Source organism: Marmota monax, unplaced genomic scaffold (genome assembly GCF_021218885.2).
Source record: "Marmota monax isolate L192 unplaced genomic scaffold, Marmota_monax_Labrador192_F-V1.1 WCK01_AAM20220418_F8-fsc00156, whole genome shotgun sequence".
In the NCBI taxonomy this organism is placed as follows: domain Eukaryota; kingdom Metazoa; phylum Chordata; class Mammalia; order Rodentia; family Sciuridae; genus Marmota; species Marmota monax.
The window spans coordinates 687,738-976,095 of NW_026694013.1; positions in this window are offsets into that span (position 1 = coordinate 687,738).

Below are 288,358 nucleotides of genomic sequence, written 5' to 3' on the forward strand. Positions count from 1 at the left end.
ACCCTACCATCTCCCCCTTAGTTCTATATAAGCACACTGCTTTTTGCAATAAAATTGGAATTCTCCTGGCAAAGTGTCTTTGCGTGGGGAATTCTTTCATTTCTCCCTCCAAACATCATTACTTTTATCTAACCAACTCTCTAAGGAGTTACAGCAATTTTTAAGACCTTCAACGTGAGGAGGATCTTTGTCCAGGCTATTGTTGCTACTGAGGAAGACAGTGACAAGATATTTTTGCAATTCAGAAGGGGTTACAACATCTATGACTAATCAAGAATTGTGCCTGGACTTGGGATGATGTCACCAAGGAGTGTATTAATGGCACCTGGAAAATATTTAAGAAGTTTGTCCATGACTTCAGAGGATTAACCAAGGATGAAGAGGTTGCAAAAATCAACAAAACTATGACTGAGATTGCATACAATTTACAGTGTGGGTGAGGATGACATTAGGTAACTTGTAGAGGTGGTTCTTGAAAACTGACTAATAAGAAGTTAAAACTGGAACAGGAATGCATAGCAAAGAGGGAGCCAGGGAAGAAAAACAACACCCCAAAAAATTCACAGTGAAGGTGTAAGGGTCCGGCGAAGCGTCGGAGGAAGAGACCACAAGAGACTAGCTTCATGCAATAAGCAGGAGGGAGTTTATTGAGGATCCAATTCAGCACACTGAGGCTCCAGGCAGGGGCGCTCAAGAAGGGAGGGCAGCCCAGAGCCCTGAGCAGGGGCTGAGCACTGCTTATGTACACTTTTTTGGGGGAGGGCGGGGATTTTACATACATCACAGTCTCCTTTAACAAATCATCATACACCGCGGGAAAATCAAACTACAATTCCTAAACATGATTAGTTCATTCATTGGCGGGAACAGGTCGGGCGGGGGTGATAGGTCAGTTCTAAACGGAGTACACATTCAAACTGATTGGTTTAGGCCCTGCAAGGCCTACTTGCGAGACCACACAGAGCCCTTCAGTTATTAAACAACCAAGCAGTCAGGGGAAATATTTACTGGGCGGTTCTAAGCATAGTCTTAACAGCTACAGGAATTTCAGGTTAACAATACCTAATCCTTTACATTTTAACTCAGACTTTGCAGCTTAGAAACTTTACAATACCCGGTCTTTTACCCTTTAACTTTTATGCTTTAACTTCAATTTCTTTTACCCTTACAAAGGGTTTAGCAGAAGTTTTACAGTCCTCAGTAAATTCCTTAGAAGTTTGAAAATTATGGATCCCCAATACCAAAGTTAATAGAGATAAATGTTCATGGGGCATTATCTGCCCACAAGCAAATCTATGTTGAGAAAAAGAAAAAAACCAAGCTAACCACCATGGAAATGTTTCTGAAAAGAGTGAAATCTCAAAAACCTCAGGCAGATCCTTCAGGGACTACAGAAGAAGACATTGCTATGAAGGACATGGCAGTTCTGCGTGTATTGTTGTCCTGAAGACCTCCAATTTGGACAAGATGTGAAGATCAAAAACAATAGTATTCATGATTCTTATTCTCCATAGGCCTAGGCTAATGTGTGTGTTTGTGTCTTAGTTTTCAATAAAAAAGTTTAAAAGGTAAAAATAAATAAAAATAGAAAAAGCTTATAGATATAAAGAAAGTATTTTTGTATAGCTATATGATGAGTTTGTTTTAAACGTCAAGGTTCTTGATGTTATTACAAAATGTCAAATAAATAAAAAATTAACGTAATGTAGAAAAGTTATAGAATGTGATATTAATTTCTTATTAAAAAGTGAAAAAAAATAATTAAATTTAGTATAGCCTAAGCATACAGTCTTTATAAATCTGACAGTAGTGGTTCCCAGGGCCTTTTCTTTCCCTCACCACTCCCTCATTGACTCACTCAGAGCGACTTCTCGTCCTGTAAGCTCTGTTCCTGGTAAGTGCCCACTATAGAGGTGCCATTTTTAAACTTTTATGCCATATCTTTACTGCTGTTTTTCTGTATTTAGGTATGTTTAGGTATATAAATACTTACCATTATATTACAGTTTCTTATAGTATTCAGTACAATAACATGCTTTATAAGTCGTAGCCTGGGAACAATCAGTTATAGCATAAAACGTAGGTGCATAATAGGCTGTACCATCTAGGTCTGTGTAAGTACATTCTGTGAGGTTCACACAACAATGGAATCCCTCATGATGCATTTCTCTGTTGTTAACCAGCACATGACTGTGTTTAAAAGTATTTATACCTTTTTATCCAGAAAATTTTATTCTAGGAATGTGGTCAATAAAATAAAACCTCACAAACTTATTCTGTGTTATAAGTATAAGATGCTTTTTGCATCAACATGTTTTTTTACTTTATATTTTTATTTGTTTTAATTAGTTATACATGATGGTAGAATGCATTTATGCACTTTGATATATCATACATAAATGGGGTATAATTTCTCATTTTTCTGATTATACATGTTGTAGAATCACACTGGTAATGCAGACATATATGTACATAAGGTAATAATGTCAGTTTCATTCTACTACCTTCTTATTCCCATATCCCCTCCCCTCATTCACACTCATCTACATAATCTAAAGTAACTCTATTCTTCCTAGCACACCCCCCACCCCACCTTATTGTGAATTAACATCTGCATATTAGAGAAAATATTTGGCCTTTGGTTTTTTGGGATTGGCTTATCTTGATTAGCTTGATATTGGTCAACTTTATCTGTTTACCAGCAAACACCATAATTTCATTCCATCCTTCAAATATATATACCACATTTCCTTTATCCATTTATTTATTGAAGGTATCAACATTTTTAATGGCAAAATAGTGACTGTAAGATAAATGTCCTTTATTATGATCCTTGTTCATAAATTTATGATATTAATTGAATGGAATATTATATACCTGCTAGAATAGAATTCTATTTTAATATAATAATAAAAATCTTCAGAATGAAAGTGTAGACTTCCTCTTGTAATCATAATGCAATAACAGAAAATAGGTATTCCCTCTGTTCTTAAACAGAATATTGGACAAAATAAATGAAACAATGAATGTCAGTCTTTAAATCACAGACCACACATGACTGTGAAATCCTGAAACAATAGAAACCAATGAAGCCAGTGTACCCTATGAATTCTTTTTTATTATCTGGAGGTAACTTCAGGTAGTTTGGGGATGGGGAACCTAAACAGGGCCTAGAAGGTAGCTGTTTTTATGAGATTTAAATAATGAGAGGGTCAAGGTGATCAAAATTCACCAGCAAGATGCCATAAAGAAATGAGTTTCACAAACACAGAGTTTCAGATATCTGCAGTGTAGTCCTTTTAAGTCTTTGAGTGCTAGTCTGAATGTGTTTGAGAAGAAGAGTAACCAAGCTGGGAAAGGAACACTAGAAAGCAATAAGTCCTAGAGCTCACAGGGGGCTGAATAGAGTTTGTGATTCCAGCAGCAAAATAGAAAGATATCTTAATACATGTACTACTTGATAGATTGTCAAAAGATATTGTCTTATAGCACTAATATATTATAGACTAAAAACTATACTGGGCTTGACCTAACAAACCTTGTAAGCAAATATCAAAAAGACCCCAACTTATTTGAAATAATTTAACAGCATGCAGCAATAAAGTCAAACACTGCAGAAATACAACAAAATTCAAGACCAAAAATAAAGTATTATTTAAAATATAGGTTATTCAAAAAAATTTTAGCAGACATATAAATAAGTAGGAAAATATGATCTACAATGAGATGCATCAATCAATAGACATGACCCAGAGCAACACAAATGATGGAATAAAAATTTAGATCAGATGGTATATTAATTTTCTAGGGCTCCATAACAAAGTACCACAGGCTGGTTGGCTTAATCAACAGAAATTTATTTTCTTATTATCATTGAGGCTAAAAGTTCGTAATCAAGTTTTTGGTAGGGTAGGTTTTCTTCTTAGACCACTCTCTTTTTTATTTGTATATGGTCTTCTCCAGTATTATTACATGGTTCTAATCAAAGGTCCTAATCTCCACTTTTTATAAAAATACCAATCATACTGGATTAAGGCCAACACTTTTATTTAACATCAATTACCTCTTTAAAGACTCTTCTAATTAATCACTCTTTGAAGTATTGAGAGTTAACATTCTATATTATGAATTTTGAGGCTGACATAATTCATCCCTTAATAGATGGGATTAACAAGGGATTAGACACTGCAGAACAAAACATCAATGAATTTGAAGACCCAGATCTCAGAAGGCTGATGCAGGAGAATTATATGTTTGAGGTCAGCCTTAAACTTAGTAAGACCTTGACTCATAATAAAGCATAATAAGGGTCAAAAGAGCCATGGATGTAACTGAATGGTTAAAAAAAAACTCCCTGGGTTAAATAAAAAGTACAGAAAGGAAAATTGAATGAAAAAATGTGCATAGATAAACTGTGGAAAAAATTTTAAAATGTAATTTAACATAAAAATGTTTGAAGAAAAAAGTAGCCAAAAAATGCTCAAAATTTAGTGAAAATAATGAGCCCTCAGACTGAAAAATCTCAATGAACCCAAACAGAAAAAAACCACACCAAACTCTATAATCAAATTGCTAAAAGCAAGAGACAAAGAAAAAGTCTAGAAGGCAGCCATAGAAAAAGAAACGTTATAAACAGATGAACAAACTAAATTTCTTGCCAGAAATTTTACAAGCCAGAAGACAAGATAATGTCATTTGAAAATCCTGAAATTAAAATAATCTGTTTCACAGTTTTCTGCAAAAATGAAAGACTAGTAAAGAGAGGATTAATCACCAGGAGACTTGTACTACGATTAACTTCAGATTAAAAAAATAATGATACCAGATAGAAATTTGGATTGATACAGAGGAATGAAGTACACTGGAAATTTTAAATATATGGATACATATAAAAGATATTTTATATTTTTAATTTCTTTAACAAATATTATTTCATGTAAAATAATAAGTCTATAATATCTGAGGAAATAAAATATATGATAAATGCAAAAAAAAAAAAAGATCATAGTGGAGGAAATATTCGTGAAATGGACTGATTTTTTTTGGTGAAACATGAAACATGAAACCTGTAAAGCAAATTGCTAGAGCAACCATTAAAAACATAAGGATATAATTAATAAGCCAATAGTAAAAATAAGAAACCAAAGTAAAACAAATTACATATATCTTTTGGAGAGATACTGTGTTTGAGACTTTTAGAGGATGTTATTTATATTAAGGTAATAAACTATCCATTTAACATTCTGATATAACAAACAATTTGTATCTTCATACCTATACTTTGGATAATAATGATTATCACATTCCACCATCATTAATAACCCCATGCCCCCTCCTTTCCCCTCCAACCAAAATTCTAAGCCTTTTAAGAATAAATGTATTTTAATAAATTTTCACTTGATATTCTTACTGTTAATATTCTACTTATTGCCTATTCTTTTTTAGTATCTGAAAGGAAACTTTTAAAAAATCACATGTATGTGAAACTGGATTCCAACGTATTATTTCTTGATAAAATTACGTGTGAGTTAGACAAAATCTGAATGAAATATCCATTTGACATTCTGAAGCCACTACTTCCTGGGAAAGCACATGTTTTGAGATGATAAGCACAAACCTTTCCAAGAAATTTGTAATAAACAAGGTCTTTTTCATTCCAGCATCTGTTAGGCAAGGGGAAAGCCATGCTGGGAACTCAGAATCTAAATGCCATTCTAATGGAAAGAATATTTTGGGGGGCATATTTCCCACCTTGGTATCACATCTAATTTTGATGAGTGCTTCCGTGCCATCTCCACATCTACAATGAAATATAACTGAGGCAGTAATTGTTTGAAGGTTTTTTTTTTTTTTGGCTTTTTGTTTATTTACTAGTTTGATCTTGATATATTTTATTATCTTTGAGCTTATCTTAAGTTAGTGTTTACTGAACCTGTCCATCTATATCTTTCATCTATTTTTGTAACATTTCCGTTTGAGAATTTCTTTAAGTATTATATTCTGTGCCATTTTCTTTTTCTTTTTCTTATAGGATTCCAGTGACAAGAATGTTAGAATTTTTGGTATTTTCCCACAAGTGTCTACTATTCTACCACAATTTCCGCTATTTAGTTTTAATATTTTTCCCTGTTTCTTAAGTAGATAATTTCTCTAAGTTACCAGAGACTTTCATTTATTTCCTATATTCAACCTTTGAACTCACCAGTTCATTTTGAAACTTTTATATATTGTGTTTTCTTGTTCTAAAAATTTCACTTTTAAATAGTTCTTAATTATTGAATATTGTATTTTCCCATTTATATTAAGGATATCTACTTTTAGCTAATTGATTAAGTTATATTTTCTACTGCAAAATTATTCTGCATAATTCTAACATTTGGATTGATTTGTGGTTAGTATGTGTTGATTGTATATGATTTCATTATGTTTTTCTAAATTTTTAGACTTTTTATACTTATTATTTTTTTACTATATACTGCATATTTCAGACATTTGGTTCCATTAAAATATTGTTGACAATGTTCTTGATTATGTTTTTTAATTAGACTTTTAACCTATATAGACCATTATCACATTTTTTTTTTAAATCACTTTTTTGCTGTTGTTGTTTTGTACTGGAGATTGAATCTAGGGAAACTTTACCATTGTGCTACATCCTCACCCCTGTATATTTTTTATTTTGAGACAGCTTTTCTTTAAGTTGCTTAGGGCCTTGCTAATTTACTGAGGCTGACCTCAAACTTGTAATCCTCCTGCCTAAGCTTCCTGAGTCACTGGGATTATAGGCATGCGCTGATACACCTGGCATCATCATTTGTTTTTGATAGTGGTTTTGTAAGGGTCCCGAGAAGCTTGGGAGAAAGAGACCACCAAGAGACCACTCATGCAATTGGCAGAAGGGGATTTATTGATCCAGCATGCTGGGGCTCCATGCCCACTGGAGAAGGGAAAGCAGCCCAGAGCCCTGAGCCAGGGTTGAACAATGCTTAAGTACACTTTTTTTGGGGAGGGCGGGGAATTTACATACATCACAGTCTCCTTTAACAAATCACCATACACCGCGGGAAAGTCAAACAACAACTCTTAGACTTGATTAGTACATACATTGGCGGGAACAGGGCTGGCTGGAGTGATAGGTCATTCTTAAGGAGGGGGTTACATTTAAAGTGATTGGTTTAGGCCCTGAGGTGTGTACGTGCCGGACTGCACAGGATCTTAGGCTATAAATCAACTAAATGGTCAGTAGGGCATTGTCTTAACTGCCTCAGGAATTTAACCCATGCTTTGCAGTTTAGAAGCAGGTTTACAATGCCTGGTCCTTTACATTTTAACTCAGGCTTTGCAGCTTAGAAACTTTACCCTTTCAGTTTCATCATTTAGTTTCCAAACATTTGCTAAATTGCTTTGGATCTTTGCCTATCTTGTGCCACCAAGGGTTAAGTCAGAAACTCGTTTTAGATTGTAATTCAATTCTGAAAGCATTTTCTGTGCTACTTTGGGTCTTCCCATGCATTCAAAGCTCAGAGATAAGTTCAGAAGAAATTCTGATTCATAGATTGAGTTAGGGAATTCCTTTATTTAACCATTTTCTACTATATCTGCCTCTATTTTTAATCTTTCAGGAGACCTTTTGACCAATTTCTTGACCAAAAATAAATAAATAAATAAATAATTTTAGTTTTTTTTTTTTCTGGAATCTTAAGTGTCCATGTCACCTTCATATTTCTGTGACTGAAGTTCACTTTCAGCTGAAGTTCATTCTCAAGTCTATAGAATGAGACAAAAGAGAAGAAATACCAAGAAATTCATACTTATACCAGTTCTTCCCTTCAGCTTTGAATTTCTCTCTCTACTATGCCTGCTTTTATATACAATTCAGAGTTATCAGATTACCTTATACATTTTTGTCTGGAGATTTTAGTTATAATCAGTTGAGATAACCTAGTGTGAGCTCATCCATTTTGGTTGGTAATGGAAATTTTATGAACATTCTTCAATGATCACATTATAATCTACTTTATGACTATTCTAAACTGTAGATTTTTTTTGTATTTAGGAATATTAAGGCTGCTTTTTTCTCCTCTTTTCCTTCTCCATACTCTTCCTCATCATCATTGTTCTCCTCCTCCACTGCTTGTTCCTTTTTCTTCTTTGGGTTCTTCTGTGTAACAATATAAATGAATTTATTGAAAAATAAATTTATTGAAAAAGAAATTAATTTCCCAAATCTCTGATTATTTCTTAAGAATAAGTTCATCTAAATTAATTCAGTGGATGTATGTGTATACTCAAAGCATGTAGGTATATATTTCACTAGCTCAAAGCATTTTTAATGAAAAGGCATTTTGATTTTACTTTTGAATTGATGGGACTCATATGCTGCATGACATTATTAGCTTTGTGGTTAAGACAGAAAACTGGTGGCCATATTGAGAATGGGCTTAATGGGAAGGAAAAGGTGGATCATTCAAGAGTCAATTATAATGGTTTGAGTCAGAAGCTCTAAATGCATAACTAAGGCATTGTTCAAAATGAAAAAGATAAGTAGGTCCTTTTTTGGAAACAGAATCTTTATGACAGAGAGGACAGGGGTTTAGGATAAGTCAAGAGTGACCTGGGTTTTGGATGATTCAATGAGGAAACAGGAGGAAGGAAGGAGAATAAAAATGGTTCATTGGAACTTTGCGAGTAAAGTGTTCTGCCATAGGAAAAATCTAGTTTTCAGTAGGAGTGAGGAGATAAATGGAGAAAAGTAAGAAAACAAAAACATTTCTTTGGAACATCATGAGGCAGGATAGCAAGGAATAAAATTCATCCAGGAGAAAATGGAAAGAGGAGAGTTAAATGATAGAGAAATTGGAATGGGGGAGGAGGTGAGTGATCCCAGGAGAAAACGTAGAGTTTGTTAGAAATGAAGGAACAAAATTAAGATTAAAAAATCTTAAGTACCCAGTGGGTCAGTGGCCTTTCCCTGTGAATGCCATTTTGCTCTTCAGATGATTGTGAAGATCTTAATGCTTCAGGAAGAATTTTGCCCCTGCTTTGTGGTGAGGTCTCCACAGTTTTCTTTGCCTCTTTATGGAAAAAAAAATAAAGTTTCTTTGGTAACAGCTAAAACTACTTCTAGTTCTCAAACTCCCTCATCTCCCTCCCACCAAATTATGTAATCTCTGTTCCCATTCATAGACCCCAAGATTTCTTTCACTCACCAAGTGTCACAGCATTCAAGGATGTGAACACAGCATCTTGCAAGTTATATGAACTTGAGGAATTTGCCTAACTTCCCAAGGGTGAAGTTTCCTCATCTGTAAAAGAAAGATGCTGGCTTAGATGATCTCAATGTTTCTTTGCATCTCATTCTTTAATTACATCTTCAGCATAATCATTTTTGTAAGTCTGTTTTGTATACATTTGGAGAATATAAGCAACACAAGCTGCTTGGAGACTGACTCATCCAGTCCTTGATCATGAAACCATTCCATATGTAGTTATTACTAGATTAAGTCACAGCTTGCAACATGAACTATGAGTGTTAGACAGATACTGCTTTCGGGCAAATTGTGAGGCAAGAGTTGTGGATGGGGTTGTGGAAGCTGTACTAAATCTTTTTGACCTGAGTTATTTTTACCAAACTAATGATTTTGGCACTGGTAGCTAATGATACCTATTTATCAATTGATTAGTAAAACTCTGTAGTGGAGACAGGACACATGAAATTCTGAACACCTACTTTCTAATATAAAGACAAATCATACCAAGACAGAATTTGGGAAAGACTATGTAATGAGTGAGTAGGAAAATAAGAATAACCACACAATTTCAGAAATATATATATATATATATATATATATATATATATATATATATATATATATATAAACACTCTGAGGGCTTTATGAAGTATCCCTTATATCTGTATCAGGACTGATATTTAGATGTGGCCATATTGTGTTTGCAATATTAAGATGTTTTCAGGTCTCTTGAATGCTATTATACTATCCTCTATGGCAAAGACTCTTGCCTAGGAGTTTCTGAATATTCCTTCCACTCCGCAGCTGAAGGAGCAATGCCTGGGGTATCTACTCTCATACAGTGGACTAAAATGAATATTTGTGTGTCTGGCTTATGCAGAGATCACATATTTTGATTTTAACTTCTCTCCTTACTTAGAATTGCTTTGTAAATTTTTTGATGAGGTACTAACTTTAAAATGTGATATTTCAGATAAAATAAAGATTGCCTGTATATTTTTTAATGACAAATGAGAAGATGTGATAAGATTGGTCTACATTTCCATTTCTATATGCTAATATTTTTGGAAGTTGCATAGTTATTGATATTTACAGATCAATAGTACACCCTCCCTCTCAGAGAAAGCAGACATGCTTGTGCTTTATTTATTTATTTATTTATTTATTTCCTCATTTCCCATGGAGTGTGACCACATTCTCTGGTCTGCCTTCAGGAGACCCCTTACCCACTTTGCTGTCAAAAATGTCCTGTTGTGAATGAATAAGTAGCTCATTTTCTCCAGAGGGATATGAATGTGTCTTCTCTGATATAAGGAAAAGATACAAATAACACATAAAGAATTGCATGCTTAAATGATAATACTTCTTATTTTAAGTATATTTATATACAAATTTTGTTAACACTCACTATTTGAAAAGTCCTGAATTAGAAACTGTAGATAGAATCAGATCAATAAGAGACAAGTTTTGTTTTTAAGTATAAACTCTGTTAAAATACAAATATACAAATTAAGGTCTGATGAGTAATAACTTAGAAGCAATGCATACAGGAGAACTTAAAGTTTTCTAGACAAACCAGTGGATATTTAACAGAAAGAAGTTGACATCTGAAGAATGTTAAGGGCTTTTTCAGTTTGAAGGAGTGTCCCAGAGAGGGGAACTACACTCTTGAACAAGAGAGTGTGGCAGTTTTAAAGAATAGAGAATGTCTCAGTGTCATGATAGGATAATTGATCAAGGAGAGGTACGTGATGCAGACAGGTACTTATGAGTTATGTTAAATAATTATCATTTATTAAAAGGGCAATAGACAAATATTTTGGCAGGGTAATAACAGGACAATACTTTGATTAACGACATTATTTTAATTTAAGTGTGCATCATGGATGGGAGGGTTAGGAGGCAGTTCCAGTAATCAAGGGAGATAATGACAATGTGGCCTAGAACAGAAACAGTGAGAGGGAGAGAAATTCATAGATCTAAGAAATATTCAGAGGAAAAGATTGGCATTATGCAGTAGTTAACTAAATATTGGAGGTAAGAAGCAGGGAGGAATAAAAGATAGTTTCTAGATCTGCCTTGGAAAATAAAGTGGATGAGGTTTTCTTTCATTGAGATTGAGAAGACAAAGAAAACAACATATTGGAGGGGGAAGATGATGAGTTAGTTTTGGACAAGCAGAGTAAAGTGAGACACTCAGGTGAAGTGCTTTAGATGGATGAATATATAAGAGATTGGATTTTAAGACAAGACAACAGTCTGGGAGTAGAGATTTGAGGATCATGTATGGGTAAAAACACACTTGATACCTTGATACGTGTAGATAGAAACAATCATGATGCAAGAAATAAGGCTTACAATAGAAGAATGCATTATGTATTGGCAGAACATTATGTGGTTAGACACATGCATATTGGAAACTTGTATAAAACCAAAAAAAAATTTTCAAAAAAAGTTGTTTTTAGTAACGAATAAGCTACTCATGTTTAAATGTTGCTGGAAAGAAACCAGTGGAAAGTGAGAGGCTGATGATCCTAGTGAAAAAGCACAAAGTGAAAAGATCAAAGGAGGTTGGGAGAAGTTTTAAAAAATAAAATTAGCAGTTCCAAATATTCAGTTAAAATTCATTTTTGACCCAAAGTCTCCTTTTAATTATGAATTCTGTGATTAGCTTTTTGAGTAATATTATACCAGATACAAACAATCTCCACTGCATTTACAGTCCATTTGCAGACAGCAGTCTGGTCGAAAAGACATTTATTCATGTGAGCTTGCCTTCCAGGTCACTAAATTGATGACATCTTCGGAGTTTTAAGATGTTAAATATGTGCACATGGAATATTGCTAGGTCCATTAAAAACTACTTTAATCCCCACCCTATCCCTTCTTTACCTCTTGGATTTTTGAAAGGTAGCTCTCAAATTTTTCTCAGGATATTTTCTCTGATGCTTCTATCCTCTACTCTTACTAATAACTTCTGAATTCTTATTAATTAAATCTAACATCTCTATGTGGGAGCAATCTGCACACGCTAAAGCTAAGGAAATCAAAGCATCACTGAAATCTTTGTTCATGGATGCCAGGAGGTATAAGTTAAATCATTAACTTCCTCTATTCTTATTGGGCATTGAAGTGTGCCTTCATTTTTCTGGTGATTAACAGAATCAACAAGCCACAAATGTTCAGTCAAGTTAGACAAGACTTTAAATAAAAGGAAACAAAGAGAATAACATCACTTTTATACTTTGCCCCTTATTTCAGGAAGTCAAAGGACAGTGCATGCATGAACTCATTAATATTTCAGAATTTTCTTATACTGTGACAAGCAATTTATAGTTAGGTTAAGGAGCTATTTGAATTGTCTTTGGAAAGTTTATCAGTAAAAGGCCAAACTAAAACAAGTGCTTCATGGTTTAACACTGATTACATTGAGAAAGTTTGCAAGCTAGAACACAAAGATTTTTGCCAGAAGTAATAGAATGATTTGGAATAAAATGTTGCTGAGTCATTGAAAAATAAATCACACTTTTATAATTTGTTCCAAATCTCCTAATATCCACATGCAGATAATTCCTATTTTCCAGAATAATATCTTTATCTGGCCCCTGATCTCTTACAGAGACAGGAATGGAGACAGACTCTGGAATCAGAGATATGAATTCCATTCCCAGATCAAATGCTATGGAATTCTGGACATTTTATTTAAACCTAATTCTTTCATCTGTAAAATGGGGGAAATATTTTCTCTTACAGTTGTCATGAACATTAAATAAGATTATGATATGACTCATGGTGGAAACTCACTAATGATTCATTTTCTTTTTTTCCAAATGGAAATTAACCTTCCAGGCTAATGCACGTTCTCTCCTGCCTGCACTGTTCCCTAGATAAATCCACATTCTCTATTCCAGCTCTGATTTTTTTAAAATCTTTCAGCTGTTATTGGACATTTAGAGAAAGACAAGTAGACAATATTACCTTTATGAAGCCAGGACTCAATTTACAGAAAGTAATCACTTTCATCTTTCTAAAAGCATTTTTAACAGTAGGAGTTCAAGACTCTGTTTTAAAGTTACACTGCATCAATAAACCAAAAAGAAAAGTTTCGTTCAGAATTTTAAAATTTTAAACAAGTTATACAATATTATATTTGTTATGCTAATTTGGCACTGACTTTTAAATCCTGAAATTAAACTACATAAACAGTATTTCAGAGATGGATTTGTAAATTGTTTATATTTTTCCTATTAGAGAGTAGAAAATTAATACAGAGAGATCCTTTTTGGGATGAATTCAAAATTTATATAGTAATTGCTTTGGCAAAAAAAGTTCTTTATCCACCCCCCAACTCGTTAAAAGGTGTTAATTTTACATTTGAAATATTATTTTTAAAGATAGAAAAATTTATTTTTTTAACTTAATATAAACATTTTCTTTTGAATCAGCAGTTTGACTGATGGAGATAGGAGGGAGATGTGTCTAGCCTAATGATTGTTCATTTAATATCCACCAGGCAAAGAAGGCTTATCACTTCCTGATCTGCATCAGTCAATGTCATCACCCAAGTATGTGGATGGTTTCCTATATCAATAGGTCATAAGATTGTACACCAAGAATAATAATTAAGTACTGATGACTCATTTTAATGCTTTGTTATTATACTTTCCTTATTAACCTCATAGAGAATACTCCAATTTAATTAATCAGCAATTTTATAGTATTTCTTATTTAGAATGTGAGTTAACTAAAGGTTAAAAACAAACAAACCCCCCCAAACTAGACAGCTTTTTGGTCACTGTAATTTTGTACCTATAACAGTTGTCTGGTGACGAAATGAATCAATGAATGATCAAGTGAATGAAAGCATTAAGAATTCCTGATTGGCAGATGTCTATTCTTTCTGGACACTTTAGTCTATTTGATCTCTTGTTCTACATCCTCAGGAAAGGAAAGAGGAAGGAGAAGTGGAAGACAAATTATAGGTAATTCCAGAACCAGCAAAATACCTAAATATCTTTGCATTTCTAGAATTTATCAGTTCTTACTAATGGCCTTTTCCAGAATGGAGAAAGGCCAACTAAAAACTGAGAATCTTAAAATTGGTGGTACTTATTACATTTGATATTACAGGATGGAAAAGAAGCAAATTTCTACCTGGAAAACCTGGACAATCACTTATTGTATTTGTTCAACTTATTCCTAACATAATTCTTTTGAGTAATTCAAAAACATTGCTTTATCTTCAAAGCATATACAAAGATTTAATTATAGTGCATAGTTACTGGGTTTTTTTTTTTTTTTTTGTAAATAACTTGCTAATCAGGGGAGGAAAAACCTCCCAAATGGTTTTATAGTATAGAAAAATGACTAATTTGTAAGAAATGTTTATAACAATTATACAAACACTTGACTTAGCAATTAGTTTCAGACAATCATCCCCTTTAAAGAAACTTATATTTGTCTAATTCTCAGCGTATTGTCAAGACTCTATATTAAGTGAATCAAAAAATATAGGTTACAAATTGTCTTAAGAGTAGTTATTGCCAGGAGTGTTGGCACACACCTGTAATTCCAGCAGTTTGGGAGGCCAAGGCAGGAGGACTGTGAGTTCAAAGCCAGCCTCAGCAACAAGGAGGTGCTAAGCAACTCAGTGGGACCCTGTCTCTAATAAAATACAACACAGAGGGCTGGGGATGTGGCTCAAGTGAGCCTAGCATGTGTAAGGCACTGGGTTCAATTCTCGGCACCACATAAAAATAAAGATATTGTGTCCATCTAAAACATTTTAAATACTTAAAAAAATACAACACAGAGCTGATGATGTGGCTCAGTGGTTGAGTGTCCCTGAATTCAATTCCCAGTACCCCCCACCAGAAAATAGTAGTTATTTCTGCCTTTTCTCAGGCAGATTGTTCTAATACCTATCTAAGTGCTCTTTATAAAGAAAAAAAATTGTTCTTGAAAATTGAATTGTAAATATGCAATTGGAAAAAAATTTCATACTTTACATCTTAGATATTCATGCAATACTGATGGCTATGGCTTTATATAGTTGTTTACATAGACATATATAGTCTGTATACATGTATATAAAGATATTTATGTGTGTGTGTGTGTGTGTGTGTGAACTTTCTATTTTGGTAATCTACTTTTTTGAAGTAACTCATTTCTTTGGTTAAATGATGTTTCTGTTTTAAATACTATTTATTTATAGTTTATAGTTTTTTGTATTGAAATTATTGTCCCAGAAATTGATAATATGTATTAAAGCTATTGTACTTATATAGTTCTGAAGGATTTGGGGCACGTTTAAACATTTTTTTCTATATTTGTGAATACATAAATTTTCTTCAATATGTATACTGCTATATTAAGGCATAATATGGTGATTTCTTTTAAATATTTCTAAGGGATTGCTTATTTTAATTTACAACAGAAAATATTTAGCACAGCAATTTGAAAATTTATCTTTACAGATGAGGTAAACAAAAAGCAACATTTTTACTGTTAATGCAATCCCTTGTTGAAATATTTTACTGTAAAAACTTCACCTTCCCTGTGTGGCCCTGTTGGATACACACAGCTCTTGGTGTCTCTTCACTCTGTCACTTGCCTGTTTTTCTCTTCCTTGCTTCCCAGCATCTGCAGAGATAACACTCTCCTTGACCCTTCTTATTGAAGCCCTTACCATGTAATCTATTTCTTCACAGTTGTTTCAATCTATGATTGATTATGAATATTGGCTTGACCGCCCGTTTTGCCCAATTCTCTTAAGAAACAAACATTGAAACTCTTTTCCCTTCAAGATTTTGCTACAAGTTTTTTGTTTGTTTGTTTTGTTTTGTTGTTGTTGTTGTTAAAGGAAAGTTTGAAGCCAAATAGAAAACTGGAGTAAGCACTGGTGTGTTTCCCTCTGGGTACTTCCTCTCCAGCTCTTTACAGTGTGAGTATTAGTCAAGCATATTTTATCTTACTTGGTTATTACATTGTTTTCTTCCATTTTATTCCATTTCACAGATGAGGAAAATTCATCTAGGTTAGGCAATTGATGTGTCTGTAATTCTATGCATTAGAACTTAAATCCAGTTCTCTGACTCTGAGTCTGAAACTCATTGATGTATATGTATTTTGATTACTTTTTTTTGTGTGTGTAATTTAATTGCTCCTTCTTATTGAACATCTCTGTTGTTTCAAGCAGTATGTAATATTTTCCAGGTTTCAAGAATATGGAAGAGGCATAGCCTTTCTGAAAGGTTGCAAATGATCATGAAGTTTCCTGTCTACATAAGCATCTCTAAAATTCTGGATGAGCAAAAGGTTAAATTTAGGGGGTGTTTGAATTAGATCCATCCTGGGAAGATGGGAAGCACACAAAACTATAGTTGGGGTCAGTGGACAAAAACTGTCTTACAGGGCATAGGAAATATTCATGTGTAAGGAAGCACTAGCTCTAGCTTCTGATGTTTGATCCCTTCATGAATCAGCTCTGAATTCCTAAAATAGAAAGTTATAAACCATAATGTGGATTGTGGGGTCTGAAGAGAGGCACTTTATCAAAGCACAGTGGCAGTTCTGACCACAGAACAAGGTCTTTCCTCTGTGATATGCATAGAGCTTTAACTTTCTTTTGCATTTGTGCTTCCTGGCAGCATCTCAACAGCAAACATGGGACAACAGCACTGTCAGAAAAACTGTCCTAAGAACAGGGAAGAGGACTGGGGTCACAGGTGAGGGGCCTAGGGTCAAAGTTGAAGGGTCAAGAGTCAGATTTGGGCACCCTGAAGATAGATTCTCCATGATACCCTATTTTCTAGGGTCAAAACCATTCTTTTCTTTCATTGCCCACACACCAATTAAAGTCTCAGTGTAATTCAAACCTTTAAGCATTTATGCAAAATACTCTTCATGGCAATTGTTATGTAATACAATTACCAACAATTTCATATATCTTTAAAAGTATACCATAAAATTTGCATATCATGTTCAAACATTGTAATGGTGCTGCATATTATGAGTTTATTAAATGAATAATTATATTTCACTGCAATTTTTAGTGCTTCTTAAAGTAAAATCTGGATCTACCCAGTAATTCTTAAGCACTTCTTTGTTCACAAAAGTTATATTCTATTAAAATAGTCTCAAATAGAAAAATGAAAATATATACAGATTATAATTAATAAGGATCATTAATTCAAATAAAATTAATTTTCAAATGTTGAAAAAATCCACCATTCCATAGCTCAGTGGTCATTTAGTTGGTGAATTAACTGTTTTTTGGCTTTGTGTACTGTGATCCTTTGACACTTGAGATCTTGGAGGGATTGTGCTTCCCAGAGCTAGTCAATTATAGAGATAGTAGAAAACTTGACTGTGATCACACTTTTCAAACACAAACCAAACAATTCAGTGCTCCAACCCCAAGAACCTCCTTCATTGAGTTTTCACAATAGACAACATGCTCTACCCATCCTATTACCTAAAGGTAATTAGGGACTCAGAGGCCAGACAACTAGAAGGAGTCCCTATGCCTCAAAGCTCATGAAATTATTAAAACTAGCCAATCCTACTCCACTTACCTTGTTTCATACTATCTTTCCCATGAAAACCATAATAAGGTTTTTGCCCACAGTTTTTCCTTCTCCCTGAACCTTCTCCTGATGGACATGGGACTTCTCCATGTGGACTCCTGTGTTTGGGAATTTTAAGTAATAAATTATGTTTTAAAAGGAATCATTTCCTGATATGTCAGCTTTATTATTCTTTTAATTATTATTAATGCACTATATTTAAAATGGTTAGCAATATAAATAAATGTTAACATTGCAACTCGTATCCTATATCATGTAGTTAGATCTTTGACTCTCTCCTCACTCTGATGTCTTAGTCTATTACTATGCTTGTTTTTGGAACCAAATTTCTTCAGTGGTGGGGATTTTTTCAATCTACCCAGGCAGAATAAGAAGATAAACAGAATGTGTAGTGTGTCTCTTTTATGCTGTAAGCAACAGAAGGCTTTTAAGGAAGTTCAGAAACCTTTATTTGAACCTCTAATGATTAAAAATAAATGAGTGTTTACCAGTATAAACAAAATCTGCTATAAAAAACCCTGATATTTCAAAGAAGTTTTATGATATCAAGGCATATACTAGAGTGTAAAAATCAAACCAGGGGCCTAATCACTCAATATGTCACTTAAAGTGGGAATCTAGTTACAAGGAATAAAAAAAAAAAAAACCCATGAGCTTGATATCTGGAACCAAGATAAAACCCTAAGAAGTAATATGTCAACCTTTAAAGAGCTACTCAGCCGTGGTTGAAGCAGTTCCTATATTTGCCCTTTGCAGAGATTAGCTTGTTCCAAAGTATTAGGTGGGGCTTTAATTATAGAGTGATAAGGAACATCAGTGGGAAGACTGAGAAAAAGAAAAGACTAAGAGGCAGTGATCAATATAATTAACTTGGGAGGGAAAACACATTCCAAACACAGGGCTCAAATATTGTCCCCTAAATTATTGATAGTATGAATAAGACGAATAGCATAAACTCTCCACATCCCTGTTATATGATCTGGAAAAAAGATATAAGAATAACTTATTCACAGTTTTGATCAAGATTACCAAAATATTAAGTGAAATTAAATAAGATAACCTAAGAAAACACATAACACTGATATGTAATCAGCAGGAACTCAAAAAATGTTTCTTATTTCATCCTGAATATAACACTAATTTCATATATGACTGAGTAAATTACATGATCCCTATAAATGACTTTCTTCAGTAAAAGAATACAATCTACTTTTTTTGTGAAGGTTAAGTGAAATAATACATAAAAATTTGCTTTTTGGAATAGTTCATTTTAGAATCACTTCAAAGTGGTTAAGCTTAGATGGGGATCTGATTTTTTTCTAGAAAGACATGTATAAGTATAAAACAATGCCTTACACATTTGTATTGTTTATAAATAGTTCTTAAACTAGACCATTTTGCTAATACTAATAAATAGATAACTACACACAAAGATCTAGGAGATATTAGATTCTAGCAAATTCTTATATCACAAAAATATGTATTGTGTAAGATGAAAAATCAGTGTGTTAGCAGCTTTCTGTTACTGTGACAAAATATCTGAGAAAAGATTAATTTTGACCCACAGTTTCAGAGATTTTAGTTAGTTTCATTGCTTTTAGGCTGGTGGTAAGACAGAAAAATCATGGCAGAAGGGTGTGGTGGAGAAAATCTGGTCACCTCATGGCATATAGGGGTGGGAGAAGGAGAGGTGGTGAGAAGGAGGAAGAGGAGGAAGAAGAAGAAAGGGGGAGAGGGAGACATATCAACAGCCAGTAAGAAAACAAAACAAAACAAAAAATATATACTGCCCAGCGTTCAGTGTTCCATTGTTCCAGTTAGACCCTGCCTCCTACAGTTCCATCACCTTCCAACAGCACCACCATAACCAAACTTTTTTTTTTTTTTTTTTGATACTGGGAATTGAATTCAGGCCCCTCAACCACTGAGTCACATCCTCAACACTATTTTGTATCTTATTAGAGACAGGGCCTCACTGAGTTGCATTTGCACCTCATTGTTGCTGAGGCTGGCTTTGAACTCGAGATCATCCTGGCTCAGCCAGGATGCTGCTAGGATTATAGGCATGAGCCACAGTGCCTGGCTAGAAATAAAACCTTTAATGAACAAATCCCTAGAGGACATTCCAGATCCAAACTATAACAATCAGGATACTTAAGGACAAGTGGTTGGGTTAATGACCACGTTTAAAAAAAAAAAAAAAAACTTGTTATGATAAAACATTGAAAAAAAGACTGATGGGATGATGAAGGATCAGAATTTGGAGACCAGGGGAGTTTCTGTGCTCCTCTACATACTCCCAGAGTTCTTGTGGAAGAAGGGAGGAAGTATGAGGACACTCAAAGAATGAGTGGAGGATACAGAGATTATTGCTGAGGCTGGCTTTGAACTCGAGATCGTTTGGGTTTCCTATTAGTTCTCTAGGCCTGCCATAAAAATACACTACAAACCAGGTGTGATGGTTAATTTTATCTCAGTTTGACTTACAGATGTCTATATAGCCAGCTGGTAAGATATTATTTCTGTGTATGCCCATGCGGGAGTTTTGGAGAAGTTTAATGTTTGAATGTGAACATAGAGTAAAGAGGATTGCCTTCACCAGTGTACGTGGGCATCATCTTATCTACTGAAGGACTGAATAGGAGAGGACAAAGGAAGAGGAATTTCTCTGCTCGAACTAGGACAATTCAACTTTGCCATTCATCAGCACTCCTGATTAAACTATTTGAATTTAAACAGGAAGTATACCACTGGCTTTTTAGATTTTTCTCTAGTAGAAGGCAAGTTGTTGGAGTTCTTGTCCTCTGTCATCACATGAGCCAAAGACATACAGTAAATCTCTTTAAATCTCTTTCTATATTATTTCTATTGATAATGTTTTTTGAAGAGCCCTGGCTAATACGCCAGGCGGCTTAAACAACAGAAATGTATTGTCTCACAGTTCTGAAGGCTGGAAGTCTCAAGATCAAGGTGTTGTCAGCAATGGTTCCTTCTGAAGATTATGGATGAACATCTTGTTCCATGACTCTTGTCTTCCAGTGGATTTCTGGTAATCTTTGGCACTTCTTGCCTTATAGAAGATTCTCCGTGTTTAATCTTTAACTTGTATCTTTATCTTTACATGTGTTCTCCCTGAATTTATGTCTCTGTGTCCAATTTCCCCTTTTTATAAAGGAACTGGTTATATTGAATTAGGACGTACTCTAATGACTTCATATGAATTGACCATATGCTCAATGACACTATTTCCAAATAAAGGTGCATTTTATAGTATTGGGAGTTGGGGCTGCAATGAATGAATTTATAGAGGGCCACAATTCAAACTATAACATATCCCATTAGAGCAAGTTGGTTAGTTATGATATTGAAAGTAACTAGAATACAGAAATTAGGAAGCATATGAGTGTGAAACCCATGTCATGAACTAAATAAAAGTCGGCATTTACAGAAGACATGCATAAGGAAAAGATAGTCTCTTCAATAAATAGTTCCTGGAAAACTAGATAACCATCTGCAAAATAATGAATTTTGGTCCTCATCTTATACCATACACAAAAGTCAACTCAAATGGATAAAAGATCTTAATGTAAAATTCAAAATCATAAAATTCCCAGAACAAAACACAGGATTTCAGAAACAAAATTTTGGATATCATACCTAAAGCTCAGGCTACAAAAACAAATATAAATAAATGAGATAACATCAAACTAAGAGGTTTCTGTATAGCAAAGGAAACAATCAATAAAATAAAATGGAAGCTTACAGGTCAAGAGAAAATATTTGCAAAGCATATATCCAGTAAGGGGTTAACATTCAAAATACATAAAGAACTCAGCTCAATAACAGAAAACAAACAATCTGATTAAAAGATAAGTAAAAAACTTTAATAGACATTTCAAAGAAGACAAGTAGCTAAGACTTATAAAAAATGTTCAAAATCTTACATCACCAGGGAAATGTAAATCAAGACCACAATGCGCTGTCCTCTCATGCCTCTTTAGATGGGTCTTTATCAAAAAGACAGACAGCAAGTGTTGGCGAGGATATGGAGAAAAGGGAAACCTTGTGCCTGCCAGTGAGGATGTAGATTTATGCAGACATTATGGAAAACAGTATGGAAGTGCCTAGAGAAATTGAAAATAGAACTGCCATATGACCCAGCAAGCCCTCTTCTGTATATATCCCCAAAGATAATTTCTTCCTGTTATGTACATTCCAAAACAGAGCAATATAAAATTTAGATACTCAAAAACTATTCATAATTAATAATTTCTTAGTAACTGGAGAGATCAGTCAAATTATAGTTTCACATAAAGGATAACACCTATGATTTAATTTGGGACTTAGTTTTAATCTAATTTGGTCTTCTTCATGTTAAAATTTTTCAAATAAAGTTTTAAATCACTTTAAATAAAAACTATGTTCTGGATTGCAATCTAAACTAACCAGTCTTTCAGATGTCGACTTTTAGCTCTTCTTTCTTATAGGTTTCAATCATCTCCAAATGAAAGGACAAACAAAGGCCTTTAGCCAGGTAATGGTTCACTTGTAAAGGAGATGCCCTTAAGTTTATTTACCTCAAGTGTTTGCAAGATTCACCAAAATTTAATCAAGCCTGTCAAATAACTGTGCTTCAGTCCAAAATCAGCTCAAGATTGGTGTCCTGACTCCTTACACTAGCAAAATTTTAGTCAAGGACAAAACTGTAGAACTGATTGGTTGAGGAAATTTGGACTTGAAGTTGAGTAATAATATTTTAAGATAATTTCTGTGTAAATTAATGTTAATAGGTGTCTGAACCCCAAGTCTTCCTTACCTTGTCTCATTTCCTAAAACAAGCCTATTTAGATCCTCCCTGCTAACAAACGGATTGCAATGGTGGGCATAATTCTACTCGTAAGATACTCAGAAGTACCTTAAATTCAGAACACAGGATGAAATCCAACAGATAGCCTTTGGAGATTATCCAGGTCCGAGGTTTCCAGTTACACATGGTAACACTGAGGATAAGCCATCTGTCAAGATGAGAGAATGACCATGAGAAGCTAGAATTTTGGATTCCAGTGGTTATTCTCCAGCATATTCAAGTATAGCTATTTCTCAAAGGGTTAAAATAGATGAGTGAAACTATTATGATGCTTAAACTTTAACTGAACACATATCTCTAAGCTTTAATTACTGGAAGATCTTTAAATTATTAAGATGAATGAGGCACCACCATGGAGGACGACATGGTGATGATCTGTAATCTAGAAAACAGACAAAGCAAGACATTTCAAAGAGCTCCAGGAGATTGTAAAATCAAGCACCACAAAGACACTCATTCATAATTTACTGAGTTTCATATAAATATTTTGATAGACAGAATGCAATCAGATTAAGGAGATGAAGAACTTCATTTTGTCTCCTTTTTTTTTTAAATTAAGCTTGAATACAGGAAAAGTAAAACACAAACACTTTTTGTTATTATAATACTTCCTTAGAATGGTTCCAAAGAAACATAATTGTAGAAAGGAAAAAAAAAGAAGTTGATAACCAAACATGATGGTACTTCAAAATAAATTTTGAAAATCACAGACATAGAAACTATGAATCTAAAGGAACTGGCATTCAAAAGCTGTAGGGATATTTTTCAATAAGTGGCCTGCACAAAGGGGGATTGACGTTAAAGGTGAGGGGCCCCAGTTATGTTTCTTCCATCCCTTTCTGACAGTGATGTTACAGAAACATCGAGAGCTCTGCATAGTCTATAACTGTCCTTTGAATTCTGCTTCTGCTTCATGTTAACTGTATACAGGATTCTAGGTTAATTGATTTGCATCTCAGTGGTAAAGATCAAATAGGATACTGTGTGACAGGCATTGCCACCAGGCCTCACACAAGGTAGGTTGCATTTATTAAATGTTAACTAGTGATATAAACAATATATTTTATTCTCTGTATTGAAAGTAATATATTTTATCATTAGTAATAAGGAATAAAAGAGGAAGAACGGGCCATTTCTCAGAGTTTACACCCTTGTTTCTTTGGAGAATCATCTTCTGTCTGTATAGGATGCAACTTCTGGGAACCCCTAATGTAACTATGGAAGGTTGATCCAGTGTTTCTGTTGTTAACCAACATCTCTCTTCTGGCAGGCTGCCTCAGAGTCTGAACTATCTTATAACCAGAGGGTCCAATTTTAATTAATTAAATTTTAATTTCAATTTAAGTGATTGGAAGGATTTAGGTTTGTAAAATACAATGTCTGGATTTATTAAACCACATAATGTAGCACTGCCTTGCACTTAGAAAAAACTCCTCGCAAGGTTTGGGAAACAGGCTTTTTTCTTTCCTCTTCTAGAACCTTAGTCTTCTCTTCTGAGTCTATTCCTTAATGTTCCACATAAGCAAAAGCCCCCCATGGCCTCTTTCTTTCGTGAACATTTGCAACTTCCTTGGCTACATCTCACTAACTTTGTACTAAAAAAACACAAACAAAAACAAACAAACAAAAAAAGCAAAACAGGAGAGTTTTGGAAACAACAACAACAACAAAAAACTCAGAAACAAAAATGTACCTTCATGATGTTACAATTCATGACAGAGTGGTGTGAGCCATCCCAGGGACTTTTACATTCCCAAAGCCTGTTTGGTTTAGCAAAGAAGTTATTCTTCCATTGTAGAATTTTAAGTAAAACAGAGGAATATATTTGTAGGCACATCGTATCTCCAGTTCCTCCCAGATAATATCATTTCAAGATCTGCCTATTTCCTTGATAGAGATTAGGCAGAACTCCTTGGGGAAAATAAAAACAAACAAACAAACAAACAAACCCAAACCTCTTTAAAGCTCAAAAGGAAATCAGCCTTCTGAATACTTAAACTTAATTTGTTGTTTTGGGGATTTAGTCTCCTTTGTGAAAACAAGGTTATGATGTATACTTCTTGAAAACCAAGAATGTACTGACTTTAATTTAGCCTAAAAATCGAGCACTTGCTCTATGTAAGACATACTACTTGACAGCATAAGAATAATAAGATTATATTATTTATACATTGTTTTGACTGGATAACATACACTTAGTAGCTTCTCTAAATCAGCATTAACCTCATTTGCCCATTTGTTCCCAAATTAATTTCTATATAGTTTATTTATTAATTTATTTATTTTTATTAATTAATTCTTTTTTTTATTGGTTGTTCAAAACATTACAAAGCTCTTGACATATCATATTTCATACATTTGATTCAAGTGGGTTTTGAACTCCCATTTTTACCCCAAATACAGATTGCAGAATCACGTCGGTTACACATCTACATTTTTACATAATGCCCTACTAGTAACTGTTGTATTCTGCTACCTTTCCTATCCTCTACTATCTCCCCTCCCCTCCCCTCCCATCTTCTCTCTCTACCCCATCTACTGTAATTCATTTCTCTCCTTGGTTATTTTCCCATTCCTCTCACAACCACTTATATATAATTTTGTATAACAATGAGGATCTCCCTCCATTACCATGCAATTTCCCTTTTCTCTCCCTTTCCCTCCCACCTCATGTATCTGTTTAATGTTAATCTTTTCTTCCTGCTCTTCCTCCCTGCTTTGTTCTTAGTTGCTCTCATTATATCAAAGAAGACATTTGGTATTTGTTTTTTAGGGAATGGCTAGCTTCACTAAGCATAATCTGCTCTAGTGCCATCCATTTCCCTGCAAATTCCATGATTTTGTCATTTTTTAGTGCTGTATAATACTCCATTGTGTATAAATGCCACATTTTTTTTATCCATTCATCTATTGAAGGGCATCTGGGTTGGTTCCACAGTCTAGCGATTGTGAATCGTGCTGCTATGAACATCAATGTAGCAGTATCCCTGTAGTACGCTCTTTTAAGGTCTTCAGAGAATAGTCCGAGAAGGGCAATAGCTGGGTCAAATGGTGGCTCCATTCCCAGCTTTCCCAGGAATCTCCATACTGCTTTCCAAATTGGCCGCACCATTTTGCAGTCCCGCCAGCAATGTACAAGAGTACCCTTTTCCCCACATCCTCTCCAGCACTTGTTGTTGTTTGACTTCATAATGGCTGCCAATCTTACTGGAGTGAGATGGTATCTTAGGGTGGTTTTGATTTGCATTTCTCTGACTGCTAGTGATGGTGAGCATTTTTTCATGTACTTGTTGATTGATTGTGTGTCCTCCTCTGAGAAGTGTCTGTTCAGGTGTTTGGCCCATTTGTTGATCGGTTTATTTGTTTTCTTATTGTTTAATTTTTTGAGTTCTTTGTATACTCTAGATATTAGGGCTCTATCTGAAGTGTGAGGAGTAAAAATTTGTTCCCATGATGTAGGCTCCCTATTGACCTCTATTATTGTTTCTCTTGCTGAGAAAAAACTTTTCAGTTTAAGTACGTAGCATTTGTTGATTCTTGTTATCAACTTTTGTGCTATGGGTGTCCTATTAAGGAATTTGGAGCCCGACCCCACAATATGTAGATCGGAGCCAACTTTTTATTCTATCAGACGGCGTGTCTCTGATTTGATATCTAGCTCCTTGATCCAGTTTGAGTTAACTTTTGTACATGGCGAGAGGAAGGGATTCAGTTTCATTTTGTTGCATATGGATTTCCAGTTTTCCCAACACCATTTGTTGAAGATGCTATCCTTCCTCCATTGCATGCTTTTAGCTCCTTTATCAAATATAAGATAGTTGCAGCTTTGTGGATTAGTCTCTGTGTCCTCTATTCTGTACCATTGGTCCACCCACCTGTTTTGGTACCAGTACCATGCTGTTTTTGTTACTATTGCTCTGTAATATAGTTTTAAATCCGGTATCGCTATACCACCTGATTCACACTTCCTGCTTAGAATTGTTTTTGCTATTCTGGGTCTTTTATTTTTCCATATGAATTTCATGATTGCTTTATCTATTTCTACAAGAAATGCCATTGGGATTTTGATTGGCATTGCATTAAACCTATAGAGAACTTTTGGTAATATCGCCATTTTGATGATATTAGTTCTGCCTATCCATGAACAGGGTATATTTTTCCATCTTCTAAGATCTTCTTCTACTTCCCTTTTTAGGGTTTTGTAGTTTTCATTGTATAAATCCTTCACCTCTTTTGTTAGGTTGATTCCCAAGTATTTTTTTTTTTTTGAGGATATTGTGAATGGAGTGTTTTTCCTCATTTCCGTTTCAGAAGTTTTGTCGCTGATGTACAGAAATGCCTTTGATTTATGCGTGTTGATTTTATATCCTGCCACTTTGCTGAATTCATTTATTAGTTCTAGTAGTTTTTTTGTACACCCTTTTGGGTCTTCTAGGTATAGAATCATGTCACCTGCAAATAGTGATAATTTAAGTTCTTCCTTTCCTATTTTTATGCCTTTAATTTCTTTCGTCTGTCTAATTGCTCTGGCCAGTGTTTCGAGAACTATATTGAATAGAAGTGGTGATAGAGGGCATCCCTGTCTTGTTCCAGATTTTAGGGGGAATGCCTTCAATTTTTCTCCATTGAGAATGATGCTAGCCTGAGGCTTAGCATAGATAGCTTTTACTATGTCGAGGTAAGTTCCTGTTATTCCTAGTTTTTCTAATGTTTTGAACATAAAGGGATGCTGTACTTTGTCGAATGCTTTTTCTGCGTCTATTGAGATGATCATATGGTTCTTATCTTTAAGCCTATTGATGTGGTGAATAACATTTATTGATTTCCGTATATTGAACCATCCTTGCATCCCAGGGATGAATCCTACTTGATCATGGTGCACAATTTTTTTTGATGTGCCTTTGTATCTGATTCGCCAGAATTTTATTGAGGATTTTTGCATCTAGGTTCATCAGAGATATTGGTCTGTAGTTTTCTTTCTTTGAAGTGCCTTTGTCTGGTTTCGGAATCAGGGTGATGTTGGCCTCATAGAATGAATTTGGCAGAGCTCCCTCTTTTTCTATTTCCTGAAATAGCTTGAAAATTATTGGTATTAATTCTTCCTTAAAGGTTTTGTAAAACTCTGCTGTATACCCATCCGGTCCTGGGCTTTTCTTGGTTGGAATCTTTTGATTGCTTCTTCTATTTCATCTATTGATATTGGTCTGTTTAAGTTGTAAGTATCCTCCTGACTCAGTCTGGGCAAATCATATGACTTAAGGAATTTATCGATGTCTTCACTATCTTCTATTTTATTGGAATATAGGTTTTCAAAATAATTTCTAATTGTCTTCTGTATTTCTGTAGCGTTTGTTGTGATATTGCCTGTTTCATCCCGTATGTTAGTAATTTGAGTTCTCTCTCTTCTTCTTTTCGTTAGCATGGCTAAGGGTCTGTCAATCTTATTTATTTTTTCAAAGAACCAACTTTTAGTTTTGTTAATTTTTTCAATAGTTTCTTTTGTTTCAATTTCATTGATTTCCACTCTGATTTTAATTATTTCTTGCCTTCTGCTACATTTTCTGTTGTTTTGCTCTTCCTTTTCTAGGGCTTTGAGATGAAGTGTGAGCTCATTTATTTGTTGGTTTTTCCTTTTTTTGAGGAATGACCTCCAGGCGATGAGTTTCCCTCTTAAAACTGCTTTCATTGTCTCCCATAGATTCCGATATGTTGTGTCTGTATTTTCATTTATCTCTAAGAATTTTTTGATTTCCTCCTTTATGTCTTCTGTAACCCATTGATCATTCAGTAACATATTGTTCATTTTCCATGCGATGCAGGATTTTTCCTTCCTTCTTTTATCATTGATTTCCAGTTTCATTCCATTATGATCAGATAAAATGCATGGGATTATCTCCACCCCTGTATATTTACTGAGGGTTGCCCTATGGCATAATATATGGTCTATTTTTGAGAAGGATCCATGTGCTGAGAAAAAAGTATATCCACTTGATGATGGTTGATATATTCTATATATATCAGTTAAGTCTAGGTTGTTGATTGTGATATTGAGTTCTATAGTTTCTTTATTCAACTTTTGTTTGGAGGATCTGTCAAATGGTGAGAGAGGTGTGTTGAAGTCACCCATAATTATTGTGTTGTGGTCTATTTGATTCTTGAACTTGAGGAGAATTTGTTTTATGAACATCGCAGCACCATTATTTGGTGCATAAATATTGATAATTGTTATGTCTTGTTGGTGAATGGTTCCTTTTAACAGTATATAATGTCCTTCCTTATCCCTTTTGATTAACTTAGTCTTGAAGTCGATTTTATTCGATATGAGGATGGCCACCCCTGCTTGCTTACGAGGACCGTGTGCGTGGTATATTTTTTCCCAACCTTTCACCTTCAGCCTGTGTATGTCTTTTGCAATCAGATGTGTCTCCTGGAGGCAGCATATTGTTGGATTTGTTTTTTTAATCCATGTTACCAGCCTATGTCGCTTTATTGGAGAGTTTAAGCCATTAACATTTAGAGTTAATATTGATATATGGTTTGTACTTCCAGCCATGTTTGATTATTTATCTTCTTTTTTTTTATTTAATTTAGTTTGTTTCTCCATGGTTAGCTTTCCCCCCGCCCTCTGTTTTTATAGAGGCACTTCCCACTGATGGTTTTGGTTATTGTTTTTCATTTCTTCCTCGTGTAGTGTTTTGCTCAAGATGCTTTGTAATGCTGGTTTTCTGGCTGCAAATTCTTTTAGCTTTTGTTTATCATGAAAGATTTTTATTTTGTTGTCGTACCTGAAGCTTAATTTTGCTGGATACAGAATTCTTGGTTGGCATCCATTGTCTTTCAGTGTTTGTAATACGTTGTTCCAGGATCTTCTCGCTTTCAGCGTCTGTGATGAAAAATCCGTTGTTAACCTTATTGGTTTACCCCTGAATGTAATCTGCCTCCTTTCTCTTGTAGCTTTTAATATTTTCTCTTTGTTCTGTATATTGGATATCTTCATAACAATGTGTCTTGGCGTTGGTCTACTGTGATTTTGTGTGCTTGGTGTCCTGTATGCATCTAAAATTTGTATATACGTTTCCTTTTTTATTTCTGGAAAGTTTTCTGTAATTATTTCATTCAGCAGGCTACTTATTCCCTTGGTTTGAATCTCTGTACCTTCTTCTATCCCGATGACTCGTAGGTTTGGTTTTTTTATGTTATCCCATATCCCTTGGATGTTTCTCTCGTGATTTTTAACCAGCCTTTCTGAGTTGGCTAGGCTCTTTTCAAGATGATATATTTTGTCTTCATTATCTGACGTTCTGGCTTCTACTTGCTCCACTCTGTTAGTGATACTCTCAATTGAGTTTTTAATTTGGTTTATCGTTTCCTTCATTTCTAGAATTATTGTTTGATTTTTTTATAATCTCTATCTCCTGATAAAGATGCTTAACTTCTTCTTTTATCTGTTTATGTAATTCATTTTCAAAGTGTTCTTTCACTGTTTGGATTTGCTGTCTCGTATCCTCTTTAAGGTTCCGTTCCATCTGTCTAAGGTATTCCTTGAGTTCTTTTTTTTTTTTTTTTTTTAATTTTTTATTGTTGGCTGTTCAAACCATTACATAGTTCTTGATATATCATATTTCACAATTTGATTCAAGTGGGTTATGAGCTCCCATTTTTACCCCATATACAGATTGCAGAATCACATCAGTTACACATCCATTGATTTACATATTGCCATACTAGTGTCTGTTGTGCTCTGCTGCCTTTCCCATCCTCCACCATCCCCCCGCCCCACCTCTCCCCTCCCCTCCCCTCCTCTCTCTCTACCCCCTCCACTGTATAACCCTGAGGGTCTCCTTCATTTCCATGCAATTTCCCTTCTCTATCACTTTCCCTCCCACCTCTCATCTCTGTTAAATGTTAATCTTCTTCTCCTGCTCTTCGTCCCTACTCTGTTCTTAGTTACTCTCCTTATATCAAAGAAGACATTTGGCATTTGTTTTTTAGGGATTGGCTAGCTTCACTTAGCATAATCTGCTCTAATGCCATCCATTTCCCTGTAAATTCTATGATTTTGTCATTTTTTAATGCAGAGTAATACTCCATTGTGTATAAATGCCACATTTTTTTATCCATTCATCTATTGAAGGGCATCTAGGTTGGTTCCACAGTCTTGCTATTGTGAATTGTGCTGCTATGAACATCGATGTAGCAGTGTCCCTGTAGCATGCTCTTTTTAGGTCTTTAGGGAATAGACCGAGAAGGGGAATAGCTGGGTCAAATGGTGGCTCCATTCCCAGCTTTCCAAGAAATCTCCATACTGCTTTCCAAATTGTCTGCACCAATTTGCAGTCCCACCAGCAATGTACAAGTGTACCCTTTTCCCCACATCCTCTCCAGCACTTGTTGTTGTTTGACTTCATAATGGCTGCCAACCTAAGTGGAGTGAGATGGTATCTTAGGGTGGTTTTGATTTGCATTTCTCTGACTGCTAGTGATGGTGAGCATTTTTTCATATACTTGTTGATTGATTGTATGTCCTCCTCTGAGAAGTGTCTGTTCAGGTCCTTGGCCCATTTGTTGATTGGGTTGTTTGTTCTCTTATTGTCTAATTTTTGGAGTTGTTTGTATACTCTGGATATTAGGGCTCTATCTGAAGTGTGAGGAGTAAAGATTTGTTCCCAGGATGTAGGCTCTCTATTTACCTCTCTTATTGTATCTTTTGCTGAGAAAAAACTTTTTAGTTTGAGTTAATCCCATTTGTTGATTCTAGTTATTAACTTTTGTGCTATGGGTGTCCTATTGAGGAATTTGGAGCCCGACCCCACAGTATGTAGATCGTAGCCAACTTTTTCTTCTATCAGAAGGCGTGTCTCTGATTTGATATGAAGCTCCTTGATCCATTTTGAATTCACTTTTGTGCATGGCGAGAGAAAGGGATTCAGTTTCATTTTGTTGAATATGGATTTCCAGTTTTCCCAGCACCATTTGTTGAAGATGCTATCCTTCCTCCATTGCATGCTTTTAGCCCCTTTATCAAATATAAGATAGTTGTAGTTTTGTGGATTGGTTTCTGTGTCCTCTAAGAATTTTTTAATTTCTTCCTTGATGTCTTCTATAACCCATTGATCATTCAGTAACCTATTGTTCATTCTCCAAGTGATGTATTCTTTTTCCTTCCTTCTTTTATCGTTGATTTTCAGTTCCATTCCATTATGATCAGATAGGATGCATGGTATTATCTCTCCTCCTTTATATTGTCTAAGAGTTTCCCTGTGACATAATATATGATCTATTTTTGAGAAGGATCCATGTGCTGCTGAGAAAAAAGTGTAACTGCTTGATGTTGGGTGGTATATTCTATATATGTCAATTAATTCTAGGTTATTAATTGTGTTATTGAGTTCTATAGTTTCCTTATTCAACTTTTGTTTGGAAGATCTGTCCAGTGGTGATAGAGGTGTGTTGAAGTCTCCCATGATGATTGTATGGTGGTCTATTAGACTCTTGAACTTGAGAAGAGTTTGTTTAATGAACATAGCTGCACCATTGTTTGGGGCATATATATTTATGATTGTTATGTCTTGTTGGTGTATGGTTCCCTTGAGCAGTATGTAGTGTCCCTCTTTATCCCTTTTGATTAACTTGGGCTTGAAATCTATTTTATTTGATATGAGTATGGATACTCCTGCTTGTTTCCGAAGTCCATATGAGTGATATGATTTTTCCCAACCTTTCACCTTCAGTCTATGTATGTCTTTTCCTATCAAATGCGTCTCCTGTAGGCAGCATATTGTTGGGTCTTGTTTTGTGATCCATTCTACTAGCCTGTGTCTCTTGATTGGTGAGTTTAAGCCATTAACATTTAGGGTTATTATTGAGATATGGGTTGTTCTTCCAGCCATATTTGTTTATTTATGTTACTAAACATGGTTTGTTTTCCTCTTTGATTATTTTCCCCCCTTTAGTGTCCTACCTCCCACTGTTGGTTTTCATTGTTATTTTCCATTTCCTCTTCCTGTAATGTTTTGCGAAGGATGTTTTGAAGAGATGGTTTTCTAGCTGCAAATTCTTTTAACTTTTGTTTATCGTGGAAGGTTTTAATTTCATCTTCCATCCTGAAGCTTAATTTCGCTGGAAACACAATTCTTGGTTGGAACCCATTTTCTTTCAGTGTTTGAAATATGTTATTCCAGGATCTTCTAGCTTTCAGAGTCTGTGTTGAAAGATCAGCTGTTATCCTGATTGGCTTACCCCTAAATGTGATCTGCTTCCTTTCTCTTGTAGCTTTTAAAATTCTCTCCTTATTCTGTATGTTGGGCATCTTCATTATAATGTGTCTAGGTGTGGGTCTCTTATGATTTTGCACATTCGGCGTCCTGTAGGCTTCTAGGATTTGGGGTTCTGTCTCATTCTTCAAGTCTGGGAAGTTTTCTCGTATTATTTCATTGAATAGATTGCTCATTCCTTTGGTTTGAAACTCTGTCCCTTCCTGTATCCCAATGACTCTTAAATTTGGTCTCTTGATGTTATCCCATATTTCTTGGATGTTCTGCTCATGGTTTCTTAACAGTCTTGCTGAGCTGTCTATGTTCTTTTCAAGTTGAAATACTTTATCTTCATTGTCTGATGTTCTGTCTTCTAAGTGTTCTACTCTGCTGGTAGTATTCTCAATTGAGTTTTTAAGTTGGCTTATTGCTTCCTGCATTTCTAGGATTTCTGTTTGTTTGTTTTTTATAACCTCTATTTCCCTGTATAGTTGATCTTTTGCTTCTAGGATTTGTTTATGTAATTCATTGTTGAAGTGATCTTTCATTGTCTGATTTTGCTGTCTGATGTCTTCCTTGAGACTCCAGATCATCTGAAGCATGTATATCCCGAATTCTTTATCTGACATTCCATCTGCTGCAGCTATTACCTCTTCTAACGTTGAGTTGACCTGCAATGCTTGTGGTCCTTTCTTTCCTTGTCTCTTCATACTGTTCACATTCCTTTCTACTTGGTGAAACTGTTGTGCTATTGAATTTTCCCCCTATATATTTATATTGGTCTTGTATGGTTGCAAAGTCTCCCTCGCAGGTGCGGGCGGCGGCTCTGCCCCTCCTCCAATTGGGGCAATGTGCCTACCACGCCTGCAGGCCGCTGGGCCTGCTCTGCCGGTCGGTAGCAGGTCCGCCGACCTTGCAGGCGCGGGCGGCGGCTCTGTCCCTCTGCGGGCCGCTAGGGTTGTTCTGTCGGTGGTCGCAGTTCTGTCTACTTTGCAGGCGCAGGCAGCGGCATTGCCCCTCTGCAGGCCTCTGGGGCTGTACTGCCAGTGGGTCCCAGGTCCGCCTACCTTGCAGGTGCGGGGGGGGGGCGGCTCTACCCTTCCTCAGGCCACTGGGCCTGTTCTGTCTCTTGGTTGCAGGTCTGGCCTGTTCTGATGGTGGTCACAGTTCCGTCTACCTTGCAGGCGCGGGGGGGAGGGGGCGGCTCTGCCTCTCAGCAGGCCGCTGCTCCTCTTCTGCCGGTGGGTCGCAGGCCCGCCTACCTTGCAGGAGTGATTGGAAGCTGTGTCCCGCCGCAGGCCACTGGGCCTTTTCTGTCGGGCCCCTCAGCAGGCCGGTGGGCCTGCTCTGTGCGTGGTCACAGTTCCCTCTACTTTGCCGGCGCAGGGGGAGGGGGCGGCTCAGCCTCTCAGCAGGCTGCTTCTCCTCTTCTGCCGGTGGGTCGCAGGCCCGCCTACCTTGCAGGAGTGATTGGAAGCTCTGTCCCGCCGCGGGCCACTGGGCCTTTTCTCCTTGAGTTCTTTATATGACCATTTTTCTGCTGACTCTAGGTCCTCCTGAATATTTAGGCTGTCCTTCATTGTTTGTGCCCCTTTTCTTCCTTGCTTTTTTGTGCTGCTCATGTTACTTCTTGTTCTGTTTGACTGCTGAGTTACTGTTTACTCTTATAAATTTATTTGATGCTTGGGAGGAAATATATTAGAAGGGAAGGGAAGAAGTCACTAAAGAGAATGAGAGTAGGCAGGTAGAATTCAAGGAAGGGGGAATAAGAAAATTGAAAAGAAATGAAAAGCAAAAGAAACAGAATCAAAACACACACAAAAAAGTTAGAAAATAAAGAAAGAAAGAAAAGAAGAAAAAAAATTTTTCGACAAAAATAATAATGATAATAAAAATAATGAAAATTAAAATTAAAAAATTATAATAATAATAAAAATAAAAAAATTAAAAAAATTAGAAACATTAAAAAGTTAAAGAACAACAACAAAAAAATTGAAATTGAAAGAAAAAAAAGATAATAATAATAATAATAAATGCAGTCATAGAATTCGATTAACTTCTCTTCCAGTAGGTGGAGCTGTGCCCACTGGGTCAAGCTTCTCCTCTCACTAGGTGGGAACCAATCACTGTGTAGCAGCTCTTCCTCACAGACTGGGTGGGTCTCTAATCCTGAGTGCCTAGGGCCTTCTCTTGTGTTTCCTCAAGCCAGGCCCCGCTCACCTGTGACGCTCACCACAATACTGGCTACACACCAGGTCTGCTGCTCCTGGGAGCCCTGTTGCGCTGGTTTCAATGCAGTTATCTCCTCCTCCCGTGACGTCAGTTCTCTGCCAAGGTGGTATCACATGTAAATGGTGACCGTTTGTTCCCTTTGCCGGTTGACCAATGCAACGGGTGGGTCCTGACTGTCTCTCCCAATCCCCGTTTCAATCCTGTGGCCACTGCCTATGAAGGCTCAGTTGGTTTTTACCTCTGAAAGTTCCTAAGGGCCAACCAGTTATTTCAGCGGGATTGTTAGTGCTGAGTCAGGAGAAGCAGGCGAACCGGAGCTTGGATGCAGCCAATCCGGGCTCGGTGTGTGTGTTCTGAGGGGCCCAGACTGTACACCCCAGATCCACGTCAGCTCAGCATTGCCTAGTGATCCTGAGCAAACAGCATTTATACAATTTACAGCTTCTTATGCCCGCGCAGTTGAAGAGGTCAGAGACTTGATCTCTCCCCGCCCGCTGCCATGTTAGATCTCCTCAATGATATTCATGTTGCTCTTACAGCTTCCTGGCATAAGCAAGTTCTTGGGATTATACAAACTGCTGCTTCTGTTTCCAGTCCAGATTTCTAGAAATTAAACCCTGCCGCCGTCGCCTCTTCCCCGGGGCCACGCTCAGGGGCGCCACGCTAGTCCGCGACTGTAGCTGTGCCGCCGACCAGTGCAGGTTGTTAGAAATTGTACATGTTACCTATCTATGTTAGTCTATCTTCTGTTACTATAACAGAATAACTGAGACTAGGTTATTTATAAAGAGGAAAAGTTTATTGTGCCCCATTGTTGTGAAGTCTAAGAGCATAGCACTAGCATGTGTTTGGCTTCTGGTGAAGGACTTATGGTAAAAGGGCAAGCAGGCACATGTAGAAGAGAAGCACATGTGTAAAAGAGGGAACAAAGGAGCTGACCTGCTTTGTAACAAAACAGAACTAGCCCATTTTCATGGGGACTTCATTAATCCCTACATTAGGATGGAATACCCATGACATAATAACCTCTAAAAGACCCCACCTCTTCTCAACATCATTACTTTGGGGACCAAGCCTCAACATGAGTTTTGGTGGGGACAAAGCTTATTTTAATTATAGCAATATCTGAATCTTTGATCCAGGTCATAAGTCTCACCACGATGTAAAGTTCAAGGCAGTATGATTAGAAGTAGCTTGGCAAGCTCTTTTTGGATGGAGGGTATGGCAGGACTTCTCCCAGGATGGGTAGAATACTGGGGCCACCAACTAAGCATGTTGCTCTGGGGAAGTGGGAATCATGAGGAGCCATGTTAAGTCCCATTACTGAGCCTTCCAGGCTTTGCTAAGAATCCCTTGTTATAGCTCATCCCAACAAACTAACTTCTGTGAAGAAAAAAAGAAGCATGGATTTGTGCTTCCCTTACTGTTTCATTGGTTGAATGTTTTCTTTCCCTTGCGAAGAGTTATATATTAATGATAATCAATAGAATCCTAACATAAATATTGCATTAAAAAGGAAAATAGTACCGATATGAACAAGCTGACCATTCAACACTAGTTCTATTTCCTGTCCCTCTGTATCTGAAGCACTGAAATTTATGTCAAAGTATATGAACATCTCATAAAAATTCAATAATACTTATGCTGTTAGGAGAATCCAGGATGTCCTCAGGAGTGGCTGAGACCAATATGGAGTTCAGGGTTCAGGAGTGAATCAGGATGTAGCCATTTGGTTTGGTTGTCATTAAAAGGAGAAGGACAACCAGCCCAAATCATCTTCCACCAGCATGTACTGGGCTGGGTTAGAACTGTCCCAAATTGGGCAAGTAAGATTTAAAAAGCTATTGGATTCTCTTCATTTAAGAGAGTAAAATCAAACATCACAAAAGGTTGGTTTTAGTCTAGGAGTTGGCATGAGCTATCTTAAAAACCTTTTAAATTAATTTATTAATTTACAAGAAGCACTAGCTCTGTGTCACTATTGTTATTGGACTGAGAGACAAACAAAGGTGAAGGGGATCTACCCTCATGAACCTTAGAAACCAGCAGGATAGCAAGTAATAAAAATTATCATATTAATGTACAATAAGTACTGAACAGGAAGTAGTTGACTAAGGATTCTAACAAGGAGACTGAGTTAGCAAAGGTCTCTCTGAGAAAGTGAGTGACATTTGAGCCAGGACTTGGACTTCTAAATTTTGCACCTTAAAATTACCAGGGAAGCTTTAAAAGCTGTATGAGTGACTGACCCTAGGGCAGATCAAAGGAACTGTTTGTAAGAGTGAGGACCCATCAATAGTGTTCATTAAGATTTCTCTTAAGTGATTATAATTTGTGACCAACATTGAGGGTCAGTGATTTATGTTGGTATCTGGAGGTGGGAAGGAGCTGAGTAGGAGGTAGAAAACTTTCTTTAAGTTTTCAAGGTAAAAAGAGTCACCTTTGTAAAAGTACCAAGAAGAGTCTATTAATATTTAGGAAAGAACTGGGAGATGCATTAGGCGAGACACTGGATCTTCAACTTAGTAAAGCAATTTGAAGGATTTAGGATTTTACCCTAAGTACAACTGAAAGTGAATAACATTTAATATGGAACTAATATGACCAGGTTTTACAGATCCCTGTAGCTCTTCTCTAGAAAAGTACAAGAAGGGTCAAAGAGGAACTGGAAATCAAGGAGGTGAGAGGCTGATGAAGCTGGCACTGGGTTCACAGCAGGAGGAATGAAGAGCTTTATTTTGAGCTATTTCAGAATCAAGCTGACGTTTGCTGAATTAAATAAAGAAGGATGAGGGAGAAGTGTGAGAAGATTCCTGGGTTTATGGTTTGAACAGCTGGATAAAAGGATGCACATTCGCTGAGATGTTTAACACTAGAGAAGATGATGAGGGGTTGCTCTGTACCTGTAAATGTGAAGTACCTGTGAAAGATCTAGCAGAGGTGTCAAGTAGGCAGTGGGATAAATGGGTCTTTGGAAAAAATCTAGAAATATCAGTTTAGAAGGCAGCAGCTTATAGAAGAATCTGAAGCCATGTGTGATAGGAAAGCTTGGAAACAACATAGAATAAGAGATCCGAGGTAGTTCCAGTCTTAGTATTGTTACTGTAAAATGAACAGATTGGATCTGACCAGCATTTTCTCAAATTTCAGCGTGCTTCAGAGTCCTCCATGGGGCATGTTAAAGCCTTCATCATAGGGCCCAAACTCCTAAATTTCCTGATTTCGTGGATCTGGATGAGCGCCTGTGAATCTGCATTTTTGATCTATGGTAATAACACTGTGCCATCTGCAAAACATCATAAGAAAACGTGTCCAGATGCCATTTCATTGTACGATGAAAGGATTTTAAAAAGAACAGAGAGCTATGATCACAGAAAAGGTTGGCTTTTATGCCTTCATAATTTGTTTTTAAAAACATTTGGCAAATAGGACAGTTGACAAATATTTAGTGAGAATCTTCTTCATGAAATGTTTTTTACAGATAAATCTGTGACTCTCTCAAAGTAAGGTAGATATGTTCTCCTGTTGTTGTTTCATCTGTTTCTGAAGATCCTAATGAGATTTAGAGATTCCAGTTCTTAAAGTATCATTTTTCTCTCACAGTCAAAGGAGCCTTTAGGTATGACAGTAAGGGAGATCAACAACACAGATCACATGTGAAGAGAATCAGTTAGATTGTAAGAATATTTTTTTTTCCATTCTCATTGCATTGTCTTATGCAAGCTTGGCACAATAAAATAAGTAGCTTATTATTTAAAGGAAAGGAAATTTAAAATACATTATCATTGTTAGATATTGGTAACTAAAATTAAAAATAAACAAACAAAACACTCCTTTACTAGATTTCTTCCACTGCCACATCATCAAAGTTGAATTACACATTTTTTTTTCCTCATAGAATTGCCAAAGTATATAAGTTATTCAACTTCAACTTACCTCTTCTTTGGATGGTTCATGGATAAATAAAGCTGATGCTTTAAAAACAAGTAGCTAATCAAACTTTCCACACCCTTTGAGAGCAATATAGAGAAATATATCAACTCTTCTAATTTCTAAAGCAGCCCAGTGACATTATCTACACAGATTTAACCACAAATTCTTCTTCCAAAATCCTGATTTTCTAACAGACTGTGTTTGTGTTCAAGAGCAGTATCTACAAGGTGGCGGAAGGAGATGAGGGGCTCATTCTGTGGGAAATGAAGCTATGGAGGCGTTTTAGAAACTTGCTAGAGTGAATAGAAACTCCCCCACTTTGGGCTAGCCTTTTGCTGTGATTTTCAAAATATCACCCAATAAAAGTTAAAGGCTTTATCAAGAGACAAAAAGCAAAGGATGCTTTTCTATTCCTTTTCCCTATGCACGACACACAGCATTTGCATTGCTTCTAGCTCTCAGCTGCATAAGCGCTTATCCAAACTCCAGGATCTTGAAGTTGGGAAACTGACTTGGATAGCATGGAATACCCACAGACAAACTCCCAAACCAAAAGGAAAATGCTGCAAAGAAAAAGGTAGTTTCTGCCTTTTCTTAGTTTAGTGGCAGAAGTCGTGAGCTTTAGTTGATGATAAAACTCTTATCTTATTTGACATAGGTTTAGCTGACATCCAAACACACTTCCTAACCCCAATTAAGCTATTAAAGGTAAGCTTATCTCTAGTCTCTAGTAGAAATATTAAGCTATAAAGAAGTAGATTTCTGAACACTGAGGTTCTTCTCATGGGAGTTGTCCAAACATTACACACCCTGTCCTCTTCCCTTGCTGAATAACAAAGGAAAAGGCATAAAATCTTGGTGTGACTAAATGATTCTTAATCCATTTGCTTCTCATGAAAAAGGGAAAGAAAGAGTATTGCTTTTTTAATGGTTGTTCAGTCTATTAATTTTAATTATGGAGTCTTCAGTCCCATAAAGGGGAATTTGACTGAGGTCTCCTATTATGTAAGATTGAATGCCTGACAAAGGTTCTGAGACATAATTAGCAAAATTTCTGAATCAGAACAATGGAACTAAGCAGAGGTTCAAGTATAAATGTATATGCACTTGAAATACACACACACATGCAATTTAAATATATGTGGAAATAAATTATATTTTTTTGAAACTATCAATTATGAAGGTGTGCTAGTTCAGATCTTCTGAGAAACAAATATCTAGACAGGGTTTGATATGTAAGAGATTTATTCAAAGTTTTGATTTAAAGTTCTCATTTCTTTTTCCTTCCTAATCTACCCTATCTCCACTCCTAATTCTTGTATAGTGGTGTTATTTCCAACAACTGTATTTTAGATGGAAAAAAGAGCATTGTTTTAGCTGAGTTAGTAATAATACTAGGTATTTAATGAGTTTCTATTAAGTGCCTGATATCTCTGTGCATGTATTGTACATTTAATACTGACAACAAACTTATATGCTACATTATTATTGTCATTTAACTAATGAGGAAATTTATTGAAGCAATTTTCCCAAAAGTTATATCTAATAAATGTTAGTGTTGAAAGTTTAGTGTAGATCATCTAATTATCTAGCCCATTCTCTTAAATGGACTTATCTCCTTTAAAAAATGAAAAAATCAGGAAATATATCTATAAACAAGCAATCTTGGGCATCTACTTTTTCTATGTGCTCTGGAGGACATTAAAGAAGTATCCCTTACAACAAGGGTACAATAAGAAAACAATATCATACAGATAAATGAACATGACACTATATATATAATTAGGCACTGAATTATATGGCTGGAAGTACTATTAAAATTCAGACGAAGGATTATAAATAAGTACTGCCAAGGGGTGGTGGTGCAGAATGAACAGGGTTGGAACTTCTCTTTGGATCACTCATAGAATTTAAATCCCAGAGAGTAGAAGGGAAGGCCTTATAGCCAAAGAGAATAATAGAAATAAAAACTCAGGAATGGTGAGGGGTTGAATCATGAGACAGGCAGCATATCTACTTAATCACAGCAGAAGGTGCATTTGGGAAATTCTGGGGCTCCATAGATGCTCCTGGAGTTAGTGAATCAATGAATAAGTGTGTAAATAAATGATGGCATATTTGTAAAATTATAAGAGGACCAATTGGTAAAATTAAATCATCTTTAAATTTAATTTTTCTCCCTATTTTCCTGTCATTAAATTAATGATAAAATGCTATGAAAAAATTAAAAGAAAAAATGTGACTTGGGGTATGTCTTCTATTTTGACTAGGTTTACCTCTAAATACTTCCCTAAAAATCGACACCTAGAACTCTAAGAGAAAACGTTACCAGTTTCTCTGATGTCAGCCATCTGTGATTTTTAATAAGAAAAAATACAGTCATTTATTAACAGCATCCTTTATTGAAGCTGATTCTTAAAACAAAAAATTTTCTCAAGGGATGAATGACATCAGGGAAGTATGAAAAGCCTAAGGTATAAAATAAATTACATATTTCTAATGAGACAAAGAAGATACCTGAACACCTAAGTATTTTATTCTAAATAGAGAAACATTTCCCATATATATGTGGGAAGTGAATGGTAACTTGATAGGTCAATTTAAAATTTCTAATATGAAGCATTGTTCCAAGCTTGAAGGAATTGGGGTCAGAGAACACAGACTCTCTTTCTTTATCAAGCAATAGATCATGCAATGACAGCTCCTGTGAACAAGCGGCATCTTCAGAATCTCAAGGCTGCAGGAAGGTCAGCATGTGGCCCAGCTTTCTTTGTTTCCCATCTCCACTCAAGCTTGGAATGCTTTCTGTGTAACAATGTGAGGGGACAAAAACAAACTTAGAGGTGACCTTTGCCAGGAGGGAAAAAAATTTCCTTGGTGTTGTTAAAATAATCATTACTATTCAATTTACACCATTCATTGGGCTGATTCTCCATCCTCACACAGGAAGCATACAGCAAAAAGGATACAGGGTAAAAAGAAAATGCAAACCTCACCTCTCCCCCCCATTCTGAAGTTAGTGAACTGGAATATATTTAGTAAATTAGGAAATTTGTTCAGAGAACTACATAACCAATCAATTTCAGTACTTTTTGATCTGGAACATCAATTGTGGTCCTGCTTTGTCAACAAGGATTCTCATGGCAACATGGGACAGCAGTCTCCAAATCAAAACATCTAAATAAATAAATAAAGCAATTTAGTGGCTACACACATTGCAAACCAGAAAAACTCTGATGGCTATTTGGATAGATGAAAAGGCTTATTAAGGGTGATATCTCCCAAAAAGCGTTAATTGAAACATTAGTTCCATGAGATGTTCGGAGCTGTGACAGGAAGAATGGCCTTCCAATTAAAGGCTGGGTGAAACAAGACATCTTCACAATAGGGTCTCTGCTCCTTTGTATGATAAGGTGCATTATTAATAACAGGGGAGGTAGGATGTGGAGCACAAGATACACCCCAAGCAGTCTGATTTAGGCAAAGTTTTTAAAGAAAGACAGAGAAGAAAAATGTGAGCTATCAATGAGGCAACCCATTTTGAACTCCCCCCCACCAAATTTGTGAAACTTATTTATTTACTTAAAGTGAACCTAAAACGATTCTTCAATGCCAAGGTACATTTGAGTTGGGCAAAAATAGAATTTTTAAAGGTACTTTGTGTTTCTTGTTTCCTTTTCAATTTTCTAAACATTCTGCAAGTAGAAAAATATGTCTCTAAAAGTAGAACTTTGAGTCAAACTTAAACATTAGAGAATGTAAAATGACACATTTTTTTAAAATTTTCAGAAGGAAAATGCACAAAATGGAAAAAATTGTACCATAACACATAAATCAAAACTTGTAAAATAAAAACCTAGATATTTTGCCACTCTTAAATCCTCTATTAGCATTCCAAATAAAAATGATCATTTAAATAAATTATTTTTCCCATCAATTGTTAAGGAATAGAAATTAAAACTGTACTTGATTATAATCTGATCATAGATATTTACTATTTATCATTTGAAAATATTAACCTTAAAATTTGGAGCATTGTATATTTTCTATAAATTGAGATGAAACTAAATCTATGGATACATGCTATTTTAAGCAATAATTCAGTTGGCAGTGCTTTTCTTTTCTTTTTTTAAATTTTTTTAATTAAAAAAATTTAATCTATTCTTTAATTTTTATAGTTGAACACATACTTTTATTTTATTTATTTATTTTTTATGTGGTGCTGAGTATTGAATTCAGCGCCTCGCACCTGCTAGGGGAGCGCTCTACTGCTGAGCCACAACCGCAGCCCCTTGGCAATGTTTTTCACATTCATAATTATATCAGGAAATTTTCATGAAGATTTTTAACAAACTTTTAAATATTTTACATAAAGAATAAACTGCAATTAAAACATTTTTTAAGAATAAAAGTGTCTACAAAGATGAAATGGGAGAGCTGGGCTACTTGAGAAATAGCTAGGGAGAAAGATTTTATAGAGAAGTAGATAGAAGGGGAAGCTGCTGTGTGAATAGAATGAGAATGAGAGAAGGGAGAGCTGAGGGAGACGAGAAGCGTTACTTGGGTCTGAAATGTTCTGTAGCTTATTATCTGTGGGCTAAAATATAAAGGTTCCCTCTGGCTTGAGAAATTACAGAGTGGTTATGTTGTATCAACCTTGATCAAATTCAGAATACTATATGATGTATGCCTCATTTATTTTCCCAGATCTTCATTAGTATATAAGGAACAACTATTTATTTTGCAAAGTGCAGTTATTGAAAAAGAAAAAGAAGGAGGAGGAGGAGGAAAGGAAGGAAAGAAAAAAGCTCACAAAAAATGCTATGGAAGAAAATATTTTCTTATTTCCTCACACAAATGGCCAAGGAAAAAAGAACTCAATACGTTTTCAAATGTTTGGATCTAAAATTTTTCACAACAGATGGAAGAGAAAAAGGTGTTCTGAATATTCATAAGAAAATCTCACACTAAATGCCCAAATCTTTTTCTCACCCTGATCTCTGCCCCCACCTCTTTTGGATCATATCTTTTTTAAAAAAAAATTTTTGTTCTAATTAGTTATACATAACAATAGGATGCATTTCGATACCCTGTACACAAGTGGAGCACAACTTCTCATTCCTCTGAGTGTAGAGTCACACCCATAGTGTAATTATACATGTGTGTCGGGTAATAATGTCCATCTCATTCTACTGTCCTTCCCATTCCCACAGCCCCTCCCCTCCTCTCACTTCCCTCTGCACATCTTGAATGAAATGAGGACATTTTTTTTAACGTCTTTTCTTAAAAACAAAAACAAAATCTATTTAGATTAGTTATGCACCTGGATATTGATTAGTTTAAGATAGTCTTAGCTGTAAGGGGCTAAAACCTGTCTTAGGCTCTTAAGCATGACAGTATTTATTACCTCATATAACAGGAAACATAGAGGTGGAGAGACTTAAGGGCTGATTAATTGGCAGATCAATGGTAGTAGCAGGAGTCCCTGTTTGCTCTTCTCAGCTTAGGCATCCTCCACATAGGCCCCATCCCTAGACATTGGGTAGTATGGCTGCCGAACTTTCAGAAAACATATCCAGTTATGACAATGCCCAGAGATAGTGTTTCCTCTTGTTGATTTTCTTAGAAGTAAGGGAAACTCTTCCAGATTCTCTTAAAAAAAATCTTATATTCCATTAGCCCGAATTGGTCCATGAGCCCGTTCCTCAAAGTCACTACGATTACCGTTAATCTGAGTCCACTACAGAAGAAGGAGGTGTGATCAATTTATCTCTAGGCACATGACTGGTTTAACATGAGGTAAATATCTGAAAACAAAAATTTTAAAGATTCTCCTAGGAAGAAGGAAAGAAAGAATGAAGGCTCTGTGGAAACCAGCAGCGTCCTTCACATGTATACATGTATAACCTTTAAAGACAAAGATGCATAATATTTCTGGAACTTAAAGATTAATTTAAATCAAATATCTGAATAAACAGCCCATATTTGCATAATTTTCCTCTTCTGAGAAAGCCTGCAAACCCCTAAGAGCTCAGTTTCCAGGAACCTCATTTTTTAAACATTTACTTGGACATCCTAGTTCATTCTTGCAAATAGCCTGCCTACACCAATACTTGCAATAACTCACTTAAGAATAATGGCAATGCTCTCAGGCAGTTACTATCATCAGCTGCCCAAGGAAAAGAAATTATAACACAGACATTGGTGGCTCTTGGAGGTCTGCTAGGGCATTGTTCCCCAGTATAGGCATGAGAACCCCCATAAATAGCGATTGTCCAGGGTTCATCCTTGTCTGGACAACTGGTAGTTGACTGTTATTAAACAATCCCTGTAAAGAGAGTCATAGATAATTAATGTATTGGTACACAAACTCAGTGGTAAGAGTGAGATTTAAAGGACACCCCCTCTCTTCGTAGTCACTTCAAAAAGACAGAGATGAATGCATCTCTCATTTCCACACAGTATGAAACTAGAGTGGTCCCAAAGGTCTGCTGGGATAGGAATAGACAGTAAGTGACAATGACAAACAACTGCAAGGATATGAAGAGAATACCATATCTGCCCAGGAGATAAAGATTAGTGTCACAGGTCTCTGTCTGCTTCAGCCTTTTGTGCCCCCTTAGCCTCACCTCTACTGGGAAAAGTGTCTTTAAACTTTATAACTCAAAGAAGTTCTTCTATGAAAGGGGACGGATATTAGCAAGACAAAGTGGTTATTTTGGTGTGGTCGGTTCTCCATTCTTAGAAAAGCAAGGATCAATGTGAAATAGGGTTTGCCAGCTGCAGCACAGGATATTGTAAGAGGATTAAGCAGAGATAGAGGAGTAGGTAAGAGGAAAGACATCAAAAGGAACGGGGACTTCTACTACCCGCGGGAAGTTTGTGTGGTACCCAGACGCAAATATTCAGAGTAAAGAATAAAGAAAAGCTTGCACCTTGGGTCAATCATAAATAATATTGGATTCTTTCTGATAACAGAACAACTCTAACATACTCTGCAGGCCATAAAAATAAGGGGTACATCCCATAGGGAGTTACACTCAAATTTCAAGTTCTAGTTATTCCCAAAGTTCAACTCTGGCTCCAGCAGTTGAGAGAGCATGAGCAGCTGGCTTCCCCTTCACACCCAGGAAGACAGTTCTCCCTCTGTAACCTCCCAGGACAAAATAGAAAATAATGTTTACTCCATTATTAAGAGGAAGGAAACGTTAAAGTTAGGTATCCCCACAGGCAACCCTAGAACTCCCCTTAGTTTCAGAACCACTGACCATATGACAGCTTTAGTGCGAAGCAAACCACAATGTAATCATCGTCATTTTTAATTCACCAGGAAAGAAGAAGCTTCCAAACACTCCTAGGAATAATGACCTGCAGCAGATTCTTGACAGCTGAATTACAGTGCCCTGCCATGGGAAAGGACAGAGGTCAGCAGGCCTAGCTGTGCTGGACTTCTCCATTTAATTAATACCAGAGCAGAGTTAAACACTATTACCTAAAAAACTGGCTGGCATGCCTACCATGATGGCCCTTACCTGTGACTATGCCATGGCTTATCTCACTGATACCCATGGTATTCCTCCCTCCTTCTCTCCAATGTGAATGTATTAGAGCTAGTCAAAACAAATGGAGTCAATTCCGTTTCTATCTAATTAAAAATCGTATGCAATTTAGAAATTTCCAGAAAGATTCTCTGAGGATCCCATGAATCAAGGAGGTTATACGAGATAAATTCAACTGTTCTTCAAGATCCAACATTCCAGGGTTCTCTTTGGGTGGTGGTAATAGGCTGGGGATCATATCAGAAGGAACCTTTATTTCATGAGAGTCACATTTGGAAAATGAGAAAAATGGGCCAGTTGCTCGCTTGCCCCTCGTGGAGCTCAGGGTTCACCTGTGGGACTCCCAGAGCCAGCGTTTTGTGCAGAGACCCTTAGCTGTGAATCCTGGGGCATGCCATTGCCATATATGGAGAGCACACCGGCCTGCACCAGTTAACTGGGATTACCAACCTCTGCAATGTTGGTGTCTTGATCCTCAGCGACTCTGCTTTGAAGCTGAAGGGCAGGGCACAAGCATACTTATGTATCTTAATTTGGTAATCATCGCATGCTTTTCTGATGACAAACAGGCTCTGAGGTATCCAAGTTTATACTGTGCATACTGTTGATATTTGATAGGACATTAAATTAAACCCTGGCTTCTCCATTTGTCTAAATTTTGTCACTTAAACTCCAAACACTTGTCATGGATAGATTTGGAATGTGGTAGAAAGAAATTAGGAATGGGGCTTTTTACTTTTCCATTCCTGGAATCATACTTTTGTTTTCTTCTTAGAGACTCTCAGTTGATTTTTCCCTATCTTTGCCTATCACTGTTGTCAGATTAAAGTGACTATTAATTTGAAGTTGCCGCCCACCCTCGCTTTTTTTTAAGTTACTAGAGTCAGGCAAATACTACCACACGAACTTCTAGACCCATAGACTATTAGTGCTCAAATAACTCCTTGGGATAATTTAGCCTAATTTCTTTATCAGGACATTTATCCTAATTCTTACAAAAATGTTTGTATATTAGCATCAGAATAAGAATCAAATTCTTACCTTGCCACAAAGCAACCATGAGCATATCATCACACCTCTCTTAGCCTAGGTGTCTTCACTGTAGAAAAGGGGTCAATTAGATAGACCTTTACAGAGCTGTGTGATCTGTGAAAGGTGCTAACATAATGTGTATAAATGTGCTTAGCTCCAGGGCCTGGCACAGAGTCTTAGCTCAATAACTGTGTTTTCTTCCTTCCAACTCTGTAATAGCATGCTTTGTTTCAATTTTAACTCAATTTTAAATTAAAATGATGTATATCATGAGGCACCTAAATAAGATTACATAAGATGTACCATTTTTATAGTAGTACTTTTTCTCTTTTTTGTTATTCTGAGGATGTGAGGGTAACTGTGAGATCAGTTATAGGATTCTAGATGAAAAAGGAAATCGCAGGGAGAGAATCAGGAGGATACACTTATTTTAAACTTTCCTGAGAGTAGGTATAGGAGCAAAGAAGAAAAGGAAAGAGAGGAGTTCCTGAAAAATTCTGGGATGGAAAAGGGAATGAAATTTTATAGACTTAGAGTGTAATTTAGATAATACTATGAAGGGTAAAGATTTAAGATAGACTTCATGGCAATGAAAAATAAAATCCTTTAATATGAATAGTGTAAGCCTAGTCAACATTTTTCATATTCTAAGAGGCAGAGGGTGAAAGCCAGAACTTAACTAAAAATAGATTTGTCAAACTATTGTCTGGAATCAAGTAGGTAAAAGGCAAATTCTTTCCTTCCTGTGACTTTTTCTGTACTAAGGAAATTGTCAAATTTAGAATCATGACTTAAAAGGATTTCAAAACATTGATGTTTCCTCTTAAGAGCAATATTAATGAATCCATTATTATGCTTACATGCATGTATTTGTTTATTCAGCAAATATTTATTGAACATTTTTGTTCACTCTTTTATGTGCCGGAGTATAGTTGTGAATAAAAAGATAGATTTTTTCCTGGTTCTCATACAGTTAACAACAGCCAGGTGTGGTGGCACATACCTGTGATCCCAGCAACTTGGGAAGCTGAGGCAGGAAAATCTCAAATTCAAGGTCAGACCCTCAGCAACTTAGCAAGACCCTGTCTCAAAATAAGAAATAAAAAAAGGAGTAGGGAGCAACAGTGAAGGAGAGGACCATAGTTTTAAGCAGTTAGGTCAGGAACATCCAAAGGTGGAGTTTGCCTTACATTCTTAAGGAACAGGAAAGGAAGCCAATGCAGTCACAGTCTAGTAGTGAGAGGTGCTAAGATATTGACTTTTACTTTAGTTAAAACGATTAATTTATAAAAGTTTCAAGAATGGCAGTAAAGGGCTGTCATGTAGCTCAGTAGTAGGGAGCTTGTCTAGCACATATGAAGCCCCTAGGTTTGACTCCCAATGCTGCACCAAAAAAAAAAAAAGGAAGAAAATTAGTTCCATTCGTTTTCCCCAAGATCTCTCAGCCCTCACACCCTTCTTCTCCCTCTTGTTTTTTTGCCCAACTCAATCATCCAGTGAGGCAGGGCTGTGGCTGTTTTTCTTCTTTATTTTAGTCTTCTTTGTCTTAGTCCAGATCTTCATCATTTGCTGTCTGGGCTCCTGCATTAACTCTTAACTCTTTTTTTCTGTCTCTCTCTACTATCTCAAATTCATCCTTCTTGCTGCCAACTTACATCTTTTAAAAACACTAATCTGTTACACTGATGAAATATCCTTTGAAGTTTATATTTTTTATAAAGTCTGGTTCTTTACAAGGTCCTGTATAATCTAGCTTTGATGCATATGTTCACCCTCAAGGATGCCACTCCGCACCATGTGCTCCAGGGTCTCCAAATATGTTCTGAGCTCCCCACCCAGGGCTTGTCCATGTGCATTCCTTCCACTAGAACATTTTTATACTTTAGTCTATCATACTCTTATTTAATCCTGAGACCCAACAAAAATGGGTTCGATTGTACACATTTGTAATCCCAACAACTCTGGAGGCTGAGGCAGGGGGATTGAAAGTTCAAGTCTAACCTCAGCAACTTAACAAGACTCTGTCTCAAAATAAAAAATAATTAAAAAAAAGTGACTGGGAAAGTAACTCAGTGGTAAAATACCCCCGGGGTTAAATCCTCACTACAAAAAAAAAAAAAAAAAAATTCACCTTTGAGAAGCAGAAGCAGGAAGTAGTCATTCCCCATTCCCCTTTTTATTTTAGTTTTTTGTTCAAGTAGAATCCATGCATCCTTCTTCTGATAACTCATAAAAGTGTTCCCATTAGGTCATACCATGTTTTATCCTTTAAATGATTTTGAGATATATATATACATATATATATATATATATACACACACACACACACACACACACAAACACACAAATATATGCCAGATTCTAAGTTCCTGAAGTACGAATATTATGACTAGTTCTCTTCTGTATCCACAATACCTAGGGCCATGCCTTATACCTAGTGAATGCTCAATAATTTTTTTTTTAAAAAGAATAAATCACTGTCTGAATGGGTATATACAAATTGTTGGATATAACTGTTACATATAATTAATTTAATCATAAGCAGTCAGAGAAGATTATCACACTCATTCTTTGACTTCTATATATTGAGAATGCTTTGGGAAATTTATTTTCTTTTGATCAAATGTTTTGCCCTTAAGCTTTTTTTTTTTTTTTTTGATAAATTAAGATGGTTAAACTGGATGGTCTGCCATTCCTTGCAGCTGTAAGACATTACTCATTCCTTCATTTGAACATATTTAAGTGCCTATTATGTACAAAGCGTATGACTGCACTAAACTGCAAGTCGTCATCTTTTGTGCCTTTTATATTTTTACCAAATCAAATACTATGAGGCTATAAATAAATGTGTGGTATTTCTTTTCAGTCTATCATAAGCTTATAAGATTAGAAGATGTTCAGGTGCAACTTAAATACATAGCATTAAAGGAATTCAAGACAGAAAATGGATACTAGAAATTTAAAATAGCATTTGATGCTGACTGACATCTTAATTCCACTACAGACATGGAAAAACCCATGTCATCTTTTACACATAAGATAAAGGGATTTGAAAGGATATCTTGTTACTATACATGCTGGAAAATATCCATAGAATTGCTATAATAACAATTCAGCATTTTAAAATAAATTCTTTACATTAAACAGATGAGAAAATACACTATAGCTATACTTCTTGAACTTGAAATCTTATCATAGAGTAGAAGCAAGGAATGAAATTTATCATGGAAGGGCTAAAATAATATCTTGTAATCTGCCAATGTTTCCTCAAAAGTAGAATTTCTTTCTTAATCAAAGAAGCCTGTTCCTGAAGCCTTCTAACAGCATAAGGCAAAAGAGAACAAGCTGGGACTTTTTCTAGGAGTGAGTAGAATGCGAAATTATTTCTGGATTTAAAAGGTACAGATTATTTTTCCTTCTTTTAACTCCTTTTATTCTTTTTCTTGAAATTTCAAAAATTAAAATATGCTCTTATATAGTGTCTGTCAAATAGCTATTTAGATCCTATTTTGACTTTTCTTCCTTCATGTTAAAGTGTGACCTTGTATTATCCAAGGTAATGACCCTTGGGTTCTTGGGTGAGGAGAATTTGTCATCATGCTCTGCTCTGTGAGTAATCCGTGTGGGATTTTCTATGGCACACAGGAGCCATTTAAAGAAAATGAGGCAAATGCTTGTATCCTGGCTTTCTTGATTTTGCACTAGAACTCCCTGCCTTTAGGCTATATCTTCTTGAATTCTAAAGGAATCCACAAAAGTTTCATCAGCAAGGGCATTTAATTCCATATGGATACAAATATATATGATTGAACTACATACACACTGCATCTAGTAAAACACTTATTAACGATAACAAATTAATTAAATTTAATAAATGGTAAATAAATATTTCATTTCCTCCCTTTAATCTAAGCAATTATATGATTTCTCCTTGCTTTCCTGAGCCTTTTTGACCATGCTTCTCCTCACTCACTAGCTGTCAGCTTCACTGGCTTTTTTCATATTCTTATCCCCTCCTCCCTCCTCCTTCTCCTTCACCTTCTACCTCTTTGCTTCCTAAACTTGTTCCTAAGTAAAAATCTTTGCTTTAGGTTTACTTATATTAGGAGTATTCTTCATGTAGCTCAGTGGACCCCAGGAATGATTTTCCTCCCCAGGGGCACTTGGCAGTATTATCAGGCTTTTTCATCACTGCAGTAGAGGGTGAGGTGATGTTGGCATCAAATGGGTGAGAATAAGAATGCTGCTAAATATTCTGCAGTGCATTCTAGAGTCGTCTGCAAGAATTATTTGGCTTAAAATGTCAATCTTGCTATGATGGGAATTTCTTATAGCTTCTTCTTTCTGATCACTGAGACCTAGGTTTAACTACACATCACCTATTCAGAAAGGTCTTTTCTAATCATCCTATATAAATATTTCCACCCTTCCTGTTATCTGATGACTCTTTATTTTTATTAATGTTTCTTGAACATTTTTTCTAAAATTATGATTTAACATAATTATCCCTAAACATAATATCTACAGAGTAGGGCTTTATCTAATTCACTGTTAAATCCTGAGTGCTTACTGAAGTGCCTGGTATATGATTTTTAGTAAAGAGTTTTAAGTGAATAGTGGAAGATAAATGAGATTAGTAGGTCATAACTAAAGTTTCTATCTACATAATTCTGAAAATTTAAGCTTGAAGGAAAAAGGAAAAAAGAAAACCCTCTGGTCTTTCTGTGGATGCCTTATGGTGCAAATGTTTGGCTTTCACAAATTTAAAACATTAGAGAAGTTATACTTTCAGTAATGGCAGAATAGCTTTTATTAGATTATCCTTCTGAAAGACAATTATGATAACTTTTCAATAAAATCTAGAAAACAAACAAACAAAAAGCAAACATACACCTGAAGGCAAAGGAATGAGACAAATAAACTGCAGCAGGGTTAATCTTTGAAAGAGAGGGACCAAACTGGGTGAGTTTGACTCTTCTATGGCTTTTCACACAAAGACTCTCATGTGCCATGGGATGGATAAAATCCAAGTGGATGCAGTCACAGTGGCTTGAGGAGCTGAAGGATGGCATTCAAAGCTGCCTAAGTAGTAGAAAGTTAGGGAGGAAAATCCTAGAAAAGGAGGTGAGCATAGAAGTCCAATCTGTGTATAAATATTGCCTACATTTTGGTTGATCCTGAAAAATGTGTACGCACAGGAGAGACTATGAGCAGATGAGGGGATGGTGGGAAGAGGAGGGGGGAAGAAGACAACTGGAATGTTTAAAGACCTTCACAGAAAAGACAGAGATTAGTATCTGGGTGAGGTCAAAGTAACTGCCTCCAATGATAAAGCCAACCTTTTCCAGAAGGAGGTAATCGTTATGGTTTGGATATGAAGCTTCCCCAAGAAGCTCCTATGTTACAGCAGAAATGTTTGAAGGTAAAATGATTGGAGTAAGAAGGCTGTAACCCAATCAGTCCACCCTAGTTTGAATGGCCTGAGGGGATGGTAAAGGTAGGCAAGTATGGTGTGACTGGAGGAGGTAGGTTATTCCGGCCATGCCCTAGAAGGGTTCATATTCCCTTTGGCCCTTTCTCCCTCTGCTTCCTGGCTGCCATAAATAGAGTAGTTCTGCCCCATCAAGCCCTTCTGCCATGATGTTCTGCCTCACCTGGGTCCCAGAGCAATGGAGTCCACCAACCATGGACTAAACCTCTGAAACCATAATCTAAAATAATTCTTTTCTCCTGTAAATTGTCCATGTCATATATTTTGGTCACGGCAATAAAAACATAATTAAAACATGCTGTTTTTAAAAATTTCTCTTTATCATTTATTTGATCCACTTGTTTTATGTGTTTCTAGGTGTACGTACGTCTTTCTTCATGTTTTATTTTGAATTCATTGAGCTTCTTGGTGTTTGGTGGATTACTTTGTTGGTCATATATCTCTTAATATTTTTCTTTTATTTTCATTTTTCCTTTTGGTACTTCAGTTGCATTCATATCAGTGTGCTAAAATTTGTTTCAAATCTCACTGATATATACACACACACACACACACACACACACACATACTTGGAGCCCTTTTTAGGTAATTTATATTATTTGTCTTGAAATTCAGTGTCTTGAATTTCAGTGATGTCTTCTCAGGTGCTATTTAACCTGTGTTAGTTGAAAGCAGGCTGATTCTTTGGTTCTTGCTTTTAAATTTTGTTAGTTGGACCAGAACAGCATTCATTCTAGAGCTACTCACTACTCATTCAATCTAGAGCTCTCACTACTGAGGGAAGACCCTTCTGGATACTTTGTTTAATATCCCCATGAAAATTTTCATACCTGACTGATGCGAAAAGGGATTACTATCATTCCTATATGAATTCTGAAATTGCTCTATTTTATCTTTTGGTGTAAAATTTCTCCAGCTATTTTTAGCTTCCTTACATGTGTACACTTGTAAGCACTCTGTAGAATACTTGAAGGGAACTCTCTGAAGATCTCAGAGTTCTTTCTCTGTGTCTCTCCAGTACTCTGCCTTGTCTGTCTGATCTTTGATTCACGGTTCCATTTTCTCAACTAAGGTGAAGCATCCTGCCTTCAGGTAGGATGTTTTCTCCTCCCCTAGGCTGTGAATTCCTATCATTGTCAGTGACTAATTCACTGGTTCCAAAATGAGGGAGCCTCTTATTGCTGCATTCCTTAGCACTGCCAGTAAGAGAGGTTGTATTTTGATTTTTAATCTTCTGTCCTCCATGTTTTTCTCTTAAGTTTATTTTGAACTCAAAAAGAAACAGAATAATATTACTAAACCTTTCCAAAGTATATGTATATATATATATATATATATATATATATATATATATATATATATGATGTATATATAAAATAAAATGTATGTGTATACTTATTAACAAGTCATCAAAATTCACATCATGTCACTGAAAAATAATTATTTTCTGTATAATCACTTTAGATGGTCTATAGCCCTTTGTATCAAAGGGCTTTGCTTATCTAGTTTCCTGTTAATACAATATTAATTACCATTTATTGAGCTATCACTATGAGAAAAGATCTCTTCTAAATATTTTATATACATTGCTTTGCCTTACTCTCACAACATTTTAGCAGTTAAGTTTTATCATCACTATTTAAAACACGTTCAAGGGAATTGGGTAGTGAGCAGAAGAGCCATGATTTGAAATCTGATTTGTTGCAAGACAAAATCAAAGCCCTCAACTGAAAGCGTTTGTCTCTTGCCTGACCTTGGGCCCCACTTTTGAGTTGAGTTGTACTCACTAGGGTCTTCTTCATCAGGGAAGCAGGAAGGGGAGGAAGGTTCCTAGCACTTTCTTCCTCTTTTCCTTTGTCCCAGAACCCAGGCCATTCCTTTCCCACTATTGCTTTGTCAATATATGTAGTCTAAATAAAGTAGATAAACCCCTCAAAGGCAAAGATCCTATTGTACATATTTTGGGTAGCCCCCATTCTAACTAGTATTATGCTAGAAATAGCATGTCCTTAATCATGTTAAGGGTAATATATGTGGATAATGGGGTGAAACTTATTTCATGTATTAAAGAAAACTATATTATTTATAGTTTTATTTTGCCTGTTAACAAAAATGCACTATTTATTTCCTATGGCTATGTATTCATTCACCCATTTAAAAAAAAAATCTATCAGGCTCCTATAATAGACTTTATTGGGTCTGCTTTATTTTCATCACTGGCTAAATTTATTACTTACACCCCTTAGACCCCATAGCTAATTCTCCATCTGACTTCTTGTGATTTATTCATTCATATGGGACCTATTGTGGTGGAGGGAGGTGGTGCATATTTCCACTGGTCTTCACAGCATATAGCACTATGTTTACTGCAGAGTGCACATAACTTTCTGCCTTGCTGTTAATTCGTGTTTTATTCTCCCTGTGAGTCAAGACCCTCAGCACATCTGTATACAATGTGCAGAAATGCAGAGATGTCAAAACCTGGGATACATGCAGTCCAGCGCTTGACAAGCAGAGTGTTATTAGCATTGGTAATAAGACTACCTGGGTCTGTCTGCAGAGGTCCCTCAGTTTGAGATCATTTACATTCACCACACACAACATTCAAACCTGGCTCCTAAATAAACCGGCTTCAGAGAAGACAATGGAAGCCCTCACAGAAAACTTAAAAATTCAAGTAGAAATCTATTCATCCTAATTAAAAGTACCTCTCAGACCTGCCTTCCGGCAATTAACAGGGTTGTGTGTGATCCTATTTTTTAAACTGACAACAGCAAACTTAGGTTGGACAGTCTCAGGGAGCCCTCTCTCCTGCAGCTCCACAGTCCTGGTCTCCTCTGTAAATAGATTTTCTTTGACTTGCAACAGCAAACACTTCCAACATTTGCATTTCACTCATTACTTGTGCTGCTACAGACTGAGCATGACCCTGTCATAAAAACAAATCCAGCTGAAAACCACTTAATGGCATCGGTTATATAACTATTAGATTTCCTCAAAACACACTTCCTAGGATTGAAAGAAAGAAATGGGATCTATGCACCACGGGATTATCTTTGTCTAGTCTCATTTTTCATTTCTCTCAACAAAACCTCCTCCTCCTGAAACTCAAATCAGAGGAGCTCAGCTCTTGTCCACAGTAAGTCATCAGTGGAATGTCATTCTTTGTAGTAGAGAGCATGGTGGGAATTTACAACTGTTTTTAATGCATTGTTTTCCCTGGACAATTATTATTTTGACAGATGCATAGGGCGGTATTTAGGAATGGTTGGCAACTAGATTTTTTAATGTATGGGTTAAAAAAAAAATCTCAATTGAATTTGGAAATCTTGACTGGTGTCCTTCTTTTGATCTGTCACATTGTGTTACCTTCCACCACATTACTGTACAACTCCTCAGATTTAAAGGAGCCAGCCTTTTCTTTTTCCAGGTCAGACGCTAATTTAGAAATTTGGTGTGAAGTAATGATGAATAATGGATGAACCAGCTTTGGCTTTTTGAATTGGAGTCCCACATTCTGAGGAACTTGAGAAATCTTGAAAGCCAGTTGGAATTTGGGAACTTTAGTGCCAGGAGAGACCCATCTGAAGGAATCCTTAGTTTTTCCACCTGTCTGGTGCTCCACAGCCAAATTTGTTTCTCTCAGTTATAAGTGCATATCAGATCATAACAGAGGAAAAGGATGAAATGTTTAGCTTTAGATGGTATCTAGAAATCCTGCTTTTGTTACCTGGTAACACCTAAAGTCTTGGCACAGGTGTGGAAAGCATGAAATATCACCTTTCATAATTCTCCTATCTGCCAATAATTACCCATAACCTGTTTCTGCTTTCAATGCTTGATGTTTACATAGGCTTTACATTCTTTCTTCTTAAAGAAAATTGTCTATTTCTTTGATAAACAAAGGTCAGTGAGTTGGGATTTATTCTCCAAAAGATTTACAGTATTACAAGGAAGTTAAAGAAATATTAAATATTCATCTGTAATATATAGTCAATGCAATTTGAGTTTTGAAATATCCTGCCTGAGAAGATATTGAGTGATTCAGAAATTTCCAGAAATCCTAAGTTTGTATTTTTTATTTTTTGGATTCTCCAAATTTTTTCTAATCATAGGACTCCCATGGTAATCTCCTGGACATGATGGAGAAATAGAGACTGAACAATAGTTACCTTAGTGATAATGCAATTAAATTTGCAATTATTTGAAGAACTCTTCACAAAGGGCTCCGAATTATCCTGCTGTGAGACTTCTAATGGTATTCTAAAGTCCTGTATGGTCAGAGTTCTTAATCTATGAAAATATAGAAGATAGTTTAATAGATTTAGATGATCCAAAGATAGAAGTGATGGTGAATATACTGAGTGAAATAATCAACACCACTTAATCTTTATGGACTGAAATAATGGGCCGAATCTATCAAAATCTATCAAAATGAGAGAAATTTGAGAGCATATGTCTGGACTCCACAATATATAATGAAGTAAATGTTTCTCTAGAAAAGATATGTTAAAAAAAAAAGATGATCTTCCATCACAGCAAATACAATGTGGCATAACAATGTGATGTGGATAACACAATAAATTGCTATCTTAGACACTTCAGTAAATGCTCAATACAAAGGATGAGGAAAGTGATGGTGGTGTACTCTTGGAGTACAATTGGGTTCCACAATTTGTAAGAAAAAAGAAACCAAAGAGTGAATAAGTAGAAAGCAGCATGCTATCATATAAGGAAGAGTCAACACTATCAGATAAATTTAACTATAACTATGAAGCTTCAAACTGATTAGATGCCAATGTCTAGGAGATATCAAATGGAAAAAGGATTCACTTTCTCTAGAAGACCTCTGAGTTAAATAAAGAGTAATGGGTAGAAGTTACATGGGGATGAACTCGTTCAATTTACGACAAGAAATGCCAACAGATGCACACTGTTTCTTGCTGAAAATATTTAAGCCAAAGCTAAATATTACTTTGAGGAAACATGGTAGGGAGAATTCTTATGGGTATTGGGTTTAGTAGCTAGCTGTGGCTCCTTTCCCCCTGAAATTCCTCATTATCAGTCTTATACTGACAACATGCCCAAATGAACAGACGTAGAAAACTGGAACTTTGGTAAGAGATTATATATTCCTTATACATAAGAAAAAATGTTACATAGACAGGATGGAAGAGGAAACCCAGGGGAATTTCTGTCCTTGGAAATCTTTAGAGTATAGGAGAGATAATTACTATCTTGCCTGAGAGACTTCCATGGTAAAGCATGTAGTTTCTTGGTATATAGTTGTGTACCAGGAATCTATATCCTATCTTTAAAATCATTGTTGGTCAGACTCTTTCTACAAACCTTTAAACTCAGTCAACCATGCATGATTTCACTTTATGACATAGAATAGGTTTCTTATGAACATTTTGCTTGCCCCAGGCAGAGGGAGAATCAAGGTATATCAATGGCCCCCTTCTGTACTTTTCGTTTCCTACCCTAAATGGTTTGAAGGATGTGAGTTAAAAATAGACCATTTGATCTTTAATGATATTAACAATTCTGCCCATTAGAAAAAGACCTTCATAACTTTAATATTAAGATTTTTTGACATTAAGTAGTAAGAAGAAAATGGTGTTGAAATTATTCCTAGAGAACACATAACCAATCTGAATTAAAATTATATATTTTATACACACACACACACACACACACACACACTCCCTCGCTTTGATGTATATGTGTTAGAAGAAGGGGCAGCAGGATACTGAATCAAGGTCAGATGGGGGTCACTGAAATGTTTAGAGGAAGTTAGCCTCAATTTCCTGTTATTAAAAATTACCTGGGGATTAAAATTTCTCTGGGGAAGCATCTGATTGAGTAGCCTTGGAGTGGAGCCTAGGGAGCCTTGCTTTTAACAAGTATCACTGGGGGTTCTTATGATCAGACAAGGTGAAAGCTCTGCTAGTGATTTCCAGTCACCGTTCAAGAAAGGTGGAAAACGATAGATGATCAGGAAACTGTAATAGACAGACCTGGTATGAAAGTTAAAAAGCAGTGGGGAGGTGCCATTTTCCTGCAAAGATGTCACAGAACTGATCTGCTCATTTATACAAGTGGTGCTACCTAAAGACTATGTTTTCTTTAAGTATTAAGTCATGAATCATTGAATTAGTCCATATATTAGACTTCTGCCTGTATTTTTCTTTCTACATGCATTTTGGAAAGAATCTCAGGTAAGCTATTTGCCTTGCATGAATCCATCTTCTGCTTTCAGGTCATTTTATTTTATTTTTTTTTAAGTAGCAACCAAGCCACTATTGGATGATTTAATGAGCAAATGTGCCTTCTCCTTGTGAAGAAAAACAAAGGGCATCACCAGCTGCTTCTCTGTGATGTGTGGGAGGAGATTTTAGTCAATACTTGCTCCTCTGTTCTTACCCACTCCTTCTATGTCCTTTTTCCTTCCCTTTGCCTTTCATAGGCTGGCCATTTGTTGCTGTTCCCTCTTAATTTGGTTGCAACTGTATGTGCAAAATTATAACATTCAGCTCTGCTTGAGGTGGCTGCTAGAACAAAGTTTGAGACAAAAACTTGAAATAAATGGTTATACTAGCCAAACTACCTTTCAACTAAAGCAAGATATTTTCCTGTCTTCATTTCTCTCTCTCTCTCTCTCTCTCTCTCTCTCTCTCTCTCTCTCTCTCTCAAACACACACACACACACACACACACACCCTCATCCTTTATCAAGATTATTTTAAGCAGTGTTTTTAAGGCATCAGTGGGATTTCCAGGGCTAATAGAAATATTATAATCTCTGAGTGACTGTGAGCTTTGCACTAACAGTTTAATTCTTCTGTTTGCTAGTCAGAAAATAAATAAATAAAATAAATAGAATAAAGGAAGGGTCTCAAGGACAACTTTGATCTCAAAGATTGATTGTAGATGAGGAGTTTAGACATTAATGTTGATGTCCTCCCACTGTCCTTTAACAAGGAAATATTCAGAATAATAAACTTACCTTTAACGAGGAAATATTCAGAATAATAAACTTACCTTTAACAAGGAAATATTCAGAATAATAAATTCAATTATGAGATTAAATAGATTGGTTTATAATGAGAAACGTAGCAGGGATGAATCATGCAAAATACTTGCATGAATTCCTCCACTCTTTGAATGGAAGCTCACATTACTTAGTGGCCAAGGTGCTTGCTCTCTGTTCTTCCTAGCTATGACATTGCACAGAAAATATGTTTATTATTTCTCGTTTGCTAGCTACATGAGTATTCCTTGTCTTTGAGGACAAAGCTTGCAATATTCTTTCAGATTATCTAAAGGTCAAAAAGAATTTGAATTCAAATCTTGATCTCCCACTACGTTATGGAATTCTATTTTACTTGTATTTCTTACTACGTGTAGCTGTCCTTTAAATGGGTTTCAAGCCCTGTATCATTCAGTTATATCAAACTAAATATTTCCCTGCAAAAATATTGGTAGCATGGCTCCAAAAATTTTAGTTAACACACACCACAACTCATCAATTGTATTACTTTCCAATAATTTTTTGGGGAAAAATTATTTTTGATTGAGTTGTTTTAAAAAGAGCCTGATGATAAATAAAGCTTTTATAATTTTTTCTTCTAGAAGCTTTAACCTTTTGATTAATGTTTATATTAATGTTTACTGTTTAATATCCCTTTGCACTTTTTAGATCAAACATACTAGACATATATGCAACTTTATTGATATATTTATATTTATTTGTAATTTTACTTTATGTGGCTGTAAATAGGGTAAATAGCATAAACACAGAGGCAGGAATGCAAATCAGGTAATAAATCATATCAATGAGAGATCTGAGATTTAGTAAAAGAAGTGATCTTTCCAATATTATATATTCAGGAAATGGATCAGCCAGTTTGCAGATTCAGGTTTGTGACTCCATGTGCAGCACCCTCTCCATTTACATTAATCTGTCTAGTGGTAATTGCTACAATAGCTTTTCTTTTTAACACATTGTGCAGCTTATTTGCATTTCTCTCTTGTAATTTTTTGGCATCTGTTTCTCTAATTCATCTAATTTTCAAGCTGCTTGTGGTTTATATAGTAAATTAGATAATTTCCTCAAAGCCTATATTTAGTCAATAATTGCTCAATTGGTAATTTGCCTATGAATTGTTTCAGGTTTCCAACTTAAAGATCAATTTATTTAACTGATAGCTACTGTTCTAATTAGTAATTTAGGTGCAGATGTTTAATGAAATTAGCCTTGGATACAAAAGAACAACACACATTTTCAACTTATTAAGCTCACCTAACATTTACCAATTTTGGAAATATTGGATAAAATTACAAATGAATTATTTAAAATAACTGGAATATAAAACACAAATCCCCTATAGATTATAGAGGATGAAAAAATGTGCATATTTTAAAGTTAGTGTATCTCTTGTATTCAAGGGCTTACAGTAAATTGTAATTACCACAATTGTTTGCTGGGCAGCTACCATGAAGGAAGTAGTATGAGCTTGTAGGAAGAAATGGGTTTTTCCTTTATACTGTTCTGGATTTGAATTTGGACAAGCTGTGGAACTTTCTAATGAAGTATTTTTTAAAACAATTTTACTCATATCTTTGAATATAAATTCTTTTTTTTAACATGTTGGTAATCATACCTACTCCATGATCATAAAAGTAAACTGCTTATCACAAATTGTCAATCTCCTTCCAGCCACTGCTCCTTATTTGCTTTTCTCAGCACTGTTGTGAGACACGACAAAGAGAAAAGAGGCTAAGATTAGAAATTCATCCTTGTGATGATCTATCCTTCAATTCTTCCTTTTTGTTCCTCTTAACTTACTCTTTCATCTATGACATGCTTCTTAAGTGCATCTAATTTCCAGGGAGTGTTCGATGAACAGAGGCCATTAAGAACCTTTTGCTTACATCACTGACCAAGGTCATGAAGTTTGTCTAACTCTAGTCCAAGTCTTTTTCATGGCACATGTTATATATAAAGAAAAAATAAATGAATCTTACAAATGAAAGAGTGAATTTTAAGTTGCTACAAGATACTAAGACAGAATGGCTGGAAGAAAGTGGTGGCATTGACAAAGATAAGGAAGTGAGAGCAGGTGGCAGTTTCTGAAAGAACACAATGAATTTGACTTTATGCAAACAGAATTAGATTTAGCTTTGAAATTGTGATTCTAGTTTGGAAAGACTAGAGAGATGGATACATGAGTTTCAAAGTCATTAGCAAGGAGGGGGTAGTAAACGTCACAAGAATAGATGCACTCTCTAAGGGAGGGACCAAAGAGAAGAGAGCAGATGGCAGAGGAGTAGGTTAATTAGTAAACACCAACTAATGGCTAACCAAGGGTTGCCAAGCAAGTACCTGCCAGATTTGTTTGAACAATAGCTCTCTTTAATTGTGTTTACACTAGTAATTGGCTTAGCCAACCCTGTCCCCCATCTAGTTTCTGGGGAAGCCTGGGTAACTTTGGATCAGTTTCAATAATTGAAAATCAGGGTTTAGAAGGAGCCACAGAAATGGACTTTGTACTAAGCATAGCCATCGGCCTGCTTCTTGGGAGTCACCTTCTTCTTGAACTGAACATGTCCCCTCAGGTTCCCAAAGGAACCATGCAGTTCTCATTTTGTACCTTACTGCTCTGGAAAGCTTCTGTTTATTTATTTTTTACCTAAAGGACAATTAAAATGAATTCAGTGGCTCAGCATTTTACCCATCATAGATTTACGAGTTCTAATTTATTAAGGAGCTTACATGTTCTCTCTTTTCCCTTTTAAAATATTTATAACAATCTTTTATTCATTCTGAATTTTGCAGCTCTTACCTTTTCCTGAAAATATCAATTCACTTCATTTATCATTTCTTTGTTTGCCACCATTTTATCCTTCAATCTCCAGCCTTATGATACACACAAAAAGACGTTTCCTGGCACTTTCTGAATTTCCTTAAATGGAATGTACTCACATTAAGAAAAAACTTTCCTTCCACATTCTGCTATTTGATTTCAGTGTATAAGCTTTAAATTTACCTTCTTGAAACTTGCTTTCCTGAATTAAGTGTATTTTATTAGTCAAAGCTTAATTTACTAAATGCCACCTGAAACCATATCTAAGGACAAGATAATTTACATCTTGATGACTTCCTTTTTTTTTTTTTTTCAAAAACACAGCTACTGAACAAAAAGTCTTTCCAAAATGCCCACTCTGTCTTTTTTGGTGACCCTCCACAAATCTATGATGATGCCTAGTTAAAATAACATGTGGCATAATAAATGTATTAATTAATAATAATCACCTGTCACACACTGATTTTGGACTTAATTATGACACAGTGAACCCTACATATTTATTCTTCATTCAGCTTTGCATACTTTTTACTTCTTCTGAGAAAGCTTTAGCCCCACATCTGCCTCTTCATAATCAAGTTAAAAGTCTATGTCCTCTGTGTCCTTTTCCATCCATTCTAGAATGTCAAGTTTCCATTTTGCTCACTTTGTAAGAAAGCTGTCTTAACTTCCCTTCAGATTTCAGGGCAGACCTGGAGGTGTTGACAGTAAGGTCCTGCTAATGGAGTTCCAGTGGCACCACTATTAACACCGAGCTTGCAAATCCCTGCAAACCAGGAAGGGTGGAGCAGAATGAGCTTGCATGTCTGCCAGGTTCAAGTTTCAGATTTGTGGGTAGATTCAGGTCCATGACTGAAATATTCTGGTTTATAGAAGGATTTCCCAAAATATATTTATAAATGCTTTTATTTATTAACAAATGTTAAAAATAAAAGCCTTCCATGGCTGTGGGTTAAATAATGTTGAAGATAAGTTTTTGTCCTCTGGCATCTCAGAATCCTCAAATACCATACAGAAGACGGTATTTTCTACAGCCCCAACTTTTCTGTGCTTCTTGAATATTATGGGACCATTTCTTCAGACCCTGTTTTAGGAAATGTAGGCATATGTTATACATTTCAATACAAAAATCTTAAATGGGTTGATTTATTTTCTATTAACTTTCTTTGATACCAGGTTAAAATTGAGCAATTGGTTTAGATTTTTAAGTTTTAATATTTGAATGATGGTTTAAATTTTATAAAGTTAAATAGAACAACATTCTGATAACTGAGTGGAGAATGAAGTATATGATTTAGAAAAGGCTACTGTAGAAATCCAAGGGGCAAATGATAGTGTGACAAAGAAGGGTAATAATTAAGGGAGACTCATAGAAATATAAGTAATAGATTGACAGGAATGTCTTATGGAGTGTATCTGGGGATCACTTGTATTTTAGGATGGATCAAATTACAGATTAAATGGATGGATGGAGGTTTTTTACTTTTAATTTATTCTGAGATGGAGAAATATTACACTAGCTTTGATAGAGTATGTGTGGTTCAAAATATCTGATTTAGAAATATAAATTTGTGGAGGAAAGGAAACCTTGTGCACTATAAGTTGAAATGTAAATTAGTACAACCACTAGTACAGAAAACTGTATGGAGCCCCCCCCCCCCCAAAAAAAAAAAAAAAAAAAACAAACAAACAACAACAAAAAAAACCTAAAAAGAGAATTACCAAATGACTCAGCAATCCCATTTCTGGGTATGTACCCAAAAGATTTTAAATCAGTATGTCAAAGCACTGTATGCATTCCAATGTTAGTTGTGGCACTATGTGAAATAGACATAAGACACTGAATCAACCTACAATAATCAACAGTGAATGCCAGAGTGACAGACAACTCTCCTGGTCCTGTAGCTTGATGCTATGGAGGAATGGAGATGAGCTTCCCATGCAAAAGAGCAGAGGAGGAAACCCTGAAGTGATGGGGAGTTCACTCCAGAATAACCAAAATTGCCTTTTCTTTCTTTTTTTTTAATTTTTTATTGTTGGTTATTCAAAACATTACATAGTTTTCTACTACAAGACACAATGATGTCTCAAAATAGAAACTTAGTTCATTCATAGAAAACTAAAGTTAACTTATTTGTTCTCTCACGAGTTTATGGTCTGAAATATCATACCCACTACACCTTGGCTTGGTTTGAGCCTTGCCTTCAGATGGTGGAAAATGTATTTGGAAGTCATTCATTTTTCATCAATGTCTTGTTGGCTTTTCAACAAGGTCTTGTTGGCTTCCAAGACATTCTGCAATTTGACATATTTAGGTTTAAATTTTTTGGTTATAAGTCATAGTGCATATTAGTTATACCAATGAATGGGTTTCTTTTTGACCCTTCCATACAGGTATATAATGTTCTTTAATAATATCCATACTCCCTACTACCTTTTTATCTCCTCCCTCAATTCCTTCCCCTTTTCTAACAGGCCTTCTTCTATTTTCATGTAACTAAAAAAATTATTTTATTATTTTTCTAGATTCCATTTATGAGAAAAAACATGAGATACTTGTCTTTCTGAGACTAGTTTATTTCACTTAAACATAATGATCTCCAGTTCCATCCATTTTCCTACAAATGACATGATTTTGTTCTTATTTATGGCTGAATAATATTCCATTATACATATAGGCCACATTTTCTTTTATCTGTTCTTCTACTGATGACCATTTAGGCTGATTCCATAATTTGGCTATTGTGAATACTGCTGCTATAAACATGGATATGCAGGTATCTCTTCTGTATGCTAATTTTGATTCCTTTGGGTATATACCCAGGAATAAGGTAGCTGGATCATTTGATAGTTCTAGTTTTAGTTTTTTGATAAACCTCTGTAATGTTTTCCATAGTGGCTCTAGTAATTTGCATTCCCACTATAGCATATAAGGGTTCTTTTTTAATGTAAATATCATCACCAGCATTTGTTAATTAATTAATTAATTTTGTTAATAGCCATTCTGACTGGGGTTAGATGGCATTTCAGTGCAGTTTTTATTTATATTTCCTGATGGCTAAGGATTTTGAGCCTTTTCATATATTTATCAGACATACCTATGGGATCGAGAGTGGTCTTCTGGGAGACTGGACCCTTGTTTCTATCACGATCATATCTCAAGTGCATAACATAAGGATACTGTGAGAGAAGACAAACTTACTGAATGATGAATGAGTACTTGACTCTCTTTAGTACATGACTCTCTTTAGTTTCAAATGAATCCTATTGCGTGATAAAATGAAACAGCAAACACAGGAGACCTTGCAAGAATATGGCAAATGAAGCTAATCATCATCTTTTTCCTTCTGGAGAAGTAATCAAGACTGGAGTTTTGTAAGCACTGGCTCAAGGAGTAATAAAAATATCCTTCAACATTTCTGAGCCTTAATTTCTCACATATATTGTAGTGATAGTTTATTATCTTTTAAATTTTTCTTAAGCTACCTATTTTAACTTATTATTAGTATAATAACATACAGTATATAATTAATAAAATAATAACTAGCATTTAGGGTAAGCACAAGTACGCTAAGTTCAGCTTTTTGTGTATTTCATCTCACTTAAGAAGCACCAAAATTCTATGAGATAGCAATCACCCTTCTTCCCATTTTAAGATGGGGAAATGGAGAAGAACTACTACAACTCAGGATCCTACAAGCTTGTTAGTGCTGAGATATGAACCCAGGGCTTGGTTTTAGCCATTAAGCTACATTGCCTTCAGATGGTAGAAAATGTATTTGGAAGTCATTCGTTTTTCATTTTAAAATGTCAAGTGCTTGATATTTTGAAAATGCCCTGTAATATCCACCTGCTTTGGTAGTTGGCACATCCTCTTTTCTAGTCTATCAGAAATAGTAGAGAGAGGAAGAACACTTCTTCCAAGAAGATAACTGCAAACCAGTGAATCTATCAGAGCCATTGAGGGCACAGAGGAGAGTCACTCACTGCCAAGAGACATCACTGAAGACGGTCTGCAGTTGTCCTCTTCCACTAATTGTGGAGGCAGGTCTTGCTGACTATATTGGGGCTGCAGCAAAGTTCAAAGGAAAGCTTATCCATTCCTGCAGAACCCTTTGGTCACACTGGTTGCTTAGAGAAAGCACAGAGCAAACATGCCTTTTGAGCTCTTGGCTTTTCCAATACTGTTGGGGCGACTCTCCCTGTGTATGTGTCTCTCCTTTTTTTCGTATTACAGCTGGTGGTTTCAGGTGCTTTTAAACACTAAGTATCTGATTTTCTGAAATGGATGGAATATCATTGGAAAATACTACTTCATACAATATTTATTTCTCCTTTTTCTTCCCAGCTCAAAATGGGACTTTAAAATTGCCTATTGCATTGTTTTCTAACTTTACCTTGTGAGTTTAACTACCATTTTCCCTGCAATATACAATTCCCAGCAGTGCTATAGCTAGATATGAGTTTGTTAGGCATAAACTTCTGAAAACCTGCCACTCCTACACTAGCCTGGATTTCTCTATTCTAACTCAGTATGCTGAATTGGCCACTTTTCCTCTGAGCTCTCTTTTCCTATCTATCCTAAGGAAATGCATGAATATTTCTGAGCTGGGAATTTTGTTGCTAGACTGAAACTCTTCTCTGAATGTGATGCTAATTCATTATGACTTGCAGTCATGCTTCAGGGTTTGCCATACATCATAGGACTTTGTTTCCAATGTTCATTGCTTGATAGATATGCTGAAGAAAATAACCCATTCCAACTTGTTGCACCCCTCTCTTAAAGGCCTTTTCTACTCATCATTTAAGTGTAGATCAGATGTCAGTAAATTACAGATTTGCAGAACAAATTTCCCCCAACACCTGTTGTGTAAATATAAAGTTTTATGAGAATAGGACCGTGTGCTCATTTATTTATATATTGTCTATGAATAATTTTCTGCTATGACAGCAGAGTTGAGTAGTTTTGGCAGAGAGTCTATGGCTCCCAAAGCCTATAATTTTTACCATATAGCCGTTTACAGAAAAAGAATTGGTAACTCTACTGCAGCCTATTGTTGAGGGCCACAGCTGAGTCGGGATGACGCATGGCATTTTTGCCAGAAGTAGTGGTTGAGAGGTGACCCCAGCCAGACATTAAGATGATGACGAGTTCCCGTTGAGTTCCAATTGAGCTCTTGTGGGGATTCCTGAAGAGTTCTCATTGGTTGGGGAAGTGCCGGAGGAGGGATTTTCTGGTTGGTGGTTCCTGGAAGAGCTGCGTGGGTGGCGTTTGGGAGAGTTCCTGGGGAGCATGTGTGGAGTGTGCTGGTGGAGTTCAGAAATAAAGTTTGTTCCTGCTTCAGTGGCTCGTGATTTGTGCCCAGCCAGACTGCAGCAGCCTATTGCTACAATCCTCATCGTACACTGTTTTTATAACTAAAATGACCAACACTCATTGCACCAGGAGAACCAGTTTGGAAGCTTATCTCTGCTAATTAGATGCTCTCTCCTAGGAATTTGTGAAGACAGTAGTCAGGTGGTTCATTTGTAAGTGGGTCTTTACTAATATAGAAGAAGGAAGCTGCTCTGTAGGAAGAGAAACATTGGATCTTGGTTCCCCAAGAGAAAAAACATTTGGAAATAGCAGCTATGTTGACTCCTGGTGACTTTCCTGTTCTTGGTTCTAGTCTCTCACAAGGCCCAGCTTCATATTTTGACCTTGGATTTCAAGATATAACCCTATATGTTTCCAGTAAACCTCCCTTTTTCCTTAAGCACATTTTATGACCCAGTGAGTTTAGGTTTCAGCTAGGCCAAGGGTTTTCCTTTAACATCCTTGCTTTTATAAAGTTCACTTCATTTTCACTTGGCTTCACAGTTCTGTTCTTGGGTAGCAAACCCAGGGATTGTGTATCTGCCAACAACATGAATTACACTGGGAATTGATTCTTTTGGAGAGAAGTAAGGATGCTGGTGGACAAGCAGGGTGAGGAAATGACTGCTCTGTGATAATTTAGAAGTGTACAGAATATTTGCTCTCTTAACTTTTGTGTTTTTATGACAGTGTAGATTAAAAATATTTTTATTAACTTAAATTTATTTAAAATATGGTACAGTGAGGAAGAACGATCTCTAGGCTTTGGAAGACATTTCTGAACATCTACTTAGCCTGATAAACAGCCAAGAATTTAAAATGACACTTTGATAAAGCTGGTAGATGTCATGTCTGTTATTAGTCATTTTCCTTTTGCATTGGTTTCAATAATATTATACTCTGAAATGTGGATCCCATGAACTATTTTAAAAACAACACAGCGAACAAACAGGATCAATAATGTCAATATGAGGTATAGTCATTAAAATATCATTCTTAGAGTTAGTCTTTCCTTAAAACTTGGACTTGTAATCCTTTGTTCCTAGATAGAGACAGATGTTTGATGAAGGGACAGCTTGAGAAGAAAGCAGTAGAGTTTAGGGCCTATTGCCTATTTGATTACTGGGTACTTTAAAAATTGTAGGATTTATAAAACTTTTAATTATTCTTCTTTGGAACAATAAGACACTGTCCTCATAAAATATTTTTAATACAATTAATTGCTTAATTAAAAGATTTCAAGCAGCCTTTCATGGATTATTTGGAACATTAAAGTCAGATTGAGAAAAGATACTCTGGCTCTAAAAAGAACCATCAGGTTCTTTAACTTTTTATCCAACAAGTTCCTCACCCAGCAGAATATCTTCTAATGCAACATCTTATTGAATTGAGAAGGCATAAAAGTCCTATCCCCACATTAAAGTTTTTTTTTTTAATTTGAGTTATTTCACATCTGTTCATATATGTCTTATAGTACATAAAATGCATAAATTTGTTCTATTCAATCTTGTTACTCAGTAATTTTAGGTAATGTTTCAAAATACTCATATTCTTTACATTTGTCTGCTGACTTTATTTTTAACAATTTCACAGTGCCTTCCATGTGCTAGGCACCATTATACTAAGTAATTAACAAATCCTAGCTCATTTAGTCCTCACAATCCTATGAGGGAAGTGTTATTATCTCTGTGGACAGTTGAGGAAATTGAGGTGGAGGACAGTTAGCTAACTTTCCCAAGATGACATGGTCTCTAAAGTAGAGGATCCAGGATTTGAAACAACCATTCAGGTCAAGACTTAATACTTTTGACCACTCTGTGTACATCAAATACTTACATTAATTTCATTGTTGAGAGAAAGACAATTTTAATTCTGGAAAATTGCCACTCACAACATTGTAGACTTAGAGAGGGAAAGGGATGGAGAGGTGTGATACCTGTCCTCACCCAGCATAAGAGATGTGAACAACACCCGTAAAAGAAAAGACAGATCAATTCTACAAAGCAATATTTATTTAATCAGTTTTATATGATATGGGAGCCTTCAGAGATGAAGACCCAAAGACTCATGTAAAATTATTTTTATGCTTAAATTTGATGAATTTTAATGGAATTAATGGAAGGCCCTGTTGAAATGTGGTTGAATAAAAGTGATCTGACCCAGTGGTAATGGACTGATGGTGGATACCCACCATCAGTGGTAATGGACTGATGGTGGGTACCTTCTCTGTGTACCATTTCTCTCTACAAATTATAGGACAAGACCCCTTTGGTAGTGGGACTTTTATGATCCATTATCAGTCAAAGTAGGTCAGAGTACTTCCTTCATGGCCGACTGTTTCACAGAAACTGAAGTTAACATTAGAGTAATATTCCTAGTTTGCATCACTGGATTTTGAGGAAAGGAGTTCTAGTCATATGATCTGCTTTGGGGAAGAAAGCCAGGCAGGAGAAAGAAAGGCAGAAGAAGGTCAGGAAGAAACTGTTTCTGAAGTCCTTCTAATGTCCTTCAGTCCAAAGCACTCAGCATGCCAAAGTGCTGTACTTTGGGGTATTGTTTTCTGAGCCCAACAGAGGTCTTCTTGTCTGGAAATATGCTTTTGTTGGTCAATGAGGGCTCTTCCTGAGATATTTGGCCATCAATAATTTCTAACCATATTCCTCTTTCCAGGCAGAGGCAGAGATGAAATTGTACAAGGTCAATGCCAATTCCAAATTCAAAGTGACACCAGCCTCTTCTGTTCGGAAGCTTGTCTGAGGTTAGGACAAATTGATCTGATGAGCGTCTTCTATTCTAATCTACTTTGGGCATGATAAAAGGTAGATTTACTTCAATCAACCCGATTTTCTTACATTAACTTCAAGTTGTCCTATGAGTCAAAGGCAAACACATTGACAGTCACAAGGAAAAACATAATTTCTGAAAATTTTCTTTCCTGGTTAACAGTGGAAATCAGTTCACTGTTTCATTAGTTTAGCTTATTTTGCTATTATAAATTTAAAATGAGGTTATTTGACTTAAGTTTGAATTGAGCATGTTCTTTCATATTTGCCTTTTCCTATGGAATAATCTCATAATTTTTTATTTCTCCATTCTCTTACGTCTATTTTCATTCTCCTCCTTGTTTACTCTTCAGTTCAAGAAAACAGATCCACTAAATCTCTACTGTGGCCAGGATTCCTTTCAACATCAGGGAGAACAAGGTCATTATCTCCACCCTAAGTAGCTGAAAGTATCACTGGAGGGAATGGTATTACAACAGTTAATTATAGATCAATCAAATTAGCACAACAGTGGGGAAATACCCAGACTGTGGTATGCTGGGGTCTACCTTAAAAATTGACACTTAAATGTAGAAAACAGACTGACATGTGAGAGACGAGTTGAAAGGGAATCTAACAGCAATGATTGGAATCTGAGAAGACCCAGGAGTGGAGTGGAACAATGGTATTAATCTCAAGATATCCTGATGTGATCCAAAGAAATAAACCATTATGAGTAAGTAGAGGAAAAATGTGCTGGAGGCCCCTTTTTCTTGTGCTTGGCTGAGTCTAGCTATCACAGATTCCTGTGAGAGGGGTAGGCATGAGAGATTCCCACATAGAAATCACGCCTGCAGGCTGGCATGAGACACAAAAGGAGCGCAGAGGAGGGAGGCTGAATGAATTCTCCTGGGAACTGGGAACTGTTGTTCTAGATGTTATTTCATTCCTTGAACATGGCCTTATAGATTATCAAGTAGCAGCTCTCCAGGAAAAGAGTTTGGGGTGTGTGTGCAAAGATTGGTAGATTATAGAGGCAAATGGGTGCATGCTAAATTTGAAAAAGGCCAACTTGTCTGGTTCACTCTGGTTGGAGTATCAATTCTATCTCAGAGCCTGTTGGTTTGATCTGAGTAGCACTCCCTCTCTCTCCTTTTCTAATCATGTCCAGTGTTTCTAGTGGGGCTGTCAATTGCATTACTTCCCAACCCCAAGTGGGGATAGAACAAAGACACAGGCATACCCAGTAAAGTTCCTTTTCTCCTGACTATGGTAATTCTGTTGGTGCTTGGATGCCAAAAGTGCTTGGATGCCTGTGTGATCTCAAATACCAACTCTGCCATGTCTTCACTGATGGTTTTGGGCAGGTAACTTCACCTGTCTGTACTTCAGTTTTTCCATCTCCAAAATGGGAATGATAGTGGGCTTGTAAGGATCAAGTCACTTAATATATGTAAAGTAGTTTATTAGGCATCTTTCCATTCTAACAAATACATGAGATAAACAACATATAAAGATAAACGTGCATATTTTAGTGCATAGTTTTAGGAATTCCAGTGCGCAGTCATTTGGCCCCATTGCTCATAGGCCTATAGCCTTAAATAATATGTAAGAACTATTCACATGGTATTTACATTGTAAATAATCTAGGGATGATGTAAAGTATGCTGGAGGATATGCATAGATTATATGTAAATATTATGCCACTTTTATAAGGGACTTGAGCATCCTCAGATTTGGGGTATCTGCAGAGAATCCTGGAACCAATCCCACTCAGATACCCAAGGATGAATGTATTTATTTAGAGTGGAGGAGAAGGTGTTTTGCACTTTTGTTCAATGATTTGGGGGGAAAGTTAAGTAGAGGTTGGTGGGAGACATTTATTTTGCCACCTGGAGCAAGTCTGCAGCAGCAGTGACTAAGACTAGCATCCAGAGAGCAACAATTTCAAGATAGCCATCCATGCACCAGTCCATATCTGTTTACTAACACTCACCTATGGTATGACCAACACATTTTTTACTGGTTTGTGGTAGATTTGTGACACTGCTACTGAAAGTGACATGAATGAGTCAGTGCTTATAAGAAGGCAATGCAGAAAGTTGAGGCTAAATAGGATTAGTTGGGGCAGGGCTGCTAATTGAGCGTGGTCTTTATCATTTAAGCCATGTGATAAAAAAAGCAAACTTTTATCCCTAGGTGGAGAATAGAGTATTAAGGCTTTTTTTTTCATACCTGTAGCTCCATCTGTGCATATTTCATAATTATACTATGAAGCTATATTTGGCAGATCTTTATTACAATAAAGGGAGTTCTATCTCACATGACTACACAGAGATTAACGACATTGATTCTTTCTCTTTAAAACAGAAGTGATGGAATTAGGTACATAAAGTGGGTAAAGTTCCACTCAGAAAGGAATTGCCTTTCACTAGTGTTTGTAATTCTCATGAGTAACATGGAGCATTTGCATAATGTTATGCTACTGGGCTGAGCTGCTTTAGAAGAAATTGTGGGAGAGGGGTATGTGTTCAGGCTCTATTTTAATATTGCAATACACTTCCAGCCTAACTTCAATTTCTCCTCTGAATTACTCTTCCAGATGGAATCTTCTAAAATAGTACTCTGAGCATATCACTTCCCCTACTGAGAAGTTGCAATGGCTCACTTGTCTATTTAATATAATACAAGATCCCCAGTCTGACTTTGAGGTTACAATCTGGTTCCTACTGCAGTTGGTTAACAAGTGTTTTATGGAGTGCCTACATTTTGCCAGGAATAGGCTAGATTAGCTCTGTACAATAGAAATATAATGTAAGTCACATATGTAATTTTAAATTATTTAGTAGCCATGTTAAAAAAAACAGAAAAGAGAATGAAACTTTTTAAAAATAATGCGCTTGTTTAACATATATAAATATAAGAAACACCAAAATATAATCAATATTAAAATTTATTAATTAGATATTTTAAATTCTTTAACAATAGATATTAAGAATTGGATGTATATTTTCTACTTAAAGCACATCTCCATTCAGATGGTCAATTTTTATTGAAAATCCTTAATCTGTATTTATATTTCACAAGATGTGCATTTTAGAAAGTAGAAAAGTAGAATTGTTTATCTAAGTTGTCCTAAACATCAAGTTTTTAAATAACTGAATCAAGTATCAGATTTTAGATTTAGGTTTTAATTAGCTAAAATTAAACAGCATGTATAATCCAGCCCTTTAGTGTCTCTAGCCACATTTTAAGTGCCATATTTGCTCAGGGCAGCTGTATTTAAGTGCAAAATTCCAGCAGTGCAGGCCCTGCACTCAGGGAGTTACAGCAGCTCACCCTTCTAGCTCCCTACTCAACTTCCTCCATATAATGCTGAATGGATCATGTGCTGTTTCAAAACCCTTGTTCATCTGCTCCAGGTACAATTGTTGTGTCCTTCAAAAGGTGTACCTCTGAGTCTGCTGACCTTCACAGTAAGCTCCAATGTTAACCCACCCAGAGCAACCCCTCTCAGTCACTGAGTTCTGCGTGCTCTGAACTACAGCACATGGCCTCTGCCTTTCTTTGGGCACTGATCACATACTACTCTGAGGGCTTTGCAGTTACATAAACCCTAATTTGATATCAGGTCCTGCCACTCACTGGATCCATCATCTTGAGTGACTTCCTTAACTTTTTGATGCCTCCCTTTCATTTTGTGTAAAATGTTGTTTTCTCGTCTGTTTTATAGATGATTGTCACAACAAACTAATGAGGTTGGGATGCAATACTTTTGGAAAAATGCTTAGCTCAGCACTCTATTTTAGTAGTAGTATTAATTGTATATGCCTCATTTTGCATAAGTATAACTTCGAAATAATAATAGTAATAGTGATAATGGTAATGATAATAGAATCAAGTTTATGCCAGTCAACATTCAATTGCTTTATATATTATATCAATCTTCCAAAGAATTCTTTGAGATATGAAGCATTATTTTTCCAATTTTATAGGAGAGGACTAAAGCAAAAAGAAATTAAATAGCTTGCTTAGTGTCACACAGTTAGGAAGAAATGCAATTGGTAATTAAATATAAAAGGGATGGGATATGGTCTGAATATATTTTATTAATATTTTATCTCATATATCTTTTGAAGTGGTATTAAGAATTGAGCAAAGGATTTAGAACAGAGAGATCATATTTTTGAATGATGATTCTTTCATTGATTAGGGATATTTAAGTAAATATCATTGAACCACAAGTTCCTGCTCTGTAAAATATAGATAATAAAGCAAACCTGGAACAACCAGGAACCATATAATGTAGAGGTTAAGTACATAATGTTTGTATGCTTAAATTCAGGTTCCACCCACCCTTGAAATTCTTAGCTCACAATATTTAGCAAGTTAATCTCTGTGCCGCAATTTTCTCCCTGAAAAATGGGAACATAATACTAAATTTATAGAGTTGTTTTAAAGATTAAATGATGTAATCCATATAAATATTCAGAATTATATGTAGACATAATAAACATTCAAGAACTATCTAGACATAATAAATATTTAAGTGCTCTATGCCAGGGCCTATGTAAGTTCAAGTGTAGAACATGAAATACACTTAGTTAGCTTTCTATTTTCTTCTTCCTATCCTTCCTTTTTATACATATTTGCATCCTTTATGGTCTGTAATACTAAATGTTATAAACACTACATACTCAACAAATAGTTAGCTGCATGAAGGGAAAGTTCCAACCACCCTTTTATATTATTTGTATTTTATACAAGCACCATTACATAAAGTGTAAAATTCTACATAAAGTGTAAAATAATTGCATGTGAGCCAAAGATAGTAAATCTTTAATGGCGAATACTATTTTGCATTTCCCTGGGGTTCGTGGTGATTTGAGTCATGTTTGAGACATTTTGAATTTCATGTGCATAAACTAGTCAGTATGGCCCTCTGTCTAATTCTGATAAATGTAAATTAGAATATCTTTCAAATTCTACTGCAGGACAAGACTACACTGAAAATGAATTCATAAAAAGGCAAATATTGTCACAAGTAGTAATAAAAAGATTTGAATAATGTAAAATGCTAGAGAAGAAACTATAGAGCTGTAAAGAATATTATACATATTGTGCTTTATTTCTAGTTCTTAAATATAACCTTCCTCTGCATCTAAATCTCTTTGATTGTATTTCTAATTTCATTTAGCAATTGTTATGGTCTGTCCAATCTCTGAGCAAAATTATTCTCCTTATTTTTAAAAACCTGAATTCCTCTCTCTATTCTCATCAGACCTTTATTTTCAGTCAGCCTTTCTTAAATTAAAATTATGCATGTACAATATGCTTTGTGTCTTGTTCTTGTATGTTGGCAAGGTGGACCATTTTAAAAACTCAGTAAGTTTTTCTTACAATTGTAGCATGCTTCCTACACCCCAGTTAAAAAATCATTATAATCATTGTAATTTCTAATTTTAAAGGCTTTACCTATGCATATATTATTTGTATATATTATATATGTATACATATGTATATCTTTAAAACTTATAATCATATTATCTATCAGGGATATTTTATATGTCAATTAAACAAGTTGAATTATTTTTAATGACTCTTTGATATCCTATGATATGGTAGCACTATAATTTATTTAATTCCTTTATTTTATTGGATATTTAGCTTGCTTCATTTCTAGTATTAAAAATAAAGCTGAAATTCACACACATATTATACATATAGCCTTGTGCATACCTATAGGATAGATTTTAAAGTATTTAAATGTCAAACTTACTGTTGGCATGCAGTACCAGATTATCATACATATTACCTTTAAGAAATATCCATATTAATGTTGAGACAGATTGTGCTATAACCCATAATACTTTTATAAAGTTGTTAATATTGTTGGTAAAAGTCATCAGTTTGGGACAGTGACTGATAAGATGCACATTTGAATGTTAGTCATACACATGTAGTGTGTGGTTTATTTATTTATGTGCGAAATAAAATGTGTAGCATATATTGAAGTTTCAAAGGCTGATATAACCACAAAATACTATCAATAGGGAGCTTTGATTTTCTTTATAAAAATACAGAAAAGTAATCTCTTGCTATGTTATCTGAGAAGTTCTGCGTCTCTCTTACAACACCTGTAAAAAGGAGTTTAGTTGTAAGGTTTAAATGAGATAATTTCTTGGGCTGATTCATGGTTAGTGCTTCATAAAATGCTAGTGTTTTTTTCTCTCTTTCCCAAGAATTTAAAAAGCATGCAGACTGTCTCTTTCATGTGTTTACAGGTGCCAGGTACCCAGATTCCTTGATTTGGAGGTTGTGTTCACTTGCATGCCAGCAATTCTTGAGTGAATTTATGCTGCCTACTGTTGCTGCGTTACTTTTAAACAATATTCCATTCTCATATATGCAGGGTGATATATAACAATTGCAACAGAAGTAAAGGATGACTGTATCTTAAATAAAAAGAGTTTTATGCTTTAAATATGATCTGGTTTAATCCCATCTTAAGTCACTGCAGCAAATTACAGCAACATCAAAGGTACGGAGGAGTCCACTGGTGTTTATGAATGACATAGAGCACAGGTCAGCTTGCTCATTCTTTTTAATGTAAATGCATGTATTTTTTCAAATTATGTTCCCCAAAGTAAATAGGATAAAGAATGTCTTTATTATGTGTTCATCAAAGAGAAGAAAGTGACCCTTGATTTGACTGACTTAGAATGTGTTTTGCTATTAAAAAAAAGAATGCAGAATTCTGTTTTAAACGTTAACAATTTAAATAATTTTTTACTTTTAGAGTTTTTGTTGTTAAAGTCCTATGATCCCAGATGTTCTGCATCTTAAGAATTTTAATTTGATTTTGATTTGATTATAGTATTATTTAAATAAGTTCTTGACTTTTAACTATTAAGACTTGCTAGAAATGTCAAATATGCTCCCAGCAGTAATATTGCCTTTGTTGCATGAAAATGATCTATTCCAATTTAATAAGTGCCAGATAAAATGGACTTTTGCTATTGACAAGTATTCAGTGATTGATTGTTCGTGAAATGTTGATATTTGCCTCACTTGTTTACCTCTTCAATCATCAACCAGGCATTTTCCCTTTTCCCTGGGAGCTGGCAGCATGAAATGAACTTTGAATAGTAAGTCACAAAGGTTTTCAGTTTGCCTCATTGATAAGGTCCTCAGTGATCCCAGAAAAGTGTTTTCACTTTATTAGTTGTAGATTCTAAGATCTACTAATAGGGAACAGTGTAGAGTGGACAGAATATGAGTTTGATTCAAAGACAATCCTGGATTCAAAAAATCTGAGCTCTAGTGCTTCATGGCAAATAATTTACCCTTTTAAACAATTTCCTCAACTACAAAATGGATATTTGAAATCTGTTATGCAGGTTTTTGATACTTTGAGAAGAATATCTTTCTGCTAACTATCGATCAATCTATCATCTATCTAAGCTTGGCACCTGATATTAAGTACTTTACTAAAATTAGGACCAATGGGCTAAAGGCTTTGGCTAATGTCTGTGATTTTTGAACATCTTTGAAAAGTATAATTTAAAATAATATTTATTACCAAAATATTGCTTGAGAATGAGAAGATAAAACTTAATGATCCAGGAGTAGCTACAGTCACTCCATTGCTTCTAAAAGAGTGGCCTTCATGGGCAGCCTAAACAACACCTCTTCCCAGACTGCTTCTGTGAGGGTTCTTTCCCCACCTTCTCTTTCCCACAGACAGGTATCTGGAACAGGTAGGTTCTCTGGACTACCATCCTCTTAGCTCCATCCTAAATTAAATGTAAAAATATACTGATAGTTTTCTCTTTGCCAATTTCTATAGTCCTATCGGAATAGTACAGAAGATAGATTGAAACCTACAGCTGAAACTAATCAAGTTAAGTGTCTGTTAAAGAACAAAAATATTAACATTAAACAAGAATTTGATTCTTATGAGATGGTATTCAAAATAGGCAGGATACAGTAAAAAATTATTCTTCATTACACTTGAAACAAAATTTAAAAAGGAAGAATTCACATCAAGATATAACATATAAATAGAACTAAAAGCAAAATTTTAACTCAAAGATTATTAAAATATGAAAAGATGACTATAACATACATATGATAACTGAAACATAAAGAAGGAATAGTAATTGGGCCTATGTAATGGCAAAGTTTTTACAATAGAAACAACAAAATATGATTCTAAATAAACTGTGAGCAGGTAAATTTATATTTTGTAAGTACTAGAACAGTAACTAAAATATTATTACTAGGGATATAGTCAAACTCACAAGAGACAAAATGGAATACTAAAAGTTACCATTGAATTACTTGCAGTAAAATATAAAAAAAATTAACAGTATAATTTTAGTTATCTTATACATTTTGTTCTGTTATATAATGAACTGATATAGTTTTACACCAACAGATTCATAATTTATAACTTTTAATACATTAGAATTTTTACTTTTAACTATGTAAGATCCTTTTCTAAGTATCTTTCTCTTCTTTTTTCTTTGCAGTGCTGGGGATTGAACCCAGGCCCTCATACATGCTAGGCAAATACTGTTCCACAGAGACATATTCCAGCTTAACTACATAAGAATTTATGTTAATTTCTAACAAGTTTAATCTAACAGAAATTTCAATAAACATCTGGAGTGTTGCCTTCTATCTGTGGTGATCCACCTACAAATAGCTACAGATCTTTGTTTCATGTCTGTTTTATGTATGTGTGCACACCTGTGTACTGCATTGTTGTGTCTACATTTGTGCTTATGTCCATATATCATGTGCATGGTATCAAAATTGGAATATGGATAGATGAGCACTCATAAATTGAAATGTAAATGAGAAATGGATCCAAATACCTTTTAGTTCAATTTAAAAACAGATGAGAATGAAGATGTCTTTAAAATTACTAACTCACAGTTTTCCTAGGTGGTTAGACAATTAGTAGAGTGTTGGTTTCTATGAAATGTCTCAAATATAATATCCATTGTCTGGGATTTTTCTTCAACAAGGAAGAGACGGCTAGTACTGTTCTCTACACTTATCTGATATATTGGTTTTTACAGTAAGAAATGAATAAATTAGCTTTAATATCAATCGGATTAATTATAAATGTGTTTGTTATGGAGACATCTGATTAATTTACAAAGTTAAAGTGCTAAAACATTAACTGCTAAATATAAAAATGAGTACTCTTGACTTCTTAAATTCCAAAGATAATATATTTAAACATTATGTGTGTTTCCATAAATTGGTAATGAAAAAAGTTTTAAGATTGATTTGTCTCTATGTCTTTACTAAAAACAAAATTACTAAGAGTTAAGATTCTATCAGGTGTAATTCTATATACAAAGAGTACAAAAGGTTTCAGCTGGGTTTTGATTAAGTACTATAAAAACAAAGTATTTCATCTTATTAAAATAGAGTAATTTGTCTGAATTAAGAAATTTAATAAGTATTGTTTCAGAATGTGAATTTAAAACATAGGGCAACAGCTAGACAAGAGATATAAGAAGATTCTAGATATGGAAATATATTTTAATATACAAAGGAGAAGGAAATATGTTTTTGGATGAGAAAGTCTGTGTGTGGTAAATAAAAAGCTGTAGAATGTCTAAGCAAGTTGGAAAAGGTTTGTCGAGGGTACATTTCAGAAAGTTTGCATGTAACTAAGTTGGTTATATATAATTAGCACAACCAGTTAAAGTTATTCAAGATTTTTCCCTAAGGTCAAATATTAATGTATTGATATAAACCAATGTTTAATACTCTGTGCATTGAAGTAACAAAGATTTCTTAAAACATGAATATTCTCTAATCTATCAAGATCATTTCTTGTGTCTTGCTAAGTTTTATTCTTTAGAGAAACTAGTCTTAAAGAAATTAGGGTTTGTACAACTCTAGTTAAACAACAAATGCTATTTTGGAGTATTATACTACATTACAGATTCTGAATTATTCTTAATAGCTAAACTCAGCTAATATAAGAACATCAGTGTAATTGTGGTGCTGTTATGGCCTCTTTGTATACAGAATATATTCATATCTTTCAAGTACACAAGCCTTTAAAGTACAGAAGAACATTTTACCAAGTTAGTGTTTGTTCTTCAAACTAAAGTTTAAAGTAATAATTTGGGATTATAACAATTATGTTTCTTGGTTCATAGCTATTATATGAACTAACTATGTTTTTACTCTTGTTTATTTCATTTGATATTTTTTCTTATAAACTTTATAACTATTATCTGCTAGTGATTTACAGAAGTATAATTTCTAGTATAACAACCTGAGTTAATTTGAGATAATAGGCTATCACCTACAGGACAGACAGGAAATAAGGCTAACTTCTAGTACCAACACTGACCCCAGTTAAATAGAAGGGGTAAATAAATGTAAAATTATAGACATTAAAGGTAAAATTCAGTACTCTTACCTTAAGACTGTTGAAACTGGCTTGCTGGATGTTTAAGACCCAAACTTGAAGACTGAAGTTAAGGAAGTAAAAGGGCCAAGAAAGAAAACAGCCAATATGTGGCCTGTGCCATGTGTTTTAGTCAGTTTTTTTGCTGCTGTGATTAAGAACCGACCAGAACAATTGTAGAGGAGGAAAGTTTATTTGAATACTCACAGTGACAAAGGGCTCCATTCCTCAGGGCTAAAGGTGAGGCAGGACAACATGGCGGAACAGTGTGGCAGAGGGAAGCAACTCACATCATGGTGATTAAAGCAGAGAGACTCTACCAACCAGATAGAAATATATGCCCTTAAGCCACACCCCTAATTCCCATCTCCTCCAGCCACACTTTACCATTTCAATTACCACTCAGTTATCTCTATAAGGGATTAATTCACTGATTGGGTTAAGATTCTCACAACCCAATCATTTCTCCTCTGAACCTTCTTGCATTGTCCCACACATGAGTCTTTGGGGGACACTTCACATTCAAACCATAACACCCTCTGAGTCAGCTGGAACCCAGGGAACAAAGGGATTTCTCTAAGGGCTTTGCAACTCTGGGCCAGATGACCTCCTGATGAAGGGGCTCTATGAGACCCAACAGAACAGAAAGCCGAGCAGTTCACAAGCTGTAAAAAGGAGGGTCATTGGAGAGGGAGATGTCCCTAATGCTCCCAAGGGAAGCCACATGGTCAACAAGACCCTAACTCATCGTAACAGATGGCACTAAAGGAACTAAGAGGCTGCTTTCAAGTTCCCAAGAGTGATCCCCTGAGGAAACTCAGCTGAGTCTTAACAATAGGACAGTTTGACCAGCTTGGTTTTAAACACCTACCAAAACAAGTTATAACCAAAGCATAGTCATTCCTGGGCATTTAAAGGAAAAGAAAATAGTTCCTTTAATGTAACTTAAGATGTACACTTTTGTTAGCCCCACCAAAAGTAAGACTGGAAGTTCCAAAAGGGGTATTCTTAACAGGAGAACCTGATAACTATCAAAAGGGACTATCAAAATCAGAAGGGTTTTTTTCCTTCTTGTTGTTGTTTTTTGTTTTAAATGAATTTAAGGCCTACAAATCTTCCTAATCTCCTACATAGGAAGGCTCTGTGTTTGCTAGTATGATTATCTATCCCTAAGAAACAGAAATAAAGGAATTTCTACTAAACAGAGGTTATGCCAATAATAAAAAGGTCTTTTACAAAAGTCAGATGACATCAGATATCTTAACTATATCATATGGGGGCATCTGTGACATTATAAAAACTAAATGTTGTGTTTATATTTCTGATAACTGGCAACAGTGCTTCCTCCCTGCTCGAAGCAGGCAGACCAGTCATTGTCCATTTTCCCTCATTGCAGTAAGGATTCTGTTCTTAGAGGGGAAATTGAGGTGGGGGTTGTGGTGGGCAAAAGGACAGTCAATGGAGGTAATGAATGATAGTATCAGATAGGAAAAATGAGGGCTGGTTTGACAGAGAAAGAAATAAAATGCTAATACCTCCATAACCCTTCCCCCTCCTCACCTGTTGCCAAGGTTACCTATTTCTAGGGAACTATTACTCCGAAGAAAGAGGAATAAGTGCGCCTGGGACACTCTTTTCCTGCCTGTACCCCTGTAGGGCTCCTTTCTCACCTTTTGGCTTACCTTTGGTCACAGGCAAGATAAGAGGTGAAGGGGTCTTGAGAACAAAAGGGGGAGGGCACCCCCACTCCTTCAGGTACCAACTTGGACCCTCTCTTTTTCAGAGAAGCCTCTGTTCCTCTCTCTGTTCTATCCTTTAATTAAAAGTGTTTTCTCTTGCCTCAGTGTTTCTCTGGTGTTCAAACTTCAACACCTGGTAAATGGACTCAATCCTGATTCTCAACACTAGTATCAGACTCAAGAATCAGTCATCTGAATGTTCCACGGAGAGTAACAACAGTGCCAGCTTTGCTTGGGACTCTACCCCAGCAGTTAGGCTAGAATAGATGTGTAACCTATACTGACTGAGAAAACAAGTAAAGTAAGCCTTCTCAATGAGGAAAGCTTTCTGATTATGACTTTATATCCACTGCTTCACCTGAATATGTACAACCATTTTCTTACACTCCTTCCCTAATTCCTCTGAAGGTTACAGTCCCATTGCTTCCATTCTAAGGGAGAAGGGTCTCCTTAGGAGGCAGGACATGTTCTTGGAAGCAAAATTTCTACCATACCTTGAGTTCTTGTTGGGACTTGATAACGTTGTTTGGCGAGGGTAGGATCGATAGTGGAGCTAAGTTTAAATGCTCCCCTACCCACCATTCACACTTCTGCAGTTACAGGTCTGTGCATCCCCCACCTTATTATGACCAGTGGATTTTTCTTTTCCTCTGACTTTACAGTAGCTTATCTGGAAAGACACAGATAAAGTGAGAAAAAAAGGAGACAGAGAAAATTAGAGTCAGAATGAGAGAAAAATTTTAAGCAAGCAATAATGTATTCCCAAACCTTTCTCCTAGCATGTTTGACTATGTGGACTATACATATGCATTCCAGAAAATGCCTTCAAATTTTGTGCCTGTGCTTGATCAGGCTGTAGTTTTTGTTAGAAATGCTAAATGTGTAAAGCAGGACTTGCACACCTCCAGTCTACTCAATAACTAGTATTGAGAGTATTAGTTTAGATTTGAAAAGTCTCAAGTTGGTGTTGAGCTTTGAGAATATCCTGTTTGAATAGTTTCAGAATGGTAAAATCTATTTAATTTTTATTTTTCCAAAGGTTTTTCATTTTCTAAAGTTATACCTAAATTCTCCACCTGCCTTTAGTCTTAAGGATCCTGAATAAGTAAGTATAAGAAAACCCAGGTTTGAAGAATGTTATGAAGTCTGGTTATGAATTAATATGGTCCTGGGGCTATTTAGACATTAAATTTCCTCAGCTGGGAATGAATAGACCTTTACATCCACCTTCTGACATATAATAGACAGAAGAAAGATGAGAATGGTAAGCAATTTTCTTTGAATTATAGGGTTAAAAACTAATTGAGGAAATTTTACAAAAGAACCTTGGTTCCTTTAAATGTGCCTTATTGCAATTTTAATATTTTATGATTGCATTTTAACTTTTATTTCATAAATTAAAGATTAACAGTCATGCCTAAACTGGAATATATTTTATCCACTTACAAAACGCATTGACTAACACTAATTAAATTTGCTTAATCAAGCTTAACAATGCTACATGCTGTTACTCATCAGAAAGTAAGTACCATACACATTTCCCAAAGTGCTCAAGCTGGAATACCAAAGGATTTTTTTATATTGGGGTACCAGGGGTTCAGCCATATGTTATTTAGTATAAAGTTTAATAAAAAGTTATTATTCATCTTTATTGATAATCATTTGCTTTATAAACAAAACACATTTTATGATTATTGTTATTTTTACCCAACTACAGGCAAGAAGACACAAAAGAAAATGGTTTCTATTCAATTGTACCACGTTAATGTTTACAAACGGTTTAGCTTCAGCAGCAGAAAGACACAGGTATTGTGAAGTAATACCTAATATCAAATTATACATAGTAGCAGTTAATCACACTGCCCTGAGGCTTTCAACATAGTGAGTTTTTTTTTAAACCACGGAAATAGGAAAATCTGATCACCTTTACACCCTGAAGGACAGGACAGTGGCTATGTCATTTTTTATCATGTTTTGCTTTTGTTCATAGCTAATCTCATTTTGACTATTTTAACCCAGACCCTGCAGATATACAATAAATCATACCTGATAGAGCAAGACTAAAACCTGTTGATGGAATTGCCTTCAAGCTGCAATGAGCACAGAAAAAACCCAAGGACTGAGATAGGGTCAACTTCAGAATAGAGAGAGGTGAATGAAGTTCTGTGCAAAGAGAAATTGTACATTAAATATACTTAGTGGGAAATTGCCGTGCAGTGTATCCAGTGACAAGGTCCAGTATCTTAATGTGAAGCAAATACCTCCAGGGTGACATTTTCAGATGGTAGCCAGGAAGGTTCATAGTACTGGCAAAGACAAAAATGATAATTCAAACTCAAGCATCAAATGGTTAGATAGAGTGATAATAATACTATCTAATACTTATTGAGCATTAAAAATATACTAGACACTGTTATGTGCCTAATATATATCATCTTAACCTCATATTGACACTCTGATTTGGCCACTTTCATAAATATTTTTCATAAAAGGGCAGTGACTGAGAGGACTTAAGTAACATCTCTAAGGTCATGTGGAATTGAGATTTATAGTCTCTCAGTCTGAGCCTGGGCTGTCATTCACATTGATATTCAAGGTAGCTAACAAGGAAAGCAAGCCACCAACCAACATTTTCTATGCTTATTGGAGGGAAGCAGCACATTCCAAAGAAGATGATGTACTTCTGGAAAGTGCAAAATTTAAGACTAATTTTAACAAAAAGAATCATTTAGCAAGTGTAATCCAGAAATCATGGGAGAGATAGGATGACCTGCAATAAACCAATGTGCTAATTTTAATCTGTCTTGCCAAGGCCAAGGGACCTGAGTTCCCAGTTTTTTGGGGGCAGCATTTATTTGGAAGGAAATGAATTTTCCAAATGTTCAAGGGATAAAGTTAATTTTGAAATACTGGTTGGCATCTTTTACTTCTTACATGTGCTGGGGAGAAGCTGGGCATATTTGCAGAGTCATGAGCTATGCAGCTTTTCCGAGAAGCACACATGCAACAGGCGTAGTATATGAGCACTGAGTCAGCGTGAGACTCAGCAGAGTAGCCCCAGCACTCCAAAGGAAGGGAATGTAGGAGGAGCCAGGACCATTTCTTTGGTTTCTTAGTGAGTAGGAACCCATTGGACATTCCTTAGTGTTTATGGTATATGTACGAAATTTGGAAGACATATTGGAATGTGAGTTTAATGATGCTCAACATAGTTTTTAGTTATCTTACATAGAGTTTTGAAAATACAAAGATGCCTTCTAAACTTATCCCATAAAGAAAGTGGGGGAAATTTCTCTAACTGGTAGTCAAGATTTGGTACCTGGGATGATAATCTTCATATATGTTGCTGTCATCTATAAAGCTACTTTATTAAATTTTCTTTCTGTGGGAAGATGCTGCAAACAAAAACAGAACATAGTAATGAGAGGAGCAAGGCCGAGAGAGGAGAGCTCCCAAGCTCCTTCTCTCTCCCTGCGTCTCTTTCTTTTTTCTTTTTTCCAGCATTGGGGATTGAACCCAGGCCCTGTACATGTTAGGCAAGTTAGAAGATACCACCCTAACCCCCAAGCTCCTCCTTTTATGTGTTGTTATTATAGGGGAGATATCAAAATGCATATCACTCTTCCCCTGACCTTAAGAACCTGATAATCAGCTAGGGAGGCCAGAGGCGAATAGGTTCCAAAATAAAACAAGTGTAGCATATAGATGTGAATTTTTCCTAGACCTTAGGGAAACTTTCCTTCCATTTTTTTAGCTTTTGGGAACAGATAGAGCTGCACAGAATGGGTCAGTCTTTGTACAGCAGTTCATGTTTAGGGCTATTAATAGTCATTGTTTGCTGGTTTGTGGTTAATCCAGAGCAAATTAATGTTCTCAGAAAAAGTTAGCATTCTGTGTTATGGATCTGCTTTTCAACTGGTTGAGCATCTAGAGAGCTCTAGTATTAGAGACAACTCCTCATCCTCTGCCTTCCCTTAGTGAACCTGCTGGAAACTTCTTCTCCTATCCATCTAGTTGATGTCCCTGGGGGGAGTTTAGGAAACCCCTTTCCACCCTTTAAATCAACATAGTGTGATGGCCAAGAACTTGAACTCAAGAGCCAGTCTGGATTTAAATTTAGTCTCGACCAATTCTTACCTGTATTTGATGAGGGGAAATAACTTCTCTGTGCTTCAGTGTTTTTGACCATGAAATAAGGACATTGATTTCTCCTAAGATTGCTGTAAACATTAAGTGAGATAATGCATAAAACAAACCAGAAAAAGATATGTAAACATCCCATAAACTTATCTGTTAAGAGTTATTATAAGTATTATAGGGTATGTTGCTACATTACATGAAAGCTGGTAAGTTAAAATGTACATAGAACTTAAGTAGCAATTCCGGGGATTTTGAAGGATTCTTTCTGGCATGTATAGAGCATCCTCTGGAACTAATCCCAGACTTTTTTCTTTCCCAGCAAACCCAATATTAATTGATGTTGCTATACAGACAGGACATATTAATTTTCTCCTGTGTTTACTTACATAGTTCATTGGACATTAATAGTAAGGAAAACACATCTTGTCTTTTCATGCAGAACAAACATAGACCAAATAGTTATGAAGAGGAGAAAAAAAAAAACCCTCAAAACTCTTCAATGTTTTTTCTTTAAAGGAACAGCTACTAGAATTTAAAAGGCTTGTTCTTCTTAGCTATGCATACTAAAGCCATAAAGACATGTAAAAATGCAAACTTCCTCTCCCCCCACTAAAACACCAACTTTCAGTTCTTTTTTTTTTAGAGAGAGAGAGAGAGAGAGAATCTTAGAGAGAGAGAGAATTTTTTTTGGTAGATGGACACAACATAATGCCTTTATTTTTATTGGTGCTGAGAATCGAACCCGGGTTGCACCGGTGCTTGGCGAGCGTTCTACCACTGAGCCACAATTCCAGCCCCAACTTTCAGTTCTTTAAAAAGTGATATTATTCTCAGACAAGCAAGATTTCCAAAAAAAAAAAAAAAAGGCAATGTTATAGAAGTGATAAGTTGGTTAGCCCTGCTGTCATTAACACTTATCATGTCATCAGTATTGACTTTCTTTAGAGCACCTGGAGGTGATCGCAATTCTAATTACATAAATAGCCTTAATTATGTATTTTAGAATGTGCTTATGCCTATATGTATTTGAACCCTTTGGAGTAGTTTGGGACAAATTGTAATGCAAAGTTCAGACTTCTGAGGCTCCAAGAAACTAAGCTTGATGTGGGAATAAAACTAAGTTCCACAGGATGAGTATCAGTGCGCACATTTTATGACTCTGCCTTTTATCAAATGATGGCTTTTGTGCATGGCCACCTTTCAAGTTGTGACATAAGGCATGCTGGAGACCATTGCAAAGAGACTTGCCCATTGTCCAGCCTTCCCTGAAGACTGTGCCCTGGGAACTCCCAGTCCACTTTTACCTGCATCCAGAAGGTCTTAGATTCTAGGCCCACATAATTTGCATCTCCATCCTGGCTTACTCCTTTGATCTTGCTTAATCTGAACTTGTGACTGACACTATCTTTATCACATTCCACTGGTGTTGGAGCCTTTTACATGTTCTGTTGGCATTTGTTCTTTCTTTGACCCTGAGTCCCTCTGAGTCATCTCCCAGAATTTTGTGACATGTTTATTGAGATTAATAGCCAATAGGGAGCCTGAGGCCCAGGGTATTTTTCTTGGTTTCTTATGGAGTCACCTCCATTTCAAATTGGCTGTGTGTTATAATATACATTTTGGTAGCTTCCCCATCCTAAGACAAAACAGAGATATGAAACTGAAGCATCATAGATAAATTAATTAAATAATATTAAATAGGATAATGCAGGTAAAATAAATAGAACACAGCCAGGGTCATGAAAAAATATTTGAGAGATTATATTAGGTTTTGGAATTGCATACTTGGTTGTTTTCTGCTGAAATGGCATAGTAGATTTGTGGAATGGCAAATATATATGAGAGCAACTGACTTAGGTTTGTCCCAACAGATGAACTGTTCTTTAATTCCTTTTAGAGAATATTAAATCACACCATGTAGTCTGCTCTCTACTTCACCTTCCTGTGAAGTCAGTCCTCAATTGTCCTTGTAGGCTTTCATGTGTTTGCTTTTGTCTCACTGAAGTCAGTCCAAAAGACAGAGAAACTTACTTGCCTCTTTTTATTCTAGAGCACACTTCTCAAACTTGAATGTGCATAGGAATCATCTTGAGGCCTTGTTAAAATGCAGATTCAGATTCAATAGATCATTGGTAGGAGAGCCTGAGTTTATGCATCTCTAACAAGTTTCCCTCAACCCCAGCATGCTGCTAATGTGTGGCTATCACTTTGAATAGAAAGATGCTAGAAGATTTTAAACTAGTGTGGCTTATCTTGGGAAATTAAAATGAAAGCATGTATCCTTGGGCATCTAATCTTTACTTTAGGGAGTAGGAGTAACAGTCAGTACTTAAATGTCTCCTATAAAGAAAGAGAATATTATTCTTCATATTTCTTTGGAGTTGAGTTTCAAATACTTCTAAGAGAGGCTCTGTTGTATACTCTTAAGTTCAAAGCCAGATGTATTTCTTCAGCATCATTTAGCATTTAGCATTATTTCAGGATATAAATGATGACCGAGGTTAACATTACTCTTCATATTGACTTTGAGGAGAGAAGAGAATGAGCCCTTGGATAGTGAGCCATGCCTAATGTCACAGGAATTCGTCACATGTAAACTCCAGTGGTTCTGTCTTATTAACTCAGTTGAAGGTTGATAAACTACCTTTCATGGGTAGTTCTAAGCAGAAGCATAACCAGATTGTATAAGGGCCTAGGAAAACAACTAAAGATGATTTCCAGCAGATTCTCTATGGCATCATGTGTTTTGCCAAGTATTTCTTTCATTGACTTAAAACATCAAAGATTAAAACAAAACAACAAAGACAAAACAAACAAAAAAAACACAAAGGCTTAACCCTGTGCTCCTGGCCCCTTTTTTTCTTAGTCCAAGTAAAACATCTGTTTGGTAGTAGGAATGTGGCTCAGTGGTAGAGTGCTATGCCTAGCATGCATAAGGCCTTGGGGTTTGATCCCTAGCACACAAACAAACAAACAATAAGTTTGTAATTTATGTATTATGGAATATTAATGCAACCTACAGCCCATTTTTTTGCTAAATATAAAAGAATTCAAATACAATGATTGTTAATGGTCACATGGAAGGATAAGATATTTACAAATATTGAAGTTCCTCTAAGCATGTCTGTTCTAGTCAACCTTGAAAATGGAAACTCTGTCAGCTTCTGTCAACGTGTGAAGCTGCACACCTAGGAATGTAGGAGTGAGAATCAGGAGTTAAATTTCCCTCAATTCCTTTCCCTACCTGAAATATCTTCACCTCTTCCACTTTCACACCCAGTTCAGGCAAGCAGGCAGTCCAAATCTGCAGTCATTTGTGATTTGACAGCACAGAAGTGAAAATCCATGACAGCCATGTAGTCAGCACAGGAGCTGATATTGTGCTTCTGCTGACCATCAAAAGTTTCCTTACGTGATTCTGATGCTAATGCATGTTCAGTACATATAGAAAAAGACAGGAGTCTCTTTGGAAATGTGCTAGTGATGCAGAAAAATGAAGAGAGATTAAGAGGCCAACTATCATTCCTCTGCTTATCTCAGGTGAGGCAGGAATGTCTCTGTCAGACACAGAGATCACAGAAGGGAATATATTTGTCTTTTGATCTTTGATCTCACAGAACAAAAACTATGCCCCCGCCCCCAATAGCTTCTGACAAGATAAGGAGATAAACCTGTCAGTGTTGGAGGTGGGGCTGGGACCTAGAATAATGGATGTCCTTTATTTTTTGCCTCCCCATAAGGAAATGTTCTTCTTGTGTGTATTTAAAATTTTCTTAGTTTTGCATAAATTGTCACCAAAGCTCATGTGAAAAGTAGGCATTAGTAGACACTGGATGATATATGTGTAATGAATTAGGATTCATTTCTTCTTAATGAATAAATTTTATACCATGTTTCCAGAAATGTGCCTTTACAATTGAGGACAGTGCTTAAAAGATTATGGTTCCTACAATATATTTTCCTTACTTTTCTCCCCCAAATGACCATGATTGTCAGAGAAAACTTCTATAATATAACAGTGCTAGAGGTCACCTTCTCTATTTACCTGGTGACATCTTCCCAGATCCTTTTGGCTATTCTTATGCAGCGAGAAATGATCTTGTGTTTGAGATGAAAGGCTCTATCCTCTAGCAGGCTAGGAGAGCAAGGGAATTGGAGCAATTTGAAGAAAGGAGAGAGAAATCATTGTCTTTCCCTTTACAAAATGGGAGCTAAGAATTTTCTCATGGGATAATGGAAAATAACCTAAAGTGAACAATCAAAAAGGTCAAATAGTGTTTCTTATTGATTTCTTGATTTATTATTTTATCTATTAATTCATTTATTCCCTCCTCCTTCCAGGAAATGTTTATGAAATCCTCATTTTATTGTCAAATATTATGTTAGAGATACAGAGAAAAGTAAGACATGAGTATTACTTAAGGAGCGCACACATTAACAAATAATGATGCACTAGATTGTTATACGTGTAATATATGGAGGTAGCTACAGGGTGCACAGAAGAGAGCAGAAAATGATGCTGATTCTGCATATGAGCTTGTAAAGAAGAGTGGGTTATGAAAGGCATAATACAGGCCATCATGTGAGTTTTGGTTCTAGAAGAACAGGTAGACATATGCATTGAAAAAATTAATAATTCATATTCTGTGATCCAGAAAATTTATTTTTAGATACTTAGGATAAATACTATAAGAAAATTACCAGGCATATATAAGGATGTTACTGCAATAATGCATTAGAACAAAAAAAATGCTGTTTTCAAATATTAAGCATTGAGAAAGTAAATTATGGTGCATCTACATTATAGAGTGTTAATGCAGCTATTGAAAATCATGTTTAGAAGAAGAGGAAATGTTCACTATATTGTTGAGTGAAAAAATTTATTCATAAGTTTGTATAGATTGATTCTAAGTGTGTGTACATTTATATAAATATATAAAGAAACATATAATTAGAAGATACACTCCAAAAAGCTAGCTCTGTTATTCTTTGAATGGTAGGATTATGGATACTTTTCATAGTCATTCTTTGTGCTTCCCTTTATCTATCTATCTATCTATCTATCTATCTATCTATCTATCTATCTATCTTTTATTTTCTTTTGTTCTTTCCTTTTATTTTGGTTGGGGGTGGTACCAGGGAATGAACTCAGGAACCTTCAACTACTGAGCCACATCCCCAGCTCTATTTTGTATTTTATTTAGAGACAGGGCCTCACTGAATTGCTCAGCACATCGCTTTTGCTGAAGCTGGCTTTGAACTCGTGATCCTCCTGCCTCAGCCTCCAGAGCCGCTGGAATTGCAGGTGTGTGCTACCACACCCAGCTCTTTCTCTCCTTTTTTAATGAATGATTTTGTAACCCCCCCCCCCAAATTGCTAAGGAACCAAAATAATTTTGCTAATACATAAAACCCTTTGGGATTATAGTCAATTGCCTGGGATTCATGTTCTCTGATGCTGTGATGTGATTATTTGAATTTAAGCAATTTATGAATTTAGCGGGCCTCAGCTTCATTATCTATCAAATGAGGTTTTTCTTCTTAAATGCAACTCTTCCTGATTCATTATTTCCTTCTTATAATCTACTTATGCTCACACACTAGGTAGATTAGTTCAATGGCAAAGAAGAACTCATAGATGTTTCAATATATTGAATCAATTAATTTTTACCTCTTGCTACAGGCATTATGTCACCTCCATAAGAAAACAGCAGGAGTGTGCCTGCATAAGTATCTTTGGCACAAACTCAGTGGCCTTTTTGAAAGATGTTTCTTTAAAGAGTTGTGGTTGGTGGTTCCCAAATACACTCATGGTCTGGAACCTGTGAATGTTAGCCTGTACAGCAAAAAAGGACTTTGCATATGTGTTTAGGTTAAGGATTATAAGATGTGGTGATTATCTTGTATTTTCCAGGCGGGCATTGAATATAATCACAAATATTCTTAAAAGAGAGAGGCAGAGGAAAATTTTATTATAGAGACAGGGATGTGGTGGAAACAGAGAGAGGGGTCATAAGCCAAGAGCTGCAGCTTTCGAAGCTGGAAAAGGCAAAGAAAGAGATTTACCTATTGATGCTGTGGAAGGAATAGGACCCTGCTGACATCTTGAAGTTAGCCAAATGAGACTGATTTCACACTTTTTGGCCTCTAGGACTAAAAGAGAATAAATTTTTGTTTTATGCCACTAAATTTGTGATACTTTATTATAGCAACAATTGGAAACTGATACAAAAAGGTTTTCATATATTGATAATGTATCCCGCTATCCCATGGCACATTTTGGACTCTCTAAAATTCTTCCCACCTTAATTTTTTTATACCGAAGTTGCAAATCTGTAATAACTAGTCTTCATTCTTCTTTCTTTGCTCTAAGGAAGGCCTCGTCAGACTTTAACTCTTTCAGTTCTTTGAAACTTTAGAATTTAATAAATACAGACTACATAGGCAGGCAGAAAGCAATGAAAAGCACTAAACTGAGAATGTAGTCTTCTATTATAAGATGCAGCAGTACAGTCAAAGTGAAGAGATTGGATCACATAGCTCCTATGACTTTTTCAGGTATATTTTTTAATGGAGGGTCTAACTATAATCTCTTTTAAATGCTATGCTTTTGAGGATCACTACTCAGCAGAGATTGGAATGTCACAATCTCTCATACCATTTTTTTGAGAAAATTATAATCTGAACAACTATTTAGGTAGCTTCTGATCAATGGATACATTGTTTTAAAATTAATGATCTTTATTCTTTTTAAAAATTTTGTCAGTTTTATGATTTAATACTCTAAAATATAATGTAATGTTGGAAGCTTGGTCTTCACAGATGCTGGGGGTAGTGTCACAAACACTATCCCTAATATTACGGGATTGGGACATCATCTCTTACAATTTTTCATCTCTCATTATGCTTGCCACCTATTTTGATTTCCTCCATTCCTTTTTAAAGGCTGATATGTCCATGCAATCAAATAGCATGGACATATTTGATTTAATCTCCCTCTCCAATTATATTTGTGCATTTGGTAGGTTTGTAGTAAGTTGTTCTTTTTGGTCTTTAAAATGTTGCAAGATATAAAAAGTATTTTCACAAATGCCTAGTACCACATGGGCATGCCTTTTCCATGGATATGTAATGCAGATCTATTAAATACATAGAGATCTGCAAGGCTCCTGGAAACCAACAACCTATTTAGCATAAAGCTCCTCTGTTTAAATAGATCTCTGTTCTTGGCTTTTCCTTTCCCCCACTACCTTCTTTCCTGAGTCTTTCTCTGTCCTTTCTTTTCCTTTTTGCTACTTGCTATGACCAAGCCATGCACATGGCAATGGATTACGTTGATGTCCTTTATGAAAGGAAACCTTTAGTGGAGTATTCCTTTTTGGTGTTTCCCTCAGTTGCTGCCTGATTCTGTCCCTACAGAGACACTGCAGAACTTGTTGCCCTACACGACGATGACAACTTTTACTTGGAAATTTAGAGTCAGAGCTAATTAATGCTGCTGATGGCTGAAAGCACTTCTCATCTCATGCAATTATGCTGAACTTGGTCCATGTGGTGGCTGATTGAAGCTGGGAGGCTGTTTTTTAAAAAAGAAAAGCAACAGCAACAAAAACCTTGACTCATTAAAACATTTTCAACCAGAAATTTAATAAAAAAAAAGATGCCTTAACTTCTCATTAAACATTGATATGCTATTCCCTCAGGCTTGGGGATTTTCTCTATTCTTTATAAATCTCTGCTGAAACAGCTTCTAACATGTATTTGATGCAATTGGGGATTGCTGTGTAAAGGGACGTTTTGGAGAGTTAGACTTCTAAGGGGCATTTTTCTTTCCTCAATGAAATATGTAAGAGAGAAAAAAAAAAAGAAACATTAACTCTCTTTGTGTTGCTGAGACCCTCAGAAGCCTGGCCCAGTGATTCTTGGTTGGGGAGGTAGCACATAAAACCCCACCACAGTTTAGTAGAGACAGAGGATTGCAGGAAATAGTACCTCTAAACTCTCAAAGTTTAGTGTTTCTAGATGAAATCCTCATCAGCTATTTAAAATACCCCTGGGAAACTGCTCAGATTGCCTCCTGCAACCTTTGCCGTAGTGGTCTAAGAATCTGTCCAGTTTATGACCACTTTTTAAAATCAAAGCTGGCCTTTGGGGTCAAGGGCACAGTGAGCTCTCTTGGTGAATAACTCCTCAAGTCCAGGACAGCAGTTTGCTCACTCAAGGTCCTGCAGTCCAAAGTTCCATTTTGTTTGCTGTGACCCTTGAACAGAGCCTCTGTGTCTTGCCCCTATTTCCTCCTCAGTTTTTTCACAGTCAGGCTTGTCAGTGAAGTGTTCAGCTGAAGACATAGGTTTCTCTCCTTGCATGAGCCAAGCAAGACTCCACAGAGTTTGAGGTGACTTGCAGGCTAATGTGCCAATTTTGTCAGCTGTCAGTTCTTGCTAAGGGCTTTCCCTTTGGTACTGTCCTCCATCCTACTTTCCCACAGTCCTTGGCCACAGAGATGAAGAGAACCCTGAAAGGCCACTTGGCCCAGGTTCATGTATTCAGAAGGGTCACAGCCTAACGCAGCTGGGTCCCTCAAGAGCACACCTTGAGGAGCAGCTGTGACTCAGGGTGACTTTCGGCAGCACCACAGATAACTGAATATTGCAAAGGCAGTCACATTTATCCTGGAGACTTTTCTACTTCCCTCCTGAGACCCTCTCCTGTCTTCTCATTTCCCTTTACTCCATCTCTAAATGATGGTGTCCTCTGGATAATTGGGGCAAGTTATCTTAGCTGTGCATTCAGTCTCGCCCTCTTTTCTTCCCATCCCTGGGGCTCTAATTTTTAAATGATAATGTGTGTCAAAATCACCTGGAGTGATTATAAAGAAATTCAGGATGAAGGCTAACTTAAAGAGATATATGTGGAGGGATAAAATGCAGGAAAAAGAATCAATTTGGAAATGGGAAAGAGCAGGCACAGACACATTTCACAACCAAGATATATAAATGCAAAATAAGCAAATAAAAATGTTTGATATCAGTAGCCATTATAGAAATGCAAATTAAAACCACAGAAAGATACTACTATGCTCTATCAGAATGAACAAGATGGAAAATAATAATACCAAATGCTGGCAAGGATGTGGAGAAATGCCACCATTTATATATTGTCAGTGGGAATGTAAAAGGGTGTATAACCTCCCTAGGGCATAGTTTGGCAGTTTCTTTCAAAACTAAAAATGAACTTAATTATAAGACCTAGCAATCTTGCTTGATCATTTAGCCTAAAGAAAGGAAGATGTATTTTCACACAGAAATTGGTACACAAATGTTTCTAGCCACTTTATTCATAATAATCCTAAATTAGAAAATACCCAAATGCCTTTCAATGGGTCTGTGATTAAACAAACTGTGGAACATTCATATAATATATCATTCAACAATAAACAGAAACAAGCTTCCTCTACACAAAAAGTGAATAGAACTCATGGAAATTATGCTGAGTTAAAAATGTCAATTTCACCAGTTGTACTCCTATAATCCCAGCAACTGAGGAGGCTGAGGCAGGAGGATTGCAAGTTTCAGGTTAGCCTCAGCAACTTAGTGAAACCCTGGCTAAAACAATAAAAGTACTGGAGATGGGGACAGAGCTCAGTGTGTAACACCCCTTGTTTCAATCCCCAGTACCAAACAAACCAAACAAACCAATTTCAACCAGATAAATACTTGTTGGCTCTATTTATGTAATATTTGTGAAGTAGCAAAAGTACAGAATGGAGCACATGCTTGTGATATTGAGGGTCTAGGAACCGAGGGAAAGGGGAAGGGTAGGTCTGTGAAGGGATAACATGAGGGAGCCTTGTGATGTTGGAGAGGGATGCCCCGTTGTGCTACTGGTTACGCAAAGCCACAGAGGTGATGAAGCTGCACAGAGCTGTATGCACACACAAAAACACACACACAGACATAGTGCATGCAGGGCTGGTGAAAATAATCAGAAAAGATGATGGCATTATTTCCAGAACAGATTTATCTTATGTTTTAAGTTACTTCAGAACGGGGGGCGGTGCTCTGTGGATTGTACCAATGTTCATTTATTTGTTTCGATATTGAATTATGATTGTGTAAGATACTAATTTTAACATAGGATGAGGAAGGGAACAGGAGATTTGTCTGCACATTTCTTGTTAATCTCTTAGAATCTATCATTATTTTTAAGTGGAAAAAAAATAAGGCTTTTAGGGCCAGTTAAGATTCAAGAGAATGGTATTTATAAGAGTGAGAATACCACTCTTCTTAGTTAGAATTACTGGCAGGGGGCATTCTCTTTGGAGACTAATTAACCGACATCCCCAGCAAGTTCATCTCTAACTCCCTTTGACAGACAGAATTGTGAGTTAAATAAGTGCTTCCACTCTGTGCTGCTGAGACTTAGGGGTTGCTCATTGAAACAATGAACACTCAATGAAAACAAAAATAATAACTTACACTTATCTCTATCTGCTGTGATTTGTGATGGTATGCCTGGAATATAATGATACTCAAGAAATATTGATTGCTATGTGGATATTGATAATGACCAAGTTCAAGGTGATTTTGAAGAAAATATTCTCAAATACTTTATCTCAGATGACATCGGTAGTGTCAAAAATCTTTAATTGAGAGATAGCAATAAATCTTGCTCATGAAGCTTTGGAGCACCGCCCCCCTTCTGAGGTAACTTAATACATAAGATAAATCTGTTCTGGAAATAATGCCATCATCTTTTCTGATTAATTGATGTGCTTGTCAATATTTTTCAAAAAAGAGAATATTTAAACTATAATACTTTTATTTCTATCTTGGCAGTAAATATTCAGTGATATCCGACTTTATATATTTTTATCTAGAAACCCCTCACCCACTTATGCAATATATTTTTATCAACAACTCTTTAGTAAGGTTTAAATGAATAAATGATAAGAATGTTAAAACATACAACACTTTGTTTCCTATTAAATAAAATTTTCTATAGTTACCAGTTTTAAATACATTTAAATACAACTTATACGTAGAAAAGAACATAAATCAAAATGTATATCTAAAGATATGAAAAGTTAGTTTATAAATTAAACATTTTCTCTCATGGGAAATTAAAATGTTGCAGTCACAGCATAAATGTCTCTTGGTCCTCTGTCTAGTCATTATTTACCCATCTTTAAATGAATCACTTTCTTCTATTCTAAACACCAACAATTAGATTTGCATGGTTTTGAACTTTATATAAATAGAATCCTGCAACATGTACTTTTTTTGATCAGTTTTTTTTTGTGTGAGATTCATCCATGTGCTTGTGCATAGCCAATGCATTTGTTTTCATTATTGTGTAGCATTCCTCAGATGACTATACCACCATTTATTTATATTTTCTACTTCTTGTATACATTGTGGTTTTTCCCAGTTTGGCACAACCATGAAAGTGCTGATAGGAACATTCACATTCAGGCCTTTGGTAAATATATTCATGAATTTCTGAGGGATATGTACCAAAAGGTGCAATAATGAGGTCAAAAGAATACATCCAGCGTTCATAGGCATGACCAAACAATTTTTCCAATTTGTTCTCCTAATGACAGTGTATCAGTTCACTATAACCCAGAAGATTCAGGCTGACTCTTGATATTAATCTGTTTAACTGAAATCATTCTGATTGATGTGTCCCAGTGGTATCTCACTGGATATTAAGCATGACTTTTATAAATGAAACTAAAAACTTATCATATCCTAATAACGATTTGGGTATTTTCTTTGAACATGTTTGGCACTCAGCAGAGAACAATCTGGATCCTGTTTCCATGAGTATCCTCCCAGCTGTTGGGTGCAGCTGCTTCTAGCTCTGATACCTACAACTCAACCACTTCAGATGACTGTCCTCGGGCTCTTGCAGTTTGCTTACCTAGATTGTTCTTTAATGTCTCACAGATTTTGAACTCTAGATTGTTTGCCAAATAAAAAGATTTAGGAAGTGTTTCCTTTTTTCTAATTCTACAAAACAGTTTGTGTAATATTTTTGTTTCTAACTGAAGAAACTTCATATAAAATTACTGTATTTTTAACTTTAATCATAACTTTTCCCATTTTGCCATGCCATTGATGATCCTAATTCTTAAATTACAGTTTCTGTATCCCTAAAGAGATGTGGCAGTGTGCCTAAGAGTTATGTAAAACCACAGTGTAAACAAACTCATCATATGCTCCAAGACTCCAATCTACATATAGATTAATAATGTTATTTTCATAATAAAACAAATATGAATGTATCATGGAATAAGAAGCAAAATCCACGACTTTTTAAGATAAAATTTCTATCACTTCTGCCTATATTTCTGGTCCTATCTTGATTGTGCCTATCCTCTCCTACTCTAAGGGTACTTGGGATAGGAAGTTGGAAGAGCAATGGAATGGTATGTTTTCCATACCAACACAATGATATAATGATGGAGTTGGAAGAATTTACGTTTGGGAATTAAAATACATGTAAGTTTAAATCTTAGGCCTGTGGTCATTTTTAACTAAATTATTTTGAGCAAATTGTTAATTATTAAGTTAAAATGCAAGTATAGTGATTATACATAGAAGTTACTTGTGATGAGTTTCACTAAAGCTTTGCGCAAATAGCAAACCTTTAGTTATGGACCCTTTGTAAAGAATGAAAATGATAAGTGGAGAAGGAACCAGGAGAAAATGCATCTAGAATCTTGGTCAAGGTGAGTATTGCAAGGTGGAGATGGAGGTGCAGGGCAAAGCAAGTCATGAATTTTGAGTGCAAGGCTTCTTTTTGTTGCCGAGCACTGTTATGTGTGCGTTGACGGGCTGGTTCTCGACTTTTGGTATAGGTGAATGTTCTAGTCCACATTAATTTCTCTTTTCCTTGAATTTCAGCTGAATTTAGCTCTTAAATAAGCATTTTCTTACAAAATAAACTATTTCCAAATATAATCTTGTGTCCGTAGGAGACTGGAAACTCTCCAGGAAGAAGACATCTCCTTAAAATCTAACATGATATAGTCACATACACAGAGATTTAAAATACCTTGTTGTTTGTGAAATATTGGCAAACTATGAGGCTAATTGAAATGCAATATAAACACTTCATAATTCTACTGATGATGAGTATTTGCTTCAATGGTCAACAATGTATTCAAAGAAAACTGTGGCTTTTCTAATAACATGTAGCTGCATTCTTTCCTTTGATGGGATACAAGAACTATGCCTGTTCAGTTTGGGTGTGTGTGTGCATATTCCCCTTGCTTTTCCACAAATTCACTAGTGTCCATTGTCACAGGTACATGAAAAGACCTTGTCACCAAATATTGATGATAAATAAGTCAACTAGCTGTTATAGTACTAGAAAATTGTTATTTTTAGTTAAATTATGCGGAGTGAGTTTATGCTCTGTGCACTCTGAATGGAATGTTTGATCTGATCTATGATCATTAGCAGGAAGTGACTATTTTAAGTGAAACAGTCTCCTTGCATTTCACAGAAGCAGGGCTGGCCAATAGGTAGACCTGATGTCTATGATAAAATATCTCCTTTTCTTGTCTGCCACAGTTTCTAAAATTCTGTAAGTCTTTTGGGATAATAGTGTGTATCTTTAAAAATTCTCCATTCTAATTCAATTAACCTATCCAAATAAGGAAAACATTAATAAATTAGGATCTTGATTATTAACTTATGAATTGGAATAGTATATTTTGGAAACCAGTGGTTTGGTTTGCTTAGGGATTAAAACAGTGGTCTGGTTAGTTCTCTATGGAATTTAATAGTCAAGAAAGATTTCATGTGAAGGCTGAAACCAAGAATCTTGAGACATTTTGAAACACAATAAAGGAAGATAAAGACAGAAAGAAAAACCTAAAATGCCATAGAAGTCTTAAGATTTTTGTCTCCTTCACTATTTTCTCTTAAGTTTAGATATGTCCATTGCTTAGTGTCTACATTTTCCTAAGAGCTTTTAAATCTAGAAATGGAACAAGAAATTCTAAATATTGCATTAGCGGGAATCACCAGTTAAGTGTCTGTAGAGACTAGAAAGGTCACATAGAAGAGTGATCACGGGGTGAGGAGGGAACAGTGGTAAATTGGAGGGTGCAGACCCAGTAAAATATTTTTCCATGAACCAAATTCACAAGAACCAAGCAGTTCACAATGCCTGATTTCAATATTTATTGTCTCATTTGCATGGATGAATAGTTAAAATAGAATAACCACATATTTTTTTTCTCAGTTGAAGGGAAAATTTCACAAGTCATCCTACTCTTTAAAAATCAATATTTATAACATTGGAGGAATCAGGAAGCAGTAAATGGCTGCTTTTGTTGACTGACTGCCTAAGCCAACTTAGAGAACTTTTGTTCAGAATTTACCACAGACATCTCAAGCATGGTTTGGATCAGACAACTCATTAAAAGCATAATATTCCCTAATAAAGAAGAGAAAATATTATTTTAGAGGCTAGTGTATTTGAAAGTATTAGGTGTGCCCAGGTTTTGAAAGACAGTCTTATTTTGTGTTCTATGAGCCTGCATTTGCATTCTCACTAGAAATACCTTTGATGTTACCTTTATTCTCTTGCTGGCATAAGCAATCCTGTCAAAGTCCTTTTCTTTTTCCCTTGTAGGCAATCTGAAGCAGACTCATGGATATCTGAGAGTCATGAGTGTTTAGTAACACAATGCAAAGCCCAGCAGAGATTTTCAATGGGAAAAGTGTTCCACTGCAAATAGTTGGCTCAGGTATTCTTTATGCTCTTCCCTATTTACCCTTCCACCATGAAATCCATTCAAAAGATTCCCCAAATAGAAAGACCATCATAATTGGAAATCTCTCTAAATTCTAAGCTGTATCTTTCTTTTAAATTTTAAACAAGAATTAGTTTTTCCAAGATATTATTTTAATGTTACCATTGAATTAATTGCAAACATTCCCTTCACAAAACTTTTCTTACAGTGAAAGTTTGCATAGACACTACAGTGGGTTAATATTACCAATAAAGAGTCATTTTTAAATTTTAATATTACATATAAAAAGAACTTTCCTATTAATTCTTTGCAATTAATAAAAAAATCACCACAATTTTTAAATTGACATTGTACTTTAGTTAATAAAATTAACTTTAGTCTAAATTAAACCATCCAGTTCATATTAATTTATCTCTTCTTTGAACTTCAGCTGAATTTAACTCCTAAATAAGCAGCTAAATTGTGAATTGTGTTGTTGAGTTAACCAGTTGGCTTAAGAGCATCATAAACTAGTTTTCAATGGAAGATGGCCTGGATTGAATTGTCAACACTGTATTTTGATTTTACTTCACATTTTTTTATATACAGGTTTAATTTGGTTTTAACTGTTAATAGAGTCCAAGAAAATTTTCGGCCAAAATGAAGGTATGTGAGCAATATATCATCTTCTGATGACTTTGAGGTGACCTTACCAAGCTGGATAAGTGGATTTTCTTTGATACTATTTAGTATGCCAAGTTGTAGTACCATTTGATGCAGTGATTTTTTTTTTCATGAAATCTCATGGTTTTGCCAAATATGAAAGTATGGTGCTATTAAATTTCTCCGGATCTCAAGTTAACTTAATATTGAGACTTATAATTTTGGCACTAAAAAAAACCCAGATGGGATGTAGAGTCTTAAAAAGTTTAACATTTTATGACCTTCTGTGGTTAAAAAAGAATTTGAACTACAAGCCAGAATCTGTGGGCTCTAGCCTTGGCTCTGGCACTAACCAGCTGTAAAATATTGGACAAGTTCATTGTCTTCTATGAATTAGAATTTTCTTTAAAAAAAATGAAGAAGTTAGGCTGAATCATCTCACCGGTGCCTTCCAATCTAGTCTTATGCTAAGCAAATGATCTCTACGTTTCCATTAGATACATCACCCACTAGCCAAGTCCACAGGGGTAAAGTAATTTTTCTGTTCCTTGATTTTATTAATAATAAAAATAAGTATAATAATATCATAATATGAGGGATAAATAAGCCAATTCATGTGCAGAGTTTGGCATATAATTAATGTTCAGTAAGGGTTGCTGTTCTTGTGAGTCCAAGTCTAGCTAACTGAATATAAATAGTTGCTGTCTAATATTAATTCAATTTACAATGGTTTGACTTTACCATAGTGTGAATGTGATGGGCATTCAGTACAACCCATACTTTGAATTTCAAATCTTGATCTTTTCCTGGGCTACAGATACTCGGAATTGTATTCTCTTGTGATACTGGTCAGAAGCAGTGAACCACAGCTCTTGGTCAGCCACATGGTCACCCAGGCAAAAAACTGGTACTCTATGGTGTACTGTTGCTAACTATTTGGTAAATTAAGCGTGTTAATTGCATTTTTGGTTTACAATATTTTAAAATTACAATGGGTTTATAGTGTCATAACCCCCATCATAAGTTGAGCAGCATATGTACTGAATTTGAGTCAAATCATTTGTAATTGGAGCCCATACTCTCCACTGACCATGTAACCTTATAAGATGTCACTTAATTGAGAGACATTGCACTCATTTCAACTTCCCCCATTTACAATTTGGAAAAAAAATTAATTGTAAACCTGAAGAAATCTAAGCCTTAGGCTATCTGTGTGCTGTTCTAGCAAGAAAATGGTGTTATCATTGCTATTTTTACCTTCTTAAGCCCATTTCTTTCCGGGTTCTGTTATAGTGGAATCATGTTTTTCATTGCAAAGGCTGGGATTGGGGACTGAAAGCATTAATTAAAACATAGATCTTGAAGGTTTTGTACCAAATATGGTGGTGCTTATAAGTTCAGTCTGAAATCAACTTTGCCTTTATTATAAATCAAATATTTGTCTTTGTTTATAGTTGGACAGCCCAACCATGCATTAAAAATGATAGAGACATATCTTATGGCTCTCAGGAGGATATTCCAAGGTTCTTCTTCAATTTCTGATTCAGAGGTAGTTCCCTCTAAGGATTTATATTGAATATATAGAAAAAATAGGTGAAGACAGCACCAAAAATAGCAAGTTGCAGGTAAAATCAAGTAATACAGAAAAATTTGTAGCAAAAAAATTATAATCCCCTATTACATCCATCTCTATTTTCCAGCTCTACTCCTCAGAAGCAACTACCTCTTACCATCTAGAGGTTGTCTACATAACTCCATAAACCATACTACTATAATTACTGCTCAATATACAGACCTTAGAAATTTAAATTTGCCTCCTAATATATGAAATTCAAATTTTCTCATTTACCCATTACTCTCTTTATTTGTTGCATATGTGTGTTTTGTTGGTTTCCATTCCTTCACTTTAACTTCTTTTTAAAAAATTTCCCCCAACATTTTTGTTATTGATGCATTATGCTTGTACATACTATTGATATTTGTTGTTACATATTAGTACATGCACATAATATACCATATAACCACATAATATACCATGTAACCACATAATATACCATATAACAACATAATATGGCCTATATCCCTTCCAAGCACCTCCTCCCTCCCTCCCTACCTCTCATCCCTGAGAACCCTTTCCACTATTTGAATTTCATGAAATACATCCCTACTTTTCTTCTCTTTTTTATTCTCTAGGTTCAGCATATGAGGAAAAACAATAACCTTAACCTTCTGAGTTTGACTCCTTGCACTTAACATAATGATCATTTCCACCTATTTTTCTGCAAATGACATAATTTCATTTTTTATGGCTGAATAAAACTCCATTGTGTGGGTGTGTATATATATGCATATATATATATATATATATATATATATATACACACACACACACATATACATATGAATGGATAAAGAAAATGTGGTATGTGTATACACACACACACCACATTTTCTTTATCCATTCATCCATTTATGAACACCTAGGCTGGCCTTATAATTGTCTATAATTAATTGTTCTGCTATAAACGTGGTATGCATATATCACTATGGTCTGATGACTTAATTCTTTAGGATAAATACCAAGGAATGGTATACTTGGTTCATATGATGGCTCTATGCCTAAACTTTTAAGGAACTTCCATACTGATTTCCTTAGTAGTTTTAATAAATTTACAGTCTCACCAACAGTGTAAGATGTTCCTTTTTCTCCACATCCTCTCCAGCATTTATTATTATTTGTATTCTTGATGACTGCCATTCCGACTGATGTGAGATGAAATCTCAGTGTAGTTTTTAATTGCATTTCCCTGATTGCTAATGATATTGAACATTTTTTCATATATTTCTTAGCCATTTATATTTCTTCTTTTGGGAAGTGCTGTTCAACTCAGTTACTTATTTATTAATTGGATTGTTTAATTTTTTTTGTGTAGAGCTTTTGTATTGCTCATGTAATCTAGATATTAATCTTCTGTCAGAAGAGTAGCTAGTAAAGATACTCTCTCATTCTGTAGGTTCCTTCTTCACATTCCTAATTGTTTCCTTTGCTGTGTAGAAGCTTCTGAATTTGAGGCAGTCCAATTTATTAATTCCTGGCAATGTGTCCTGAGCTTTAAGGATTCTATTGAGAAAGTCATTGCCTGTGCTTATATACTGGAGTGTCAACCCTACATTTTCTTCTAGGAGTTACATAGTTTCTGGTCTAATTCCTGGGTCTTTGATCCAGTTTGAGTTGATTTTTTGTGCAGAATGAGTGATAAGGGTCTAGTTTCATTCTTGTATGTATTGATAACCCAGTTTTCCCATCACAGTTTGTTAAAAACGCCAAGTTTTCTCCAATGTATGTATTTTGCCACATTTATCAGAGTCAGATGACTGTAGATGTGTGGGTTTGTCTCTGGGTCTTATTCTGTACCTTTTGTCTCTGTGTCTGTTTCTGTGGTAGTACTATGTAGTTTTTGTTACTATAACTCTATACTATAATTTAAAGTTACAGTTAGGTATTGTGGTGCCTCTAGCACTGCCTTCTTGGCTTAGAATTCCTTTGGTAATTATGGATTTTTTATTCTTTCAAATGAATTTTAGGATTTTTTTTCTCTCTTCACTTTAACTTCTGATTGAAAGATTAAAATATTTATTTCTTATTCTCTCAATCATTTAGACAATTTAATTCTTCATCCTGGAAGATTGGTAAGGACATATTTTATCTATTTGTTCCCATCATTTCTACATGAAAACACATAGTCATGTATACAAGGTCAAGTTTGATGAATTCTTTAATTTGTCCCTAGACAGATTTTTTAAAGCTGAAAAAGAAAAAAAGTGCTTCCATCATTATGAGAGGTAAGCATTGTTCACTGCATAGCCAAGTGGTTTATTATGATTACATTTCCTTTTCTCCAGTTTTAAGAGAACAATCCTTGGGGTCTACAAAATATACTGGTCAAGTTCAAGTTTATCATTTTGATGCATAATTTATTATTAATTCAAACTCTGGCTTCTGTTTTATAGTTTGCCTTTTATTTGGACTTTTTATTTACTTTTCTTGTATCATTGTATTGCTTTTCCTTCCTGGAGTTCTGATTGCCTTATTTGGTTATTTTCTTTTTTGTCTTTGTATTTACAGAATTTTTCAAAGTATCTTCATAAATATTAGAAGGTCATTATCCTCTAGGTCAAAGATACAGTGGTGCCAGGTGCAGTGGTGCAAGCCTGTAATTCTAGCAGCTCAGGAGGCTGAGACAGAAGGATCGCGAGTTCAAAGCCAGCCTTAGCAACAGTGAGGCGCCAAGCAACTTGGTGAGACCCTGTCTCTAAATAAAATGAAAAATAGTGCTGGGGATGTGGCTCAGTGGCTGAGTGCCCCTGAGTTCAATCCCTGGTACCATCCTCCCAGGCCCCCCACCCCCGAAAAAAAAAAAAAGATACAGTGGCAATCTCTCAAGTGACTGCATTTATATGGCAGTATGAAAACTGGTGTTTCATGGCTCTGGGATCTGAATTCTGAAAAAAGCCAGGGGGCAGGTCTTTAAAAAAGGTGTGTGAGCAGTGCTTGATTTCTGGACTTCTCCTTGTATCTTGTTGCCAAGACAACAAAACACTACCTTAATTTCTGTGGATGCCATCGCCACTCTGACCATCAAAAATGTTTTTATAACTCTGAGCCACTTGTTTTTGAGAAGTTGGAGACGAAAATGAATTCCAGGAGACACTCTTGTGAATTTTTTGATGTCAAATTGAAGGTGCTTAGAAAGTGCTTTTAGTTCACAGTGTAATTTTGTCAATATTTTTGTCTCTTGAGACTTCTGAACTCTGCTTGGAACACAACCTTTGGAAGCATGTTTACCTCTGATCTCAGAGGTGTTTGAGTCATCTTAGGTCTTTCTAAAATGTCTAATTGAATGATCTCTGAGAAGTCGGTGATGAATGAAGTAAAGATCACAGCTAGCCGATGCATAATTACCACTTGATTTGAGGGACATTTAAACATATTTAAAGCTGCCAGATGGTACGTGGTTTGGACTGATATGTTGTGGGATCATTGAAGATAGAAACACTGGCTGTTTACTGCCTGAAGTGGGGCGGTGGTGGTGACAGGTTGTGGATAGGCTTGAAGATATTCTAAAACTTTTCAAAAGGCAAAGACAAGATCTGATCCTATTTTACAGTTTCTGTCACTCAATATGCCCTGTGATATTCATTGGAAGTTTTAGCATGTAAGTTGATATACTCCTGTCCTTTTTTAGAGGGATGGTACTTGCCTAGAAATGTCTTATTTTTCTTCACCAAAGGCCGAGCTTTGGAAAGAACACATGCAGAATAGCTGAGAGAAAGCCTGTGTGCTGAGCACAGTGCAGACAGAGTTGGGAAGATAGATAAGAGCCAGTTCACCTACTATCCAATAGATCCCCACACACAATCCCTCTCACTAGAAAGTTTTAAAAAATAGAATAGTTTCTTTCCTCTCTGAATGATTTCAATGCAAATCTATCAGGTCAGGAAAAAAGACTAATAACTACTCAACATCCCCAGGTAGCAAAATGGCTCTCAATCTCTGTAGGCTTTTGTGGATCACTAGGAGGGAATGTAACAATGGGTCCTGACTTCACTTAGGTCAAGAGAAAAAATTTTAAAGGTGGACTTTGTACCACCAAGGCCTTGCTATTGTCAATCTTGCTATTGTTGATTTCATTATTCTCTCAAAAATGGCTCAAATCCATGTAAAAATGTGTTCTACTTAAAGAAAAGTTAAGAGGAATGAGGTCAGAAAATCAAATGCCTTAGAATCTCCTCAGCATAGAGGCAACAGAGCAGACTAGAATTTTCTTACAAAGGTGAAGGAAATTAATAATTTTTTTCTGGGCAATGGGTAAGATTATTCATTCTGATTTAGCCTGGAGGACTCAGTACCTCTCTTTTGCGTCTCTAAGGGATTTCTTTCTGGAAGAGGAACATGATTTATTACCTGTAGCTTCAGGGAGCAAAAGTCAGACCCATGGGTAACTGCTAAAAATCTCAGAGGCAAATTCATGCCCTATTTTTAGCAGATTTACAAGATCAATGAAAGTCTTTTATGCAATAATTTAGTTCCTAGTTTTATTTTTATTTTCCTTTCTATTTTCTCTAATTTCTTTGCTTGCTTAATTTAAATTTATTTTATCTGATAATTGTATTTTCCTAATCAATAAGACAGAACATTAAATAAACAAATACGTTTAATAAATCAGTGAATGAAACCTGTAGCATTACATATTTTCACTCAGTCTTAGAGGGGGAAAAACACCTCAAACTTGATGGTGCTGTTTCAGACACTGTAGGATGTCACTAAATACACCATGGCCCCAGTCATATAGGTACTAAAGTTTATGCAATTTGGGGGTTATATAAATTTAGCAGTGTTAAAATCTTTAGGCTGAAATAAGGCTATAAAGGGTGCTCTACTCCCTATGAATTTGCGGGATAATGGGAAGGAACAAAAATCTTTTGGATTGTAAGAAGAATATGAAGAAAAGATACCCCTCAAAAGATTCCTTCTTGGACATCATTTCTAATTTGTATTGCTTCTGCTAAAAATGGAAGGATATTGCTGACTTGTTCGGTTGCTTCTAAACTGCCTAAATAACAATCACAAATGATTATGCTTAGAATTTTGAATACAGCTGTTTTATAGGGAACATGCTTCATATCAGCTCATTTAGGTTGTAGGCTAAAAATGGAGGCAGAACAAGTTAAAGGACTTGGCCACAGTGGCGGTCAATCAGCGGCCAAGATAGAAAATAGACATCAGCTTCCTGTCATTCAGGGTAATTTGCCATTCACCAGAATATGCTCATGATGACACATACTAAGGTGTGATCAAGTTGTAGCTGAATGATGTCTGAAAGGATCATTTTGATAAGCATTTTATAAAACAAGCCAAATTCAAGCACTCTATGCAACTGTTGCTAATGGAAGATATGCAATCTTGTTTTAAACTGGCATTCAGTGGGCCACACACAGAGTACTCATATAACCACAAGAAAAGATCTGTTTTAAAATATAAATCCAATCTGAGCCCTCACTTAGATTTAATCTTGGTATAATCCTGACATAATTATAGTATTTCCTGATACTTCTTTTGGAGATATAAAACTATTTGTCATCCCATCAGGCTTTCCTGTTTTCCAATAGTTTTGAGTTAATAACTATTATATGAAGCTCATGATCTCATTTTATTGAGAAAAAATTCAGAGAAAGACAGCTGCTGTTTCCTAAGCAGGGATGCAGTGGACAGGTTGAGATTGACGATTGACGAGGTGTGGTTATAGAGGTGTGGTTTGCAGAGGAATCAGGAGTATGCTATGGAGGATATGGACCAAGATGCAAAGGATCAATCAGAAAATTTTATATATATATATGTAAAATTTTATATATATATAACACATTTTATGATTTTTATCAAATAAAATTACGAGAATGCAATTATAATTCAAATGCATTTGTATTACAATTTTGAATTTCAAAAATAGTGGGTGGTTAAGGATAACGTGAGGTAAATTAGTAAAACATCTGTTTTCCTGTATATTCCAAGTGCTTTGAGGAATCATGGATACTCAGCTTTTTAATGCACTGAGCTCCATGCTTATTTAATCATGAGGTTTCCAGAGCATTCCCTATCTACCCTAAAATGTAGGTATAAATTGGATTCTCCAGGGACATAACCTTGGCAATCTGAAATTTTAACTAGCACACCAACATAATTTTTAAGATCTGGTAAATTTTTAAAAAATACAATAGAGAAGTTTGCTTAGAAACCAAAATCATGGGCATAATCATGGAGGGAAGGTAGGTGCCTTGACGCAATATGACCCTCTCACTCCCAATGGTCTTTCAAGATAAACCATTAGTCTTAATAAATTCAGTCCCAAACATGTAGACAACTAATGAAAAAAAAAAAAAAAAAAAACCAAAAAACTAAAAACAAAAAACAAAAACAACCCTATTTCAAAATGTGCATTGTGTTGATTGTTATCTTTATTGTGAAGAACTGAAATTAAAATTACTACCATTGTTGCCAAAGTCTCCCTCTTTAGCTAGAAAGAGGAACTTAAATTGACTTTACAAGTCTCATGAAAGATTTTATTTTAGGACACAACACATGGCTAATTAAACAGCATAAGCTGTGAGAGTGACGGCAGCCACAGTAGATAATGTATAGAACAATGCAAGAGAGGCCTGCTTTAAGGCCAAATCAATTTCTTTTTTTAGGATTAAGAACAGAAGAGTGATTGGTGCTATCCACTGTGAGTACCTTCATTTGTTTTTATATCTTTACCCATTTCATAGTAAAAAGAGCTCCACCACCTGCAACATCTCAACTTTTTAAACTAGGAATATAAGAGCTTTAAAAGAGGTAATTACTGTCAGGAAAGATAGTGTTTGCTCTGTGAAATAAAAACTATGCCTTATTCAAATTCCTGTTTTTGCTCTAATTTGACATGTGACCTGCCTTGGATTTTTGGTTTAATTTTTGAGTCTCAGTTTACTCATGCTTTCAATAGGGTCATTAACACCTCCCTGTATGCAGAACACATGAAATCAACTACTTTTGGTGGCAAATTGGATTGTTTTCCACTTTTTACTCTAGTTTGCCATTTGGTCTTGCAACAACAATTCACAATAATCAGTGGTATATTCCTACCACTCGATGATCTGGGCTTCATTATACAAACCATTTGGTGATGAAAAGGGGGGCATATAAGGCACTGTGACAGTTCCAAGCTAAGACCCTAGAGACTTTAAAACTTACTCTTACATGACTGTGACCTGTCATGAAAAGAGCATGCCATGGGAAGTTACTGTTATTTCAGGCTAGAATGATCTAGGATGCATATATATGGGGAAGTGTTGAAAATCCAAGCTTCACCTTGAAGCAGAATTGGCCCAGTCAACTTGGATACCCATTGGTGAGGAAAAAAAAAATACTTGTAAGTCAGTGAGTTTGGCATGCAAGATTATGTTAGTAGCAAAAGCTGATTTATTCACTATGTAATACTATGGATACAACAGGCTTGAAAAAGCACTAGATCTCCCCTTAAATATTTTGTCATTTAAGATTGTTTAAACTTAAAGTAGAAATTATATGGAGGAGGTATAAGTGGATATAATCAGTAGATGTGTATCTTCTCTCATTTGCTTCTCTCATTTGTCATGGGAGTAGTGGTAAATACCAAAGTGCATAGGAGCTGAGCATGGTGGCATATGCCAGTAATCCCAGCAACTCCAAGCTGAGATGGGGACAGCAAGTTTGAGGCCAGCCTCGGAAATTCATTGAGACCCTGTCTCAAAATGAAATAGAAAGGACTAAGGGTATTGCTCAGTTGTAGAGAACCCTACATTTAATCCCTAATACCCTCTCCCCCAAAAGTGCATATGAATGCAAATATTAGGAGAATATAGGAGGCAGGTAGGCTTTTAAAAGAGAATGATAAGGCATTATGGAAAAGAAAGAAAAAATCTAAAGGAAGTAAACAATTCTTTGAATACCAAACAATAAAATTCATTTGAGAATGAATTCTACCCAGATTTTACTTACCATGTAAGTAAAGTACTTTACCATTTAAGTAAAGTACCATTTTACTTACCTTTATAAAGGTACCATAGCAGCAAAAATAATTTAAAAGAAGCCCACTGGGAAGATAAGACCATAAGACCCACTGCCACATAAGCTATCACAGTAAGTGTGGTACACAATAAGCATGGTAGCAAATAAGAGAAGATATACAAGGTACACTGTGTCTGGCACACAGTGAATGTCCAATAAAGTTTGGTTATGTTCCTCCTGCCTTGACACAGAAATGTTGGTGATTCTTTTCTAGTTAGGGATAAAGTTTTTTTTTAATATTTATTTTTTAGCTTTAGGTGACACAGTATCTTTATTTTATTTTTATATGGTGCTGAGGATCAAACCCAGTGCCTCATGCATGCTAGGCGAGTGCTCTACCATTGAGCCACATCCCCAGGGTGGGATAAAGTTCTTCTCTCTCTCTTTTTTTTTTAACTTGACTGAGGCTTCTAGAAAGGTAGGGCTAGTATTTTACTAATAGTTGTACCTTCATCACTTTGTGTAAGAGTCATGATGATATAGAAAGCATACCTTTCTTTTTAAGAATAAAAGCTAAAGATAAAAGGGCAAAGGCTCTTACACACCTCCTCAACTCAATAATTGATACTTTTCAAAAAATTACTCTCTTTAATTTATCGCTAAGGATGATTGCAAGTTCTGCTAACATTGTTTTTGACAATTGCATTTGACCTACTGGAAATTTCTGGTTTCTGCTACTGAGCTTCACCTTCTTGCAAAAGTTAAAAAAAAATCATTAAAGGGGAAAGTCATTTAAATAAATACAAGATTTATTTGCTTGATCCATTTACTTGATTTTACCTAAAACTAAAAACTAAAGGGAATTAATGAGTCAGGTATTTTTTAATCTTATACATTTTTAAAGTAGAGGAGAAGCATCTTGGGCTTTGCCTTACTTAGATCTTATAAGATGCTTCACAGAACAAAGGTTATAATGTGTGCAAGGCACTGTGCTAAGGCCTGCAGAGACTACCAGGAAGAATAAGGTATAAACTCCTCTTTCAAAGAGATGACAGTCAAGGGGGGGTGGGGATGGAATAGATACACACAGACCAAAATACAGAAAATTAAGGCAAAGGCCATAAATGACATTCAAGCAGAGAAAGAATTTTGCATTCCAGAAGGTCCCAGAGAAAACATGTGCCTCTAGTCAAATAATGCCAAGGAAATCGGGAAAATCAGTGCTTAGTTTATCACTCAAAAACTTGGATGGAGTCAAGTTCGAAAATTCAATCTTGAATTTGTACCCTCTTAATGGGGGTTTGAGAGTCTACACATTAAACAGAGAAGAACATTTTCTGCATACTTTAGCAGCCAAATGGGGTATTAACTTGATGTGTTAATGAGTGCTTTAGCAGTACTCCTCAGCATACTGCAGTACTAGAGATTTAAAAGCATTCACCTCAGACATGACTGTCCTGGAGCATAGTGGTAAGGACTGAGGGTGTTTTCACCTGATCATGTGTAGGGGGTACTGTGCAAGGGCTTCTGGGGCATGGCTCTGAGACTTGGAGGAATGCCCCCATCTGTTTCTACATAATATTAGATTGAAATGAGACTGACATAGTGTGAAATGGGTAATTTTAAAGATTTTCCCTGACTTCCTTTATGATGTCATTCTCTTTTCTCAATTCAAATTGCTGATGTTAATCTCCTTTCATAATTTTTCACACTGGATAATGAAAAACAAAACAATATTTTAAGAACTTTATACAGCTAAACTATTATAGCCAAATATTTATGAAGCTTATGGTGATTCAGATGTTAACATTTGTCAAAATAAGTGTATTTTTCATGTGCACAAAGAAAAGAATAAGAAAATAGGAATGTGAGAGATTAAGGTAAAGAAGGATTTCATGGCCACATACAAGGCTGTGAATTCTCCTTCTATAAATTTAGTTTTTTGTCCTGTTCCTTTGCTTTTATGATAATCAAGGTAATTTTTCTATATAATTTAATTTTAAATAATGACTGATTAACAGCTAGTTTGTAAAATACCTAAAAATTTATATGATGATGACAAAATTTTTAGGTATTTTTGCAAACAAGCTGTTAATCAGTCATTATTTAAAATTAAATTATGTAGAAAAATTAAATTAATTATCCTAAAAATAAAGGTAATAAATCCTCAAACTTCATCAGTTTTCTAATTATTTTACTGTCTTCTTGAGGTTATTTATATCTTTGAAAGTGCAAATACAGTTTGATGCTGCACTATTGCATATGTCTTTCCAACTCTGAATTCAATGATGTCATTTTGGTAACCTGAAGTCAGTCATGGTGAGAATTTTTCTACCATGGAAATCTGAAAATGCTATGATAAGGTTTGATTTATTGTTTTGTTGATTGTCTATACTGAAAAACATGGTGAAGATAATATTAGTAATGAAGATTTTAAAAAGTGTCTAGTGCTAAAGCTTAAAGAATTTTCAATTTGATGGATATAATTTGTACAAATTTATTAATAGATAACATTATATGATAGTGAGTTTGTTAGGGAAAGGGTTATTAGGTTGGATTATTCTATTTGCAAAAATCATCATTGAAGCATATTGTGGGATAATTATAGATAGAAAACTTTGGTAAAAACTAATAAAAGTGTTCTATAAGAATACATTTACTATGTAGAACTTACAATAAGCAATGTTGTATTTTATGATTTTTTTGTAAATTATGTTACACATATTTTGTAAAATTAAACCTAATAATAAATTTATCAGTACATATGTATGCATATATTTCTTTTACCAGAGAATTGGTTGTTAAACATTTGCTGGAACATTGTCACAAAGAAAAATCTAAATTGTGAGTACTTGAATAATACACTTCTTAAATAAATCATTATTAAAATGGAGGACTTCTTTAACCTTCTTGATAATGGGAAATATAAGTCATAAAGAAAGGAAAAAATTGTAGATGAAAAACAGTGTTTAACAAACACTATAAACCAGTGACCTCTCAAGATTGTGTTTAGTTTTTAACAAGTGATGTGTCACTGGCAGCTCAAGTGTGAGTGGATTGCAAATTAAATGCATTACAAATTTTTCGTAGTATTTATTGTCTTTCTTATGAAACATGTCTTTATTTTAAAGGTTTTGAAATATGAAACCCCCTGAGTTTAGTCACAGATTTTAGGCTTAGGGTGTGATTTAGAAGGATAAAGGATCTCCCTTTCATCCATTGGAAGCTTGTGGAAATCTGACATTTGTGTTTCAAAGAAAAGAAAAACATTTCATCAGAGCCAAAATATGATGTTAAGCAATAGACTGATTCTTTTAGGCAAGGTAATCAACAGGGAGCTAAGACAACAATGTCATTTCTTTATTAACTATTGATAAGAGTAATATATACTACCTGGTCTATATATGACACTGAATAAGGATGTTGATTGACCTGTAAACATAAATATGTATTAATTTGGGAGACTAACTATTTTTGGTTAGGTTAACCATTGAGAAGCACTTCTAATTACTGGTTTTTGGGTGGCAGGGCAACAAAAGCCAGACTTATTTGTGGATTCACTTAACCATTGTATTGATTATCTCTTGCTTGATAGTAAACTATCCCAAAACTAAGTGACATGGGGCAATGACTTCTTATGCCTCATGTTCTGTGGTCTGGCTCTTGTAGATATTGCCTGATATCACTTATGCTTTTCATTTATTTGGAGGGTGTTATGTTTTGGACATGAGGTGTTCCCCAAAAGCTCCTGTGTCAATGCAGGAATGTTCAGAGGTGAAATGATTAGATTATGAAAACTGTAACCAAAGCAGTGGGTTAGTTAATCTACTTGGTAGATTAGTAATTTGAAAAGACTACTATATTGGGTGGTAATTTTAGGCAGGTAGGGTGTGACTGAAGGAGGCATGTCCTTTGAGATTATGTCTTGTCCCCCACCACTTCTCTCTCTCTCTGTTTCTGGACTGCCATGAGCTGAGCAGCTTTAATTCTCTCCACCTGTCCACCATGGTGTTCTGCCTGACCTTAGACCCAAAACAAGGGACTCAACCATCCATAGACTGAACTTCTGAAATCATGAGCCAAAATGACCTTTTTCTCCTTTAACTTGTTCTTGCCATGTACTTTGGTCACAGTAATAAAAAGCTGATCAATACAGAGTGGCACTGGTAAGAGTTGGAGAGCCTGATGAGTCCTTAACTATGTACCTCAGGCCTTGAGATGGCTGAAGGTTGGGACTTTTGTCTCCCTGGGATCTGAAGTTCAGCCAGAGCTGTTTTTCATAGTGTCTGGATTGGGTCCCGAGAGTATAGGTTACCAGGACTTTTAAGATCCAAACCTTTTGTCACAGTATTAACTTTGGTCACATTTTATGCGTCAGAGAAGTCACATGTACAGTACAGAAAACTTGAGGGCTTCTTGGTGTGATGAACCACAAGATTTATTGCTCAGTGTCATGTCAAAAATTATTGTCATTCTCTTTGATAAAAATCAACCTTAGTTACATCACCTGCAAAGTCTGTGAAGAATGTCTGGTGATCTTTATTGGTGAGTTTCTGTTGTTAGTAAGGTTCTCATGATGAAATCAGTCATCCTAACTGCCTGAGAGCAAATTAAATCATATAATTTTCAATCATTAAATCCTATAGCACATTAAGAATGAGTTTTTCTGGCCAATAGCATAGAGACTCAGAAGTCACCTTCATAAAGTGAAAAGTGCACATTTATATTAGTTCCAAGTCTCTAGCACAGGTGATCAAACAGGATGGTGATCAGTGATTTGGTCGCTGAGTGCTGGACAGAGGAGAATGCCTTTCTGCCTAAACCAGTTAGATGTGTCTATTTTTGGAATTTTCTCACTATTACTTCCTTTTCTAAAAGTCAAATTCCCTGACCTTTTAAATAAGAGGAAAGTAAAATAGAGTGGCCTTTCATTGACATGAACATACTTTCAATACCTTCTCAAAAGAGAATAAGCAAAAGAGGTGATTGGAGGTGGGCAGGGCTTTGAAAGGTAAGGGGGTGGAAAGAGACCACAGGGAAATCTTGCTTTCATTTGCAAATTCTTCTTCCTGGATACTCTTAAATCCTGGGTCTTCCATATCTGAGGAAGAATGTCACGGTGGGTATTCCAGGGAGAGAGTCAAGAGTTTTCTTAATTCTAAACTGAGGTGTTAGGGACATTTCTCAACACAGAAGTTTTGATGCTCTAGTTCAGGTGGCTTTTATTTCAGGAGTCCAGAACAAAAGGCTTTGGGGTCAAACATATATGTGGTTCTACCAGTTGTGGGATCTTGAGCAAGTTATTTGTTTTATTTTGGTCTCAAGATAGTTATAATATCTGTCTCAAAGGGCTGTTGTGAAGGTGAAGTGAGATGTTGTCAGTAATTAGTACAGCAACTAGCTCTATTGAGTTCTAAATAGCTGGAAGCTATAGCTATTATTAGGTGTAATTAGACATTAAAGTAATAAAAAACCCACACAAAATGAAGCCACTAAAATGAATGTATATTGTATGTAATATATTTTTTTTTAAATTTAAATTTGTTTTAAATGTAAATTACAACTCACCAATATGCGTTGCTTTAATGAAATTAGGTGAAAAAGAGGAAATATGGAATTATTATTATTATTAGAAGTAGCAGTAGTAATAGTAGCAGAGGAAGTACTGGGCATCTAACCCACGGGTGCTCTTCTACTGAAATACATCTCCAGCCCCCTTTTAATTTTCATTTTGAGACAGGGTCTAAGTCGCCCACTCAGGCCTGGATTTTCCAATTCTTTGGTCTCAGCCTTCGGGTTGCTGGGATTATTTACAGGCCTGTGCCACTGCCCCCACCTGAAAATATGAAAATTATCATACTTGCTTCAAGTTCTGAACATCTTTATTAATTACCTTGCAATGCAATATTCTTTGTTTTGGTAAATCCTCTGCTGTTAAGGGCTTGTATAATCTTAAAGAATAGGTTGACAGTTTCACACAGTGTTTTACTCGATTTTGAATTCTATTAATTTCTCAGCAAGAGGTTTGTTCACATCCAGATCTCTCACTTGGACTACTCTTTCAGTTCTTCTCTAATTGTCTGGTATATGTTCCTCTAGTTCATGCTTTTTTATAGTTTTAGAAGCATAAAGTATCTTTTCTATAACTCTCTCACCTCATCCCCACTAAATGTTGTCTTGGTAGCCTGGAGGTCTTTGTAAGAGCTACTAAAACTCCTCAGTTCTCTTATATTGTAGCCCCACAACCCTCATAAAGTACATTTCTGACAAGAAAATTTATCCCTTTAAGTTCTTTTTCATTCTTATTTGTATTGCTTGGCCATTTTACCCTTTATCAAATGACATTGTGATGACAGAGAATGAAATCGCAGCCTCTTAGAAGGTTTCTCTTTCAGTGGTGGTTTATCAGAAATAGTTTAAATAGCCTGAGGTGGGATTTGAGTCCATCTGGATTTTCCATCTGAAATTATGGATCAATTTCTCACTCAGCCCCAGTCCCCAGGCATCTATTTACATGATCTGAAATAGCATGCAATAAAGGAATCTGCTAGAAGAAAGTTAGGGTTCTGAGATGGAGACCTCAGCATGGTGCCTGAAGAATCTTCAGCTGTTTCTTATTTAGAAACACATGAAGTAGAACTTAAGAGCTTGTTACTTTCTAGGAGTATGTAGTATCTGGGCAGGATTATGCTTGGACTTGATGCTTAAAGGATCACAGAGATTTGGGATGTTTGTATTTTCCCCAGTTCTCTGTTGCAAATATATTGTGGCTCTTTTAAAAGAAGATTGTTTCAGGTATGTAATGCAGCATGACAAACCCCTCCCAAAGAGTGCTTAAGCATTGCCATTGCTCACTTTTCTGCAATTCGGACAGTGCATTGTAGGAATAACTCATTGCTGCTTGATAAATGACTCAAAACATGGGGTGGGGAAATTGCACATATAGCAATCGATGCTGGCTGTAAGCTAAAATATTACCTGCGAATGCTGATCTCCATGCTGTTTGTGCTTCTTCCCAATATTGTGACTGAGTTTCAAGTACCAGGATGCCAAAGGAGAGAATCAGAAGGAAGCCTTGTCCTCGTTGTGATGTAGTTTTACAAGTAACATATCACCACGTTTGTCTTAATCTATTGTTTGTAACAGTCGTGAGTCTATCCAGGCTCAAGAAAAGGAAAGAGTGTCTATTTCTTCATGGGGAAGGAAGAATATGTGTGACTAAAAGTAATGCCATGACTAACTGAAGAGTATAAAACCTTTCACAAGGACTCAAGGAATTTAGAACTTCTTGGGATATCAGGATTAAGCAATTTGAGGAGAAATGCTGAGGACATAGGGGGCCCATTCTTCTCATGTAGCACCAAGACAGCAGAACTATTGAAGTGTGCTTTTCTTAGGCAGAAGACATCTCAAGGAAGCTAGCTGAGAAAACAGGAAAGAAACAATCCTACATTTTCTAGCACCCTAAGAAGCCATCAAGTTTTGAGGCAGTTAGGAGAATGAAGGCTATTTTCCATGGAAATCTGTGTATCAAAGGTAATTTGGACTCACTTGTGCTGAGGGTGGAAAGACCAAAGGCAATGAGAATAACAAGAATACCTTCCAATCACTCAGGGTAACTTTCCTCATGTACAATCTTACACCAGTGACTTTGTCGCTCAGTATCATGGAATTATTTTCCTTCTTCCTGAAGACATTTTCAGATTGAGTATTTCCTGAAATTGAAAACAAAGCATATTGAATCATTTTCAAGTCAAATAACAACTCTCTCCATTACCAGAATTTAATAGAAATTTATAAATAAACTTTTATGTGTAAACCCTTGGTTTATTGCAATCTTGGCTTGTCTCTTATCTATTCATGTAGACATTAGATCATCCTTTAACCAGTTCACTTCCCAGAAGAGATTTTAGAGAAATTTGATTTAATTCTTGCTGGTCTGACTATTGGTACAAGTTGAATTTTAAGTGCTTTCATTTCAAAGTACTGAATTCATGTGATAACTTTCATTGTTTTGACTAATTTCTTCCATTTACCTAGAGCATAGTCATTGACAGATTTGACAGTTGCACTGTATCCTTACTAACCCACCCAGTTGTCCCTCTTTCTCCTCATGAAATAAGCTGAATAACTGTCTCCCCTTATCTGAAGGAGATAGGTTCCAGGACCTCAATGGATGCTTTAAACTATGGATAACATTGATCCATATGTATGCCATGTTTTTTCCTATACATATAAATCTATGATAAAGTTTAATTTATAAATTAGGGAAAAGAAGAGATTAATAATAATTAATAATACAAATTAAATAATTATAATACTATACTATAATAAAAGTTTGTTTGGGGGCCATCATTAGGTAAAATAACACAAACATTGATAGTGAAATAGTTGATTTAATAACCCAAGATGGCTGCTAAGTGACTAAGAGGTGGTTCCATATGCAGAAGTGGGTGCTGGAGAAAGGGTTGGTTCATATCCCAGGAAGGGTGGAGTGGAATTATGTGAAAATCCATCATGCTACTCAGAAAGGCATGACATTTCAGACTTAATGGATTGTTTATTTCTGGAATTTGCCATTTAATATTTTCAGAATATGATTGACTTCTAATACCAAAAACAGCAGAAAGCAAAACTGCAGATAATGGGGAAAGTGTTGTATTACACAATACCAAGACTAATGCTGGACCATCAGGTGTTTAATTATTGTCTTCACTCTCAGTCACAGCTGATCACTAAGATTTCATCTATGGGTTTTCATAGAAAATCATAACAATATTCTTCCCTTTATCTGTTAGTGATTCTTAATTTTAATAATGTTAAAAAGAATTTTTTCAAAAGCTTTTAAAAAAATCTGTGCAAATTATACCCCCTGGAGCAGTTATATAGAGTATGCTATGGTACATCTTATTTAAGTAGTAAAAAATTTAATATATTAAAGACATTGTTTTTTTAAAGAGTTTTTTATTTGGCTGTTTAAATTTTGGACCACAGGTTTTCCCTTAATTAAATTCTCAATCAACTTACCTAAGAATTAAAATTCAGTTTTATTAAGGTGTGAGTTTTCAAATTTCCTTTGGGAGTTCCCATATTTTTGTTATATTTACTATGTTAATGGTGGTTTTCTGGCAAATTGATTTTGTTTGTTCAAAACACATGATCTATCCTAAAATAGAAATTAGTCATACATAGTAGAAATACAAATGTGAAGCTATTCCCATGCACCCTGCTGGCCTAATTTGGCTAAGGTTAAGGATAGTCAGATCTTCTAGGGAACATCAGAGTTGGAAACAACTATGAATGAATTCATTCTTTATAGTAATATTTTGAGGTATACAGTTTAAGAGATACAACCTGGCCTGAAAGAGGGTACTTGTCTTAGTAAATGGTAAGCTTAGGATATAGGGGAACAAACCCTACAATTTGTTGTTTTTCCCACTAAGCTAGTGCTCAGATGAAGAGAAAGCAGGGGAGTGGGTCCTATCCATGCTAATCATCTACAACAGGTCATACCTGCAGAAGAGTGAGGAAATCACAGAAGAGGCGAGCTGCCTCAGATCCCCTGCTTCTACCTGAATTTACTGCTGGAACTATGGATGATACGTGCTGCCAAAATAGATCTAACTGAGTCTGATTGGCACTGACAGGTTAATGGTCCTTAAGGCACCAGCTTCACCATACTCCAGGGTAGGTTTCAGAGGAATGTCTCATGTTGAACCTAGGACCTGGTAGCACAATTGATGTAAATACTGGAGTCACTGGGATCTCAGATTTGTTCCAAATCCCTCTTTTGCAACAAGTTACTGGCCATTTCTTACACATATACCACCATCACTTTACCTGATTTGGAATTGGACAAATTTATTTTTAACTGGCCAGCTTCTCAGATGATTCTAGACCAAGGGCTCTCGCCTTACTTGGGGTCTTGGGAACTGGACCTGAAGGAGGAAAAGGATAGAAGTCATCCCAAGCAGGGGTCAAGAGGAAAAGGATCTATAATTTTATCTGGAGAGGTAAGAGCTGAATTGGAAACTAGGGCCAAGATAACATATCAGGAAGATTGGTAGATGCCAGTTCCTTCGGTTGCTTTGGCTCTGGGGAGGGTCTCCTCTGCAACAATAATGTTTGCTTATTATTTATTTTAAGGATTACAGATAAAACAAATAAAGTTAGTGACAGATATGACCTAAACAGGCGCTGTTATACTGGTTACCCTCAGTATAGTTACCTCTACTACTTGCTAGTTTCATGGGCTTGGAAAGTTAATTTTGTGTTTTGTAGGTTCAATGACTTGTCCTATGAAAAGAGGTAAAATTGGTCCTCTCTAAGTCCCCATTCAACTTAAAACACAAAAATCCATTCTAAATTCTTATTTGTTAAAGGAGTCCTGTTTTATAAGACTATTGTGTTGCCACCCTGAAACTCAGGACCAAACTCACAAATTAGATTAAATTCCATTATTAGAAAAAAAAAAGAACACTTTTGAAATATTAAGGCCTACATATATGTTTAAATAACCTTGTCAAATTTGTTCTCCCTGCAGAGTGCTTTTCATTATTCTTTTTCATTAAAATAAAAATCCCTCTGGTTGACTTTCTAAATGTGTTTTTCTTAGGACTTCCGCCTGTTGTTAACCATTTTTAACCTAATATTAAAGTCTGTCCTCCTGAAGTTGAATGCCTTGCTACCCCCTGAGAAGTCACCTAGAATGATAATAGAGCGGGCACTTAATATGCTAAATAATAATAATAATATAAAATCTAAATGTTTAGTGATCACTGGCTGCCCAACTGGGGTCTGTCACTCATATTTCTGACCGGTAATTTTCACTAGGAAATTCAGTGTTGAAAGGGGAGGGGAAAAAACCCTGCACAGCAAATGTCTCCAGGCTGCAGACTGTGGTAAATAGGGTATCTAATATCCAGAAAATGAATATGTAGCCACCAGAGAAACATATGCAATGAAGGGAAATGGCTGCTCAGATTAGAAAGTTTAGTACTAAGGAAGAAAAGGAACTCATTTGCAAGAGGAAAGAATAGATGTACTTGGTTTCCACCCTCCCAATAAAATGCACTTCTGTATACTTTTTTCTCTTTATTTCAAAAGCTGTAACAGTCAACGGTTTCCTGTTCCTTTGTGTTCCATAAACCAAGTCATTCAGATAAGCAGCCCTTTGCTCTATCAACTAATTACTTTCTGATTTGCTTTGATCTATTATTCAGCCAGTAAATTCCGGCTTCATTGCACCCATAATGTAAAACTCAAATGTAATCACTGTTGCAAAAGAAGATAACATGAAGTTGTCAACTTGAAAGAGGCATTTCCTTTTTGTCAAGAGGGCTATGAGATACACACGCTTTCCATGTAGTCCAGGCAATTGACCTTGTTGCAAACCCAATCTTCACCCTATGGATCTTTTGCCAGAAAATAATTACTTAAGAATCAAGTTTCTTTGGCTTTTTAAATCTGCAATCCCATTTTGTCTGCTATTCTCATATATTATGATATACTTCTCATAAATTAAAATATTTAAAAATATTTTTTCCTATTCTTTTTTGTTCTAATTAGATATACATGATGGCAGAATGCATTTCGATTCATTGTACACAAAAGGAGCACAACTTTTCATTTCCCTGGTTGTACACTATGTAGAGTTGCACCACATGTGCAGTCATGTATGTACTTAGGGTAGTGATGTTCATCTCATTCCGCCATTGTTCCTGCTTAAAATATTTTTTTTTCATGACTTGTGGACTCAATTCTTTATAGTCAAACTATGTGTATGTTATCTACTTCACTGAAAGTTATCTCCTTTTTTGGTTCAACTACATTAAAAACTATTCCTGCATAAGTTTTTTTTTTCCTAGTTCATTGGAACAAATTTGGGTTTACAAGTTAGAATTCCCCTATAATCTATTAATCCATACTAGCCCATATGTTCCAAGCCAATTTAGTGCTCTGAGGATGTTAAAAGCTTTCAGGTTACTTTTACTTTAATTCTTGTGGAAACACAATTCACTATCTAATTGGTTTTAGGAAAGTCATATTTCCAAATTCACATGCAGACAAGAGTTTGAATTCTCCACATGGTTCTGTAAACATATAGACAGTCTGATGACTGTCTGGCTTATCTTTGGAATTCGTTCTTTATTTTCTTATAATAAATAAGAAATGACTGAATAAAGATAGGAAAGAATAGATGTACTTCTCCTTTCTCCTTTCTCTCTCTCTCCCTCTTCATCTTTATGTGTACATAGACAGTTGTCTTCTGCCCTTATTCTAGACTCCATACTGGTTCTGGACATGAAAGGGATATCACTGATTTAAAGGAAACAGATGTCTTATGGGCATTTCTCTTCCAGCCACTGCCTGGAAAGTTTTTGTGATTCTAGGTATAGCATGGAAATAGTTCATCTTATTAGAATAATAAGAATGAGCAATGCTTTAATATATTTATCACTCAAGGTCTTATCTTTTTAATCTTTAGAAATTGTTGATCATCTATACTGCACTGTTTTTCTTTGTAGCTCATAAGAAATTTATTCTGTCTGCCTTTCTCTTGTCCTCCTCCATTTTCCCAGCCTCCTGTACAAACTTCTCTTGTAAACTTTACCTGATCTCCCACAATTTTTTGTGTCATTCTAGGAAATCAAGAATTTGATTCAGAATAAATCTTCCATTTGATCTTTCTTTACCAGGCAAGGTCTTGGGAGCAAGGTGATCTTTGGCCTCCTTCTGGGAGTTGGCGACTTGATAATAATTAACTTTCTTGATAACCAGAAGCTGTGAGGAATTTGAAGGCCATGGTACCTGTTGTATAAACTGGCCTTGTCACTTTCTTTCTTTCTTTCTTTTCTTTTCTTTCTTTTTTTGTGAAATGAAAAGAATAATTAAACTGTATTCTGAGGTTGTCGATTGTAAAGGGTTCCTGGTTTACAAACAGGATTGGAGGAATTTAGTGCAGCATAAATAAAATATCTTGAATTTTCAGTTTTTGGCTTCTATGGGAAGAATTATATGATTTTGAAAATAAGGAGGTAGTTGTATCTAAGGCCAATATTGCAACCATAAAAATTAATGACTGTAGATTTTTTAAATTATAGATAACTTCTGCTGTTTATGAAATTTGATCCATTTGGATGGCTTCCAAACTTTGGAAAAAATGCACTTTGCTGCAAAGTGCTTTCAGATTTGCCTTGTCTGCCTCCATATCTGTCTTTAGCAGAAATCCTTTTTTTTTTTTTAGCTCTGTGAACTTGAGCAAGTTAGTTGACTCCCTGAGCAAACTTCTTTATTGAGAAATAAGAATAGCTTCTGCCCAGTAAGTTTGATAGGATTAAAGGAGATCCTATAAGTTGATCTGATTAGTAATGCATGGAAAATGTTTTGGGCAATGCCTGCCAAATAGGAAGCATTGAATACGTATTAGCCATCATTATCACCTAAGTAATTTGGCTCCTGATGAGTTTAATTTTGGAAAGAAATTGCTACTCTAAATTTTTGTAATAGAAGGGCACAAGACTTATTGGGAATTGTGCTTTTAGTTTCCTGGCATCTGTTAAGTCACTCAGGAATGTGCTTACAGTCAAAAACCACCTATGTTTCAAATAATTATTGATAGGTAAGGACTTACTATTGACATTTTGTTAACTTTATTCCATTTTGTCATTTCTTTCTTGGTGTCTTTCTTCATGATATGATGAATTTTTGTGGCAGTATGATTAGATTCTTTTCTCTTAGTCTTTTGTATACCTGCCACAGGGTAGAAACCAGTATCCAGCCCTCCTCAAAAGAAAGAGATAGATGAAAGAAATGCTATTAACATTTCTATACCCCAGGAGGACTGTATGTTAAGAAAAAAGCTATCTTTATTCAGTCATTTCCCCAATTTTATTTTCTGTTGACATGTAGAAAGTGAAATATTGGCAGAGCTTTCCAAATCCATTAATCCCTATTTTCACCTGCTACGTTCTTTGAGTATTCTTGGATATTTTTATTTCCATCAAATCAAAATCCTCTAACTTTGCAGCTAGTGTTAGAGTTTAGAGTGCACAGTCTTCTACAAAAATGCTTTTGACAGAGGCACAGTTTTTTTTTTTTTTTTGGTCTTGTTTAGATGATTATTTAGTGTGTTCAGTGATGCATTAAGGAAACCTTCAGTGCATCTTGCTGAAGTAGTTTATCAGATAACAGAACATATCTCACTGAGGAACTATAAAGTGTTTTTGAACATAGGAACAAGACTGAGATCTAGCTTGGCTATCACAGTTTGTGATTATCTGCCTCTGAGACAGAGCCAGGTGTGTAAACAGGTTTGCAGGCTGGGAGAATACAAGTGAAAGGAGAAGGGAAAAAGGAAATAACAGATTAAGGTAGAGAGTAAGAAAGGGTTCAACTGCAGGAACTAACATTTCCTGATAGATGGCTGCAGAACCAACTGAGCTAAGAGAAAAAAAACTTACATTTATAGAGTGCCAACTGTGTGCAAAGCTGCTTGACATTAAAAAAAAGGCGAATAGTTACAGCGTGTTCTACATGATTCAATTCATTGAAAGCTGAGATAGTGTTCTTCTCTCTGTTTCACAAAGAAGGAACTTGAAACAGAAACTTGCTCACGTTTTCCCATGTGACATTCATTCCTTCAACAACCTATTATGTGGATATAATTTTTTTACAGAGAAGAAAACCAAAGCTCAAAAAGTTAATGTTGTGGTTTGGATGTGAGATGTCACATGAAGATTTAGAGAAGAAATGATATGGTTACGAGAGCCTTAACCCATTCAGTGAATCAGTCACCTGATGGGATTAATTGAGTGGTAATTGAAGGCAGGTGGGGTGTGATGGAGGAAGTGGGGCATTGGGGGCATGGCTTTGGGGCATATATTTGTGTCTGGCAAGTGGAGACCTCTCTCTGCTTTCTGATCATTGTGTGAGCTGCTTCCCTTCACCAAGCTCTTCGGCCATGATGTTCTGCCTCACCTCCACCCCTGAGGAATGGAGCCCCCCTGCTATGGGCTAAGACCTCTGAAACCATGAGTCCTTAAATAAACTGTTCCTCCTCTGAAATTGTTCTGTGTGGGTATTTTTAGTCACAGCAGCAAGGAAGCTGACTAAAACAGTGAAGTAAAAGTTGCACTGCCCCTCTAGCAACTGTTATACTCAGAGGAGGAAATAAGAGTCTTGTCACCTGTGTCAGTGGCCAATTAATTCTTGGTTAAAGGGGGAAAAAAATAAGCAGGTTTGGATATGGTTATGTGTATCTGTGGTCACCTGCTGGAGGCCTTCATACTCTCCTTGTTGAACAAATCCAGGAAGATGCTCAGGGGAGCTAAAAGTCATGATATGCGGATACTGCCTCTATGTGAGAGAATATTTGAAAAATATATTTGCCATCCTTCTAGCTTACCTACTGGCTGATGGGAAGCTAGCTAAAGATTCCAATGATGGACTGTGCTTGTTCTCTTGTGGCCATAATAATCCATCCTAGGCCAATCCCCAGTGTGCTGGCAAGAGAGGCAGCAAAGATCAGAGCAGGGGATGCAGCTTCGTGGTGGGGCTCATGTTTGCATGTCTAGGCTCTGGGTTCAATCCCTAGCACCAAACAAACAAATGGACAAGAAGACCAGGGTCAGGAGGCTCCTCTTCCCTGAGGGAGGAGACTTTCTCTGTAGATGCTACTGACCAGACTAAAATAAAAGCAGACAGAGGAGTCTAGACAGAGGAGAATCAAAGGAGGAGATATGGGAAGAGGGAAAGAGAAGGAAAGAAAAGGAAGAAAGGAAGATGGGGAAAAGGAAAGAAGCCCAGTGCTGAAGTTTGTTTTCCTAGCCAGAGGGGAAACTTGGCTAGCTACAGACCTGTGGTTTTCCTCTTACTCTGCTCCTAGGTAGACAGCAGATTCCTTCCCCTCAGGGCTCTGAATCAGCCAAAATTCATTTGAAAAATTAAATTATGTCTGAAGAGCAAGAGCCCCAACAAAAGGCCCTGGAGGTCAGGACAATCAGGATTTAAATTAATTGCTTAATGGAAAAAACATTTCTGAGAACAATGCCAATGATTTGCTAAACCAGGCTGTGTTTGCAACTCTTTGAAATGAATTGAATTGCTGGTTACAAGAATTAATGCTTTTAGAGGAATTGTGATTGGAATCCCTAAAGTTAAATATTAATTCCTTGAAGCAATTGGTAATTAGTGAAGAAACCTGCACTCACAGTCAGTATTACATTCAGCACTTAATTATATACTGTCTCAAATTGTTTCCTAGTTGTTGCATGCAGGCTAGTCTTGTCTCTCCCAATTTGATCATAAACCTGGTGAGAGTAAGTGCTGGAATTTGTTCTTTTATTGGTGTCTCCCTCTGTACTTAGCACAGCCCTGAACCCACATGTTGCTCAAAAGTTGGATGCTGATTGGTATAAATCAGTGAGCTTAGAAAAAGTTGGCTTTTTGAAGAGAATTTTATATAGTATCCCAGCATGCCAAGAGCACAGCACATTTCTCACCAGAGCCCAAAAGCAAATGCGTTAGGTAGTTGAGACTGCACGTGTGAAATGCCCAGAGAATTTGAATAGAGAAGTCCTATTTGAATGAAAGGAAATTGTAGGTGATTCTAGTTCAGGCACTTGCTGTGAAGCAGCTGGATTTGGGTTCATTTAGCTATCCTGTAAACATAAAAATCGGAAACAGTCCTTAGTCCTAGAAGTGAATCCAGAGCAGAGGGTTCCATTGCTCCCTGGCTTCCTCAGAACTTTCTGGGACTTCTCTGGTTTTCAAAAGCATTGGCTGTGATTTGTTTATAAAGAATCTACAAAAACAAAAACAAAAAGAAGGCTTTGCTAGTATTATTTCTGTAAATAACAAAAATGAAGGATCAACTATTATATTTATTAAAATGAAATTTATTTCTCCAAATCAGAGACATGTAAGAAATCACCTGTGCTCTTAGGAATTGTCCCAGTATCTTCATACATTTCCAAGTTCTCAATTAAAAAACATATATTGTACTCATCTTAACAATGGCTTCCTTTGAAAGAAACTCGAGACTGGTCCCTGTCATTTATGCTCACTTTAATTTTGTATAAAAGGTGACATCGGTGATGAAAGAAAGGCTAGGGAAACGTAAACAAATCTCACAAAAATTATAAGGTGGTGGCAATGAATTCCAGATAGTTCTCCCACACTAAGGAAAGGCTGTCTAAGCCTCTTGCCCACTGTTCTTCATACTACACATTGTACTGTGGTAATTTCAAGTTGTTTTTGTTCCCTGCATACAACACATTTTCCTAGTACTGTGACTTTGATTGCACTGCAATACCCTTCCTAATTTTCTTGCCAACTCTTATTTATCCTTTATGATTTCTCTGGGGGCAATCCTCCATGGTATTCCCTTCCCTAAATTCTCACAGGGCTAAACAATTTATCCATATGGCTATGGCCCCCTGGTGCTCTAGAATGCCTCAAAACCCATCTCTTCATTTTATATTAAATATATGGTGGTACATCTATTTTCTTCTCTCTCTCTCTCTCTCTCTCTCTCTCTCTCTCTCTCTCTCTCTCTCTCTCTCGTGATTAGCACAGTGCCTAGCCACCACACAGAAACTGCTCTCTAGATTTCTGTGGCCATTGCTATGGTTGTTATTAAAGAACTGAGAGTGGAATCATTCTGTTCAATCGGGATAAGGACTATTTTAGCTTGGAATTTTTTCAGATTGGGGAGAACAAAACATTTTCCATAGTATTATTTTGTGTGTAAAATATTTTAGGTAAAACAAATGCACTCACTCACTCAATATTTTCCCCTGTTAGGACTCTAGAGGAAATAGTATTACTTGAATTTTGGACTTTGGGTATATTAGGATTCTCAAAATTTTGAAATATTCTGTACTTAAAATATAACTCTTTAACATAAGACACATTATTTTGTAACTAACTGTGTTTTATTTAAATGTAATATTATTAAGCATAACTACTTAAATATAAGGTTAATAAATGACTAATGGATTGTTTTCTAAATTTCAGAATATAGGACAACCCATATTTTTTTTCAGAAGGAATAAATGAATCAAACGGCATGACGTAGTAGAAAGAGACTGGGAATTGGGTTCAGGTGCCTTAGAATTGCCTTTAATTAGCTGTGTGACTTTTGACAAATTGCCTAACCTTAGAGAGGTCCTAAATCTTATCTCAATTAGAATAAGAAAGATCATAAGAAGAGAATTTAAATTCCACTCTAAATGTCTGTGGTCTGATGAAGTTATATTAAAACATCTTAAGCTATCTAATACAAATGGAATATATAAATGTGGGGGTATGAGAGAAGACACTTAGAGTAGGGTGTGTTTCATCCAGGGAAACTTCTGGAAAGTTCCTAATTCAGTTGTGAAGAAGGACATGATGGGGAGATTTCCAAGCTGGGATATGAACTGAGCTGCACTGCTACTGAGTATTTCATGGCTGTGCAGATCTCTCATTTGTGGGATCTGGAGGAATCAGAAGGGAACCAGACACCTGAAGTCCAGCTGGGGTGTCCATATATTAGTACCCAAGAACAAAAGGTAAAGGGAGGCCGTGCTGACATAAGTGGATTTCATGAGGTGAGGGAGATTATTGTGCTTTAGGACTCTGTTTATTTTCCTAACAATTTTTTTGGGAAAAATTTTTTCCTTTTCTCCTTCTCTCCCCACCCCTTCTTTTTTCTTCAGTAATGAGGGTTGAGCCCAGGACCTTGCACATGCTAAACCAATGCTCCACCATTAAGCTACACCTCAAAAAAAAAAAGTAATTTTTCTTATATAAAGTACCATTTCATTTGGTATATGCTCCTTCCCATTTTCCCCAAATCCTCATCCTTATTTGTTGTCTTTCTTCTTCTCATGTCCCTTAATCCCCTTTTCCATCCCATCTCTCTCTCACTCTGGGTGATCATGACAAATGCAGCAGAACAGGCTTAAAATAAATGTTAGTTTAACAAGTATAATTAGCTAAAACTGGCTTCATCTTTTCTCTTCCTACATCTGTTGTATTTCCTTTTATACTGTAAGCTACTTAAGTATACACATTCAAACACATGAGGCATTTTGATTTTTAACTTGCCTAGTAGTGATAAAATAGGAGATATTGTTTTATGTTATAGGGAAGGACAGAAAATTAATCTTGTTTTTCTCTCCTTGACCTGACCTTCAAGGGGGAAAAGTATAGGATCCAGGACTTGCTCTTTTTTAAAAGAAAAATTCACCATTTTTTCCCCCATCCTCCAAGTCTCTTTCAAAAATGAAAACCAGGAACATGTTATTCAGTAATTGCAGCACATGTTTTAACATTGTTCATGATGCTCTAGTTATTTTAAGTGAGAGAAGAAAAGAAAATAGGAAGAACCAATGTTAAAACAAAGAAAGATACATGTAGAATGAGATAAGTGTGGGAAAATGGCAAGAATGAGCTCCCTGCATCCAGATTGGAGTTAGTTTTCAATCCAGTTTGCTGCTTGTTTGCTATGTAACAATTTACTCTGTTTAGTTCAATATCAGTTTTCTTATTTATTAATGGGGAACAAAAATGCATATTTTACTGTGTTACTAGCAGGATAAGTGAAATATTCATTCTTTATGTCGTGAGTCCCTGTAATATGAAAGAGTTTCGGGTATGATCATTAGTGTCTGTTCCTCCCCCACTCCTTAATCCATTCTTTATCTTGTGGTCTCTGCTTTCTGCCATCTGTCACAGCCTTGATTTTCATCTTCTGGTCCCCTGAATAAAGTGGCCGAGATAGGGAGATATTCAGAGAGTAAAATGCACCTGAGCCGCACAGACAGGTGGAGACCTTCCATGTAACTGAAAAAGAGGAAACAGACACAGGAAGCATGCCTCATGGGTAATTACTGTACCTCTGACTCCAGGTTTTGAAATCCATATTGCATTTTCACACATAACAGCTTTATGGCAATAGCCCCTGCTTCAACTGTGCATGGATGTGTGTGTGAGCATGGCCTTTAACCAAGAGTTGATGATCTTCTGAGGCTGAGGAGAGGCAAGGATAACACACAAGTGGAGACTGAATATCATTGGAGCCTTTAGTTGGTCCTTCTTCTGACCTACCATTTCACATTCCTTCTCAAGATTGAATGTATACAGCAAAATGAGACTTCTAAAACAGCCCTGATAGGTACAAACCAATAGAAGTTTCAAAACCACACTGCATTCCTTATGTTTATATTTTCTGGCTTCCAGTGGTATTTTCACAATCTTTGGGGACATTTTTATGGTAGAATGAATACCTGTGCAGAAATAAAAAAATAACAGAAATAAATGGAAGAACATCTGGTTGATTCAATTATGTAAAAATTTGAAGTCAAACTTGGCTTATTAATATTTATAACTTGAAAATATGTCCTTGGATTCTGTCGAACAGCATCCAATGTGATATTTAATGATTGAATGATTTTATTTTTCAGTTATTTAAATATTGTAGCTTGTATCTTTTGTTATTTGAAAGTAAACACATCCTTGAAAACTCAATTTATCACTTGCTATTTCCCCCTGACAGGATCATAATACTTCATTTACATGTTTGCTTATCTTTATGTAGGGCTCAAGTGCATGGTTACAGTAAAGTTGTAAACATCAACATTGCATTGTTTTGTTTATGCTAGCTTAATACATTTTACAAAGTAAGTTTCTAATAAACAAATGATGCTGTACTATGATAGATTTGCAGTACCTAATGAGCTATGTGATCAACAAAATTGTGAATGTCAAAATTGTGAATGTCTCTGCTGGGTGCTAGCCTCAGGTAGACTTTAGAAACAAAACTTAAAAACATTTCAAGTGGCTACGGATAATAATTATAGTTCCCTCTATCGAATACTTAACATTTGATAGACAACGTTCTAAGTATTTACATATATTAGCTCATTTAATATTGTCAACAAATCTTCAAGCTAGTTAATATTTTTCCTGACTAAAAAGTAAAACAGGAGTTCATTTACTCTGCAGAAATCACAAAAGCCACATGTCTATTAAGTAGAGAAGCTGGGATTGAAATCTGTTTGATTTTAGTACTTCAGACATCTGTCTTTCTGGGAGGTTAACTGATGCTTTAAACATTCTAACCAGATCAAGGAAATTTAGTAACTTCTTTGACATGTACTGGGTCTATGATTTCATCTAAAAATTTATTAAGGAATAAAGATATTAATTCTATAAATCTTTGTACCTCTTTGATTTGAGAATACATAGCCACTTACTACTTTGGAGTTGACTGGGATACTTGAAAGCTTAGCTCAAAAAGATTAATGGTAAGACACCTGGGATATCTCCATCCCTTTACAGTAAAGCTCTAACACACCTGGGGCACAAGGCTGGGCAACTTTAAGGTCTGTAAAGAACTATCTGCAGAACTACCTTTCTTGACCTAATGTGAGCTTGATTCTCTCACCTGTCCATACATTGCTTTATCCTAATCATCATTCCCACTTGAAGCTCTTGTATTACAAATTGGGTACATGAAATATGCAAGCACACTCTGTAGTGTTTTATTTAATCATTATTTATTTTTATTTTATTTTTTTTATGAATCAAGTGTTTTCACATTGTTCCTTTTAGTTTAATGTATAGATTAGGTGGCTCATTCCATTTTCCCACAGACTGTCTTTGTAATTGGCTTGTGGTCGGGCACATTCTATACCCTGGAATGTCTTCCATGAATCATCTCATTTTTACCTTTCTTAAACTTCCCGTCATCACTTCCTAACTGGTACCCACCCAAAGAGGAAAGGAAGGTCTGAGCTTCTGCATCTTCTTCCCCCAATAATACCAGATCTCAGTCCTCTGTGTAATGCAAGCTGCTGATCCCCTGAGCAGCTGTTTTCATGGATAGGTTCATGGTTTTCATTCACAGACATTTCCATGGATAGTTTCTATCACTTGGGACACTATGACCCTTAGGAATTACCCTGATTTGGTGCCCCTTCCTTTCTCTCCTATTGTTTTCAGAGTAATACAACCTTTTTCACAACCCTGACTCCTTGCTTGACCTTTTTTAACTTTCCTTTTTAGTGTCTCTGAGGCAGGTCATAGTACTCGTATACCTGCCTCTTTCTGACCTGTCAATCTTATTAATAAGCTGCCATTTCTCTTCTGTTTATCTGATTTTGACAATTATCTGAGTATTCTTTGAGCTTTTGATCAAACACCTTTCATTCTTTTAAAACATTATTTTTACCAAAAGCTGATATTTGAATTCTGATTACTTCTGTCTCATCAGGGACCCTCCAGATTCTTGAGATACTTCATCTGTGATTACCAAAAGAATCAGAGTTGAGCTGTTTCTCTGCTTGCAGTCTTTTGGTGTTCACACAAAGCTTAGCTCCCACATATACTAACAAGCATAGTGGAAGTCTCGGTGGTAGAGGTTAGGTACTGCTGTAGGTAAGGTTACAACTGCATAGAATCCAAATTAAACTTGAAAAAAACTTATAGATGTTCATAGAATACAGAACAGATGCTTTAAAAATATACAATCCTGTGCAGTCCCTTGCACCTATAAATACATAATGTATACAGTGATGTTCCTTTTTAGTGGGAACAAGTGGCTTGTGTTTAAGTTATGATGAGTTAAAATAGTGTGTATGTGTATGTGTGTGTATATATATATCTTTAAATGTTTAAATTACATTTAATTTAGTAAAGTACACATGCATATAGGAGTGTTGGAAATGAAAAAGACTAAGATAACAGAAGATACATATGTATATATATACGTATATATACTCTTCTCTCACACTGATTCTAAGATGTAGTATTTACCTATCAGATGTGGTGGTTGGTAGGATACCTGCATTATTTAATTTCATTTTCTAACTTATTTATTTTTATTTTTTGTGTGACTTTCATGGAAAAAAATAAGTAAACAAATAATGCTGATTCTCCTGAATAAAGTAATCATATCACATAATACCAGAAGATTCATATTTTCAAAACCTTGTTTCATGCAAACATAATGTCTAGTAATGCTGGTTCATGTGTCTTTCCAGCAGTTTCAAAGGTTCTAATTTCATTCCACAAGCATAATAAGAGGAAGATTCCCAGTTTCGATCTGTACCTTCGATCTGTAGTTCAGATCCCATAAAATCCACCATTGTTAAAAATAAATCTTGCAAATCTAACAAAAGCTCACAAAGACTAGCCTCTGAAATGATCACACATATCACATCAACACCCATCTTATAGAATTCTGCTTCTCTGAGCATAAAATAATGATCAGAATTCAACAATGACCTCTTGCTTCACTTCCAGTTTCTTCTGTCATGTGCATCTTTGTATGCATAAATCAAAGGCTGGCTTGCTCTCCTCAGTGACTTAGGTAAACATCGCCCCTGCCATCTTGCCTTCTTTTAGTGATGTGCCAGGATTTTTATGAAGATGTGTATTATGTTTAGCAGCTCCTTCAGAAGGTGCATTGGGCTGTTTCTTCTAACACCTTGTTTGCCAAGAAAGGACACTGTGTTTTCCCAGCTCCTGTCTTTCTTTGGAGGAATGAAGGAGATCAAGTGATGACAAGATGTACCTACTGGTTTGCTATTTGCCAGGATTGAAATTCAGGTAGGCCTTTCTCCCAAGTCTCACATGCAAGTATGTCTTTTTTCTCATTCTTGTTGATTGGTTTTTCTTTTACTTTTTTTTTGTAGTTGTAGATGGACAGAACACCTTTATTTTATTTGTTTTATTTTTATGTGGTGCTGAGGATCGAACCCAGTGCTTCACGCATGCTAGGCAAGCGCTCTGCCGCTGAGCAGTAGCCCCAGCCCTTAACTGGGTTTTCTTTACAAGATGTATTTATGGAACATCAGACTTGTTTTAAACATTTTCTGGTTGGTCTGTTTCTGATTAATTAATTGACTTCTTCCAAGTTATTTAAGCCCTGAAACAGGAATCAGCTTACATTCTTTTCTGAGTTACTTTCAGAGGAAATGTCTCTAGACCTCAGCTTCTGAGTTTGTGTCTTATTTCTATCATATACACTGCCATTTTAAGATTTCATATTACTGAACAATAACTTTAACATATTTAAATCTTTCACATAAAATTGCTTTGCTTAGAGGAAATAGCACAATAGTTTATTATATTTAAAAAGTAAAGAACAATAATAGTACCATGTAGCAGCCATGTCAATATTTATAGCAGCTCGATTCATAAGAACTAAACTATGGAACCAACCTAGGTGTCCTTCAATAGATGAATGGATATAAACACAATGTGGTATATATACACAATGGAATATTACTCAGCCTTAAAAAAATATGAAATTATGGCATTTGGTGGTAAATGGATGGAACTGGAGAATATTAGGCTAAGCAAAATAAGCCAATCCAACGAACCAAAGGCCACATGTTTTCTCTGATTTGTGGATGCTAATTCACAATAAGTGGTAGGAGGAACATTAGAGGTATTTTGAGCTAGACAGACGGTAGTGAATGGAGGGGAAGGAGCATAAGGGTAGGAATGATAGGGTGAGAATGTTCGATTCATTCTACTATATGCATATGTGGTAACATGACCTGTGTCATGCACATCATGTACAACCAGACGAATGAGAAGTTATACTCCATTTATGTATGATGTGTCAAAATACATTCTTCTGTGTCATGTATAAGTAATTAGAACAAATCAAAAATTTATTAAAAAATAATAGTAACATGTAGGGAGTATCTGATTTTCTACCTGATCCTATATAATCCTCACTTTCAGCAGATTATTGTCTACATGTTACAGATTAAGACACTGAAAACTAGAACTAAAAAAATTATAAAATATCTATTGCTAACATTCATTCAAGAATATTAAGTATAGCTCTTCTGTGAAGATAATCATATACAATCTTTCATAGTTCCTTAGGAATCTTATATTAGGTTTCCCCTGCAACCTAATTGTATTATGTTTGGAGGAGAGACCATGTTTCATGCTTTTTAATTTCCTCAGATTACTCAGTTAACAATTTTACTTTAATGAATAATTATTAAATTGAATGCTTGTATTTAGTCATAATACTGTCCTCTCCACTTAGATCAACATTTTTTTTTTTTTTGCCACTTAAATAGAACAAATCACTCCTGGATGCCTGGGGATCAGCAATTGAATTTGGGATGATACCCTTTCAGATGGATCTTATGCAGGAAAGTTTGGAGGAAGTGATAGTATTCCATTCACTTTATTTTTGTGAGGGAAAGTCATTCATATAGTTCTTAATTTCTATAACCTATTCCTGTAGGTCCATGGGAGAAAAGAATAATTTACTTTCTAAATTTTAGTGTAGTGGGTTTCGAGCAGAGATGGGAAGAAGTATATTATTGAAGTGTGCAATTGTGTCCCTGAGTTGGAAATCGAATGTAGTAGCTGATCTGCCTTTGCATAAAGGTAGGGCTTCTCTGTTTGTCTTACCTGCACATAAAGAACACTTGTGTTCTAACAGTTCATGGGGCTTCCCAGGACTCCAGTGAAACCATCACAAATTTGAACAGCCTAGCTTTATTGTTACACTGCAGATTTAGAGCTAAGATTATAGATAAATATGTCCTGTAGATAAGCTAGCTAAACTAGAAGTGCCAAACTCCATAGTGTCATGAAATTTTCAAATGCCACTGTCACAAGCACTCAGCAACTCTCCTGAAATGATTCCATACCATTTTGTTTTTCCATTAGGAGTTGCCTAACTGGAGTCTCTACCTTGGTTGTCTTTTGCCTATACCGACCTCTATTCCCAGAGGGCACAATGAATACGTTTGTTTTCATTCTGGAGCATCATGACATTATTAACTTGAGAAATTTAAAATTTTTACTCAAAACAAAAAAGCAATGGTTCTCTTAAAAAAAAGAAGACAAATTTTATGGAGAAAAAAAGAAGAAAACTATCTTGAACAACTGTCTGTGTCTTAGTTCTTTAAGATTTTACTACCATTACTACATTTCTCTTAATAAGACAAAATATCATATTATTAATTTTGGATATAAAAATTTACTTTCTCCAGGTTAAATTTCTTTGGCAAGAAAATAAATGATGGATATCATGTTAGAAAATTTGGGGTGAAAAAGTAAGATATAATGAATGACACTGTTGGTACAAAAATCCAACTCAACAGACACTAGTATGGCAATATGTAAATCAATGGATGTGTAACTGATGTGATTCTGCAATCTGTATATGGGGTAAAAATGGGAGTTCATAACCCACTTGAATCAAAGTGTGAAATATGATATATCAAGAAATATGTAATGTTTTGAACAACCAACAATAAAAAAAAAAATCCAACTCAGCAATCTTGACTACCAAAACCCAATAAAATTTAACTTATGGGAGCAAAGAATGGGGAAAATGGTATGGGGACAAGGTGGGCTCCAAGGACAGAATGGACACTTTGATGGCTGTCAGGGCTCCCGTTTTCCTCCCATGTTTCTCCTCCACTTCTCTCCACTCATTGGTTTCATGTTACCTTATTGGCTAGTGTAGCACCATCCTGCAGGGGGATTCTCTTGGCCTTGTTTGAGCCACATGTTTGTACCTGGACTATTCATCATGGCAGGTCACTGATTGTGCTGGATAGTCATAAGCCCATTCCTGGAGTCAGTGGGAAGAGAATCTGCAAATAACAACATTTAAAAGAACTAAGTGGTTGACATTTGTAAGGACTAATTTGCTCAAGAAAATGAGACATTTCTTAGAACAAGTCAAAAAGGTGATAATAGAGAGGGAAGGGGTTAAAATAGTAGTTATCCAATATGCCTCTGCTGTGTTACTTTTCTGTGCTGAATAACAAATAACCACGGACTCAGAAGCTTAAAATAACATTTATTATCTAAGTTTCCATAAATCAGAGGTGTGGATACGGTTTGGGTAGGTTCTCTCCTTGAGGCCCTGTGAGTCTGAAATTAAGGTGTCACTCAGGGCTGCCTGCCAACCTGGAGCTCACAATCCTATTTCCAACCCACTAGTTGCTGAAAGAATTCATTTCCTTAGAGTTGCAGGACAGAATTTATTTCCTTGGGGTTACAGTACTGAGGTCCCTGCTTTCCTGCTGGGTGTCAGCTGGGGGCAATTTTCACCCACTGGCTACTTCCTGCTGCCCCCTGCCACATGGTGCTGTTCAAAACTCAGCAGTATATTACTTCAAAGGCAGCAGGAGATTTTCTCTCTTTGAATTCTCCTTTTAGGAAATGCTAGCAAAGGGCTCTCTTGGTTAGGTCAGGCCTACCCAGGATAATCAGTCTTTTGATTAACTAAAATTAATTTGGAAACAATATGCAAAATTTCTTCACCTTTGCCATATGTTAGAGCATTAGTACAAGAGTGACATCCATCATGATCAAAAAAATCACCCAACTTAACAGGAGAGGGTCTCAAAAGGTATATATTCTAGTAGGCAGAAATCTTGGGAAAGAGCTTAAAATTCCACATATCTCATTTATGTTTTCTGGAAATATATACAATATTACAAAAACAATAAAATTTATATACACACATAATTCATCAAATTATATAGAGGTGGATATAGATTCACGTTCTCTATGCTGGGTAAGGTTGCTTCATCTATCCTCATCTAGAAAGTGTACATATGGAACAATTTTTAAGCTACTTCACATCAAATTTTTTTCTTTAATTTTCCCTCACTTGTGCCTTGAAATTTCTAAAAATTGGCTTCCAGCTGTCACTATTATCTGGTTTAATGTCTCTGGGGTGTCCTAGAGACAATGATTTTTAAAGCCCATTAAAACCAATTGCAGCATATGAACCAAGGTCTTAGCCTCCAATAAAATAGAGTCATCCCCACTTTTTAGGCATCTGCATTGTGGTTGGTGTTTGCTTTCAGGAAAGTGTGAACAACCGTGGTTTATGTTCACACAGGAAGTTGTGGTCTTAGGAGAATCAAATTGCTCCAAACTATGTTGTTTGGAATATAGATAATAACTTGAATATAAGTTTTATCTTGTGATGCTGAAGTTTCCTAATTAATAATTGAAAATATATGTATTAAGTATTTCTTTGTTCCTAAAACTGCATCAATTGGACTATAATTTGGAGATATCGGATGGGCAGAGAAAAATACAGTCAGTGGCTTAAAGCTAGCTGTCCCTTAGGAAATCTAGGCCTGCATCTGGATCCATAAAATGTTTAATCAAACAGATAAATGCTTACTTTTTCATCATGTTCTCCCCATCCTATGAATATATCTGCTAAAATGAGTAACTGCATAGTCTTATAATCCTTATCTTAGGTGATTTTTAATAAAAAATGTATTTTAAAAAATGCTTCAAATCAAAATACCATCACTGAGATCTGCTTATTAAACTAAAAATAGCTCATTGAAGGTAATAATGAGGATGATATTAATGATAATGAAGGGTTCCATTTGTTTTGAAATTTTCAAATGTTTTTGATGTTGTCAATACCTGCATAGATTTAATTCTAAGTTGCATTTTCTGATTCAAATATATTTTCAATTACTGTGCCATAGGCAGTATTTTCACTGAGTATTTATTTCAGAGAAAAAAGTGAAGTAGAGAAAGAGGGAGAGAAAACTTTACCTTTATCCTTTTTCTATAAACATGCAGCATATTGTTGAGAAAAAGAAAAAGAAAAACAATTCCAAAAGTCTATTTTGTTGCCCCAAGATGGTTTTGGTATTTTGATACAAGGCTGCTGGATTCAGAAATTTCTGTTCCTAAATGATGACAGTCATAAACTTGGAGAGCACTCAAGAATTCCTGGAAGAAATGCTCTCTCTTCATCATTTATGATGCAGAACAATTAGGAATATTGCTGGCTCCCTTGGTCAGATACCAGGAAATGTTCCTCCTTCACCAAGTATGAGACATGTTCCGCCATTCACATGGCATGTGCTTCAGGTATATTAGGAGATCAACACCTACTCATAACAACAGGTTTCATGTGTGTGTATCATCTGTGTTTGCAGAGAGCATATGAGTGGTTTAATGAGTATGGGAACAGGGAGATCTGTCCCATGACTCTACTTTCTGATTCGGTGTTAATGGATCATATATCCATCACCATCGTGAACACAATTTAGGTAAGTGTCAGAATCATAATAGAAAGAACTTTTTGTCAGAAAGAGCAATTTGGAACAGTGTGTATATGGAGCTTAGGTCACTGATACATGTCTTTGAGGTGGTTGTAAAACTTTCAATCATTTTCCATTACCCCGGAGATTGTCTGATTGCTCAACTGGAAGGATTTAGTTTCCCTCTCTCCTCTCCAGCTCCCCTGATAGCCTCAGGAAGTAGTGGGACTCTGGCTTCCCAGCCTTTGCCTGCAGTGTTCCTTTACAGCGTTTCTTTACAGCGTTTCTTCTCTCCTTTCCACTGTGGACACTTCCTATTATTCAAAATCCAATTCAGGTACCATTTCCCAGAATTTCTTAAGTTCCTATTCTAAGTGATTTTGGTTTTAATCATTAAATGCCTATTATGGGTATTTTATGGACATATATATTGTCTGCACAATGAGATTGTAAGTACTCTGAAGTTAGAGCCTCTTTTGTTACCCTTATTTTTTTAACCCCCTATTACCTATATTATAGAATTACTTGCTCAACAAAATCTTTTATAATCCAAATAAATCGATTTTTCCCCACCTCAGAGCAGATTAAATTTAGACAGCACTTTCTTTTTTATTTCACACAATGGTCCTATCTCTCTTTTTGAGTGTGTTATTGCAAGATATTTGCCATATATAAAATTAGGGAAGCAGGCTGGGGGAAGATTTTTGTGAGTTCCTTACAGAAAAATCACAGGATGGAGAGTTGGAGGAGAACTGAGTTGACCTAAGTCCTAACAGGGAGTCAGAAGCTTGGCCATCTGTTTATAAAAATCATGTTACATGTTGTTGCTGAGGAATAAAATCAATCAACGTAAGTGTATTGTGTGCTAGAATCCAGCTGAGAAGATTTTTCTTATTATTAACATTATTGGGATTAAAGACTGTGAAAACTCTGAATGAAAAATTATTACATTTGCCTGCATTGATACAGCTCCATTATTTAATGAAAATTTGAACAGCTGCAATGACCTCTGCTTTCTAATCAGAAAGCTCTCTCCACATTCACTATCCAGAATACCTTAGTGACTGAACTGAGTGGTTGAGGTCCTCGCAGCACCGGCCAGTGTAGCACGGCATTGGAATGTCAGGGAAGGAGTTAGTTTACTCAATGAGAGTGAACTCCATGTTCAAGGGATTTAATTAACAGTGACCTTGAACAGGTCAGTTATTTTTCTCAGCTTCAGTTTCCACATCTGTGAAATGACTGGCAGGGGTTTCTTTGTCTAGGTGGTAGTCAAATGATTTTGGGCATAGAAATTCTTTCCATAATTTTATTTTATATCCATAACCGTACAGTGACAGAGTCTTCATTTCACAAATAGGAAGAAAAATCATTGAATTCAATTACAAATTTAACTTTGATTCCACAGCTTGGAAATAGTGGGGTGAAGAGCACAATTCTGAGCCCCTACTGTCAACTTCAGCCACTGCTTCTGTATCTGTAGCAAGGAAAAAAAGTGACTTGCACATTATCTTTTTGAGAACCTCCAACAAAATCTAAATCTAAATATCTTGGATTATCAAGCTTAAAAAAATTTAGGCACTGTAATTAGCTGGCTAGTGTAAGATTTGTCTTGATTTTCTATATACTGAGGGTATTGAAAGAAAACTGTGTGACACAGGCAAATTGATAATATCCAAACCCATGAAAGGTAACAATCTAGAATTTCTTATTCTTCCTATCTATTTCACTTGATTAGGTTCACTTTCCAGGCATCACAAACACTTATCCAAAAAAAATATTACTGGTTCTGACATTATCACATATGATTTGATAACTAAATAAAGTCAGAGCTGATGTTTTCTATTAGCTACCAGTTCTGCCACATAAGCTCCAGATGAGGATAAATCTGGGCATTTGAGCAGAACTGGCTACAAAAATGCATTCTTAGCAGTGCCCATGAGCTTCAAAGCGTATGTCAAGTAACCTATCAAAGATCTAGAACTTAAGGCATTAGTCATTTGCTAAATATGTTACTGGAAATGATTGCAAAAATATACACTTAAAAATCTCCATAGATAAAGAAACAATTTAATGAAATGTGACCCACAGCCAAGAGGTTTCTTGACATATAGCATGTTTCACAACAATGTAAAAAAACTGCCCTGCTTTAATAAACATCAAATAGCTGTGTGTCAGGAATTTTAGAATATGACCAGCAAAGATGTTACATGCCTCTTGACAAAAATATTTTTCCAAATGTGCTTGTTAGAATGCTGAGTTCTGTGATGGTATGTTGTTATTTGTATTTCCTTACTACCTGTTATTATTTTTAATATTATCTATGTTATACCTCATAAGGAATGCAGAAAAGAAAACTGACTATTCAGTAATTGTCATGAAGAGGTTAGTGCCTAACTCTCACCTGTGTCAACAACACTAGCTCTGCCAACGGTGCAGAGCCCCCCCCCCCCCTTCAAGTTTGCTCAGGTCATGGCTTGTCCTCCCTTCTTTTCAAAGATAATCACTACCCTGACTTCAGCACAGTCACTCTGTTTTGCCTAATGGTTTGGGTCACACAGCATGGATTATTGCATTATTTTTTGTTTTGTTTCTTTCGTTCAACACTGTGAGATTTATCCTTGTTGCTGAATGTAGCTAGCCTTTTTCTTTTTCTAATTTCAGTAATAGCATTTCATCATACAAACACACCATAATTTATATATCTACTGTTGGTTAATATTGGGAATGTTTAGACTTTTGAGTTGTTACAGAAAAGTACTGTTTGTCTTCTACTTCAAACTAAGATGAAAGCACAGGCTGGGTAAGTCATTCCATCTGAGATAGTAATAACAGCTACCACACTGGAGAGGGTATATAACCACTGTTTTAAAGCCATAGGACATCAAGAAATAGACCTGATGGGAAGTGAGGTTGGCCAAATTATTATCACAGAATAGAACCTTGAGAGAATGTACAGGTTATGGTGCAGGGAAAGAGGTCTTGGGGAGATTTAAGTTTTCAAGGGATAGCTCGGGAGAGGAGACAGCTGTATGGAGAGAATTCAGGGAATCTTCTGTGTTCTCCCTTGAGCATGCAGGAAAATACCAATCAATGTGTGCATGTGAAGAACTATCTGAATTAGGAGGAAGAACCACTTGAGCATATGAGAGGGAACAATACCTGGTAGTCCCAAGGGGTTGGGAACATTGCCTCCTTACTCCATTCCAACTGAAAAATATGATTCTTCAGGGAGAATGGGGTAGAATACTTAGCAGAGTCTTACCTCACTAATGGAGAATAGTTAGTTCTAAACATTGCTCTGGTATCATCTAATGATCGCTGGAAGCAGACCCAGTTACATAATTGAAGGCATCCAAGGAAAAATAGAAATGACAAACCCCATCTTCCAAATCATTAGACTTTCAATTTGGTAGTACTTAGTACTGGAGTACTAAATCAAGTGTGCACACTCTCTAGCTGTGGGCCCTGAGTGACTGACAGGGTCACATGCCTTGAAGCAGTCCTGCTTAAAAGTAAAACCACAAAGGGTGGAACTGTTTCCAAATAACTGTCTCTCAAGCCTATCATCTGTTTTTATGTTCTTTCATATTGTTTTTATGGTTCACCTGCATGATTAGTTCTGATTCACTGTTGTATGTTTTATGTGAAAAATTATTGAAGTAATTTGCAGTCTTGGATAAGGATATCTTCTTCCAGAAAGGACATAGTTTTTTGTTTGCTTTGTTTTGTTTTTCTGGTCCTCTGGTTTGATAGACAGCTAAGATTTCCTTATTCAAGTTTCAAGGTTGGATTAATTCAAAGTTAGGCTTTAGTTAAGCTTTAGTTACTAACCTACTTTTGGTCTATTCTTTCTCTTAGTATGTAATTTTTCATGGTTTTGACCTAAAGCTAGCAGTTTTTAAGATATCTCAACTTGGGTGGCCTTGAAATATAACTTTTATTTTGACACCTGCCCTTTAGTCCTGTTGGAAGTTCTGATAAGCTTCCTCAAACTTCAGGTGGCTCTTTTCAAATAATCAGTTGCCTTAGGGAAAACTTGGCCTCTCACAACTATTTTAAGGATAATTCTAAAATTCACTTTAGTTAGATTTAAGCAATAGCTTCATTTTTTTAGGAGGAAATGGCAAAATAGATTTTATGGTTTCCACCGTGTTAGATGTGTCAAAATCTTATTTTAATATTTTTAACAATCTTATCTCAGTAGTTTTCTTATCTCAGACAGCTGGAATTCCATTCTTGGGTTGATTAAATAAGCTACCTAATATCATATAATCAGTCAGTGATGGAGTCACAATCTATAGTTGGCCTTGTTGACTTCAAACCTACTTTCTTCAAAAAGAAATTATCTTCTCTCATTTAAGCTAAGATGGAGCACATATTTTACAAGTAGTATTTATAGTGTTATAGATATATGATATTTAGAATTAAATTGAAGAACTGCATTTAAATAAGTAAAATAAGAGTGTTCAAGGTGAAGGGTATCAGTTTTGGTCAGCTCAGGTTCCTATAAGAGAATACCATTGACTGTCTGACTTAAAGAACCAACATTTACCTCCCACAGTTCTGGAGACAAGAAAGTTCAAGTTCAAGACTCTAGCAGCTGCAGTGTCTGGGTAAGGCACTTACCTGGGAGTTTCCTAAAGACACTATTATTTGTGAGGTCTCTTCCCTTATGACTAGTTTTCTCCCCAAAGCCGTACTTCCAAATATCATCACATATGGTATTAGATTTCAACAAATTTGTGAAACAATATTCTTCACAGCAGAGTCTTTCATGATGACATTCTATTTAAAGACATTTTAAAATTTACGTTAGTAGTTGACTTCACAATGGGGATTTCTGCCCTTTGTATGGACTAGATTGAAGATTTAATAGAAGAATCTTTTATAAATAGTTTTCCAGTGATGTGTTCCAAATTTAGGATATCAGTATGTCTTAGCTAGGGCTATTGTATGAAAATACCACAGGTCAGATGGCTAACACAAAATGCATTTATTTCTGCCAGTTTTAGAAGCATTGTAAGTCTAAAACCAGGACATCAACATGGTTCTGGTGATGCCCTTCTTTCTGGTTTGCAGATATATTCATCTGACAGAGAAATAAAAAGGAAGAGCTCTCTTGTGTCTCTTACCCACTTGGTAAGGACACAATCCATTCATAAGAACATCATACCCATGACCTCTTTTAAACTAATCAACTTCCAAATGCCTTCACATTAGGTACTAGGGCTATAACATAGGCATTCAGCCCATAGCATCCATTATATAGCAAGCAAATACAAGTGAGCACATGCCCATCTGTGTCTGTAGATCAGGAAATAACTACCTTAAAAGCATTTTAATCCATCTTTTACTGCTTAGCCTCTATATTGGGTTCATTTGCTCAATAGAAATAGTAATATTCTGGCAAGGTATTGCATCTTTATACTGTATCTGAATAGTTCTTGTGATGGTCTTACTAATTCTCCGAGAGCTATAGTTTTATCATAAACTGTGACATGAAATCCAATCTGAACTTTTCATGAAATCCTGACTGTGAATATTTACCATTTATAAATATAAACTTTCACATCCACATAACTGGGTTATTTCCCTCTTACTTTAAAATCATTATTATCATGTTTTTGCATTAAATAGACATAAATCCAATTTTTTAAAAATTAAAGGCTTTTTGACATACAAAAGGACTTACACCACCCTCGATACAGAAAACAACCCAAAACTTCCCCCTCAGCATCTCTTTCTTTCCAAATTCCCACTTCATTCAAAAGCAATCTAAAATATTTGTTTTTCTTATCCCTCTTGCCATCTCTCCCAGCCCTGCATCCATCAGCTCAGCCTCTGGTAAAGCTGAGGTCACAATTAGATGATCTATAGTCTGAGAATAGCCCATGGGTGTTGGGAGTTTGACTTTTACAGTGTGTTGAAAAATCTGATGCCAATATTTGAAAGTCAGAGACAAATTTCATGTTAAAATTAAGATATCTTAGTTGATTAGACAAACCAAAAGACCTGGTGACTCTAGACTTCAGTTTCATCTGATACTTTTCACTCTCTGGTCCAGAGCAGTTAGTTAACAGTCCACTTCCTTAGAAATTCAAATTGGCCATCTCTAGAGTGACCAGGGTATAGTTTGCTTTTTCTATTTGCATCAGCCACCTCAGACATAAAAGACATACTCATGATGCTGCATTCCTTAAAAGACTGGGAATGGGGGTATGTAAATGGATGGCTGTAAGTACTTATAATTTAATTGTTTCAAAGACTTCAAAACCAGCAAATAGTAAAAGCCTCTGCTCCTTAACCACCATCATGGTGGTGGAGGTTTTGGTGGTCAGACCTCCCCTCTAACTCTGTGTTGGTGCACCCATCAGTACCCCTTGGACAATTCAGGAGGACTGGTTACCCTTCTTCAGGGACAAAGGGTAAAAGCTGACACTTGATTCTTCTCTAAGATTGTCACACATCTTACTTCACCCCACCCTGTGAAATTCTGCCTCATGCATGCTTAACATTTTCATGTTTGTATATGTAGGTAGTATCAAGGCCTCCATTTTCCTAGAGGGTCTCTATGATAAATTTTTTTTAACCACACACAATATACTAATTTGCTCTGAAGTTCAGTATATAATTTTTTCTTCATAGGATAGCTGTTGAGGCATTTTAAGCTAACATAAGAATTTGAGCAGTGATGTTTCCTTAAACATTAATGAAATAAACTGAAGCCTAACAAACTTATGACAAAAAGAGAAGAAGCAAAGTGCTGTAACTACTTACCTAGGTTCTCACAAAGAGCAGAAGGAGACAGAAGGAAGTCACAGGTTGAGAGAGAAGAGATAAAAGGACCTGGGAATAGAGAGCATAATACAAAATATTCATGCATAAAAGTTCCAGTTTTAAGTCTAGAGATAAGCAGCAAAATAAAAAAAAGAGAGAAATAAAAAAGAATTTGAAAGTGTAGAGTCTTGTGGATGTTTATTTATCAATCTGCTAGAAGTTAATGTCTTATTGATGTAGGCTGCATTCTATTTTACAGAATTTGATCTCCTAGGCAACTATTTTATTACATTCACAATTTCCCACATTACCTAATTTTAAGGTATTTACAAATGTAATATCATTGCCTTAGGATAGGTACTTAGGATTTTAAATTTAAATTTATATCAGATTTATTATAATATAACCAACTGCTATTCCCTGAACTGTGTTTTCTAATATGTCTGTTGTCTATTTTTTCTTCTTAAAATTGGAGTAAAATATACATAACATAAAATTTATTGTCTTAAACATTTTAAAACACAACTCAGCACTGCTAAGTACATTTATAATGAGAGTAAACAATCTCCACAATTCTTTTCAAGATAGTCTTTTACCCTTTATTAGAGATGTAACATCTTTAGGCTATATCATTTTAAATATTAATTCACTTTAAAGTATAATAGTAATAGTAATAATAATAATAATAATAAGACCTTTTCTAAAAGGACTGACGAATTCTTTTATATGTGCCTCAGGATTTAATCTGCTTCTTGGAATATGAAGTAATATTTTGTTATAAGGTATTGTTAAAAGAAAAACTTTAGACAAATTACATATAGCTGAATTTATCTGAACAAAGAACAGTTGTTGAATCAGGCAGCATTAGAACCAAGAGTTCAGAGCTTTGCATCAGCAGTATGAGGAGGGGGTTTTGACAACCCGAATATGAAGCAAAGTGAAGAAATTACTTGTCTGTTTTATTTTTTTCCCCAGATGAACATCTTAGTCCAATCTTTCCTTTTTTTGATTCTTTTTAATCTATGGAATTTTAAATATTGCTTTCATTTCCTCTCATTTTCATATTCAAGGAAAATATTTCTTCCTTTCCTCTTTATCTTTCCTCTTTTTCATTTTCTTCTATCTTCTTCCCTTCATTCATTCTTTCAGTTATTTATTTATATTATTACTTATATATGTATAAAAACTTAAGTGCCACTCTACTCCTCTATTCTTCATATCACATAGCAGGACAGGAAATGACCTTGTAGATAGGAAAGGAATTCTGTATAACCTAAGCATTTCCACTTGCATAAGCTTCACTCATGAGGTTTCTGAACTCAACATCTCTCTACCATTTATTCTTTCAAGGGTCACCTTTGTCAGGTGCACCATGGTTTATAGAGCAGCTAGCTCTTCTGTCCCTCTTGGCTGCTATAGCTGTTTTCTGTAATCCCTTATATTTTGTCCAAGGATGAACTTGTGTTCTTTAGAGTACCACTAATGTAAGACTGTTGGGAATCATAGACTTACAGAAAGCTGATGATATAAGTGAAATTGCAGCAAAGCTGGAAAATAATTTCACCTAAATTTTAGACAGGCATTTTACTGGGAATATATCAGGGTTTCTCCATCAGAGAATTTTTTTTTTCTTATAAACAAAGTTATCTTCTAAAGCCTTGGGTTTCCCTGCTGATATTCAGGATGATTACATGTGGTTGTATGTCTAGATATTTTGAAGTCTTAAATTACTCTGAGCCCATTTAAATTTAGGGAATATTTTAATTAGCATAATAACTTTTCCTTACTTTTGAACTAACAGAGAAACTATATCAAAATTTTCAGAGTAAATTTAAACTTTGTCATCGTTTAGTTTAGCACTCCCAACAGAGAAATTCTACTTGATAATGTATTAAGAATAAGTCAATGACATTTTCTGCTCTCAAAATTAATTCCATTAATGCTATTAATCATCAGAATAAAGTTAGATTTTTAAAACTCTGCCAAGTGCATGATAGTCAGCTTTCCACTATTAAAACATATTGAGATAGGCAATTTATTATGAAAAAAAGTTTATTTGGACTCATAGTTTTGGAGGTTTCAGTCCATGACCAATTGGACTTATTGCTTTTGGGTTTGTGGGCAGCATGTTATGACAAGAGTGCATGTTGGAACAAATCACCCATCCCTTCATGTGCCAGAAAGGAAGATGAACAAAGGGGGGCAAATTCAAGATGGGAGATTAGAAGAAGTCTGCATTTCCAGTTTTTCCAAAGGTTGGGAATCAAGCTGCAGGAGTACTGCTTTTTAATGAGGTGGGTAAAAGAAGGAATTCACTGAAATTCAGTATCAGACAGTCACAGTCTCTAAAACACAGAAATGTGGGTGCGTTGAGCAAATACAGAAGAATATATTGGAGTCAAACTGGTGGTGCCAGCAGCAGTAGTGTTGGTTCACGACAAGGGGAGGGAGAACACAAAGAGAGAACCACAGTAGGAAAAATTGGCATGGAAAAACCTGTAGATCAGAAAAGAAACCTGAACTTAATGGATCCAGAGGCGGCACAGTGAACTGGTGTTTAAACAATGCTCAGTGTTTCCCAAGTGGGAATCTAGGCACTGAATCTGGAGCCATCCTGAGGAAGCCATTCTTTAGCTTGCTGCTGTGGGAGCCCAAGAGAGCAGAGCAAATATTGACATACAGCTCTGGGAAGCACACTGCATGTGGCCTAGGATGTACCTTGTAGAACAGAGTGAAATAGGCACAGAGAAGATTGTACCCAGGAGGATTCAAGTCAGAAATATAGAGGGTAGTACAACTCACTTTCCCTTTGAGTGTGGGGATTCACATAACCAGCAAAAGAAGGTTGAGAAACTGAGCAGTCAGGCGTGACTACACTTAGGAACTAGGCCTGGGAAGGTTGTATTTTGGGGAGGTAGATTATGTGAGATCTGTGGATGCTTGGCTGTCTCTGCCCCTTATGTGGAATTCTTGGGAGACTTTTGATATCCTGACCCCCATCAGACATCAGCATCTGCCTGGCCCTAGAGTGTGTTGATCTAATCTCTCCAGAGGAGATGCCATAAAACAGAACCCCTGAGGCCTGATAAGACCTGAATTGTAGCCACTGGAACTCTACTCTTAGAACTTCACAGCAGCCTCCCTCTGGGAATGCATCGATTTGGTCTGTCTGGACAAAACTCCAATTTATAGAATATCCTCCTTTTATCCCGTCTTATTTTGATGAGAAGGGAAATTGAGGACTGTTTTAACCAGCTTCAATTTTAAGTATCTACAGCAGCTCAGTGAGAAACACAAAAACGGGAGGGGATAATCGACTCCCTGGGCCTTGCTTTCTTTCTCTCTCTTTGTGCATAGCCCGAGAAGAAATGGAAAGAACAGTAGCTCAGAGGTAGTGACCATCCACTTCCATTGACAGTTTTGACCACATCAGTGGAGAAAATTCTTTTATTTTTCATTAAGAATTATTTTTCCTCTTTTTCTTTCTGTGCTGATTATTCCTTGGATATACTTGTATATACATATTTGTGTTTTTCTTCTCACTTTTAGCATTTTTTTCCTGATAGTTAGTTTCCCTTGACTTGTGTTTTTAGGGTAAATGTTTTCTGTCTAATTTATTTTTTTTCCCCACTAAAAGCCAAATTCTCTTCTTTTCTCTTTCCTTCTCTTTTACTATTGTTTTTTCAATTTTTCTCTTCCTTCTTTATAACATAACTTGCTACAACTCTCCCACTTTCTGTGTTTACATTTTGAACATTCTAAATATCATGTTTTCTTTATTCTTCATGAATTCTTACCATCTTTTAGAATTCTTTGATTTATATTATTCCTGTCCCTACCATTCATGTTGTTGTAGTTATTAATACTGTGGGTGGTATAGCTGACACCTGCAGTTTACTTTAATTGTGGATCTAGTCCATTGCTATTTATTACTTTTTCTGTTTGTGGTTGTCTACCCTGCCATTCCTGGTTTTTTGGTAATTAGTGTTGAAGATGTTATAGATGTTAATGCTATATATCATTTGCTTTGGTTGCTGCTATTGTTTTTCCCTCTTTTCTTTGAGGTGCTGGGAATGTACAGGGACTCTAAAGATTAGTTTAGAGACTCTGTTGCTGATCTAAAGCCAAGTCACTTTTCTTTCTCTAAATGTTTAATGCTGGCCACTTTGCAAATCAATTACACTTGAACTTCACCAATACTTTAATACAAAGAATAGAAAATGAAAAAAAAAATATCCTGGCCCAAAGCAGATCAGGTTCCACTGGTAAAATCCACTTCTACATCAAAATTAGATAATTAACCAAAAGTTGTGCATATCATATCTTTGAGTTGTCTCAATGTAGATCACCCTAGGACACTGGAAAAAATAAGGCTATGCCCTAATAAGTCCCACATATAAGAGTAAAAGAGAAATCCATGTGAACAGATCCATAAAACTCAACCCAGGAACACAAGAAATATGAAAACACAAGTGCATAATTTGAAAGTTCATAATTCATCAGTAAATGACTCCAAAGATATCGAAGTGGATGAAATATCAGGTAAAGAATTCAAAAGAATTATTTTAAAAATGTCCAATGAATTCTAGGAGAACACAGAAAAACAACTGAACAAATTAAGGAAGTCAGTATGGGATATGAATAAGATATTCAATAAAGAGATAAAAATACTTTAAAAATGAAACAAATTTTGGAAATGAAAGATACAATAAATAAAATGTTCTGTTGAAAGTCTTTTGTCATGAAAACAGAATCTCAGAGCAGGAAGACAAAGAGGCCAGTATTAAACATTCAGACAATATTAAAGAAAAGAAAACAAATAGCCATGACAAAAATATACAAGAACTCTGAGACAACATTAAAAGACTCAAGTAAGTATTTTTGGAATCAAAGAGGTTGTGACATGTAGGCTAATGGCATTAATAACCTCTTCAGGAACATAATAGCTGAAAAATTTCTAAGCCTTGAGAATGAGATGGACATCCAAATCTATAAGCAGAATGCTTGGAAATTGAAAAAACAAAATGGAAAAAAGATCCTCTCCAAGACACATTATAATTAAAATGCCAAACATACATAAGAAGGATAGAATTTTAAAGGCCTTAAGAGTAAAACATCCAATCATAGTTAGAGACAAGCCAATCGAATTACTTCTGATTTCTGAGCACAAACTCTAAAATCCAGGAGGATTTGGAATGATGAGGTCCTGAAAGAAAATAACTGTCTACAAAGATAGTTGTATCCATCAAAGTTATCCTTCAGAATCAAAAGAGAACTAAAAACCTACCAAGATAAACAGAAACTAAAAAAAATTCATGACTACTAACCTGGCACTATAGAAAATACTTAAAGAAATACTTCACACAGAAGAAATAAAAAACAAATCAAAGAGTTCACAAGTGGACAGATGTTATTGTTCACAAGCTAAACAAATGAGAAATAGGACCTAATTACACATTAGAAATAAATCAAAATGATGGCCAATAGTTATTCTCCTCAAAGTCTCCAAGTATAGACTCATCTTTCCAGTCACAATTAAGCTGTCTCTTCTTTTGGAAACTGTTTCTCTATTCTCCAAGACTGAGTCACATTCCCCCTCTCTCTCAAGCCATGTTGAGCTTGTGCTTATCACACTGTATTTTAATTTCCTACTGACTTGTCTCCCTCCCCTACTGTGTTGTGAGTTCCTCCAGGGCAGAGACTGTGCTGTAATACTATTGAATCCTCAGTGTCCAGAACAAGTGGCGGGTTTTAGTTGGCACTCAATACATAATTGTGGCGTTAGTTCAACAAGTGACTAAACACCAGGATGAATCATTTTTCTCTCCTCTGGCTTCATTTTCCCCGCATGTAAAATGAAGGTGGAGAAATGCTGATGCTTAATAGAGCCTGCCGCTGATTCCTGCCGAGGTTAGGTAAACATGGATGTGGTTAGACAGTTGTACCAATACATGGGAACTTCCTTTCAGTGTGGCTTAGAGAACTGTGACTAAGCTGTTGGTCTCTGCTGTGGTCCTGTCCAGGTTGGCAGATGGCTGTACCCTGGAGCTCAATTTTATGCAGGGTCTGAGGAGGAATCCGGCTGACATTGTTAAAGTTCAAGTGCATAAAATGCCAGGCCTGACAAGACAAAAAGATATGCTGCTGGTAACAAATAAATAGGAGCCAAGAGGCACAATAGTCAACTTCCATCAATTTATTTCCATCTGTTCATATCCACTTAACTACCCTGAGTTTATTTAGAGACAATTATCCATGGCAACAAACTACATCAGTCCCTCGGAGGAGTTTGTAATTTTTTCATAAAAAAGACTCAGTGAAAATTCAAAACCAAGGAATACTATAGTGTAATTCCCAAACTAGTTACTGTTAATTACAAAATAAAATTAAACCTGTAGGAGGGAAGCACTCCATTCTTTTATAAAGACATTAGGAGGGAGAAGTGTAATTTTCTTCAGAAAGAGATTCTCATCTAGAAGATTATGGATAAAAACAACACATCATACTCAGGTACTGTTTTGGAAATCCTGAATTTCTTTACCTTATCTGAGGAAAGCCAATATTTATTACTGTCAATCATAAGAACAAATCAAAATATTTATCTTTCTCCGTCTTCCTGCAGTAGAAACAATTCTTCATGGATGTTTTTGTGTAAATTTAGTTCGTTTCTTCCATCCAAGATATTTCTCCAACTAATTAGTTGGGCAATGTAATGAACCTATAATTAAGTTTAATGTAACTTCCAGCAAATGCTCAATCCAGTCTTGTCGGGCATGCCAAGTGGGATCTTTGCCATTACTGAACACTCTATGCACATACCAATGGAATCGTCTTCCCTCCGCGGTTCCTTGATCCACTGTAACTATTTCAGAAATGCCTCACCAGACCTCTGGACATCCTCAGGGGAAACTTTGAAGTAGTTGTTGTAGCTGTCTTTTCTTTTGGATCATTAGCATATTACTTAGTATTTTTATTACTAATTAAGAAGCTATCACTTTTTTCCCTTATTTCTGTTGGCATGAGGATTAAACCTAAGAACTTACAGCATGCTGAGCACATTCTAGCTTCATCCTAGTCTCTTGAAGTCATCACTTATTTATAAAAAACTTTGTTCTTCACTAAGTTTCCAGAGCCCATTCTATTCTTGTCACTCTAGTGGCAACCTCTGTTCGTTGTGATCTCCCTATTTTATTAGTTTCTGTAATAACTCTCCTAATCGATTTCTTTCACTTATTTTGCCACATCACTGATTAATCTTCCTAAAATATTGTTTTAATATTACAAACTTGTTGCTAAAACTGTTCCTCTATAATTAACTTATTTTTCTCCTTATTCCCATTTTTAGTGATTTTAAAATTTCATTTCCTAATTGTTTATATAACCCAGAGCATTTAGATTTTATAGGCATATTCCAGTTAAATACCACCTGCTCTTAGGTACATCATAAATCTTAGGCAAAAATTCAATGTATAAGATAGACAAAAGCAGAAATAGTCTGGTCAAATGGGAAGAAAAACATAACACATGGTCAATTTGTGAGACCTAGGACCTAGGACAAGCAGAGCTTCCTTGCAGAATTTCCAGTTGCCCAGCTCCACTAGTATGACCACTATGCTTACATGATCAATAAGTATATATTATAACATCTTATAAGGGCTAATTTATTTTTTTCTTAGAAATTTATATTATTCACTTTCTCTAAATATTTCAAGTAGTGCTAATGTAATTTCTACTAAAACCTGAACTAATTATTGCTACGCAAAATATGAATCAAGTTTTGGAATCTTTGAGGAAAGAATCTCCTGTACTACAGGATATATATCACATATGTGTGTGTGTGTGTGTGTGTGTGTGTGTATGTGTCTGTCATCTACTATTTGTCCATCTATCATTTATCTATTTATCCATCCATCCATCCATATGTATTCTTAAAGCAATGTGAAGGCAATCACTTCTTGAAAATGAGGAATAAAGGGATTACTTATGAATTGCTTATATTCCTAGTCAATTGAAACTTTGAGCACAGTTAATCTGACAAATGTATTACTCTTAAAAACAGTGAAGTGACATAAATGTTTTTTAAGTCATGAAATTATTGTAGTTGCTCTGAATTGTTCACGTTTAAATTAAGTTTTATGTTATTTCCCCTGATACCTTGTATAGTTAATTCACCAGATAATATGCGTTATACATCTACTGCATGCCAGTTAATGTATTGGATATATTGCAAGTGAATTTTTGTCTGTGTTTACAGATTTTACACAAACATACAGCATACATTGGCCTGCATAACATATTACATCAGGACAAGCCTGTGTGTAAGGCAACTTCACTTGTGAGATCACTGCAAACATTTGAAAATCTGGAAACTGAATACTAGGAATTTCTTACACCAGTGACAGGCTCTGGGAAGCCAAAGAGCATGGTTAGGTAACCAGGGGCTTAGTGTCTGCAGGACATTGCCTAGGGAGAGAGGTACTTCAACAACAGTACCACAGATCCTCTGTCCAACAGGACACAGGATGATGTCATGAAAGATGAGAATTGACATCATTTGATAAAATAAACAGTGTGCTCTTAAACTGTTAAGATGAATATATATATTTGTGTGTGTATCCTCTTTTGCTTTTGAAATTATGATTATTTATATAATTCTATTGCTATATTGTGAGCTATTTAGGAATAACCCCTCTTTTGTTATTTGTGAACCTCTTAGCAGGGTGTTGCTGCAGGACTAGTGTGTATCTTTATTCTACAGAGTCTGAATGTTGAAGGAAATAAGCTGTGCCTAATTTGTGTGCACTTTGTGTGTGTGTTTGTGTGTGTGTGTGTGTGTGTGTGTGTGTGTGTGAGAGAGAGAGAGAGAGAGAGAGAGAGAGAGAGAGAGAGAGAGAGAGAGAGAGAGAGAGAGAACACACCTAGAATTAGACCTGAGCATTTATTGAATGAATGAATCATCTATGATCTAGAAGGCAAGAAATGATCAGGAACCAGGACTTAGTATAGTGGAGGGCTTTTGTATGAGAAGAATAGGAGCTAGTTTCAAAAACCTGTAACTAATGACAACTTAATTTCTACCAGCAACTAGGGATAGAAAATCAAGAGTCACAGTTAATTTCACTCAAATCATCTTCTCCCGAAAAGGGGAGAAAGGAAGAGAAAATGGAATCAATGTTTTCTGCTGCCCTGAGCATTGTTTATTGTACTATATTCTTCATCATTAATGTTTCTTAAAAAATCTTCTGATGCAGACTTAATTGAGCCTAATTGTCAGAGAAGAAAATTGATACTAACAAAGTGAAGAAATTTACTGAAGTTTACACGGCAAGTAAACAACTTGCAACTTGCAACTTTGCAAGCCCTGCATGGAGATTTGAAAAGAAAATATTATATAGTATACCTGTTCCTATTCATGATGCCTAAAATAACTAAAGCCAGTTAGGGATCTCGCTTCATAAAGCAGATTAGAGATCTGTCATGCAGGTGATTATGCCAAACTGTTCTCAATTGTTTGAAGTGCTTAATGGAAGAGAAACTCATATCTCACAATTAGGAAAGTCTTCTAAAGCAAATTGGACTGTGATTAGATAAGTATTAGTGTGAGTAGTTTTAAATCAATGTACCAATGACTACTTTGAACTTTGAATAGTAGGGTTCCCCTGCACGAACTGTAAGTAGACAGGTCAGCACACCAGACAGAGAAAAGGGTAGTAGAATCAGTGGAATTATGAACACTAAAATCAGATTTCACAGACTATAAGTTTTTTCTTTGTCATTCCTTCTCATCTTCGATTGTAGATACTGAAGCCCTGCTGTGTGTCAAAAGAAGGGCTCCCCGATTCTCTTATCAGATCAACTCTTTTTTTTATTTGTTGCTCTCATTAAGTTTCCAATAGGATTTTTTTTAAGGAAGATGTTCTATTACAAAAGAAAAAGAAAAGTTTAAATACCATAAATCTAGAATGCTGTTTATTGGTAATTGTAGAAAAATCACTGAACTGGGAATTGGAGGCCCAGTTTCTTATTCCAGTTCTGTCTTAGGAGATGAGAGATTCATTTATCTTTCTGTCAGTGGGATCAGAATCTGAATATCTCATTAACTTCAATCCTCCCTAGTCCTCAAGTACTGTGATAAATGCAAGGAGAGATGCATTTTGTGTCATTAATTGATCTGTATCAGTCTTCCTTTCACAGTCATCTCTTAAAGAATTTTTGGTGTTTTTGGTACCTATATTAGAGAATGATTGAGTATTGTGAGTCTGGTTAGTTATGAGTTACTGATATTTTGAGTGTAAGGTTGTTTTGTGTTTGATGGAGCTGCCACATGAGCACGTGAGGAACAGTTCCTGTTCTCTCTTCCATAGCATGTATGTGTGGTAACTATTAACTTTGTTCAAGCTATCTTGGACCAAGATATCACTGTCAGGTTCTTACTAGGTATGTGTCCACAAAATTTCTTCATATCCTGACCTATTTGGAAGTCTGGGCCTGGAATCATTTCCATTGCTGCCTTTGTAGTAGAGAAGAGATCTCCAATGGTAACCCCAGGAGAGCTAAGGTGGTTTCTCAACACCAATTGGTGCATGACTCATTCAACCGACCCAATAGATAGCCATATCAAAATCCAGACACCAAGCTCTGCAGAGACTTGTCATAGCACATGCTATGAGTATGTCTGTATGAGTGAGTACTTATTCCATTTTATTTTCTGTTTCTATTTTGTTTTATTCTAAGAGTTTTTTGTTTGTTTGTTTGTTTGTTTTTCAGTGTGTAGTGTCTTGGTAGTGACCTGAATAAAAATGTCAATGATTTTTTTTTTCTAAGAAACTGCATGTATGATGGAAAGTTAAACATCTTTTGCAGAGATGCAAATCTAATTCTTTTCTACTGGTTTGCTTTTTTATTGACAAAGCTATCTAGGGAACAATAATGAAAAATCAGTCTAGACTGTGAGCCATAAGGAAATTATTTGCTGCCCTGAGATATAGAACACATGAAAAAAGATTGAAAACTAAGAATGGGTTTGGCTCCAAGTGATAGTGGTAGAAGGTGTTTGTGATTCATGTGATGCTCTGAGGACAGGGAGAGAAGTGGTAGGATAGGATCTAGTTCATTGTTTGGCTCCTCAACTTCTCACCATCCAGCAGTAACAAGAGAGTCACAAATGCTTGCTGGGCTTCATTGCTGTTCCATTCTCACAGCGAATATGAATTGAGTACTTGTGTGCTTGGAACTACTCTAGTCTTTGAGAATACAGTGTGAACAAAGCATTTGAATGTTTCTAAAGTCATGGATATTAGTTTTCATGATTAAGGTTACTAAACAAATAAATACTCCATGTCATCAGATGTAAGATACTGACAAATATTATGAAGAAAAAAAAAAGAAAAATTGGTTATGATAAAGCCCATGATAGAACAAGAGGGTTGAAAATTAATATTCTACAGCATGGCATTAGGTATTCTGTGTGAAGAGAGGACATCTAAGCAAAATCAGAAAAGATAAAAAGACAATACTATGGATATTTGAAAAAAATCATTGTTTTTCACTATTCTCATTTAACTATTCTGCAGTTTGCCCATTCTATTTTCTTTACCTAAAGTATCCTCTACCTTTTCAAATGTTGGCTTTTAAGGATCTGGTTTATAATGGACCTTGGTTTAGATAGTCCTGAATAAATTTCCCTTTTTGAGTCTAATGATCCCCTTCCCAACTTTCACTGTGCAACTAATAACTCTTTCTTTTTTGGGGGTGGGTGGGGTAAAAGAATTGGTGAATGTGACAATGAAGTGTAGTGCCTGAGGATTTGTACACCCTTTCTCATAATGAAAATATTATACTTTTAGCAAATTTTAGTAATATTAGCACGACTGCTGTGAGAACTTCTTTTGTGCAAAAATTTTCTTCTGGATTTATAAATGCTTATATTAAAGATTGAAAAAAGTCTATTCCATGGAAGCATCTTCAAACGAGGTTACAGAGTCACAAGGGAACCGCATCACTTGCCAGCGTTCCCCGACCAAGCAAGGTAATTACTGCAGATCCATGCTGATGTGGGAGGCAAGCCCTTGTATGTGCCCTCAAAGATGAGAAGGAGGGTGTCATGAACTCTTTAAACTTATTTTTTAAAAAAGTTTTATTCAGGTATTATTAACGCAAAATGAATGGCATACATTTAAAATGAATGATTTGATATATGTGTGCAACCAAAAACCACTGTTACAATCAAGATACTGATCATATCCATCACCTGCCAAGTTTCCTTCTGCCCCCTTTTAATCTCCCCTGCCTCTTCCCACCCCGTGCCTTCAGGCAACAACTGACTGCTGTCTCTCAGACACATTGGTTTGCAGTTTTTAGAATTTTATATAAACTGCCTCCCTCACTCAGCATAATTATTGCTGTGATTCATCTATGTTTTTGCATGTATAAACAATTCATTGTTTCATTACTGGTTAATATTCCATTGTGCCAATTATAACAGTTTGTTTATTCATTCACCTGTCATGGATAGTGGGTTTTTTCTTGATTTTTCAAATACATGAATATTGCAAATATAATTACAAATACATAAATGATATGACATTTGTGTGGATTTTTTTATTTTTACTTTTTTTAACAGATGTGAATGTGCTTTCATTTCTCTTGGATAAAACTAGGATTAGAATGGCAGGATTAATACATTAAGAGTTAAGAAACTGTTTTCCAGAGTGATTGAACTACTTTGCCAGCAGTATATGATGCTTCTAGTTTTACAAACTTGTCAACATTTGCTATGGTCACCCTTTCAATTTTAGCCATTCTAATAGGTGTATATTGTATCTCATTACACTTTTAATTTGCATTTTGAATGACTACTGATAAACATTTTTTCATGTGCTTATTTGCCATTCACATATCTTCTTTGATGAAGAAGTAACTGTTCAGTTCTTTCACTGATTTGTTTTATTTTCATCTAGTTTGGAGGTTTCCTTTTAACTTTGGATGCAGTTTCCTTTACCATACATGGTTTGCAAATATTCTCTGTAAGTCTGTGACTTGCACTTCCATTACATTAACAGTGTCTTACAGAAAACAGAATTTTAAATTTCAAAGTATAATTTATTCATTTTTGTTCTATAAATAATGCTGTTGGTGTTATTTTAAAGAAGTAAAAGTGTAATCCAAACTCACAGATTCTCTTCTGTAAATTATTTTCTAAAAGTTTTATGGTTTTTGCTTTTACATTTATATTTATGATTCATTTTCAGGTTTTAAAAAATACTGTTTCAAGTAGGTAGTATCACAGTTTTATTTTGCTTAGCTTTTGACTTCTGCATGTTTTGGCATATGCATATTCAGTTCCTCCAGTGACACTTGTTCCAAGGCTGTTCTTCCCATTGGATTGACCTTGCCTGTGAGAAGTCAGTGGCACATAGCTCTATGATTTTAACTACCCTAGTATTCAATATAGGTGGAATTATATAGCATTTGTGTTCTTCAGACAGATTTATTTAACTTAGCCTAATGTCCTTAAGGGTCATCCAGGTCCTAGCATGTTGTAGAATTTCTCCTTAATATTCTATTGTATGAATATACCATATTTTCTTTATCCATTCTGTCAATGGACATTTGAATTTCTTTTACCTTTTAAATACTTAAGATAATGCTGCTACAAACATAGGTGTCCAAATATTCATTTAAGACCTTGTTTTTAGTTCTTTGGGAGTATACACTCAGAAGTAAGATTTCTGGATCATATAATAAGTCCATTTTTATTTTTTGATGAACCATCCTATTATTTTCTCCAACAGCTATATCACTTTACATTTCCACTAATAGTGATATGAAATCCATTTCTTCTCTTCTTTGTCAACATTTTCCTTTTACTATTTAATAGGAGTCCCCTAATGGGTGTGAGGTAAAATCTCATTCAGTTGTCATTTGCAGAATATTTTTTCATGTTATTGGTCTTTCATATATCTTATTAGGAGAAATGTCAATTTAGGTTCTTTGCCCACTTTTGAATTCGGTCATTTTCTGTTGTTGCTGTTGATTGCAGGACTTTGTATATTTTTTATAATAATTCCTTAGAAATATGATTTACTAATATTTTCTCCCTTACTGTAGGTTGTCTCTTCATTCTGTCAACTTTTTGCTTTGTTTTGCAGAAGTTGTTCAGTTTGATGCTAAACCATTTGTCTATTTTTGCTTCTCCTCTTCTGGGGTCTTATTTAAGAAATACTTGCTTAGTCCAATGTTATGGTATCTTCTTTATATATTCTTTTAGTAATTTCATGTTTTGGGTCTTAAATTTAAGTATTAAATTCACTATGAATTAATCTTTATATATGGTGAGAAAGAGGTCTGATTTTATTCTTCCACTTGTGGATTCATTGAGAATATCTGACTTTCTGCCTGTGAACTTTTGACTTTTTGAGGACTACATTTGTCTCATATGTAGTGACACTGAATATTTGATTCTCCTGAAGCTACCCTCATTGAGTGTTGGCAAGGGAGCTGGTATGTAATTAACCCAGCTGCTGATTGACATATCTTTAAGACTTTATCTATATTTTCTATAATTTATGATCACATTGTATTTGTCTTCCAGAAAAAAACCCTAAATTCTGCCTTAAGAAATATAAAAATACCTTCTCTTTACTATTCTTTATTCCATTCTCTCTTTTCCTTCTAGATTTCTTGCAAGAGAAAAAAAGCAAAAAGACAAAGTAGCAGGAAATCAAGAGGGGTAAAAATGACAGAAATTGATCCTTAAATGATCAATGCATTAGTATTATTAAGCACTGATTTAAAACAGTGATTTAATTGCTTACTTGATGAAAAGGAAGAGAGAAATAGAGAATAGCAATATAGAGCCAGAAAATGTATCTAAATTAAAGAAAAATAAAAACATGGAAAATATAGCAAAAGCATAAAATACTATAGAATATGTGAGAAAGTTTAATATGTAGGAAGAATGCTTGATGAAGAAGAAAGAAACAGAGAAAAATGGGAAAAGGCACTCTTTGAAGAAAGATTGTTAAAAAATTAAACTAATGAAAGACATCAGCCTATATTTTAAGCATTTAGGAAATCCCAGAAAGATTAATACCAGGAAAAGCATACCCAGATATTTATAATAAAGTGACTGAAAACCGAAACAAGAGATCTTGAATGATGCCATTGTATGGGTAGTGGATATTCTTTAACTTCAAAGAGCAAAAACACACCAACAACATACATTCTTAATAAGTAAGTTAGAAGACAATGATCAGGTTCAGAGAACTAAAACAAAATTGGCAACATAGAAAATTATGCCTATTTGATAATATCCTTCAAAAATGAAGGTGAGTTTATTCACTTAGTAGTTGTCTCAAAGTCACAGGATTGCGGTGCTGTGTTCAAGAGAGAGAGACCATACTCACCTGACTTATTCAGTACATCTTTATAATTATTCTATTTTCTCATCAATTACTAACCTCCCACCATACTTAGTTTATAAATTAAAGTTGCCATAGGTATGTATGTATGCATAGGGGGAAAAAAGCAGTATATCAGGTTGAGAACTATATGTGGCTTTAGGTAATCACTAGGAATCTTGAAACATCCTCTGAGGGAACAAAATTGTATTAATTTTGCTACTTATTCAATAAATGTTCTTTGAGTTTTTAAAAAACAGGTGAAGGTGAGTGAAGTTATTTTCAAAACGCACACCCATTGCTAGAAGGCCCATACTAAAACAAAACAAAAAAAAAAAAAAAAAACAGAGTGTTTAGGCACAAGAAAAATCATCACAGACCGAAATAAAATAAAGAATGAAGAATATCAGAAAGTTTATTTTTGTGAATGAATAGAATCTAATATTGACTTCTTAAAATGATAATAATAATGGTTTATGAAGTGGTGTGTGTGTGTGTGTGTGTGTGAGTGTGTGTGTGTGTGTGTGTGTATTTATGGCTTTTCTTCCACTAAAATGGTATAGTTGAGTATTGTGACAGAGACCTTATGGCCTACATTGCTTAGAATATTTTCTCTCTGCCCTTTACAGAAAACATTTGCTGCCTTTTTACTGTACACAATCTTACTCTTCAGAAGGCTGATTATTTGTGATATAATAAAGCAAAAGATTTTTTAGAAAATGGTTTGAAGGCATGATGTTCTGGCTTTTGAAAAGGGAATCTGGTAAATTAATATATCTGTATTCTAGAGCTAGAATGAAAGCCTGGAATTAGTAAAGTATAATGGATGAGCCCTTAGTCAGAACCAGGAGATTCTACTTAGGGGAAAGTTAACTGGTGTTGATAAATCAGTTTTCTGCTCTGAGGCTTCTTCATCTGGAAAACAGAAATAAAATCACAATATCTGTTTCAAAGCTCACACAATATAATAACATATATGATGTAGATAAATGTAAGAATCATAAAGATGAAAAATGACATTGAATTTATAGGCATTAACATGGCATTTAATTAGGAAAAGATATACATAGCAGAGTTTGAATACAAACCACAAATCTCTACATTACTTATAAATTGGACCTCTTTGATTTATTTCATCCATCTTAGTTGGTTGTTCCCACAATTGATCAGAATAATCATAATTAATTTGACCTATAACAAAATGTATTATATCATCTTTATGCTTCTAGTAAAATTGACCAAATCATATTGGTATATTGTGTACATATTTGAGAATGTAACCACAAATCCCACTGTTATGTATGACTATAATGCACTGGTAAATATGTAATTAAAAAATTATGCTTCTTCTCCTTTCATCTTTTTTCTTTCTTAATTTTGCTGCTATTCATTGAGCACTTACTGTGTACCATGTACTTGTTAAATATTTTCTGTACCTTATTTAAACATTACAATAAAGGAATGATGTTCATATGATGATAATCCTCATTTTAAAGATGTTTAAACATTGTTTAAATGCTTTTTTAAAGTTTATACAATTCTTGAGTAGAAGAGCCAAGGTTTAAAGGCAGATCTTCTGAGTTTACATGTTGTACTATGGTTATGCACCTTCTCTCTCTTCCAGTGTTTTTGAATAGTGTGTTTGAGATTCTTAATTTATCCCTCTACATATTTTATGTGCATACTTAGATCAGTTCCTTGAATGGAATAAACCCACAATAAAAATTAGTGATAGCAATGATGTAATTTTAAAAGTGAATAAAAAAATTTATGATTTTTGGGGGGTTAAAAAATGGGAAATTCTATGATCAATAGGTTTAAAGAATACCAAATTGAACAGATTTCCACACAGAAGGACTTTTTGGAGATTTTTTAAAGGAATGGTATTGTAAATCTAATAGAGTTGATACTTGGTGGCACGCAGCATTCACTATAGATATTTGAGAACAGAGTTCAGTTTTCAGGTAAACATCTTGGATCTTGTGAATGGTAAAATGATTTATAAAAGGAAATAAATTTAAAAATTATTAATCAGTTATACTTTTAAGTAGTGAACCATTCAACTTTTTTTTTACCAAGTGAACATTTTTTGAAAAACACACACGTTTTTAGAACACAGGATAATTTGCTATGATGTAATGATCTAGAAAAAACAATATTTATACTAAATATAGTTGATTGTGTTTCCCAAAATTCATGTTTTGGAAACAATACCCAATACAACATCTTTGGGAGGTGGTACCCTAAGAGGTGATTAGGTCATGATAAAGTGCCAGGAGAGACACATGAAGACATGAACCTATTTGAATTGCTAAGGGTTGATGAGAAGGGGTACAAACAGTTACCATTGCTTTGGGGAAAAAAAGAGCTTAAAACAATGATAATTCCCTCTTTCTTAACCTCTGATAAAACCATATCTTGGATATAAAAGCTACAATAATATTATCATATTCCAATTCTTTCTCAATTCAGCTGGATGATATGTAATTGGAAATTTGAACTGTACCTTCAATGACATAATCAATTACTTTGAGAACATTAAACAGCTTAGTAACAATCAATATGACCATTTTAAAGGTAAACCATCAGAATTTTTTTTTTTGCTTTTACTGTCAATTGAATTGAGTTTTGACCTGCTGTAAGGATCACCTCAGATATCTATTGTATTGTGAGTTAAAAATGGCAAGGGGCAAGTATGGAATGGTAGTAGGGCCACAAGCTGTTCACCAATAACTGTGTCTAGAAAGTTTGTATTTGGAGGTAAAGTTCCACTTGTGTACTCATTCATTCATTCTTTTTTTTTTTTTACCAGTCCTTCGTGGATATCCTCAGTATCTTCATAGTATGTCACGTTTCATGCTATCCCACCTTCCAGATGGCCTGTGACTTAACATAAGGATGTAAACCAATTCATATAGGTTTATGTCTTCCTGCATCCCTCTCAGCACTTTATCAATGATTGTAAAAGGCAGTCCACAGGCATTAACAAAAGTCATTGTTTTTAGTCTATTTTTGTGTTGTGATAACGGAATACCTGAGATTGGGTAATTTACTAAGAATGGAGATTTGTTTAGTGTGGTTCTGGAGACTGGAAAATCCAACATCCAGGGGCCAGATTTGATGAACGCATTTCTTAGTCTCTAAGAAAATGACTTAAAAGGAGAGACAAAGAGAACATGATCAATCAATAAGATATTGGGGCATGGTCATATAACAGAGGGAAAACTAAGCCAAAGGTGGAGGTCAGGAAAGATTTCCAGAGGAAGTACGAATTCCAAGTAATTCAATATGGTATAGAGGGGGAGCATATAAAGGAGAGAAGCAAGAGGTGAGAAGTAATGAAAAATGATTGAATAACTTTAAAAATTTTATATTTTAGAAGTTTTTATAGGCGTATAATACATGTAAGATAACTATAAGTGTGAATATACTTTGTAAAAATACTATATAAACCTATTCATGTAACCTAACAATAACCCAGATAGAAAAATGGGGCATTCTGTTTCTAATTCCTGTGGGAACTACAATTTTGGTTTCTAAGATCATAGCTTAGTTCTGCATCATTTTAAAAAAAATATTTTTTGGCTATAGGATGGAAAGTATGTCTTTATTTTGTTTATTTTCTTTTTCCTGTGGTGCTGAGGATCAAACCCAGTGCCTCACACTTGCTAGGCAAGTGCCCTACCACTGAGCTACAACTGCAGCTTCTTTTGCATGTTTTTGAATTTCAAATGTTTGTATGTACAGACATTTTGCTTGTACATATTTCAGTTAGTTTATATCACTATATTACACTTTATGAATGTGCTATGATTTTTTTCATCCATTCTGTCATTAAGTATTTAAATGGTCTCTAAATTTTAGTTTCTACAAACAGAACTTTTAGATACATGTTAGGATATGCCATTTGATAAACACATGTATGCATTTCTGTGGGGTATCTAGGAGTAGAATTGCTGGTATATGCTTGGTTCTAAAATTTCAGGAAAGTAGCTGCCTTTTCAAAATATTTGCTTTTCCAAAAAAAAAAAAAATTCTCATAGCATTAAAGAGAATGGTTTATAGAATGGTGAGAAGATCTAGGTAAGGATTAATAAGGGTTTGAACTAATGTATGTCAGTGTGGTAATAATTAGAAATGGATATGAGAGCTATTTAGGAAGGAAAATAATTGGCCTGGATGGCCTAATCCAATATTGGGTGAGGTCAGGAAGACTTCCAGGTATCTAGCTGAGTGGGTCTTGGTGCCATTCAAGGAGAGGAGACTAGATATAGGAGCCTCCTTAAATGAGCATGAAGAGGTGTTATTATTTATTTTAGAGATGAGGAAATAGAGACTGATATAGAAACTATCTAATAAGTGACTTATTTCTCTCAGATATTTTACCAATGCTTTGGCCAGAATAATTGCCATACTTATTTATCAACTGCCATGCATTCTAATAATATACTATGATAATTGTATTCATTGATGCCCACAGAGGGCTGAAGGAGACAGACATGGGTTTAAATCTACCTCTATCATTTAAAAGCCACATGAACTTTGGTGGCTAGTGGTTTAAGGTATAAGAGGCAGTTTCTGCACTTGTAACATAAGAATAATGATATACATCTTGCATGACTCAATGAGATGAAATATGTAAAGCATATATTAATGCATGGATTATAGTAATTCTAAATGACAGACATTATTATTGTCACATTTAGTTGGACATTTCTTAATGCTTTTTTTTTAAATCACTTACACTTTCAAATAGAGGAGAGGCCACTTTTCTTTTTTCCTTCACAAGAATTTACCCTAAAACCTGAGCATTTGAGTCTTAAGTAGAAATTAGCATTGTGTCTACCCCTTTCAACCAGGACCAACCATTCTTGCTCAGATGGCCTCTGGTATAAAATAAAGATGAATAAATTGAGGTTGGAAGCAGTTCTGTTTGTCTTTCTTGTTTAGGTTTAGTGAACTCATGAGCTATTTTCGTACTCTTCCATATGTATTGATATCTAAAAACCTCTAGCTATCGTGTATCTATTTTTATAAAACTACTTTCCAAATATACATATGATTATGAGTAGTTAATACATTATTGTACATGTGAATTATAAATTACTACTTCTATGCATGACTTATCATTATATTCTCATATATAATGATGTTATAATAAAAAGTTAACTTTTCATTTAACCAAATTTATTTTAATAATAGGTAATTTAATATTACAAAGAAATTTTCATAGTTTTCTTCATTTTTTTATTTGAAATAGATTAATATCTTTTTACTTTGAGGGGAGCAGTAGAATGGAATTGACACAGTTCTCTAATGAAAGTTTGCCAAGAACATCACTGTAAAACATGAAAGGTAGACTGATCCCATGTCTTTGAAAGAATCTTAATAGAATTAATGAATAGGCTACAGAGTTGCTGTAGAGCTACAGAAAGCAGATTGTCTAGGTCACAAGGTTCAGAATGAAAAGAGCCAACTGAGTGCCCACAGCTGTTGAACCAGGGGCAGATTAGGTGTACTGAATGAGAAAGGAATTGCCACTAATTCATGTAACCTTGCTTCTTCACCCATACACAGAAGCAAAGTGTGGCATAATTATTGCTGAGAACCAGCCCTGTGGAATTGATTTAGGAAATCTGCAAGTTTTCTGGAAAGCTTACCCAATTTCCACCAAATGTATTGAACTTTATCTAATCTAGGCATGTCAGTCCAGCCTTTCCCAGACCGGCCCCTGTTTCTCATCTTGGTGGCCTAAGAATACACCACCTTCTGCTCAAACTCAATTTATAGCAATCTATCCCCACAAAAAGTCTAGCCAGAAGGATTAATAAGGAGAGACAATATTTATTCAATTTCTTTCAAGTCTGCTGCCTAATTTCTTGCCAACTGAATGGTCTTGGGTGTTTGGCATGTTGGCTAATGCAAAGGGACAAAGCAGGAATCCCAATCCAGTCATGTATTCATAAGCCATGGGAAAAGGGTTTTGTGACCTCAGTTGCAGAGAATCCCCTGGGGAGCTTTTAAATATTATTGCTGGTATGACCCCACCCTGGCCAATTAAGTCCAAATATCTGATGGTTTTTCTGAGCACTGGGATAGTTTTAGTTCTCAAGAGGATTCTAATCTTCAGCCAGAGTTGAGAAAAACAGTTTGTTTTTTAGGGTAACTTAGAGTCCATGCAAGGTCCCTTAGAGATCCTCTATCCATATGTGAAACAGATTGAGGTATCTCTGGTTAACATGCAGATTCCTATAAATGGACCAAGGATATTATTTAACTTAGATTATTGAATGAGAATGATTTAATCTCATGCTTGTTATTACCAAAGAGAGACTATAAACCCAAGTTTGCAATTCATTACATGGCCATGGTTACACAGTCTATAAAGACCAGTCATGCTCCTGACCCTGTTCCAGTGTTTGCTTTATTTTTACATATTGCTTTGGTCATGTTAAAATGAACAAAGTGGCATTCATCCATTAAGACAATCTCTGACATGATAATTATGAGGAATTTGAAGGCATCAAGCTAGATAGTTTGTCAACCAGCAATAACTTTACACAGTATTGACATTGTACATCTTCAAAACATGTTTGACACTTCCATTCTGCATTTCTATCAAGATCTAGGACCCTAGTCTCTTATCTAAAGAAATCCATGCCATCTTGCCATTACAGGTTTAATGTAAAAATTACTTACAAGGTCATTTGTACCCATGAGTATTATTTTCCCACCACACAGGTCACAAAGTGGAGGGAGATAGTCTCTCTGGTCATTGCAGAAGGAAGGACAAGAGTCCAAGCCTGAAGAAGAGCAAATGAGATGACGGAGCCAAATATGAACAAAGTCAGCTGCCATTCATTCTGTGATGAGCACACTGATTATCATTATTACTTTTTATTTAGCCTTTATTCACATCTTTTTATGTTTGATTTGTCCTTTGATTGTAATGACAGGTTGTGGTTACACATTATTAAAGATGAATACTAAAGAAGAGACTAAATAAGAAACACAGGAGCTGCTGAATCCTCTGTGAGGAGAAAAAACTAACCAGAATTTATATCTTGCAAATACTGCACATATCAGAGCTAAAGTTTTTTTCTTTCTTAGAATACCTCTAGAAATATTCAGGAATTGCAGTTTTGAGCATAGACCTTAGGTATAGATGCATGATCTAAGGCTCTGTTATTGGTGATTTTTCAAATTTTGGAAGTATTCTTGTCTGTGAGATACCTTTATTTCATGTATACCAGGAGGAAGATTTTGCTGATGGAAAACAAGGGCAATATACAGGAATGTTCACAACAACGATGTTCATAACAGCAAAAAAGGAAACAATCTTAAAAATCCTTACAAAAGTAGAATGACTAAATTGAGATATGTATTATGTTAAAATACAATCATAACAGTGAATATACAATACCTATTCACCTTTATCTTGATAGATAAAAAGTGTGACAATATCAAGTACTAATGAATTAACATGAAACTATATATCATTATGAAGTATAAATGACTACTTAGGAAAATAATTTACAATTATCTTAGACTATTGGAAATATAATAAACATTTGTCGAATGGGCCACTTATTTTCCTAAATGTGCATCACATTTTCCTTATACCTGTGAGATGAGTACTATAATTTTCATCATTTTTATAAGTGAGTGAATTGACACCAAAAGTTCCAGTAATTTGTCCAAGATCAAAAAGGGTATTCAGGGTAGAAATCAGATTGAGTCCAGGAAGTCTGGCTTCAGAGTTCCTCTTAGCTATTTTATTATGCTATCCTTTCTAACCAGTAAATCCAGTAATTTCACTTATTGGCATTTTCCATAAAGAAAATTTCCCTATGGCATACTGAAACAATATGACTATGATCAGAGCAATTGCATTGCTAATACAAAAATAAAAACAAATAACCTAAAGATTCATTGATAGTAGAATAAATGAGATACACTCATATAGAATGATATTTAGCAACAATAAAAATGAACTATCATATAAATTAATATCAAAATTTTATTGAGTGATAAAAGGAAAGGATGGAGTTTACTTATATGTAAGTAAAAGTGTTCAAGTTCATGCAAAAATAATTCTGTATAAGCACATTAAGACTATAAAGTTTGAAACTTCATACTACCACTAAAAATGATTGTCAATAACAATTTGAAAAAAGGATGCTGGGATTCCATTGAATTTTGAAAATGCAAAATGAAACATAGGGTGATGTGATTTGTGTGTGTGTGTGTGTGTGTGTATTGCTTATTGAATTGGGAAAATGATATATGTTTGCAAAGTACAACTTATCATGAGCCAATATGAAAAGTTATATTAAAACCTTTTCATGAAGATAATTTCTTTATAAAAATTTTGTGCAAAAAAAATCAAAAATTGTGTAAAATTACAGCTTTATTGATAAAAACAAAAACTTGGAAATGAAGTGTCCTTAATGTACTAAATCTGCCATGAGAGAGGGAACTTAAATAGTTAAACTTTATTTTCTCATTGTTGGACACTAGAAGCCTAATGTCAAAGGGTAGGTGGTTTGAGTTTTCTCTGAGTCTTCTTTGGCTTGGAGATGGCTTTCTTATTTCTGTGTCCTCTCAGAGTTATTCTTTTTGTTGTCTGTGTCTTGGTCTCCTTTTATAAAGACACCAATCATATTATATTTAGGGCACACTCTAATAACCCTACTTTCACTTAATTACTTTCCTTAAGGTGCTGTCTCCAAAGACAGTCACATCCTGAAGGAATGAGGGTTAGTGCTTCAATATACAAATTTTGAGGAGATAAAATTCAGTTAATAATTTTTAAAATACATATTAAATAATCTAAAATGAGCTGATATAAAGTAATGCAATAATTAATAGAGATGTAGGAATAATGCTCATGATATATTAAGTAAAAAAATAAGCTTATAAAATGTGAACATATATTTCAGCTTAGTTAAACAAAACCTATGCAATAAAACAGATTAATAATAGTTACCTGTAAGTAGCAGCAGCTCTCATTTTTTTTCTTGTGTATATTCAAAGCTATTTATGATGAATATACTTTTGTAAACAGAAGTTTTTAATTTAGTACATGCAGAAAATAACAAATCAAAATCAGCATTAATATATTAAGACTATGCTCTGGTTAAATTTATTCATTCATTAATTCAACTAGGAATTATTGATTGCTACTCTATGCCTGGCACGGAGGGAGGGTGGGAGTACTGGGAAAAAAATTCTTGTTTTATTTTAATATAAAATGCTTATGCATTTACATATCTCTGACCCAGATTTGTCAATTTGTGACTCAAAATGCAACTCCAAACTTTAAAACTTTGAAAATAATGCTCCTGGGGCAACCCCAACACATTCTAGAATGCACCCAAAATGGTAGAGGTATTGCTATAGGAAGACAGAAAAGGAGAAGAGGGGGCATATGACAATTTTCTTAAAATATTTGAAAGCCTACAACATAGAATATGTAATTTGTAGGATTATTTTGGGGAATGGAGTTACGGATAAACGAATAGAAGTTTCAGGGAACGTTTACAGAAAAATTCCTTAAAAATAATATTGTAAAATACATAGATATTTCTGGGAAATGTTAAGCTTACTGTAATAAAAGTGTTGAAATTTAATCTACATCAGCATTGTCTACAAACAGAATTTTCTGTGCTGATAGAAATGCTCTAAAACCAGTCTGTGCCATGGGGGGCTGCCAGCCACATATAGCATAAGAACACTGGAGGTGAGTCTAGTACAATTGAGAAACTGAGTTTTATTTAATTGTCATTAATTTAAATGTAAACAGTGGCTGCCTTGTTGAACAGTGGAGGCCTAGTAGGCCTCTTGATAGGGGCTCAGATCTGAATCATTGAAGAGGTCACTTGGAATACAATGAGTTTTCTTTCTTTTTTTTTTTTTTTTCTTTTTTCTTGGTACTGGGGATTGAACACAGTGGTGCTTAACCACTGAGCCACATCCCCAGCCCTTCTTATTTTTTAGAGACAGGGTCTCACTAAGTTGCTTAGGGCCTTGCTAAATTGCTGAGGCTGGCAATGAACTTGCGATCCTCCTGCCTCAGCCTCCCAAGCACTGGGATTACAGGCCTGCACCACCACACCCGGTGAAGGGCATGGGCTTTAAAGATCTCCTTTAGTCTGTGATTATATGACTCTTTGGACTTGTGGTTATGGAATTGTTCTTGTAGGGCATAAGGACAGATATTCTAGGAGGAAATGACTGATGAATGTGCTATAGATCTTCCAAATTGTTTGAAATGTATGTTTGCCAAATTTGAAAGAGTTATATTGAGAAGAGGTTCAACCTAGTATGAATATCCAGGGGCTACATTAATACTCAAGGTATTATAATTCATCTAAAGGTGACAGGACAAACAGTTGAAAAATATATCAGCATAGGTACGATTATAGGTCACTTATACAAATCTCAAATTTATAAATTAGAAAGCTGAGACCTATAAAGTTTAGAGTGACAAAACTCTCATGTACTAAATGCTCGACTTTTAGGCAGCCCCTAAGCTTAAATGTGGCATTTAAGCAAAGGCCACTTAAGAAGTAGCCAATACCAGAGCGGTTTCTGCAAGTCTGGTTTGCTGAGAGTCCAGTCACATTCCACCTCACTACAGTACCTCCTGAAAGCACAGATAACCAAAGAGGACCCAAGAACCCTGCCAGCTCCCAGGTATTGACACATCCAGAGAGGCTGAAGACCTAAATCTTATTATAGTCATGCCCTAGTTCTAGCTTGCAACCTGGATTTAATTTAAAGAAACTGTACCTTAATATGTGTCTTGTGACATAATGAGCAATATTTGAAGGCTAGTTTCCATGAAATTCATATAACCAAATAAATAGTTACTTTTTTTTTTTTTTTAGCTTACTGGTGACTAAACCCAGGGCACTTGATCCCTGAGCTACATTCCCAGACCTCCTTATATTTTTAGTTGTTTTTTTTTTTTCTTTATGTTGAGACAGGGTTTCACTTACTTGCCTCTGGCCTCACCACATGGCTGAAGATGGCCTCAAACTTGTAATCCTCCTGCCCCAGCCTCCTGAGTTGCTGGGATTACAGGTGCATGCCACCAAGCCTCCCACTTTTGAGGAACATCTTACCTGCAAATTTAAAGCTACCTTCCTAGGTTATAACAAGCATTATTGTCAGGGGATCCAATTAACAAGTGCCCTCCAACAACAAGCCTTCTTCACTGAGGCTGAGGCCACACTCTTTGCCAGCCTCAATGTAACACTAACTGTTGACTTTTTGCTCTCTGTTGAAGGTCATTAGGAAAGTTAGTTTCCTATGTGTTTACCACTTTTGAGGTCTGCAGCTCTTAATATTCCATTAAAGGGGTTATCAAAAGGAGGAGAAGAAAAAAAGGTAAGGGTCACTATGAACATTTTTTAAATCTATCAATCACCAATGTTGGTAATTGTCATCTGCTGTTTAATTATATAATTAGAAATGCCCTCCTTACAGTTTCCTTCTAAGACAATAAATACTTCATTGTGATGACAACAGTATGTTGCCTTCTCCAACATGTGGCTGTGATTATTTCTATATTACAGTATTGAGAAACAGCATTTCCTATTTCCTCCAAGCTCCTACCTTTCTTTTTTATTGGCCCTTCCATATTAAAGACATCTAAGAGAAGTCTATTGGTGATCAATAGAAGTTTATTGATCACCACTCTGAAGGCCGGGAAGGCCAAGAACAAGATGCCAGCAGATTTGGAGTCTGGTGATGACTTTCTTTCTAATTCCAAGATGGTTCTCTCTAGTTGTGTCCTCACACAGTGGAAGTGCGGCGACTTTTTGCAGACTCTTAAAAAGGGCACTAATGCCATAGTCACCTTCCAAAGCCTCCATCTTCTAATACCATCCCCTTGGAGACTAGGTGTCAACATAGGAATTTTAGGAGAACACCAAATTTCAGACCATAGCAGAGAGACAGGTAGTGAAGTGATAATTGTTTAATGATAAGTGTTGTATAAATAACAATATATAATGTAGTCATACAAAAGCCAGCCTTTGGAAAAATCATTTTACCTTCATTTCTCTAAGTAAAAGGGTATATAAGTGCTTCAACTGTTTTTTTTTTTTTTTTTTTTTTTTTTTGACTCAGTAGGCAGTATACGAATCTCTAAGTATTCCATGGCCTTATGAGGAAAGAAGTACATATACTTTCAAAAGCATTTTTATAATCCTGATCATATTTAGTGAAAGAAAAAAAATGCTGCTATGTGCTGTGTATTGCTAAAAATGGAATTTTGCCCAAGATTCTAGATGGTTAGTAGCATCAAAAATAGTATTTTATTTTACAGGTATGGCATGCTACAACTCCAAATTCCTAGGTTTGGGAACATCCAGCTTCAAAAGAATACTCTCAACCAAAGACTGTGGGTTGGCTTTTTATAGAAACATGTAATTTTCCTGAAAGCTGCTATGTTACGAATTATATAGAGTAATAAGTATAGGCCTTTGATAATATGTTGTCTTATTTGGGGCTTTAATTTGTACAGCAGTGAGTATAATTCCACAAAGTGCCCTCTCTGTGTGAAAAGATATACTATATTCACAGGCATCATTGAGGAGACACTCTTTTATATTTATATTTTAAGTATTTCTACTATTTACTAAAGTGATAGTGACGTGGAAGGAATATCTTATGTAAATTTAAAAATGAAACATTCCTTTAAAATATGTGGAACATGCTGGCTGTTAGATCTAGATGACTGTGAGAGCGGCAGAGGTGGATTACCACAGAAATCCAGTGTTTTCTTTTAATCACTGAATGAAAGCTACTGCTGGCCGTTGGTTTGTTGTTCTTCAGCCCTTCCAGAACGCCAGTGAGTTCTGTACGTATTTTATGGGCTGACTCACAATTTTCATTCTGCTTTTTGATAAGGCAATTTCCAGCTGGTTCTTACAGAAGGTCATACATATACTGTCTTGGTGTCCAACAGAAAGTACTGGCTCATCAGAGTCCTGTGGCTTTTAATGAATTTTGCTAGAGAACAGGTATTTGAATGTTGTTCAGGAGCCTGTGTCTCATTATTACATTTTGATTCAAACTTAGATTAAAGTATTGATGCAAGTAAGATTCTGACAAAGCAATGATACTTCACGTGTAAACCTTTGCAGCAGATTTTTTTTTTTTAAATCACCTTTATTAATAACACCTAATGGGACCCCTACAAACACCTGGTGTTAAGTCCCTTTGACTTAGCATGCCTTGCATAAAAAGAGTGTTTATCAACACTATAGAGGCCTACTTATCTTTGGAAGAGAGAGGGGTGATGGTTCTCAGCAGGAAGGGAGAGAGTTTCTGAGTCATATGCTCTGCTCAGAAGGAGAGATGGGAGGTGTTGTTAAAAATAATTTGCTATGCAGGCATTTTGGAAAATGTACTTGCTTAGCCTCAGGGATTTAGAGGTGTTTGGAGTGCTGGCAGGCTATCTGAGAGAGAATGTAAAACGTGGAGGAAGAAGAAGACAAAACAGTCTTGTATCCAATCTACTGTGATTTTTGCTTTCTCTCTCCTCTTTGTCTTTGTGGTCCTAAAATTGTCACAAAATGAGTGGGTAAAAAGTTTAATTGTTGGAATGTCTGTAGCATAGAGGGGAATTGCTCTAACATTTTCTTCGTCACACAGTAATGAGGAACTCAAAGAAGTGGTGATCCTAGCTCTTCACCTACAATGCAACAATTTGGTATGCTTGAAGTACCCTGACTGTCTAGAGAAGCAAATTTGGCAAGGGATTAGGAAATGACCCAGATCCTGTGGTGGAAGCTCATTACAGACCCTCAGTACAAAAATTGTCACCTTTCCTGTAGCTAATTCTGCTACTGCTGCTCAAGAATACCTAGGACGTTCTGTGTTTTAGATGAGGTTATTTAGACTATTCAAATGAAAACAGTAAGAGTTTCAGTAACATGAGTTGTGATTTATTAAGTAAAGATTCTGTTAGGAAATGTATTACATTTTTTCTGCACTGCTATTGATCTCATTATATGTCAGATATACCAGTCATCCCATATTGAAGGAGAGAAACCTGGTGAGGAAGGTTATGTACACCCGGTAAGTAAAGCTTGGACCCAGGATCTGCTCAAAAACCCAAATTCATTCACCACATGGTTAATCAATATGTAAGATATGCTTGCCAGTGTTGGGAATTTCAGTGTATAAATCATGGACAGCAAACCACGTGGATGGAACTGTTCCTCCTAATCTCTGATCTGACCTCTTTTGACACTTGATAGGTCAGCATGATCACTCAACTGGGGATAGCCAGTCACAGATTTCCATGACCACCTCAGTCCCACATTGTAGCTCTTTATTCTGCTCAATTCACATTACTTTTTGTCCTTATATATATGGCAATCACATATTAAGTCATATTTTAGTGTCTTTAGTATCCATTTGTATATTCTTTAAACATTTATTGAGGGTTTATTGTGTGTCAGAGAAGCCAATATTAATATGAGCTTGTCCAAGCTTTTTAGAATTACAGTGATAGGCACATAGAAATATAATTTTAAACTAGGGTTTAAGCATCAGGGATCTGGAGGAAATGGTGACAAAATTTAGTGCTGAACATCAAACATGAGCCAGTCAAGTGAGGAAAGCTGGTGTATTTCAAGAAAAAGGAACCAGAATGTGTAAAGGCAGATTCTAGTTTAAAGAAATTATTCTATTTATTTGGAATGACTGGAATTTAGGATTGGGAGGGATGGAGGTCTGTGACAGATCAGGTTGAAAAAGAGGTTTGGAGAGACCTCGAAGACTGTACTAAGGAGACTGAACGTCATCCAGTGGACAATCCCAGGGCACTTTCACATGCTAGTGTCAACAAGCAGGATGGAGGGCTTGAACTTAGGCTTACTGTAGAAGGCTGCTTCATACCAGCATTACAGCTAGAGTTTGGGCAACAATCCTAGGTCTGCAGTTTTCTCTGAATCCCAAACTCTCTAAGAAAGTTCTTTCCCCCTAGCATTGGAGTTGTTTACAATGATGATAGGCTTCCTTTGAAAAAATAAAAATATTTTAAAATAAAGCAGAAATGTTTGTGTGTGCATGCATGTGTGTTGGCTCATTTGTATTACAGTTGGTCAGATCCATCATTCTTGAAAGCAGAGAGTAATGAGTCTGATCTTGGGTGAAGTTCGGCTATTTTTCTTGATAATTTCACTTGGGAGCACTTTTCTTTTTAAATAATTATTTTTATTGCCGAATTATAACTATACAAAGTAACAGAGTTTTCACTGTGATATTTTCATACATGCAGGTAACATAGTTTGGTTAATTTCACTCCCCAGTACATCTCTTCCATCCCTTTTTCCCTCCCACTAGTTGCCTTCTGGATTAGCTTTCAGCATCCTGTTAAGTAGGCTGGGAGGGAAATCATTCAATTCTGTGTGCTTATTAAGGCTCTATTATGTTGCTACAGTTTAGATGTGGTGTCCCCCAAAAGCTCAAGTGTGAGTCCATGGAAAAGGCTTGGAGGAGAAACGATCAGGGTATATATATCCTTAACCTAAGCAGTGAACTTGTCTCTGATGGGATTAACTAAGTGTTAACTGGAGGCAGGGGAGGTGGTGCTGAGGAAGTGGTTCATGGGGGCGTGGTATGTGGTAAATATTTTGTATCTGGAGAGTGGAGTCTCTCTTTGCTCTCAGCTTTCTGATCGTTATGAGCTGCTTCCTCTGTCACACAGTTCGCCATGATGTTCAGCCTCACCTCAAGCCTGGAGGAATGGAGTCCATGGACTGAGACCTTTGAAACCGCGAGCCCCCAAATAAACTTTTCCTCCTTTACACTTGTTCTGGTTGGGTCCTTAAGTCATAGCAGGGAAAAAGCTGACTGAAACATATGTATACTACTATTTTCCTCTGCATTGTGAAATGTAAAAGCAGATTATAAATAGTATAAATCGTTTTTCTGTCCTTAAAGTTGCTAAAATATATTGAGAAAAATTTCAAAGACTATCACCAGGTAATTAAGTAAGATTTTGAGATAATATGATTTCTTTTTTTTTTTTTAAACTTGGTAGTATAGGCTGAGAGGGGAAAGAGGTCAAGAAAGGAGATGTTTGACTAGTGGGTGAATTTGGCTTGTTCACAAAAAGGAAGAAAGTGAGCTTGGATATTGAGGGTGGAGGGGCTGGGTTTGAGCTGCAGAGCAGTAAAAACCTTTAACAAGAGGCAAGAATTTTGTTTTGTTGGGTAAGATATGAACAGAGAATAAATTCATATATTTTTTTTTCTTCTTTGAAACTTCTCTTACAGAAGTGTGTGGATTTGCAGCTACATGCCTCAGTGGATTCTGTGACTTTCATGAGAACTCCATGTCCTATACTGGCTTCCCCTATGAAAGCAGAGCCTGAGGCATGGGCTTGTAGGGAGAGAACTTATTTTGAAGAGTCACTCCAGGAGTCAGGGAAGCGGGATGAGAAACAGAGGAAGGAGGAGAGGCTGTTGCAAGGCTCAGAGAATACCAAGCTGGCCCTGCAAGTGCAACTGAGGCAGATGTGGCTGTAAATTTCTGAAGAACCTCTCACAGAACAGCCACTCAAGGGACTGAAGAGGTCACACTCATTTCCAATTGTTCCTTGGAGTATCCACTCATTTTTTTGCATTGCATTGCAGTAGTACTTGATACTCAATCAGAGAAGCCCCAAGAGCTGAGTATGAGGAATTCTAGATGCAGCTGAGCGTAGGTGTTGTCATGTTGCACTTTTTCCCAAGCAGTACATAGAAACAGCTGGAATTTAAAATGTGCTAAAAGATGACCCCGAGCACAAGTGTCAGATATATTTGTCATATTTATATATTTGACAAAATTTTAAAATATCACAAAATAAATACAAATGCATTGTTGGTGAAAATAACATTTTAATAATTGACTAACAAACGTTACTTTGAAGTCACTTACATTTTTAAATGAATAGTTAAAATAGCTTCTTGATGTCCTACATCCTAAAGTTTAATCTGGTGCTTTAGTTATGGTATATGGAAAGATCAAATTCAGCACATCATGTAAGTAGGTGCCTTCAAAATAGGCTGAAGGTTATGTTCCTCAGTGTTATTGGGATATCGAGGAATGGAGAAGAAAGTTTCTGGTTTAAACAATTAATTTATTTTACAAACATTTATACAAAAACCAGGGAAAATAATAGCTTACCTTTAAATCAAATTTTTTTATTTATAATTGTTTAGTACTTGAAGTATTATTTTTTAAGATCAATCTTTCAAAATCAAACCACATATCTAAAGTTTTATAATCTGTAGTGTCCAAGAATAACATCATATGCATTAAATGAAAAAAGCCACCAAAGAGAGATAAAAGAAATTAATAGAATGATTATTTTGTAAAGTTTCTAATCTGCTAATAATGTTTCAGTATCATATATACAGCTTCTAATTTAATTTGCCAATATTATGATGAAGTGAGCTATTTCAAGATGTGAGCTTGTATTTTTTTTTTTTTTTGTCAGTGAATACATCAGTAAGCAAAAATTTACAGAACATCTGCTCTGTGTCCACACAGAACTGTTTGATGTGTCTGCTTTCATCTATTCTTGACCCTTTCCTTGACTGGTGAAATAATTTACACATGAAGAACTTTCTGGACATCAAATTTTAGCATTAAAACATGTGTATTGGGTTCAAAATGCTCCCATCATGCCTTGAAAAACCTTTCCAGATTTGGCATGCTCTCTACAGCTTTGCCTTCTGATGGGAGACTTCATGAGCTACAAAGGCAGGTGTATTTTGGTCAGGTATATGAGGCTTTGAGTCCTTATTCCTTGACTTCCATGGATTACATAAAACCAATTGTATTTGATCTTCTGTCAGCTGCAGAGCTTTAAATCTTAGCAGTCACTGGAGAGGTAAGTTGGTCGGTTTAAATTCTGTAGTGCTGTGTGGGCTTACAAGCTCCCAGAATTTCCAGTACCCATAAATATAAGCAAGAGAAGATTCTTTCTCCATGGAGATTAATTTAAATTTCAAGTCATCTTAATCCCCATAACAATGAATGGTTTAATTTTAATGAAGTAATTCATGGCAGACAATACATCACCAGGGAACCAGCTGAAAATGATTCCTTTTTGTCTCACAATATATTTTATTAGGATTCAGGAGAAATTAGGAGAGGGGTCAGAGCTGCCCAATGAGTATTTTTATGTTGCATTGTAAAATTCTTTGTCTTCCTATCTACCATATTTATCTGAAAGCATATATTCCAATGCTTAATGGAATTTTATCTTTCCAGTGCACTTTCTATATTTTGACAAGAAAAGTTTCATGCTTAAGAAACTCGCTGCTTGGAATATCAGAGGTCAGCACTGAACTGTGAAGCGTGATATAGCAAACCAGCCTGAAATACAGATCTTCCTTTTCATACATGATATGCTCATAAACATGGCATGTTACAAATTCAAACAATAGCCAGGCGGAGTGGCACATTCTTGTGATCCCAGTGGCTAGGGAAGCTGAAGCAGAAGGATAGCAAGTTCAAAGCCAGCCTCAGCAACTTAGTGAAGCCCTGAGCAACTTAATGAAAACTGTCTCAAAATAAACAATAAAAAAGGGTCGAGATGAGGCTCAGAGGTTAAGTGCCCTGGGTCCAATCCCTGGTACAAAAAAAAAAAAGTTAAACAACAGATATATGCTGTATGCTAAGGGGAAGAATTTTAAAATCTTAATTCATCATGCTGTTTCTGTAGATTGAAATCCTCGGTGTCTAAGGAGATGGCATGGACACCTTCATATTTTCTCCAGCCAATTGATTCATTCTCCTTCACCACCATTATAGCAAATCTTAAAAATCTGTCTATTTGCAGGGCTATTGCCCATTTCAACACGTCACCTCTCATGGAGAGTGTGATACAGCCTTCCAGCCATCTGCCTGCATTCATCCTTGTCCTCCTCTCACACACAGTTCACCCAGCAGCAGCATAATCTTCTTAAAACATAAATGAGACAGTGTTGCTCCACTCCATATTCTCCAGTGGATTCCCAGCATTGTCTGAATAAAATCCAAATGTTTTACCAAATCAGTTATGCTTCTTCTTTAGAGACCAAGGAACTTGAGAAAATTTTTCATCCTGGATATTCTTTTCTCTTGTGACCATGGATGATTTTTTTTTATGTTGTTGTTCTTTTCTTTTTCCCTTCTTCCCCCCATTGATGATTCTGGTGCTCATATATTTACTAGCTTTCATGCCAAGTAATGAAGTCTCTATAAATGACATTTGCATGCAAATCAGAGCTTTACAAAATTTTATCCATCAGACCAATAGCATAGTGGAAAGGGATGGACAGGGAGGGAGGAGGAGAGAATATAAAGGAGTAGTATGGAACAAATCTACCAAAGTATGCAGTGTCCACGTACAAAAGAGCCACAATGAGGCCTGCTTTTATACATGATTATAATGCATGAATTGAAATAATAATCATAAAAATAGAAGGGAGATCAGTAAAGAAGAGCAATTACATCAGGTAAGAGAGAAGGTGAAGGAAAGGGAAGGTACTGGGGAATGAGACAGGTCAAATTATGTTTTGTCCATGTATGAATATGGCATAATGAATCCCACTATGAGATATAATTATAATGCATTGATAAAAAGATTAAAATACAAAAATGTTATCCATCATTGAAGCTGTAGTTTTCACTCAAAACTATTAATGAAAACTCTCTTAACCCTCTGAACAAGCTGTATTATTTGCAGAAATTCAGGTTCATACATTTTAAGTCTTGATAAATTTTTATGATTATATGCAATCATGTAAACACCACTATAATCGAAATATAGACCAGCTCCCTGATCCTAGGGTATTCTAATGCCCAGATAACAGCTCATCTGCTTGTTGTTACTATAGGTTTGTCTTTCCTAGAATTTAGTATTATTGGTGTCATAAAATATATTGTTTGACTTTTTCACTTAGCAGAATGCTTTCTAGATGGACTCATGCATTTTAGTTTATTATATTTATTTATTTTTGCTATTGAGTAATATTCCATGTTATGAATATATCACATTTGTTCATTTGTTTTCCTCAGTTAATGGAAATTTGGTTTGTTCCAAATTTTGTGGCTAATATCAAAAAAATGTTTTTATAATCAACCTGTATATGTATGTGTGTGTGTGTGTGTGTGTGTGTTTTCATTTCTCTTAGGTAAATTCTTACAAGTAAAACCATATGTTCAATAATATTGGTCTGCTGTCATATAAACACACTGTTTGATTAGTATATGTTTATGGTAAGTCTTGAAATTAGTATAAGTGCTAAAACTTTGTACAAATGTGTTGTTATTTTACAAAATTATTTGACTGTTCTCAGGCTTTTTAATTCCCGTGGAAATCCTAAAATAAGGTTTTCAGTTTCTTTATAAAGTCTGATAGGGTTTTGATTGGAACTGAATTGTACCTGCAGTTCAACTGGAGAGGATTAAATGTTAACATTATTGAAATTTCTATTCTTCAGTATAGCATATTTGTTTACATGTTTACATCTTCTTTAACTTCAGTTTTTAAAATTATATACTTTAAGTTTATGGTCTTATACATCTCTGTCAAATTTATCCCTAATATTTTTATATATTTTGGCTGCTAGTTTAATTGATGTTGATTTTTTTTAAAAATTTATTTTCTAAATATTTTTGCTACCATACAGAAATACAATTAATCTTACAGAACGATCTTGTGTTCAACATTAGTGTAAAATTCATTATTTATTCCAGCAATATTTTTGCATATTTTTCCCACATATACAATTATCATCTACAGATTAGGACAGTTCTATAGTTTCTTCCCAATTTATATGTTTTTTGTTTCTTTTATTTTAAATATTTTAATGTGTTAGTGAGATGTAAGCTAAAATGATAAATGTAAGTGGTGAGAATAGACACCTTTCCTTTGCTTTAACTTTAGGGAGGGGTCACTGAACTCTTTAGCATTCAAGATTATGCTAGTTGTTGACTTTTTTCCTTTAATTATTCTTAATAAATTTGAAAATGCCTTCTTCTATTCCCAATTTGCTGAGAATTATAATCACTGAGGACTGAATTATTATTGTTTTTTGAGGTACTGGGGGTAAAATGCAGGACTGTATGTAATAAGTGTGTTACCCCAGACTACCCCCAAGACCTTTTTTATTTTATTTTGAGGCAGGGTCTCACAAGCTGCCCTGGCTGGCCTTGAACTTGTGATCCTCCTGACTAAGCTTCCTGAGTAGCTGGGATTACAGGCAGGTACCACCATATCCAGCAAGTGTTGAATTTTGCAAATACTTTCCTTGCATCATTGAAGGGATCATATGGTTTTATTTTTTATTTTATTTTATTAATACCCTGAATTACATTAATAGATTTTTCAGATATTTATTAAACATTGAATTCACAGAATAAACTTCCATATAGTCATAATATGTTATTATTTCAAAGTTTCTTTTGGATTTTATTTCCTAATAAATTATTTTTTAAAATTAAAAAAAAATTGTAGTTGTAGATGAACAGAATGCCTTTATTTTACCTGTTCATCTTTATGTGGTGCTGAGGATCAAACCCAGGGTCCCATGCATGCCAGGAAAGCACTCTTCCACTGAGCTACAGCCCTAGCCCCTATTAATATATTCTTAAGAAAGGTTTTGCCTATATTCATAAGGAATATTAGTATGTGGTTCTTTTGTTTCTATGATGTCTTTGTGGATTGAAATCAGGGTAATTTTGGCTCCACAAAATGGGTTGGGAATTGTGCCCATCTCTATTTTCTGAGAATGTAAAATTGAAATTGTGTCTTCCTTAAATGTTTGAAAAAAATCATGAGTAAAGTTATTCTTTTTTTTTTTTAATTTTTTTTATTGGTTGTTCAAAACATTATAAAGCTCTTGACATATCATATTTCATACATTAGATTCAAGTTGGTTATGAACTCCCAATTTTACCCCAAATATAGATTGCAGAATCACATCGGTTACACATCCACATTTTTACATAATGCCCTATTAGTAACTGTTGTATTCTGCTACCTTTCCTATCCTCTACCATCCCCCCTCCCTCCCCTCCCATCTTCTCTCTCTACCCCATCCACTGTAATTCATATCTCTCCTTGTTTATTTTCCCATTCCCCTCACAACCTCTTATATGTAATTTTGTATAACAATGAGGGTCTCCCTCCATTACCATGCAATTTCCCTTTTCTCTCCCTTTCCATCCCACCTCATGTATCTGTTTAATGTTAATCTTTTCTTCCTGCTCTTCCTCCCTGCTCTGTTCTTAGTTGCTCTCATTATATCAAAGAAGACATTTGGTATTTGTTTTTTAGGGATTGGCTAGCTTCACTAAGCATAATCTGCTCTAGTGCCATCCATTTCCCTGCAAATTCTATGATTTTTGTCATTTTTTAGTGCTGTGTAATACTCCATGGTGTATAAATGCCACATTTTTTTTTATCCATTCATCTATTGAAGGGCATCTGGGTTGGTTCCACAGTCTAGCAATTGTGAATTGTGCTGCTATGAACATCGATGTAGCAGTATCCCTGTAGTACGCTCTTTGAAGGTCTTCAGGGAAAAGTCCAAGAAGGGCAATAGCTGGGTCAAATGGTGGTTCCATTCCCAGCTTTCCCAGGAGTCTCCATACTGTTTCTTTTGAGGTGGAGGAATATTTTTGGCAAATGACAAGGGAGCAGATTAATTTGGAGTTCAATTCCTTTAGTTTATTATATTGGTGCACATTTTTCACTTGGGATTAGTTTTGGCAGTTATGTCTTTGAAGTTATATGTCTACTTTGTATAATTTTCAATATTTACCATAAAGTTTTTTATAATATTCCTTTATTATCCTTTGGAAGCATGAAGACTATAATGATGTCTCCTCCTTCATGCCTGTTATTAATAAGTTATGCTCTATCTCTTCTCCCTTCCTTCCCCTTTCCTTTCTTCCTTTTCTCACTTTCTCTTAGCATATTGATTATATAATTGATTAAAATTAATAAAATGATGAATCATTTTATTGTTTTTTTTCTAAATAAACTTTTAATCTCTTTAAATTTCTCCTTTATTTTCTGTTTTCACTTCATTGGTTTCTACTCTTTATTTTCCAAATTCTGCATTATTCCAAGATGAATTTGCTCTTGTCTTTCTGGATTCATAGGCAGAAGCTTAGACCATTTATTTCAGACACCTTTTTCTAATATACATATTTAGTTCTTTATGTTTCCCTCTAATCATTGCTATACCTGTATCCAACAATTTTCAACACATTTTTTATTATCATCAATTTTGTAATTTCATCTTTAACCCAATATTCAATTAGAAATATAATCCATATTTTACAAACATTTAAGCATTTTCTGGTGCGTTTATTGGTGGTTTTAAATTCAATCTGGATTAGAGAATGTCTTGTATATGTTTTCAAACTTTATATAGAATAATTGAGAATTCTTTTATTGCTCAAAATATATTTTACCATGGCAATTGTGCCATATAAATTTTAAAATTTTTTTGTATTCTGGTATTTTGGGTGTTATGTTTTATAAATATCAATTAAGTCAAGATATTAATCAGTGTTGTTTAGATCTCCCATATATGCTTATTTTTGTCTAGTTACTTAATAAATTGCTTATAGAAGTGTATTATTTTTTATATAAAGTCATGGAATTATGTAATTTTCCCTTCAATTTGTTAAATTTTGCTTAATATATTTTAAATTTCTGTTGTTAGGTGTTTGCATATTTAAGACTCAGTGTTTTCCTGATGAGTTTTCACATTTACATTTATGCATTGTCCCTCTTCATTTTCTGATTCTAGTCTTCTATGCTCAGGGTTCATAAGGAAACTTTTAAAAATTAATTTAATTCTAGTAAATCTGTATCTCTCTTGTAAGTAGCTTATAAATGTTTGTTGTTTTATCTTTTAAACCATTTTGACAGTTTCTATCTTTTAATTAGAGTGTTTAGTTAACCTTCAAGGTTAAAAACGATATGTTTGCATTTTACTTTCTGCTTTTTAATTGTCACTTTTGGTTTTTGTTCCTCTCTTCCTCCTTTTATAAGTAAAACATGTTTGAATAAATTTTTAATTCCATTTAACATTTCCTGGAGAGGGACTGGAGATACAACTAAGTGGTAGCATGATTGACTAGTTATGTGCAAGGCCCTGGGTTCAACACCCAGAACCGCAAAATGAAAAAAAAAAAAATCCCATAGACTTTTTGCTATACTTTTACATTTTAAAATGATTATTTAAAATAAGTAACAACAACATACATTATTGACTTTTCACAGTCCACTTACAGGTAATACTATGATATTTTAAATAAAAGTTACATAGGTTCTTTTTCCCTTCCATTTTGTAATAGTTGTTATATATAATACATTAGACATCATGCAAGAAAATGTTTTAAGGTTTTTAAAAATATTTTCATGGCTTATAAAGAATCGAAGTAAAATTACATAATGAAACATTATATGCACTTATTTAGATATTGACATTTTCTGTGTTCTTCATTCTTTTTTGGGAATCTGAGTTTCTATATGGTATCATTGCTTTTTATTCTGTTGAAATAACTTTAGTGTTTCTGATGGTGTATGTTTGTGGCTGTTTATTCTCTGAAACTGTCTTTCTTTTGTCCACATTTTTTTTTTTGTATCAGGATTTGAATCCAGGGTGCAAGCCACGTCCCCCATCCCTTTTTAGATTTTATTTTGAGACCAGATCTTGCAAGTTGCTTAGGGCCTCTCTAAGTTGCTGAGGCCGGTCTTGAATTTGCGATTCTCCTGCCTCAGCCTCCTGAGCTTCAAGGATTACAGGAGTGTGTCACTGTGGCTAGCTCCTCACCCTTAAATAGTATTTTTACTGGCTATAGAATTATGGTTTGGCAGCCACCACCCCTACAATGTTTTCACTTTTCTTTCTTGCTCTGGTTTCTTGTTTCCTTTCCTTTCCCTCTCTCCCTCTCTCCTCCCACCCTCTCTCTCTTCCTAGCTCTCTGTCCCTCATTCTTTCTTTTGAAATTCATCAAAAACACTTGTTACACTCTTCTAGCCACTCTGATTTCTGGTGAAAAATCACCTGTTAATTGGATTGTTTTCACTCTGTATGTAATATATCAGTTTCTATTTACTGCTTTCAGAATTTGTTCTGCCTATTTTCCCTTCAACAGTTTTAGTATGATGTACTTGAGCATAGATTTCTTTATATTTTTCTAGTGATTGCCCTTTTAGCATCATACGTTTTCCAAATTTCTGTCTTAAAAATTTTGGAAACATTTTCACCACTATTTCTTCAAATAGCTTTTTTCTGACTCATTACTTTTGGCCTTCAAGTAATACATATATTTGACAATTTTACACAATCTAACAACTCCCTGTGTTTCTATTAATTTTTGTCTTCTCTATTCATCATGTAGTAAAAATTTTATTGATCTATCTTGAAGTTCCATTACTCTTTCCTTTGATTTGTCCTTTTAGCTCTTAACTTCTTCCAATAAATTTTTGTTTCAGAATTATACCCTAAAACTGTCATTTTTTTTTACTACTTGGCTGATGGCTTTTTTTATGTTGTTCATATTTTTGTTTATTTAAAACATGTTGTTTTTTCTTCACTGACTGTATGTGTATATATGTATGTAACTTACATACCTAATACCTATTTTAAATACATTTGCATAATTATATACATATGTGTATATGCATATAAAATACCTATTTTATTTTATTTTTTAAATACCTATTTTAAAATTTATTCCAATATCAGGTTTATTTAGTAGAAACACCTAATAGATTTTCTTTTCTCTTGAGAAAATGTTTCGTGTTTTGGTTCTTCTTTTCTGTAACTTGGAGTGATATGTTAAATATTCTGAATGTTAAGTCTTTGAGATTCTATATTGCATTATTTTATTCCAGTGAGGGTTTCCTTTGCTTTAAGAGGAAATTTTGTTTTGGATGGAATTTAATTGCAAACTTTGCTTCTTGGACTGCATCTCTGATCTCCATTCAGATCTTTTGTCAATTAGCCAAGTAGCTTTGTTGTGCTTTAGTGTGTGCTTAACATGAATGATTCAGGAATTAGAGATGTAAGAAAACAGTTTAGGGATTCCCCTTCTGAGTCCTTCGCTTCTTGGATTTTATCGCTATTTTTAGCATTTATGGTTCTCTGGCTCCAGTATTCTGGCTTCCCAGTCCAGACAGACTGTGGTTTTACTTAGTTGCGGTCTTCAGTGCTGTGGGCTAAAAGTCTTGAGTACTCCCTTCCCTGGATGGCTCCTCTCTTTCTCGCTCTGGTTAGTGTGCAGTTCTGAGAGAATATGCTTTTGCTCTGTCTACATTACCTTCAGGGAGTTGCATTCTGCAATATGCCCTAGTTTTATGGTAGTTCTCTGAAGCAAACTGATCTAGTAAGGTCTTGGTTGGTCAGAACCATAAAAGGAAGAAACTTCTTGATGAATCTCCATACATATAACTTTTTAAAACATATCTAAATTAATTTACTTCTCATCAACCTGTATCTTTATATTTTGAAGTATCTCTCTTGTAAGCAACTTATGAAAGCTTATAAATAGCTTCCACCCAAATTAAGTATGGGTGGAAGTTTCTCTCTAACATATATTTTGTGTCCTTCTACACAGTAAGTATTTTTGAGGTAAGGACAATATTTTCTTTTTTGGACTGCAGTATATGATAGATATTCAATGTTTCAGTTGGATTTGACTGAAATTAAACCTTGTTCACCTATAAATTATTTGATAGAGTAGGGGTTTACTAGAGGGGAGATAATTAGAAGAACCAACAGTGTTGTATTCTCTATTTACATTGTTTCTGACTGATTTCTAAAGTCTATTTTTTTTTCACTTGGTGAAAAATTTCAACAAAAAGAAGTAAACAGATCATTTACTTAACAGAAAAAGCTTTGAGATGCTTTTCATCTTCCCAATATTTTTAGTTTAATTCAAACATACATCATAATGTAATGGGCCTCAATTTTATCTGTGAACCTTCCAGAATTCAGAAGAGATTGAGATGTTAACTCTCAGAGTTTCCCTGTCTCTGCTCTTTGAAACTTCTCAAACTTTTTCCATGTTTTATGAGACCATTTAACTGATCTTTTAAATAGAAAGCTTTTTTCATATGTGCAAATTATAGAAGAAAAAGTTTATAAGATGAAATTGATCAGTTTCTACAAGTTAACAAACCTCTTCATTTTAATTTTGCTGTTTTTCAGTGAGCACTTCATTTCCAATTTGAAATTGTACAATAAATAAAATTATCTTATAATGGAAAAGAGTACTTTTCTCTTGTTAGAATCTTCAGGACAATTAATATGTATTGTACTTCTTATTACTTTGAATACAGAAAAAATCTTTTATTTTGGCATTTTATTGGAGTATTTTTCCTTGTGACCATTGACCACTGCTAGAATGTAATTATTCAGAATTAAATTAAAAGATGGCTTTTTAATTTAAATTACTTTGTAATGATCTTTCCTATGAGCTTTGAAGAAAAAAGACCACTCTCAAACTTAACTGTTAGAAGAAATTTCACGGTAATTATATGAAGTCAAGATGAATTAAAGTGGTTAGCTTCTTTGTATCTCAATAATCAAGTGTAATATTTCATGTTTGTAAATATAAATATTTGATCTTGAAAAACTCTTAAAATTTATGTTTAGGTTGGTTGTAGAATAATGTAATGAATCTGTAAGATTCTGTAAGAAAATATTAGAAATTGATTTTTTTAAATTTGATAATATATTTTCCAATTCTGACTTCATATCTTATAAAATCTCAATTTAATTTGTTTTATTGTACCCTTTTATACAAAATTTGAGATTAGTTAAGCAAATTATATTTATTGACCCTCTTCCACATTTAAAGTTTTGAGTTTTTCCTGCATTCTTTAAGGATTTTTAAAAGAAAAATAATTTTTATTTTGCTCTCATTTTTGCCAAAATAATACAAAAAGTTTTAACTACAATAGATAATTATACCTAATACATATTCAATAATATTGTGTAATAAATTTAAAACTTCAACTGAAAAGTTCTGAATATGTACCTCCATTGTATAGGTAGATAGTTGTATTTACTTATTTTAACTAGTAGATTTGCAAATTCATAAATAAATGAAATGCTTTTGTATATCATGTAGATGGATATGAAAGAACTTCATTCTTTCCAAAATAGCAAAAATGTTAAATGTTAACATGTTAAAGTGCAAACTAACAAACCATACATTTAAAAATTTCACTGAAGACATGTGTACACAAATAAATATCAAATATCTAAACTCCATAGGTACAAGCCTTCTAGGTGAGCAAGCAACATAGCATACTTTTCTGTCGGGATCCAGTTGCTGATATTGGGGACAAGCAGAGAAGTGCTTTTGCACAAAGAAATAGAAATCAGTTAAATTTTCAAAGGCCTATGTGCTGGGATGTTGAATATGAAACTAGAATATTTTAAAATACCCAAATAATTCTTTATCTCAAGTAATTGTCTTATATAGGAATTTTGCTGAGTAGATAGAAATTGGCAGTAGCATTAGAAATGGGAGAGAGATCCCATGATCTCCTAGTCTCATACTCTCATGGTCTATGGGATTTTGCTTTCATGGTATTGCCTGCTTTTCCCAAAGTCTAATAATGGTTTGGAGTTCTAGCAGTCTAATGATGTTTGGTTCCTATTTTCAGGAACAGACTTGAACCTGCAAAATTTTCGAATCAAGAGGCAAACCAACCAAATGTGCAACTCATTTTAACCTCTTTTAAAATCAAATATATCACCTGTGACCAGGTCGAATGTTGGAAGCTGAATGGAAAAGCAAAGAATATTTATTTATTTATTTATTTTTGGTATATGAATTTCCAGTCCCTGCTAGAGAGATTAAACTTCCAGCCTCCCTGAAAGTTTATGATTTAAAATCATATTGAAACAAACATCATATTTTTACTGTAGCTTCCTCATTAAGACTTTTTATTAGTTATTTATTGCTACACAAGGGATGGCCACAGACCCACACATTACTAATCTCACATATTCTATGGCTTAGCTTCCCAGACCCTCTGCTTTACAATGTCATGAATTTATAATCAAGATGTTGGCACAAGGTCTTGCTGTCTCAATCTGAAGGCTCGGAAGGAAAGGGTCATTTCCAAGCCCATTCAATGATTTCCTTGTGTGTTGTGTTGGTAGACTGAGGGACACAGTTCTTGCTTGCTGGGCAAGGGAAAAATCCTATGCTAGTGGTTAATTCTGAACCAGACTTAAGTTTTGGCAACTTTTCCTAGGCTCTGTAGAAATCAAGCAAGAAACTTAAACACACAATCAATCAATCTTTGCTCCACTGGACAATTTTAGTTGGTTTGTGTTTTAGGGATGAGAAATAATATTTGATCAGACATGACATTTCAACAACTTACTTTCTCTAATGCAGGATTTTCACCTTCTCTACATCACGCTCTCTTAGGCACTACAAATTCAATGGACAACATGACACACAGACACTCCTCTAAGTGTTGGGTCTTTACAGCTCAGTGGGTGTTGGGTGTTGGATGGGTCAATTCCTTCCTACTCTCTCTGTTTCCAAGTAGAGAAAAATTAATCTTGGATTTTTCTCTGCCTCTTTACAGATCCTCCCTAGAAGAGGTCAAATGTTTTATTTAGTGGAAAGTTTAGGATTAGGCCCTTGGATTGCTTGATTTCACTCCTGTGGAAACTCTCATATTGGAATCTTTCTTCTTTCAGAAGGCAAGTGCTCAGGTCCTCTCTTAGTCATATGGTAAAAGGAGCATTTTTCATGCATACAGAAGTCAATGACAATCAAACTGTGACAACCCATAAAGTGAGTATGATGCATCCAATTCAGTGGTGAAATATTATAATTATCTGTTCACATACCTTGGTCATAACCTCATTTGCTTTTTTTTCCCCTTTTTTTAAATAAATGATAAAACTAGCATCTTGGAATCTGTATGTGTTTGATTTTGGTCTCTGTCCATCTTTATTGTACAAGAAATAATTTGTTTATTCAGCTCTAAAATCTTAGTAGTGGGGTTAGAGAGAAATATATCCAGCACTCTGAATGCCATAAGATAATTAGAGAGTGGAATGATAGCAGAAAAGGGACACCTATCCCTACTGGGAGGACTACTATCTTCAGGAAAAATATTTTTTATGTGTACACATAGAATTTTCTGCTCTCTTGAGCTAACACCATGGGAAAAGCAGGAGCCAGTGGATACTGGAATATATTGGACTTTGTTAAGAGAAGAATCAGGCCACTGAAAATAACTTTCAGGTTTGGTTCAGTGTATGTTATTATATCCTATTTTATGAGTTTATTCAATAAGTTGTTATTAAATGTGCATCATGTGAAGCATTTTTCTAGAATCCAGAGATGCATCACTAGAAAGCAAGATTAAAAACATTTATAGCCCTGTGAAATAACATTTAGTGAGTTAGTAGTTTGCAATTTACAGTTTGAAGAGTCATTGCCCTTCTCAAACTTTCTTTGTGTATGTAAGCCATGATCCTACACCAGGCCTCTGCATTTGCTGTTTCTTCTGTGTGGAACAACACACTGTTAGATGCTTATACAACTTGCTCTCTCATAGCTACCAGGCTTTTCTTGGCCCACCCAGTTCAAAACTACAATTGGCCCTTCCTAACAGCATTCTCTCCTCCCTACCTCTCTGCTTTATTTTCCTTAGAGTCATTATTACTATCTAACATAAATTTTCTATCTGCTCAAAACACTGTGGTTTCCCACAGTAAACCCCTGGGCTCTCATTAAGGCCTTCAAAGCCTCTGTGATCTGTTCTCAACTCCATTTCCCTTCTGACCTCATCTTTTTGCCTCAGTCCTCCAGAAAGATGCTACTCTGGGTAAGATGGGAAGGATCTGAGAAGAAGAGCTTCACACAATGAATGAGGCTTAAAGTGGTCTTACTGGCCACTAGGTTGAGGACTGGCTAATATAGGGTGAAAGGAGCAGTGGACAAAGTTGAAGCTAGGAGATCAGTTAGAAGACACTGAATTAATACAGGTGAGAGCTGGACTGTTTGGGACTGGGCGGTAACAGGACTGGGGAGGGGAGAGAAATAGTTCTAGACATATTTTGGTACATAATCAACATAATTTGCTGAGAGATTTGATTTAAGGTTTGATGGGGTGGGTAGGCTGACTCTTGCAGCCTTCCTGACTCTTCTGTCTGAGTAATTGGAAAGACATCATTGAACTTGATGGAAAAGATTGTAGGAGAAATACCAAAGTTTGAATAGGTTGCATTGGAGATGCTCCTGTGATATCCAACTGAAGATTAGAAAGAAGCAGGTGGAACTGTGAGACAACAATTTGGATGAAGTCTGGGTGGGAAGTCTTTATTTGGGGGTCTTTGGCATAAAGAGGGTATTGGCATTTATTAGACTGAGTAAGATTACTAGGAGAGGAGAGTAGAAAAGAAAAAAAATCAGAAGTCTCATTGTTGGGACACTTTGACGTCTGAAGGTCAGAGAGATGAGGAGAAGCCAGAAAAAAAGAGAAGGGCAAAGAAGCCCTCAGTGATGTCAAAGGGAAATGGTAAGTGTTGTGTCCTGGAAACAGGACAGGAGAATTTCAATGAATAAGAAGAGATTAACTGTGTCAAATTCTCCTGATAGGTCAAGTAAGATGCATTAGCTAGAACACATTTCCTAGACCACTAGAAATATGTTTGAGCAAATGTCAGGAGTATAAATTAAACATTTGCTATTTTTTTGCTATGTGAAATGTCAGGGAGAAAAGTTTAGGCAAATTTTCAGTGGACACAAAATTTGTTAGTTACAGTTTTATTCCAAATAAATACACAAATGTACACTCATTCCTTCATGATTATTGTGGGCAGATACTCAGTACTCTTATTGTCCCATGATACCAGTGTAAGGTGATGTGATGTGCCTCTGAACAGAGTCCAGGGGTAGAAGGTGACAGGGTGGCACATGGATGCTTTGTATCTGCACAGAACTTCCTTAGGCAGTTTTCAGGTTGTGTTGCACTTGCTGTTGTCACCACATTGCACCACACTAAGTCTGACTGTTTAACCATCTGATGTATTTTATCACATGCTACATTTGGGATTCTACTAATTAACATGTCTCATGAAGACTAATTTTGTAGTCCTCAGCATGTTTTTTTGTGAGAACTACTAAATAAAAAAGTCTCAATAGAGAAATGTCCTTGGATGAGAAGTTCTGTTGAATTTCTTTTTTGATGGGCTTAATCCACCCATAAACCCTTTGTAAACATGTATTCTCACACTGAGCCCATTAATGTTAACTACTCTAGTACTCCATTAATGCTTTTAATTTTCCTTACCTACTAAACTTTCTTAAACTATTTTCGTAAGAGTTATTAAAATCACAACCAAATTATTTATGCATAACTGATATAATCAGTATTATTTACTTTGCTACATTCATCAAGACAGGATAATACTTATCTTAAATCTAATAAAAATCTAGAAGGAACAACAGGTGAAACTTGTCTAAACATTTGTATAGTAGTTGAACTTTGGAAAATCAAATTATTTTAATATCTTCTTTTCTCCCTGTCATTCTACTTCTTTTAAGTCTTGCATCATCCCTAAACATCTCTTCCTGATGCTAATTTTTCATATTTTACTTATTTATCAAGATTTTTATAGTATTCGTTATAACTCCAATACATAAAGTTCCCCCTCCCTCTTTCTCTTATCCTTTTAATGGCAATTCTCTTTTCTAAACACTGTTTATTATATTCTAATACATTAATTTGTGTTCTTTAATTATTTATTTTATTTTATTTTATTCATACCGGGAATTGAACTCAGGGACACTCAACCACTAAGCCACATCCCTAGCCCTATTTTGTATTTTATTTGGAGACAGGGTCTCACTGAGTTGCTTAGTGCCTCGCTGTTCCTGAGGCTGGTTTTGAACCTTTGATCCTCCTGTCTCAGCTTCCCAAGCTGCTGGGATTACAGGTGTGTGCCACCGCACTCAGCTAATTATTTAATTTTACCAGCTGTGTATACCCAACTTGGCTTTAAGCTCTTGAGAGTCAAGGTCATTAAAGCAACAGCAATAAGAACTAATTTTTCAAACATAAGGAGATTTCATATATCATAACAGTTGTCACCTTGGTATTGTTTTATATTTATTTTAATTATTTCTAAAAATCTTTCAAACTATTCTTGAAATTATAGAGTTTTAGGGTAAAATGAGTATATAATTTCTTTTTAAAAAATTTTAGTCATATTCCATATTCCATATGTTCCCCCAAATTATACTATTCAAGTGAACTCCCCATTTCTCTTATCCAATTCCAAAGTATGTCTCTTTTGTTATCCTGATTTGAATAAACTGGCTACAGAAAAAAACACAAGGCAACATAGGAAATTCCAACACTGATTAGAGGGTTGATGATATTAAGGAATCAGTATAATGTTTTAAGCTATTAAAATGGTCTCATGATTATGTTTTTTATAAGAAGAGTACTTATCATTTATGATTAAAAAACTGCAAAAATTAGAATGAAGTTTTGACATCTGGAATTGAATTCGAAATAATCTAAGTTAGAAGGAAAAGTGTCTGTGGTACACACGGACTGCTTCCCATAAAGCGAAGCTCTGAGATTTAACAGAGAATATTGGCAATTGGCAACAACTATAATGAACTTGGTGACTCATTATGCTATTTTATCCTCATGTATATGTTTAAAAATTTCCATTGAAAGTTTAAATAATAAATATATTTTTTCAAGTTAAGAGAGATTGCCTTCCTTGAAAGTAATCAATACAAGCCCCACCATCATTGAAGGCATTGTCCAAAGAGAATTATCAAAAATATTCTGTGCATTAAGTATAACTGGGTATTTCAGAGCTCTTCCTTGCTTAGAAACCTTCTTTCTTTCTTTTTCTCTTTTCATTGCCCTTCATGGGAGGACTGGATTAAGTGTATTTGTATATTATCCTCTGATGTTGAATTTTTAGCAATCCTTTATTGCTTCTACTGGCCAATCCTGCATGGTAGGCATATGGTATAGATGATGAATTCAAGCTTACTATCTCACAAGCTGTAGCCATCTACTCCTATGGTTACTTCTGCTGGTACCACCCGAGTCCTCCAGGACTTCCTTCTTAGAGATAGTCTTTGGTTTTGTCTTATGTCCCAATTCTGTGGGAACATATATGTAGGTCATTGTCTTCTATGAAGCTGCTCTACTACCAGTAGGGATTTATCAGGGAATAAACTAAAAGTTACTAGCTAACTAAAATTGGAGAGTTGTGAAGAGTTCAGTTATGCCCCAGTGGTGAGTAGAATGGTTTAACACAGGCCTGTTTACTCCCATTCACTTCCAGTCTGTCTATGGCTGGGTCTGTTTTAAGCACTGAATCAATTACATGGTCTTCTTAGTCCTGGAAACATACTGGTTCATCTTCTTCTAGCTATTTTCATGTCCATTTGCAGAGGCGTAAATAATAACTAACTGTTCTTTAGTTTACACGTGCATACTAGATTTGCTTTCCTGGACTTAGTATTTTGGTTATCTACCTTAAAAACTTTCTTCTTTTTATGCATAAATATTGGAATTCATATTCTGTGGTTAGGGCTAGAGAAACAGCTGTGAATGAACATAACATAGTCTCTGCCTTCAAAGTATTCTCTGTGTATTGGGCTTCTATCCACTTGCACAGATTCTGAGAAATTTGCCTCTGGTTATCTTCATTCACTTGTTACTTCATTCTCAGAAAAAAAAATTGTGTGTTCTCATACTATGAAATTTTGCTCTGTATTCCCACTTCAGATAGTTTATGTTGGATAAAAATAACCACAGAATTATTCATGAAGAACCCTACTCTTTACCTTTTGCCATACACAAAACTAATCAATTTTCCCTACAAGTTATTTGCTTCTTAAAAGTCACATTTTTTCCTGATTAAACTACATTTCCCTTTCCTCAATCTGTTTGTGACTTAATTTTTAAACTGCCTTTAATATGATTCAGCCTAAGCCTTTTCAACAATCTACCTTTTCTGTGCTGCACCCAGCTCAGTGCCATGCTATGCTCAACAAACACTGCAAAAAACCATTTTGTCTCCTTTCCAATAGAGAAATATGTAAATCATGAATGATTGAAAAAAATAGAGAAAAATTTAAAATAGAAAACTATTATCACTCATAACCCTATTTATTCTTGTACCCAGAGTCCTTCAAAGACTAAGCATATCACCCCTTGTGATCCCACTAAACTCTTATTTGCTAGGTTGCTCTGAGAATTTTTTGTTTATTTCTTTGTTTGTTATGGGCTCTACCAGCTTGCAGGACTTGTAGGAGTGGTTTGTGATTCTATAGCTGTGAAAACCCTTCTGGAATTCTTTCCGTGTTAACAGGAAAAAGTGTTCCCTCTTCAAGTCCACTGTGGGGAAATTTTGCACATTTATGTTATAGAACTAATCGGACTATGCATTGAAGATTTAAAGAAGCATAAAGACATGATTAACTAGGCAGAATTTGGGGATATTATCTCCTCAAGTAGACAGAATGGTAAACAACATGCCTTTAGAAGTAAACCATTTTTGTCTGTATTAAAAGAGCATTTCTAAAATTTTTGTCATCTTTTTTCCCCTTGTGCTCTGGCTGTTTTTCAGGAAGTCATTAGTGCGACCTCATTTTCACCTCTGCATCACATGCTTCCTTCTAGCATCTCTCTATGTTGATTATCTTTGAAAAAAGTCTTTGGAATTGTGAGGGCACATGCCGCTAATGTCAAACAAGCCCCTGTGTAACCTCTGGGCAATAAAACGGTTGATACTTACTAGACAACGTTGACATGTTAAATAAATTATTTCAAGATAGCTGGTGCTTGCAAACCAGAAAAACGCTCATGATAAAATCTTGATTGTGTGTGTGTGTGTGTGTTTTGTTGTTGTTTGTTTTCTGTACATCATAGATCAGAGGCAGGCCTTGGCAAGTCTATCTAAATTAGGAATTGGTCCCAAGCACTATTAATGATCAATTTCTGCTGGGAAACAATTGTAATTTCACAGTTTATAATGGGTTTTACAGTTGAGAGCATTTAAATGTGAGAAGAGAAGTCAGACTTGGTGGCTTTTATGATTCTACTATTATCATTTAATTATTTCCAGTCAACATTTATCAGGGGTTAGTTGATAGATTTCCTTATGAAATTTCTTTTGTTTCTCAAAATGCTAGTATTCAAAAACTTTGTTTTTTGTGTTTATTAATTATGAAAAAAATATTTTAAAAATTTTTGAATGAAGAACTTATTTTGTAGGAATTTAATTTGTAAGAATGATTTTCATACTTTTGATTGATTAAATACGGATTCCAAATAGAATTTTCTAAGAAACATGGGGAAACACTAGTAAGGGTACTGAAATCCAGAAGAAATAAGAGAGCCTTTGGGTCCTCTAAATAAATAATTTTTAATTTATTTATCTAAAATTATTATTGATTAAAAATGATTTAATCTTTAAATTCAAGGTTGTAATCTCAGCTAAATTACTTACTGAGGGGTCTCAGATGTCAATTCTAAACACTCAGGACTTGATCTTTGGAAGATAGAAAAAATTGCCAGAAACTTGCAAAGAAGAAAGTAAATTATTCCATAAGCTCCAGACCACTAGGAACTTTAATGTCCACCCTAGGCAATATATTGATTGATTGATCAGTAATCATTTATTGATATCCAATGTTTCAGACATGGTCTTAGGATTGAGAATATAGCCCAAAGGGCTGGGGATGGGGCTCAAGCAGTAGCGCACTCGCCTGGCATTCGTGCAGCCCGGGTTCCATCTTCAGCACCACATACAAACAAAGATGTTGTGTCCACTGAAAACTAAAACATAAATATTAAAATATTCTCTCTCTCACTCTCTCTCTCACTCTCACTCTCTCTTTAAAAAAAAAAAGAGAGAGAGAGAGAGAGAATATAGCCCAAAACCAGGAAACCTTCTCTGGCTTGAAAGAGTTAACAATACAGTGATTACATATATGTAAATAGGCAGTGAATGTAAGAGAAATTAATAGAAAATGGGATTCCAAAGAGCCTGAAATAGACAGTTTTAATCTCTTAGTAGAAGTGATTAAGATGTGAAGGTATATGTGTGGGCAGAGATGGGACAGATGTTGGGGAAGGGAGTGGAGAGAGCTTTGGAGAAGGAAAAGATGGCCGAGGTCAAGATCTGGAGGCAAGGAAGAACATGCCATAATTGGTTGGTATATTAAGAATTCAGAAAAGATTCTAGAATTGTGTATTATGAATCAGCATGAAGTAATAAGGAACAATTCAAATCAAATTATTAAATGTATTTCCCTCCTTCCTTTCTCTTTCTCTTTTTTTTTAATTAAATTTCATAACTACTACTCTGAGTGGATAAGTACAAGGAATTCAACAACACATTTAACATTAAGTCTCTATGAACACTCTTGTGGGCCATGTGGTTGATGAACTTTACAAAGGGAATAAACCAATAATGGCTGGCATTGAGTCTCTGTCCTCAGTCTTGTGTAGTTGAGTCTTTTATCCAAAAGTTGACTCAAGATCTGGAGCCTTTTATTTTTCAGGTTTAGAAATGAAGTAAAAATGCATTAAATGATTGATTGAATGTGGATTCATAAAATCTTAGTGTAGAATTATAAATCAAATGTAAAAAGATAAATTTTGAGAAAAAAGATTTTGATCATCAAAGTTATACATATTCAGTGAAAATGTCAGAGCCATATAAAATTATATCCAAATGTTAAAGACACACACACACACATATACACACAAATACAACATATACTAACTTCTTTTATTCTAATATCCTGAACCAATTTTAAAACTTGTTATATATTTCTAGTTTTTCTACATATTTACATACACATAGACACACTTTATAATTTGAGCCATATTGTAGCACAGTTTATTATTTGTATTATCTTCTTAGTTATTATCATCTTTCCATGTTAATAAATTTCTATCTCATTCATTCAATGTAGGGAGAGAATGGCTGGTTTTTAAAACTATGTCGTGGTTTAATGCATACACTGCATTTTGTCATGATACTTCTTAAAGCAAAACATTCAAAGTGGAGCACATGATTTTCAGGACTTTTATGGACTGAGTTAATTTTCCCCCATATTCATGTGTAGAATTTCTAATATCCAGTGACTCAGAATGTGATTGTATTGGGGGAAAAGCCTTAAAGAGATGATTTAGTTAAAATGAAGCTAGACAAGTGGACCTCCTTCAAATCTAACCAATGTCCTCATGGGAGGAAATTTGGACATAAAGATACCAGGGATACCTGTACAGGGAGGAAAGATCATGTGAGGACACAACTGGAAGGTGGCCTTCTATAATCCAAGGAGAAAGGCCTCAGGGGAAACCAAGCCAGTACACTTTGACTTTGGACTTGTAGCCTCCAGAACTATGAGAAAGGAGTTTCTGATTTTAAAGCTGATTAGGCCATGCTATTTTGTTATAGAAACCCTGGAATACCATGCAAGTCTTTATTAATATTGCACTATGTAATTTTAATTACAAAATTTTATCCTGATGAAATAAATGGAAAATACATTTTTGGGGAGAGGGGACCAGAGATTGAACCCAGGGCACTCAACCACTGAGCCACATCCCCAGCCCTATTTTCTATTTTATTTAGAGACTGAGTCTCACTGAGTTGCTTCGAACCCCACTTTTGCTGAGGCTGGTTTGAGCTTGCAATCCTCCTGTCTCAGCCTCCCCAGCTGCTGGGATTACAGGCATGCACCACAGCACACAGCTTGGATAATGCATTTTGAATTATATAGTGCATTATACTTTGAACCACTCTTACATAAACTTCAGTTAAGGAAACTGAAGAGGTAAACCACAGAGTACGTTCAAGGCCTCTTGTATCTAAAAGTGCTAACTTTCTCTTGCACCTCTTCCAACCTATTCCTGCACTATTTTTCTCTTTCTTCTGCTTGAAATTTCAATTAAAATCACCTTTTTTTTTGACAACAGGAAAGAAGGACAAAGAAACCTTAAACTGCATAATCAGCTTGCATCTCCTTCACTGTCCTCCCTATAGCATAGATGAGCTTATCAGATTATCTAATTGCTGCTCTGGAAAGTTCACGGTCAGGAGATGAGACCTAGGAAGGATCATGTACAGGTATATCCAGTGGTGAATAGGTAAGGAAGAAATAAGGGATAGAAATTTAAAGCCATCATAAATTTTCAGTTACTGGGAGGTCAAATGAGAAGCCTGCAGAGGAAAAATCAAATGGTAATTGAACTCTGAGATTAGTCTTTTGGAAAGGTGAGACCCAAGAGTGGCAAAGAAATCCAACATTTTTCTCATAAATAAGAATAGAATATGTCCTTACACTAATTATTAAGATATGTTCTAAGACATTTCAGGCAAGAGTTAGTCCCATAATTATGCTTTAAAGCCTATATGGTTCTGGAAATGCTGTTACACATTGGGCCAAATGAGTCTTCTTTTATTGATTATCTGTGTGACTGCTGGTGGCAGATACTTCACAGAGCAACACTTTTTGATTGCTAGGGATGTTCAATGATTGCTGCTTTGTTGCAAGAGATTATAAAGCCACCTCCTTGGAAGTGCAGCCCCTGTTGTGGACCACAGAGGTTTGTGTTAACACTTCAGCAGGTAGATACAAGTGCCAGACATATAATGAAGCTATTCAGAATGTTCTAGTATTTTAATTTCAAGACAAGTGACTGCATTTTTTCATTTTAATTCAATAATCCAGGAAGCATAGAAGTCTTAGTCTGTTTGACTTTGCAAGTCTTTCTCCAGGACACAGCATGTATTTGGGAGCACTGCAAGGTTGAGTAGACAAAGAAAACACATTTAAAATTACAGATGTTATTTCTAAATTGTTCATAAGTAACAGGAAACTGCAGGATGATATTTAACTACTCTGTAGGTAGCAGCAATTTGCATTTGTAATATCAGCATAATGAGTTTAAGATGTGCATTGATCCCATTTCATTTTATATGAAATGCAACAAAGCATGTTAATGGTAACCTAAAAGTGTATATAAATCAGGGAAAAGTATGAAATGTCACAAAATTCAGCACCATCATAGTAATTGTGCTTGTTTGAAGCCTCTCATCCAAGGTACCCACAATGTCTATAGCAATTAATACCAAAGGTAATTACAGTGAATGGAGAAATTAAGATTTTCCATTTTCAAATTTTCATGTGATACAGTGCTAGATGACTTGCTCTAAAAAGAAGCTCCCACAGTAAAAATCTTATATGATTGATAATCCCTTAATTAAAAATAAAAAGCTATTTCATTGTCATGTAAGTCTTCCTGTCTCAGAAATAGCTGACAGACTGACCATACTTGGCCTTTCTTTGTTTTTCAGTTGTTGCTCGTTAATTGAAATTTTCACATCCTCATAACTCACTTAAATATTCAAAGGGCTATTTTATCCAAGAGAAGCATGTGGGAGTTTTCTCATCCATCTCAACTCTGAAAGAAATATATCCAATTATTTCAAATTATTCTTATTTTATGTTTTTGTTTTTCTCTGTGTTTGCCAATTATTCTGGGAAGGGAAGAATAAATAGAGGAGAATTGTGAGATGAATGTTTTCATACAAATGCAACAATGTCAATGTAAGTTATTATACATTATACTTATATTTATAAATGCATTTGTAGCCGACAATTTAGTTATTGTGTGTTTCTAGGCTATAACTAAATAGGGACCACTTACTTCTGTAACTTACTGGTTTTCTCCTTCTTGCCTCTATACACTATTATTACATGCCTTTAACAAGAACAACAAAAAGACTTAAGTGTAAAAACAAGGGAACTTCCTGAAGATGCTTCATCCCTCCAGTGATAAGGACAATGCAAATTAAAAGTAATTGTATACCACTTCATGCACTATCAGTTGGTAAAATTCAAGAGTTTAATACCATGGTATGAATAAAGGGAAGTAGCTTTGCTGATAGGAGTGTGGATTGCTACCAAAACTTTGGAAAACAGTTTCTTCGAGAGCTGTAGGTGCTGGCTGATTTTATTAGACATTTTAAATCGTAGATAACTGGGGCTGGGGCTGGGGCTCAGTGGTAGAGTGCCTGACTCGCACTTGTGGGGCACTGGGTTCATTCCTTAGCACTACATAAAAATAAATAAATAAATATATTGTGTCTGTGCACAACTAAAAAAAGAAAAATACTAAAAAAATAGTAAATACCTATATATCTATTCTGTAAAAGTTCTCCCAAAGATGATTTTGTTTTTAATAGAGAAAAAAAAAACTATCTAGGCATCCCTTAGTAGGGGAATGCCAAAGTATGTAGATTTAATTGATAAAGTGAAATGCTACAAAGTAATCAAAATCAATCAATCAGAACTTCATGTATCAAAATACATACATATATAAATATTAATAGATTAAATGATAAAGTGATATTTTATATATATATTTAATATATATAAAATATTTATATTTAAAATATAGGTGCTTAATACTGATGCATATCAACATTAGCATAGTAGTTATCTCTGGGAGAGGGAGAAGAAACAGGAGTGGGGTCTTAGCTCTATCTGTAATATTATATTTTCCTTTCAATTTATGAACTAGAATAAATATAGCAATGCATTAATATTTGATAAATCTGAACTTTAGACATATAGGTACCCACAGATACAGTATTTCCGTGTGCCTTTGAAGTATTTCCTGTTTAAAATGTTAAAGTTAAAAGTAAGTTTATGTTATGTTTCATATTTATAATCACATCAGTACAATTTATAAGTAAAATGCCATTGCATATACTATTTCTATTATTTTAAAATTTTATGTGTTCTACATGTATTAACTGATTTCAATGCATATAGTAACCCTGCTAGGTAAATATCATTAGCTATTTTACTGATGCAGAAATGGAAGCATAGGCTACAATTTTTATTCTTAATCACAACCCTACTGTCTCTCAAATTTCATGTTTTCTTATAAGTACACTGCTTGCATGCCTATGTCCTTTGTCCTAGAACACTTTTATCTAAAAATACAACTTCTTAATCATGCTGTGATTTAATTAAGAATAATAGTAGATAATAAAAAGAGATAGTCGAGCACAGTGTCACACAACTGTAATCCCAGTAGTTTGGGGAGGATGAGGCAGAAGGATCACATGTTTAAAGCCAGCTTCACCAATTTATCCAGGCCCTGAGCAAGTTAGCAAGATCCTGTCTCAAAATGAAAGATAAAAAAGGGCAAGGAATGTAGCTCAGTGATTAAGTGTCCCTGGGTTCAATCCCTGGTACAAAAAAAAAAAAGGTCTAAGGACTCAGACTGGTAAGGTAATTTCTAATCCTGCTCCACCAATATTCTTCTGAATCATTTGTGGCAAGCCTTTCATTATTCTGTTTCAGTTTCTCTATTTGAAAACACAATCGATTAAAATCTGTCTACCTCAAATAACTGCCATGAAGATAAAGCAATGGCATTTGTTTGGAAATCCATTGAATGGTACAGTTATTCATAAAATTATAGAATGTTGCCTATCTTTAATATAAAGTTGATGAACACATTCTAACACTGTTATGAATCATTTTCAAAATAAAACCTCTTAGGCACGAAACACAATTATTTAATAACACAAATTCTACTATGGTATTTTTTTTTTCTGTCAGAAACACTGCTTCTGTGGACTCATTTATACAGAGCTAACCTAGCTTGTAGTTCCTATTCTTTACTCTTGCTTCATTGTGGTTCAAGGGAACCCATGATTCCTGACTTGAAGACAAGATGCAAGATCCAGCTCCCTCTGAGCACAGCTAGGGTGGTTCTCAGAAAACATAGCCCACAATATTGATCTCTTTTCTGTGAATGAAGTTCAGAATTAACCAGGAGTCAATTATTGCTGGCATTTAATTGAAGTCAAAATCACTAGGAATTGCAAGGCAATTTAAAGAAAATGTGTTAGTGAGATCAGGAAATGGCATATTTGGGTCACACAAAGGAAATAATAAAAGCTTCATGTGGTAATCTGTATGATTCCAAAATGGCCAAACCCTATAAAACTGTGCTTGGAGAATTAACTAAGTTTAATTAACTGAAGTAGAGAGGAACTGCCTGCTCCTTTGACATTCTGTTATTTGCTTTTTTATTTTTAGTCTCTATCTTAAAAGTGACTTTTAGTTTCTACTTTCTTAATTTTGTTTTTACTTATATAATTTCTTCTGTCCCTTTCCCTTAAGTCTTACATGTTCAATAAGATCATAAGATGGCAAATTCTAGAATCATCATTCTTTGGTTTTTATCTGAGTGTTTCAAAGTCCTGTGATGACATTTGCTATGCAATGATTTTTGAATTTTGAAGCCCAGAGATTTTCCCTTGTACTTTATGAAATTGTAGAAATACTTAGAAATCAAGCTGGGATGCCCCTGTTTCTGAGTTTATGTGTTGAAATAAAAATATATCAAAGTAACTCTGATAATGCTAGGGAACTAAAGATGGTCAGGCAGCATAGCTGGAAGGAGATCCTGCAGCACCGTCTCCGTAAACAAAAACTATCAAAGAGTATGGGTAAAGCTGGGATGCACTCATTGATATATAGATTAAAGCATTGAAGATTGACTGTCAGAATTCAAGTGCCATTGATGAAGGCATCAAGGCAACAATTCCTTGGATAAATCTGCTTCAAACACAAAAGTACCTTGTTATCTCCTGATGCTGTGATGCCCACCAGGAGAGTTCAGCCTGAGCCTAGGAAAAGAAGTCAAAAGCATCAAGGTGGGTCTGATGACTGGAACAGCGAGAAGCTGTAGCTTTTCAATAGATTCAACTTCTGCCAAACTTTATGAGTAACACATGACTGTCTGTTTATATCTTAACAAACATACATGTGGTTTGCATTCTAAGCTGTCATCATGAAAATTATTGTCCATCTTTAAATGCTTATAACATATTCTAGACTCTAAATTAATTTTTGAACCTTTGTTGATGTTCCTTGTAGAAATCTTAACTAAATACTTACACTTGTAGGTTCTGTAGTATGGAGAGACTTCAACTGATTAACAAAAATAGAGGGATGGATGAATGCATAGTTGGATAGTTGGTTGGCTGACTAGCTGGATGGACATATAGGTAATTTTTAGGATCCTTGCTCACATTTGCCAAATTGGAAGCCTTAGGAATAGAGTCCTGGAATCAACAACATATGTAAAAGCTAACCAGATGATGTTGACATTCGGTCAAGTTGGAGAAACATTTGTTATTGCAGCAGAGACCAAGAGTGAAGCATATCACATAAAAACATGAAAGAAGAGAAACACGATTCTTTGGGGCTTAGCTCCTGGAAAAGTGGCTTTTTGCCTAGCAGTAGTCATATCAAATGCTCAGAAGGAGCTCCCATGGGAACTGGTGGGTGGAGCCTTCCTTTGGAAGTTGCAATAAAGGTACTGGTTCTTTCCTTTAGCAGTCAGATGAGCTGAATGGATTCAAAGGCCCAGAGAGCTAAAGTGCTTCATTTTAATAACATGCTGATATTGATGAGCCCCGAAATATGTTCAAGACAATGGTTTGGAGTTTGTTAAAGGGGGATTAAATTGGCTCAGTAAAGGTACAGTAAGGCTATGCCCAAAGATTCTGAACTAGAACCACACAAATTGCAGGAGGTGAACTTTCCAAATGTTGCAGATGGGTCCAACCCTGAGGTCAAGTTTATGTATCTGAAGACAAGTGCCAGTTATAAATTCACCCTTTCCTGCACACAATCTGACATTTTACTCTAGTGGGGATGCTTATGTCTCACTTCTTATGTCACAGATAAAACCTCTCTCCTGAGGACTTATCTGTGATGTGCTTACCTGAGTCTTGTTCTATCCTTAGCCTGCTACATACCTCAAATATATCCTCCCAATTCACACCATGCCTAAAATGTAACACAACACTGACTCCTTACTGGCCTCATTCTCACCTTCTTTAAGAACTTTAAGGATCGCTTCTCGGCCTTTTGGCTAAGATCAAGTGTGAAGAACTTTAAGGATGTAGTTATGCAAAAATGCACATCTAGATTCTGAAGTCCAATCATTCCAAGAGCAGTCAGAATAAAAGTGCTCACTTTCTTTTTTTCTGAACTGTGTTATTAGCATATTAGTGGTATGGTGTAGTGGAAGAAATACATCCTGTCAGACCAGGCACCTGACTTTAAATTCTCTCTGTTGCTTTCAAATTGTGTGACAAGTTACTAGATCACTTTGAACTTCAAGTATAAAGTGAAGATAATTCTTTTATGGGATATTGTTAGAATTCAATGGGAAAAGGATGTAAAGTATTTAACATGTAGGTATTACTCAATAAATATTAAATATATTGCCTACTTCTAACTAATTTTGTAGATATCAGAGAGCTTTTTCTTCTTCTTTTCCATTTGATGGGTTCCCAAGATGTGCAGCATTCTAGACTTAGAATCAGGGATAAATAATAAGGGATACAAGAGTCCCTAGAAGTTCCTTGTCGGGACGTTAAGTGTCAGTAATTGTATGCATATGCATTTTCTAGGTGAGCTTTCATAGCTTTCTTTAAATTTTGAAATGATCTGTGACCTACAAACCCACTTAAAATGTTGGGAATCTTTATTTGGTCTGCCCTATAAATCATACTAATTTCTTCCCTAAGGTAGAAGTCCTCTTCCTGAGAGTTTCCATGATTTTACCTTCAAATATTCTCAAGTGCTGTGAGCATATTTTATCAAGGCACATTATATAGAATATATGTGAGAGCTAGTAAGATAATGTATATAAAATACTTTAAGTTATAAAACACCAAGTAAATAAAGGGTGTTTTTAATATTAGCAGCAACCTGTACCTTTTTGTTGCCTTTGTGTCTGTAGGATATCTCCTCCTGATTTGTTATGATAAAAATCATCATAATGATTACAATATTAATCACAATTATATTGTAATCTTATCACAATGCTCATTGCTGAGCAAGTTAATTGAAAACTTGGAAAAACCTAACTGCAACTGTTTATAATTTTTTCTGAGCACCATTTGTAATCTCCTATGAATTTAGAACTATAATTTTTTTAATGCTTAAAGAAATCTTTCATGGCATCTAATTTAACCTTTTTGTGTTTATATGAGGGAAATAAGTCCTGGTGAGAGAAAGTGACTGCCCACAGCCACACAGCTAGTTTGTTCAAAGTTAGGACAAAAAGATAATTAAGTTGTTTCCCTGCTCTCTTTAATTGGTTAAAAAGTCATTAATTTGAATAATCTTTCATTTATTTTTTTTTGAAAGGAGACAATGCTTAAGGAAAATCTTGTTTAATGTATTTTGGGGGTAGATAAGGAGGAGATGTAATATTATCAAAGAAAACCATCTGTCTCTTATTTAGTATCCCCCCCAAATAGAGTATATTTTAATCAAGATAGCCCTGGAATTTGCCTCAATTATGCAATATATTTTCTCCAGCATGTAGCAAGCTATATCTCAGACTCTGGTGTTTTAAATCAAGATGCTTTGGTAATAGGAACCCAATTTAGGCAAGCTTAAATACAAGGTTATATTGAAGAAAATAGAAGCAAATGTCACCAGGAGACATGACTTTTGAGAACCTGGTATCCATCAGGGCTAAGGCCTCCCTTTGTATGTCTGTTTTGTTCTTCTAGCCAAGAGACAGGACTAGTTTTGTCTGCTTTTTATCTTTGTACACATGGTCAAAAATGAAGGTTCCAAACATGACCCTATGTGAACTTTTGGTTCAAGCACCTGCCATTTGTTTTTTCGTCCATTCAGGTTAGAGAGAGAATCTGATCATTAAGTGACAAATGGCTTGGCCCCTAGGTTGCAGGGCCCACCTCTGGTCCTTCCAGTGGCTGGAGGTGAAGTATTGTTTTGTTCTCTGAACCAATCCTGCATTTTTAGTCGACCTGAGTCAGTGTTCATTTACTTGAGAAGAGAGAATTGCAACTTACAGGCAATTTAAAAGTAATTTAAAACATCAACTATAGTACTCATTCTGAAATTTCTAGGGTCCCATTTTTTATTTTTAGAAATTATAGTTTGGGATGTATATTCTGGCATGTGGTCTACCTATGAAGCAATGATCTAGGGAGTTTATGGGGGTTCTAATGCCTGTGACAGACTTTAGTACTTTTTATATGAATAAATATAGAACCTCATGAACCAATTGATATAAACCAGTTCCAAGAAGATTATTTCAGGCTCTCTTTTAGGTATCACCAGCACCTCCCATTCCCAATTCTGCCCTTGACTTGAGAGTATAATATTTCAATGGCTACAAATAATGCAGGGAATTGAGGGTTATTTAATGTAAAATATTTGCTGGGAAGTTGCATACTCCCTTGTACTTTATCATATGTAAATGATGCCATTTTTAATGGATTATGATAACTTATTCAGAAATGCCATCAATGAGTACATACTTTTGAGCCATTACCATTCTACATACAAATCCTAAAATATGATTTTTGATAATTCTATAAGTATTTAATGAATAACAAACTGTGGAAAGTCTTAAGAATACAGTGAATATTGTCAGTCTTTCCATTATTTTTTAAAGTAATGGTTAGGATATTTCACATTGCTATTATAATTTTAAACATACAGAGTTTGTTCTTTCCTTTATTCCCCCCAAAGAGGTAAAAATACATCCAAACAGTAACTAGCATAACAGATATACTACTCTATTGTTTAAAGCTTCATTAATAAGAACAAATAAGTAACAATTAATTCTGTAGCTGGGATTCCCATTATTAGGAAGGTAAGGCAGGCAATTCCTTAATGGAGAAGCTGAGTATAAAGCAATAAATTCTTTCAAGGCGGTGGCTGAGATTTTTAAGAGAGCAAAAGAGAAAATTAGTTTGGCCATAAAATCTATTATGTATATTTAGAAAAAAAGTATTTTAAGGTTAACAAATAGGATAGAAAGGGAATAAAGATTTGACGTTATTAAATGGACAAGTTAAAGAGTAGAATTTGAAATATAATTTGTTTTGACTTTAAAACAAAAATAAAATTTGGTGTCAATGCTTCAAGTAATAGTCTGAAAAGATTCTCTGATTCTACATAGGGAAGTACATAAAATTGCAAATGCCCACTGAAATGCATCCTTTCTACAGATATTTGATGAGTGTCTACAAGGGTCAAGCATTATACCAGACTCTAGGAAAGAATGCAAGAAAGAAATCAAATGGGGAGGTTTACCTCAAATCACCAGTAGTCTCAAAGGAGGTATATTCAACCATTGATAGAGTTGGAATAAATGACTGAGTGCAGACCTATGTCAGAGAAACACAATGTGCTATGGAAGTTCAGAAGAAAACCCTTCAAAATGGAGAATCAATTTTTTTTTATTGTTTGTTTTTTAAGTAAATTAGATTACGTTAGACTTGTGTGGGGAAGACAGAGAAGGTTTGATCGTGCAGAAGTAAAACTAGTGGTGGGAGAATATTCCATAAAACACACATAGGGACACAGATGGACACATGAACACATGCTGTTTCTGTTTCCTGTCTTACACACACGCACATGCACAGATACGTACTTGTATTTATCTGCAGATAGGAAGGTCAGTATTATATGTCCTATAGTATAAAATAAATAGTTTGAGAAAAGAGCCTACCTTATTCATCATATTATCTTTTTTTTTTAGTACATAGTGTGGGGTCAAGAACCGTTGAATGTTGTCAAGATAGTTAGCAAGGCCAAAGGAGATGAAATAATTGGAACAACAATTATTAAAGGAAAGAGACAAATTAATTAAACAGATTTAATATGCTGAAATTTTTATATAAATTACAATATTGTACATTTTTATATACATTATAGAGTTATAACATTGCAAGGAAAGACATTTATGTGTTAAAAAAACTACTTTTGCTTCTGAGGGATGATTCAAAATATATCAATGGCGACAACTAACTTCATTTTATTAATTCAGGGTCACATGGGGGAAAGAAAAATGACAGGATAAAATGTCTAGCATCTCTGTCTTTTTTTTTGTGGGTTGCTTAGTTTATAATTCAGAGCAGATAGATGCACCTCCATTTAGAAAAGCACATAAATACATGCTCAGAGATGAAGACAGGCTTACTGGGAAGAGAGTTTGAGAAACTGAGAAAGAATTAAGAGATTTGTTTTGAGCTAGTGCCCAGTAAAAACATGCTACAGAACAGGTTCATGGGCAGGGACCTGGAGGACTTAATAATAAGGGATCTAATATTCAGTTTTAATTATATACATTATTGTTTTGTAATCCTCTTCCTGGTCCTGAATTTTAACACACATAGTTGTCTTCCCTGAGTGAGTGGATTTGGTGAAATCAAGGAAAGGATGTTTTCCACACTTGGGGCAGAAAGAAGACAGAGGAGAAAACAACTTTGCAGTAAAGAAGACAGTGAAATAAGAAAGCAAAAAGAGGCAGCATCTTAAACCCCGATATAATTATAAAGAACTAAATCCTCAGAAATCCACAAAAATGGCAAAATTGTGGGTTAGTGAGCTTGAGCAATTTCATTTAAATTTCAAAGGAGAATGTGATCTCAGTTCCGTATACTTATCCCATTTAACACATGTGATTATGTGGCAAACACAGAGTTATAACTCTCAGGTCTCTTGAGTCTCAGTTTAGCATTCTTTCCATTGTGCAGATGGAGGAAGGTGAAATAAAAGAATCTGCAAATGTTAGGGATTTCAGAGGCGATGGTGGCAAGTAAAGAGGAGTGTCTGATCTTTCAGTCCAGCTGGTCTAAGAAAGGCAGCCAAGCAACGCTGTATGAAGAAAGATATGGCCTGGGAAGAAACCTGCTCCGACATGGAGATCAAGGGGTGTGTTTTTGGTAGAGAATTTAAAAGCAATAATAAAATTGACTAAAAGTCAATTTTCTGTTGTTATTATCATGCACCAGTAAATTTAAATACTATCAAGACTAAAATCCTTCTTCCCAACCACCTAGCTTTGATGTGCACTGTCAACACCCACTTGGGAAAGATATATAACCTACTTCCCTGCCTGCAAGTCACAGCATAAAGTCTATGTGAAGCTGAGTGACTGTGGGCCTAGAAAAGCCTGGTAAAGCCCTCTTGTTCTCCAGAGCCACGCAGCATCACAGTGACATCCTCTCTGCTAGGTATCTCCAAGTTCTTCCAGGTTCCCTGAATGCTTGCCTCTGCCCCCACTCCACTCTAATCTACCTCCTCTCCTATATTCCACCCATTCTCATGCTCAAATCTCACTCCTCAAACTATTAATTAACCAGTAATGGAAACTCACATTCGTGCCAAATGCTTCACATGAATAGAAATTGTGCACCCTTTTATCTTTTTCTTTCTTTCTTGTTCTAAAAATGAGTGAAAACATAAATACAGTGAAATGGACAGATCTTTCTAGCACATGTGATGTTTGGAGTCGTTTTCAAGTCTTTTGACCATTTTTTTTTTGTGGGGGGTGGATACTAGAGATTGAACTCAGGGGCCCTCAACCACTGAGCCCCATCCCCAGCCCTGTTTTGTATTTTTATTTAGAGATAAGGTCTCACTGGGTTGCTTAGTGCCTTGCTTTTTGCTGAGGCTGGCTTTGAACTCACAATCCTCCTGCCTTAGTCTCCTGAGCATCTAGGATTATGACCATTTTTTTAAATCGAGTAGTTTGACTTTGTAAAAATACATTTTAAAAATCACATCTATGTTCTGGGTACATGTGCTTTGTGATACCTTTCCTTCCAGGACCCCCCTTCTACCACAAGTTGGAGCCACATTGGCAGCCTGATCTCTCCTTCTTCCAGCATACTGGTGAAACTTTAGCTTCTGTTTTGGGTTCCAGGATTTTGAGTTATATATTCATTCTAACTGAGGAATTTCCTTGAGGGAAAAGGAAAATAAACATGGCTCTCCTGATGCTTTTCAAGGTTCAAATCTTCTGTGGTTTCTATTTTTTGGTCATATTTCTGTGCTTTCAGATAACTTCCAATATCCCCTATCCCTCACTTATTACTTATTATTTATCATTGTTATCAATCAGAGGGGTGACTGAATACATGCTAAAACATCACAAATTGGAACCAGAACCGATTTCTGTACAGTTTTTTTTTAATACCATAGGCAAGTAATTCATTTTTTTTTACATTAAGTGGAAATTAACAAAATTAAAGAAAAAAGTGCAAAACATCTTTGTGCTTTAAAAACAATTTTGTTATATAGGACCAAACTCAAATTTGGAGTGTTACTATTTAATGTAATTATTTACTCCCTGGATTAATTATCCCCTTGCTACATAATAAATTATGCCCAAATCAAGAAATTTAAAACTGTCTGTTTTAATACATAAAGGTGTAACTTGGCTGGGTGGCTAGCCCCAAGGTCTCCTATGAGATTGCAGTCTTGTCTGAAGTCCTAGGCTGAGAGTGATATGCTCTAAGTGTTGCCCACAATCAGTTGTTGGCATAATTTCAGTTTTCTTGATACTTTACTAATGACCTCAAATCCTCTCTGACTGCTGACCAGAATCCTTTACTACATGGACCTGTCCAAAGTGCACTCATAATGTAGCAACTGACTTTCCTCAGAGAGGACGAGGGGAAAGAGACCAATCAGGAATGACTGTTATGTTTGGATCTGGATAGTCTCCCAAAACTCATGTGTTGAAGGCTTAGTTGTTATAATGTTCAAATCTGTTGATCTTTGGGAAATGATCAGATCATAAGGATGCTAGCTTTATCGATGGATTAATCCATTTATGAATTCAGAGCTTAATGGGATATTGGGAGTGGGTCGATACTTTGAGAGATGGGATCTTGTTGGAGGAAGTGGACATTGGGATTGTGTCCTTAAAGGATATATTTTGTCTTTGCTCACTTCCTCTCTCTCCTTTTTTCTTTCCTTCCTATTTGCCCTGAGGCAAGCAGCTGTGTTCCATCACACACTCCCTGCCACGAGATTCATCTCACAGGTCCAGAAACAAATGAGCCAAGTGATCTGGTACTAAAACCTCTGAAATCGTGATGTAACTCTTTTTTCTTTCAAACTGTTTACCTCAGGCATTTTGTCACAGCAACCCAAAACTGACAAGCACAGTGACCAATATGAGCTTCCGAGTCTTTTTGTAATCTGACCTTGGAAATGACATTTTTCATTCCTTCTGCTTCATGATCTTCACTGGAAGTGAGTCATTCAATCCAATTCAAGAAGAGAGGATTTTACAGGAACATGGATTGAGGAGGCAGAGTTTATTGGAGGCTATCTTAGAGGCTGCCTATGATACTTACATGGAAAGATGAAAACTCATTTAAAAATAAATTATAAAAATAAATGGGCCTCCTATTTTATTTGAGGCACTGTCATACTCTAAGGGATGAAATTATAAGATGGCACAGTTCTTACATCGAAGGAGCTTTAGGTCTGGTTCAGGAACAAAACCCTTTAAATGTGATCAGTGACATAAAACCTATGGGAGTCATGGGAACAGAACAAAATGTATAAGATTTGATAAAAGTTGCCTTCACTGAGAAGATGAAGCCTGGGTTGTGTGTTGAAGAAAAGGGGCAGGTCCTGATGAGGGGACGGAAGCATCTTCCACAGTGTGCTTCTTAGAGCCTTGCAGAACTGCATGCATTCTGTTTCACAGTGCCCTACCTCTTGTTAGGGGTGTGTGGGAGGAATGAGGCAACATGGAGGAGTCAGAAGCCATACTGAGAAGGGCATATTGAACCATGCTAAGGACTTTGGACTCTCTGCAGTAAGTAGTGAAAATGCTGAAGGATATAGCGAGATATATTCAGTATAAAGAACGCTGTGAGCTAAGCTCAGTATGCATTGCCTTGCCAATAATTGGACCACTAAGACGAGGGGCACTCTCATCACACAACTTCTAAGACTCCCCTTTCTGAATGATAAGGTCATTTGTAAGTGTTGAGTCCCTGTGTGCATTAAATCTTTCTCTAATATTCTTCAGAAAAGCCCAGAACCACAGGGTCACATCTGTACTCAAGATCTAGGTCGCAGAGTCTAGGTGAAAAGTTTCTCTTTGAATTCCTTTACTTCAAATCAAATCACACATCTCAACGACAGTGTGGTACATCTCAATAGCATGTAAGTACCACCTTCTGTCAAATGACTGGAAGAAAATGATCCAAGTTCATTTCCAAAGAAGAAAGAAAAGAAAGCAATAGTGTTCCTGCATAATGTTAACCATGATACAACTGAACCCATGGCTCCTTTATTTAGCCTGGTAAATTGAATGAATCTCTAAGCGCTTTAATTACTTTCCCTGTTGCCTTTCTTCCTCCACTGGGCAAATTCTGTGCCATTCACTTGTTAAAGCCTCTTTTGAAACTCATTTCTCACTTTTCCCCAAAGATTCATAGGTTTTTTATATAGAAATGAAAAGAAGCAGTGAGGCAGGTAGTTAGTGACATTTAAAACCTGATGAGTCACCCCCAAGGAATGTCTGCAAAGCTTTGGAGGGTTCAGCCCAGTACCACAGTCTACAGAGTTCAGCAAACATTCAAAATGACCATATTTGGAGTGAAATTCATATTTTTTTTGCCATTTCAGTGTGATACTGTCAGAACTGTCAGCATGTAATGGACTTATTAGTATTTACTGAATTTACTGTATCATCAAGAGGAAAGTATCTGGCTAAATATGGAATATGACTCTCCTCATGGTGTGGTCTGACCTCTGACTGTATGTGCTCACCTAAGCAAGAAGGGAATGAACAATTTGCATGTGTTGGGTTCCTGTGTACATTAAATCTGTCTCTAATATTCTTTAGAAAAACCCAGGACCACTGGGTCAAATCTACAAGTGAGATCTGAATCATATGTATATGTAGAGATTATATTTCCTATCAAAAAAATTAATTTTTTTTTTCATAAAATTTTAACTTCAGAAGCAATTACTAATAGTATAATTATCATCAAAAACTCCTTATGTTCTAGATAACCATATTTTATAACTGTATCTGCAAAAAGATACTTTTCCCCTTCTAAAGTTAGATTAATCTAGATACAGTCCAGCAGGAAGTTCAGATATCAGAAGCAAAAAACACTCATTTTATTACCTACATCTTCTTAGCTGAGATCATGTAGGGCTTTAAAATTATCATTTAATTATGACCGAGGAAAGGCAAGCTTTCAGGAAGATTAAAGGATCTTGCATGGCCCTTCAGAGAAGGTGATTACTAGGGAAACTTGCAAGTATATATTAGAAGTAAATTTAGGTGATGACTGACATTGGGAATGAATGTGACAAAATGAAGTGACAGAATACTGAATTACAGAATGTATGCTCTGGTCCACCATGGCATATATTGTTAGGCCTAAGAATGTTTTGACATTAAGCACCAACATTGTGTCATTAGATAAAAAATAGCACAGAAACTACCAGAATCCTCAAATTACAAACCTAGGAGCTACTAGCAAAATATCCTATTGCACTTCCTTATTTATCACTTAACTTCTGTGCCCTGCCCTAAATACGAGTTTTGTAGCTCTTCAAAGCTGGAAGAGCTAAAGTTTCTTACAGTTTTTCATTTAAATAAGAACATACCTTTAATAATCTGAGAAGTCTGTCTTCTCCCTTAGGATTCTTCTCCCTGGATGCCCTTCACCCTCTGTTCATGCCACCTACCATGGATGATCTGCACCTACTGTTCACTTTCACTCATCCTGTTGCTCATCATGCCTGCTTGGTGAAACCTGGCTCACTGCAGGCTCAGGCAACTTCCTTACAAAGCATCCCCTTTCTTCCATGTTACTCTCTCTTTCACTGTTCAGTATCTAATTCCTCATGGTTTCTCTAAACTTATTTCTATAAAGGTGGAGTCCACAGCAAACTCATTTCTTTACACTGCCATTTGGATCTTCTGGTCTCTGCACCAGTTCACTCCTCTCCTTACTAGATTCTAAAATGATAAGAATGTGTTTTCTGAACTTTAGTTCTTTTTTTGTTTGTTTGTTTTAATGTCGTCGTTAATCAACAAATATAAATCGTATATTTATGTGATAAAAAGTGATGCCTTAACATATGTTGACACTGCCTAATTATTAAATGAAGCAAATTAGCATATCTGTCACCTCACATATCTATTTTTTGTGGTATGTACATTTAGAATCTACTCTTTTAGCAATTTTGAAATATATACTGCATTTTTTAATTATACTATTTATAGTGACTAAATTAGATCACTAAACCTATTTTTCTTTCTTTTTTTTTTTTTACTGAAACTTTCCCTTTTGGTCAACATCTCCTCTTTCTCCAGCCTATCAATTCCCCCAGTCACTACTATGAACAATTATATTCCAACAAATTGGATAACCTAAAAGAAATGAATAGGTTTCCAGAAACATACAATCTATTAAGAATGAGTCCAGTTTAGTTCCTTTCTTTGCTCAGCATGAGCATACTTGCATTTTGATTAAATCTTGCTTGTCTCTGAATAGGTTTTTCTCTTAAGTCATTTATTTCTACCTTTGGTGCCTTTTCTGTTTATTTCTCATTTTTTTCTTTTTCTCTTCTCCCTCTCATCTCTCCCCCCCAACTCTCATTTTTGTGACTAGGTAGATATGAAATAAAATCCTGAACATTTGAATTAGACAGGGATGTTTCTCTCATTCCTCCCCAACTCCTCCAACTAATGATCCCCATTTAAAAACCTTCATTAGGTTTTAAAGGAAATGCTGTGTCTTTCAGGGAAGGAGAGGTTGGATCATACTATGCATCACATTCCTACATCTCTTAAATCTCCTTTGTCATCCAATGTCTCCCCCAGTGCTCACTAAGACTTCCTTGTTCATCACTGCATCCTAATTTTCCAGAGGGATGCCTTCCTTCACTTTGAATCTAGGCCTGGGACTTGGAATTTTCCAAGGGGACTAGCTATCATTAACTAGATTTGGTGGGGAAATGCATACTTGTGAACATAACTTCAAACAGTGGAGGTACAGAAAATAAAAAGCAGGGGTCCCTGGATCCCCAAATCCCAGACTACCTTCCTTAAGAAAAAACTGAGGTGGGCATCTTTTGAGAAATATTTCATGACATATAATTACAAATGTGGAGATGTTCTTTTGTAATATACTTTGTGACATGGTACATGGATGCTTCAGCTCTTGTGGTATTTATTATTATTGTTTGTGGTGGTTTGTTTTTTTATTAAACTATCACCTTAGACATATTTCTATATCAGCATATATTTCATTGTTTCATTGTTGTTATGAGTGCAAAGAACTATTAAAAAATACCAGAAAATTATTTTACAAGATGCTTTCCAATTTTTATATGATCATGAGAATGTTACAATAACCATCCTTGCTTATAAAGAAGGTGGACATGTATATGTTGTATTAATTTCTTAAATTACTCAAGCAATTTGATCTCCAAAATTAAATAAAAAACAAACTTCAATTTTCTTTTTGCCTATCTTATTAAAATATACATAGGTATGATGATGTTATAGTTTGGGACTGAAGTATCACTCACAGGCCCTTTTGCTAAAGGCATATTCCTCTGAGCTGCACAATTGAAAGAGGCTATTAGGAGGTTTTATTATCATTGGGGGTGTGCCCTCGAAGGGAATAGTGGACCCCATTTCTTCCTCTCACTTCCCCTCTCTTTTATACCCAGCTATTAGGTGAATGGGGATCAAGTGCTCCTGCCATATGTCCTGTGCTGTCACAGGCCCAAAGCAAAGGAAGCAATAAGCTATGGACTGAAACCTCCAAATGTGAGCCAAAATAAACATTTTCTCTTTATAATCTGATTATAACAGGTATTTGTTACAGTAATGGAAAGCTGATTAGCACACATGTATTAAACTCTGGAAGTTGCACAAATATGAAGCTTATAGTTCAAAAAAATACTTCAATATGTACTCATCAATGTAACTACCATCCTGATCACATTAAAGAACAGTTATACTATGACAGAATGTTCTGCCTTGTTCTTCAAATTAAATATCAATCAACCCACTCCAAAGGTAATCAGTATTCTGACTTCCTTTGCCATCACTTACTTTTATCTGTTCTTGAACTTCACACAAGAAGTCATATAATAATAATTATTTTTTATCTGGCTTCCTTTACATAATTGTGTACCTCTGTGATCAGTCCATATTACATGTATTAGTATTTTATTCCCCTTTTGCTCTATAGGATTTTAATAAATAACTATATATCATATCAGATATTTATTAAGAGGATAAACTTTCCACTTGATTGTTACATTGGCTTAATGGAACCATTCAGATTCCTGGGAAGATAGAGCAGGAACAAACCTTTGGGATGTTATGTTCATGTTCACAGTTTTACAAATGAGGAGGCTGAGAAGCCAAGAGAAGGGAAAAATTTGGCTAAGTCATACAGCTAGTTCATAGCAGGGTGGGATTTTGAACCCAACCTCAGATACTTCCTGTCTCATATTCCCTCTAATAAGTTCTGTTCTCTTGAAAGGTTTCCCACTAGAATGAAGGTAACTGTAGAAGATGATGGTCATGTTATTGATAGGTGGAGACATGAGATTGGGGTATGGTTCTGTGAACAGGACCTTCTGTGCTCCCCCCAATCCCTATGTTTTTTTTTTTTTTCTTTTGAAGGGCACTTGGCCCTACCTGGCTTCAGTCAATAGGATGTGCTATATTCCTCAGCAAACAACCTGTTAACTGCAGGAGAAATTCAGGCCTCAAAGTCTCCAATCTGCCTATAAGATCACAAGTTACCCTGAAAGGTGTGACTTTGTGACCTTTATGCAGACTAGCTTCTAGGACTCAAGGAGACAGTATAATTAGAAACAAAGCCCCCATCTTTAAAATCTGTAAGAAGGAGTTTCAATTAGAAGCAATCAGCATGGCTCAAGGTGACCAGAGTTGCCTTGGATCTTTAGCATGTCATTATAATAGTGAAATCTCCCCTCTGTGGGGTATGGCCATGTTCAGTGGGAACTTGGAAGTCTGTTGCAATCCTGCTGTCTGTCAAAAGTCAAGATGTGGACCTGGGTGGGTCAATTTTGGAAATTTCCCTGGAACCCCCAATTAAACAGGAGGTCAGGGGATTGTCCTCTTTCTCCCTCATAAGTGCCTTTTCCCCTTTCCCTGTCACTCCAATAATCTCCTGCCCACTGCTCTGAGCAACTACTCTTAAATCCTTCTGGAGTGATCACAAAGACCTGGTTATTGAGGATCTCTGTGACCACTTTGACTCTGAGGATGACCCTTTTCTGTAATAGTATGATTAATAAATATCCATTGAGAAACTTGATGGATATGTTAGGATATAGATGAAGCAGGAATGTATTTTATGTAAATTGTGTTTTAACAGACCTCATAAATCTGCTACCTCTTTGTTATCTCTTAGGTGATCAGGAGAGACTTCAGGTAATCATTTTTTGAGCCCTCTGGATACTTCTCAATCCTGGTACTCCTAAACTGAGTCTCGGTTGGTTGATAAGTATTGTCCAAGGCATATCTTTGCAAAAGCTCAGGGAAAACAAAACCACTTTTTAAAATTTTTTTAAGAAGATATTAGAGAAGTTTATTAGGGAATGACAGTGAAAAAAATTGAGTTATTTTAGTTGAAATTGGAACTGTGTTAAACAGACCAATAACTCCTCTTTGTGGATTTAATTTTTCTGGTATTTGTGGCTTTAGTTAGCAGAGCCAACTACAATAGAAACCAATTTGGAGGAGTTTATCAAGTTTCCAGTATTAAATTTATTTGGCATCAGTAAACCACATATTGTTATTTCTGAACTTCTAGTATAAAACTGTAATGACACTATTTTTATTCATTCACACAATTATTTATTTATTTTTTTGCAAATAAAATTGTACCCATTTATCATGTTTACAATGTTGTTTGGAAATATGTATGCATTGGTCTCCAAGGCTCTCTCCTCCACCCTGGGAATCACAGGTGGCTCTGGCATAGCTGCTGTAGACTTGTAATGTGTAGGTACTGTGAGGTCTAAGGAAGGAAGCTAAAACGTTCTGGAACTAGGACATTGTATCTATTTGAGAGAATGAAGGAAAGATAACCAAATAGAGATTCCCAGCATTCACCTTCTAATCCATTAAGAAGAATGAGAATAATAAATAAATAGGTACATCTCAAGGTGAGTGGAAATGGAACCCAGAAATGGAGAGATGGAAACCCTGTTAGACACAGAAACCTGGAACAGTGGTACAGAGTGAAAGTTGTCAGACTGTCACCTGGGTCCCTGGCCAGAGATGCTCCCTAGTATAGGAGAAATGGTGAATGGATGTCTCATGGGACACTTTGCTATGGACACTGGCAACCTCTTCACAGAGAGCAGGAATTCTAGAAGCAAAAAGGACAGGCCTGAAACCCAGATAGGAAAGTTTCTTAGAGTCTACACCATAGCTTTGCTCCAGAGAAGCAACTTTCACTGTTTTCCCCTGAATCCTAAAATCCCAGGCTGCTACATCACAGGTGATAGAGGCAGAGGGACACTGCCTCCCCAGTTAGCATCCTATTTGTCCCATGCTGCACGGTTGGCCCAAGCCACATAATGGGCCAGAGCTGCCTTTGTCATTTATCTGACTTGCTTAGTAAACAAATTTACTGAATTATTTTATCAGTTCCCCTCGTGTTTTGTGGAATCTTTAGATTTTTCTGCATATAGAATCATAACCTGTACAAACAGGGATAATTCAATTTTCCCCTCCTTTTAGTGTGCTACTTCTTGTATTTCTTTCTCATGCTTGATTGCTCTGGCTAAAAATTCTAGTACTGTTTGAAAGAGAGAAGTGAGAGCAGAAATTCTTGCCTTACTCCAGATCTTAGAGGAAGCTTGTCACCATTCAGTATGAAATTGGCTACAGGTTTATCATACATAGCCTTTATTATGATGAGTTTTGATACCTTTATACCAAATTTGTTCAGGGTCTGTATCACGAAAAGATACTTGATTTTATAAAGTGAATTTTCTATACCTATTGAGATAATTATATGATAAATATCCTTCATTCTAATGTTATGAGGTATTATATTTATTGATCTGCATATGTTGAACCATCCTTGTGTCCCTCATATAAATTCAACTTGATAATGGTAAATAATCTTTTTTTCAAGTACTATTGGACTGATTTTCTGATAGTTTGTTGAGAATGTTTGCATCTATATTTTCCAGATATGTTGGTGTGTGGTTTTCTTTATTTATGTCCTTCTCTGGTTTTGGTATCAGAGTAATGCTAGACTTGTATAATAAGTTTGTAAGGGTTTGTTCCCTCGTAATCCTTTAGAATAGTTTAAGAATAATTGGCATAAACTCTTCAAAAGTTTGGGAAAATTCAACAGGGAAACCTACCAGTCCTGGGCTTTTCTTCAGTGTATGTTACTGATTCTATCTTGTTAGTTGTAATTGTTCTACTCTATTTTTTAAAAATTTTCTTCATGGTTCAATTTTGGTAGGTTATATGTGTCCAGAAGTTTATCTGTTTCTTCTTAGTTTTCCAATTTGTTATTGTATAATTGTTCATGACAGATCTGTGATATCAGATGTAATGTTTTCTTTTATCCTTGATTTTTTAAAAATTTGGATATTATTTCTTTTTTTTCATGGTTAAGATAGAAAGAATTTTATCAGTTTTGCTTTGTTTTTCAAAATAACCAATGCTTTACTTCATTGATCTTTTGGAATGATTTTTAGTCTATTTTATTTATTTCTTCTGATTGTTATTATTTGGTTTTCTTCTATTAATTTTGGCATTGATGTGTTCTTGACTTTCTAGAACTTTGAATTAATTACATCATTTGGCTGTTTATTTAAAGTCTTTCTATATTTTTTAAACAGAAGCACTTATTGCAATAAAGTTCCCTTGTACTATTGCTCTTACTGTATATTTTGAGGTGTTGTGTTTTCATTTTCTTTGTTCTGTAATGCCTATGTATATGTGCATACAGTGGCAGAATAGTGGCTTATTCAAAAATGTGTTATTTAGTCTCTTATATTTGTATAAATTTTTAATTTCTAATATTTCTTTTGTTGTTGATTTCTAGTTTTATTCTATTGTGATCAGAAAAGACATGAGATGATTTCAACTTTTTGAATTTTTAAGATATTTTTGTGGTGTATTATATAGTCTATTCTAGATAAGTTCCATGGGCTAATGAAAAGAATGTGCAATCTTTTGCTATTCAATGAAATGTTCTGTAAGTATCTGTTAGGTCCTTTGGGCCCATAGTATAGTTTAACTCTGATGTTTCTTTTTTTTTTTTTTTTGTATAATCAGTCCATTGGTGAAAGTTGAGAATTGAAAGTCTCCACTACTCTTCTTTTGGAGCCTACCTCTCCACTATGTACCTCTAACAGAGTTTGTTTTATAAAATTAGGTGCTTCAACATTAAGTGCATACATATCCATAGTAGTAATATCCCTTGATCATTATAGAGTGAACTTCTTTGTCTCTTTTTATAGCTTTTGTATTTTTATTGGTGTATCTCAATTATATAGAATGGTGGGTTTTATTGTGACATACTTGTGTGTACACACACACACACACACAGTTTGATCAATTCACTCTCCAAAATCCCCCCACACTATCACCTCCTCTTGCCCTCAATCTTCTCTCTCTACCTAAGATCACCCTCTACTTTCATGGAATTCCTTTTTTTTTTTCACTTTAGCTTCTACATCTGATGGAAAATATATTCTTTTTCTCTCTCTGAATTTGGCCAATTTCACTTAAAATTATGGTCTGCAGTTCCATCTATTTTCTTGAAAATGACATAACTATAATCTCTTTATGTACAAGTAAAACTCCATTGTGTGTATATACCATATTTTCTTTATTCATTCATCTGCTGAAAGACACCTAGACTGATTCCATAACTTGGATATTTATTGTAAATTGAGTTTCAATAAACATGAGTTTGCATGCATCTCTGAAGTATGCTAATTTTCTTTTGGCTAAATACAAAGGTTTGGTATAGCTGGATCATATGGTAGTTATATTTTTAGCTTTTTGAAAAACTCCATACTGATTTACATACTGACTGTACTAATTTACATTACCACCAACAGTGCATAAGAATTTCTTTTGCTACATCCTCACCAACAATTATTATTACTTGTATTTTTCATGATTGCCTTCTAACTGGAATGAGATGGAATCTCAGTGTATTTTTGATAGGCATCTCCCTAATGGGTAAATATGTTGAATATTTGTTCATATAGTTTTTGGCCACTTATACTTCTTTTGAGAAGTGTGCAGTTCATATGCCTATTTACTGACTGGGTTACTTGATTTTTAAATATTGAGTTTTTGAGTTCTTTGTGTATTCTGGATATTAATCCTCTGAGAAGAATAGCTTGGAGTTCATCAAGGCAAGGGAGTTGGTGAAATTTTAGTGGAGGGTATAGTCTACATTCCTTATATGGGTGCAATCTTGTCAACAGCCTGGGACTCTTAGCTCATACAGCTTAGAGACTTTTACTGCACTAATCCTAGAGGGGTATTGTTCGGTCCCTATTGCTTTGTTTCCTGAATAAGGTACTGCACTTATCTGTCATAGGTACTTGTTAGCCACTGCAAGCCTCTATGGTTAAATGTCAGTAAGCAGAACTGCTGTGTGTCAGTGTGAAAAACCACAGCCTGTTAGCTCTTAAACTGCTAACGTTCCCATTTTGTTTTGCAAGGGAGTTTGTGACTGGAATCTTTGATATCTTCATCATGAGCTTTACAAGAATTATCTGCTAGGGCAGGTCTAAAATTCTTTTCCTCTTTATACTCTATCTTCAAAAATTATCACATCTTCAGATATATTTGTAGATAAAAAAACCACTAATAAAATTTAAAATAGAAAGATATAACAAATCAGTAAATTTGAAAATTTAACAAGAAGTAAGGAAATTATCCCATTAATTTCTAATACAGACATCCCATGTATTATAAGAGGTACAACAATGGCAAAGAGGTAGATGCAGCTTAGTTGGAATGTACAATAATTTCTTTGTTGAAATGGAATTTTCCCTCCAACTTACATTGCACTGTAGAGATTTTCATTTTCCTTCATCAGTTGGTGATGTATTAGTGGGAAATTGAAAAAGGTGATTTGGGAAGGACTGGTTATTGCCATTAATCCAACATTATTTTCTTCTTGCATTACCAAAAACAAAAAACCAAAAAACCAAAACAAAAAAACCCCAAAACAAAACAAAACAAAACAAAACAAAAAAACCCTTATTGTCAACATCCTTTCATGTTGCAAAACAGAGAGTACACTCAACCAAATGAACCCAGTTCTAGTGTTTGCTTCTATATGTGGATGACAATGAAATCTACACAGAACTGTTTAGTTACTGCCAATCACTGTTAATACAAGCATTATACAGCTTACAATGTTCAAAACTTATGCTTTAAGAAAATTGTCTCCATTATAAAACTAGCAAAAATATTTTACAGAACCCCAGAGTTCTATAGAACCCAGTGGAGAAATATGGTCTGAGAAATATGGTCTGAGTTCTACAAATTCTTTTATACTTTTCTAGTTATTGATTGTTAAGTAATAAACCACTCCATACTTAGTAGCTCAGCACAATTTATTGTTATTTATCACAGTGCTTGGGTTACCAAGGTCGACTATGTAATATTATATATATATATATATATATATATATATATATATATTTTTTTTTTTTTTTTTTCTTTTTCTTTTCTTTTCTGTCAAACCTGAAAAATTCTTGTTTGGGTTCTCCCATGTGATTGCCCTTAAGTGGCAGCTGGAGCAGAATCATCAGAAATTTCTTCATGAACATACTGGGCACATAGCCTGGGAGGCTAGTTAGTTAGTTAGGGTTAGTTGGCTTTCCCTCTTTCTCTATGTGACCACTAGTTTGCTCAGGTATGACAACTTACAGTATGGCAGTCTAAGATTAGTGGAACTTTAAAAAAAAACAAAACATGTAAATGACTTTCCAGTATTCCAAAAGTCCCAGAGAGAAGATATGATTTTTTTTTTTTCTTACCTAACATTAGAAGTTCCAGAACATCCTTTTCTGCATTCCACTACTTAAGCAATTTATAAGGCCAGGTGACACTCACTTAAAGGGAATTTGGGAATTTGACTCCACTTTTCAATGGAAAGAATAGCAAAGATTCTGTGACCATTTTTAATTTACCATATACAGTTTGTTCAAGGTGCCATATTTGTTAGGGTTTATTCATATTTTTAAATTCATGAGGAGATTGAGGCTTGTAGCAGTTAAGTGACTGGCTATCAGCATCCTTTAATAAATTAGTATCGGAGCAATGAAAAGAATTGTATATAAAGCACAGTGTTCTTTAGATAGCAACTCCTCCAATTGCTGAGAGTTTTGTTAAGTGAATAATCTATTCTGGATGTAAAAAGCTACCAGAGTGACATTCTAAAGATTCTTGTTTATGTGCATAAGCAGGGTTTGTGCAAATTAAATCTTTCTTGAATTTAATGTTTTATTTATCCCATCACCAAATCTCCTAATGTTTTAGTGTCTGATATTCTGGAGACATGTTACAAAACTACTGATAATTTTCTTAGAGGTTGTTTTATCCCAGCAATTCTACAGAATGGAATTGCTGTTTTCCACTAGGTTCTGAAAATTAAACTGTAATGTCAAATAGACATCATAAAGTTTTGGCTATTGAACATATTTTACCCATGAAACTCTCTTTAAATCTTAGCAGAAACGGAAATGTTAGCAATTTGGGCTGCATATGCTTATTTTGAACAGCTAGTTTTAGGGGGTAAAAAGAGGTGGAAAGGATATTTTTCTAGAAGCTTATTTATATGGACTTCGGTGAATGAAGCTACTTTTTTTAAGCCTGCCCTTAGTTTTTTTATTCTATTTATTTTCTTAACCAGATATATTTTTTCCTTTGAATTTTTTTCCTGAGAATATTCTGCCACTTTAGCTCTTCTTGACATTTCTTATTTTGTATTTAGATGGAAACTTTTGCTTTTCTCGGTTGCCAGTGAATGTTTGTGTAGAATTTCCTACTTAGCTTCTGATAATGGTGATGCAAGACAACCTCATTGCTGTTTTGGGAGTTTCTCCTGGAATGTGTAAAGGTATGCCATTTCATCTTGTCTATCTGGCATGCATATATAGCTTATGTGTGCCTGTGCACATAAAATGCCTTTGTGTGCCACCTGTTACAACTTGGTTCCTGAGTGCTTCCTGAAGAACCAAGTGTTGAAGGCTTGGTCCCCAGCCTGTACTGCTATTGGGAAGGATGGAATCTTTAGTAGGTAGGACCTAGCAAAAGCAAGATAAGTCATTATGTGTGAGCTCTTGAAGTGGACACTGGGACTCCAGCCAATTCTTTGCTTCTTGGCTGCCCAGAGGTGAGTAGCTTTCTGTGCTTTGCCCTCCTGCAATAATGTGCAGACTCACACCTAGCCCAAAGGACAGGGTCCAAGTGACCTGCCCTGAACTATCTGAAACCATAAGTAAAAATAAACCATTCTGTAAGTTGATTATCATAGGTATTTCGTTATAGAAATGGAATGCTAACATTGTACCTTTCCCAGTTACTGAAATCAATAGAAACAAACTACCAAACTCTATAGCACAGTTAAAACTACTTAAAGGAACTTTACATTAGTAAAAAATAACTGAATATATCTTATATGGTGTCACTTTTTTATTTACAAAGCAAATTCAAATAGGCCATTTATTGTCACTCCAATATCAGAGGATCAAAGGGTTAAAGCCTTACCTAAGTCTATGAAAATTATCACAAAATGTATGTCAAAAATATATAGAGAGATAATTAAAAGTATTTCTAGGGATTTGGAATAAATAAATTATCTGCGAATTAAATTATGAAGAAAATTATTTAAAGTAATCAAAGTCATGTATGTTTGTCTAACTCTAAAAGGTGATCACTAAATCCAGTAAAGATGATTAGAATGTCAACTTTGAAGTACCTTTTCCATAAAAGAGGGATGCTAAGAGAAGATGCTTGTCTGGGGTGCAGAAGATGGACATACTGAAGGATGCTATGGCCAGCTAAATAATATCATTTGGACCATTAGACAGGAAGATCCATAAGTGGAGTTTTTGGACTTTAGTTTAATAAAATATTAGATAAGAATAATTATGTATTCATTCTGTGGTGGGTACAGAACACCATGTTAAGGCTATCATATAGTATAATTGAAAAAGTGTCTTTTTTTAGAAGAGTAATAATTTCTTTTCATCAATATCTTATGCTGACTTGGGAAGAAGTATCTCTCTTAATACCTGACATTGCAATTTATTAATTGAAGAAAAGGTAATGGGATACAATTGGTAGGAATATTCCCTGTATTTCATATAGTATTTATTGAAAAGCTTAACACATATATGTCAATAATTCTAGGAGTAACACAAGTTCAAATACAATATTTTCATAATTTTACCTAACAGAGAATTAAGGAGCTTACCTATTCCAGTCAGATTGATATGCCCCAACCCTTCCGATATGGACATTCAGGAGTTCCTATCAGGCATAGCCAATGTTTACCTCCTCCTTCCTTGTCCCCCTCCTTTCTTGATCCTTCCTTCTCTCCTTGTTGCCCTTCCTCATTTCCACATCTCCTTCCTTTCTTCCATTTTTTATTTACTGCTTCTGTTTTCTCTACCTTTGTCTATATCATTCTGATTTTGAAATAAACTTTTCTTCCTTTCTCATCATAAAAGTAATACAAACTTATCAAAAAAAAAATAGAGGAAAAAAGAGAATGCATCAATGATCAAGAAATGATGACTTTTACACACTTGTAGAATGTTTTCCCCCAGGGCTATTCCCTTGTTTTTATGGGGCTCCATATATATTTTTGTATTTATGTATTTAAGAACATTCTTTTCCAAACAACTTTATATCCGTTTTACTTCACCTTCAGAACATCTTTTAGTATCAACAACTATTCCTTGTAAACATGTTCATAATAATTTAAGTGCAGAGTGTAAATCCTAAAACCCAAGTAATTTCTTTGATAACCTTGAGTACTGGGTCAATTGTCAGAAACATTTTAATATTCTTGATAGATTTTCAAACACTAACTTAGGTACTTTTTGATAAGGAATGTTTCTCATTTATTTGAAAGCAGATTTTATAGTTACTATTTTTTTTCTATTTATATATTATTGCTGTGGATCAAATTCATGATTTAAGTTGCTTCTTTAAGTAGTGTTTGTGTTTTTATTCATATTTTACACCGAGTATGATTGTTTAATCTTAGCACATAATGTATTTTTAATTTATATTTTCATTACTATCATAACAATCACATATTATAATGATTATACTTCTTTTTGTGCAACATAGACAATAGTGGACTTTGTGAATATAGCTAACACTGATCTGAACCTGATAAGAGAGGAATATAATTTAGTTTTAGATAGGCCAAAGTAATCATTCTAGAATTAATGACAGGCTGAAGACCAAAGGTTGATTTTATTAGACATCTTCACTATAGATTACCACCTCCAGGATAGCTTGAACATTTTCAAACTTTCTGCAGATGATGTCCAGCATAAAATTATTTTTCTAATGCAATACAGAAGGTGATGTGGTACAAAGTTTGTCAGAAAATAGAAAATAATATATTTTCTAGAAGTAAAAAGAAAAAAGTAAAAAGAAATGTATTTTCATTTCTTTTATTTTAAAAGGTAAGTAGCAGGAGTTAGTTTGACATAGCAAGAAAGAATTTCTCCATGAGGTTTTGCGGGTTCCAGTGTTCTGATTTTACTCACCCTGAAATATAAAATCTTAAGGGGCATTTGGCTGTGTCACAGAAGAAAGACAAGGAAAAGAAGAAGGATAGGGTGGTGAGAGGAAAGAGATTTTTACTTAAAAATGAGAAAAGAAGAGGAAACGAGACTTTGGTGGGGTACGGGTAGCACCTTCATGAAAAAAAAAAAGGTTCAAGGAATTTAAATACAGCTCTTACTACAGTAGAAAATACACACAGAAATGCAGAGTAACCAAATATTTTGTATGGAATATTCCTGAGACTAAAAGAAGAGAAACTGCTCAGAACAAACTGCAGTGTAAGTGCAGGTGAAGATTTATTTGAGCCTCATAATATTTTTCCTTTTGCTTCTTTCTTTATCATTTGTCCCCTGTTCACATGATTTTTTTATTTTTTGAATTTATATTTTATGAAAAATTTTAGTGCATGGAATTGGTATGCAAAAGCAAAACAAGTTCACAATTTTGTGCCCTCTTTAGCAAATAATTGGATTTTGAACTTTTATGGGAAGAGGGATGAGGGGAAATCTGAGCAAAACTTAGGTCTCCTTTTAAATTACACTTTCACCTCATTGTAATTTTGAAAATCTACATTTATTTATTTAGTTTTACATTAATTGGTATGCATCCTATAATCACATTATGTTAAACACATAGATTCTTGAAGCTTAACAAGGTCCCTATTTCTATGAAATCTTCTAGACAATACTGGCAATTTATCCACTGAAGTTCTTGAGTTTCATCTAGCAAAAATGTTGTCTCTCCTTTCTAAGGTTTTCATAATGTTTCATGCATTACTAACATTATTTCAAAATTGAATTATTTTAGTTTCAGTATTGTTGAAGCCCCTAAACATTTCAAAATTAAGTGACAGGCTGTCATGCCAGTATTACCCATGAGATGGACAGTTCTGGTTTGTAAAACAACTCCTCATCCACAAATGGATGTTAGAAGAGGATTTTTGAAAAGCACTGTCAGTGTGCTTTGATTTGTCCCTCTCTCCTGGTACTCTATCCATGGATGATAGGGGATCCTTGTCTTTCATATCAAGTGTCACATATGTGGCCTTATATCTGCCTCCTATCTGACAAATCTAAAGAATGTGAAGCTGTGTAACTGCTGCGCTGGCATTCTGTGGGGGATTTAGAGGATTGGGAAATCTACAGTCTCTGGGCTTATTGGGATGAGGCTGCTTGAGTGGTGCCCATGTACCAGATGTGGGCACTACATACAGGAAAGCTAAGTTCAATCATGTTCAACAAGACTGGCAGGGCTGGGCAACCCCAACAGTTGGGTATCTGAAGATACTGTGTCAGTCACCAGTGATGGTAAGGAATGAGTGAGCATTGTCAAAGACCAGTGAGGCTGGTGGACCTTTGGAATTAGTGACTAGACAATCAGGTAGGGCCAATTCCAAGGGGGCAGTTATTGGCACAGTTGCACATACAAGATCTGTCCTGGCAGCATCCCACATGTGCTCAGGCTTTACAGCACCAGGGGGTGGTGGGGAAGGGCGTAGAGAACTATTGGCTTAGAGCCAAGGACCAGAGCTGCCAGTTTTGTAGCTCTATAAATGCAGATAGAGAGTTCACTCATGGAGTGAAGCAGCACATATGTGACGCTGAAGTCATACCTGGCCCTCCTCAGAGGTGACTTAAAATTAGCTCTGTCTTCCTTATAAGAATAGCTCAGGGGTCAGAGTTAAGACAAAGATAACAGGCTTGACTCTGCCTTTGTCCTACTGAAGACAGGATATCATACTCTAAAGAATATTGGGTCATAATAAAGCCTGCAAATGCTATTTAATCTCCAATGTAATCTATTTGTGGAGATACAATCTTTTGGAATTAAAAACATAAAACTTAAATTTAAATATTCTCTGGTAACATCTCTCGACACACATACCACACCACACTCTGCTTTCACAATTAATTATGTGTTAAATTCTAAAAAAGAGGATACAAAATTAGGCACACTTCCTGTAGCCAAATACACTTATCCTACGTAATCACAGAAATGAAATGACTCTGATAAATCTTAAAATATGAGTCATACCTGGGAACGCTATGAAGGAAGTGGTGAAAATCTGCACCTCAGTAGGTGCATATAGGAAACTCTTTTTAAATTAGCCCCTTTCAAATAGTAGTAGCAGAAGCACTAAGAAATGCCCTATTTATTCTTGTTCCAACATAGGCTTATGATTAAAAAAATCTACTATTTAAGCTCTTTATATAGACATCCTCATAAAAGTCTCTGTAAAGTGAAAACCATGCTACTTTTCTAGGATGACTTATTTAAAAATAATGCTATCAGTAATCATGCTAATGCCACAAAACATTAACAGCTAGCTTTCACATGTCAGATACCACTCAAATAATCATTCCTGTACGAATTTCTTATGAGGTGGGTATGACTATTATAACATCTCTTGCTTCAGAAAAGGAAACTGGGTTTCAGAGAGCTTAAATAATTTTCTTGGCAAGACAAATTTTAAAATACTCCATAATTTTATATGTACATTTTGTAAGGCAGAAATAACATTTTCTGTAAAAGGAAAATGAAATCAATAATATAATCCCATATGATATAAGTATGAATAAGGTAAATTACATGAGAAAAAATAATGTTATGGTATCCCCGTCTTGTGATATAGTTACAGTCTCTGATTTTTAGGATTACTGGTAAGAAATCACATAAGAAATCAATCGATAATCAATCATTGGAAAAAAGGGAGAATTCTTGATTTTCTACTAGGCTACAGTCATTGTCAGCCTACAAACACTGTGGGGATTTCATGATGTTTATGCTGATGGGCAAACACGGGGACTATTTCTTTAGCCTGGGTGGATCCATCCACCCAGGGTGGCCATGCAGTGATTCTCATGCATCCCTGTGAGAGTGAGAGGATGACATGGTCTCCCAGAAGCAGATGCTCACCAAATACTGCTCTCCAGGATTGGCCTCAGCTCTTCCCTTTGCAGTTGTGCTAGCTCAGATCTGACCCCTTCTTGCAGCCTAGGAGAGAGGAGAGAGCATGTGGAAAGGTATGATAGTGACTTAAGATGGGAGGTTCAGACAGATACTTGTGTTTTGATACACTTAGGCAAGGAAATGTGGAAGGCAGTAGAGAGAATTACTATGAGATGACAGTGGTGGCCTAAAGGAAACCATACAAAAGGAAGCATATTCAAAACTTATACTGTACACAAGTCCTACTGGCAAGAAATTGATAACTTTATGTCTTATGACATGTTTGGGGCTTCTCTGAAGATTAGGTCAGTCACAAAACAGATATTTTTGGTTCAATTGAAAAAAACTGACTCATATGTAGTTACAGAGAAAGTTGAGAAATGTTTAACTTTGATGTATTTATTGAGTATATATTATGTGTCAGATTATGTGAGACACTGGGGATATGAAAGAAAGGAAGGCAGGCAGGGAGGAAGGCAGGCAGGCAGGCATGCAGACAGGCAATGTGCCTAAGGTTCAATTTTTACCTTTGATAAATTTTAGTTAGCTCTTAGAGAAAACTCAGAGCAAGGAATATCTATTTATTTGGAGTGAACTGCAGGTGTGAAGGCCCTAAAGTCAGAAAAGTCTTTGTGTCAGTTTGGAGCCTCTGCTACCAGTTGGTGTGATGTAGGACTTTTGCTCACAGCGGATTCTGCAAGGATGTGTGTGTCTCAGCAAGCTGGCAGGAGTAGCTCAGGCTTGTTTGTGTCTGTTCACACATCTCTCTCCTGCCAACTGCAGGACAGCCTCCTTTTATATACAATGCTTTATATACACATTTTCTGCGTTTCCAAGTAGTGACAGACTGTTTTGTGACAGCACAAACACAAAAAGCCCCCTCTTTTTCTCCCAGGTGCTGTAAGAAGCTTAAAAGAGAAGAAGGCAAAGGAAAGGTAGTTGGCATCCTCCATCAAAGGAAAGAGAAAAATTATCTTGAAACTAGTCGGGGAAGAGCTCCAACAGCTGGTCAACTATTTTTGTGACTTTGATAAAGAAACTCCCTTAGTACTACTATTGGAGAGGTACCCAAATGTCCTGAGTGTATCATGACTATTTACATTGTGTCCTCTAGCCTCCAGGGAATGGGCTCTGCAGTGGAAATTTGCAACCTAAAAATACATAGCATATACAGACCAGTTTTATTTAGCTCAGCTTTGGAAGACAGACTGTTACTGAGCAAGATCACTAGGTAACTAAAGTGGAGGCAATGGAGTTCCAAAGGGCTTTTCTTATTTAGGTAAAACCACGCTATTAATTGTTCTCCAGCTTGTTACCTGGATAATATGTCAGAACTGTGCTTTTTTTTTTTTTTTAACTACTTGGCTTCTTTGACCACTGTTCTAAGTAAACAATATAATAAACTGTAACACCAACAAGAACAAAATTCCCAAAGCTTTAAATAAGGATGCAAAAAAGTGTGGTGAATGGGTCTGCCTTCTAGTCAGGCATGACCAGGAAAAAGCAGACAGCTGTGGACTTGCCCACCGTTCTTTGATGCTTATGCTCCAAGTACCTATTTTGCATCTCTGCCCTTTGTACTGTGTGGTCTCCGAGTCAATCAAAGTCTATTTACTTAAGACATGGAGACAAAATGCAGATGTCTCATGCATGAATATTGTTGGGATGTAGTTCCCACATTTGGCAAAAGTAACGGTCTCTCCTTTAGACTTTTCTTACAGAGAAAGGACAAAAATTCCAGAACATGCAAAGAGATTCCCATAATACTTCTTTCCTGTCAAACATTTCTAATTATTTATTTATATTTACTGTTTCATTGTTCTGGCCTGCACATACTCTTCTCACCCCTGTCTGGTTTTTTGCCTTTAATGCTTGCCGAAATTGTTTTTAAATGGTCACAGGTGTCCACCTAATTGCCAAGTACCAACAGACCTCTCTGGCCAATCTATCCTTTTTTCAATGGTGCAGCCTTAAAATGCTTCTTCTTCCCCACTGCAAGCCTCTAACCCCGCTTCCTCTCCACTGTGAGTGTGGAGTTGTCCTGTGTCCCAAGGTAGGATGTGCTCTTGAAAGGTGCGTGAGTTGGGCAAGTGACAAAAGAATTTATACCTCAGATTTTTCATCTGTAAAACGAATGCCATATTAATAATACCTAGTGACATGATTCTTGTGAAAATTAAATAAGTTGAATCATGTCAAGCGCTATGACAATGCCTGGAAAATTACATTATTTTAGTTCTGTTTGCGTTATTACTCTGTCTAATGGAATCTGCTTCTGGAAAGAAAAGTTCTTAAAACTTGTTGTTTTTCCTTGAACTTTCTCAGGACTTCCTGACTTATACTTTTTTTCTAATTTATAATGATTTGCAAAGGTATCTCTTTAGATAGATACCCTTCCATGGATGTCTAATAAGGAATCAAACAAACTAGCACATGTTATCACAAAGCTCATTCAATTATCCATCCCATTTACTATTCTCCAGACACTGTTTGGCCTCAGAGCACTGTAAGCCAGAGACCAACAGTTTGTTGGGTATAATATTCTTATATCTTAGTGTGGTTTCCTCTTGGTACCTTTGGCTATGGCCCACTATATCCCGTTATTGAGTGATGTTGCTGACAGCATTTCTGAGGGCAATCTGAATTTTTTCCAGTGGGTGACCAAGATCTTTTCTCTGCAGGTGTGTGTATGCCCAAAGGCTGTTTATTTTCTTATTTATCTTTGAAGTCCCACAATTTTACTAGGCCCTATATTGGTGCTCATCATTGTACACAGAGCAATTTTTTTTCTAGGGTACAGTACATGGTTTCTATTAGTTAATTCAACCATTTTATTTCTAGAAAAGTTCCAGATTTATATCTTTAAATATATTTTCCATTCAGAAGACTGGTTTTTCTTTCTCAGAGGTGGTTATGTTCATGTAGTATCTGCTTTGATTGTCTTCCACATCTCACATTTTCTCTGTAAAACTTCACGTTTATGTTGCTGACTTTAAATTCTGTTTCCATCAATGTAAAGATGGCCTTCATTTCTGTGGTGATTTTCCATTTTTTCTACCTTTTTACTGAGGCCCATTAGCTCATAGGTTATGTTCTCTAGTCTCACCATTATTACATCTCTGCTGTGGAAATAATTTTTTGATTTGTTAAACTATTCAAATTCATGGAAGCCTACTGCTCTGCCATAATATTCATTTGTGGTTTGTTTTTCCTGTCCTTTCTTTCCTTTATATTTTCCTAATGGCTTCCAGTTCATTGAAGGTGATGAGGTTTAGCAGGATGATTGGATTACAGGGTAGTCGTGGTAAGTGTGTGTCACAGGCTCCCAGGGAGCATGGATTCTCCCCAACTCACACAGAAGTTCCTTTCCACATGTGTTTAGTGGGTTGTTTTTCTTCCTATTTCAGCATCAGGATTTATAGCTACAGGAATTTTGGGGGTTCAGGATCTCTTCCCCACGCAGAAGACTTCCTGGGTTGGGGGCAAGAATTAACATCTGTTTCCACGCCATATATTAGTTGTTTCTGACACGAATTCTTGTGCCCCCCCCCCATTAATGGGCCATCCCATATGGACGGTTATGCTCTGACAGCTGAGGGCTATAGCTTCTTTCACTCTGATCAGCTTTTTTAAACCTGTTTTACCTTCACTGCTTGAGAGAGTTTCTCACACATTGTAATTTGCGTTATAAATATCTTCAATTTATCTTTAGATGAGAGTTTTATTACTGTTTCTTTTTCCTTTTTTAAAAATCAAAAACAAAAATGCTTTTCAAGAAGAGATAGGGTCCAGCCGCTCCTCATGGTACCTGGCAAGTACTGATGGCACCTTTTCAGAACTTGTCGTATGAGGGGCTGCATAGGTTCTGGGACCACTGTGGACTATGTGATGGTGCTGAGCTCTCTCCAAGGCAAGAGGCCTGCTGCATGCCAGGTAGCCAAGCATGCTCCAAAGAGCTCTTCCTGGGCAGATTCGAGAAGAACCTAGCAAAGGTGAACTTAATGAAATCAATCCATTTGTAAGACCCACGAAAAGTTCTTCATTTAAGAGGGTATGCATGGTTTTTCTTTGTCATCACCAATTCCTATTGCTGCTGGGGCCTTTCCAGGCTTCTCTGTTCTGGCTAGAGCAGAACACTGGCTTAGATGGGTCCATTGCCTTGACCTGAGGGGAGGGGCTACTGTGCACCCCATTGCTTACTTCAATTAATGTTTTAATGATTCATTTATCTTAGAGTGTTAAAGTACTTGAGAAATACTGAGAGATTTATGTGCTAAAATTCAAATTTATTTTATGTATAAATATTGTATTTGTGTCTTTTAAAAAAAGAAACTTGCGGGTGGGCTATAGCTCAGTGGTAGAATGGTGCCAATTATGTGTAAGGACCTGGCTTCAATCCCAGACACTATGAGAAGAAGCAAAACACACACTTGGAGATTCAACAGTATAAATGAACTACTTTTGTCAATAAGTAGGTGGCAAGAAATGGAAGACTTAAGACTTGGTAATCAAATGTCATGGATGTACCTAATTTGAACCTGATTTGTTTGTGTATAACTATAAAATTTATTTGGAAGAGCTGGAATAATCTATGTATTAATTGGACATTTCATATTAAAGAATTATTTGTGATTATTTGCAATTGTGTCTGTATTAAAGAGTTCGTTCCATAAAAGATAAAGCAGAAGAATACGAATAAGAAGAAGAATAAGAATAAGAAGAAGAAGAAGAAGAGGAGGAGGAGGAGGAGGAGGAGAAGGAGGAAGAGTAGTAGTAGTAGTAATAGTAGTAGTAGTAGTAGTAGTCAGGATGGCTTTTGTAACTCTTTAACAAATAAAATTAAACTGTATATTTAGATCTAGGCTGGACTAAGAAATACTCCCTCCAAATGTATAAACATACTCCTCCACCTTTAGTGAGATTAGATTTCCACACTCAAATTTATGATGTTTTTAATCCAATTAGAAAATACACAAAGGAAAAATGCCATCACAGAAGAGAAATGTCCCTAGTTTATCTGGACAATAAAAATGGTGGCATGTAACATTTGTGAGTACAAAAAATTAATATTTGACCAAATTTTACACTGTAAATACTTTAGGAAATTAGAGGATCAGATTTGCTAAAGTAGCTCTTTAAACAAATTTCATCACAATGCAAGAAGTCAATTGGTGCCCAAAGGTTAATACAGTGCAATACACCAAGGATTGTATTGAAATGGCAGCAAAACAGATGCACAATTTCCCGCACAGGTAAGAGACATTATTTTAGGCATTTCTAATGTGAAAATTGTAGATGGAACAATAGTTTCCTGCTTTTCTGAAATTTGCTTTGGAATTTCAGTCTATTATATTATAGGGAATCTTTCTTTGTTTTGATTTTAATTGGTAAATTTCATATACCTGTGATAAATAAAAGTAGAAAAATGGTAAGCTTAAGGTAAATACTATGTTTTTGCTTTTTCTATTTACATGTAGGATTGGGAGGGTGTGACTGGCTAAATGGTGACAAGATCACACACTCTGTAGGATCTACAAGACAGAAAAGAAAGAGGGAAGATGAATATTGACATGTGCTTTGTAAAAATGCAGAATAATGAGTGGACAAAAGGGATTTCTGTTTTGGAAAGCTATATCTTAGTAAGCTCTTTCTGTGTCTTTACTCCACAGAGATATATAATCTATGTATTAATTGGGCATTTCATATTAAGGAATTATTTGTGATTATTTTCAACTGTGTCTGTATTAAACAGTTCTTTCCAAACTGTTTTAATCTGAATGTTCCTCAGTATCAAAAGCATGGACAATTTTCTTAGTAGGGAAATTCATACCTTCCATGAAATTTCTACAAGAGAATCCAAGTTCAAAGGGTATCTCAAGAAATGCGATGTGGTTTTCCAGGGATCAGCTTTCACCGTCCTTGGATTGGTAGCTTCTTAGTGGTTTATTGTGAGAAGAGAGTTGGACAAAAACATGTCCAAAAGAAACATTGTCAGGGCACAAGCTGTCTCAGGGGATTAGTAATAGGAGACTTGGAAACTTTACTCTCAAGGTCAAGCACCCAACCTTCACTGGGTCAACAGTGGCTAGGAAGTCACTAGAGTATAAATGCTTCCAGCTTCCAAGAAAGAAGGGGTGTTCCAAACCTACTCTGAAAGTGTTTGCCTCATGAGTCATTGGAAAGTTACACACATATACTAGGACACACTTATAATGTAAAAAACACACAATGCACACAAAACTCCACATGTTTATACACAAGTAGGAATAGAACTGAAGAAAGTTCACAGATAGATTTAAAGTGTCTCTGAGCAGTAGAATTATGGGTAACTTTGAATTTCTTCTTTTTTCCAATGCCTATTTTCTAAGTATTGTATAAGAAAAAAATTAAAATAATCTTCAAACTGATTTTATAGAATTAAAAACCCCCGACTTATCTTCACCTGTTTATCTCTTCATCTGTGTCTTGAAAAAAACTTCAGCTAGTAGCTCTTCTGTGAAGCTTTAAATATTTAGTTTTGATTCAATATCTTTTCTTCCTTTATTATTTATTACTTAGGTCATCAATTAGGTATCAAAGTAAGTCAAATTCACATACCTCTAAAAACCTCTCAGGGACAACCTAAATATTTTTCAGACACAACAAATATAATTTTAGAAAGTCTTTCTCTTTATATTTGATCAATTCATCTTTTTAAACAAATGTACTTTCCCAGTGGATTGAGTGAATGCTCATTTTGTAAAGTCATAGAAAAACAACTTATAATGTAAAAAAAAACAGCAAGTTTCTAAGCCTCCTGCCTCTTCACAACTGTCATCTTGCTCCTTAGAGATAAACTTCAACACATATTTATTTACTCATGGAATATCTAATGAAAGCTTACTGTATAATGGGCACCATTGCAACAAGTGCAAAGGCCACGAGGCAGAAATATTCCTGGTCATTCAAAGAACCCACAATTATCGACATAATTTTTCTACAGAGTTAATGTAGAAAAATATAAATATTATTTATTAACATTAGACATGTTCTATTGTTGCCACCATTGTGTGAGTCCCTGACTCTACTGCACTGGAGAGAAGACAGCCAAGGACTTGTTCTCTCATATGTGCTTCCTTGTCCACCCACAGAGTAATGTGCAGATATTTAGGTAAGTTAATCATCAGTTTTCACATTATTACAATGATACAAATAACGTTTATAAAATGAGTGGGCCACATCCAAGGACATCCATACTTTCTTATTTTGGCATGAGTCAATTTTTAAAAATTAATTTACCTCCTTCTTCACATGTCTGGCTGGTGATGTAAGTGCGGATGATATTTTCCTAAACACTTCAATATTTCTATGCAACACCCTTGAGTATGGCTCATCATCTATCGCCACACATCTTTTCTATTTTTCCCATGCCACTGGATTCTTGGTCTTTAGGCTGCTGACATTCAGCAGGCACCTTTGGGACCATACTGGGACCTCCCTTTGCTAATCCTTTGTTAACTAGATCTCGGATCCTCTTTCTTGAATTTTTAAAATTTTTATCTTAATTTATCATTTTACAGAGTTTGGCTATGTGGAAACTTGGCATGGATTTCTTCCGGTTCTTTCTGGTTAACATTTGCTCAGTTTCTTGAATCTGTATGTCTATGTCTTTTTGCTAAAGTTTGAATTCATCAGTCATTTTTCCCTAATTGTTTGAGTCCTACCCTCTTTCTCTTCTCCTCCCCAAACTCTGATGAAATGAATGAGAGATTTTATTAGAGTGCCCAGGTCCTGAGGCCCTGATCTTTATTTTGTTTTTCAGTCTATTATCTCTCAATTGTTCTGACTGGGGGTATCTACTTACTGTATCTTTGGATGTGTGAATTCTTTTCTCTGTTCTGTCTATTATGTTGTTGAGCCTATCTTTAAGCTTTTTATTATTTTATTATTATATTTATTATTTTATTTCTCCTTCCAACATTTCCAATTAGTTTCTTCTTTATGTCTTGTATTTCTTTGCTGAGACTTTCTATCTTTTCATTTGTTTCAAGCTCTTCTGAAACTGCCTGTCGAGCCATGTCTACATGTAGCTGCTTTGCAACACTTGCCAGTGCTTCATATCCATGTCATCTTGGTATTGGTGTCCTTTTGTCATGCAAGTGGAAGATTTGGGGATTCTTAGAATGTGAAGAGAATTTTTTAAAATTTTTTTTCTTGGGTATTGGGTTGGGATGATATTCTAGACCTTAGTTAATCTTTTTATGATAGAAAGTCCAAAAATGTCTATGTAAAGGCCTTGGGTGTAAAGGCCTGGAGTGGGTCACCCCTCTGTACTGTCAACTTCCCTTGCACCGCCTCATTTCACCTCTTGCTTCAGAGTGTGCATCTAAGTTATGCTTTCCAATTGCTCCCACTGGCATTGCTCAGAGGAGACCTGGGCGTCTACCTGACCTTACCTTCATTACACTGGATGGGGCTAGAATTTCAGTTCCCCATCAGCCCCTGTGTTTCTCAGGGAAAAGGAAGTTTTTCTTTTGGTTTTCTATACTTCCCTCTCACCCTCAATTCAGTCCTTTGGTTAGAGGGTACAGGCTTTTCTTGAGGCTCCATACCCCCTTTTTTGTGCCTGCTGGAGATGCTGGGCTACATTAATGCCTTGTAGGATAAATGGAAGGCAAAAAGAAAACCCAGGAATGTTATTGCTGTTCCATACCGAACTCCCTAATCAACTTCCTAGTCAAACTTTCTCTTTTTTTCTCTGTCTTGTTATGTTTTTTTTTTTTTTTTTATACTTCTCAGAACTTTTTATAAAAACCAGCAAGGAATTGGATTATCCTATCTTGGCTCAAATCTGAACTCCTAGTATTCATCTCTAAATTTGTTTTGTATTATATTCCACTCAGCTGATATGCAGGGTTGCATTATGTCATCCATTCATCTGTCTATCCACCCATCACCACTTCACCCATCCTCTATTTATTTTTCCTTCATACTGTCGTTTTGTTCCCAATCTGTTTGTTGTGTGTTAAGTAGGTGTGATGCACTCTTCTGAAGGTGTCTGAGGCGTGAGATGGGGAACGTGACTACCAAGACTGATCGGCTCCTGGACAAGGCCACAACTGGTTGTAGGAGACATCAAGGAAAAATGAATTATGTTTCAGAAAAGAGAACAGAAGACAACTTATTGTGGGATTTGTTTATGTATCTGTTCACAATGATCAGTAAACATTTTCTGGAAATGCAATATTATTTACAAATGCATGGATGATGGATGTGAAAGGTCCAAAGCCTCCTCACCCACTATTTTTGGTGATGGTGGGTATGTAGATGCCTGGAAGTGATCTCTTAGCATTAGGATGTCTACCAGGTTGTCCCCAAGCTGCTCTTTCCCTCTAGCCCTGGGAGTGTACTCTGCAGTTCTCTAAAATCTCTGAAATACCTGGATCCCCTTACAGCAAGGATTACAATCCACAAACACAGTTTACAAGGTGACCTGTTTACAGTCAATCCTGGCTAATCACATTTCATTTTCTTCACTAGCAAATTTTGTACTGTAGCTTTGGTGTCTCCCAAAGCATGGAGCAGAGAGGGATCACCTTGCTTACTGTACTTCAGTGACAGCTGCCACTAGTCACAGACAATTACAAACTCACAGGACAGATATACAAAGCCAGCCAGAGTGTCATAAATTGCATGTGTGAATTGCCCAGGGGCCCCTTGCTATGTCTGTAGCAGAGCCAAAAATAAAACTGCTAACTCTTCCCATACAACTGGCTGGCTTCTCTGAATTGAAGTCTCAATTCCTGTTCTTTTACTGTCCTGGGCATCTCCCTTTGCTATTCTTTTCAGCTGTCTCCTCTAATCTTCTTTGTAAAGCTCTGTAATAATTTCCATTCTTTTCCTGACCTTATTAACAGGTGGCACCAAAGATATGATATGTGTCATAATGCCATGGAAATAACGTCTTCTTAATTTGGTCTCACTCCTACCATGGTACCTTTAATATATATGCAAACACACACACACACACACACACGCACACACTCTTACAATTTTTATCTTTACTGTTTGTAAACATTAGATAAAAAAATTAACTTTGAATTATATTCTGAGGAGGCTTAGTTTGTAAAGGCAGTCTTTAAAATATTTTGTGGCAAAAAGTTTGCTTACCATAGTTCTTTCTTGGAGAGTCATAGTGCATAGTAGTTCTATTTCAGAAAATAGCACTGTTAGTATTCATAAAGAAAATTTACCTTGGTTAACCCTATGTTTTTCATATGTACTTTAATTAAGGAAACTTATTATAATATTTTATAAAGTTGACGTTTATTAGTTTATATCTAATTTAATGCACATATCTTAAATTTACAGTTTGTGTAGCTTTGACAAATACAAACACCTAAGTGATCCATATCTCTCTTCAAGATATGAACTATTTCATCACTGAAAAAGCTCCCTGGTGTCCATTCCCAGTCAATCCTTCTGAGTTCTGATGAATACAAGAATCTGGTTCCGCTACTGGAGATTTTTTTTTGTGTGTGTGTTTTTCCTATAGATGGAGACATAGGTATACCCCAGTGATATAGTGATCCAGTCTTAGTATGTCTCAGTAGTTCAATCCTTTAGACTTTTCAGTTGTATTTCATTTTATTCTTTAATTGATTAGTTTTTCTCTTGATGGAAACAATATAATTTCTTGCTTTTTGACTATTATGATTAAATTTGTTACAAGACTTCCTCAAGAAGCTCCCTGGGGACATGGGCTTTCCTGGGTTTTGCATGAATGCTTGGGAGTAGATTTGATGAGTCCTAGGGTAAATATATGTTTAACCTTTTATGAAAGTGCAAACATGCTACCCAAATTGTGTTCTTTTACACTCTCACGTAAGTGAACGAGGAGAATTCAGACCACAAAATAATTTTTCTCAGACACATGGGTAACAGCTGAGATACAGAGTGTGAAACGTTAGCGTAGATATGATAGAAAAAGGCATAATTACAAGAGATCAGAAAAATAGGAGCCTACTCTATTAAAGTTCTCATTCCAAACCATTTAGAGAGATTTATTGGTTCTGTTCTGTTTTCTTAAGGTATAATTGGTCTCTGGTGGCTGAGATTTTAGGTATTTCTTCATATTTCTGAAGAGTGTCTAGATAACTTCATTGTAAACCGTTCCTCTATTAAATTATAAAAGCTAGTGCATAATTTCTAGCCCTGCTTATTCTTTTGTAGAATTGATAATTATCCTAGAAATTCATAATTCACTTTCATATTCAGAAACAAGTGTGGTATGACACTAAGAGATTTGATATTGAAAATAGGAAAATTTAATTTTAAGTTCTATTAATTGAAAGTCCAAATTATTCTTGCAGTAAATCTAGAGTTTTGTAAACATTATTGAAAATTTGTGTTATTTGCAGTTTGGCTTAGCTAGTAATATCACAGGCAGTTCTTTTGAAGCATTTTAAACCATGAGTGATTTAGAAGGTCATTTATTTACAATAAATAATCACATTTGTGTTTCAAATGAGAAACTATTTACTTACTGGGTAAGATCTGGGTAGTTGAAGAAGGAAACACTGATATATTTATTTATTTATTGGTGAACAGACAGAATGAGAATACAGTGACTCCTGACTATGGGGTCACATATCCACTTTGCTTGACTCCCAGAATTTAAATATTTTATGATATTTCTTGTATTTTTAGGTGTCTATAATAATAGAGTAGAGACAGACCTTAAAAATATCTGGTCAGAACTTCTCATGGATGCTTAATTTGCTATAAACATCTCCTCCAGTTGTTATTTACCTGGAAGGATTTGTAATGGAAGGATTTGCTTCATTGGGCACAAGGAAGGTCGTTGGAGAACATTTCTATGCTTTTGAATTGAGTTTTACCATTTCTTCCTCATTCATGTCAGTTATGCTCCCTATTTTCATCCCAAGACAAAAGAGAATGTGGAGAAAGTGCAGGAAGACCAAAAGCTCATCTCCTACCTGGCACTAAGACTCACCAGGAAGTGGAGGCTATTTTACACCCTTAGAGTGGAAAGCACAGACTGACACAGAGTGAAACTGCAAGATGCCTGTACCTAAGGACCACAACCCTGTGCCATGCACTTGACTTTTAAAATATTATATCTGACCCAGATTCTGCTGTGTGCATGTGAGAATATATCACCTGTAAAGTACCAGTTTATAGAAATAAATAGATAGGGGAAGGCCAGTGGTATAGAGGAGGGGCAGAGAAGGAGAGGGAGGGCAGAAGCTCTGAGGACTAAAATGGAACAAATTATACCCCATGCATATGTGATTATGCATAGCTATAATGCATTCATAAAAACAAATTAAAAAATTGCATCCGATTAGCTCCATCTTCTTTCATCACAAAGCTGATCACATCCTCCTCTCCAACTTTCTGATACTATTATTGCTATTATTTAAATTTGCTATTGTTTGAATTTTTATTGTGGAGTATTTTCTTGCTGGAGAGAAGAAGTCATTATTTTAGGAATCACGATTTTGATCTATTCTCACCAACCCAAACTACTAATACCCCAAATAAATCCCTTTTCCTTTTTAACTAAGTCTTATTTTAAATAAAAATGATGTGGGTGTCAGAGAGTAGGAGGCTGTCTGACTAAAATCAACTGAGAATTCCTCCCACAGTGTTTTGTTCATAAAAATCAGAATTTCTCTTTCTTTAGATAGAGCAACCACTCATTGCTAATATTATCCTGAGCCTCCTATTACCCTGTAAACATTTAGCTTGCTTTGGTAGGGACGGAAGAATGACAAACAAAGAGTGAGAGCAGAAGACAGAGGTTACAGGAAACATATGCTCTGGAGTAGCTTTGCTTACTCAGCGTGGAGAGGGCATATCGGGGTACCATGGGTTATGCATGACTCTGTGATGTGATAGGCTGAATTCATATGCTCTCAGAGTCCAGTCCACCCTGCTGTGTGTGTCCTGCATAATCCCAGAGACTGCGACTAAAATTTGTTACCTTCTAGTGATTAGGTTATATAATATGGTGGAGGGTAAGAAAGGGAGAATAACATTAGCACAATCAAGGTAAGGTAAGGGTGTCTGCATATGCCCATCAAATTGTACACATTAAATGTATGTAGTTCGTCTGTGTGTGTTTGTGTGTGTGTGTGTGTGTGTGTTTTGGTACTTGGAACTGAACTCAGGGACACTCAACCATTAAGCCACATCCCCACATCCCCAGCCCTATATTGTGTTTTATTTAGAGACATGGTCACCAATCTTAGCGTCTCGCTGTTGCTGAGGCTAGCTTTGAACTCGTGAGCCTCATATCTCAGCCTCCGAAGCCACTGGGATTACAGGTGTGCATCACTGTGCCTGGCTTAAATGAATGTAGTTCTTTGTATATCAATAATAACTCAATAAAGCTGTTTCAAAAATAGAAAATTGAAAGGGACATTATCCAGGTGGATCCAACTTAATTACATGGATGCTTTAAATATAGAGCATTTTCTCTAGCTGGTTAGAAGAGCATGTCAGAGAGATACTGGCTGACCAGGAAAAAAGCAGACCTTGTTTCTGGGAATGGCCTCTGCAGACCATGTGGCAAGAAACTGTGGGCAGCCTCTTGGGGTTGAGAGCAGACCCTAGCTAACAGTCAGCAGGAGAACAGGGTCTCAGTGCTAAAACTGCAAAGGAAATAGACTCTGCCAACAACTGGTGAGCTTGGAAGAGGACTCTGAGCTCCAGATGGCAGCTCCACATGATTCCTTGATTTCACCTCCATAAGATCCTGAGCAGAGGCTTCTGACCTACAGAAACAGTGAAAAGCAAATTATGTCGTTTGAAGCTGCTAATACAGTGAGGCACTAAAGATGAATTGGTTTATTAATCAAGGCAGTTACTTAATGCAGAAAATAATGATAAGTGATAGAGACATATTTAAGTTTTTAAAACTAGACAAATGTTTATTAATTTACTGATTTTCATTGTAGGACAAATGGATTTTGTAATTGAAATTACAATTGTCAGTTTATATAAGTCAGACATATGATGCTGCTTCTGTTTTCTCATCTTGAATTGTTTAAAATGAAGCAAGTCCTAAAAGGTGGTTGTGTAATATTTTGATTCCAGAATCCATTTGAATTTTGGAGTCCCCTACCCACTATCCTTTTGGATGTTTGAATCACACCTGGTTTTACAAGAATCATTTCAGGATACACCTTTATAAGTCTTCTGAAAACATTCAATCTAGTTTTCACCAATCTAGTATTTTTCTCTATTATTATTTTAGTCTTTTATAAATCTAGTTAAATTTTGTATTTTGGTAACATATAAACAAGTTTAGGAACAAACAGAAATAATTTAGTAGAAATCACTCATGCATTTAATGTACATAAGTACACTTATCTTGGCCTATGGCCAAACTGTTTAATTATGTGATTCTCAAAAAGCAGATATAAGGGCCAGGGATGTGGCTCAAGCAGTAACGCACTCGCCTGGCATGTGCAGGGCACTGGGTTCGATCCTCAGCACCACATAAAAACAAAATAAAGATGTTGTGTCTGCTAACAACTAAAAAATAAATATTAAATTTTTTTTCTCTCTCTCTATAAGAAAAAAAAAGCAGATATAATAGAGGGATTGATTAATGTCACTCAGCCTGACAAGTCGGGGTAGATTTTGAGACATTACATACACATACAATCATCAATATATTTTTTGCTTTATGAAGATCCATTAAAATAAGAATATAATGGGCTGGGGTTGTGGCTCAGTTGTAGAGCTCTTGCCTAGCACACGTGAGGCACTGAGTTTGATCCTCAGCACCTCATAAAAATAAATAAATAAAATAAAGGTATTATGTCTATGGACAAGTAAAAAACATTCAAAAAAATAAGAGTATACTAATATTAGTTCCCAAAAGCTACCATAGCTTTAGATCATTTAAATGTGGATGAAAAAATATGTTGTTCATAGAAAACCTACTAAACTTATTGGGGGTTAAGTGAATAATCACCTTCATAGACTCCTATCTCAAGCAGTGGCAGGAAGAGGATTAAATCAGCTTCTCAGGATATCTGATTTTGGAAAAGTTAGTATCATTCTAAAACTGCATTGGTAATGGAATCCCTAGGATTGTCATGGGGTGATAAGATTATCTGAAAAGTGTCTTCCATGTATTAGTTGCTCAACAAATATTATTTTCCTTCCTGTTTGAGCTTCCATGTTATGGTGAAATTGTCTTCAATATTCAGTTTTCAAAGTGTGAACTATTGGCACTTGCAATCTTAATTTTTCTACTTTGAAGAATAGCAATTTGCTGGCTATTTACAAAAAAAACTTATTATCTTTATTAATACATTTTCTTCTAAGAGTTGAGTTACAATCTCTAAATTTATTATAAAAAAATCCACAATACTGTGTCCACCTTGTTCCTCAGTTTTAAATGATTATTAGTGTATTTTCTTAAAGTTGAAATAGAATAAAATTCAAAATTAAGAAAAAATGACTTCCTATCTCCCTACTCTATTACAGTAACCCCTCTTAAGTTCCTGTTCCATTTGATTCCTTTCTCCTTTACAAATTCATGATTTAGTTTTCAAAAGTATATTAGCAACGTTTTTTTATCCTCATTTTCCATTCACTTTGTAGAACCACCTTAATGGTATCTGCAGTGAGAAAAACTATGAATGGGTTGAGCTACCAGTCACTCACACCTTCCCATCGCCCTTTCTGCCATGTCTCCTCTGTCACTCTTCCTGTCAGGTTTAGAGCATGCCCATCTGAAGAGAAGTTATCCAGGAGATGCAGAGAAGAGCTGGTACCAACAAGAATGCTTGCTCCCTGCTTTCACTGATTCCAAAGTTTTGATATACTCTGTGTTTCCTCCTAGCAGAGCATACAGGGTAGTGTTGGAACAGGCTGGCTTCAGGAATAGCATGGAAATCCAAAGCCTCTTTCCCCACCAAGTGGTATCCAGGTATAACATAGAAGCATAATAAAGATATTCTAGAACTGGCTTTTCAGGAAGGTAGAAAAATGATGAATGTGAAGGGTAAAAGAATTGGAAAATCAAGGAAAAAGAAAGAAAGAAATATATATATATATATATATATATATATATATATATATTTTTTTTTTTTTAAATGCAGCAGAATCTGGTAACCAGTTTTAAACTCATTGTTTTCTGGTATGTGGTGGTTTTGTTGACGTATTGAAATGCCAAATGCAGGCTAAGGTTCCCGGGTCACACCTGTTGCATTGGGTGAGTTTCATGATTTATGTCTGTGTGACCTCCAGAGGAATCAGTTCTAGACACACACACATTCACACAAACACACACACACACACGCACACACCCCACCACCACACAACCTTTTATCTGTGAGCTTCAAACATTTGTTTTGGCACCTGTTAGGCCAGCTGTAATGTCTTTACAATAACATCTTTACTAATAAAAGAAGAACAAAATTGAGCCCAAACTCAGCTGTTTCACTATTTAAGTTTTTCATATTATTATTTATCCATATATGTTTTGAGCATCAACTGCATCCTGTGTTCTATTCTTCAAAAATAACAGGTAACAAAGAAAGCAAGACCTGTGGAGTTCAAAGTTTAGTTTGGATAAATAGTCTATAAAAGTTTAAAGAATGAGTATATAGTAGGTATGGGGGCTAAGGAGCACCAAAGAAGAAAGAAGTGACTGTTCTATATAGTACAGTCAAGAAAGGCCCTCTGACAACATGATCTTTGAGTAGGGAACAAGTCACAGATAATGCTAGAAAGAACATTTTAGACAAAGGTCTCAGCAAGTGGAAGGCACCAAGCTGGGTACATGCTTAAAGGGGTTAAGGAAGTGCGAGAAAGCCATTAAGGATAAGGGTTAAAAGACTGTAAGAGAAGGTTAGGTAATAAAACAAGGGAAGAGCATATAATTTACCATTTTATGGGCCAATATAAGCACTTTGGACGGGGGGAGTTAGATTTGTTTTTAACCAGACATGAGAAGCCATTGAAAGTTTTTGGCAAAGTGACATGAAGCCATGTCAATTGTCACAGATTAATCTTGCTGCATGCTGGGAATAGAAGTTGAATTGTTCTGGTAACCATTAAGTATGCAGCAGGAGGGAAGGAGACATGTTTTTTTTTTTTTTTTTTTTACAGTGTTTGAGAAAAATAAGTGTTAAATTATTGAAAGGAGATAATTTTCAACTTTCTTATAATAAAAATATTCATATTGACCTCTCATAATGAAAGGCAAAGCATGTCTAGAAATTAGCCTTGACATGAATGTTCCTGCACAGAGGCATGCTTTTTTTCAGTTTTCAGATCAGTGATGCTGAGCTAGTAAATTCATTAATGATGTATAAAAGTTTTCTGAAATTAGTTAGTCTTTTTCTAGCATAAACTTGTAAAAAATGATCAGGTAATAATCCAACAGATAAGTTTTACAGGCAGCCTCTCTTCTTGATTTATTCAAATGAATTAATTATTTCTTCTTGCTTCAGCTGTTCAATTTCTCAAAAGTAAATAAAAATTCTCTGACCTGCCTTATAAAAGTTTTAAAAGCTTTTTTAATTCTTCAGCATGAATCATTTTGAAAACATTAAATACTGAAACTTTACTGAACTCATTATATAAATCACTATAGATTGATAGAAAGTCACAGAAATACTCAAAAAAATTGTCTGTATATACAGCTGCAGAAAAATTTAAAGATGAGGAGGAAGATTTTTTACAAGTTATTCTATGCAAAATATATAAAACACTAGAGACATCACTCAAGTAAACATATTTTTGAGAATATTTGATATTTTTTTCAGTGATCTCAGGATGTGCTAGACATTCCACATTTGAATGAAATTTTGTGGAACTGAGTGTTGAGTTAGCCTGCAAAACTGAGCCTGTAAGTGAAAACATAAGAGGGGCTCAAGCTTAGTTCCATACATTTTAGAGAACCTGTTCCCCAGTGGCCCCTGTGCTTATGTTTATAATAATTTGCATAAATCACCACACATATTTCCATAAATTAACACACATATATAATGTTTGTGAATGTGCAAAAATATAGATAATTTCACAATGAATTTTCCAAAAAGTTTTAGGTTGCTGCTTTAATACTAATTTCTTCATTGTCTCTTGGTTCATTTTCTTGTGTGATATTCAGGGACCTAAGGAGAGATCAACTCAAATTGAAGGCTTGTTCAGTAACTGCCTAGTTACATTACCTCCATAATAAATATTAATACTGTTCAACAAATAAATTAGAATGCTCTTTTATTGATAGCTGAAGATTGTGCTACTTTGTGAATTTACTCAGCATGTTTACTAGCACCATGCCAAGTGAAGGGTAAAGTTGGAGGGTCTATGCTCATAAGGAATCACTGAAACTTTCTGTTTAATGTCTGAGAAAGATAACGCTAATGTCAGGTGGAGTGGGGCATCACAACCACTCCACTGAGGGAAACCTTACCAACCTAGGACTTTGGTGTCAGGACCTAGAAAAGAAGAGCACAGGATGTAATCTTGCCTATTTGATTCTGGTACTTTTTTCAGGACACATGGAAAGAGAGTGGGGTGTTGAGCCCTCTCTAGGATGAGTTTAATAGAAAGTGGTAGAAGGTAGCGGACTATGGCAAGGTAAGAAGTGAATAAGACTAGAAGGGGGTGTAACTTCCCTAAGAAAAGGTGTGGATCTACAGTATACTTCACTCCCTCCTCTCTATCCTACCTCTCCATCCCTTTCTTATGATAATAAGTAGGATTTCCTGAAGCTTCTCCTATTTACTTTTATTCACTAGTTTTTCCTACTAATGTGTACCTATCATCCTTCCCTATTTCAGCTAATCCAATAAGCCTATACAACATGTTTCGTTTTGGATCTGGAATGTCTCCTCAAAGCTCCTGTGTTGAAAGCATGGTCCCCAAAGCAGTGAGGTTTAGAGATGGGGCTTTTAAGGCAATGATGGATCAAAAGGGCGCTGAGCTCACCAGTGGCTAATCTATTTGATGGATTAATCCCTTGATGGCTGAATGGAGTAATGGGAGATGGCACCTAGCTTGGGGAAGTGATCACTGGGGCTGTGTGTCCTGAAAAGGTTTATTTTGTCCCTGGCCCCTTTTCTCTCTGTTTCCTGTCTGTCATGATCTTAAGCAGCTTTCCCCCACCACACCATTCTGCCAAGATATTGCGTCTTACATTAGGCCCAAAGAAATGGAGCCATCTTACCATGGACTCAAACCTCTAAAACTGTGAGCCAAAATAAATATTTTCTCCTCTAAATTGTTCCTGTCAGGTACTTACTTTAGCCATGGTGGTGAAAAGCTAACACACATGATAATATGAAAAAGCTTTCTATGTAGTTTATGCACATAAAGTTCTTTCAGATAACATTTGTTTAAGTCTAAATTCAGCTTCTGAAATTAACTTTTAATCAAAGGCATGATGATGCAAATTTGAAATCTTATGATAAAATGGCATTAAGAGTTGGGAATTTTCAGAGTTCTTATGTAGGTTGCAGGTGAATGAAATATTTTAAAATTATAATATGTAGGAATTACCTGGAAAACTACCCACATATCACCTATGCAACTATAAAACAATTAAAACAATATAGTCTATAACATGAATGAATCTAAAATATGGGATACTGAAAGAAGTCATTTACAAAGCTCATATACCTTATGTTCACTCCATTTGCATGAAGTTTAAAAAAAGGCAAAATTGTGGTATTTTTCCTCTGAGTGTTTTATTACCTAGAAAGGAAGATAAAAAATTCTGCTAGAGTGAAGAGAATTTACTATATCTTGATTCTGAGTGGCAGTTACATGAGTATATTGAAATGCAAATGTTCATCCAACTACACCCTTGAATTTCTGTACTTTGTTATTTTTCAATTTTAAAAGTCACTTGGGGTACTTACGAAAGTATAAATTTCTGGGGTCTCCTGTAGATATTTTTATTTAGTAGCATGGAATATTCCCAGAAGTTTGTTTTTTATTAAGCTTTTAATAGAATTAAGATGTAAAAAGTCTTGGACATATTTTCAAAACCACTGTCTTAAAGAGGATTTTATACCTCCAGTGAGAACCCAGGCCCAGTCTGGGTTATTGGTCTTTCTAATTTGATGGTTTGCATCACAATTTGTGTCTGAAATTTCATCTGAGTTCTCCTTTATTGAGAATCAAATCATAATTCTATTACTAAATTATTTTCATTCAAAACATCATGAGGATAGAGTTTAGAATAATATGGAATTCTTTAGAGGGCTTTCCAATAGCCATCAAAATCCAGGCATTATAACCTTTCAAACCCCTCTACTGCCATACTCACCTCTACTAGCAAATCCTATTCCCTACCGAAAGCCAAGTTGTAAGCTCAAATCCATGGGGTACCATGAAATGAGCTATGATGAGTGACTTCCAGGACTACCTATTTAAAACAACTGGCTTTCATTTATTAACTATAAACAATACTGTTTCAACATGCAACTATATTCCCAAACATTTTAAATATGTTCCATTTGTTTAGAAATGGAATATCCATTTTCTTTCCCTCACAATGCTCCCACTAATTCTCACAAGGATGCAATTGTTAAGAAATAATTCAATTCAAATTTAAATTAACATATAATTATGTTAAGATTTGTACGGAGGTCCACACAACACATGAATTTGATTTTCTTTACTTTCAATTTGCTTACAGGTACTTTACCTCAAGTTAATATAATTACTCTGCTGAATTCTTCTGCCAAACGTGGAAGGTGTTTAAGAATGGTTATTGTGTTAAAAAGGAATTTGAATTTACTGCTAACTGGCTTATTTTATTCTCTAAGCTCTTCTTTAATCTATTGATTTAAATAAATTTTATTCATAAAGAATTACTTTAAACATCATCTGCTGTATGATTTTATTAAAGATAGATTGATTTAAGTGGAAATACATTAAATTAAAAAGTAATGCAAATATTTTTGAGAATATAGAATATACTGACAAATTTCATGTCCCTGTTTTTTTTACGAAGCATTGAAAATAGAGAAAGTGAGAAGGAGAAGAGAAAGGAGAGGACAGATACAAATACTAAAAAAAAAGATTTAAATGTATTGAATTCAATGTTGAGAGTGCTCATTTTATATTGAACAGAGTAAGAGTAAAGTATATGTATATGTATACATAAAATAAAATACATATATATTAACTTAATAGCTAAGACTGATAATTATGTCAAATCAATGCAAGTTAATGCTTCACTTCCTTACTTTGTAACTGAAACTTTGGTTGAGTAATGGAATTTTTGGAAATATTGGTATCTATATGAGATTTGTTGTATGTATTAAGTAATATTTAATTTGTATTTAATTTACATCATTATATTTCTAATTAAAGATAGATGTGGCATATTAGCTAAGACAATATAATTGTGTAGAATCAAAAGAACATACCCAGTTCAAAATAGCATTCCTAGATTTTACAACTTCAACTTGAAAGTATTCAAATTAAATTTACATAGAGGATATATTTATATATATTTTTTGTTATTGATAGACCTTTTCTATATATAGTTTCTTTTTAAATTTATTTTTATTTGTTATTACTTTTATATGACAGTAGAATGTATTTTGACATATTATACATATATGAAGTATAACTCCCATTCTTCTGGTTTTACATGATGAAATTACATTGGTCATGTATTCATATATGCAGATAGGCAAGTTATGCCCAAATAATTCTATTTTTCCAATTCCTATTCCTTCTCCCTTCCCTTCATTTCCTTTTGTCTAATCCAAAGTCCTTCTGTTCTTCCCTACTCCCCATCTTATTGTGAGTTAGTATCTGAATATCAGAGAGAACATTCAACTTTTGGGGGCTGGCTATTTCTCTTAGCATGACATTCTCCAGTCCCATGCATTTACCCGCAAAACCATCATTTAATTTCTCTTTATGGCTGAGTAGTATTACATTGTGTATTTATACATTTATATGTTTTCGTTATCCATTCATCTACTGAAGGACACCTAGGTTGGTTCCATAGGTAAACTATTGTGATTTGAGCTTGCATGTACCTTGTCGTGGCTGAGTCACTGTAGTATGCTGATTTTAAGTCCTCTGGGTATAAACCAAGGAGTGGGATAGCTGGGTCAAATGGTGGTTCCATTCCAAGTTTTCTGAAGAATCTCCATACTATTTTCCAGAAGGGTTGCACCAATATGCAATCCCACTGGTAATGTATGAATGTACGTTTTCCCCCATATCTTTGCCAACATTTATTATTGCCTGTATTCTTTTTCTTAAAAAAATTATTAATTTATTTTAATTAGGTATATATAACAGCAGAATGCATTTTGACTCATTGTACATGATTGTAAAACAACTTTACATTTCTATGGTTGTACACAATGTAGCATCTCACCACATGTACAGTCATACATGTACCTAGTGTAATTATATCCATCTCATTCCACCATCTTTTCTGCCTCCCTGCACCATCCCTATCCTCCCTCCACTCCCTCCTCTTTGGCCAATCAAAGTTCCTCCATTTTCCCCATATTTCCCCCTTCCTTGTTATGGATCATCATACACTTATCAGATAGAACATTCAGGCTTTGGTATTTTGGGATTGGCTTACTTCACTTAGCATGATATTCTCCAGCTCCATCCATTTACCTGCAAATGCCATAATTTTATTCTCTTTTAATTCTTTGTAATATTCCATTGTGTATATATACCACAGTTTCTTTACCCATTCATCTATTGAAGGGCATGTAGGTTGCTTCCACAGTTTAGATATTGTGAATTGAGCTGCTATGAACATTGATGTGGCTATGTTACTATAGTATGCTGATTTTAAGTCCTTTGAGGATATATCAAGGAGTGGGATAGGTGGGGCAAATGGTGGTCCTATTCCAAGTTTTCTAAGGAATCTTCCTACTGTTTTCCATATTGGTTGCATCTATTTGCAGTCCCACCAACAATGTTGATAGATCTTTATTTTATTTATTTATATGCGGCGCTGAGAATCAAACATGCCATTCGAGTGTGCTACCACTGAGCCACAGCCCTAGCTCTGAGGATATATTTATTTTTGATAAGTCTATTTTAAAAATAAAGTAAGCAATAGGTTTTGTCTGTCTTGTGTTTAACACTGACATAATATGCTAATACATGCAAAAAATTCACAAATGTTTTGGATATTTTGGATGTCAAAGTTTTTAGATTGTAGTGACATAGGTAGCATGTATAAATTGTAGCTACATAGGTCTGACAGAAAAATTGAATGAAATAAAGACAATCTCCCCAAACTAAACCAGACTAGAGTAATCCACATCAAACTAAAGAAAGACACTCAGAAGATTTAGGAAGATGGCGGCGAGGGGAGTGCATTGCCCCCGTGTGCTGCTTCACTGTGTGGGAGTATGACAAGTCAGGACGGCTAAAGGCTATCTTGTTAGGAATTTCCAGCAATAGTGGGGTGCTCCGGAACCTGGAGGAAGGATTTCCATCGCACGAGGATCGGCTACGGGGACTCAAACGCGAGAGGTTTGTCACACGGAGGGTAACACTGCTTATTTAGCAAATCGCCCCGCGGCTAGAGTCTGCAGCGCGCGCTGGGAAATGAGGAGATAGCGACGCAGGGATACAGCGCTGCAGTTTCTGCCAGCCGTGCAAGCACCGTACTCAGGGCTGAATTCTGGGTTCGAGACGGGGGAAGGAAGCGGTCCATCTCGGTTCTCCACACCGGTCAGACCACAGAGGAGGCCAGCAGCCACCATGTTGGAAAGCTGACGTCACCATCCCTGTTTTCAACTGACCGCAGCTCATTCAGCCATAGAACAGGTAATTTCAGGCTGCCATTCGCCTGAGGCTTGCAGACAGATTGCTAGGGTTCAGTGCCTGGGTGCTTCTTAGAACCTGATATTATTGGAGCGAACACCGAGCGCGGGGCGGCCGAGTTCCGGCTCCCGGAACCGCCCTGGCCCAGGGCTGCGGAGCCTGCGGAGGCTGCTTCTTGGACCCTGCTACTATCAGAGCATACACCAAGCACTAAGCGGCAGAATTCCGGCTCCCGGAACTGAGCCCACGGGGACTGCTTCTTGGAGCCTACTCTTATAGGAGCTTACACCGAGCACGGAGCGGCCGAGTTCTGGCTCCCGGAACTGCCCTGGCCCGGGGCTAGGAGCCCGCGGAAACTGCTTCTCGGTCCGGGTCCTGCTGAGGGCCGGTCAGGACTCACCCGTTGCTTTGGTTGCCCGGCAAGGGGAACGAAATGCTGCCATTCGCATAGGATACCAACATGGCAGAGATCTGATGTCATCAGAAAGCGGTGGAGGAGAGAACTTCATCAATACCAGCGGCGACATAAACAGTTGGTCTCCTGGTAGGGGGGGTGAGGCACAGACACCCGAGTCTCCTCAATTTGTCGTCGAGCCAGAGGGGAGGAGCCGGGCCGCTGCCAGCGCCTGGAGCAGGCCCAGCAGCTCGCCAGCGTGGTGACTGCATGACCCCAATTGGAGAGGTGGCGGAGGGGAGCCGCCACCCGCACCCGCAAGGTGGGCAGACCCGCGACCCAGTGGTACATGGGTATGGTAGGAGGGGCAGGGCAGAGCCGCCATTCGCGCTTGCAAGGTAAACAGACCTGTGACAGCCTGGCGGGTCAGGCCCAGTGGCCTGCCAGTGTGGTACACACGTCACCCCAACTCGAGTAGGGGCAGAGCAGATCCTTCTCCCACGCCCGGATCAGGCCCTGCCAGTGTGGTGGCCACATGACCCCAATTGGAGTGGGGGCGGAGCGGAACCGCCACCCATGCCCGCAGGGTGAGCAGACCTGTGACCAACCTGCAGATCAGGCCCAGGGGTCCGCAGGCGTGGTAGGAGGGGCAGGGCAGATCCGCCGCCCGTGCCTCCAAGGTAGGCAGACCTGCAACAGACCGGCGGATCAGGCCCAGGAGCCTGCCGGCGTGGTACACACACCACCCTAATTGGAGTAGGGTCAGAGCAGAGTCGCCGCCCGTGCCAGGAACAGGCCCAGCGTCCTGCAGGAGGGGTAGTCAGGACACCCCAATTGGAGTAGGGGCAGAGCAGAGCCTCCACCCTTGCCCGAAAGGTGGGCAGATCTGCGACCGACCAGCGGGACAGGCCCAGTGGCCTGCAGGTACGACAGACACGTCACCCCATTTGGAGTAGGGGCAGAGTAGAGCCGCCGCCCGCGCCTGCAGGGTAGGCAAACCTGCAACCGACCGGCGGATCAGGCCCGGTGGCCTGCCGGCGTGGTACACTCGTCACCCCAATTGGAGTAGGGTCAGAACAGAGCCGCGGCCAGCGCCCAGAACAGGCTCAGTGACCTGCCGGCGTGGTAGCCACGACACCCCAATTGGAATAAGGAGAGAGCAGAGCCGCCGCCCGTGCCTGCAGGAAAGATATGCAAGCAGTATGAAAAGACAAGGAAAGAAAGGACCACAAGCAATCAGGTCAACGCAACTTTAGAAGAGGTAACAGCTGCAGCAGATGGAATGTCAGATAAAGAATTCAGGATATACATGCTTCAGATGATCTGGAGTATCAAGGAAGACATTAAACAGCAAAATCAGACAATGAAAGATCACTTCAACAATGAATTATGCAAACAAATCCAGGAAGCAAAGGATCAACTATACAGGGAGATAGAGGTTATAAAAAACAAACAAACAGAAATCCTAGAAATGCAGGAAGCAATAAACCAACTTAAAAACTCAATGGAGAATACTACCAGCAGAGTAGAACACTTAGAAGATAGAACATCAGACAATGAAGACAAAGTATTTCAACTGGAAAAGAACATAGACAGCTCAGCAAAACTGTTAAGAAACCATGAGAAGAACATCCAAGAAATATGGGATAACATTAAGAGACCAAACTTAAGAGTCATTGGGATACAGGAAGGTACAGAGCTCCAAACCAAAGGAATGAGCAGTCTATTCAATGAAATAATACGAGAAAACTTCCCAGACTTGAAGAATGAGACAGAATCCCAAATCCTAGAAGCCTACAGGACGCCGAATGTGCAAAATCATAAGAGATCCACACCTAGACACATTATAATGAAGATGACCAACATACAGAATAAGGAGAGAATTTTAAAAGCTACAAGAGAAAGGAAGCAGATCACATTTAGGGGTAAGCCAATCAGGATAACAGCTGATCTTTCAACACAGACTCTGAAAGCTAGAAGATCCTGGAATAACATATTTCAAACACTGAAAGAAAATGGGTTCCAACCAAGAATTGTGTATCCAGCGAAATTAAGCTTCAGGATGGAAGATGAAATTAAAACCTTCCATGATAAACAAAAGTTTAAAGAATTCGCAGCTAGAACACCATCTCTTCAAAACATCCTCGCCAAAGCATTACAGGAAGAGGAAATGGAAAATAACAATGAAAACCAACAGTGCGAGGTAGGACAGTAAAGGGGGGGGAAATAATCAAAGAGGAAAACAAACCATGTTTAGTAACAGAAATAAACAAATATGGCTGGAAGAACAACCCATATCTCAATAGTAACCCTAAATGTTAATGGCTTAAACTCACCAATTAAGAGACACAGGCTAGTAGAATGGATCACAAAACAAGACTCAACAATATGCTGCCTACAGGAGACACATTTGATAGGAAAAGACATACATAGGCTGAAGGTGAAAGGTTGGGAAAAATCATATCACTCATATGGACTTCGGAAACAAGCAGGAGTGTCCATACTCATATCAAATAAAATAGATTTCAAGCCAAAGTTAATCAAAAGGGATAAAGAGGGACACTACATACTGCTTAAGGGAACCATACACCAACAAGACATAACAATCATAAATATTTATGCCCCAAACAATGGTGCAGCTATGTTCGTCAAACAAACTCTTCTCAAGTTCAAGAGTCTAATAGACCACCATACCATAATCATGGGAGACTTCAACACACCTCTCTCGCCACTGGACAGATCTTCCAAACAAAAGTTGAATAAGGAAACTATAGAACTCAATAACACTATTAATAACCTAGACCTAATTGACATATATAGAGTATACCACCCAACATCAAGCAGTTACACTTTTTTCTCAGCAGCACATGGATCCTTCTCAAAAATAGATCATATATTATGTCACAGGGCAACTCTTAGACAATATAAAGGAGTAGAGATAATACCATGCATCTTATCTGATCATAATGGAATGAAACTGAAAATCAACGATAAAAGAAGGAAGGAAAAAGCATACATCAGTTGGAGAATGAACAATAGGTTACTGAATGATCAATGGGTTAGAGAAGACATCAAGGAGGAAATTAAAAAATTCTTAGAGATAAATGAAAACACAGACACAACATATCGGAATCTATGGGACACATTGAAAGCAGTTCTAAGAGGAAAATTCATTGCTTGGAGTTCATTCCTTAAAAAAAGAAAAAACCAACAAATAAATGATCTCATACTTCATCTCAAAATCCTTGAAAAAGAAGAGCAAAACAACAGCAAAAGAAGTAGAAGGCAAGAAATCATTAAAATCAGAGCTGAAATTAATGAAATCGAAACAAAAGAAACAATTGAAAAAATTGACAAAACTAAACATTGATTCGTTGAAAAAATAAACAAAATCGACAGACCCTTAGCGATGCTAGTGAAGAGAAGAAGAGAGAGAACTCAAATTACTAGCATATGGGATGAAAAAGGCAATATCACAACAGACACTTCAGAAATACAGAAGATAATCAAAAACTATTTTGAATCCTCATACTCCAATAAATTAGAAGATAGTGAAGGCATAGATAAATTTCTTAAGTCATATGATCTGCCCAGATTGAGTCAGGAGGATATAGAAAACCTAAACAGACCAATATCAATTGAGAAAATAGAAGAAACCATAAAAAGACTACCAACTAAGAAAAGCCCAGGACTGGATGGGTATACAGCAGAATTTTACAAAACCTTTAAAGAAGAACTAATACCAATACTTTTCAAGCTACTTCAGGAAATAGAAAAAGAGGGAGAACTTCCAAATTCATTCTATGAGGCCAACATCACCCTGATACCTAAACCAGACAAAGACACTTCAAAGAAAGAAAACTACAGACCAATATCTCTAATGAACCTAGATGCAAAAATCCTCAATAAAATTCTGGCGAATCGGATACAAAAACATATCAAAAAAAATTGTACACCATGATCAAGTAGGATTCATCCCTGGGATGCAAGGCTGGTTCAATATACGGAAATCAATAAATGTTATTCACCACATCAATAGACTTAAAAATAAGAACCATATGATCATCTCAATAGATGCGGAAAAAGCATTCAACAAAGTACAGCATCCCTTTGTGTTCAAAACTCTAGAAAAACTAGGGATAACAGGAACATACCTCAATATTGTAAAAGCAATCTATGCTAAGCCTCAGGCTAGCATCATTCTGAATGGAGAAAAACTGAAGGCATTCCCTCTAAAATCTGGAACAAGACAGGGATGCCCTCTCTCTCCACTTCTGTTCAACATAGTTCTCGAAACACTGGCCAGAGCAATTAGACAGATGAAAGAAATTAAAGGCATAAAAATAGGAAAAGAAGAACTTAAATTATCACTATTTGCAGATGATATGATTCTATACCTAGCAGACCCAAAAGGGTCTACAAAGAAACTATTAGAGCTAATAAATGAATTCAGCAAAGTGGCAGGATATAAAATCAACACACATAAATCAAAGGCATTCCTGTATATCAGCGACAAATCCTCTGAAATGGAAATGAGGACAACCACTCCATTCACAATATCTTCAAAAAAAATAAAATACTTGGGAATCAACCTAACAAAAGAGGTGAAAGACTTATACAATGAAAACTACAGAACCCTAAAGAGAGAAATAGAAGAAGATCTTAGAAGATGGAAAAATATACCCTGTTCTTGGATAGGCAGAACTAACATCATCAAAATGGCGATATTACCAAAAGTTCTCTACAGGTTTAATGCAATGCCAATCAAAATCCCAACGGCATTTCTTGTAGAAATAGAGAAAGCAATCATGAAATTCATATGGAAAAATAAAAGACCCAGAATAGCAAAAACAATGCTAAGCAGGAAGTGTGAATCAGGCGGTATAGCGATACCAGACTTCAAACTATACTACAGAGCAATAGTAACAAAAACAGCATGGTACTGGTACCAAAACAGGCGGGTGGACCAATGGTACAGAATAGAGGACACAGAAACCAATCCACAAAACTACAACTATCTTATATTTGATAAAGGGGCTAAAGGCATGCAATGGAGGAAGGATAGCATCTTCAACAAATGGTGCTGGGAAAACTGGAAATCCATATGCAACAAAATGAAACTGAATCCCTTTCTCTCGCCATGCACAAAAGTGAATTCAAAATGGATCAAGGAGCTTGATATCAAATCAGAGACGCGCCGTCTAATAGAAGAAAAAGTTGGCTACGATCTACAGTCGGTGGGGTCGGGCTCCAAATTCCTCAATAGGACACCCATAGCACAAAAGTTAATAACTAGAATCAACAAATGGGACTTACTCAAACTAAAAAGTTTTTTCTCAGCAAAAGAAACAATAAGAGAGGTAAATAGGGAGCCTACACCCTGGGAACAAATCTTTACTCCTCACACTTCAGATAGAGCCCTAATATCCAGAGTATACAAAGAACTCAAAAAATTAGACAATAAGAGAACAAACAACCCAATCAACAAATGGGCCAAGGACCTGAACAGACACTTTTCAGAGGAGGACATACAGTCAATCAACAAGTACATGAAAAAATGCTCATCATCTCTAGCTGTCAGAGAAATGCAAATCAAAACCACCCTAAGATACCATCTCACTCCAGTAAGATTGGCAGCCATTATGAAGTCAAACAACAACAAGTGCTGACGAGGATGTGGGGAAAAGGGTACACTTGTACATTGCTGGTGGGACTGCAGATTGGTGCAGCCAATTTGGAAAGCAGTATGGAGATTTCTTGGAAAGCTGGGAATGGAGCCACCATTTGACCCAGCTATTCCCCTTCTTGGTCTATTCCCTAAAGACCTAAAAAGAGCATGGTACAGGGACACTGCTACATCGATGTTCATAGCAGCACAGTTCACAATAGCAAGACTGTGGAACCAACCTAGATGCCCTTCAATAGACGAATGGATAAAAAAAAAATGTGGCATTTATACACAATGGAGTATTACTCTGCATTAAAAAATGACAAAATCATAGAATTTACAGGGAAATGGATGGCATTAGAGCAGATTATGCTAAGTGAAGCTAGCCAATCCCTAAAAAACAAATGCCAAATGTCTTCTTTGATATAAGGAGAGTAACTAAGATCAGAGTAGGGACGAAGAGCAGGAGAAGAAGATTAACATTTAACAGGGATGAGAGGTGGGAGGGAAAGGGAGAGAGAAGGGAAATTGCATGGTAATGGAAGGAGACCCTCAGGGTTATACAGTGGAGGGGGTAGAGAGAGAGGAGGGGAGGGGAGGGGAGAGGTGGGGAGGGGGGAGGGTGGAGGATGGGAAAGGCAGCGGAGCATAACAGATACTAGTATGGCAATATGTAAATCAATGGATGTGTAACTGATGTGATTCTGCAATCTGTGTATGGGGTGAAGGTGGGAGCTCATAACCCACTTGAATCAAAGTGTGGAATATGATATGTCAAGAAATTTGTAACGTTTTGAACAACCCACAATAAAAAATTAAAAAAAATAAAAAATAAAAATAAAAACACACACACACAAAAAAAGACACTCAGAAAAATATGAAAACACAGAAGAAATGGCATAAAAATGGCACAAGTCCATGAAAGTTTTAACATATTCTTTAAAATAACTATCATTTTATAATTTGACTTTCACACTATATCTACATAGTAAAGCTTGGAAAATTGGAACTGATGATTGATGTCCCTAAAGAAATGATTCAAAGAAACAATATAAAATGATGATCCATTTTATTGGCTTTATTTCTGCCCATAAATGTTTAGTAGCAACTGCTTAATTCTGGAAATCTATTTGAAATAATCAATAAATTTTATATATGAGTTATTATCACATGGTGATGTGTTTATATTGCTTCACAAGCGAGGTTAAGAGGGATTGAAAATCCATTACCTCTCCCTTCCATCTCACTTGCTTTCCCACTCAGCCTCCTAATTCTGATGATTCACATTACCAGTCAACAAGTTTAGAAAGTTTGTCGCACATGCCTTCAACGTCCAAATCCTATTTTCAGGTATTATACACTATGATATTTATAAAATGCCTAAAGAAGTAATTAGTGATGATGTAATTTCTATTTAGCCAATGGGATATGGAGGTGCTTGTGTCTTTTACCAGGCTCATCTGTCTCAGAAAGTAATACTGCTGCATCAGGTATCATCAGCATTAACTTGGTTGGTTATGCTCAGGTGTAGGCACCCTTCTTTCTCACTTCTCCAAGAGCATCCCTCCCAAAGTCATGCGATTTCTCAAGCATTCCATATAGGAGGACTTTTGCCAAAAGAAAAAAATGATTGAAAAGTACTTTTTAGGGAGTATGGTATGATACTGCATCAGTTTATATCTGAGGCAACAGGCACAGACAGATTAATAATCTTCTAAAAGTGACCTAATACCTAATACGTAGCAGAGCTTAAAGATACTCATCCAGGCAACTCTAGACCATTGCGTTTAACATCTCAACTATTTTCACTTTAATTTTCCGTATGGTCACCTTCCAACCAAGAGTATTTGATCAGATCAGTCCAAACTTTATGACAGGGTTATCCTCTGGAAAACACAGTTACTTAGTGTCCTTTTAATTCTGGAAATCTATTTGATGGATCTTCCAAGTCATCACATCATCATCTTGGAGTGATCTAGCTTTTCCATTAGCAGACAGCTGAAAACAGAATGAAACAGGAGCATTTGTCTTTAATAAGATTAAGGGGAGTATAGCTCAAAGGTGGTTTTGTGCCTGGGGTTCAACCCCAGCACCATCACTACCACAACAGAACACAACAAACAAACAAAAGAGAAGAAAGAGAGAAAGAGAAAGACAAATATTTGGGGGCGGAGGTGGTGGTGGTGGTGTAGGGACTCTAAAAGTATCAATTACTAGGATGGTAGGAAACTCTAAATCAGTGACATACCCACTCCTGCAGCACTTGAGCTGCCTCTACCTGTGCTATTGTTTTGTCATTCTTGGAATCAAAATTGGGATTACAGCTTTTAAGAAATATCTCAGCAAACTTTTAGTTAAGGCTTCCTATCTTCCAGGCACCATGCCAATTGTCTTATCATCTTAGCTATCAATTAAAGACACTTCAAACTTAACTGAATTACTACAACACAGGGGAGGCAGGAAATGTGCCCATTTCTACTGTGTAATAGAAGGAGGTTGGCCTCAACCAGCAGATCCCAGCATCAGTCTATTGGCATCTCTTCTGAAGGCTGATTTCTGTTCTCCTTCCATTGTTCTCTCCATCATCAAAACTAGTAAACCAACAAATCAACAACAACAACAGGTAGACAGAGAACACTTCAGGCAACTTCAATGATATTTCTCTCATCCTGCCCTTTCAGATTACAGGTCAATAAATTGAATCACAAAGAAAAAAAAAAGTTCTTCAGTGAAGTAAGATAGCTAACTCTGAAAAAGAAAAGAAATAAAGAAAAATGTAGTACAAACTATTGCCTATTTTTAAAGCATGTACAATTTAATTGCTAGAATATAAAACAGAAGATTAATCAAAGAACCATAGAGTTTAACCTACTCCAGATCTCAAGCTATCTCTACCACAGAGCCAGAAGCAAAAACTCCACTGATGGCTGGCCTTCATTTCTCAGATTTCAGAAGGTCTCAAAGGTTTCCCGACACTCTTCTTGATACCAAGCTGTCCCTGTTTATATCTTGTCCCTCAGGCATGTGAAGACCCTTTCCTCTTATCAGGAGACCAGCTATGTGACAGGAATAGAAGGAGAATTTAGGAATGCAGAGGGCTGAGCAAGTGCCATTAGGTCTCTACCTCAGTTAGAGAACTACTGTTTACATGGGTAATCAAACAAAAAGTAAAAAAGTTAATGAGCAAGAAAATCTAAAACTGTCCATAACCATAATTAGACAGTGAGACAGTGAATGAGCAAATAGGGAAGCCACTTTGTGCTTGGTGGTCAGGGGAAATGTCTCTGTCTTGGGACATTTGAGCTGAAAAGACACAATGGCCATTGTCAGATATGCTGAGAGCTATGAAGAAATACTTTAGAGAAGAGGAAATTTTCACCCAAGAAAGGGTGTAAATTGTGTCTTTAAGGAAAAGAAAATGAAACCTTCCAAGTAGACAAAGAGGCAAATGCAAGGGTAGGTCATGAAAGCTTGGACATCTTTCAGGAATTGCAAGAGCACATAAGGTACAATGTGGAAAAAATAGACACTGGGGACAAAGAGTAGGTAAGACCAGGTGAGGGCATCCTGAAGTACCCTGCTGAACCAGGAGATGCATAAGTCCCCTGCTGAACCAGAAGATGCATGGAGGCACTCTGTGCTTTAAATATTTTATTAATTTGTTTATTCTAAAATGGATTTTGTTTGGTTGATTTAGATTTTAAAGGTACCATGGAACTCATCTTTTAAAAAAATAATCCTGATGGAAGTCTTTTTAAAAGGAAAAAAATTAGACATAACTTATGGTTATTATTTGAAATTAGATTGACTAGTGCACATTTTTTAAAAAGTCTGAAATGTGGTATTTGCTGTTCTAATCTAATTTTTAATGCTTTAGAATTTTAAATCTACATTATAATATTGTTTTTTTTCCCTATAGTGTGTTTGAATAGCACTACAGCTTCCTATTTTTTTTAATTGGGAGATATTTAGGAGCACTTCAAAAAGCAAAAACCAAAAAACTCTTGTCATCTATTTGTGGTAATAACTGCTAATCCAACAACCATTTTAAGTGCGCAAAGATATAGCGGGAAGTCTTTCAATTACCAGTACAAATGACAATGACATTTTTAATTCATGTAACTATAAGAGTACGGTCACTTTGTAGAGTTTGGTTAATGTTACATATGTGTGTTTAACTAGAGGTGTACACGTAACTCACTCTTAAATGTGGTGTCAATAATTTCATCAATAAACATTTATTAAACTCTTATAGGGTGTTATGGTTTAGATATGCAGTGTCCCCCCAAAACTCATGTGTGAGACAATGCCAGAAAGTTTGAAGATAAAATGTATGGGTTATGAGTTTCAATCTAACCAGTGCATTAATACTCTAATAGGAATTAACAGGCTGATAGCTGCAGGCAAGTAGGGTATGGCTGGAGGAGGTGGATCATTGGGAGGTGTGCCTTTAGGCTATATTTGTTCTTGGTGAGCATAGCTCTCTCTCCTTCTTGGTACAAGGTTCTTAGCTGTTTTCCTCCACTATACACTTCTGACATGATGTCCTGCTTTATCTTGGGCTCTGAGGAATTGAGTTGGCCATCTAAGGACTGAGATCTCTGAAACCAAATAAACTTTTCCTCTTCTAAAACTGTTCTTGTCAGGTCTTTTGATCACATCGGTGAAAAAAAAATTAAATGAAACAAGGGGTTTTAAGGTGCTCTATTGGGCATTTATATTACTCAGAAATAAAAATCAGTGTTGTTATCTAAGAGGAAGAAAATTACACATTCATGAAAAGAATGACCAAGAAAACACTGTAGTGAAGGGTAAATTATAAGTGGATGGTGCAGAGCAGAAGTGACATTGAAGATCAGATCCAGGAGCAGGTAGGACAAAATAGCTCTCAGAAGTGAAGTTCAGATTCAAGTGGAAAAGCAATTATGAGATAGGCATAGAGGAGGAGGAATGCAGAGGAGAAAGAAGGCAATGAGAACTGGATAAATATGCAAATACTGCATGACTACTCCAGCCTAATCCATTTGTCTCTATGCCATGTTGGCTCAAAGGGAAACGATGGATCATATTAACAATCTTAAAATTCTGTTTCTGTGGATATATCCTTCCATTAGAGACTTGTAGGAATTTTAGCCTCCTGAAAAGTTGCAGACCTCTCCTCTTGCCTTGTTCTTCTGGGAGTCCTGCACAGGTGTCACTCCTGGTCTCTGCCGCTGCCTTGCAATGCTTGCCACTTGTAGCTTTCTTTCAATGCTACAGCCTTCAATTGCTGTGGTCTTAGGCACACTGTCTTCCACAGGTCTGAGGTTCTAGGGAAAGGTACCCTCTCTGCTTCCTATGCCTGCCCTCCCCATTTTTCTGCTAAGATACTGAAGGCTTCAATCCCAAAAGCACACTGCCTTCTTCTCAGCACACACTGCACAAACCCACAGACAATTAGGACAATCTCTTTCCTCCCCTACTGTGCTGTCCACTCTGCTACATGGCCCAGAAATAAGACTGAGGCCTGTTGTTATGTCTTCTTTGCAGAGATTTTTGTTGTTGTTGTTGTTCAAACAGCTCATCTTTTTATTTAGAATTTCTCACCTCAGGTCTCGCATATGGACTGGTGAAAGGAGAGCCAGATGATAAATCCAAATTAGGGTCTCAAATACTTTGGAGTTCACTGTAAAGAGAGGTTCTGCTTTGTGGACAATCTATTGAAAGAATATTATTTTCTAAATGCAGCTGTACCAACCAGACAAATTTAACATAGATGAAGACAAAGGTTTCTTTCTTCAGTTTAGCATTTTTTTGAAGTAGGGCCAGACTGGCTTGGGTTTGTTATAAACATAATGTGGGAAGGTGGGGTGTGCTGTGATGTTCAGGATGTCTGTGCCCAGATCCCAGCTCCACCCTTGAACCAGCCTAATCCTACATGTCATTTCATAACTTTGTATTTCAGAAAATGCTTAATCTTATAAAACAACAACAAAGGGGCTGGGGTTGTGGCTCAGCGGTGGAATGCTTTCCTAGCATGTGCAATGCCCTGGGTTCAATCCTCAGCACCACATAAAAATAAATAAATAAACAAATAAATAAATAAATAAATAATGTATTTGTCCAACTACAACTAAAAAATAAATATTAAAACAACAACAACAAAAATAAAATGAAATAGGCTGAAATGACACTTTCTGTTTCTTCCTAATTTTCTACAGTTCTGTAAATGTAGCAAACACCAATTAAACATGCATGTAGAAATGCCAATTAAATCTAAACAAGACCGGCATTTCTATGTGGAACTTTTAAGTTCTATGTTAAGTTAGCCCTACTAATTTACTACATAAAATAGAATGATTAAGCACATGCCAGGCATGACTATTATTTTGCAAACTCAGGAGATTCCAAAAAATTTTTAAAAAATTCTCTTTAAATCAACATAAAACTGATTCCTAACCTTCCCCTATTTACTCCTGTACTTCTAGAAGGAAACTTCAATTTTTTAATAGTACTGGGGAACAATTTCAGGGCTTCACCCATGCCAGGCAAATTTTCCACCACTGAACCACATCGATAACCCCCAAGGAAACTCCCTTTAATAAGAGTTAGAACTCTTTCAACAAGATGGTCCCAGAAGCTGGGAAGATTCCGTGGCTTCTGAAAGTTGGAGAGGTCCTTCAGTGTCTATTGCATCATGTTGGCTGTTACTCTTACCATTCTCTACATCTGTCAGGGCTCTGCTTCTGTGATCCTCATGGGGCCTGGGCATTCTTGCAGAGGCCAGGGCAATCTGCCCAAAGGCCAATCTCCTTCTGTGTGTCAAGCTTTTCTCCTCTCTGAGGTCTTGCATTTTCCTCAGGACATTACCTCCAAGAAGGTCACAAGTGCCTGAGATCGGCCTGCTGAAATTTGTTTCTTTCTGATTTCTAGAATTCTTCCCCTTTTCATTCTCTATCTAGTCTCTTCAATATATTTTAAATATAGTCTCTTCATTTGCTAAACAAAATAAAGGACAATTATTTTTAGGCAACCTCTGATTCCTCTTTCATAAAATGATCTGGGTTGATAAGTAGGCTTGGCTATCTGTGTGAATGGGAGAGAACAAATTAAAAAACCAAAACCTTCCGCAAATTAATACCCAATAGATAATAATCACTAGATAATACTATTTATACCCATTGATTTAAAGGTAAAGAAAAGATAATAGTTTGTCCTGTTTTATTTTATAAAGTTCTGAAATGTCCTGCCTTTGACTTATATGCATTTCTGAATTCTGCCCGCCCCCCTTAGGCTGCTAACAGCACCTTCCCTCATTCTCTAACTCAGTCAGCCATCTACAAACAATGACACAAGATGGGCTTCAACACCATGCTGATAAAGCTACTTTATCACAGAAACCTTACATCATGTCATTTCAAAGGAATGTTGTTATGTAGAGTGCTCCGCTCACACTAAATGTTAATAATAACACATGACACAGTTTGCAAAGTAAATGATTACTTATACAACTTAATGACTCAGATTCTCTCTCAAAGAAATATGTTTCATTTGCCTGTGTACCTGTCAACATGGACTCAAAAAAACATGGGTAAGACCAGCTGTATTATTTACAGAAAAATAATTTGATGAACTTTTTGATGATTATACATTTGATGACTTCAGAATTTTGCAAGGAATTCAGGAAAGGCAGAACCTGTTAATTTGTTAACAGTATGTCATTTAGTTACTGTGTGACACCGGCCTGTACTTTACCACCTAGCCAGCAAGCCGTGGGAAGACAAGGAATCTCCTGAAGAGAGCAATTTATATTAAGTAACATTTTCTCATCTAGACCACCTGTCTCATGGCATTTTCTCTTCAAAGCTACATGCCTTATGATCTCTTCAAGGTGACCACACAATTGGTCACTTGGGAAGGAGAGAACAACCAGAAATAATCAGACTACTTTTTTTGCTTTCACATTCTCCATCCATAAATCACAAAAATCCTAATTAATAATACAAAAGTGTCCATTATACCCTGTTGGAGATGCACAAATGTGGAATCAGTAATGTGCATGGTTAGCCTTGCAAGTCTTGGTTTCCTGCTCTCTCTATAAAATAAGTGTCTATATGGTAACACCTTATCTCATAAAATCACTGTGAGAATTTCATTGCATTATGGATGTAAAACATGTAATGTTTTACTTGATGAGAATTGGGCATCACCATTTTAATTATTCTCCATTATCCCAACTTCTTTCCTTGGGAATAGATCTGTAATATACAAATCATCAGACAGCTCCTCATTAGGAAACAGAAATAAAAGTTTCAACTCAACACATACACCAAGGAAACCTGGGACAGGAGCTCTAAGTATTGTGGATATCTTATAATCTAGCTTTTTAATTGCTATGCAATAAATGTTTCATCCACATTTTGAATTTTGACAAAGAGTTGTATACCTATCAATATTGTTGTGATACAGAACAGTTCCATTATTGAAAAAAATTACCTGTGTTTCCCCTTTTCAGTCATTCCTTTGCTACAATTCCTACCTCTGAGGTCACAGGTCTATTCTCTATTTCAGTGGATTTTTTTTTCCAAATGTCATATTGAATTATATTGAGTTTAGACTTTTAGCTCTGGCACCATTTACTTATCAACAAAATTGAGATTCATTTATGTTTGTCACATGCATCAAAGCTGATTCCTTTTTTCTTTTTGCTACATTCTATGGTTTTATCTTTTTTTGTGTTCACTATTTGAAGAATACTTGTATTGTTTCTAGCTTTTCATAATTTTGAACAAAGGTGCTCTAACATCCATATGCAGGCTTTTTTAAATTTTTTTTTAGTTATAGGTGGATGCAACATCTTTATTTTATGTGGTGCTGAGAACTGAACCCAGTGCCTCATGCATGGTAGGCGAGTGTTTTACCTCTGAGCCATAACCCAATTGTGCAGGTTTTTGTGTGAACATTTTTCTTTTCTTTTGGGTAAATACCTAAGAATGGAATAAGCTACCATACTCTTTTTTGCTAAGTGGTTGGAACATTTTGAATTTTCACTTACAATGTAAAAAATTCATGTTGTTCTATATCTTTGTCACCACTTGGTACTATCATGTTTGTTTGACATTTTAAGAGGTATGTAGTAGTATTTCACTATAGTATTGATATGAATTTCCCTAATGAACAATTATGTTGTGCATATTTTCATGTGCCTCTCATCTGTGCTTGTCCTTTGATGGAACATCTATTCAACTCTTTTGCTCATTTTTAGAATTGTATGTTTACAATTTTATTGTTGAGTTTTGAGGACTGTTTACATATATATTGTGAAACCCTTGTTAGACATGTAATTTGAAAATATATTCTTCTAATCTGTGATTTGTCTTCTTATTCATTTGGCTGTGTCTTTTGACTAGCAAAAGCTTTAAATTTTCAATTTATCAAACCTACAGTTGAATTTACTATTTTTTAAAAAATTCATGGATTGTACTTTTTTGATGCAGCCTTCTACTAGTAAAGTTCCAATGGGGAAACAGAAATGAGAGATAGAGATAGAGATAGAGATAAGAGGAAGAAGAAGAAGAAGAAGAAGAAGAAGAAGAAGAAGAAGAAGAAGAAGAAGAAGAAGAAGAAGAAGGAGAGGAGGAGGAGGAGGAGGAGGAGGAGGAGGAGGAGGAGGAGGAGGAGGAGGGGGAGGAAGAGGAGGAGGAGGAGAGGGAGGGAGGGAGAGGCAGGAGGTTTATATTTAGAAACTGGCATTTGTAGCACAATTGACAATAACCAAACTATGGAACCAGCCTAGATGTCCATCAACAGATAAATGGATAAAGAAAATGTGACACACACACACACAGATACACACACACACAAAATGTAGTTTTATTCATCCATAGAGAAAAATAAAATCATGTGATTTGCAGGAAAATAGATGAAACTTGAGAACATCATGTTATGTGAAAAAGCCAAACTCAAGTCATGTGTTTTCTCTCATACATGGAAGCTAGAGAGGAAAACAAAAAAATAAAAAAAATAAAAAAATAAATGTGTGAGTGGGGGTCTTATGAAAAAATCTGATTCTATAATTTATGTTTAAGTTAAAGGAACAGATTACCTAAGAATACTATACAGAAAAAAAAAATCTCTCTGGATAGGGAGACTATTAGGACAGTCTAGTGATTTAGAGATAAAAAAGTTAACCAATGGAGCAAAGGCTGAAAACACAGAACTGTAACTCAACCATAGATACGACAAGAACGACAGCAAGCATCGATGGGAAAGTATGGGCTCTTGAGTACATGTTTCTTGAACAACTGGCTGTGCACATGGAATGAAATGAAATTGGAACACTTCCTTGTAAGTGATTTAAATGTCATTACAGTGAGAATTAAAGACCTAAATTTGGGAAGCAAAATATAAAACTTTTGAAAGAAAATTAAGGGCTTATCTTAGTGATGTCAGAGTAGGAAAGGATTCTTAAAATAAATGTCTTAAATTTTGCAGCAGCCCACTGCAAAGAAGACTGATAAATTAGAAGACATTAGGGAAGTTCTGTGAGAAATACACAACACACATACACTCACACACACACACACCATAAATACACACCCCATTAACAGTGAAAAGACAAAACTCTGACTGGAATATGATGTTAATAATGTGTGTAACAAAGGATTAACATAAGAAAATGCATAAATTTCCTATAAGCCTATCATTTAAAGACACACACACAAAATAATAGAAATCTGGCAAAACCACAAACAAGCAATTCACATTTAAGGAAATCCAAATGGCCTAAAAAGATGTTCAGCCTCATCAGTGAAATGCCAGTGTAAACCATACTTTTAAAAATCTCATCTACATTGGAATGGCACAAATAATGTTCTATTAATAGGCAATGATGTAGAACAAATGGGCTTTTATTTATAATGAAAATTCAAAAACATTCTAAAACTCAAGTTTTATTTTTAGTAGTTTTGCAGAAAAATCCAACTTCACCTACGCTTACTCAGAAGTAAAATTTGATCTTTACTGAAGTGATGTTTATAGTCTTAACCTACTTGTGATATTTTGGCCCTTCACTGCAAGATACTAATATATTGTTTATGAGATGCTACCTTTGTGCTGTTGGATTATTATTGCATGATGTATGAGAGCAATCATCATATTACCTTTCTAAAATCTGAACATTATGAATTGCAAAGAACAGCTGCTCTAAGAGTTTTGAATTAGAGATCTCAGAATTGTTAAACAACTTTGGAATACAATTTAGCAACATCTAGAAAAGATTAATACAATGCATATATATCCAGAAGCAATGAAGTCTTTCCTAGAGAGAAAATCTAGTACTTTTCACTGGGATACATGAGCAAGAGTGTTCATAGCAGTACAGTTCATAACTATAAGCAATTGAAAATAACCTACTCTCTATTACCAGAGGAATGTGAAAATAGTAGATGAAATTCTGTACTGTATTAAAAAATGAACTTCAGGGTTTGTAAATACATGTGAATAAAACGAAGTGAAAAGTTGAGATCTAATATTTTATAACAGTTTTATTTTTGTTTTAGTTAATTATACATGATAGTAGAATACATTTTGATTCATTGCACACAAATGAAGTACAACTTTTCATTTCTCTGATTGTACACAATGTAGAGTCACACCACATGTGCAGTCATACATACACCTAGGGTAATTATGTTCTTCTCAATTCCACCACCTTTCCTAGCCCCCATTCCCTCTCCCCTATTCTCCCTCTCCTTTGCCCAATCTAAGTTCCTGTATTCTCCTCATGCCCCCCACCCCTATTATGGGTCAACATCCACTTATCAGAGAGAACAGTCAGGCTTTATTTTTTCCAAATGTAAAATAATACTGTGAATATTTTAAGTACAGAAACTATGATGGTCAATTTTATGTGTCAACTTGATAGACTATGGTGGTCAGTATTTTGTCAAACACCAGATGCTCCTCTAAAGCGTTTTAAAATATATGATTAACATTTATTGTCAATTGACTTTCAGTAGGATGTTTTCCACAATGTGGCTGGGTCTCATCTGATCAATGAAAGTCCTTAAGAGCAAAGACTGAGGTTTCCAGAATTCCACACCAAACTGCAACAGAGAAATTCTGCCTGAGTTTTCAGCCATTAAGTTCAAGACTGCAACATCAGCTTTTATTTAAATCTATAGCTAGTCAGCCTGCCATATGGATTTCAGATTTTCCACTCCCCCAATCATATGAACTAATTACTTAACATTTCTCTCTGTATCTGTCCTCTGTCTGCCTTTATATAAAATATTATGTGTGTGTGTCTCCTATTGTTTTTTTCCCCTTTGGCAACCCTTATAGAGAAGTGTAGACACTAAAATTATAAAGGGATTCATGTGAATAAAGAGAAAGCAGATCATAATCTACTTGAGTAGGAAGAGAGGTGTCCATGCTTAGAAAAACAGGTTTCAAATCTATTGATAACTCTCTTACACTATGTAGTAGGCACATAGATCTTTATTATATTATTCTTCTTTCTTATTTGTATGTCTCAACATTTATGAAAATTTTAAAATTATTTAAATTGCAAATTTAGATGAAAGACATTTGGAGATAATAATTGTGGAAAAAAATAACTTGTATCTACCTCAAGGGAAAATCTCTGAACTGAATGTTAAGGGAAACATAGATTCACGGCAGAAAGTTAATGAAGGCATGTAGTGCCAATAGCTAATCATCTACATCAGTAGGTTTTTCATATGACCATGATGCAGCATGATGATGCAGGAAGAGCTTTCCTTGATGCCTGCTCCGTTACCATGTTCACCCAGATAATGACACTGCGGTCCGTACGCCTTCAGAGCTGCTTAACCAATGGACATCAGCCAGGAGTTCTACTAACCACCTGAATATCAACCTTCTCTTACCTTGTCATATAGTGTTTAGCACCACAGAGTAGTTCTTTGCTGGGGTTCCCCAAACCTAGGCACTCTCTAAGCGAAAAGGGAGCCAGGAGTATTGCTTTAAATTTCAGATCAATTACCCTTTCTAGCTCCTGTTCTCTCGTGGATGTAAATGCCTGCTTCTATGAAAGGTATGCAGTTTTCAAATTCATCTTTCTTTGTAGTATATTCAGAACACGAAAGGAATTCATAATGAAGAATAAAGTTTCTAGCCCACAAATTTCACATTGGTCATGTCCTTATACCTACTCTCTAAGAAATTAATACACTTGGGGTAGGAGATTGGCATCTGCTTACATTTGAGACAGCCACATCAGATTTGCTTGAATAATATTACCAGGGTTAAAAGTATTTATAAACTATTCCTTTGGATTCTTAATTACTTATGCCCAAATGTAAGTGTCTGCTTTTCTTTCTGATAGTTTCAAGGACTGAGAAGTTAACTGTGAAATATTTTATATTTGAATTCTCTCTTTGAGGTTCAAGTGAAAATATAAATATCAGCATCTATTTATTAACCCTGAATATTCAAGTAGTGTCCCATAATGTCCATATCCATAATTGGGCTTTCACACTAAAAACATTCATCCTATTGTCATCATGAGCTCAGAGAACATTGTAAAAGTCAAATATTTCGTGGAGCTGGAGAATATCATGTTAAGTGAAATATGCCAATTCCCCCAAACCAAAGGCTGAATGTTTTTTCTGATATGCTGATGCTAATTCACAATGAGAGTGGGGGGGATGCTAGGGAAGATCTTTGGATTAGGTAGAGGGGAGTGAAGAGAGTGGAGGGGTACGGGGGGAGGAAGGATAGCAGAATTAATCATACATTATTACCCTATGTGTATATATGTCTACATGACCTGTGTGATTCTACATCCTGTATAATCAGAAGAATGATAAATTATACTCTATTTATGTATGAAGTGTCAAAGTGCATCCTATTGTCATTTAAACTAATTAAAACAAATAAAAATCCAAATATTTCAAAGGTAGTTTGAAGAGAAATGAATGCAGAAGATTGTGTTATCATACAATACAGGATTATACCAATATTAAAGATTGAAAAGTTAAACCTGTGCTAGAGGTAAAAATGCCATTTTTAGCAGTTCATGAAACTGTTAATATGGAATAAAGACATCTTATGTTCCAAATTGCAACAGTGATTAAAATTCATGTATTTTAATGCCATTTCAATAATATAGAAACATTACCTTCACCTTCGTAAGAACAAGTTAAGACATTTTTCAATGGATGGAATGCGTAAATTGGCATCCTACAGCTCGCTAAAAACTTGTGATTAAGGACATATACCGGCTGAGGCCATTCTTGCCCTATTACAAGAACACTTTTATGCAAAGTTATTCCGAACATTAATATTATTGAAGTCAAAATGCAGGTAATAATTAATCCTGGAAGTAAACCTGAGGCACTATTTCTCTAGCATTAAAACCAATATCAACTGTTTACTTTGAACAGAAGAAGGACAAATATTCCAACATTTTGATCTTGTTGAATTTAATTGTATTAGCTTTGTAATCTTTGTTTTTGTATTTTTGCAAGATCTATGTGTCCACACATGAAGTTAGTTTCACACAATTTGTTTTTGAATTTATTCAGCATACTTTAATTAAGAATCTGAAATCCTGTTGTCAACATTATTAATTAAATTTTTGTAACAGTTTCATTGAAATACAATTTGTGTACACACTTATTTGAAATATATAATTCCATGGTTTTTAGTTTGTTTACCAGATCACCATGATCAATTTTAAAGCATTTTTCACCTCAAAGAAGAAACATTCCCCAAAAAACTTTTATCTATTTTTTTTTCTTGTTATGGTTTAAATCTGGAATGTCCTGAAAAAGATTATGTGTTGAAGACTTCGTCATTAATGTAACAACGTCTGGAGGTTGAGGTTTTTGTGAAGTGGTTGGATAATGAGGCCTATAACTTCATTGGAGGATAAATCTATTTGATGGATTAATAATTTGAATACACTACTAGGGAGGAGGTGGAAACCATAGGCAAGGAAGCATGATTGGAGGCATGAAGGACACTAGTTTGTGTCCTTTGGGACTGTATCTTGTCCCTGATCCTTTTCTCTCTCTTCTTCCTGGCAGCTATGAGCTGGACAACTTTTCTCTGACACTCCCTTCCACCAGGACGTCATTTATACAGTGTGTAATGATCAAATCAGGTAGTTAACATTTCCATCTCCTTAAACATTCTTTTTTAAAATTTTTGAGGAACACATAATAATTGTACATATCCATGGATTATACTATGGCACGTATTTTTGGATTGCAATGCAATATTTCAATGAATGCATAAAATATGTAGTGATCAAATCAGGGAAAATAACTTTTCCATCTCCTCATCACTACTTTGTGGTTAGAGACTTTGAGGCTGTCTTCTAGTTTCTCATGAAATATATAATAGGTTATTGTGTAGTAATCATTTGAACTTCTTTCTGAGTTTGGGATACCCAGTTTCTAACTTCCCACTATCCTTTAATCTACCAGCCTCTAGTAATCAATATTATACATTCTGACCAATTATTTTTGTTTTTAAAATAAATTTATTTATCTATTTTAATTAGGTACATATGGCAGCAGAATGCATTTTGATTTATTGTACACAATTGCAGCACAACTTTTCATTTCCCTGTTTGTATACGATGTAGCGTCACAACATATGTGCAATCATATATGTACCTAGGGTGATAATGTCCATTGCATTTCACCATCTTTCTTGCACCCATACCCCACCTTTTCCTACCTCCCCATGCCCAATCAAAGTTCCTTCATTTAGCCCATGCCCCCCTTCTTTATGGATCAGCATCCACTTATCAGAGAGAACATTCAGCCTTTGGTTTTTGGGGATTGGCTTACTTCACTTAGCATGATATTCGCCAACTCCATCCATTTATCTGAGAATGCCATTTATTCTGTTTTAATGCTGAGTAATATTCCATTGTGTATATATGCCACAGTTTCTTTACCCCTTCATCCGTTGAAGAGCATCTAGGTTGCTTGCACAGTTTAGCTATTGTGAATTGAGCTGCTATAAGCATTGATATAGCTGCTTACTATAGTATGCTGATTTTAAGTCCTTTGGGTATAGACCAAGAAGTGGAATAGGTGGGTCAAATGGTGGTTCCATTCCAAGTTTTCTAAGGACTCTCCATACAGCTTTCCAGAATGGTTGCACAAATTTGCAGTCCCACCAGCAGTGTATGAGTGTGCCATTTTCCCCACATCCTGGCCAACACTTATTGTTGCTTGTATTCTTAATAACTGCTATTCTTCCTGGGCGTGAGATGAAATCTTAGAGTAGTCTTGATTTGCATTTCTCTAATTACTAGAGATGTTAAACATTTATTCATGTATTTGTTGATAGATTGCATATCTTCTTCTGAGAAGTATCTGTTCAGCTCCTTAGCCCATTTATTGATTGGGTTGTTTGATATTTTGGTGTTTTAAGTTTTTTGAGTTCTTTATATATCCTGGAGATTAGTGCTCCATCTGATATGTGTGGGTAGCAAAAATTTGCTCCCAAAGGCTCTCTCTTAACATCATTGATTGTTTCTTTTGCAGAGAAGAAGCTTTTTAATTTGAATCCATCTCATTTATTAATTCTTGATTTTATTTTTTTGTGTGTGTGTGTTTTAGATGTCTTGTTAAGAAAGTTGGGGCCTAAGTCAATGTAATGAAGATTTGGGTCTACTTTTTCCTCTATTAGGAAATAGGGTCTCTGGTCTAATTACTAGGTCCTTGATCTACTTTGAGTTGAGTTTTGTGTATGGTGAGAAATAGGGGTTCAGTTTTATTTTGCTGCATATGGGTTTTGAGTTCTCCCAGCACCATTTATTGAAGAGGCTATCTTTTCTACAATGTATGTTTTTGGCTCTTTTGTGTAGTATGAAATAACTGTGTTTATGTGGGTTTGTCTCTGTATCTTCTATTCTGTGTCATGTCCAGTCTGGTACTAATACCATGCCATTTTTGATACTATGGCTTTGTAGTATAGTGAAAGTCTGGTATTGTGATGCTTCCTTCTTTACTCTTCTTGCTAAGGATAACTCTGGCTATTCTGAGTCTTTTATTTTTACAAATGAATTTAATGATTGCTTTTTCTATTACTATAAGGAACGATGTTTGGATTTTAACTGGAATTGCATTAAATCTGTATAGCACTTTGGGTAGTCTGGCCATTTTGACAATATTAATTTTGCTTATCCAAGAGCATGGAAGATCTTTTCATTTTCTAAGGTTTTCTTCAATTTTTTTCATTAGTGTTCTGTAGTTTTCATTTAGAGGTCTTTCACCTCTTTTATTAAGCTGATTCACAATCGAATGTGTGTCTGTGTGTGTGGGTGGGTGTGTGTGTGTGCGCATGCGCGCATATTTGAGGCTATTGTGAATGGGGCGGTTTTCCTAATTTCTCTTTCAGAGGATTCATCACTGATGTATAGAAATGCATTTGATTTATGGGTATTAGTTTTATATCCTGCTACTTTGCAGAATTCATTTATTAATTCTAAAAGTTTTCTGGTGGAGTTTTTTGGATCCTCTAAGTATAGAATCATGTTGTCAGCAAATACTGATAGTTTGAGTTCTTCTTTTATTAGTCATATCCCTTTAATTTCTTTCCTCTGTCTAATTACTCTGGTTAGAGTTTCAAGGACTAAGTTGAATAGAAGTGGTGAAAGTGGGCATTCCTGCCTTATTCCAGTTTTTAGAGGTAATGCTTCCAATTTTTTCTCCATTTAGAATGATGTTGTCCTTGGGTTTATCATAGGTAGCTTTTATAATGTTAAGGTATGTTCCTACTATCTCTAGTTTTTCTGGTGTTTTGAACATGAAGATGTGCTGTATTTTGTCAAACTCTTTTTCTCCATCAATTGAAATAATTATATTATTCTTATCTTTAAGTCTATTGATATGATGAATTATATTTATTGATTCCTATATGTTGAACCAATCTTGCATCCCTGGAATGAACCCCACTTGATCATGGTGCACTATTTTTTAAATATGATTTTGTATGTGATTTGCTAGAATTTTTGCATCAATGTTCACCAGGGATATTGGTCTAAAATTGTCTTTCCTTGATGTGCCTCTGTCTCCTTTTGGTATCAGGATGATACTAGACTTATATAATGAGTTTGTAAAGGTTCTCTAGTTTTCTATTTCATGGAGTAATTTGAGGAATATTGGTATTAATTCTTCTTTATTGGTCTTGTAAAATTCAGCTGTGAAACTATCTAATCCCAGGCTTTTCTTGGTTGGTAGGCTTTTGATGGCATCTTCTATTTCCTTGCTTGAAATTTATCTCTTTAAATTGTGTATAACATCTTGAGTTAGTTTGGGTTGATCATATACCTCAAGAAATTTGTCAGTGTCTTTGAGGTTTTCTATTTTACTGGAGTATAAATTTTCAAAATAGTTTCTAATTGTCTTCTGTATTTTAATATGTCTGTTGTGATATTTTTTTTCATCATGAATTTTAGTAATTTGAGTTTTTTTCTCTCCTTCTTTTCATTAGAGTGGCTAAGAGCCTGTCAATTTTATTTATTTTGTCAAAGAACCATTTTTTGTTTTGTCAATTTTTTGAATTGTTTCTTTAGTTTCGATTTCATTGATTTCTGCCCTAATTTTAATTATTTCCTGTCTTCTACTACTTTAGGTATTTGTTTGTTCCTCTTTTTATAGGGCTTTGAGCTATAATGTTAGGTTGTTTATTTGTTGACTTTTTCTTCTTTTAATGAATGAACTCAATGCAATGAACTTTCCTTTTAGCACTACCTTTATAGTTTCACATAGATTTTGATAAATTGTTTGGGAGTTCTCATTTACCTCCAAGAATTTTTTTTTTATCTCCTCCCCAATGTCTTCTGTTATCCATGCATCATTCAATAGTGTATTGTTTAGTTTCCAGGTGTTGGACTTCTACTTTTAATTTTATTATTGATTTCTAATTTCCTTCCATTATAGTCAGATAGAATGCAGGGTAGTATGTCTATTTTTTTGTATTTGATAAGACAAGCTTTGTGGTATAACATATGGTGTATTTTGGAGAAAGATCCATGTGCTTCTGAGAAGAAAATGCATTTACTTGTTGCTGGATGGAATATTCTATATATTTCTGTTAAGTCTAACTTATGATTTGTATTATTGAATTCTATAGTTTCTTTGTTTAGTTTTTGTTTGGAAGCTCTATCCATTGGTGAGAGAGGTGTATTAAAGTCGCCCAGTATTAGTGTGTTCTGTTCTATTTGGTTCTTGTATTTGAGAAGGGTTTAATTTATATACCTAGATGACTCATTTTGGGGGGCATATACATTTATGATTATTATGTCTTGTTGATGTAGGGTTCCCTTAGGCACTATGAAATGTCTTTCTTTATCCCTTTTCATTAACTTTGGTTTGAAGTCCACTTCATCTGATATGAGGATGAAACGCTTGTTTACATGTTCCATGTGATTTATGACATTTTCCCCCATCCATTCACTTTCAGTCTGTGGATGTCTTTTCCTGTGAGATGAGACTCTCGAAGGAAGCATACTGTTAAGTCTTTTTATTTAATCCAATATTCCAGTCTATGTTTTTTAATTGATGAGTTTAGGCCATTCACATTCAAGGTTAGTATTGAAATATGTTTTGTGTTCCTAGTCATTTTGGTTTATTTTTGGTTTTGATCTTGACTTGGTTTCACCTATGACTGATCTTTCCTTTAGTCTAGTCTCTCCCTTTGCTGATGTTCATTGTTGGATTTCATTTCCTCCTCCTGGAATATTTTGCTGAGAATTCTCTATAGTGCAGACTTACTCAGTGTGAATTCTTTTAACTTTTGTTTATCACGAAAGGTTTTTATTTCTTCATCAAATCTGAAGCTTAGTTCTGCTGGATATAAGATTCTTGGTTGGCATCCATTTTCTTTCAGAGCTTGGTATATATTGTTCCATGATCTCCTGGCTTTGAGGGTCTGGGTTGAAAAATCTGCTGAGATTAAATTGGTCTCTCCCTATACATGTGATCTGGTTTCTCTCTCTTGAGGCTTTTAAGATTCTATCCATATTCTGTATGCTAGACATTTTCATTATAATGTTGCCTTGGTGTAGATATGTTATAATTTTGTACATTTGTTGTCCTATAAATTTCTTGTATTTGATTTCCCAATTTATTCTTCATGTTCGGGAAATTTTCTGATATTATTTCATTGAAGAGATGGTACGTTCATTTGGTATGAATGTCTGCACCTTCCTCTATCCCAATAAATCTTAGATTTGGTCTTTTGATGCTATTTCATAGTTCTTGGATGTTCTGCTCATGGTTTCTTCAACTGTTTTTCTTTTTTTAACCACAACATATAAAAGAGAACATGAGGAATTTGATTTTCTGCATCTGACTTATTTCCCTTAACATGATGTCCTTAGGTTATATCCATTTTGATGCAAATGACAGACTCCATTTTAAATGATAGAACAATATTTCATTGGGTATATATTCCCCATTTTCTTTATCTAGTCATCCATTGACAGCCACCTAGGCTGATTCTATACCTTGGCTGTTGTGAATGGTGAAGGAACAAACATGGGTATGCAGGTGTCCTTCTGATATGCTAGTACCATCTTCACTGTGTGGTCAACTTTATTTATTTACTTTATTGTATCTTTTGTCTTCATTATCTGATGTTTTGTCTTCCAAGTGTTCTAGTCTGTTGGTGATGTATCTAGTCTGTTGGTGATTGAGTTTTTAAAATTTTATTTATTGTTTCCTTCATTTCAAGGATTTCTGATTGTTTTCTTTTTTTTTTAGAATTTCTATCTCTTTCTTAAAGTAAGCTTTTGTTACCTCTATTTGCTCCCTTATATCTTTTTTGGAGTGATCAATTTAGCCTGTATTTGCTCATTTATATCATTCTTTAATTAATAGATCATTTTAATTACATACATTCTGAACTCCTTCTCTGATATTTCATCAAGTATACTGTCCATGGATGATTCTATTACTGTAGTATCTTGGTTTGTTTGGGGCACTTTCCTCCCTGTTCTTTTCATATTTTCTATGTGTCTCTCTTTCTTGTAGTGCAGATCTGAAGTATTATAGTTTCTACCCTATAATCTTGTAGTGTCCCTTCAGATTACCTGTACCTTTCCTTGGTGTTGGGCTTATAGTCCCTGGCTGGTGTCCCACTGATAAATGCAACTGCATCTAAAGGTGGTGGTGGCAATAGTGGAGGTAACTCAAGATAGCAGTGGGGGTGTCCCAAGAAGGCTGCAACCAATTTCAGAGATGAGGCTGAAAGGGTGGGTTGCCTGTTCAGGGATGTAGTTGCCTCCAGGCCCTATCTGTTGTCCCAAGATGGAGGCTACTGCATGTGGAGGGCTATGGCAATGGCTCCAGCATCTCAAGATGGAGGTGGACTAGGCCTGGGCTCCTGCATGGGTCTGCCAATTTGCAGGGCGGTCCTGGGCCTTACGTTGGCCTTGGCTCCCTTGGAGGTCAGTGGGAGCGAACCTAGGCCTGGGCTTAGGCTCCTGCTCTTGTTGCCAGGGCAGTTCTCTGACCAGCTATTTTTTTTTTTAACCACCACATATAAAAGAGAACATGAGAAATTTGATTTTCTATTCATCCATTGACAGCCACCTAGGCTGATTATATACCTTGGCTGTTGTGAATGATGAAGGAGAGAGCATGGGTGTGCAGGTGTCCTTCTGATATGCTAGTACCATTTCATATATATATATATATATATATATATATCCAGAAATTGTATAGCCAGATCATGTTGTAGACCTATATTTAGTTTCTTCAGGAACCTTCATACTATTCTGTTTAGTGGCAAGTGCTATTAACACCAATTATGTATGAGAGTTTCCTTTTCTCTATATCCTTTCCAGTGTTTGTTAATAGCCATTCTAACTGGAGTGAGATGATATCCCATTGTGGTTTTGACTGTCATTTTCCTGATTATTAATGAAGGTTCATAAATATAATGGCCATTTGAATTTTTCTTTATAAATATATATATATATATATATATATATATATATATATATATATATACTTTTTTTGAAGTATTATAGTTTCTACCCTATAATCTTGTAGTGTCCCTTCAGATTACATATATATATATATATATATATATATATATATATATATATATATATATATATATATTTGGGGGGATATTGGGGATTGAACTCAGGGGCACTCAACCACTAAGCCACATCCCAGGCTTATTTTGTGCTTTTTTAGAGAAAAGGTCTAACTGAGTTGTTTAGCACCTCACCATTGCTGAAGCTGGCTTTGAACTTGAGATCCTCCTATCTCAGCCTTCTGAGCATCTGGGATTCTAGACAGCTATAAAAATTCTTTATAAATATTTACAAATATTTCTATTTATAAATATTCTTTGTCCAGTTTCAATTGAATTATTTGATTTTTTGTTATCGAGTTTTTATTTTCTTTAAATTCTGAATATTAATCTTTTGTCAGATGAGCAGTTTGCAATTTTTCCCCATTTTTTAGGTTGTCTCTTCACTCTGGTGATTGTTTCCTTTGTTGTGCTAAAACTTCTTAATATGATAAAATCTCAATTGTCTATTTTTGCTTTTGTTTCCTATGCTTTTAGAATCTCATCCAAAAATATGTCACCCATACCATGCTTTGTGGTTTTTCCCCTATAATTTCTTCCAGTAGTTGTATAGTTTCAGTTCTTACATTTCAGTCTTTGATTCATTTTTAGTTTATTTCATGTAGGGTCAATGAGAGAAGTCAAGTATCAATCTTCTATATGTGAATACCCAAATTTTTCAGCACCATTTTTTCAAAAAGTTGTCTATAAATATATGGAATTATTTCTGGATGCTATATTATGTTTCATTGACTGTGTAAATATTTTTATGCCAATATCATGCTGTTTGGGTTTTTACAGCTTTGTAGTATATTCTGAAGTCAAGTAGTATGGCACATCCAGCTTTTTACTTTTGTTTTTGTTTTTAGTTATACATGACAGTGAAATCTATTCTGATATATTTATACAAGCATGAGCTTTGATCTTTTTACTCAAGATTGCTTTGTCTATTTGGAGTCATTTGTGCTTCTATATGCGATTTAAGATTGTTTTCTCTATTTCTGTGAAGAACATCATTAATATGTCCATGGGGATTATATTGGATCTAAAAATTCCTTTGGAAAATATGAACATTTTAACAATATTAATTCTTCCAATCCATGAACAGGGATGGTCTTTCCAGTTTGGATGTCTCCTCTTCAATTTATTTCATCAGTTTTGCAAGTCTCATTGTATCACTTCCTTGGTTAAATGTATTCCTAGATATTTTTATAGCTATTGTGAACATATTTTCTTTCATGATTTTTCTCAGTAATCTTATTATTGGTATACAAAAATTCTACTAATTTTTGCATCCTGTAACCTCACTGAATTTGTTAGTCCTGATATTCTTTTAGTGGAGTCTAGGTTTTTCTACCAATAGTATTTTTTAAAGAGAGACAGAGAGAGAGAGAGAGAGAGAATTTTTTTAATATTTATTTTTTAGTTTTTGGTTGACACAACATCATTGTATGTGGCGCTGAGGATCGAACCTGGGCCACATGCATGCCAGGCAAGCGCGTTACTGCTTGAGCCACATCCCCAGCCCTACATATAATATTCTATCTGCCAACAGAAGGAATTTGACTTCTTCTCTTTCTATTTGTATGCCTTTTATTTTTTTCTTTTGCCTAATTTATCTGGCAAAGACTTCAGTACTACATTAGATAATAATGGTGACACTGTACAGCTTTTGGCTTGTTCCAGATCTTAGATGAAAGGCTTTCAGTGTTTCTTCACTCAGTAGTATATCAGCTTTGTTATTTGGAAGCATGTTCCTTCTATACCAAAGTTGTTCAGATTTTTATCATTAAGAGAAGTTGAATTTCACCAAATGTTTTTCCTGAATTTATTGAGATAACCATATAATATTTGTCTCCATCATTTTGTTGATTTGATTTTTATACTTTTTATTTGTATATGTTGACCTATT